The sequence below is a fragment of the Pleurodeles waltl genome, chromosome 1_1 (assembly GCF_031143425.1).
Source record: "Pleurodeles waltl isolate 20211129_DDA chromosome 1_1, aPleWal1.hap1.20221129, whole genome shotgun sequence".
NCBI classification, from domain to species: domain Eukaryota; kingdom Metazoa; phylum Chordata; class Amphibia; order Caudata; family Salamandridae; genus Pleurodeles; species Pleurodeles waltl.
In genome coordinates, this window is record NC_090436.1 from 516,071,548 (window position 1) to 516,359,905 (window position 288,358).

Here is a 288,358-nt window from a genome sequence, read left to right on the forward strand (position 1 = left end):
GGTCAGGTGAGGAAAAGAGGTCCACTTTAGAGAGGAACATTTTCTTGGGAGCCATGGGAAGGGTGGCTGGAGTGGGTATGGGAGTGGAGGAAGAGGATGTGGTTGTAGGAGAGTCAAGTGTGCTGTCTTTGGGTGCAGGTGCTTGGGCAGGAGGCTGACGTGAGGTGGATGGCTGTTGTTTGGGTGCCTGCCTGCGTTTGTGTGGTTGGGAAGCGGGGGTGACAGACACACTGGGAGAGGACACAGGGGACGTGTACATCGGCTTCCTGGCCTTGCGGGCACGGGCCGAAGGCCGAGGGGCTGCTGGGAGGGCGGAGCTGGTGCGCTGGGTGGAGGCTGTACCTGTTTCTGTGGTGGGCACGGATGTTGCCGCCACCGCAAGGGAGCTCCCTTCCGAGGACGTGTCGGTGTCGCTGCCTTCTCCATGGGTCCCCGTGGTGGAGCCCCCCTCGCCCTCCGTCTCACTGGTCATGTCGGAGTCCGTTGCATGGCCCTCCGGGGCCATGTGAGATGCAGCTCCCTCTTGCACCGATGCCACTTCTCCTCCGCCAGATGATGCTAATGCACACATTCACAGAAAAACAAAGAAAATGGGGGGGGGTGGAAAACATAAAGACAAGTTGAGTGCATGCATTGGGGACACCGTTGGCGGAGAGAACAGACACAGAAGCCCCCTGCACTACGCTGCGCACTTGGGGTACACTACTCATTCAATGGGACATGCCCTTCAAGCCTATGGGCGACAACTGCCCACACAGTATACACTGGTCCATGAATCGCGTTACTAGGCACCCTACAGAGGTGGGGGGCAGGGCACAGGACCATACTTCACGGACGGGCCTATCCTACAGAAATCGCCTTGGCCTAGGGATACCCACAGCCCTCCTCCCCCACCCAGGCACCTCTACTGCGCGCAAAATAGCTGAATGTGCTGGTACTCACCCCCTTGTGTCTGCTGTGATGTCCTCAAGCGCCCATCTAAATCGGGGTAGGCCACCGCCAGGATCCGGGACATCAGTGGGGTCAAGGTACGACTGGCACCCCTCCTAGGTTGGGAGGCCATCCCCAGCAGAGCCTCCGCGGTCTTCCTGCTCCCACGGCGGATGTCCTCCCACCTCTTGCGGCAGTGGGTGCCCCTTCTGGTGTGGACCCCCAGGGCCCGGACGTCCTTGGCGATGGCATGCCAAATGTCAATCTTCTGATAGGCGCTGACCTATGTGACATGTACAGGGGGGGAAGAGAAACATCATCACCTTTCTGCATGCTCGATGTGAGTGGCCCCCCCTCCCCAACCTTGCCATGTGGCACATGCTCTCATCTGTCGTGCCATGCATTCGTCATTCGCTGCCCTCCCCTCCATCGTCCATCCTCCCCACTCAGCCCAGGCATTGGGCACTATGCATTGCCCTCGTGTACTCACCTGTTGGTCTGGAGGCCCGTAGAGTAGCGCATACTGGGGGAGGACCCCGTCCACGAGCTTCTCCAACTCCTCGGAACTGAAGACGGGGGCCCTTTCCCCAGTCGCAGCAGCCATTGTCACTTCCAGACCGAGGTCACAGCAGCACTTGCAGTATAGGTCCTCTCCTGTGGATGCTCAGGTCTTGTGTGATCAAGCAGAGAGAAAATGGGGGTTACGTCCGCGGCGGTGCGTGCCGCGGCGGTGCGTACCGCGGCGGCACGTACCGCGACCGCCGGCGCTCACCGCCATTGGCTCCTGCAACCCATAGGGTTCAATGTTGTCCAATGCGGCTTTGCGCCGCGGACTGCGACCGCCTACCGCCACGGTGTGCCACACTTGCGCAATTACCTCACTTCACATTGTCACACTTCACAGGTCAGGCAGCTGCCATTTCAAGGGGCCACATGGCTTCATTCCTACTGCGTCACACATGGCTAGGCCTTGCACCGACAATCATACTAGCCATTCAGTCCCGAGAGATACGTGTACTGGGCATGCTGTGGGCACTTACCTGTGGGTTGCTTGACTCTGTGCTCCATGTTGTCCTTCCTAGGCATCGTCCGCTGGGACTTGCGAGGAGACGGAGGAATGTTCCCGTGTACAGACCGCTGGTGGACCTGTCGACAATGGAAGAAAGACACGTCATACTCACCTACAGACTCAACCGTGCCACTATACAGGAACTGTGTGCCCAGCTGGAGCCAGACCTGATGTCACCCATCCGCCAACCCACAGGGATTCCGCCTCTAGTGCAGGTGCTGTCAGTACTGCATTTTTTGGCAAGTGGATCATTTCAAACTACCGTGGCCATTTCATCTGGGATGTCTCAGCCTATGTTTTCAAAGGTGTTGTCCAGAGTGTTGTCTGCCCTGATGAAATACATGCGGAGCTACATCATTTTCCCTGAGGTGGGTGACTTGCCTACAGTGAAGGGTGATTTCTATGCCCTTGGACACATTCCCAATATCATTGGTGCCATTAATGGTACCCATGTGGCTTTGGTTCCCCCAAAAGACGATGAGCAGGTGTACAGGAACCGTAAAAATTATCATTCGATGAATGTCTAGGTGGTCTGTTTGGCTGACCAGTACATCTCCCATTTAAATGCCAAGTTCCCAGGGTCAGTGCATGACGCATACATCATGCGAAATAGCAGCATCCCTTATGTGATGGAACAGCTACAGAGACACCGTGTGTGGCTAATTGGTGACTCTGGTTACCCAAACCTGCCTTGGCTATTGACCTCAGTGAGGAATCCCAGGACCAGGGCAGAGGAACGGTACAATGAGGCCCATGGGCGGACTAGGAGGGTGATTGAGCGGACCTTCGGCCTCCTGAAGGCCAGGCTTTGGTGCCTGCATATGACTGGTGGATCCCTAATGTACTCACCAAGGAAGGTATGTCATATCATCGTGGCCTGCTGCATGCTTCACAACCTGGCTTTGCGACGCCAGGTGCCTTTCCTGCAGGAGGATGGTCCAGATGGTGGTGTTGTGGCCGCTGTGGAGCCTGCGGAGAGTGAAGAGGAGGAAGACGAAGAGGATGACACAGACAACAGGGACAGAGTGATACTGCAGTATTTCCAGTGACACACAGGTAATAATCTACTCCAGCATTGTATTATATCTGTAACTGTAGTGGCTCTCTACTGTCTGACCTTTCACCCCAATGTATGGTAACTTAGTTGTGTATATCACTTCCTATTTCAGTGATCTGATCCCCACGGAGTGCCCTCTGTTTTTTTTCCCCATGGACTACCGCTGTGTGACACTGGTATGTTGTCATCACAATGTTACTAGAAATGTTTTGTTGGTTATATCGAATACATTTGGTTTAAATAAATAGATAGCAGAATCCAGTTGGTTAATGTGCAATAATTGTGTTTATTGAAGTTTTAAGATAGGTGCATAGTTCAAACAGGGTGATGGTGGAGGCATGTCCATGGCAGTGTCCAGACTGTCGTTCCTACAGGTCCATTGTCCATATGCCTGTGGAAGGTGGAGCAGGGGCAGTTCAAGGTTGGACAGGGTAAACAAGTGGGACAGTGGGATGACATCCGGGGGTTTCTGTGCATGGCGGGGGTCTTGACATCCTACTCTGTCTTCTTCCTCGATCTCAGGCCTTTCTTGCGGGGTGGTTCTTGTTCTGCAGGGGGTGGGGTCTGGGAGGGCCGTTGCTGTTGTGTCGGGGCCTCCTGACCACTAGCGCCGGCGGAGGTGGTGGGCTGTTCTTCCTCCATGCTAGTGGCAGGTGCCCTTTGGGGGGCCACATGGTCCCGCAATGTGGTGACAATCTGGTTGAGTGCCACCACGATTGTACCCATTGCGGAACTGATGGTGCGCAGTTCTTCCCGGAACCCCATGTACTGGCCCTCCTGCATGGCCTGGATCTCCTGGAACCTGGCCAGGACCGTCGCCATCGTCTCTTGGGAGTGGTGGTACACTCCCATGATGGTGGTGAGGGCCTCTTGGACAGTGGGTTCCCTAGGCCTGTCCTCCCTCTGTCGCACAGCAGCCCTCCCAGTTCCTCTTTGTTCCTGGGCCTCTGTCCCCTGGACGGTGTGCCCACTACCAGGTCCTTGTTGTTGTTGGGGTTGTGGGTTACCCTGGGTGCCCTGTACTGGTAGACACACCGCTGCTTGACCTGTCCTGGAAACAGAAGCATGGGCCCGCTGGGTGGGTGCTGTGCTGGTGTTTCCTGAGGGGGGTAGGTCTGCTGTGGCCTGGGGCTGACTGAGGGTAACCGACTGTCCAGAGGTCCCCAATGGTCCGGGCTGGTCATCAGGTTCTAGGTCGACAGAGCTGCTGTCATCACTGGGGGCCTGTTCTGGGGGTGGGATGGACAAATCTGGACCCTCCTGGCCGGTGTGTTGGCGTTCGGGCCCTGCAGGGGTAGAAGAATATGGTTATTGATTTTGTGTGTGCCGTGGCGTGCGATTTGTGGGTGCCCTTGTCCCCCAGTGCTGGCAGTCCCATGTGGGGGGAGTTGTGAGGGTGGTTTGTGGGGGGGAATGGGTATGTGCAGTGATCATGCTTAGGTGCTGGGTGTCCATGGTTTGTGCTGGCATTCAGGGGATTGGGTTGGGTTGGGTGGGTTGTGCTGGTGAGACATTAACAGGGAGTATGTGTGCTGGGGGGTTAGGGGTGAGGGTGGGGGTGTGGGTTGGCATGCTGGTGGTTGGGGGGGTGAAGTAGTTGAGATTAGACTTACCAGAGTCCATTCCGCCGCCCACTCCAGCGAGGCCCTCAGGATGCAGGATGTTCAAGACCTCTTGCTCCCATGCTGTGAATTCGGGTGGAGTGGGTGGGGGTCCGCCACCAGTCTTCTGCACAGCGATGTTGTATCTTGACACCATCGCCCGCACCTTCCCCCGTAGGTCGTTCCAGCGCTTTCGGATGTCTTGCCGATTTCTGGGATGCTGTCCCACAGCGTTGACCCTGTCGACGATCCTTTGCCATAGCTCCGCCTTCCTGGCTATTGTGGTGTGCTGCACCTGTGTGCCGAAGAGCTGGGGTTCTACCCTGATTATTTCCTCCACCATGACCCTGAGTTCTTGGTCCGTGAACCTGGGGTGTCTTTGGGGTGCCATGGGGTGGTGTGGATGAGGTGTGGGGTGGTGTTTGTGGTGATGAGTGTAGTGTAGTGGTGTGTGGTGTTTTGTGCGTAGATGTGGTGTGGTGTGGGTGATGATGTTGGGTTCCTGTGTGTGTTGTGGTTTGTGTGTTGTGGTTTGCGTTCCCTGTGCTCTCTCTCTGTGTATTGCGCCTTGTCTCTGAATTTCGCTTTGTGGGGGTTTGTGGGTGATGTGGGTGTGTGTTTTATATGGTGATGGGTGTGTGGGAGTGGTGTTTGTATGTGTATCAGGTTTGTGTATTTGGAATTGTCCAATGTGGCTGTGTTTTGTAACGGTGTGGGTATTTTGAGCGCGGCGGTGTGTACCGCCAATGGAATACCGCGGTTGAAAGACCGCCGCGTGGATTGGTGGGTCATAATGGCATGGGCGTGTTTGTGTTGGCGTGACGGTGGAGGTTTGGTCATCTCCAGTTTATCGCTGACCGCTGATGAGGCGGGCTTCAGTGGATGTCGGGTTTTTGGCGGTTTGGCAGTTGTGGGTCAGAATGACCGTGGCGGTTTACCGCGGCCGCAGCGGTAAGTGCCTTTTTCCGCCAGGGTCAGAATGACCCCCATAATGTCCTGTGCCACCCTGAAAGAGAGAGTACCATTGTAAACCTACAAATCAGGCCCTATATGTGAAAGCTGATTTTCTATGTTATGGAGTTGATCATCCATTGTAGGATTCCCTGTGTACTTCTAAGTGGCCATTAGTCTCACATCAAACTTTATGTCTTCAGGTACAGAGTGAGGGGAGGAGCAATCTATGGATCACCCACCTGTGGTAGCCTGTCAAAATTCAAACCTCCATAACTGAATGCCTAGCTTAAAGCTGTCTTAAAATTCAGTGATGACATTTGAAGAGGGAGTCCGAAAATGATGTTCAAAGACTATGGGGGTCATTTTGACCTCAGCGGTCTTTTTGAAAGACCGCCGAGGGACCGCCGTGCGGAAGACCGCCAGTGCTGGCGGTTTGCCGCTCGGCCTATTATGACCGTTGGCAGCTCTCCGTCCTTTTACGGATGGAGAGCCGCCAGCAGCCATACTGGCGGGAGGCGGGGAAGTAGAGGTTGCGCCACCTCCACTGCCACGCCAACAGAACACCGCCCAGCGAATCACGTTCTGTGATTCACCGTGGCGGTGTTCTGTTGGCGGTGTGGTGTCGGCGGAGCTGCCCCCATGGCTCCCGTCCCCTCCCGGAGGATCGTCGGACCAGGTAAGTCGATCGTCCGTGAGGGGAGGGAGGTGGGGGGTGTTGTGTGTTGTGTGGGTGCATGTGTGTATGTATAGCGGGTGTGTGAGTGCGTGTATGCTTGCGGGGGTGTTGTGTTTATGGGAATGAGTGCGTGTATGTCTGTGGGTATGTCTGTATGGATGTGTGCGTGTATGTTTGAATGTGGGTGTGCGTGTCTGACTGTGTGTGTGGATGTAGGCATGTATGTCGGCGTGTGTGCGTGTAAGTGTGTAGGTGGTGCCTGCGTGCGTGTTGTGTGGGTATGGGTGATGTGATGTTGGGGTTCAGGATGGGGAGGGGGGCCCTGCCACCTTGGAGGGGGTGGGGGGGAGTCAGGTTAGGGTGGGGGAGACCCCTATCAGTGCCAGGGAAGGAATTCCCTGGCACTGATAGTGCTTACCGCCATGGATTTCATGGCGGTTCAAACCGCTGGAAATCCACGGCGGTAAGCCGGGTCCGAATACCGCCGGCGGTCTAGTGATGGCCGCCGGGCTGGAAACCCAGGTCTCCAGCCCAGCAGTCGTCTCCGCCGTGGCGGGCGGGACGGAGAACCGGCGGATGACCACGGCGGTAACCGCCATGGTCATAATTCCACAAAGTAAGACCGCCAGCCTGTTGGCGGTCTTACCGCCGATTGTAATGACCCCCTATATCAAAGTGGTTATGCACTTCACAACATGACGAACATTAAAATAAAAAGATGGAACATCTACTCAGCATGTGGTGAAAGTGCCTGTACTCACTGGAAGGATTAAATCCAGAGCAAGTATTTGGAACTCTTGAAGAAAAGAATCCCCTTTGGTATATTGATAAGAACAGCCCTCACAAATCACTGCATTATTACACCAAATGGATAGCCAGAAAGTCAAATGGGTTGTGTGACTTTCTGGCATCTGTTCATCAGGTGATATGAAAATTATTTTTATTTAGTCTTCATTTAGTGGTTGTAAGCAATACCATGCACTGCAGTGAGTTTGAGTAGCTCAAATATATTCCACATCCGCTGTGAGCCTCTTGTTGATAGAATTGCTCCCCAAGGATTGTCTGTTGAAAATTAGGATGAAAAAAAATAAGAAACAAAATGAAGAACTCATCCCTCCTAAGTCCTGTTCAATCACGGCATGAAATGACTTCAAGTCCTTTAGTGCAAATGACGGAATCAAAATCCAGAAATGTGGAGTTGGCAAACAAACCTACCTGAACATCACCACAGTGAAGGGAATCTGTAGATTTTATGTCTGTCTTATTCTCATCCAAGCCTGATGGTGTATACTGACTTCAAAATAAACACAACTAATACTTAATTCATCTTCATTATCAATGCTACCCGAAAGTTGCAAGTCTAAGAATATCTCACCCATGTGAAGCTGGAAGAATTTACTCATGACTTGTCTATGAACTTTGGATCACTTAGATTCAAAGACAAAAGCAATCTCTCCTTCAAAACACACATTGTAAAAAGAGTCCAGATTGCCTAGTGTAAGTGCTCATTATTATGCAGAAAAAGCTATAATTTGAACCAAAATCCTCTCCCAACTATGACGGTGGCAATTCCCTATTCAAGACATCACAGACACCACATGGCCCTATTGAATACTATCCTACTTGTCGTAACCTGCCCAGTCAAGAACTCTGAATACTTATAACCGTATCACTTCTATCATGCTGGACATGTACTGAATGTATCATCTACAAGACCTGAAAAACCATCCATAATGCAGTACCAAATGGTGTCCCAGCCTACCTAAAAGGAAAACTACTTATCACCTAAATCCAGTGCAACACTATACTCCATGGCCCAGCCATACAATAAATTAGGAAAAGATCAGGTGATTTCAATATCCAGTTGCATATTGAGATCACTAGAGCTCTCCAAATGTTTACAAATAAACTAAAACAATATTTTTTAGGGAGTGCTTATTCAGTTAATGGTAACAACCTCCTAGGTATTAAGGCAGCCTTCACCACTCTTGTATGACCAGCTGACAGTTTATTATCCAGATTGATCCTCTTTTACCCTTAACATGTATGCTCTATAATAAAGTATCCTCCAGGAGTTTAATCACACAATTTATGGCCCTAAATATGTGTTCCAGTTCCAATGATTTATTTATTCCAGTTAAATTATATTCTTCTAATTCATTGATTTATTACTTACATCCCTCAAGAAATCAGTACATACATACAAACACCTGTTTTGAGGATTCTCCTCTTTCTCAAGGCCAAAAATATTCCAATAGTCCTATTTAATGTAAAATGTACTTCCAAGACCACCATGTCTTTTGCACTCCCCAATACATAGCATCAGGAGTAGAAAAGGTAACTTTTTGCTGCATATTGCCAAACTCTGGAAAACCATTAACATAATTAACATGATTAATATGATATATAGGAATATTTTTGGCCTAGTGGAAGATGAGAGTCCTCGACACATGTGTTGGCTGTGTATGTACCAATTTCTTGAGAGATATAATGAACCAATGAATTGGTAGAATATAACTTAATTGGGAAAATATAATTTCATCAAATACAAGTAAAGAAATCATTCAAACTGGAACATAAATTTGGGTCTAATAATTGTGTGATACCCTCCTTGATGATACTATGAAGTTCATAACTTGTCGTTAGGGTATTGGTGCAGGTGAAAAGAGAGATCTGGGCTAACACACATTTTCTACCCTACAACTGACATCATGCTCCATAATCTCACAACGTACACCTGCTCCATACACCTTTAATAGTTTTATAAAGGGCCAAGATGTCATCACATTCCCACAATATAAAGCTTAGTTTTCTGGTAGGAAGCTCAAGTTGTTAACCTTTGGAGGAACAATGGGTATGCATGTTATCATTGCAGAGGTCTATTGCATCTGCACATGGCTGATGTGGATTGAGCTGCAAATTGAGAGAAAACTGCGGCTCGCATCCATCCTTGGAGAGTATGACTGCTGACTGTTTCAGTGATGCACGACTATCAGAGCTGTGGGGAGGGTCCCCCTTCTCCCCTGGGCTTCCCAGCCCCACACCATAGCTTTGACGCCAATCTGCATTTAGCAAGGTTGGCATGCAGTTAGTGATCCTGCCCTGGCTGCCCTTTCAAAGCACTGCATGACTTCAATTCTCCTGCATTTTGATGCCCTTGCACGTTCAAAGGACAAGCAACTTTCACTCTTTCAGTCCTTTATGAACTGTGTTCCTTACATGAGCAATGGTTACATTACACAAGGACACATTACTGGGAGATTAAGGCCCTCATTACGAGGCTGGTGGTTATGAAGCCTCCAGCCTCGCCGTGGCTGTCCTACCGCTGCAGAGCCGGCGGTAAGGATCACCACATTAAGAGTTGTGGGGCTTGGCAGACGGCAAGCCTCCACAACCCCGCCTGGTCCCCCGGTGCGGTCGCATTGCCATGGCCCACGAGGAGCACCTCCAAACTGGCGGCAGGCCACAGCCAGCCAGCCAGATTACGAGGCTGCAGACCGCCATGCTTTCTATGGTGGTCATCCCGCCACTAAAACCCTGGCGGTGACGCACCCTGCAACAGAAATCTCCATTCCTGTCACCAGCACACATGCAAACATCTCCCCACACATGCTCACATCCCCCTTCCCATCCACACACTCACAAACAAACCCACCCCTTCACGCATGCATGCATTCACATACATACCCATTCAGCACACACATACATGCACTCAGACACCCCCACTCACTCACATTCATCCACACAAACACCCCATTCACTCACATTCATTTATACAGACATCCCCATACACGTGCACATACACGCACTCACACATTCACTTGCATACACGCACACATTCACCACCCCCTCCCCAGACACGCACCCTCACACCCAAACCTCCCTTTCGGATGCCCATTTACCTTCTCCATCAAGGTTGACATCTAAGACGGGATGGGCCAGCACCACCACGCCAGCAAGTCTCTGCCAAGCCGTATTACAGCTTGTAATACGACAGGCAGAGTCCTGCTGCCGTGGCAATACTTGCGATGCAACTGCCTCTGCACCGCTGACCGCAAGCATGAGGGCTGGTGACTTTCCACCACAAATATGGAAGACGGCTGCCAGTACTCGTAGTAGGTGGTGGCAGGTTTAGCTTTGGCGGTCAGGGAAATTGACCGCCAAAGTCCAAATGAGGGCCTAAATGATTTGCCCAGAATCACAGGATGTTGAGCTGAAGCTGAGACGCAAACCAGGTTCCCCAATTCCACAGTCAGCATCTGTGGTCTAACTCTACATTCTCTCCTCTACCCAAGTTTAGGACCTGTTAGGAGAGTATGCCATTTGTATCTATTTTTAACATTAAGCCTGTTTCAAAGTGCTGCCATATTGTCAGTTCAATGGGCAAGGCACAGGGAGAGTATTATTGCCCAGGATGAAACAGTTGATTAAATTAGTAGACTCAGGACTGCAGAGTACTCCCTCTTGGTAAAAAGAGTATATATTTACCACTGTCCTGCATTTAGGTGACCATACTATTTGACTGGGCACCTCTCTTCTTCCAGGTATTAGTCAGTTCATTTTTTAAATCATGCTGACTAGCAGTTTTTACACTAAATTAAAATACTTTCAATGTTTTCAAAAAGGGAGCAACAGAACAATAAGTTTGGAAAAGTGATTTCCCAAGAACACAGAGTTTGGTCGAATGGGAGTCTGGGATTAAATACTGCCTCCTAGTTCCACATTTCTAACTAGTCCATTAGCCCACAACTGTGGTGTCAGTAATTTTGATGATAAGGCAGAGGGTGTGCCCCTCCCAGAGAATTGTCCATTAGCCCACAATTGTGGTGTCAGTAATTTTGATGATAAGGCAAAGGGTGTGCCCCTTCCAGAGAATTGTCACTTTGTTATGGGCCATGCCAAGATTTAGAACACTGTGTTTACTCCGACCAAAAGGCTTAGATTAGGTATCAAATATCCTAGTTCATTGGCTAAATTGGCTAAAGCATACCCTGTGGACAAGTTCCTGTGGCAGGGGGTACGTAATGGACAGTTTGTGTGGCAGATGCTGATATTTAACATCGAGGTGGGTGAGCCAAAAAATGAACAGGGATAGTCAAGACATTGCTGAGTCAAGGGTCTGGCTTAATTATAAGAGACTGTGTATGAGCCGAGCCTTGAAGCTATTTGTCATGTAAGTCATGTAACAAACATGTGAGGAAAGTGCTTTAACATTTTAAGAAAATAGTATATTCTTTAACAATACTTTAGATTATATCAGTGCATTCAGCAGTATTTATTATAAGAGTTTTTAACATTAACTCCCTGCGTCCTCCTGACAATGTCAACTAAAAGGCAAGTCAGCTGTTATGTGTACCCAATATATGTGGTGTAGGTTTCTAATGCATGTGGAGCAACATTTCAGGCTATTAACCAAAAAACAAGAGGTTTGTGTACAGCGCACATCCTGAATGCACATATTGAAGGTTCTCTCAAATATGAGAATGAGGAAAAAGGTGCCTCGGTGAAATATATTATTTGTCATGGACCACACAATGTCATCAAGCGGGAAAGCTGGGATTTCTTGTTTTACACTGTGCAATATGGCCACTAAGTGGGTACCTGTTTCATTTTTCTCTGTTTTACCACAAAGTTTTATCAATGTTTTGCCTTTAGTTTGTGACTTATGAGGTGAAAGCCTGAGTGGCAGGCAGCAGCCACATGAAAGCTTGCCTCATTTTGGGCTGGAGGGCTCAAGAGGACCTTGAGCTGAGCCAGAGCCAGGCATCTGGCTGGAGCGTTGCACGAGCTTTCAGTGCCTCTCCCACCTCTAATTTATCACCGTTGTTTCAAAGCTTGAGACTATTTAATCCTATTTGGATACCTGAGTTTTATTTTCAAAACTTGTCCTTTAAAATTTGCAATAGCGAGTTTTCAAGGCCTACTCCAGGAGGTGGTAAAGAGGCTAGAACTGAAATATAGTATTGAAGAGTAATCACACTTGATAAAGTCAATCTCCAGTTGTGTTATCTCAAGATAGGCTGCTTTTGGGGGGGGTGTTTAGAATGAAACCCCACATATCCACCATGTGACTCATAGTTCCCCCACTTCCTAAATACATATTCTTATGTCTCGCACACAGAATGTGTCTCCACACATGCAGTGTGTCTCCAGAGGCACAAATTGTTCCGTGAAGTGATCATGAAAAAATGACTACTCTACTTGGTCTTTTCAGCGATGACTGGAGACCATGGCTGCAAAGTCCAGGGAAGGAGACTCTCCTCCCCTGGGCCTTGCAGGACCAGAGCATGGATGTGATGCCCAGGGCAGAAGATACATTTCATATGGGCCTTGCAGAACTATATCATAAACCGCCTTCCCCATGACCTCTCAGCTCTGGATCAAGGTGGGGTTTTCCAGGGGAAGGAACAACCTTCCCATGGGCCTACAGTGCTATACTATTGTTGAGAGGTCCATGGAAGAGGGCTTCTCTATTCTGGGTCCCTTCCCTTGGGCCTCATAGCGCTAGACTATAGTTGTGAGGCCTAGGAGAGTAGAGATCCCTACCCTACACCTCATAGCCATGGTGTAGCATTGCAAGGCCTTGAGGAAATTCCTGGGCCAGTGTTCAGTGCTGTGAGGACCCTATGCAGTGCGCTCCATCCCCTAATCCTCACAGCACTGCAAGAAAATGAAAATGGGATGGTTAGAAAGCCACACTTGCAGCATTATTTAATTGAATTTGAACATGTGTGTTCCAGGTGTTCTGCATAACTGGGATCATCACATGAAGCTGAATGAGATGTACCTTAAAACTATTAAATGAAGCTGCATCATGCTAGTTTACAAAAGCAAATGTGTAATAAAGGTACGGAAGCTCAGGTCTCTTTTCATGGTTCGTTTATTACAAGTATCCCATCCACAGTCCACATCAGATCTGACCACCTTCAGCCTGAGGACATAGAATCCTCTTACATTCTACATTCTATAAGTGATGCAATGCAATTCCAATACTACACACCTCCCCCCATTAAATGTGAACACAACTTGAATACAACAGGTAAGAAAATAAAATAACGAAGCACACTAGTAAGATTAAAATAAACATCCATCTAAACCTATTTTTGGATTTCATGACACAGTTGAGGTTCCATATCCTCCCATCCTTGACTTTGAATGCATTCCTGAAAAGTTTAACAACCTTGAAAGGCCCCATGAACTTACTTCCATTTTTACACAGAATGGGTTTCTTTACTAAGACATCATCCCCCACAGGTATAACAACATCTGTCACTCTCCTTCTCACATCATAATATTCCTTTCTTCTTTCAATACATCTTTTCTCACATTCATTACCATCTTTCAAGTTGGACCAGAGCACACAGTCATCTTTGCCCCAATACACCCAACTGGGAGCTAACAATGTGTTACCTTTGCGCCCTCTGAACACTTCAAAAGGAACTTCACCAGTAGTAGAATGTGACGTAAACCTGTAAGCATGCTAAATAATTTTCAATCCTTCTTTCTAACTCCTACCAGCTGAAATCTCAAGCTGTATGCATTCCTTAATACTTCTATTGAATCTTTCAACAGTGCCATTCCCTTCTGGATGATATAAAGCACACTGTTTTTGCCTAATACCTCAGCACTTCAGAAACTCAGCCTTGTCTAGAGACACAAATTGAGGGCCATTATCCATCACAATTGTGTTAGGCAAATCTTCATGGCTAAAAACCTCATTAAGAAACTCAATAACTCTCTTGGTTTCAATGCTGCTGACTATTCCTATTTCAGCCCACCTAGAAAATTGGTCTAACATCACAATAATATAATTGGTTCCCCCTCTTGCATGGATAGGCCCTTCAATATCCATCGCCATTGTATCCCACGGACTACTGGAAGACTCTATGACGCACATAGGCGGTACCCTAGTCTAGTGTACTTTGTCGCTATTACAACACTCAGGACACTCTCTGACTAGTTTCTCTATCATCAGGTCCATGCCTGGCGACCAATAACTGAGGCGAATTGGAGATTTTGTTTTACTCATACCTTGATGTCCAAAATGTCCCAACTCTATAATTCTGTCGATCGACACTGAGGGAACAACTAATCTTGAACCTCGCAAGAGAAAACCATCTACTATAGACAACTTATCCTTCACCTTCCAATAATTACCAAGAGTCTGATCATGCTTCGCTTTCACACTACAGCCACTCCTAAGAGCCTCACACACTTGCTGTAGCACAGAATCCTCAACAACAGCTTCCAACCACTCCCTTTTTTGCACAATCCCTTCAGTAACACTGCACACTTTGATTTCCTCTTCTCCTTCCTCATTATTTTCCTCCATTTTTGGGCTGAGCTTGGACAAATAATCAGCAACCTTATTGTAAGGTCCAGGAACATAAGAAATATCAAAACAGAAATCCTGAAGATTAGCAACCCACCTGTTAATCCTTCTAGGAATCATGTCCAAACCTTTCTTTGTGAAGCCCTCAACCAGCGGTTTGTGATCAGTGCGTACAGAGAATTCTCTTGCCCACACGAAATTCTTGAACTTGTTAATTCCCCAATACACACTCAGAGTCTCTCTTTCAATCGTGGAGTATTTAACTTCAGTTACTCGCAGAGCCCTTGAAGCATACGCTACGGGTCTGAGATCATCCCCACAATCAGAATCCTGCAACAAAACAGCTCCCAAGCCCCTCAAACTCGCATCAGTCATAATTACACTTCTCTTCATAGGATCAAAAGAATTCAAACAATCAACTTCAGATAATTCCTTCTTAATACTCATAAATTCCTCTGTACATTCATCATCCCATATGAATTCCATCCCCTTTTTGAGCAGTCTACGCATGTTTCCTGTTTTAGAAGCAAGATTGAGTAAGAACTCATCTTTCCCTGTAGGATCTTGCAACTTCAAGATGTTTGTAACCAATTCACTCTTAGGATATAAACCATTGGAAGTTATTTTGTGACCCAGGTACTGAATTTCAGTTCTGTTAAAAGAGCATTTCTTTAATTTGAGAGTTAAACCATGGTCCCTCAAGATGGTTAACACTTTTCTTACTCTCATATCATGCTCTTCTTCAGTCTGACAATGAATTAAAATGTCATCCTGAAAGTACTTAACACCTGTCTATGACCGAAATAAGTTGTACATCATGCGCTGGAAAACAGTTGCAGCTGAAACTAAACCAAAGGGCATCCTTTTAAACCAATAGGTTCCAAAAGGAGTGATGAAAGTGGTGTAGTCTCTCGAATCAGGGTGTAATATGATCTGATGATATGCAGACATCAGGTCTAGCGGGCTGAAAACTTCCAATCCATGTAAAAGTGAAACCATTTCATTAATGTTGGGAAGAGAAAATTCATCACTCACTATGCATTTGTTGAGATCCCTCAAATCAACACACAATCTAATGTCACCAGATTGTTTATGTGCCACAACGATCGGTGCAATCCACTCCGAACACTCAACTGCTTCAATCACATCATCACTGCATAGTTTCCCAATTTCTGTTTCAACCTCATCTTTCATAGACAACGGAATAGGACGTACTTTAGCAACAACAGGTATAGAATCTCGTTTAATTTTTATACAATGAGCATATCCGTTTAAGCACCCTAACTTGTCACTGAACACTTCTTTAAACTCATTGAAGAATTTGGGTAGTGATACTACTTCACTGTCCTGAATCATAAATTCATGCACCTTGATTGCATGAATGCTTTCCACAAATTCACTCTTAATCATAACAGGTGTAGAAGAATTAGGGTCCAAAATGACATTCAGCTCTCTTTGATGTGGTCAACTGAGAACACATCCCCTTTTACTGGAACATATATTTTCCCAGAGATAGATTTAAATTTAAGAGAATATCAGATTCAAAATAACCTCTCAGTTCAATAATCAGGCCACCATAAGCACCTGGAATCACATCTGGTTCTTTCAAGTACACACTATGATATAAATGTTTGTCAAACAATTCATTGGACATGAGGGTTAGCCACGCCCCTGAGTCAAACAAAAACTGACTCTCCAGATCCATGACTGTGACATTATCCCTTGGATGTTTCTTTTGTTGAGGTTCAGCAAACACTGACAAACTAGTCTTACAGGCGCAACACTGGAACCCTTGTCTGACTTGCAACACTTGGCAAAGTGACCCTTTTTGTTACACACCTTGCAAGTCATGTTGAGAGCTGGACACTTCTTAAATGAAGCGAAGTGCCCAAAATTCCCACATCTGAAAAACTTTACATCTCTGCATCTTGCCCATTGCCCTTGTAAATTCTTCTCCTCATCTTTGTCACTTTCTCTGATTTTACCCTGATCACCTTTAGCATAAACCTTATTCACAGTAGGATTCTTGTTCTTTTCTAATTCCTCAACACACGCTAGAGTGTGCTCCACACCTTTTGATAAAGTGATAACTTCATGTAAGGAAGGATCATCCTTTCCCCATAGTTCAGTTCTTACTGCAACACCTCAGCATGAATTTATCTGTAATGCGTTCTTCAACGGTGGGACCAAATCTACGTGATGAGGCTAACTTCCTTAGTGCTGTAATATACTCTTCTACTCTTCCATTTGGGTTCTGCTACCCCATGCCAAAATGATAACATTCTAAAATGGTACTGATTTTAGGTAAATAGTGTAAGTCCAATTTTTTAAACATATATCAAATTCATTCATTTCTGTGAAATTATCACCAGGTTCAGGGAGTGTTTCAAAAACTTCTTGGCCCTCACTCCCAAGACAGCGCATGAGAAGAGACATTTTCCTTTAATTAGACAAATTAGTACCACAGACTCTGGAGTAATAAAGAAATTACTTTTTCCACTTCACCCTTTTAATGGGTGGATAACCTGGCATAGTCAAGAAGAAGGGTGGAGGAGGAATGTTCTGCATTTGGTGTATCTGGAGTAACACTCAACAGTACAGAATAAAGTTGTAAATCCTCACAACCATGTAAAACGCTGAAGAAATTCACAGTTAAATGATTGTGGTATAAAGAATCGTCGTAAATTACTTACTTTGTTACAGTTTGCCGTGTACAATTCGCCTCCTTATCTGTCTAGGAGAATAATGAGAAAACGCTGGGGCGTTTTCTAAAGGAAATCCTTCTTTACTGTTGTCCCGACGTGTCTCTCTCACGTCAGAACACGACAAAGGCTGGTGCACGCGAGAGAACGTGTCTCCATGGTAACGCAACCTTGTGTGAAGATGGTGCGTCAGCACTGAAGATCGCGAGCCAGAAACCCAGTGAGGTTTATTTTTTAAATGTGCTTAAGTGAAGCGAGTGAGCAGGATAACGGCATGCGAGCGTGAAATCAGTCTTTTTAGAAAATAAAGCTGCTTACATATAGTGCGGCATAATATCAACACTGAAGTCTAACTGCTCTGCTCATTTTCTGAGGAAACGGAGCTGCTTGAACGCAGCGCGCAGTAAAACGATTAGCGTTGCTGAGGCACACGTTGGCGCTAGAACATAGCGCTAAATAGCAATACCGAAATAGCTTAAATTGGTTCCTTTCCCACTGTGGTCATTCACAACACAGTTCTCTACTTCAGACAGTTCACAAGGGAATCTTCCACAGTCTACAGAAATGCAGTTGATCACGTAGTGTAGTCACCATGTAGGAACCAGCAATGTATGTGTTAGGATACTCAATTTCTTCCACTCGTCGCTAGTGTAATGAAGGTACGGAAGCTCAGGTCTCTTTTCATGGTTCGTTTATTACAAGCATCCCATCCAAAGTCCACATCAGATCTGACCACCTTCAGCCTGAGGACATTGAATCCCCTTACATTCTACATTCTATAAGTGATGCAATGCAATTCCAATACTACAAAATGCACTCTAGAACCACGTATGTTTATACTAATATTTAGTATCAAAACATTTAAAGGTTTCAGAGAAAGTTGATGGGGTGTTGTAACCATGGCTCACGGCACATGACATTAAACCCTTTTAGCCAAAAATATTATATTCTGTTAGTTTCTGGTGTTTTACAGTGACTTGATGTATGCCCTTTATAGAGGTGAATTATAGGACAGTTTTGATGCCCTTTTTTATACAAGCGGACAATAACGCTACCCTTCCAAGAATGAGGATCTTCCCTGACTTCATAACAATACTGGAACACGGGGAATAATATCTTGCACCAAGAGGATATGTCATGTTTTATTAACAATATTGGGATTTCATCTGGTCCCATTGCTGCAGAAATACGCATTCCTTTTATTGTAGCCTCAATTTCATTTAGGGTTGGATATGAGTATGGGGAATCTGATCTGGTTTGAGGGATTTCCACAGTGGTCCCATTAGAGGCATAAGGATTGGATAGAAAAGTTGACCAGCTTAATTCACTGATAGCTATTGGGAGGGGCCTGGTTCTAGTACCGCACCCTTCGGCAATCAAGGACCAAAACCACGTGATATGGCCGGAGGAGGCTGCTTCGCTTATTGCAACCCAGGATCTATCTGTGGCGTCCTTTTTGAGGTGCGCTCTTAATGTCCTTCTCCTTCTTTTTAGAATGTCTAACTGAGATTGCCTTATGGATGTGTGATCCCTATACTGTTTACTGGTTAGAGCACTTATTTCTCTCTTTACTAATAAAATGGAGGGGGGTTTTGGTTTATTTTTATTCAAAGGCTTTTGACTAGGAATTGAAGCAACTAATTGCATAAAGCTAATGAAACTCTCCATTTGGTTCCCTACCCAGCTGCCAAGGTCATTCAAGGTACTTTCCAGAATTCCTTTAAGCCCTTTAAAACTATTTGGGGACCTATATGTTCTACCATTCTTAACACTTAACTGGGGGTGCTGCCCTGCTAGACTCCATGAATCAGTATGTTGAGCCTTACGATCAAGAGATACTACCAAAACATTATGATCACTAAGGGTAGTCTGTACTACTAATAAATCCTTTAATATAAAGAAAGACTGACAACTTGTTAACAAGTAGTCCAGGATTGCAGCACCCCCAGGCAATTTATGGGTCGGATGGGCTGGGGAGTCAGATGGAAGTCTACCATTAGCAAAAACACAGTCATTCTCTCTCAAATACTCTAGAAAGAGCCTCCCATGCTTATCAGACTTTATTTTGTGGGGGAAAAGGCAAGGCGGTAACCTAAATGCTTCTTCCTTTTCCTCATCCCAGAAGGATATAAGCCCCGGATTACAAATCTTACAATTTAAGTCTCCTACCATAATGATTTGGGGTTCTGGATCCCTGTCACAGAGTTCCTTAATGTAAAGAAATACCTTAAGTAGGAGATTATTAAAAGGGACACCCGGGTGGAACATAAGAATCAAAGTGAGGGAGACTACCTTGTCTCCGACTCCAATGCGATGTAGTGTTACTGCTAAAAACAGATTGCTAGAATCCCTAAAGCATTCATGCTGCCAATACAATCTATTCGACAGCAGATATGCAACCCCCCCTTTTGCATGACCTCTCGTTGAGGGGGAGGCCTTACTGCAAAAGGAATAATATTTTTTAAGCTGAAGCTCCCCAATAAGCCAGGTTTCTTGAAGACAAATTATATCAGGGCTGAGAGAGTTCAGAAAGTAAATTTTTTCCCCTTTAGACTTTATACCTGCCACATTCCAAGATACGAGGGTAAGCTCATTGCTACATTAGTGGAGCTATTGGTCTAGAGGTTGTAGTAGAACTACTCAAAAGTGCTGGTAACCAATTCCAAGAGTGAGGATTGATACTTAAATCAGGAGGCGGACAAACGGGAGGATCCCTAAATAATACTTCCCGAGCATAGGCCCCAAGTGAATTTTTAGGTCCTGCTAAGTGTGAGAGTTTGAGTCCTGTTTAACCACGAGGGAGCCTAAGGGGAGAGGTTTCCGCACACCATCAGAAAATTGGAGATCCCTCTTGGTGACCTTAGTACCGTCTTGCTCAAAAAGGGAACTACATCAATACCTTTAGGTTGTAAAAACTCAAAATTGCTTAATATTTTGTTAACTGTCAATTTAGAGAAAAACAATACACGTGACGACAGACCAGAATCTGCATCCTTCAAGAAAACCAAATGTATGTGCTTGCTTTCAATCCTTCTAAGAGGTTCAATGTCAGAAAAACATTTTAAAAATTGAGATCTGTTAAAGAAGAGATCATTGTCAAATAAAAGCATGAAATCTAATGTTAAGGTGTCCACAGGGTAGCAAACCTGTCCTATTGTAATAGGTTGCAGCCAGGTCTGGTCAGGTGTAGGGCCTGTGGTGGCATCAAAGGTTTGAGCAAGGGGATTCAAGGATAACCTAGTTGATCGAGAGGTAGTTGGCTCACAAGTTGAAATTTGGTTAGCCATTTGTGAAATGCCGATAGATGAACGGAGGTCGCGCGCTGACAAAGAGACAGAAGGTGCGAGGCAAGAATGTGAAACTGGGGCCTCCTGGATTAAGGAATCTTGCAGGCCAGATTGTTCTTTAGAAAAACGTATCTTTCTCTGGCCTTTTTTAGGATGTCTCCAGGTTGATTTTTTAGGCCTTTTTTTCTTCTTTTTATGTGTTGGGGGCTGCTCAGGAATATCCAAGGTACTAGTTAAGATGTTAGCCTTTGAACAAGCTTTAAAAATTGGGAACACAGCCGTCTCGGAATTTTGGCAGACCGATTCTAAGACTGTCTCTGTTTTATAGTCTCTTAGTACAAATCTAATGGAGTTAACTGGATTTTCAATTGGCATGAGGGTCGTGGGGGTTGTCCCACCTGCGGTGCTCCAGCCTGAGAACAAAAGTCAATACCAGCGGGTGTTTCACTGTTTACAATAGTGTGATTCCATGCTAGGAGATTGTTGCAGTGCTGCGTGCAGAAACCAGGATGTATTCTATTGCCAATAGTAAATTCTTTTAAAATGGCTGTTACGGAATTGCGAATACAATCGGACCCGCCAACCAATTTTTCTAAAAGGTTCAAAATAGAGGATAGGAGACGCTCTAGACTTGAGGGCAAGAGGAGACCGAAGAATTTTGATCAACATTATTACTTAAAGGATTAATGTTTAGACTCAGATCAGGTGTTGTTGAAAGGTGAGAACAAAGAGAGGAGTGGTTGGAGGGTGTACTACTAAAAAACTGTAATCCCTTGGGTAAAGACGATGGCGGGGGAGAAGTTGCTTCCTGGTGAGAACCATATCTGTGGATGAGTTCCAATGCTAAATCAGGGAGGGTGAAGTCCCCAGGAAGATTCTCCTGGTTGGTACATGGAAGAAATGCATCAGTGCCAGGATCATGAGAAGAAGTTTCCTTTGCAGGGGGTAAACTGTTCACATCATGATTTGATGGGGGAATTATAACTGGAGCGGGTGAAGAGACGTTGCAAAAAGTCAAAGGCTCGTGAATAGAAGAAGATGTATGAGACAAAGCTAGGCTCTTATTGAAGTCTGCTAAGACATGAGCGGGGGCTGGTTCCATTCGACACAGACAAGTGGGAAGGGGTTCCACTGGTAAAGAAAAACCCTTTTGACCAAAAGAGTCTGATTTTGAAAAAATACGGAGAGCCTTCTCTTTATACCATGGGGAAAAAAATTATTTTGCCACTTTGGGCCTAAAGTATTTGAAACTTTGTTGCGCAATGGATTAGATTTTGTTTTTGAACATGATCTCCAAAAAATGTTTGCTGTCATTTTGTCCTCCGAACGTTAGATCCCAGTCCTTACAGTGTCGAGCCACCAACACCTTTCACCTTTCTACGGCTCTTTAAACTGAGGGACTGAAAGTCTCCAATTTACTACCCTGTATCGACAATCTATCACCGTCAGTCTTTGTGCAGTACTATAAGATTTCTTTAAATGTGGTAAGGAGAGGTGGTGGAAGTAAATACGGCGGATTCGCTATGCTCGTGATCACCAGCTGCAATAAAATATGGTGTAGCTCCAAGATGCCAAAAATTCCACTCCAAACCACCGATCAGCAGTGGTGCGGCCAGGTAGTATGATGACCGTGGGTGGGCCATCTGCACTCCCCCAACAACCTCCACAATCTCCTCGGCCCCTTCCATAAGTCCCTGAAATGGGCTCCTTGCCCACAACAGAACGTCAAAGGTGTTAGGCGGCGGGCAAAAAGATGGCCCCCAGCGGGGAGTGGTAATCCACTGTCGCTGTGGCCCTCTCCGCAAGTTCTTGATGAGCTCCTTGCCTACTGTAGAACGGCTGAGGTAAAGGTGGCAAGGCAAGGGCTGAACGGCCCCCTCCAGAAGACTGTAATAGGCCATACTAGATTGCCTCCACTGCCCCCTCCTCCGCCCCTCTGCAGGATCCTTATGGGCTCCTTGACCGCCGCGGAGGGACGAGGTGGCGAGGAGGTAAGGTGGTAAAATGGCAGGGCAGTCAAGTACACAAAGAACGAAAAAGCGGAAAAAAAGATTTTTCAGATTTTTTTTCTGTTTTTGGGCTCCTTGCCCGTAGCAGAGAGACAAAGTGGTGAGGGGGAAGGGAGGCAAGGCAATCAAGGGCCCACAGAGCGAGGAAACTGTACAGTACGATGATCTCCAACAGGAAGGTAGCCCCCTAATCAGTGGGGAACGTTTTAGAGGTGGATTTCCGCTGATTTATTGCTGAGGTTCTGTTACTGCCCTCTTCTAAATAACTCCTTAATCAAGACATGAAGCGCATCCCTCTTCTCACCCTCTGTCACATATTAAAACATTGTTAAATAGGGAAGATGGTGTCAAAGTAAACTGAAAGCTTCTTCTACAATAATGCAGGTCTTTGGAGTAGAACAAAAACAAAGAACGATCTATGGGCACTGAAAGTTATACAGCATTTCTAACATCCACCATGGCTTACTGTTTTGTGCCACCATAAACTAGTCTATCAGAGCAGCTCTACATCCGTTGTCATGTTTCATTCATTCATCCACAAAAGTGTTATATTTTTTAGGGGAGCCGGTCGGGAGTCTCGGCGGAGCTGCTCAGGCATCACGCACTAGAACAGGGAACAGTAAACTCTGCGGACAGCATTGATTTCATCCCATACTGGCATTTTAGTGAGGAGTGCTGTGAGTTCACCATGGACTCTTGAATCGGTTCTCCAACTGTACCTATGTATATCCCCAATTGCACTATTGTTTTAATTGGATGAACGCATAAAAATAAATACACATAATGAAAAAACACCGCAGGCAATACAAATCCTGCCTCTCAAAATTAAAAGGGAAGGTATGCTGAAATGTACTGTGCCTTCTCGTTGCATTATTTCTTTGAAGGGAGGAAGCAGCAATATGTATTCTCGTGACGTATATAATAAATTTAGTGGTATTTATTAGTGAGTGGGCCTTTGCATGAAATATGAAATGGAAGGAAAGACAGCCGAACCACTTCGTGAAAGTTATTGCTGCGCAGTTTTCAGCGGTTTCATGTTGATATTCTTAAATCCATAAAATATATAATTTTGTGGCAGAATATGACAAACATCTGAGTTTTGCCATCAGCACTTTGAAGGTTTATGTACAGCAGCCACACCTACAGCCGGTAACCTTCATTCCCTCACTCGGATATAATTAAACTTTGCAGATCCACATTAACCTGCTTCTTTGATCTCTGCTGTGATGTATGCAAAGCCATTCCAGAGTGCCTCATCTCTTGCTATTGGTTCCGAGACATTCACGGGGAGTTCAGAGGAAGCAAAAGCTATTGAAGATTTTCTCAAGCTTCGGACAAGTCCAGCACAAAAGACCAATTTTAGAAAACCCACGGATGAAGTGCAATGTCTTCATTAGGGTCTAGGGCCTAAAAGAAAATGCCAGCCCAGGGAAATCCGGCAGGTCTGTGCCTGACCTTTCTTAGGTTTTAATCATCGAAACTCTTGACAGCTTAATAAGTTGAAGGTGCTGGATCACAGTCTATCTTAATAAAGCCCATCGCAGAGCCTTGGCTGCCTCTGATTGCTCCCATAAGTCTGAGCACATCTGGTGCTCTGTCCTTGGGTGAGGAATGTTTTCCATAACTTTCCCCATGTTCACTGCCCTGCATATAAACAGTTTTAAATCACAGATAGAATGATACAGGGCTTTACATTTCTTCGGAGGCTAGGTTAGGGGGTTGACCCTTCTTGATCTTGAGGGAGAATATTTTTAGTGAAACTAAACTCCGTTTATCATAACAAGCTCTTTTCTTGAAATTGGATTTTCTTTAACACTATAACACATCATTTCAAAATGGAACCGTACCTCTCATTTGCCGCTCATATTCTCTAAATACACGCATGTACTCGTCCATTATAAAGGTATGAGGAATAGAAAATGGTAAAATGTGAGTAAATGACAGTTCGCCTTGAACTACTAGTTTAGAGTGCAGCACTGCATAACACACCAACGTTCTTTAAAGCATGGTAATCCAAATGACGTCGGGATATTTTACATGCAATTGAACTGTTTATATTTTGCATCCGCTATTGTGTGATATACTGTGAAAAAATCCAGATGCAATTAGGAATGCCAGGTATCCTGTGACATTCTACACGTTTTCCGAATCCAGTGCTGCACGTGGCTCCATTACCGTCACCAGCACTTAAGCATTAGGATACTTCGGCCCTAATTACGAGTGCCCTGGTAAATTGCGATCCCTGCACAAGCATCTGATTGCAATCCTAAAGCGATAAAAACGGAATACATTGTTAAATTTCAGCAAGTCAAACCTGACCAAATTTAAAGAGAGGAAAACATCTGGCAAATCCGAGGACATGAGGGCATATACATTTTATTCCCCATTTTGAGGGCAAAACTTGTAATAGGTGAAAATTATGGCATCTGATATATTCGGACACATCACAGTGGATTTTATTGGGGTGCGAAAGTGTTCAGGACAAAAACTGGGACACTTGTAGTTTAATTCCGGTTAGCTGCTTTCAGCCTTCTCTCCATCCATGATAAATAATATGAGGAGCTCAAACCCAGGTAAAAATTATAATAGCAGGATTTATTAGTGACTAGAGCGTCAGCGGGCGCCAAAATAAATTATAAATTCTGGGGCTGGTGGAGGGCAGAGCGCGAGAGGGGAGCACATGGAGAAGTTAATAAAAAAAAAACACTTACCTGTTTCAGCTGGCCACCTCGTGCCTCTCTGCTTCCTGGTCAAAGCAGTCCCTGGAGTAGCATACAAAGACTCCCTGTGCAATCCCCGCATTGGCATGAGTGGGCTGGTTTGCCGCTCGCTCAGGCACAGAGAGTCTGTTCTGTTTCTCCAACCCGGCTGTATTTGACAGCCGGGTTGGAGAAACCTAACTGTGCATGTCTGTTTGGCCGGCCTAGAACGCCCAACCAAACACATATGCGCAGTTAACGGCACACTCCACTCTTCCCCCCCTTGTCCCCTGCCATGGCCCAGCCCCTGCCGGCACTCACTGGCTCAGCCAGTAGCAGAAAAATACTACTGCTGCTGGCTCTGAGCCAGCGGGGTGATGCCCCTCTGCCATTGGCTGTCTATCTGCCTGGATTAGTAAGAAGATCAGTTTTGTGGGTCTTAAATTTGACTTTCTTTTTGAATTTTTGGAAAGCGTTACTCTACCAAAAATGTGTCATTGAGCTATGCTTGCAAAACACCTCTGGAGTTACCTGGTGACAGAGAACAAATTAACACGTTGACAATGACCAAAAGATCACAGACAACTTCATATTGAATCATTGACGGATTTGCATGTGCTATAATCACGAAACAGGAAGACTAAGGGCCTCATTCTGACCTTGGCGGTCCTAAACCGCCAGGGCCGCGGGCAACGGAATCACCGACAACAGGCTGGCGGTGCTTCAGTGCCCATTCTGACCGCGGCGGTAAAGCCGCGGTCAGAAAAGGGTATCCGGCGGTTTCCCGCCGGAATACCCCTGGCAGGGCTGAACCTCCATGGCGGCGCTGCAAGCAGCGCCGCCATGGGGATTCCGACCCCCTTCCCGCCAGCCTGTTTCTGGCGGTTTTGACCGCCAGGAACAGGATGGCGGGAATGGGTGTTGTGGGGCCCCTGGGGGCCCCTGCACTGCCCATGCCACTGGCATGGGCAGTGCAGGGGCCCCCTAACAGGGCCCCAGCATGATTTTCACTGTCTGCATGATTTTCACTGTCTGCATAGCAAATGCACCCGTCGCACCCCTGCAACACCATTCGGAGCCGGCCTCTGTGTTGCAGGGCCTTTCCCGCTGGGCCAGCGGGCGCTGCTTTGGCGGGCGCCCGCCCGCCGGCCCAGCAGGAAAGCCAGAATGGCCTCCGCGGTCTTTTGACCGTGGAGCGGCCAAATGGCGGTGACCGCATGGCGGGCGGCTACAGCCGCCCGCCGCGGTCAGAATGACCGCCTAAGTCAGAAATGATGAGTAGGAAAAATAAAAATATAGTGGTATGAACTAGTGAAGGAAGAAGCAGTAGGGAACATGAGGAAGGAAAAGTAAAAAGGTTAAAATTTGAAGTGTAAATTCAGTGGGGTGGAAGAAGATTTATAGCAGGTAGTGAGAAGAGAATTTGAGACAAGCAGATTACTTGACAGGGGAGGGATAAGTAGAAACTCTGGAAGTCAGGAGTAAAGGGGTACACAAAACTATCTTGGAGGGGGATCAAAGACATAATTTATTTAGTGGAGAGGTGGTTGAAGTGGTATCTGTATAAGTCGGTTGAGGCAAATTTCAGGATTATTCAGAACTCTATTACAATATCATTTAGAATATACTGTATTCTAAATACAGGAAGTGTAAGTTTGCAGGAAGTGTAAGCTTCCTGCACACAACTTACTGAAGCAGCATCTCTAAAATATTTGTACAATAAATGTGGCACATATCTGCACAAACGATCACCTGCAAAATGCAAATGACAGATGACGTTCACAATATCAAGTTCTTCTGATATTTTAGGTCACAAAAGCCTTAATCTGTTAAAGTAAAAAACAAAATAAAAATCCTTTATTCGGCCAAGTGTTGGCACTTGATGGAAAGTGAACAGGATATTACCATGTGCAGGGAGTAGAGGTATTTGCTTGGTGTCCTGTTGCTGAGTGACCCATGCCACACCTCCCCTCAGCCCTAGGAAGCAAATGATGCAATTAATAAACCAATCCTCAGTGGAAACCTAGTTGTCAGGCATAAGAATGGCTTTGTCATGGTTCCACTTACGATCTAAATCCAACAGGAACAATGCTAGTATCCACACTTCCCTGAACCATTCGATTATTATGAAAAGAATATTGTAGCAGTTGGAAGTAGATGAGGGGAAAGTGCAATGGGACCCTAGAGAGAAACAGAGACACTGGATATCTTCACCTCACCTCTTCTTACTGAACAACGCACTCTGCTCCACAGAGTCACTGGTTGTACAACAAGAAATAATTATTTTAGCATGTAGTTGTTAACACATCCCTTTATGACTGATTTACTCACTTTGAGACCCGTTTTAGGCCAATGAATCTTTTGACCCTGATTGAAGACACCTTAGGACGAGATAGCTAATTAACATGTCAATCAATATGTCAATAATGTCATCAAAGTTCACAGTAATACGACAATTCAAATTGACCAAAGACATTTAATAGAACTCGCAAACCACCATGACCTTTCAGTCATGAATAACCACACCAGTTTAGTACGATTTTTGTGACGTTTATTCCCTATTGATTACAATTCTACTAATAAGTTTATTAATCTCAAAACCGACAAACACATTAGCATTGTCACAATATGGCAACTCTGATAAGATTTCATTAAAGCAAGAATCACGAATATTAGAACATAACACGGCGTCAACATAGGTTATCCTTAGCAGAGTAACATTAGTGCATTATTCTACAAAGCATAGATTCAGTCATTTGTCTATTTGCGTCAGTTTAGTGAACCCTCTTAACTAACCTCGAATTAGCATTGGCATGTTGGGCTTCATGCAAAACAATTTAGCAACACCAATTTGGAAAACATCTAACTATGGTCCTGTCAAAAGAGAAGCAGTTGGTACCTAGAAAGGAAAAGCAAACAGACAATCACAATGTCATTGTCATATAGTTACCCTCCGTATTAGGTCAGCACTCAGGTTCAGTCTTCATCCTCAGGACATCAGTTGATTCGCTATCAGCCAGGAAGTCAGCAAGTCGGGTAAAAGGGGCACTTCCCTCATAAGGAGGTAAAGTGTAAACGGGCAATATAAGGCAAGAATGGTTTTAAGAACCAAACAGCAAAGTCTCTATGCAGAGTGACAAAGTGTCTGGGTAATAGCAAATCGCATCAGCATCTCCCCCTCCTCTATCTCCTAGTCTCCGATTCTCTCCTGTTCTGATTTACTCCCTGGTGTCGATGGTTTTTATCCCATTTTCATTGTACATTCCCCTAAAATTTAGTTGGATGAGGGGTTGCACCCCACTATCTCCCTCCAATAGAATTTCGATTACTTCATCAAATTTGTCACCCCATAACATTTCTCACATATTTTATTGGTCCTTATGATTGACGTCTTCAGCGGGTGGAATGTCCTGTATGATTTCATACTCTCGTGGTCCTTTGCACATCTTCAGTCAGTGGCTCCATTGTCTGTACCGGTTCAGGCGACCTTGTACCTGCGAGTGGTCTACAGTGTTGCCTTCAGCTAAAATATTTCTACAAGCAAGTCGAATTTCATGAGAACGGATCTACTACAGTTACATTCAGCTTCTAGCTTTGGGAAAACAAGAGTTCATGTCCTTCAGCAAGTCAGCACACTGCACGTTAGAAAAATGCATTTAATATGAGAGCCAGGCAGCTAGGCCTCAACTCGTGCTAACTAAGGCCTAATGATTTTATTAGCAAAACTCTAGTATATAACTTTTATTATTAGTGCAAAATCATATTCTATCATAATATTTCAACATTATTAATCAGTTTCACTAGTCATTGTATATGGTGGCGGCTACTCCCCGTGGGCACATTTCAAGCATGCATTTAGCAAAATACATTAATACATTTTCCATGTAGCATTATTATACATTAGTTCATAGTCATTTCATGTTAATATTGATTATATAAGCTACGCTCTCTCATAGTCAATAATATTATTGTTCACTATTTTTAATATAGCATTAATGTACCTTGTGGCAATCTGTGCATAACCCCCTCTTTGTGGCTGCTGAGAACTTTTGGCATCCTAGAGGTGGAAGATCTAAATAACCTTTTTTAAATAATGTATGGAATAACCTAAATTGTAATTCAAATTCTTATATCAATAACTACTATCAGTGAGTTAGAAATCAAGTCTGTGACCTGAGTGATTCTCAGTACTTGTTCATCCGCATTAGAGAGCAAGCCAACCTTTTGGAAAATCTTGTTGGGTCAGAGTTGATGACTGAGGGCCTGATTTAGAGTCAAACATGTGACAGATAACCCGGCTGCCATATTACGATTGCATTATAGCCTAATGAAATCATAATACAGTGGACAAGTTATCTGTCATGTTTGTAATGGAGTAACCCATCCACCAAACCCTAAATCAGGCCCGGAGTCTATTCACCTTCTACATTTTTGTAGATCTCTCTGCAGTATTAACTAGTCAGTAGCCCTGTAAAATCATCTTTATACTTAATATTTGATGGCTGTGCTGTTGTATCAGTGTATGTGGTAGTGGTATAATTAGAAAGGTCAAGTGATTAGTTTCCAGATTATTGAAATAAGAATCTTACTGTTCACATAATTCAGGTGAAGTTATAACTAGTGACTTGACTGCTGGTTAATTTGTTACTTCTTGAAGAAACAACAAATATTTTTGAGCAGATGCACCAATATTAATCCTGCCCATATTCTAAGCTCATTAACATAATTTAATTTTAGTTCAAAATAAATTAATTGAGATATGCCCAAATGCTAGATGTTTCTTGTCCAGCAAGGTACTTCATAGGTCTATTACGATAAGTTGCAATACATGACAGCTAAGCTCCAATTCCAGTAAACTTCACAGAAATGCCAGGTCTATAAATAAAATTGCGTCCGATTTCTTTCCTATATTAGAATCGGAACCGCATTCCCTCATTGTTCCAGCACGGACTAGGGACTATTAATTGTGAGTATTATCGGTCACTTTGAGAATCTATTTGAAAGACCGAGTTCACTCGGGATGGAGGTGACGAGCGTTCTACTATTTATTTACTTGTTCTTCATTACCCAACTTGCTATATAAGCCATGATTCTGTGAATTTGACTTGGGCTTACAGCTAACAGTGAGACCCACTCCAGTTATTTAAGATTTGACATGACATTACTAACTCTGCCCTCTCTATAGCTATTTTTATTTCGAATTAGGAGGGACACAGTGATTCATCTGAAATTGATGCAATTTTTTCATGATACCTTTAGGAAGCTGCTTGTTACTGTGTATCCAACTTCTGCATTCCTCTAATGTTTTTGTGCCTAGCATTACTCCCTTGGTTTGAGGCTTGCGCATTCCTATGAAGTCCATACTCTGCAATGGGATGGTAAGCCTAATTTTATTACTTCCTTACATGCCACGCCTGTGACTGGTTTTTTTATTGGTTGGATCACTCTCTTTTTTTGCCTCTCACCATGCACTTTAATTCCTTCACTAATGAACCATTCTGTTCTCACTTCTACGCAGGGCGACTGGCTGACCAATTGACTATGACGGGCAGTCTTCATCAAGTAAGTGACCATCCAGCACTTATTTTTCCACATTAGTATAGGAGAAGTAGTAGCAATGGTCCTGAAGAAGCGTCACAGGATCACTACGACCACTCAGACGCGAAACATGTTGACCATATTTGTCTAGGATTTGGGGCACTACCTCTTTCTCTTGTGTGGAGTGCAGTGGAACATTATTCCCATCAGCACTCCCCCTTTTGTTTTGTTTTCATCTTGGCCTGAACCTATTCCTGACTCATTAAATGTGATGCTTATGGTTCTGAGTCAATTTTAACTTTTCCCTTCTCTCCTATGTATTCCAACAGTCAGTATTCATCCTAGGTCGAACCAAATTTGGTAGATGATCTCCGGTTAAGTACCACCACCGTAATAGGGGTGGCCCGTCAGGCACTGCAGCACCGGTCTGACGAGGAGATTGCCCAGTGATGAAGCTTGACATCCTATTGGGTGTGTGAGGGCTCTCCTTAACTACTGACTATCTCCAGCCCTGTGTGTATCTATTTTCTTTACTTATGGAACAGTGTACTAAGTTCATTGTACTCATTAGATTTGGGAGATTGTGCACTGGGCCAATAACCTCCCAGTCCCCTTCTTTTTTGTGATGACTATAAATAACATCACCAGCAACCATGTATCCAAGATCTTCAACACCTCCAGAGCAGTTACGAAATAGCCAGCAAAATATAAAAAATTTTGTCATTCTTGAAAAATTTCTGCCTTGGCAAATGACTCCCAGAGACACTGAAGTCATTCTGCACATCAGTGGGAGGTGTGTTGTATTACTGCCACATCCTGCAGTTGTTTTGTGGCTATATACCCTTCAGCTGGCAAAAAAAGTACATAATCTGAGCTGTCTAGCTGGCCACAGGCTAAATAGTAGAGATGATGTACAATATGACAGGTGGCAGGATAAAAAGTGTGAAGGAGGTCTTTGTTTAGGCAGTCATGAAGAACAAAGGGACTTAAGGCACTAACAGGGTGGTGGCCATCTTGTAATGGGAATGCAAAATGTGAGAGGCTCTTGAAAACAAATGCACAAATGTACAAACACACAAACGTTTGTAAAAAGGTATTTATGTACAATTACTAAGTAAAGCTGCTAACTGTTAAAAAAACTGTAAAATCAATTTAGAATAAAAACATTTATGTTATAATTCAAATAAGAAATGCAGGAATCAAACTTCTATTTTAGGAGCCTCAGGATATGGCAAACACATATATGTGCTGCAGTCAAGGAGTATTTGGCTGTCTGCAAAAATAATGAGTATGGCTTAAAGAATATTACATGAATGGTTTAGTCACTCATGAGTACCTTTTTTGTTATCTTCATGGTCCTCCTTTTGATGATTTTTAATTGCTAGGCTCTTTTCTGACTTCTTCTGGAAGGGTTATGCTATGGTTGTTATATTATATTATGTTTTATGATGATTTGTATAGAACACTAATCATCTGAGATGGGTATCCAGGCACCTAGGCAGGTGTGTAGGTGTGGGATTTCCAAGGTGCTTATACAAAGAACCAGGTATTCAACTTCTTGCGGAACTCAAGAAGTGAGGAGGAGGCTCTGATGTGTAGAGGGACGTTGTTCCGTGTCTTGGGTGCATTGTACAAGAATGAGTAACCTCCAGTTTTGCGTTAACAGATGCAGAGAATATGTGTGATTGAGAGCGAGGCAGAACATAGGTGCCTAGTGTGTTGGTAAAACTGTATGCAGCTGTTCAGTTATTTGGGTCCTGTGTTGTGCAGGTCTTTGTATTTATGTGTGAGAAGTTTGAATTGGCTGCACTAGTGAATGGGGAGCCAGTGAAGCTTTCTGAGGTGCGGTGTGATGTGTGTGTGGTGTGGGAAGTCAAGTATAGGTCTTGCAACAGTGTTCTGGATGATCTGGAGTCTGTGTAGGAGTTGTTTGCAGATTCTGACTTAGAAAGTGTTGCTACAGTTCAGCCTGCTGATGATGAGTGCTTGTGTGACTGTCTGGTATTCTGAGGCAACCATTTGAAAATCTTTTGCAGCATTCATAGGATGTGGAAGCAGGAGGTGCACAGTGCATTGTCTTGAGCCATCATGTTGAGCTTGTCATCTAGGATTATCCCTAGGTTTCTTGTGTGGTCTTTGAGTGTAGGTGTTGGTCCAATCTCCAACGGCCACCAGGTGGAGTCCAATGGAGAGGTCTTGTTACTGAAGACAAGTACTTCTGTCTTGCCAGTGTTGAGCTTCAGTCTGTCACCCTGGTCATGCAGTTGGTGAAGTTCGTTCTGGCGGTGGTTGTCTTGACTGTTAGAGAGAGGATGAGTTGGGTGTCATCAGCATAGGAGATAACTGTGATGTCTTGTGATTGGATAATGTTCACAAGCAGTGTCAGGTAGATGTTGAAAAAGGTGAGGCTGAGTGATGATCTCTGTGTGACCGTTTTTTTTTTGTCTCTGATGTGAAGGGTGACAGCCTGCCCCTTTAGGTTCTTCTTGTGGAAAAGGAACACATCCATTTAACAGTGCATCCTCATATGCCCATCTTGTGGAGTCTTCTGATGAGGGTTTTATGGAATAGTGTTGATTGCCACAGAGAAGTCGAATAGGATGAGGGCGCTGTTTCACCTTGTTCCAAGAAGATTCAAATGTCACCAGTGTCCACAATGAGTCCTGTTTGGTAGCTGTGGTTCTTTCTGAATCCTAATTGAGTGTTGGTGGCTGTAGGCTTCTCGAGGAGGGTGTGGATTTCTGAAGGTTTTTATTTTTTGGGAAAGTGGGGGACGTAATGGAGGATTTGATGATGTGGGTCTGGGTGGTACTTACTGATGATATTCCCAGGCTGCAAGTGTGGATGTAGTGGGGGCATGGGTCCATAGGGGCCCCGAATGGATGGCCCACATGATTTCTGCTGTGTGTTTCTGTTAAGGGTTGTCCATTCGGTCAGGTGGCCATCTTGGCTGTAAGTGGGTAGGTTAGCTATGAGTTCCCAGGAGTTGGATCGGTGTGAACATTTTCTGTAGATGTTTGAGATTTTCCTGTGGAAGAAGTTGGATAGGGTGTCATAGAGTTGTTGACAGTGACATAGAGCTAGGTGAAATCCTTAGCAATTGAGAGGATCTCCTTGTAGTGTTTAGAGCTTCCATCAATAATGTCCACTGGCGCTTTGTCCTTGGTGTCCCTTATGTGCTGGTGATAGTGTCTGAGTGCAGCCCTCTAGGTACTGCTGTTTGCGGTATTGTGGTTGGCTGCCCAACCCTTTTCTAGCTGTTTACAGTGTTGTTTGGTGTCTCTGAGGTCTTCTGTGTACCAGTAGGCCTTCTTGTTTGATCTACTGTGCATGTTGAGTTTGATGGAGGCGAGGGAGTTTGCGCAGTTCTTGATCCAATTGGTGAAGCTGTTGATGTCCTTGTCGAGGTTGTCTGTGGGGTTAGGTTGATTTGTGCTGCCGGCACTGAGCCAGTCTGTTTCATGCTGCCAGAGGTTCAATCGTTAAAGCAGACAGCAAGGTGATAGTGGACAGCCTTACCGACTGCCGCTCTCTATCAGAATCCAATCTGAGCCCCACCCCGACACGCTCCCTGGCAATGAGGTAAGTATAGAGGAAGGGCACATGCCCAATGAACTGTGGCCTAAACACAAGACGAGACAGGAGGGTGAATAAGTACACCCAGTCCACTGAATCGGAGGCTTTCCTAAAGTCAAACAAGAGTAAGAGTTCCTGGGTCAACTCCTGCTCAGTGCCCTGCGTGAATTGTGGCAAGTAGCAAAATGGAGCATTAAGCTGTATTGGTCTGCGTGGGCCAGATGAGTAATCCTGAGAGCGGAGTGGCCAGCATTTTGGTCCAGATGTTTACCTCAGTGTTCAAAATAAAATCGACCAGTAGTCCTCACAATCTCAGTTCCGGCATTACAAGTATTTCAGCTACTCGGAGATCCAGCGTCAGCTCACCTTGTGCAACCACCTTCTTCAAGGTCGCCAGCAGCAAGGGAATAGTCTGGGGCTAAACCAGGTGCAAATACTCTGCAGAGAAAACATTAGGTTCCATCACCTGCCTGCCTGCCAGGGCCGTGCACAGCACATCGCAGGTGACCTGGGCCTCCAGAGATTCACGATCTGTTGGTGATAGACAAAGGGAACAGCAGGTCCACCACAAATTGATGTAGATCCGCTCGAGACATCAGAGCAATATACGTCTCAATAATAAGACACAAATGCATGCACAATGGAATCACTGGCAGTCATTTGTGAGCCTGTCCTCAGCCACTAAGTAGGCCACTAGTGCACTGGTCTCTTTAGGGGGACACAACCAGTGCAGAGTGTTGCTAGTCTTGTTGTCCCATGATAGATGCAACTGTGAGTGGCTTTTCAGGCCTCCTGCGCTCAGTGTGCCAGTTTCTGCCTAAGGAGTTATTTTTTATGTGTAGTGAGTCCCTCAAGAGAAACTCCTCTATCGATGATGGATAATGGCTCTCGAGCTCTTTAACCTTCTGCTGAGCACGGTCCGTCTGACTCTTGGAACAACTCATGCCTGTGACTTCAGCCATTTCTGGGTTTCAGTGAGGAAGTACTGGCAGCCACATTGGCACATCTCTCTAAACTCCTCAATTTGAAGGCTTAAGTGATTCAGATACCATCCCCTCGCAGCCCTCGGCAGACCACATGCTAAAACCTTCACCACCGGCGAGTGATCTGAGAGTCCCCATGCTAATATCCATATATCTAAAACTCGGTGGCCCTCACAGAGGGGTATGAGAAAGTGATCTTGTCTGGAGAAAGATTGGTGGGCTTCAAGAGTGAAAGGTGTGCCGCCTCCACTGGGTGATAGGCACTCCACACGTCAATCGGAGTCAAGTTGTGTAGGAAAGTTCATCTAGTCATCCCAAACATTCAGATGTAAGAGGTGCATAATCGCAAATCACGGAGATTGCTAAGCCCTGTAGGGTGCCCATCACTGCTATGTACTGGCCCAGATTATCATGTTAAACCTTAGACACTGGTAAGGGTGTGCGTTGGTAGCTCAAGATGGCCGTGCCACCTGAGCCATGGTGGAAACCTGAATAATAGACTAGAGCGTAACCCTTGTGAGCCATAAACGGACAATGATTGCCAAGAAGGAGAATCTCTTGGAGCATCAGAATGTCGGTGTCAGCCTTTGAGGCCTCCCTGAGTACCGCCTCTTTCTTGATTTTGTCAAGCATGCCGTTAATGTTCCACAAGAGTATTGTAAGTTTACCTGGGAGGATGCGCTGCCTCGTCCCTAATATGCATTGAGGTGTACCCATCATTCTGTAACCATTTCGATGATCAATTCTGTGCCCATCCCATGCGCCTGCAATGCATCTGTGCCTAGCAGAACTAAATGAGAGGAAACAAAAAACAATTTTCAGACTCCCTCACCCACCCACAATTCCCACCCTATACGTCATGAACTGCAAATACCTCTCCCCTACAATGCATACCACCACCTCGGCAAAACAAATGCAAACCTGTTAACTGAAAAGGGGAGAAAAAGTAAAAGAGAATTGGGGAGGAAGAAGGGGCAAGAGAATAAGGGGGCTAGCCCCTGAGCTGTGCAAAGCCTTCATGCGTCTTCATAGAAATCTGCAGAGGCACCTACAATTTATGTACATACCACAGAATGCTCAGCGGAACCCGCAATGAGTCTTTTTAGGCAGTCTGTGAGGCCGAGTCCTCTGCTGCAGCTAAAGAGTTATCTCATGGGCAGAGGGCCTTCAGAGCCCAGGGACCGGTCACTCTTGTCCTTAGGGTGCGCCAGCTTTCTCAAAGCTGTGCACCATTTCTTAGGAGGACTTGCAGCACCCCCCCGGTTACTACCCCACCCCGTTAGGATGGAGGGTGCCTAGTTTTTGTTTCGCTTCTTGGAAGGATCATCTTTATTGTTGAACCTTCAGGGTGTAATCTGGATAGGTCATCATGGGAGAGGAATGACTGGTCATCAATTCCGCATTGCCCACCACTCTAATAATGGTGTCACAATCAGCAGATTTGAGCATCGGAGTGAAGAACGGTCGAGGCTGTGCACCCACTGGGGGCTTGGAAAAAATATGCTCTTTGAGGCTGGCCAACTATAAAACAATTTGACACCTCACCCAAGGTGGGCTCCAGAGGGCACAGTATTCTTAGAGTGGCGGGCAATGCGGAATCCCTAACCAGTCATTCCTCTCCTGTGAGAGATCTTTCCAGCTCCTTTCTGTGCATTTTGGTGGTGACCTGTCAAAAGGGAGCTGTGAATAAAGGGGGTCCCAAAACAAGTTACCCCCCCCATGCAATTTCCCGTTAGTGTCTTTAAGCAACTCTACATCGAAAATGTCTAGACAGAATTACACCAAATTTGGCAGAAAGCTAGATCTTTACGCTGAAAGCATGCTTTTTCTGTTTTGGTGTACATCTTTTCAGGTAGTTTAGAAAAATTGGGGTTTAAAAGGTTTAGGTACCTTAGTCTCAGGACTATTTGGTTGCTGACAATATCAACAAAGACCATAGGTAGCCATTTTAGGACTTGGGGACTGGGTCCCAGTGTTCTGGACAAAATATAAACTAGAGGGATGCAGGGTAGCTATACCTGTAGCACCATTGGGTGTTGAAATTACAGCCCTTTTAAGGGTTCACTATAATTTATTTGGCTTAAGAAGCTCAGGAGAAAATCACATCTACCCTCTATGTAGCTGCTCCAACCTTCTTCACTTTTGAAAACAAACATTCTCCTATAGAACATAAAATCCCAGCATGGTTCTACACTGTCAGTCTAATAACACTGCACCTTCCAATTTCCCAGTTACCACACAATATGATTACCCATTAGGCCTTGTGGAGGGGTCTCACAGGGCCCCCAGCTGAAGCCAAAATATATAAATATATGTGTGTATATAAATATATCTATATTTGGCTTCACAGTATTGCAGTAGTACCATAGGACAAATAAAAAAAGTCTGGATCTGCCTTTATCATTATAATACACCCCTCCCAGGAGTGGCTGAAGACCAAGGGTGGCAGCATATATATATATTATTTTTTTATACATGCAGAGGAGGGCATGCGTGAGGCCCATCCTCAAGCTCTGTATTGGCCTTAAGAACTCTATCCCTTGGGGCTTGAACAACAATTTTTAAAAATAATATCTTGGGGAGAGGCCTGTTTGTGGCCCATCTTCCTGACCCAGTTATTGGCCCCGGGGACCCCATTCCCTGTGACTGACAAGCAGTATTGCTCCTACTAGGCAAAAGCACAAATGACAGCACAGTTAGGGAAAAGTGCATTACTCCTGCCACGGGAGCAAATATGAAGGCTGCTCCTGCCATGTAGAAAAACAGTAGCAGCTTTTGCCCCATAAAGCCCTACGAAGGCTTTGTTTGGGAACTTTTTTGTTTGTGGTGGTACGCAAAAGAGGAACAGAAGCACCACCAACAATTTACTTAAATGATGAGGGGCGGCTGGAGGGAGTGCAGCAGCAACTTTAGGTACATTTAAAAAAAGTGCAGTAAGTCTCCTGGGTCATTGAAAACATGACCAAAGAGCTTACTGTTATTTTCAAAGGTCTCCAAGCTGGGTTGCATGCTCTTTATCTAGAGTGTGGGGACGATGGGTGGGGGCGGGATGCACAAGTTGTGCTAGTTTTGTTTTGCTAAACTGTCATCAAAATGAACACAAATCGTTAAAAAAACAGAGAGGAGAGCCTCATAATAAAACCAGTAGGCTCACCTCCCTATATTGATGTAGTGACCCCTTGCCAAAGCCAATAGGCTTTCCTTCATATAGTGATGCAGTGAACACTTGACAAAACCAATAGGACTGCCTTTCATATACTGATGTGATGACCCCTTGAGAAAGCCAGTTGACCAGCCTTATTTAAAATGACACACCTTGGTATAGTGATAAAAGCTCTCATTAGCTAGCCGTGCATGTGGGTTTGAACATCCCAGTTGGCTTGTCTGCTGCAGACCACTGATGTTATAGTTAGCTATGGTAGTAAGATCACACTCGATGTTAAAAAAAAAAAAAAAAGAACACTGAAAAAAGGTTAAAATGAAGTCACAACTAGATCTAGTAATAATATTTTATATTAGGTTAAAAAAAACTAGAAGTTCACTGAAAAAAACAAAAGTTAAAGTGATGGTACCATGAGGTGAAAATTTCAGTTATAAATACAATTTGAACCAAAAAAAAAACACTACAATTCAGCAGTTACTGTTTACAGAGCTAACTATAACTTGTGCTCACATCGTGCACTGCTTATAACCTCATATATTACATCACTCATGACATGTTCAGTGACATCATTAATGACATCAGTGATAACATCTGATAGATAGATAGATAGATAGATAGATAGATAGATAGATAGATAGATAGATAGATAGATAGAAAGCACAAGAGAGAGATTTCGCTGCAGTGTTTCTTGAAGTTGTACCTGCAGTACTTCAAGTCCTTACTAGAACACCCTCTCAAGTTAGATGCAGAAATGTTCAAATAACTTTCACAAATCTTCAGTATCTCAAGTGGTTAGTGAAGATCCTTCTCGAATCACATGCAGAACCATGGAAATGCATCCACTAAGCTGCATTGTTTCAAGTGGTTACTAGGAGTCCCTCTAAAGTCAGGTGCAAATTAATCAAATGACCTTCAAAAATCTTAGGCCGGGTGGCTTCAATGTTTACATATGTATGAGCACTTTACTACTTTGTGCTATTTGTATGGTATGTGCCTGTTAATGAGTTTACTAAATAGGGTTACTAGAATAGGTCAATATTGCAGATTTCAATACACTTCTTCATTGTTATCAAAGTAATTTCACCCTACTATAGATAGATACCAGCAGACACTGATACATACAAGTGCCTTCAGTAGTGCCTTCAAATATCTAATTTTGGAGGACTATTTTTTTAGGCGGATATATACATGTGGACAATTGAAATGCAATCTGTAAAGAATTGGATTATTAGATGTGCAGGATACAAGTTTATTTCTGTTGTCTTCTTACTAGGAATCAAGAACTTCCTAGTATCACTTGACTGTCTCAGGGTAGCGAAGCAAAGCAGTCCGAGGCATATTCAGGGGAGGTGGCATGGGCTAGTCATCTCCATTCATTGGAATGCAGTACCAACACTTAATAAACAATTGTCCAATTAGTGCTTTGTCTTTAGAAAAAGAAAAGTACCTTTATTACAGACAAACACAATATTTACATTAGGTAGATGTTAATACCTTTGGTGACATTCTGAAATCCCTCCAGTCCCCTAATGGACCATGAAACCCATGGGCACAATATCCCCCATCTATTCCACATGCAACATCACAATATAAGGTGGTGTCATTTGAAATAAAGTAGGCCTCTTGGCTTTGTCAAGGGGTCACCCTTTCAAGGGGTAAGGTAAGAATATTGGTTTTGTCACAGTTTATCACAATAATATGTAAAAGAAGTCTGTTGGCTTTGTCAAGGACTCACCGCATTAAAAAGAACAGAACAGTAAGAACAGTAATCACATGTTCAATAAACTACTTTAAATTTCACAGTGACAATTAAAATAACCTGTAATAGTGCAATAGTATTTCATTTACACTTCAAGGCTACATAAAATGAAGCCATATGGCCAAGTACTAGGGGTCTCAATACTCCCAAGCTGTAGAGCCATTAGAAACAATGACCTCTTTCCCAGAGGGTTTTAAAATGCATGTGGCCTGAAACTTAGGATGAATTAAATAAGCACACTGCGAGGGAGCTGCTGCCCTCCTGCAGTCCCAAAATGTCTCTGAGATGTAAGTTGGGAGTGCCCCTGCCCCTCAATGAGGTGCCACAAAGGAGAAAAATAGGCTAATGAGCCCTCTCATGGGGAATTATGGAGCACTCTGTCGTAAATCAGACATAATAATATTTGGGTTTGTCTGTGGTTATGATGCACATGGCTTTGCAGACACATCTCTTTATCTTTTAATGTTTTTATGTAGTTCTCCAGTTCTACCTGGGGCACCCACAGCCACTGTCAATGTTGGGGCAGCACGGTGAACTCATCCGGATCCCCCACAAGCAACACTCCCCATGCCGATGCAGAAGATAGCATGTTTTCTTCTTCTCCCGCCCATGCTTCACACGGATGGGAAACTGATGACTGGTGCTTCCGCTCCGTTCCAGACATGGGCAAAATGGGGCAGAGAGGCATCAGTTATGTTCCTTGGGCTTTGGCCCAACCCAAGAGGCCTCTTCTCGCTAAGTTTAGTCTTGGGTCCTGGGGGATGGGATTCCTGGGACAATAGCAACTGAGCCATCCTGGGAGAGGGGATCACCTAGCCTAATAGTAGTCTTGGGAGGGGAACACATGCATGTGCTTCTCTGGCTGAATGACATATTTAAACCTTCAATGACCCATGGGCACTAGCCCAACCAAGGTTCAATCACAAATCATGGCAAAGCCACACACACTGCCTTTTCCAAGCAGGCACATTTAAAGTTTAAAGGGCAAAATCTTTTGAGGAGCATAACTTGGGACCTGTTAGGCCAATTGTGAAAATATTTGGCTCATTTTACTCCTGGTGGTGAGCCATAGCCATCAGGATAATTTTGAGTAGGCCTTCAAGGTATGTGCTTTGCAAGGAGCTCATTTTATTGGCTCCCTTCCCCAACCTTCTCTGCATGCTGCCCCTAAACCCCATCACCTCCATGTCACCTTGCAGTGCAAACAGGGTAGCTGTACAATTTTGTCCCCCCAACTGGTCCTCAGAGGGCTTAAGGGGGCCAGTATCACTGGCCCTGGGATGACCTGTCTACACCTGTGGTCAGCTGCAGGCAAAATCCATAGTACACCAGGGGCATCAGATGCCTTCCCCCTCCAGATGTCCCTGATTTTAGTGTCATTGCCATCCCAGTACAGGGTCTTGCTCACTGTCTCTCCCTTTTGCAGGGGTTTTTACGTGTGAGCAGAAAGCTCTAGATGTAGTACACTCCTGGTAAATCCTAGGATGCCACATCATCCCTCCAACTGTTTCATCCCTCTCATTCTGGGTCATTTCAAAATGGCACCATCAAGTTTCTCTTTGAAGCACTTCTCTGAGGGCCTCAGGTCTATCCCTATGTGATATGACTGCCAGATACCATCAACAAAAACTTGAAAGTGGAGTCCATCCTGTGTTGGTTCCGAATCTATGGATGTCCTCCTTTGTTCAGTGGGCCTAGACTCTCCCAACTCACTAGCTTGGGTCAGCTAATTGTAAGATGCATATTTTCCTCCCAGCCCCTTACATCTCATGAACAATCATTGATATTTGCTCCATTCATTCGAGGATAACTTTCTTCCTCTGCTTGGGAGCAGAGTAATTTATTTGGACAAGCATGGGGACAAAATGTCTAGAATCTGATTATGAGCTGAGGCAGAGAAATACTACAATTTATAACAACATATAATATGCAAACTTATGGTAATGGGACCTGCATATTTAAACTCAGCATGCATGTTTCAGCCCAGTGGGAAAGTCTTAATAGGCCCGGTGGGGAGGTAGTCAGTAAGGCGCCAACCTCCCCATAGGAAGTTTGGCAGACGGGTTATCCCCATGTACAAATACTAGCAGTCCCTGATAAATTCCAGTGCTTTAACGTTATCCTTAGAAAACTATTTAGTGGTACTTAACATGTTTGCCAATAATTGCAGTTGCTTATATGAAAGCTCACAGTCCTATGCTGTAGTAGGGATATCTATCTATCTATCTATCTATCTATCTATCTATCTATCTATCTATCTATCTATCTATCTATCTATCTATCTATCTATCTAGATAAATGAACCTTTCATCAATCATCTTCAGATACAGTCAGTAAGGCGCCAACCTCCCCATAGGAAGTTTGGCAGACGGGTTATCCCCATGTACAAATACTAGCAGTCCCTAATAAATTCCAGTGCTTTAACGTTATCTAGATAGATAAATGAACCTTTCATCAATCATCTTCAGATACAGCTTTGCTCCACTGACATTGACATTTTGCAAGTGTACATATGGCTCCCAGTGAGGTTATGATGAGGTTAGAGTTTTCATAGGAAATAAATTTTGTATTTTCTTAATAACGTAGGTATCATTAGATGAACCTGCGCAAAAAGCTAAAAAAAACGTTCACCTACTTTGAGTTAAAAAAATTGTGCAGATCCATCGAGTAGAAGCAATCAAAGTGGGAAGTCCCATAATTTTGATTTCCCATTTTACATCCCATAAAAAGATTTGCTCTGCAATACAGAACAAACAGCTGAATTGAATTACACCAAACCTGGCCCAACATTCAAACTTTACTCAGGGATTCTGCTTTTTTCAGTTTTTAGATATTATAATTTCAAGAGAGGCACAGTTTGGACATGAAGGGGTTACATTTAAGAAAATGTTAGAGCTATCTTGAAAGTTGAGGATTTACAGATATCCTGAAATCCCCAAATTAAAAAAATAAACAAAACCGATGGACCAAGTGAGGGTTTTCCCCCATCAGCCAATTCAGACCCAGGGATACTGAGCAAATCCAATTGATCTGAAAGCATCTGACTGGCTGCCTCAACATGGAAAGAAAATGTTGTGGCAGTTATAACAGGACTTGGGAACTCAGTCCCTGAGTCCTGAAAAAAACTGAAAGAGTACCTAAGAGGCCAGGGTGAGTACACCCTGCCCCCCAGGCCCATTGGGACATCCAAATGGATATACAGAGCAGTTAAAATTTAAAAATAAAATTAATTTTGTCACAAAATCCATGGATCAAGTGGCTGGATTTGAGTATCGTAGAAAGTCACTCCCGTTTGAGGATCCAGTTCTGGATTGATAGATCCAAAATTTAAAAACAAAAAGATAGAAGGGTCTGGTCACAGAGGAAACTGTTTGTTCAAACTCCATTGTGGAAGTCATGTACATTGGGGTTGGCTATGGAGCTGTTAGTACTGTCCACCAGGTACTCCCTACTGCTGGGTGCAAGCTTCATAGAGTCAATGTGTCCAGCTGTGGAGGGGCTAGTACCTCCAACTTCGTAGACCACCACCAGGTACAAGCTTCCCAGATGCATGGGGCCTGGCTTCAGAGGGGTAGTACCGCCCGTCTGACGCCACCACCAAGTGCAAGGTTCACAGCAGCACATAGCTGAGAGTTGATGTATGAGGAGGTAAGCCTAGCTACCACCCACCAGTCCTATCATCATCAGGGCTGTGCCTCGTCCTGCAGCTGACCCCCCCATTATGGATGTGAATAATGGAGATTGGAAGCCCTTGGAGGGTGGGGCGCAGGGCCTGGCAAGATGCTGGGCTCTGCAACCACTCGCAGTGCACATGACCGAAGGCTGTCTGCAGTTTGGTCATGGATGGTGTACATATGGTAAACCTCTCTATCCTAACTATACCAGAGATTGTGTATGCAAAACCTGCTCTCAAACCTACAGGAACAGATAATCTGTACTGTGCAGTTCTTTCTACTGCACACTGTAGGGGTAGACAGCAAACACCCTTTTGCTTGTGCACAGCAGAGGTTGGAGTGCAGGGTGAGAATTTTGTCACTTTAACACTTTGTGCCTTTAGTATGGAAAACTTCCATAAAGTTTTTGATTTTTATCAAAGTAAGTGATGACACTGCCTTTAATATCTCATCTTGAGGGACTATTTTTTAGGTGGCCATATGCATGAGCACAGGCAAAATGAAGTAATTTAAAGTGAAGGTATCCAATGGCTGATGTGGACTGATTCATTGTCTTATGCTGTGTGTCTTGGTGGGAGTGAGCATAATATGAGTGAAATCAAGTAGCCCAGTGGTTAAAGAGGGTTGAATAAAAGCCCCATTCATGCGTGTATTTTTACTATTTATTTTTTGTTAGATGTGCGCTCACAACAACGCTAAAGCTGTATTTAGGCCAGACCTAAAAAGTGGGGCCATTGTACAAACCTCAAATTTAACAGTTACAAGTTTATTTATCATACATGAATTTTTTTTTTTTAACTCTAATTGAAGAAATATATGTCTTAACAATTCAAGACTACTTTCGGTCAGTGAGAAATAAATATCAATCTCAGTGTAATCATGACATAGATTTAACAGTTCAACATTCACACATTTGTTAGTGAAGTGGAGAAATGTTTTTACCAGAAGGGAGTCTCTGATTAAATGTTTTGTAAATCCTGTTGTTTAATCACAGCATTAACCTTGCTCTTAGCCTGGTGCTATTGATTTGCCTCTTGGCATGCAAGGAAATGAAGAGAATGATATATATACATATATTATTAGAGGTCACTGCTGTTCAGATGCAAATTGACAAGTGTTTTGTGGATTAAACTACATAAAATCATAAAGAAAAGCTTTTAGCTCAGTTTCTAGATATTTCAAGATTGTTTCCTCAAATATGACTTTAAAAATGAATTATGAAAACATATCATGGCTGTCAGATTGATGAAATGACACTGCTTCTATTGCAGAGTTCAGAGGTTTTTGGGTAAGTGGCACAATAAGGGATTAAAAAAATTAACAGCAGCTATTGTTGGTGTGATGTGTTCATCTGGTTGAAATGCGAGCCAATGAAATCTGACTTTGTTGAATCCCATGAGTTTTGAGAGTAATTGTATGATTACTTGTTGGTCAATAGTATCAAAGAAGACTTGCTTATTTTCTTGTGAGAAGAAGGGTATCATTTATGACTAGGATGGTGGGAGGCTGTGCATTGCCAAGAGGGTGAATGATCAAAATATAATTTAAAAAATATTGTTTTGCAACAATGTGGGAGGCTGGCCTGGCTTGTAGTGGGTACCAAAGGTACTTACACCCTGTGCCAGGTCCAGTTATCCCTTATTAGTAGCATAGAGGTGTTTCCAGCAGCTTAGGCTGATAGAAGGTAGCTATGGCAAAGCAGCTTAGGCTGAACTAGGAGACATGCAAAGCTCCTACTATACCACTTATATCATATGCACAATATCATAAGAAAACACCATACACAGAGCTACTAAAAATAAAGGTACTTTATTTTTATGACAATATGCCACAAGTATCTCAGTGAGTACCCTCAGTAAGAAGGTAAGTAATATACACAAGTTATATGTACACAAACCCAAAACAGGTAAGTAAGAGTCAGAAAAGTAATGCAAACAGTGTAGAATTACAATAGGATGCAATAGGCAAACATAGGTCTAGGGGTAACACAAACCATATACTCCAAAAGTGGAATGCGAATCACGAATGGACCCCAGACCTATGGGAGCTTGTAGAGGGTCACTGGGACTGTAAGAAAACAGTTAGGGTGTCCAAGATACCCCACCCCAAGACCCTGAAAAGTAGGAGTAAAGTACACCTACTACCCCAAAAAAGAACAATAGTTGTGATAGGGGGATTCTGCAAGAACAACAAACACCAGCAGTGCACTGAAAGCGGATTCCTGGACCTGAGGACCTGCAAGGAAAGGGGACCAAGTCCAAGAGTCGCAATAGTGTCCGGGGGGGCAGGAGCCCAGGAAACCCCAGATGAAGGTTCAAGGAAGCTGCCTCCGGATGGAAGAAGCTTAGAATTCTGCAAGAACGAAGAGGACTAGGAACTTCTCCTTTGGATGGAGATGTCCCACGTCGCGATGAAGGTTGCAGAAGTGTTCCCATGCAGAAATACCACAAACAAGCCTTGCTAGCTGCAAGGGTCGCAGTGGAGGTTTTTGGGTGCTGCTGGGGGCCAGGAAGGACCAGGATGTCGCCCCTTGGAGGAGGAGACAGAGGGGGTGCTCAGCAACTCAGAGAGCCCCCACAGAAGCAGGCAGCACCCACAGAAGTACCCGAAGAGGCACTTAGAAGATTTGTGAACTGGAGCTGGCTCAGAGTCACAAAGGAGGGTCCCACGACACCGAAGGCCAACTCAGAGGGTTGAGCACTGCAGGACGGAGTGCTGGGGACCCAGGCTAGGCTGTGCATGAAGGAAATCCTGGAACAGTGCACAGGAGCCGGAGCAGCTGCAAATCACGCAGTACACAGGTTTGCAGTCTAGCGTGGGGAGGCAAGGACTTACCCCCACCAAACTTGGACTAAAGGATCACTGGACTGTGGGAGTCACTTGGATAGAGTTCCTGGGTTCCAGGGACCACGCTCGTCAGGATGAGAGGGGACCCAGAGGACTGGTGATGCAGTCTTTTGGTGCCTGCATTAGCAGGGGGAAGATTCTGTCGACCCACGGGAGATTTCTTCTTGGCTTCCAGTGCAGGGTGAAGGCAGATGACCCCCAGAGCATGCACCACCAGGAAACAGTCGAGAAAGCTGGCAGGATGAGGTGCTACAATGTTGCTGGTAGTCGTCTTCCTACTTTGTTGCGGTTTTGCAGGCGTCCTGGAGCAGTCAGCGGTCGATCCTTGGCAGAAATCGAAGAGGGAAGTGCAGAGGAACTCTGGTGAGCTCTTGCATTTGTTATCTGGAGAATTCCCCAGAGGAGAGACCCTAAATAGCCAGAAAAGGAGGTTTAGCTACCAAGAAAGGAGGATTGGCTACCGGGAGAGGTAAGAGCCTATCAGATGGGGTCTCTGACATCAGCTGCTGGTACTGGGCACTAAGAGCAGTCCAGTGTGCCCCCAACACCTCTGTTTCCAAGATGGCAGAGGTCTGGGACACACTGGAGGAGCTCTGGGCACCTCCCCTGGGAGGTACTGGTCAAGGGAGTGGTCACTCCCCTTTCCTTTGTCCAGTTTCACGCCAGAGCAGGGCTGAGGGATCCCTGAACTGGTGTAGACTGGCTTAGGCAGAGATGAACCCCAGGGGGGCAGAATCCTGTCTGAGGGGTTGGCAGCAGCTGCAGTGGAAACCCCGGAAAGGCAGTTTGGCAGTACCCGGGTTCTGTGCTAGAGACCCGGGGGATCATGGAATTGTCCCCCCAATACCAGAATGGTATTGGGGTGACAATTCCATGATCTTAGACATGTTACATGGCCATGTTTGGAGTTACCATTGTGACGCTATACATAGGTAGTGACCTATGTATAGTGCACGCGTGTAATGGTGTCCCCGCACTCACAAAGTCTGGGGAATTTGGCCTGAACGATGTGGGGGCACCTTGGCTAGTGCCAGGGTGTCCACACACTAAGTAACTTGGCACCCAACCTTCACCAGGTGAAGGTTAGACATATAGGTGACTTATAAGTTACTTATGTGCAGTGAAAAATGGTTGTGAAATAACGTGGACGTTATTTCACTCAGGCTGCATTGGCAGTGTAAGAATTGCCTGAGCTTCCTATGATTGGCAAAAGAAATACTGCAGCCCATAGGGATCTCCTGGAACCCCAATACCCTGGGTACCTAAGTACCATATGCAAGGGAATTATATGGGTGTACCAGTGTGCCAATGAGCATTGGTAAATTTAGTCACTAGCCTGCAGTGACAAATTTAGAAAGCAGAGAGAGCATAAACACTGAGGTTCTAGTTAGCAGAGCCTCAGTGATGCAGTTAGGCACCACACAGGGAACACATACAGGGCACATACTATGAGCACTGGGGTCCTGCCTGGCAGGATCCCAGTGACACAAGGGCTAAAACAACATACAGACAGTGAAATATGGGGGTAACATGCCAGGAAAGATGGTACTTTCCTACAAACAATATCACGTAGAACATATTGTCAATAATCTCGAGGACAGAATAAAGAAGGTAAGACTATGGGTCGCATTTCCAGGCTGACGGTCTTGTGACCACCAGCCCTGCGGTGGCGGTCAGGCCCATCACTGCCGTGGAGGTCAGGACTGCCGCTGCTGTGGCAGTCCAACCTCCACAGTAAGACCCATCACCACCGGGATCCATGAGCCCGACAGGCTGGCGGTGGCAGAGATCGCAATCAGGTAGGGCAGCGCTGAATGCAGTGCTGCCCTGATGATCATGAGCCCGTTCTCTGACAGCCTTTTCACTGCAGTTCGACCACCATGAAAATGCTGGCGGAGAACAGGTGGAAGGGGCTTCTGCACTGCACACTTGGCATGGGCAGTGCAGGTGTCCCCCGCACAGCACCATCACAGTGTTCACTGTCTGCTGTGCAAACAGTGAAAATTGCGAAGGTGCTGATGCACCCTGCAGCAGCAGCATGGCTACCGGCTCAAGTACTAGGCAGCGACAATGCAGCTGCTTGTTTTCCTCGGCTTCTTCCTGCCAGCCCAGCAGGAAACTCTTAATGGGTCGGGCAGGGAGGTAGCCGGTGTGGCAGCAGACTCCCCATCGGAAGTTCCGCAGATGGTTCAAACCGTTCACCGAACTCCTAATCAAGCCCTACATATTTTTGTACAAAATATTTTTTTTAATATTGTATGCAACATGTTTTACTTTGATATAGTTGTATTAAATATGGTTTTAAATAAATTAAACTATTTTTGTTATGACATATTTTTAGTATTAAAATAATTGTTTTGGTATAGTTTGTTAATTTTATTGTGTAAATAAAATAATGTACACATTTAATTAGCATTTTATAATATAGAAGGGAGTTGAAGGGGAATAGTGTAGGCAGTTTTTAAAATCATAATTATTGCTTTTTATTTTAAACCACTTGTGTTGTTTAAATATGTAATTGGTAATTAATAGTGCAGATGACTGATTCATTTATGTCTTAAGTACTTGAGTGTATATACTAATTTATCATTTCATAGTGATTTGCTGGATGTATAGGAGGATAAGAGGGATTTAAACCACCTAAATTTAAAAAGATTGTTTTCGTTAGTAGAAAATTATGTTAATTCAATATTTGATTACTCATAGAAACTATTTCAGTGATTCACTTTTTTGATTATTTGTTGTATTTTAATTATTAGGTGTCCCCTTAAGATGCATTTATATTTATCAGTTGCTTTAGTTGTATTTGTTTTATTTTATTACTATGTTAGTATTATTAATGTCTTAGTTATTTATTTTAATTGTGTTTCTCTTTTTTGGGTAGTGGGGAGAGATGTTTATTCATTTTAGATGTATTTATTTGTCTTATATGTTGTAAATTATGTTTGTAATATTTGTTCTTTTGTTCTATGAAATGTAAGTTTATTTATTTATAATGCATATATTTTAATTTAAATATATTTCAAGAATTGTATGTTGTTGGGTATCTAAGTTTTTTTTAACAATGATCAGGAATTGCAATGCTATATCTAACCCTTCCAAAGTCTAACACTTTCACTAGTGTTGCTGAGGTTGGAGTAGAAATAGTAAATGTATCTCTTTCAAAGTGTAACACTCACCCTACTTTTGCCTAAATATGTGTCAGGATAGTAAATCTGACTCCTTTCAACTTCAACACTTTTGCTAATGTTATCTATTTTTGGTTGTTTAATTTTTGTTTTATAAAATAATTGCTTATCTGGTTTTTGTTGTTTATTACATTTATTTGAGTAATTTCATATATGTTTGTGTTAATATGTTTGTTAATTCTAATGTTTACGTTTTGCCAACATTTTTACTACAGTTTCTAAATTGTATAATTATTGTTTGCATACTTTGTAAAATATATATATTTATCTAAATATTTACATTCACATTTTTAATTACAACTTTTTTAACCTAATTGTAATTCTTAAATCAAGTTAGTTTCATGTGTTTTTCATACATATATATATATATATATATATATATAAATATATATATATATATTCATATATATATATATATATATATATATATATATATATATATATATATATATGCTTTGTTAACTTTTAATTTCAAGTTATTGGTAATACTTTTTTTTTAAATAGTTAATTATAATTTTATTTACATTTTACAAAACGTTATGCACACATATATGTATACACAAATGTATATATTTACATTACTAAATAAAACAATTTTCAATTATATTATTTTGTATTTTAATATTTTAAATAAATTACATATTGATATATGAGGTTACCTTTTTTAGTAGAGGGTTGACTTAGCTTTCATTGAGAGAGTCTTGTAAAATGTCTTGCGTGAAGAAAGATTTGATTATAAGCAATGTGAGACCACAGCACACAGAGGTACAACACGATCAAATAACATGGACTAGTGTCCCTGGTAAGTATGATGTGGATGTAGAAAAATGCGTAGATATCCCACGTTCATTGAAGAAGATTTCTTTAATTGGAGACTCAGCTTGCTTCATGTAAACAAAGTGTTTATCAAGAACAGCCAACACGTGTTTCGTCACACAGGTGTCTTTTTCAAGGCTGCAAAACAGACATATAACATACTTGTATGTAATTACACCCTTAACTTGAACATCACATCAGCACAATCAGTCAACAAGATGCGAGGTGACAGACACAAAGTGAAATTGCATCACCCGAAATATACGACCAACGTGAGCGAAGAGAAAAGGTAGTGTGGACATGGCAAGAACAAATCCTGAGACCATGCCGATTGAATTGAATTAAAAATACACCCTTAGTGCAAACAATTTTTTTAAAGCAGACAGAAAAGGCCAAAAACGAAGAAAAAATATTATTAAAGAATGCGCCCAAACCTGATGATATGGACCCGAAAAAACAGAAACTTTTGGCATGCCAACTAACGGTGATCAAATCAATGTATCTAACGTAAAGTGTGTTAAGAGCAGTTAGTATGGTGATTGAGGAAATGAAAAGAAAATGACTCTACCTAGACCTCCTGGTCTGGTAAGTAGGACTGGTGAGCCTCCAAAAAAGGTATTGGGTTAGGATCTGTAAAGCAAACCGGGGGTCACTATACGTGTAAAACTCCTTAAAAAGAGAGTTAGCGATAAGTAGTTAAAGTAGTCCAGCAAATGAGTAAAAGGCTACCTGTAAAAAGGCTGTAATAGAGAGCGTATCTCAACCATGTAAAGTGTATGAGTTGAAGTAAGAACGCAACAAATCTTCGGGCCCTGATAAGTCCAAAGAACCACTTCCTAACAAAGGGGAGAAAAACAGAAAGCGGAATTAACCTGTTGAACAAACATCCATAGATGTTACTTGTATAGCGGTGACAAAAGTCTAAAACCCCAAAATAATCCAAACTGCACCATTTAAGGCACTCTGTGATAACTACACAGCGTGAGGCAAGAGGTGGGGGCAAACCAATTCCATTCTCCCTAAAAGATGTAAAACCCAACCTAAAATAAAATAAAAAATAACAATAATACCCCCCCCAGTCTTACATGCTTAAAATGCAAACATTGTGCCGTAAATATCGGGGGAAAGAACAATCCGTATTGAATGGTATGGGCCGAAATCACACAGCGTGGGTGCTGCTCAGGGGATAGCAAGGTAAGGAAATGCTCACCCGTCCGGTCGTCGAGCCGAGAAGTCGTGAGGTCGTCCGGTATCTAATGACTATACGTAGGCTCGTGCAGTGGTTTCACGAAAAATAAATACCCTTCAGTTGGTAAAAACACTGAAAACGGACTACGTGCTATAGAAAAAAAGTCTCTGAACACTAGGTAAAGGGTCGCAGAACAGCGGCCATATTGGAAGGATAGCCAAATGCAATAAGCACGAGTAAAAAGGAGGACTTAGTTAAGAAACTGAACAAGTGCAGTCACTTCCAGCAAAGCTCTAAGGGCCAGATGTAGTAAAGAAACATTTTGCGACTTGCAAATAGCGAGTCATAGTGACTCGCTATTTGCAACTTGCAAAATGTTATGCAGAACGGTGTCTCAGACACCGTCTTCGAGTCGGTATGGGGTCGCAATGACCCACCTCATTAATATTAATGAGGTGGGTCGCAAATTGCGGCCCCATACCGACTATAGGCACTCGCAAACATGGAGGCCTGCTGTAGTCAGCAGACCTCCATGTTCGTGACTGCTTTTAAATAAAGCAGTTTTTTTTTTTTTAAGTGTAGCCCGTTTTCCTTAAAGGAAAACGAGCTGCACTTAAAAAAAAAAACGAAACCTTTAGTTTCGGTATTTTTTCAGGGCAGGCAGTGGTCCCTTGGACCACTACCTGCCCTGAAAAAAATGTTTTGGGTCCATTCACAAACTGGAAGGGGACCCCTGGGGACCCCTTCCAATTTGCGAGTGGGTTACCATCCACTTGAAGTGGATGGTAACTGCGATACCCTTTGCGACCGCATATGCGGTCGCAAATGGTATTGCATTCCACTCCGAATCGCAAATAGGAAGGGAACACCCCTTCCTATTTGCGATTCTGAAATGCGTATTGCGAGTCGGGACATTTCTGCATAGGGAAATGCGTTTAGCGAGTCGCAAACGGCAATTTTTGCCGTTTGCGACTCGCTAAACGTTTCCTGCATCTGGCCCTAAGTGGAATAACAGTGTCACCCGGTGTGTTGTAAACAAGCGGGAAGGTAGGTGTAGCGAGTGAAGAGAGGGTCTCCATACACCGACTGTAACAGTATGAGAGGTAGCAAGGAATGCTACTAACATATGGAGAGATCCCAGTTAGTATAGAAAATTAAGTGTATAAAAAACACAAAAAGGAAAGTATGTTGAAGGTCCATGGATCCTCAGGAACATACAATTAGTAGAAAAACTGTAAATAGTTCATAGTACAGACAATTGGCCAGTAGGTGGAACGAAAAAATTTGGTATAGAAAAATAAGTGTATATAAAACACAAAGAGGCAAGTATGTTGAAGGTCCATAAATTCACAGGGACATACAATTAGTAGAGCAAATGTAGACAACTCATTGTACAGACAAATGGCCAGTAGGTGGAACGTTAAAAAGGGGAAATGGCGAGACTGTGGATATTTCATAAATGGTACAAGGTTGAAAAATAACCCAAACAATATATATTTACATGAGGAGTAAACATGTTTCCGTAGGTATATAAACCAAGTATAAGCAGTACAGACAACATTTTTTTCTGCTGAAGTATTACATATGAATGACAGAATTCAGATAAGCCATTCAGAGAGTGGTACACATAAAAGGCTTCACAATAGGGTACATTATTTGAGGAATACATGTAGTTCACGGTCAGTGTTAAGCCCTTTTTCCACTGCCCGTAGCTTTAAAATCAATTTCGCCTCACATTTACGAAGATCTTTCGTTCTGTCCCCAGTCTAGGTGATTTAGATACCTGGTAATGCCATGAAATCTCAGTTTAAGGAGATTCTTCTCTCCATGTTCAGAATTGAAATGTATTGCAAGAGGGTAAGTAGCGATGTGGTGCCTGATTGCTCTAACATGCTCCTGAATAGTTCCTTAAGGGGGCGAATGGTACTACCAATGTATATCAGTCCGCATATACAAATAATACAATAAACTGTATATCTGGTATTACAGTTCATGAACTCTCTGATATGGTAAATTGTCTCCGTATTGTAGGAAAAAGACACAGTTTTATTGAGAGCCAAATGACAGGACACACAACAGCCGCACTTGTAAAAACCTATACGTCTTCTAGGGATTCAAGTGGATGGATGTGTCTGTGTAGGGGGAGCAAGAAAACTTGGGCACAAAATATTCCTCAAAGTCCGACCCCTACTAAGTGTAATTACTGGCATACTGCCAATAGCAGCTTTCAATCCATAATCTAAGAGTAATAGATGCCAGTGTTTTTTAAGAATGCGTAGCACCGTCTTACTGGCAGGACTGTATTTAGTAACAAAAGAAATAAGCCTGTTTTGGTGTTTGTTTGTGCGGGTTTTTTTTAAACTTCTGATCAATAATGACTGTTGGTCTTTGGAGGATATGCGATTGCTCGCCAAAGAAATAAGATCCTCTGTGTAGCCCCTATCTCGGAAGCGTTGTGCCAAGTGTTCCAGCTCCTGCTTGAAAATCACAGTGTCACTACAGTTACGACGTGTTCTTATCATTTCCCCATAAGGGATAGCCTTGATTTGTGACAGAGGGTGTGCGCTATGTGCATGGAGAATGGAATTACAAGCGGTCGGTTTTCTATATAGTCTGGATGAGATCTTATCACCTGTGATGTACAGTAGCAGGTCAAGAAACTCAATTTGAGCACAATCCACTTTATGTGTGAAAGTTAAGTTGAACTCATTGGAGTTTAAATGGTTGATAAGAGTGCTAAGGTCCTCTCTGCTGCCCGTCCAAATGGCCAATATATCGTTGATATACCTCCCCCAAAATAAAATGTGTTGGGTGATATGGGTGGGGCATTTGGACCAAAGATGTCGCTTTTTGAATTGTCCCATATAGAGATTGGCATATGAGGGAGAGAATTTCGCTCCCATAGCCACCCCCTGGCATTGTTGGTACCATCTGCCTTAATGTAGAAACACATTGTTCTCAAGAACCAATCATGTAAGGTTGAGGAGCATGAGGGTATGTTCGTAGAGAGTAGCATCGCGATCTGTGAGGGTTGCCGAGAGCATGTCTAAGCCCATTTCTAAAGGGATCAATGTGTACAGAGAGCTCACATCTAGTTTCACAAAGGTGCATTCATCTGTCCACTCAATGTCCTCGAGTTGGCATAGTAGGTCTCTTGTGTCCTGCATGAATGAGGGTAGGTTATGTGCCAATGGTTGTAGAAAGGAATCAATAAATTCGGAAATCTGTTCTGTTGGTGATCCAATGCCAGAAATAATGGGTCTCCCTGGTGGAAAGGTCCCCGATTTGTGTACCTTGGGTAAAATGTATATGCAGGGAGCACGTGGTGTCACATTGTATAGGTACTTGTACTCCAGGTCGGACTGGAGGCACAGATTCTTCCAATGTGTCAACCTATTCTCGATCTTATTGATGATCCCAGGCAGGGGGTTGTCATGCAGCTGAGTATATGCCTGCTTGTCACTAAGTTGCCTATTGATTTCAGGCACATGGGTGGTCATTACAACCCTGGCGGATGGTGTTAAAGTGGTGGTAAAACCGCCAACAGGCCGGCGGTAAAAAAAATGGAATTATGACCGTGGCGGGAACTGCCAACAAAGACAGCCACTTTAACACTCCGACCGCCACGGCGGTACAGACAAACAGCGCGGCAGTCACCGCCAACAGACAGGCGGGAGACAATTTACCGCCCACAGTATCACAACCAAACACGGTGGAAACAGCCATTTCAAAGGGAAAACGCTCTCCTCTACACACTCCACGAGGAAGAGGGTCACCATGGAACCGGAACTCCATATTCTGCCAGCGATAGTCTTCCTGCTCCTATACGAGGATCATCAACGCCGGCGGCGAAGAGCACAGTGAGTACTGCACCTACGACATAGGGGAGGGAGGAGGCAAAAAACAGGGACACACACAACCAACATCCCAACCCCCACCCGACCCTCACCCACTACAGCACACACACCAATGCATATCTATACATTACAGTAACACCCCCCAACCCCCTCCCGGAAGAATGCAAACACAAAAGGAAATGAGTTGAACCATTGTAATATATCAAAATACAGGAAGCAAATATATACATACATACACTATCAACAAAATATACACCACGATTAGTAGTGCAGGTAATGCACCATTCATTGTCCGTGGACCACTGGGACTAAAATGCATGGGCGAGGCCCACACAAGATACCTGATCAAAATGGAGAGAACACTGCTGGGGCATCAGATAGAAATACAACAGGCACCTCAGGGGGAAGGAAAAGGGGGGGCACCTCAGCCGGATGAGTGCACCACGCCGGATCAACGAGGGGGCTCCATGCCCATTGATGTCACCTGGGGAGTGCAAAGCCACAGTCTCTCAAGTCTCTGCAGTGGGTGGGTTGCCCACTGTACCATCCTGGGGAGTGCAAAGCCACAGTCTCTCATGTCTCTGCAGTGGGTGGGTTGCCCACTGTACCATCCTGGGGAGTGCAAACCCAAAGCCACAGTCTCTCAAGTCTATACAGTGGGTGGGTTGCCCACTGTACCATCCTGGGGAGTGCAAAGCCACAGTATCTCAAGTCTCACAAATGGGTGGGTTGCCCACTGCTATATCCTGGGGAGTGCAAAGCCACAGTCTCTCAAGTGGATAACAGTCTCCACTGGTTCTGGAGGGGGCATTGTGCCCAGAGTGCAGCACACACCCTGTGACGGTCCAAGTTGCGTCACTGCCCCTGCCGCAAATGGGCTAGCGGTGCATTCCATGGCGGTCTTTGCCCTGTTCAGCGGTCCCTGCCCTGTTCAGCGGTGCTTGCGTTGCCAGTGTCAGACCTGTTCGACGGTGCATTCCATGGCGGTCTTTGCCCTGTTCAGCGGTCCCTGCCCTGTTCAGCGGTGCTTGCCAAGATGGTCCTTCATTGCCCAGCAGGGCTGTGGCTGGTGGGCCTTCATGGGTCAGCTGGGCTGCGGCTTGCGGGGCCCTCCTGGCCAGCTGGGCTGTGGCTGGCGGTGGCCTCCTGGCCAGTGACGATGGGGCTGGCGGTGGCCTCCTGGGCAGTGACTCTGGGGCTGGCGGTGGCCTCCTGGGCAGTGACGATGGGGCTGGCGGTGGCCTCCTGGCCAGTGACGATGGGGCTGGCCTCCTGGGCAGTGACTCTGGCGGTGGCCTCCTGGCCAGTGACGATGGGGCTGGCGGTGGCCTCCTGGGCAGCGGGGATGATGGCGGTCCTCTCCGCCGTGCTGCTCCTCCCAGACTTTGGAGATTTCTTCTGCCCTTCCCCACCTTGGGAGGAGTCACAGCTGAGTCGACACTCCCCCCGGGACCCTTGTGAGCGGCTTTGCTGGCTTGAGTCTTCCCCCTCTCCCGCCGGGCACTGGCCAACTTCTGGTGCTTCACAGGGGGGGGACTGGCTGTGCTGTGGCTCCGTGCCACACTGGCTGTCCTGGTGGCCAGTGCACTCCACATACCTGTAACAACAGGCACCACTGGTCCCAGAGATTTTTTGGCTGAGGTGTTAGTACAGGACCTATGAGTTGGACGGAGGGGTGGTGGGAAATAGGTTAAGGGGGGCCAGGAAAAGTTTTTGGGAGACACTGGGACGGGTAGATGGAGGGGGTTTGGGAGTGAAGGAAGAGGTGGTGGTTGTAAGAGGTGTAAGTTTTGTGGATTTGGGTGCAGGTGCATGGGCTGGAGGCTGTCGTGAGGTGGATGGCTGTTGGGTGGGTGTGTGCCTGCGTTTGTGTATCTTGGGAGGGGGCGTCACAGACACACTGGGAGAGGACACAGGGGACGTGTAAATGGGAGTGCGGGCGGTGACTGCACGTGAGCGGGGTGTGGTGGTGGGTGTGCTGGTGCGGGTCGTAGTGGCTGTAGTGGTAGTGCATGCAGGTGTGAGTGTAGATGAGACTGGGAGGGAGGAGGGAGACGAGGAGGAGGGGGACACAGTGGAGGCAGTGGATGTTGGTGTGTCTGTATGTGTGTGATGCTTGCGTGAGTGCCTGTGGGATGTGTGGTGCTTATGTTTGCCTGAGCTTCCCTTGTGTGTTGACGTGTGTGCATGCTGGTCTGTAGGTGTGCTTGGGATAGGCTGAGGTAGAGGGGATTGGGTCAGGGTGGAGGAAGTTGGAGGGGGAAGGCTAGAGACAGTCTGCCATCAGTGCTGAGGCAAAAGTTTGCAAGGTTCGATGAAGGGCTGCCTGACCAGAATGAATGCCCTCCAGGAATGCATTTGTGTGTTGCAATTCCCTTTCTACAACCTGGATGGCATTCAAAATGGTAGACTGCCCAACAGTGAGGGACGTGAGGAGGTCAATGGCCTCCTCACTGAGGGCAGCAGAGGTGACTGGGGCAGGGGCTGAGGTGCCTGGGGCGAAGGTGATGCCCACCCTCCTGGGTGAGCGGGCACGGGGCGAAGGCTGAGGGGCTGCTGGGAGGGCGGTGCTGGTAGGGGGGGTGGCGGCTGTACCTGTAGAAGTGGGGGGCACAGATTTTGCTGCCACCACAAGGGAGCTCCCATCGGAGGATGAGTCTGTGTCCCTGGTTGCAGATCCTGTGACCGCCGTGGTGCTCCCCTCGCCCTCCGTCCCACTGGTGTATTCTGAGTCCATGGTGTGGGCCTCCATGGCCATGTGGGATGCAGTTCCCTCGTGCTCTGGTGCCACTGTACCTCCACCTGATGATGCTGATGCACACAAGAACAGTGAGACCACAAAAAGGGGGGGGGAACGACAGAAGAAAGAAAGGTTGAGTGCATGGCTTACCGCTACCGTTGGTGGGCAATACAGACACAGCAGCCCCCTGCACTACGTCGCGCTGTTGGGCTCTACAGATGCAATTCCTGGGATATAGCCTACATGGCTATGGTCGACATCTGCACACATAGATGACACAGGGGCATGAATACCTGTACTTGGCACTCTACAGAGGTGGGCTGGGGTGCCACATGGCCTGCGTTACGGAGGGGCCTAGCCTACGGAACTCGCCCTGGCCTAGGGAAACCCACAGCCCTCCTCCCCCACCCAGACACCATCACTGCGCGCAAAGTCCGCTGAATGATAGTGTACTCACCCCCTTGTGTCTGCTGTGATGCCCTCAAGAGCCCATCCAACTCAGGGTAGGCCACCGCCAGGATCCGGAACATCAGGGGGGTCATGGTTAGACGGGCACCCCTCCCACGTTGGGAGGCCATCCCCAGCTGAGCCTCCACTGTCTTCTTGCTCCAGCGGTGAATGTCCTCCCATCTTTTCCGGCAGTGGGTGCTCCGTCTGTGGTGGACCCTCAGGGTCCGGACGTCCTTGGTGATGGCACGCCAAATATCCTTCTTCTGGTGGGCGCTGACCTACATGACATGTACAGGGTAAGAAGAGAAGTCATTAACAACTGCACCGTCTAAGTGATTGGCCCACATCCCTACCCTTGCCATGTGGCACATGCATTCACAGTCCTTCATGCACGCAGAACTGTGCCCCCTTCCTTCTTACAACCAGCCCTCTCCACACAGGCATAGCCCATACAACATGCTCCCTGTGTACTTACCTGTTGGTCTGGAGGACCGTAGAGTAGCGTGTACTGGGGGAGGACCCCGTCCACGAGCTTCTCCAACTCCTCTGCAGTGAAGGCAGGGGCCCTTTCCGCAAACGCACGAGCCATTGTCTCTTCCAGACCGAAGTCACAGCAGCACTTGCAGTGTAGGTCCTCTCCTGTCGAAGATCAGGTATCGAGTGATTGAACAGATAGAAAATGGCGGTCACGTCCCCGGTGGTGCGTACCATCACCTCCGGCGTACATCGTCATTGGCTCCTGGGACCCATAGGGTCCAATGTTAACCAATGCAGCATTGCGCCACGGTCTTCGACCGCCTACCGCGACAGTGTACAACGCCAGCGCAGTTACCTCACATCCCATTGTCCCACTTTAGAGGTCAGGCAGCCGCCATTTCAGGGGCCCACATGCCCTAATTACCAACTGCGTCACACAGACCTAGGCCTTGTCGCACAACACAAATACAGGCCACATTTTGTGTATGAATGGTGTTCTGTGTAGACTGTGGGTACATACCTCTGAGTTGTTTGACTCTGTGGTCGCTGTTGTCCTTCCTAGGCACCGTCTGCTGGGACATGTGAGGAGATGGCGGAATCCTCCGGTGTACCGACCGCTGGTGGACCTGTCGACAATGGAGGAAAGACATTTGATCATCACCTACAGGTTTGACCGCGCCACAATCCAGGAACTGTGTACCCAGTTGGAGCCAGACCTGATGTCAGCAATCCGCCATCCCACAGGGATCCCCCCTCAAGTGCAGGTGCTATCAGTGCTCCATTTCCTAGCAAGTGGGTCATTTCAAACAACAGTGGCCATGGCATCAGGGATGTCCCAGCCTATGTTTTCCAACGTGTTGTCCAGAGTGTTGTCTGCCCTGCTGAAACACATGCGGAGCTACATTGTTTTCCCTCAGGTGGAGGATTTGCCTACAGTTAAAGGTGACTTCTATTCCCTTGGACATATCCCTAACATCATAGGTGCCATTGATGGGCCCCATGTAGCTCTGGTCCCCCCGCACAGGAGTGAACAGGTGTACAGGAACCGGAAGAGTTATCATTCGATGAATGTACAGATGGTATGTTTGGCAGACCAGTACATCTCCCAGGTAAATGTTATGTTCCCTGGCTCTGTGCATGACACCTACATCCTGCGGAATAGCAGCATTCCTTATGTGATGGGTCAACTCCAGAGGCACCAGGTGTGGCTATTAGGGGACTCTGGTTACCCCAACCTGTCATGGCTACTGACCCCAGTGAGGAATCCCAGGACCAGGTCAGAGGAACGCTACAATGAGGCACTTGGGCGGACTAGGAGGGTGATTGAACGCACCTTCAGCCTCCTGAAGGCCAGGTTCAGGTGCCTGCATATGACAGGTGGATCCCTATTCTACTCACCAAAGAAGGTGTGCCAGATCATCGTGGCCTGCTGTATGCTTCACAACTTGGCTTTGCGACGACAGGTGCCTTTTCTGCAGGAGGATGGTCCAGATGGCGGTGTTGTGGCAGCTGTGGAGCATGTGGACAGTGATGAGGAGGAAGCAGAGGAAGAAGACATTGACAACAGGGACTCAGTTATCCAGCAATATTTCCATTGACACACAGGTGAGAACACATTCCTGCCTACTACAAGTACTTTCACACTTCTACCTCTATCCTGTCTGTCGATTTCAACCAGTATATGGTAACTGAGTTGTACATTTCCCTTACATTTTCACAGGTGTGGTTTACAACGTGTGTCATCTGCTTAGATTCCTCATGGACTTGAGATGTGTGACATAGGTATGTTGACATTACATTTGAAAACGCATTTTGTCACTGTCATTGCTAATACACATTTTCTAAATCACAGACTGACTCCAGATTGTGTTGTGCTTCAAGGGTGTTTATTTAAGTTCTAAATATTGGAGGGGGGTTGTAACATGGTGAGGGGTGATGGTGGAGGAATGTCCATGGCAGAGTCCAGTCTATTAGTCTCACAGGTGGATTGCCCATATGGGCTTAGGAAGTGGAGCTGGGGCAGTTTAAATATGGACAGGGTTACAAAGTGGGACAGTGGGATGACAATCTCGGTGGTCTCATTTCTTGGCGGGGTCTTGGCATCGCGCTGTGTCTTGTTCCTGGATCTCAGGGACCGCTTGCGGGGTGGTTCTCCGTCTGCAGGGGGTGGGGTGCTGGTGTGGTGGTCCTGTGGCGGTGACTCCTGTCCACTAGCGCCGGCGGAGGTGGTGGGCAGTTCATCGTCCATGCTAGTGTCAGGGGCCCCTTGGAGTGCCACAGTGTCCCTCCTGGTGTTCAGTATTTCCTTCAGCACCCCTACGATGGTGCCCAGGGCGGAGCTGATGGTTCTGAGTTCCTCCCTGAACCCCAAATACTGTTCCTCCTGCATGCGCTGGGTCTCCTGAAACTTGGCCAGTACCGTTGCCATCGTCTCCTGGGAGTGGTGGTATGCTCCCATGATGGAGGAGAGGGCCTCGTGGAGAGTGGGCTCCCTTGGCCTGTCCGCCCCCTGTCGCACAGCAGCCCTCCCAGTTCCCCTGTGTTCCTTGGACTCCGTCCCCTGGACCGTGTGCCCACTACCACTGCCCCCAGGTCCCTGTTGTTGTTGGGGTGGTGGGTAATCCTGGGTTCCCTGTAGTGGTGGACACACAGCTGATTGAGGTGTCCTGGGGACGGATGTATGGGCCCGCTGGGTGGGTGCTGTGCTGGTGTTACCAGAGGGTGGAAGCTCTGTGGTGACCTGTGACTGGGTTAGGGGAACCGACTGTCCCGAGGCCCACGATGGTCCGGGCTGGTCATCTGAATCCAGTTGGACAGAGCTGCTGTCATCACTATGGGCCTCTTCTGTGGGAGGGGTAGAGATGTCTGGACCCTCCTGTCTGGTGACGTTGGGTAGTGGTCCTGCAGGGGTGTAAAAGCATGATTATTGCATCTGTGTGTGTCATGGTGTGCAATGGGTGGGTGACCCTGTACCCCAGTGGTAGCATTCCTGTGTGGGGGCTTGTGTGATGATGGTTTAGGGGGGTGTTATGGGTATGTGCAGTGGGCATGCTTTAGTGATGGGTGTCCATGCTTTGGTGTTGCATGCAGGTCTTGGTGTTGGGATGTGTGGTTTGTGTTCTTAGTACATTAGTGAGGAGTTGGAGTGATAGGGGAGGGGGTGAGGGTGGGGGTCTGTGATAGCATGCAGGTAGGGTGGGGGATGAAGTAGTTAAAGGTTTGACTTACCAGAGTCCATTCCTCCACCTACTCCTGCGAGGCCCTCAGGATGCAGAATCTCCAAGACCTGCTCCTCCCATGTTGTTAGTTGTGGGGGTCCGCCGCCAGTCCGCTGGACCGCCTGGTGGTGTCTTGAGACCATGGAACGCACCTTCCCCCGTAGGTCGTTCCACCTCTTACTGATGTCGTCCCGATTTCTTGGGTATTGTCCCACTGCGTTCACCCTGTCGACTATTCTTCGCCATAGCTCCATCTTCCTTGCAATTGAGGTGTGCTCCACCTGTGCTCCAAATAGCTGTGGCTCTACCCGGACGATTTCCTCCACCATGACCCTGAGCTTCTCCTCCGAGAACCTGGGGTTTCTTTGCCGTGCCATGGGGTGTTGTAGGTGGTGTATGTGGTGATAAGTGTGGTGATATGTAGTGGAGTGTGGTGTTTTGTGCGTGGAAGTAGTGTGGGTGATGGTGTGGTGTGCCTGTGGATGCTTGGTAGTAGTTTGTAGTGTCTTTCTCTGGCCTTCTCTCTGTAATTATGGACGTAGGGGTTTGTGGGTGATGTGGGTGGGTGTTTTATATTGTATTGGGTGTGTGGGAGTGGTGTGTGTATGTGTATCAGGTGTGTGTATTTCGAATTGTCCAATGTGGCTGTGTTTTGTAGAAGTGTGTGTAGTTTGAGTGTGGCGGTGTGTACTGCCAATGGGATACCGCGGTTGAAAGACCGCCGTGTGGATTCGTGTGTCGTGATAGTGTGGGCGTATTTCTGTTTGCGTGATGGTGGAGGATTTGTTTTCGCCAGTTTATCACTGACCTTTGGTGTGGCAGACTTGTGTGGGTGTCTGAATTTTGTCGGATTCCGAGATGTGGGTCATAATAGCTGTGGCGGTATTGCGCGGCCGCGGCGGTGTGTTGGCGGTCTTCTGCACGGCTGTAAGCGGGTTTTACCGCCAATGTTGTAATGACCCCCATAGTCTGATCTATTCATCACTACTACATTACCCCCTTTATCTGCTTCCTTGATTACTATGTCGGTACATTTAGAAAGTCTTCATAAGGCCAACTGTTCACCATGGTTAAGGTTAGAGTGAGTTCTAGGGGCATGGGTTTTAATTTTGTCCTCAAGTGTAAACAATTCAACGCTTACTGCCTTATAGGAAACGTCAACGTTATTGTCAGGAGGTAATGTAAGTACAAAGGTGGATTTAGGTTTAAGACCACTGTCAAGCTCCAAATTGGGTGGGATGTCGAGATGAGACAACAGTTCCTCCAGAGTAGGAGTCGATAGAGTGGTGTCATCCAAAGACAAAATTGTATGAATGTCATGTAGGTCTCTTATTGATTTGTTACATGTATGCATAGATGTTTGGGAAGCACTAGTGGTCAAAGGTTTATTAAGAAAAAACTTCTTCAGTTTGAGGTGACGTATAAATTTGAAGAAGTCTATATGTATGCTGGTAAAGTCAGGTATGGAAGTAGGACAGAAGCCCAGACCTTTTTTTTTTAGTACATTTATTTGTTCTCTAGACAGATCAAGGGTTGATAGATTAATCACTTGTACAGAGTCAGCATTCACAGTAGGGTGAACATGATTGTGACTTAGATTCATGTTCTTTGGGTCTTTGCAATGGATCGAGTTGTTACACCCTCCCTTATGTCTCCCATTGTGTTTCCTCCCCCCCCTATGGGTGTGTTTAAGTTCTTGTTCAATCTGTTGTAGTTTTGGCGTACACCCTTTCTGTATCGTCCCAGTTCCTCTAAAAAAAGATGATGATTAGGGGACATTGTGAGGAGGTGGGTTACCAGAGGACCCTACTGTAGGTGGGTCCAGGCTATTGTTTGAAATGTTTGAAATATCCGAAAGGCTGCTAGCAGCTGACCCAACTGTGGTAATTGTCTCAGTGATCTTACCACTAGTATCCTTGTTAACCTGATCAAATCTATGTGCAAAAGTGTTTATTCGACCATTACTATAGTCATTCTCATCCCTGTTAAGTTTCCTCATTTTCTTGTCCTTGATATACAGTTGGTAACCATTTAGTATATCTTTCAAGATGGCGTAGTTTTTGTTAGTTGCCTCAGGGAGGTTCAGGTTTTTAATTTCTTCCTCAAGGGAAGCGATGTCAAGCATCAATTTTTCCCTCTTTCTGTCAGCGTGTTTAATTAGAATATTTATCATGCCAAACGAGGTAGAAGAGATTAAGGGGGTTATTCTAACTTTGGAGGAGTGTTAATCCGTCCCAAAAGTGACGGTAAAGTGACGGATATACCACCAGCCGTATTACGAGTTCCATAGGATATAATGGACTCGTACTACGACTGGGGGTAAATCCGTCACTTTCCGTCACTTTTGGGACGGATTAACACCTCCTCCAAAGTTAGAATAACCCCCTAAGTGTTCCCATTCCCCTAAGAGATCGGGGTCCAGGTCATCAAATGTAGGAAAAATTATCACTCGTAACCCCCTTGGTACCTGTTTTAGTTCTAAGTAACGTTTAAGGGTTGTAACGTCCCACCATCTCGCTAGTTCCTGCTTTTTAAGTCTCTCTAGTTTGATAAATTTGTGTCTGAGTCCTTCCTTAGAAGGTGGATTAGTCCCAGTACGTGGAGAGCTCGGTTTTTTGGCAAAAAGTTCGGCAGCTAAGGTGTCCCGATTGTCATCAAACGAGGCCATGTCCAATATGATAATATAAAATTTAATTTGGCCTTTTCTGTCTGCTTTTAAAAAACAATTGCACTAAGGGTGTCTTTTTAATTCAATTCAATCGGCATGGTCTCGGGATTTGTTCTTGCCATGTCCACACTACCTTTTCTCTTTTCTCTTCGCTCACGTTGGTCGTATATTTCGGGTAATGCAATTTCACTTTGCGTCTGTCACCTCACATCTTGTTGACTGTGCTTATGTGATATTCAAGTTAAGGGTGTAATTACATACAAGTATGTTATATGTCTGTTTTGCAGCCTTGAAAAAGTCACCTGTGTGACGAAACACATCTTGGCTGTTCTTGATGAACACTTTGTTTATATGAAGCAAACTGTGTCTCCAATTAAAGAAACCTTCTTCAATGAACTTGGGATATCTACGCATTTTTCTACATCCACATCATACTTACCAGGGACACTAGTCCATGTTATTTGATCGTGTTGTACCTTTTTGTGCTGTGGTCTCACATTTCTTATTGTATTTGTGTATATCTATGCACAATTTTGTGTCTACAGGGTAGTAAGACACCTGACCACTGGCACCAGCTTTGATCTTGTTAACACTTGTTGCTCATACATACTGTGTGTACTACCCGGAGGTGTGGCACTTGTCAACCTTACTACCCCGACTTTCGTGCCCTAAAGATTTGATTATGTTGAGAAAAGGTGTGAGTACCTGCCCTAAGATGACTCTAAGAATGGTTGAGGTTTAAGAGTTGCAGTCATATATGGTTGTGTTAAAGTTAGAGAGACTAAAAGTCATGATTGAGGGTTAAGAGTTGCAGTCATATGTGGATAAATTAAATTTAGAGAGACTGAAATAATAATAGTAATTGTGCATCTGTTGTAGGTAGACAGCCTTGTATGTTGTCTTAAAGAATTGATTAGACAATGGCGAGTTGTTTGATGCTGCTGATCTATGGCTTGATGTTTTGTGTTATGTTTTGTATTATGTTGTTACATGTTATGTTGTCTTGTGTTATGTCACGTTATGTTTATTTGTGAAGCACTCTATCACCCACGGTGATATCCTGATGTGTTGGTAGTCGTCACAGGCATCCATGGTCTTAAATGGGTGTTGCTTCTGTTGGAGCCCTTAGAGAGGGCTGTTGTGCAATATGGTTGTTGATTTTTGCTGTCTCTTTTGACATGGGCTTTTTTCTTCTTTTTAAGGTTATACTGGCAGTGTGTATTGCACCACTGTCGTCTGTGAGTTTTTGGGTACACCTTTGGTAAATGTGTTTGCTTTACTGGTGCTTTGTTTCATGTGAATGTTGGTGTTGGTGTTCTTGAGGCAGCCAAAAGGACATTTACCTTTTTGATTGGTGGAAGTGGGAATGATGTACACATCCTAAATGGCTGAGTGAATTAACAGGAGCCCTTGAAAGATTGGCATTGTTGCTAGGTTGGTTTATATTGGCTACAGTCAGTGGTGAGTTCAGGGTTTGCTGAAGGATGTGACGGCATAGTGGTCTACTCATTTTAAGTAGTGTAGTTTAAAGGGATGGTGCTTTCCCTTTGATTAAGGGCACAGGGGATTTGTTTTAAATATTGTAAATGATAAGTGATGTTGAGAATGTTTAAGAACTGAAAGCATGACATTTTCATTTTTTTAATTGTGGGGTTATCTGGTGGTTGAAATAATTGAAGTTGATATTGATGGTGAGTTCAGGGTTTGCTGAAGGATGTGACGGCATAGTGGTCTACTCATTTTAAGTAGTGTAGTTTAAAGGGATGGTGCTTTCCCTTTGATTAAGGGCACAGGGGATTTGTTTTAAATATTGTAAATGATAAGTGATGTTGAGAATGTTTAAGAACTGAAAGCATGACATTTTCATTTTTTTAATTGTGGGGTTATCTGGTGGTTGAAATAATTGAAGTTGATATTGATGGTGTGTTCTAGCAGTGTGTTTGTGATGTGTCTGGTAAATTATTTGACAAAGGCCCTGCATTTACCAAGTCGCCTGTAGATAAGGCTGAAAGTGATTGCTTGCAAGGAAGAGATGAGAACGTAACAGATGGGCAGCTCCATTGAGATATGTTTAGATGGTGCTTAGTTGTGCACGGAGAAGAGGACTAATGACTGGAAGCTAAATGTTGTTTTTGTTGTGAGCAATGACATCCACAAAAGTGATGGAGTTGGGAAAGATTCATCTTTGTGTTAAAAATCATATGTAGGTTGTATAACTGATGATATCTGATCTGCAAAATTTGTAGCATGACAAAATGGTGAATGAACATTTAATAGCAAGAGTTGAAGAGTTGGCTCATGCTAATTAGATGGCATCCCAATTACTACAAAGAGAGAGGTATTGTATAAAAAAATCACATTAAAAGGAAGAGGAGAGCAGACAAGAAAGGTGGAAACAAAAATAACATATACTTTAAAACCAGTGCACAAAGAAGTGATTGAGATGTAGATAACACAGACAAAGTTGTCACAAATGTCATTTTAGAATGTGATAGGTTCTTGGGACCTTAAGTTACAGAGTAAAAAGCTTCAAAGAAGTAGCTGCCCTAATCACCTGGGGCTTGAGTCACAAAAGTAGCACTTATGCTTCTAATATAGAAAGCTTGATTCTGAGGTTGATCATCAGCGTGACTGATAATCAGATTCTCCCATCCTTACTCAGTGTGTTGTCATTAACCCTTTCACTGCCTTATTGACATATATCACATCATGAAAAGGTATCCATAGGATGCCCTACAATGGCAGAAAGCTCCCTGCCTCTGAGGGCCAGTTGTTCTTAATATGGAGTCGGGAAGGGATTTGCTGGTGTCTGATCCTTCATGGACGTTGGAAAACTCTTTTCTGAGGCATCCTAGTGACTCTTGCCTACACCGCAGCAAGGATTCTGTTGTGGGTGCACTAGCACATCCAAGAGCTCGACTACAGAAAGGTGCTGTTGTTTGCAACATTCAGACCTATTTGTGTATCTTCATTATATCTTTGAAATCAAGTTTGTAATAACCTATTCTTGGTAAATGACTCATTTATTATAACCAATGCTTGATGATTATGCCCATTGTATCCCACCTGCCAAACTTATGCCAACTGTAACTGCCAAAACATGCGCTCTTCACAGTGCGATCTGTATTGAACATGTGCCACAATCAGGAGGATAATTGCTCATTGTAGGAAAGTACCATCTTGCCTGGCATGTTACCCCCATATTTCACTGTATATATGTTGTTTTAGCCTATGTGTCACTGGGACCCTGCCAGGCAGGGCCCCAGTGCTCATAAGTATGTGCCCTGTATGTGTTCCCTGTGTGATGCCTATCTGTCTCACTGAGGCTCTGCTAACCAGAACCTCAGTGGTTATGCTCTCTCTGCTTTCCCAATTTGTCACTAACAGGCTAGTGACTAATTTTACCAATTCACATTGGCATACTGGTACACCCATATAATTCTCTAGTATATGGTAATAAGGTACCCAGGGTATTGGGGTTCCAGGAGATCCCTATGGGCTGCAGCATTTCTTATGCCACCCATAGGGAGCTCTGACAATTCTTACACAGGCCTGCCAGTGCAGCCTGAGTGAAATAACATCCATGTTATTTCACAGCCATTTACCACTGCACTTACGTAACTTATAAGTCACCTATATGTCTAACCTTCACCTGGTGAAGGTTGGGTGCAAAGGTACTTAGTGTGTGGGCACCCTGGCACTAGCCAAGGTGCCCCCACATCGTTCAGGGCAAATTCCCAGGACTTTGTGAGTGCGGGACACCACTACACGTGTGCACTGTACATAGGTCACTACCTATGTACAGCGTCACAATGGTAACTCCGAACATGGCCATGTAACATGTCTAAGATCATGGAATTGTCACCACAATGCCATTCTGGCATTTGGGTAACAATTCCATGATCCCCCGGGTCTCTAGCACAGAACCCGGGTACTGCCAAACTGCCTTTCCGGGGTCTCCACTGCAGCTGCTGCTGCTGCCAACCCCTCAGACAGGTTTCTGCCCTCCTGGGGTCCAGGCAGCCCTGGCCCAGGAAGGCAGAACAAAGGACTTCCTCTGAGAGAGGGTGTAACACCCTCTCCCTTTGGAAATAGGTGTGAGGGCTGGGGAGGAGTAGCCTCCCCCAGCCTCTGGAAATGCTTTGATGGGCACAGATGGTGCCCATCTCTGCATAAGCCAGTCTACACCGGTTCAGGGATCCCCCAGCCCTGCTCTGGCGCGAAACTGGACAAAGGAAAGGGGAGTGACCACTCCCCTGACCTGCACCTCCCAGGTACGGTGCCCAGAGCTCCTCCAGTGTGTCCCAGACCTCTGCCATCTTGGAAACAGAGGTGTTTGTGGCACACTGGACTGCTCTAAGTGGCCAGTGCCAGCAGGTGATGTCAGAGGCTCCTTCTGATAGGCTCTTACCTCTCTTGGTAGCCAATCCTCCTTCCTTGGTAGCCAAACCTCCTTTTCTGGCTATTTAGGGTCTCTGCTTTGGGGAATTCCTCAGATAACGAATGCAAGAGATCATCAGAGTTCCTCTGCATCTCCCTCTTCAACTTCTACCAAAGGATCGACCGCTGACTGCTCAGGACGCCTGCAAAACCGCAACAAAGTAGCAAGACGACTACTAGCAACCTTGTATTGCTTCATCCTGCCGGCTTTCTCGGCTGTTTCCAGGTGGTGCATGCTCTGGGGGTAGCCTGCCTCCTCTCTGCACCAGGAACTCTGAAGAAATCTCCCGAGGGTCGACGGAATCTTCCCCCTGCAACCGCAGGCACCAAAAGACTGCATCACTGGTCCTCTGGGTCCCCTCTCAGCACAACGAGCGTGGTCCCTGGAACTCAGCAACTCTGTCCAAGTGACTCCCACAGTCCAGTGACTCTTCAGTCCAAGTTTGGTGGAGGTAAGTCCTTGCCTCCCCACGCTAGACTGCATTGCTGGGTACCGCGTGATTTGCAGCTGCTCCGGCTCCTGTGCACTCTTCCAGGATTTCCTTCATGCACAGCCAAGCCTGGGTCCCCTACACTCTAACCTGCAGTGCACAACCTTCTGAGTTGTCCTCCGGCGTCGTGGGACTCCCTTTTGTGACTTCGGGTTGACTCCAGTTCACTTTTATTCTAAGTGCCTGTTCAGGTACTTCTGCGGGTGCTGCCTGCTTCTGTGAGGGCTTCCTACATTGCTGGGCGCCCCCTCTGTCTCCTCATCTAAGTGATGAAATCCTGGTCCCTACTGGGCCACAGCAGTACCCAAAAACCCTAACTGCAATCCTTGCAGCTAGCAAGGCTTTTTTGCAGTCTTTCTGCGTGGGAACACCTCTGCAAGCTTTTTCACGACATGGGACATCCATCCTCCAAAGGGGAAGTTCCTAGTCCTCTTCTTTCTTGAAGAACTCCAGGCTTCTTCCAACAGGTGGCAGCTTCCTTGCACCCTCAGCTGGCATTTCCTGGGCTCCTGCCCACTTTCGACACTTTCGCGACTATTGGACTTGGTCCCCTTGTCTTACAGGTACTGAGGTCTGGAAATCCACTGTTGTTGCATTGCTGGTGTTTGTTCTTCCTGCAGAATCCCCCTATCACGACTTCTGTGCTCTCTGGGGGTAGTAGGTGCACTTTACATCTACCTTTCAGGGTCTTGGGGTGGGCTATTTTTCTAACCCTCGCTGTTTTCTTACAGTCCCAGCGACCCTCTACAAGCTCACATAGGTTTGGGGTCCATTCGTGGTTCGCATTCCACTTTTGGAGTATATGGTTTGTGTTGCCCCTATACCTATGTGCTCCTATTGCAATCTACTGTAATTTTACATTGTTTGCATTACTTCCTTTTGCTATTACCTGCATAATTTTGGTTTGTGTACATATATCCTGTGTATATATCTTATCCTCATACTGAGGGTACTCACTGAGATACTTTTGGCATATTGTCATAAAAATAAAGTACCTTTATTTTTAGTACTTCTGTGTATTGTGTTTTCTTATGATATTATGCATATGACACCAGTGGTATAGTAGGAGCTTTACATGTCTCCTAGTTCAGCCTAAGCTGCTTTGCCATAGCTACCTTCTATCAGCCTAAGCTGCTAGAAACACCTCTTCTACACTAATAAGGGATAACTGGATCTGGCACAAGGTGTAAGTACCTCTGGTACCCACTACAAGCCAGGCCAGCCTCCTACACTCATTCCCTTAACAAGCAACCAACTGCTTTCCACCTGCTCCAACTGTAACTGCAAAACATGTGCTCTTCACAATGTGATCTGTATTGAACATGTGCCACAATCCGGATGATAATTCTTATTTCCTTAACAAGCAATCAAATGTCAAACGGCACATGTGCACATTTGATTATTTAAGGATGCCTGTGAGTCTGAGATCTTGCTTGGCTTCGTACCTATGGCTCTGCTCACCTACCTCCAGTCAAGTCAAGTTCCTTGCCCTTCAGCCTGCCTCCAGTTGAGTTCCAGTGTACCTTGTTCTCCAATCAGCTTCCAGTCCAGTTCCAGTATTTCTCATCCTCTGGACAGCCTCCAGTCGAATTCTTGCGATCCTTGCCTTCCGGTCAGCTTCCTGCAGAGTCCCAGCTTTCCTCTTCATTTTGTCTCCTGCCAATGATCTCATATTTCCGGTAAACCAGAGAAAATAAGAAAGGTGAAAAACCCCAGTTTGGTTCTTCTGAAGTTTTCAAGCAAGTAACTTCATTTGAAGGTAAAGAAAGATTAATCTCTTAATGCACGCTGCACTAAAATCAATAAAACAAAACAGAGCTCTGTCTTTTAAATAATTTATGACAATAGGAACTAGCATGATCTATCGTCTGGTTGGAAATCTAAGATATTGTTAAACAGACATTAAGGAAAGACATATTTCCTGTAACAAGCAATCCCCTTAGAATTAGGAGATCGGGATTAGAGCAAGTTTATTAAAACTATTATTGGCAAGAGATTACCCCAGAACACAAGAAGCCCTTTAGTCGAGTTGATTGTTTTTTAGTTTGGACATTGCTTTAGAGACTCTGTGAAAGTATTGTAAAAATACAAAAATTACAGAAATGTATGTAAAGAATGCACAATGTGTAAACAATAACTGACATTTTGTATTGTATAATTCTGCAATAGTTTATGCAATTTCAATATATTAATGAAGCAAATCTTTTGCAGCCCATAATTCTAAAAACCAAGAACCCACTATTTTGAGAAATCACAAGCCCTGTCGCCCAACACAACACGCAGTCCAGGGTTCAGCTGTCCAATTCTGCAGTCCATGAAGCAGAAGCTGGTATTTTCTTTTTGTCATTGCCCTGTCGGAACGCCTGAAATTCAGGTGAGCGGCTTGCACAAAACAGATTCCAACACTGTTTGGATTTTTCAGACTATTTTGTATTAGCCTGGGAAAACATCCTAACAGTCCTTTGCTTCTCAATGATCTCCCCAGATGCTGCTTTGATTTTTGTATCCAAATAGAAGACCAAGGTGAATAAAGGTGGGCATCAAGACTCGGCTATGACATGTTTCTGAGCGAAGCAAATGGGAGGTAATTACAGTTTTATGTATGTTCCGCACAACTGATGGTCAGCAAATCAGAGCAAAGAAGATCTGTCACCAAGAGACAGAAACCTTAGGATGTATAAATTGTAAAGAGTACTTGCCATTGGTGTGTCTCCTTACAGCCCAGGGGGTAATATCTGTAGGCAAACATACAGATTCCCCAACCAGGATTTAATTTCCTGCTTCTCTTCAAATGTACAAAATGCACTATACCATGTTTTGTGCCTGTGGGCAGTGTGAATCCAAATAAATCCCATACATGTCTTGTACCCCTATGCTCAATAGACCCAGAGGAACAAAGTGGGTGTCATATCTTGGAAGATTTTCCTGTGTGAGGTAGACTTGAAGGTGTTATGTTTTGGAAAAAATGCTGAAAATCAGGCAAATGTCATGTTCAGCATCATCACACAACTAGCCAATCAGGATGAAAGTGGTCTGGAACACAGTAATTGGAACTTTAGTACATATAAATGGTAACCATATATATGCTTGTAGTATATTTTCATTCAGTTCAGGGGTGATATCTTTGACCAAAAATGTTTAGCCTAAACCGGGATTTAATCTGCAGCAGCTTTTCAAATTTCCAAAATGCACCACACCCAGTTTGTTGACCGTGGGCTCCCTGAACCCCCAGAAAACTCATAGACATGAGCTACCGCTATCCTCAGCAAAGCCAGAGGAACAAATCGGAAGAGCGGAGTCATCCTTTGACAGAGGGTGTTTCAGCACAAGGGAGAGAGGAGGGAATTATTATTTTCAGAAAATAATTGCAAAAATCTGACAAACATCATGTACAGAGGGTTTTAGTGGCTGGCCAGTTAGGGTAAGGGACATGTGCCTTGCGCCAATGGATTCCTTAGTTCATATAGAATTCAAAGCTATTTAGTTTTTGTACTTTCCAAATAGTCATGGGTTTTAATTCTCTCATCAAATGAACAGTGCACTTTAAACTTTGATTCTGCCACCATTTTGTGTTCTGAGCTTATTCATATTTGTGCAAATTATATTTCCTAGATGAACCCACATACAGTAAGTATTTCAAGACTCCAGACACTCAAACCCTTATTGTCTTGGTTAGTGGTTCAGGATTTCTGTGTATCCATTTGAGAAATTCAAAAATATATTCACCAAATGTGTTAAACAATGAAAACGTCTCCACTGGTTTAATTACATCATAGCTCTACAATGAAATATTGATGTAGGGTGTGCACCAATATGAAGCCCTGCATGAAAACAGTTTTTTAGATATAGCTTTATTGCCATTTTCATATTGGTACAACAGTAATCAAGGTCTTGACATCTAAAAGTAATCATATCAATCTTTGGGGAAAGATCCAAAACACAATGGCAGTACATCAAGGCAGAAAGTGACATGGTTAGGGAAAGTGTTACATACGTAGCTCAATTGTCCCCAGTTCAGATGTAGCTTGCATGCAAGGGAAGTGGGTTAGATGGGACAAATGCCGCTTCTTCGGCAGCTCGTGTCTTGATACGCGCATAATCAAGACACGAGCTGCCGGACCTTTGAGGCAAAACACCCGTACAAAATAAACAGGAATTTTTTACGTGAATCGGAAGAGGTAACTTTATTAAGAAGCAGCATTTGTCCTGAGCAATAGTTTTGCCAAAACGAGAGTGATAGCGTGAAGTTAAGGCACTGTCTTTGATGTCCTGAGGAGGCAAGAAGTTGAAAGGCCGAAACGCGTCAACTACAATTTTTGGAGGAATGTTGTTGGAATTTTGGAATAAATGGGACCATGAAAACAGGAGTGTATTGTGTAAAAACATCCGGAAGAAAGGACTTTTTGATGGACGATACTAAATTTACATTACCTCATATTATAATATTGCTCACTGCATAAAGGCTTGGCAGCTTATATATTGAATGATTTCAGTGCAAAAATGATTTTTTTCAAATATTGTTTTTAAACACCATATGTTGGATGTGATTTTTTGGGTCGTGTGGGTAATTGTTTTTGTATATAGTACACATATATTGTGATATTGTTATATGTTAAGTGTTGTATATGTTTTATTCCATGAGAGCGAAACAAGGAGATACAAAAGATGAATAAAGGGATACAATTTGTTAAGAAATAAATAATTTCTAGTGATCAATTAATTTTTTCACTTACGAGAGATATATTTACATATTTATTCCCTCTGTAGATTTATTCCTTAGTTGGATTTCTGGGGTTTTAGGGCTCCCTCAACAGGTAGAGACACAGCGGGGTGACCACCAGCAGCTCCATGGCCAGTGCAAAAATCACAGGGGAGAGTGAGCATCCCTGCCGTGTGTCCCTGCCAATGTCAAACTGGCAAGATATCTGATGTCCCATCCAGACTCTGGCCCACTGTGCTGTGTAGAGTAGCCTTACCCACCTTAGAAACTCAGAACCGATCCCTAGGGCTTCCAGAACAAGACTAAGTATGACCACCCGAGGGTGTTGAAAGCTTTTTCGAAGTCTAGGGAGATTGGCACTTGGAGCTCCACAGACCCTGTGACTCTGTCCATAATGTGGCACAGTCAGTGCGTGTTATATGCGGTGGCCCTATGTGGAATGAATGGATGGATCAGAGTCTGGTCTATTGGGAGCAAGTGATTTGCCAGCACCTTGATCAGTATTTTATAGCCAATGTTGAGCATTGACAGAGGGCGATAATAATTCACCTCTAGGGAGTCCTGGGGTCTCTTGGGCAACACCACTATGAGAGTCTCACTAAGTGAGTCAGGGAGTCTGCCTCGTTGGTGTGCCTCCTGATAGACAGCAAGCAGCTTGGGAGCGAGGTCAGCCCTAAATGTTTTGTAATATTTTACAGGAAACACATCTGTGTGTGGGGTTTTATTGCAGCTATCTGGCATAAAACTTCAGACAGTTCCTCAAGTTCTAGAGGATATTCAAGTTCCTGGGACTGTAGGGGGCAGAGGCAGGGGTGGGCAGTCTAGAGAAAGTGATGCCAGAGGAGGTCCCAAAGAAGGAGAATATAGCCACTTGTAGGACTGTGCAAAGATCTCACAGATATCAGCTTGAGAGGTCACAACTTCACCAGTGGGAGTGTGCATCACCTCCATTATAGTCATGGCAACTGCCAAGGGCAGGAGGCACACCAATGTGCAGCCCTGCTTATCCTCATCTGCATGCTGCTGGGCCTGTGATGCTTTGTAGTCAGTTTTGTTGAGTCGTCATGATTCCTCCCTATACTGGCTTCTCAGACCGCACAGCTGCAGAAGAACTGAAAAGGAACCTAAAGTCTCAAGTTTTCATCACAATTAAACATGCCTTCGAAACACCCACATAAGGGTCCCCTTTCCATCTGCCTCCCTCCGGCACACGCACAAGTCAGTTAACTTATTGGGACAGTAGGAGTCACTCATGTGGAAGCGTTCTCTGAGAGGATCACAGCGAGGCAAAGATGGAGTCCCCATCTGAAGTCACTGTCCTGGGAGAACCCAGCACATATTCCTGGTCACTATCAAGTGTCAGGGCTCAGAATCAATTAATACCTTTGAGGGAGACCTCAGCCACCACCTGTGCTCGGTCTTTTGCAGTTTGCTCACTCGAAGGACATGATTAGGGTTTGCTTGGGCAGCTGTAGCGTTTGGATCTCCCATTGGACCAACTTCATGGATCGTCTCCCTCTTCTTCTTCTGACCGGTCTTGGCCTCCCTTGGTGGGCAGCCAGGTTCCAGTCTAATCTGGGGCACTAAAGAAGTGAGTTAGATCTGCATCAACCACCATGAGCCTTGCAGGAAAGAGCAGGGCATAGGAAAATTCCAAACTCCACAACCATGCTTTCACAGCTCCAAATGTATTGCAGCGGTGAGCTGTGGGCAGCTGTATCGTTTGGATCTCACATCGGAACACCTTTATAGATCGTCTCCCTCTTCTTCTTCTGACCAGTCTTGGACTCCCTTGGTGGGCAGCCAGGTTCCAGTCTCATCTGGGACACTGAAGAAGTAAGTAAGATCTGCATCAACCACCATGAGTGTTTCAGGAAAGAGCAGGGCACAGGACAATCCCAAACTCCACAACCATGCTTTCACAGCTCCAAATTTATTGCATCACCTTTGGACCTCTACCATAGTCAGAATATGCTGTAATGGAGTTCTCATTATACGTCCAAAGGCCATTCACACAAAACAGATGTAGAATAAGTCTCTGTAATTGAGCAGATGCAAAATCACCAGACGTGTAGGTCATCTCCCATACTTTGTGGGGTCATGGGGATTGGAGGTATGCAGGATGATGTGTGATGGGCCCATGTTTTAGCAGACTCTCACAGACAGGCGACCACTCAGGACACTATCTTGGCCATAAGCCCTGACTGAAAACATATTGGGATCCATTACGAGTTTGGTGGTTCCAGGACAGCCATATGTGGCGGAGAAGACCACCAAACTATGACCATAGCAGTACTTCCAACAGAATACAGTCAAACTACCGCTGGCACCGCTAGTGAGATCAGTCCTCCACGGATGACAGTAGCCACCTGCAGGCCAGGGGAGACCATGTTTCCGCCAGACAGATTACAAGGTTGCACACCGCCTAGGTTTCCGTCGCAGTCACACCACCACGGAAACCCAGGCGGAAACCAACTGTATAAAAGGAAACACTCACCTTCAGGAAGCGATAGTCATCCGGAGCTGCCATGGAACCAGAACTACATGTCCTCCCGCTGCTCCTGCTCCTGCTCACTCAACAACTTTGGAACCAGCAACAACAACAGCAACCGTGAGTACACACACTTACATGTTACTGTTGTAAATTGTCAAAGTACCTATGGACACACAACAAAAAAATTGGGAGTATGTGGCAAGGGCGACACACACACACGTAACCCCACACTGACATGCACACTTACACACAGCCACATGCACACCCGTACATACATGGTACACACCCTACGGCCATCACACACACATATGCGTAAAACACAAACCAACCCCCGGATACATAGCACCGGCACAGTCACACACAACAAAAAACAACAACACCAATCTACACAACTACACCACAATCTCTACATCATCAAAGCATTATCAAGGACACACAATAGACAATACCCCTTGAATACCCCTTGAAAAATCATACGTACAACACCCAGTACCACCACGAGGCTACAAACATACAAAATAACACATCGCAAAACGCAGCACTCGACATACCCTTCAAACACACTTCACAACATATCTGACATACCATTCTCCACACACATTCATGCACACATTCCAAGCACACAAAGACACAACAACACTGCAACGCACACAGGTCTACACAAATACAAAACAATACCAACACAACATGTCCACAACATACACATGGCCATCACACAACACACCCATTATTCATGGACAAATGCAATGGACACAAACACACATGCTTCCCAAACAAAACAGGTAGCACAACCACCACTCACAGACAAATACACACAGACAGTCACAATGTCAGCCAAGACCAAAACTGCCCCACGTAAAGAAATGCAGGACAAAAATATGACGTAGAAACAACCAACTGTTGGTCCTGATATATATTATGAGTATTAATAAATGATCACTGTCCAAGGCCAGTCCAAAAAATATGTGTGCAACATGCACACAAAGCACGTTTGTGTCCCCAACTTGATTCCTGACTGCCAAGTAACCTCCACAGGGAGGGGCATAAAGGGGGCAGGCAGGTACCTCAGGGATTGGAGGGGCAGGAATGGGAGGTTTGGGTTTTGCATTGGGAGGGGGACCTTGGGGTTTAGGTTTGGGAGGGGAGCTTAGGTTGAGGCGTTGGGGAGGCTTGGGTACTCTTGGGTGGGGTTGATTTCTTGGTGGGGAAGGGCATGGGTACCAGTGGGGGGGCAGGGGAGGGCCAGACTTGGGGAAGGACACAATGCTTATGGGTATCACAGGGTGGGAGAGGAGTAGGGAAAAGGGAAAACTTTGAGAGGAAATCTTTCTTTGACACACAGGGACAGTCATAGCAAAAGGGTTTGTGTGTGGAGGGAGAGGGAGTGGTTGTAAGAGGTGTAGTTGTGGATGTCTTGGGTGCATGTGTGTGTGAGGAATGCTTGTGGGTGGTGGGTGTCTGTTGGGTTGGGGAGTGTGGGCTTTAAGTGTTTTGGGAAGAGGGGGTGGAAGTGCTGGGAGATGCCATGGTGGATGGGTGACTGTCTGTTGGGGTGGTGACTGTAGGTATGGTGAATGTGCTGCATGTAGACGTGTCTGTAGTTGAGGTGTCTGTGGATGTGGTGACTAGGGTGGATGTCTGAGGGTCTGCTCTTGTCATGTCTGTGGTTAAGACAGGTGTAGTGGCTGGATCTGTGAATAATGTATGGTGTCTGCAGGTATGTCTGGTGTTGTGTATGTGATGCTGGGGTGGTGGGGGTGTCAGGGCAGGTTGAGACTGTTGATGTGTCTGCAGGTATATGTTGCTTGTGTGCATGCCAGTGGTGTGTCCTGTGGTGCTTTTGTTTGTCAGAGCTACCCTTGGATGTTGAGGTGGATGCATGCTTGTTTGTCTGTGTGCTTTGGCTGGGGTGGGGAAGAAGGGTTTGGGAGTGGGAAGAGGAAGATGGAGGGGGAACTGATAAAAAGGGAGACTTGCTGCCATCAGTGTGGAGGCCAGAACCTGAAAGGATCTCTGTAGGCCAGCCAGTGCACTGAGAATGCCCTCCAGGAATGCATTAATCAGTTGCGCTTGAGTTGCAAGTCCCTGGATGGCATTCATGATGGATCGATTGACCCACAGAGATCGACCTCAGGAGGTCAATAGCCTCCTCAATGAGGGCAGCAGGGCTGGCAGGGACAGAGGTGCCTGCAGAAAAGGAGCGGGCATGGACAACTGGGTGGGTAACTACAGGGAGGGTAGTGGTAGATAGAGGGGTGGCAAAGAAAGATGGTGCTGGGGTGGTCTCAGATGGCTCCACTACTGCCAGGGGTGGCCACGCGAGGAGGATTCCGAGGATGATGATGTAGATCCTGTCTCCCCCGTGGCACTACCCTATTCTCTGGGCCACTAGATCCCTTGCTGTCAGGGGTCTCAGCACTCCAGGCCCTTTGGCTGGCAGCAACGCCACTCACCTGTGCCCCGTCTCCTTCACCTGCCGATTTTGGTGCACACAAACAGAAAGAGAGGGAGGGAGAGAGGGTCATACACACATTACAACATGCACAACTGTAGGTATACATCTCCCGGCAGGGAAGTTGCAATTTAAAACCCTCAGATCCCACAGCATATACAAATATGATACTTCAAACTACCCCATTTGTCATATGTCCAGCAACATCATAAGCCAAGTATTTGAAAACTACTTGACCATCCCATCAAATCAACTGTAACTCGAAGGCAGTATTCTCATCATGGCCTAGCTAAAGCACATATTTCATTACTATACAGCTCATCACTGTCCTTCATTTTATCAGTCTAAGGAAATTAAATTGACAGATAATACCATATCATCGGTACTACGACTACATACCTGCCTAGTCCATCACCAAAAGTCATATTACATGCAAGGAATGTAATTTCTCATCACGTACGACATAGTACCTAGCCTTCTAATCACATGCTTAGCTGATCCTTCTGCACATAACTGACACAATGGCAACATACACTGATGAACACACATGTGACAGTTCCATACAGTGGTCATCTCAATTTGATATTGCATGTCTGGAGAGCAATTAGGTCAATACATTTACCAAATCTGACAGGATTTTCTGCAGTCACTATCCAAAGACATTACTAAATGCACCATGACTCCATGTACTGCAATGTGGATTACCTAGCACACATGATACATCCACAGACAATCACAGAGAGCATAGTTACAACAACAAACCATGGAGATCCCACAATTTTTTATGAGGGCTCATAACATTCCACCTGGCATGCTGATTCAGAGCCACAACATGATAACATGTGTACACATACTTCACTTATAGCTGTCCTGACATGTGCTTCCCACGAGAAAAGTACTGACAAAACACCACACTGAAAACCTCTGTAAACATGAATGACACATGCACCTACATGACTGCTATTTAACTGACAATATATCCCACAACAACAACAGGTGTATGTGAAATGGAAGTACAGCTTATTAAATGTGGCTCAACAGAGGTAAGCAAAGAACAAATCCTGTCCAAACACCATGCATCAGCTAAAGTAAGTGTAGCAATGAATAGCCAGCTATACATTATCAGCCACCAAGTATCCTATGACACATGATGTAGGAAGGTTATACCATATGTAGCACTCTTATAGGTATGGCACTGGCATATCTAGCATGGACAAAGCACATTGTCTAAGGTTAAAACTGCCTAGCCACTTACCTCATCTACAACAAAGGCATTGGGACACAAGTTATATGTCCACATGTCAATGTGATGCCACAAAATGAAAAGGGCTAATACACAACATGAGTGCCCCATTGTTGGATGACCATCCGTTACAAACTTCACATAACCCAGTATATGATTTTGAGTTGACAATAGGGACACCATCTCAAATCACATATGGACAGTACTATATTGGCCATACCAATTGCCTGAATAGGATGCCTGCCTCAAATGAAGTATACAACTGTTTAAGGGCACTGGATAACTTGGCCCTGTAACTAATAGTTCAGGCCCAATGTTGCACATAGAGCAGATCCATTGTAATGGTAGTGGTATTACACCTTAGAGGTACATGAAACACTAATTGGATTATTGGACCTTGGAACACTAGATGGGAAGGATGACACAGCACCTTACGGCTGGGTAGAGTAACACATGTGGCTCAGTCACATGTGCATCGCCACATGCAGCCATACATATTGCTGGACACAGGTGATCAACATGTTTCCATGCCCAACTGAAAGTCAAGATCACTATATTTTATAATGACAACTGGAATACTATGTATTCCCAGTAGTCAACATACCTGTAGAACCTACTACATTGTCACTGCTGCTATACTGAGACAGCATACACCAAACTATCAGAGTAAAGTACATGGATTCAGTCAGTTCTTACCCCCTTGGGGCTGTTGTGCTGCCATCAAATGCCCATCCACCTCAGGGTAGGACACTGCCAAAATGCAGGCCAATAGGGGGGGTCAAGGTCTGACAGCCACCCACCCCTTGTTGGGAGGACATCCCCAGCTGGGCCTCAGAGGCCTTCCTGGCCTAGCGTCTCAGGTCCTCCTACTGCTTTCTACAGTGGGTGCTTCCCCGGCTGTGGACCTTAGGGTCTGAACTTGCTTGGCAATGCCACGCCAAATTACTTTCTTCTGATGGGCACTGACCTGCATGGATGACACAGATAAAATGAGAAAGTCATGTCCAAGTGCACCATACCAATAGGAGTGGACAGTAGACATCAGTCACAGCAAGTTAGCACACATAACCATCCTCTCTGCTCTCACACCTCCACAATATACCATCTGCATGCATCAACACCTCAATAAGTTCACATCAACAGTACACAGTCTAACACAACACCTATCATGAATTGATGTGACATTGGACTCACCTGTGCCTCTGGTGCTCCATATAGCTGTCCATACAGAGGTAGGACCTCCTCCACTAGCTTTTCAAGCTCTTTTGGGGTGAAAGGTTATGGCCCAATCACCTGCAGGATGTGGCATGGCAGCTTCCAGAGGCAATACACAGCAGCTGAGGTAGTGGATGTCTTGCTGGCAGCAGTGTCAGGAGTTAAGTGAGCAATACTGCAGAAGATGGTTATCACAGCCGCCAAGTACATGACCAGCATTGCTGGCAGATATTGCCATTGGCCCTAGGCCACCAAAGACAGCAATGTCTTCCAATGGCATGTTACACTGCGGTTGTGACTGCCTACCGCCATGATGCCTTCTGCCGGCAGGTCACTTCCAGCTGTCCAGTACAGTAGAGCAGGCGTATGCCTTTTGAGCACATTTCATGTATAGTGGTGTTTCCAAAGCAGCGTCATATACTTTACCCTCTTTTGTGCTGTGCAGTTGTACGTACTGCCCTCGTTTTTAGTTGACATATTATGCATATGTACAATATATGCATAATATGTATGCACATGTTGTGTTGTCAGGATATTTCAATTCGATTTCCTCAGAAGCAGAAGATAACTCCTCAGTCCCGACCCGAGCTACTCACAACGAATTTTAATCCTTCGTGCTGAGTACCCCGGAGGGGGAAAGGGGAATAGGATTGTAGAGAGACTGCTACGGAGATGATGAACGTCAGTACTCAGTCTGCCTCTTCACGTCTAAGATTGGATGCAGCACCTGCAAGAGTCACAGTCGCAATTACTAGGGACATACAACATCAGTTTTACACTTTCTACTCTTAACAATTAATTCTCTTTAATTCTATTATTTCTTCACTCACCCTGAGTTCTCTGTAGCCTTGCTTCTCTCTATGAATGATAAGCTCTTCTTAAAAATGCTTATTACTGATTCTGGAAGAACTTCTCAACCTTTGTTAGAGATTGGTTTTATGTTTCTATATATATATATATATATAGTTGGTGATAATGCCTTCTCCAAATCAGCTGATGTTAGTTGGTTTCTACTTTACATTAGAGATTTCAATTACGTTTGTTGCATTGGTAATTCTTGCTTGTGAAAGTTTGTTTCTCCTGTCTTATTTTGACTTTTGTCAATACTTGTATTTGTAAATGCTTGTTTATTAAAGTTTGTTTCTTCTTTCTTACTTCGACATCTGTTGGTAACTTGTATTTGTAAATGCTTGTTTATTAAAGTTAGTTTCTCCTTTCTTATTTCGACATCTGTTGATAACTTGTATTTGTAAATGCTTGTTTATTAAAGTTTGTTTCTCTTTTAAACTCTACTTTGGTTTATTACCGTTGCATTTGTAAATGCTTACTTGTTAACATTCATTTCTCCGTTAAACTCGGCCTTCGTTTATAACCTTGGTATTTGTAAATACTTGCTTGTTAAAGTTAGTTTTTCTTTTGACTTTGGTATCTTAAACAGGAACCTTGTAAACATAAGGTTTATTCATACATTAAACTCTGTAGCCTTGCCAAACCTCCACTGGAACGGTCTATTATCAAACTCCTCGAATAAACCTTGACAATATTTATCACGTTTTCTGTAAAATAGTCTTCAAGGGTAATTTTACCTCACAGGAGTTTCTGCTCTGAAGCGTGCTCTCTCTCCACACAGCTGATTCCTGTCAGACCTCAGTTGAAGTGCGAAGCTTCCAGCTGGTGAGCTCGTAACCTAGCAACCAACCGATTGCAAGACTAGAACTGTAACTAACCTTCAGGACTCACGACGGCCATCTTGAATCTTCTCTTCTTGATTCTTCCTTTGAAATAAGCGCAAGATTACTCTGCAAACCTTCTTCCAGTTTGGGCTTTGCTGTCTCCACTGAGGATATCTCTTTGCTTTTCTCAAGCATTTCTTTGATTTCATTTGGCAAGTCTGTGTAGTCATGACAGTACTCCCCCTCAAGGAACAGTTCTCCAATTTAGGTTTGCTTGGGTAGGTTCTATGAAAGTTTCTCACTAATCTTGAAGCACGTACATACTCGTGTGGCTCCCAGGATCGTTCCTCTGGACCATAACCTTTCCAATCAATTAGATAATATAGCTTGCCATTATGGATTTTGGAATCTAAGATTTGATTGACCTCATACTCTTCTGCAGAGCTAATCTGGATAGCACTTGGAGGGGAGTTTTGACGTAAATTTGGAGGACTGTTCTTTAACAAGGAGACATGGAAAACAGGATGTATCTTTAGATGATCTGGCAACTGCAATTTAACTGCCACTGGATTGATCATCTTGTCAACTTTAAATAGGTCTATAAATTGTGGCTGAAATTTGCGATTTCCTTTGAGACGTAAATGACGAGTGGATAGCCAAACTTTGTCTCCTTTCGAATAAATGGGTCTCTCTCTTCTTTTTCTATCAGCCTGAGTCTTATATGAATCTTTTGCTTGAATGATGTTTTTTCTAGCCCTAACTAACGTGGTCTGCAAATCCCTCACCATCTCTTCTACTGCAGGCACTGAATCATCTCTTTACCCAACATTACATTAGGATGTCTACCATGGTTCAGATAAAAGGGGGTGAACCCAGTGGAGGAATGAACAGCATTATTGTAAGCAAATTCAGCTGCCCACATCAACTCGGGCCATTCCTTCTCTTGATCAAATAAAGTGAGTCTTAAATACTGTTCTAACTCTTGATTCACTCTCTCTGTTTGCCCATCGGTTTCAGGATGGTAACTGGTAGAGTAACGAGAATCAATTCCTAATCTTTTACTAAAGGCCTTCCAAAAGCGAGAAACAAATTGGGACCCCCTGTCTGAAACTAGAATTTTGGGGATACCATGGGCGCGTACTATGTGTTGTGTAAACAACTGTGCAACCTGTGGGGCTCGAGGGATTTCTTTCAAAGGAATGAAATGCGCCATTTTAGTAAAAGTGTCTACAAAAACTAGGATAGTGTTAAAACCTTGGCTACTAGGGAGGTCCACTATAAGATCCATAGTAACAGTATGCCAGGCATGGGGTGCAGTGGGCAAAGGTCTTAACAGACCTTGTGAAGCTGTTCTATTTGATTTCCCTCTTTGACATTTGTTACAAGTTGACACATAGGGGGTCATTCTGACCCCGGCGGGCGGCGGTTGCCGCCCGCCTGGCGGGAACTGCCATTTGGCCGCACCGCGGTCAAAAGACTGCCGGTGCCATTCCGACCTTCCCGCTGGGCCGGCGGGCGCTAACATTGTTAGCGCCCGCCGGCCCAGCGGGAAGGGGGCCTGCAACACTGAAGCTGGCTCCGAATGGAGCCGGCGGTGTTGCAGGTGTGCGACGGGTGCAGTTGCACCTGTCGCGCTTTTCACTGTCTGCTTGGCAGACAGTGAAAAGCAGGCTGGGGCCCTGTTAGGGGGCCCCTGCACTGCCCATGCCAGTGGCATGGGCAGTGCAGGGGCCCCCAGGGGCCCCTAGACACCCGTTACCGCCAGCCTCTTCCTGGCGGTGTAAACCGCCAGAAACAGGCTGGCGGTAAGGGGGGCGGAATCCCCATGGCAGAGCTGCTTGCAGCGCCGCCATGGCGGATTCGCCCAGCCGGGGGTAATACGGCGGGAAACCGCCGGACCCGGTTTTCTGACCGCGGCTGTCAGAATGGGCAGGGAAGCACCGCCAGCCTGTTGGCGGTGCTTCCGTTATCCGCGGCCCTGGCGGTCTTTGACCACCAGGGTCGGAATGACCCCCATATTGTCTTATCTGAGTTTTCATTTTTTGCCACCAAAATTCTCGTTGTATCAGATTTTGAGTTTTTTTAATTCCTTTGTGTCCAGCCAATTGATCATCATGATCAGCCTGAAGATTTTTTTCTTGCAGCTCCACAGTCGGAACATACAGTGCACCTTTAAAGTATGGCAAACCATTTTTGATTTCTCTTCCCTGGCCTTCTTTGGAGTTTTCTTGAATTTCTTTGGTTAAATCTTCATACAATATGGCAGATATGAACTTCTCTTGTGGAATAATCAATTCTTTTTCTGGAGACTCTTTAACTGCACCGGTACCAATTCGAGATAGAGCATCTACCTTTCCATTTACTTTTCCTGGTCGGAAAGTGATAACAAAATCAAAGTCTGCAAAATATAGGGACCAACGCAGTTGCCTAGCTGTTAGAGTTCGAGCTGATTTTAAAAACTGTAAATTTCGGTGGTCCGTGTAAACGGTCACTTTATGCTAAGCTCCCAAAATGTAATGCCTCCACTCACGAAAAGTTTCTTTGACTACTAATAGCTCCTTATCCGCAATTGAATAATTTATCTCTGGTGGTGTTAATTTTCGAGAGAAATAGGCCACTGGATGTAATTGACCTGTATCTTTATGACGCTGGGAAAGGATACCTCCTATGGCAACATCTGAAGCATCTGCCTCCACATAATATGGCTCATCCGGATTGGGGTGGAGCAAGATTGGAGCTGAGATGAAGGAATTCTTCAAAAAATGAAAAGCATTTTCAGTTTCTTTTGTCCACTCAAACTTGACTCCTTTCTTCAACAATCGAGTAATGGGTGTAACTGTTTGAGAAAAATTTAATATGAATCTTTGATAAAAATTAGCGAACCCCAAGAAACTCTGAATCTCTTTGACATTGCAAGGAGAAGGCCAATGTTGCACTGTCTTTATCTTGGTAGGATCCATACTAACTCCTTCTGGTGACAAAATGAATCCTAAGAACTCAACTCGTTCCACATGAAATGCACACTTCTCCAATTTTACATAGAGATGGTTTTCTTGCAACCTTGTGAGGATGGATCGAACATGGGAAATGTGCTGCTGTAGATTGTCGGAAAAGATTGAAATGTCATCTATATAAACCACGGAAATCCGGTCGAGGAATTCTCGAAATATATCATTAACGAAATGCTGGAAGGCAGCGTGAGCATTGCATAACCCATAAGGCATCACTTGATATTCAAATAATCCGTATCGAGTCCGAAAAGCGGTTTTCCATTCATCCCCTGAAGCCACTCGTATCAAATGATATGCTCCTCGCAGGTCCAATTTGGTGTAGATTCTAGCATTCTTTACTTGATCTAATAAAACTGACACTAAAGGCAGTGGGTATCGATTCTTGATGGTAACCTGATTGAGTGCTCGATATTCAATGCAAGTTCTAAGACCCCCATCCTTCTTTGGTATGAAAAATAGTGGGGATGACACTGGGGATTCAGAAGGACGAATAAAACCATTAGCAAGATATTGATCCAAATACTCCTTTAAATGTTGGTTCTCTGCTTCGGTCAATGCGCATATTCTGCTACATGGCAATATCGCACCTGGCTCCAGTTCAATTTTGCAGTCGTAGGGTCTGTGTGGCCGCAATTTCTCAGCCTCCTTTTCATCAAAAACGGCAACTAAATCCTCATATTCTTTTGGGATTTCTGTTGTTTTTAGTGCACAGATCATTGAAGAGTGTGATGATAAACAGGCCGCTTGGGACTTGGTGGACACTTCCACTCCATCATGAAAGCAAGTCTCTTTGCAGTAAGAGGAATTCATCTTGATCGTTCTCTTGCTCCAATCAATTTGTGGATTATGTTCTGTAAGCCAGGGCAGACCCAAAATGAGTTGAAATTGTGGAGCATCTATCAAATTAAAGATTTTCTGCTCCTGATGCCCACTAAAATCTTGCATCTGAATTGGCTCGGTCTCATGGGAAATGGGTCCTGAGGAAAGATTGGTTCCATCCACAGCTCTTACTACTTCCAAAGTAGATTTCTTGATAAATCGAATACCCATTTTACGAGCGTATTTGATATCACAGAAGTTGCCCGTAGCTCCAGAGTCTATCATAACTGAGATCCCTTGAATTTCCTTCTCAAGGGTCTTAACTGATACTGTTTGTACCAAATGTGGCGCTGCGGTTTGTAAGGTATTTGCCACTTGTTGATCTAAAGGAGTTGTCTTGGGTTCTGCTTTCATCAGGGCAACTCCCTCTACTGGTGAAGCTGGCCTTTTCCCGACTGAAGAGCTTTTGGTTTCTTGGGACAGTTTTTAACAAAATGCCCAGATGCACCACAATATAAACATAGTTGATTCACTCTTCTTTTCTCTTTTTCTTCCTTAGATAAAGGACCTCAGATGGAAGCAATTTGCATTGGTTCTTCTATCGTTATCCCTTCTCCGGCTCTTGTATGATCATTTCTTACACGGTGAATTCTCAGGGGAAATGGTCGATATTCTCTTCCCTTTTCTGCTGTTCGTTCGGTTAACCGGTGGTCAATCTGTAACACAAGATCAATTAACTCCGAAATTTCGGTGGGTCTATTTGGAACTTGTGCTAAGGCATCTTTCAATTCATCTCTCAGTCCACGATAAAATATGGCGGCTCTTTTTGACTCCGGCCAGGCAGTCTCTACAATGAGTTTATTGAAATGAGCCAGATAGGCTACTAGATCTTTATTGCCTTGCCTGATTTCCAATAGTTCATTGTCAATGGCTTGAGCTGCAGTTCACCGATCAAATATTCTTAAGAACTCTTCCTTGAAATTTTGGAAATTATATAAAACAGGATCATTTCTGGAAATGATTGGCATGGACCATGCGGCCGCATCACCTGTCAGATAAGACAATATAAAAGCCACTTTGGACTGGTCTTCGGAAAAAATTACTGGTCTACATAAAAAATGCAATGAGCATTGTGTCAGAAAAATCTGCGCCTTATTTGGATCCCCACCGAAGCGCTCGGGTTGAGCCAAAGGAATAATAGGGGAAACCGCATGATTTACTTGAGTGGATATACCTGCAGACTGTGAAGGGCTAGGGATTTGTGAAAACACAGATTCATTTGATTTAGCGGTATTTCCTAACTCATTTATTCGCTGTTTTATTTGGACTGTTTCTTCTATGGTGTTTTTTAATTGTTTCTGTAACCCTTCCAAAACGGTGGCTAATGCTTTTATATCAATTCCTTCTGCCATTCTGCTCAGGAGGAAATCTGATTTTTTCCCTAAAATTAGGGTGAAGGCAATTCAATCTGTCAGGATACTTCAATTCGATTTCCTCAGAAGCAGAAGATAACTCCTCAGTCCCGACCCGACCTATTCACAACTAATTTTAATCCTTCGTGCTGAGTACCCCGGGGGGGGAAGGGGAATGGGATTGTAGAGAGACTGCTACAGAGATGATGAACGTCAGTACTCAGTCTGCCTCTTCACATCTAAGATTGAATGCAGCACCTGCAAGAGTCACAGTCGCAATTACTAGGGACATACAACATCAGTTTTACACTTAATCAACATCAACATTTAATTCTCTTTAATTCTAATATTTCTTCACTCACCCTGAGTTCTCTGTAGCCTTGCTTCTCTCTATGAATGATAAGCTCTTCTTAAAAATGCTTATTACTGATTCCGGAAGAACTTCTCAAACTTTGTTAGAGATTGGTTTTATGTTGCTATATATATATATATATAGTTGGTGATAATAAGTTCTCCAAATCAGCTGATGTTAGTTGGTTTCTACTTTACATTAGAGAGTTCAATTACGTTTATTGCATTGGTAATTCTTGCTTGTGAAAGTTTGTTTCTCCTGTCTTATTTTGACTTCTGTCAATACTTGTATTTGTAAATGCTTGTTTATTAAAGTTCGTTTCTTCTTTCTTACTTCGACATCTGTTGACAACTTGCTTGTTTATTAAAGTTAGTTTCTCCTTTCTTACTTCGACATCTGTCGATAACTTGTATATGTAAATGCTTGTTTATTAAAGTTAGTTTCTCTTTTAAACTCTACTTTGGTTTATTACCGTTGCATTTGTAAATGCTTACTTGTTAACATTCATTTCTCCATCAAACTCGGCCTTCGTTTATAACCTTGGTATTTGTAAATACTTGCTTATTAAAGTTCGTTTTTCTTTTGACTTTGGTATCTTAAACAGGAACCTTGTAAACATAAGGTTTACTCATACATTAAACTCTGTAGCCGTGCCAAACCTCCACAGGAACGGTCTATTATCAAACTCCTCGAATAAACCTTGACAATACTTATCATGTTTTCTGTAAAATAGTCTTCAAGGGTAATTTTACCTCACAGGAGTTTCTGCTCTTAAGCGCTCTCTCTCTCCACACAGCTGATTCCTGTCAGACCTCAGTTGAAGTGCGAAGCTTCCAGCTGGTGAGCTCGTAACCTAGCAACCAACCGATTGCAAGACTAGAACTGTAACTAACCTTCAGGACTCACAACGGCCATCTTGAATCTTCTCTTCTTGATTCTTCCTTTGAAATAAGCTCAAGATTACTCTGCAAACCTTCTTCCAGTTTGGGCTTTGTTGTCTCCACTGAGGATATCTCTTTGCTTTTCTCAAGCATTTCTTTGATTTGGCAATTTTGTGTGGTCATGACATATGTGAGGACATGTGGTGATAGCTCTGTACAGCTACTCAGAGGTTGCTATTTGTTGGAATAAAATGAATAAGTCCAACATTATGTGAGATATATGTATAACTGCTAAGTCTTATACATATTGACAGTTACAGTAGTTACAAAAGTTATATCCCATTGTTATGTTTAGCAATGTGCAACAAGGAGGGTCAAATCAGATACAAAGCTATGTGCGGTACTGTATAAGTCAGATGTTGTAGCTGTCCTCGACAGCTGTTAGGTGTGAGAAATGTGATTAGCTGTAATAGATTTGTGCATTCTGCATTTATCATACTATGTTTACTTTTTTCACACAGTTATTTTGCCACGAGGAGAGTAAGACAACCACCAATGACCGTCCACTGGTAGACCTGCACACCATGAAGGAAAGGAATGTCATTCAGACATATCGTCTGAATCGTCATACCATCATGGATTTATGTGATCAGTTGGAGCCAGATCTGATGCCTGCCATTTGCAATCCCTATAGCATATCTCCCATCATTCAAGTTTTGTCAGTGCTACACTTCTTGGCCTCAGTGCCCTTCAAGAATACAATGGCTCTTACAGCAGGGTTCTCTCAGCACATGGTCAGTCTGGTTTTGAAGGAAGTACTGTGTGCATTGTTGAAACACCAGGGCAGCTACATCAGGTTTCCCCACCGAGCGGATGTGGCCCATGTAAAGGCAGACTTTTATGAGCTGGGGCATATTCCACATGTGGTAGGAGCTGTTGATAGTACCCGTGTAGCCTTGGCCCCTCCCAGTGCAAATGAACAGGTGTATAGTAAAAGGAAAATCTAGTACTCAATCAACGTTCAGGTGGTGTGTTTGGCAGACCAGTACATCTCACAAGCCACAGCCAAGGAAACTGTAACCATAATACAAATATATATGTACATGACAGTGATGGGTGAAGTCATGGTGGATGATTTCATCAGGTAGCTGCTACACCAGTTGGTAGCACAAGTCCAGTACCCTTTTACCCTGGGAAAATGGAGTTAGGTTTCAGAACAGTCAATAGGGTGTATCCGTGGCACACACAGGGGACTAATCAGGAGAGGTTCACTTCCAGGCAGTGGGTTTGGTCTTGGCATATGTCCCTGCTGGATGTTTAGGTGGATGTAGATGTCCACGTTTGTGAGGGAGTGAGGGGGAAGGTTCTACAGCTAGAGAGGGAGGGTATGTCTGAGGCATGAGGTTCCTCTGGCAGGGCCTCCATTCCACTAGCAGCCACAGATGTTGAAGGGGCATAAGTTACATTGTTAGTGGAAGGGGCCAGATGTTATGTAAATAAACTAATCAGGGTGGTATTGATGTTCCTCAGTACCCCTACAATGGAGATGGCCGTAGCGGATTGTGTGTGCTAGTGATGTGTGTATTTTGCTAGTTGTGCTGATGTGGGGTGTGTGCTAAGTGAAATGTGTATGTGTGCCTATGGTGTACAAGAGCTAAATCTTATAATTTTGGCTTCTCGGTGTATGTGTATGGGGTTCTGGATGCAGAGGATTGTGGGTTGTCGGCTAGCTTGAATCCATTGGCACAGTGAGCAAGGGACCCACGTCTGTTTGCATTTGTTGCCTCAAGTGGGTTCCGTGCTTGCTATGCCACCAGATTCAAGCTAGCCTGGCTGATGAAGGGTGAAACCCTGAAACCGGTCCCAGTATGCTTGTTTCTGGTCCAGGGAAGACCTGGCCTGGCAGTTCGGGCTGGACTGTTCCCATGGGGAACAGGGTCAAGACTGATTTGCATATGGCTGGGTCTGAGCTGGAATGGCATGGCAAGCAAAAAAACTGATGGATTAAACCCAGATCTGTGACTGGGGGTGAATGTTTGATTTGTTCTGCATTCCGTCCATCTTCTGTTGTTTTTGCATTTGTTGCCACTCTTATTACAACAGCACCAGATCCAAGTATGGAGTGTACATCTGGTGAGCTCTTTCACTGGCATTTTAATTTAATCATATTATACCAGGATGCTACAATGTGGGCCTGGGTTCGCTAAGACTATGCGCCAAAGTAAAAAAGTAAAGGGAAGGGCTTAGGTCATATTTACTATACATTGCAGTGTGCATTTTGCATGGTTTCTCTTGTGCTGTGTATGGCAATATCTGTGATGTGGCAGCTTGCATATCACAGATTTTGATGTATGAAGGATGAATGTTCCCACAGAAATGTTAACACAAGCACAACTCAATGTTATTTACAAAGCACATGATGTATCCGCCTCACACAGTATCACAATGCTGACATTGTGGTCTTCGCACACATTGCTAGCCATGCAGGTAATTTTTTTGTAATCAGTCATCATCTGAACCAACGTAATATTCAGCAGAGGAAAGAGTGCATATTTCACCAAAGGATCAGCCTCATTGATTAGAGCGATGAGAAGGTTATTTTGTTATATCATTTGAACAAGGGCAGCACCTTACAGTTATTGGAGAAGATTTCTCCTAGTATAGAACCTACAACATCTCATTCACATGCCATGTCAGCCCATGTAAAATTGTTGCTGCTATTGCATATGTTGATATTGGGATGATTTCAGTCCACTTTTGCTCACTTGGCAGGTATTTCACAGTCCACATTTTCTTCTTTTCTGCAAACTGTTCTGGGTTCCATACTGAGGATCACTCCTCAGTTTTTTTCACTTCCCAAATGACAGGCAAGTCAAACAAGGGTTCTATGAAATTGCTGCCATCCCACATGTTACTGGGTCATTGATGGCAGACATGTGCAATTGGCACCACCAGCAGACAGTGCAAATATAGTGCAACAGAAAACACACCTATTCTATTAATGTGCCACCAATTGTGGACTATGGAGGGCAATTTATAAATCATGTTGCCAAATGTCCTGGTAGTGTGCATGACTCCTATATCTTCTGGCACTGCCTGCTTAATCAGCATTTTCAAGATGTCCGTTATGAGAGCTCCCTCCTGCTTTTTATAGCTATATTAAAAACATATAGTAGTTAGCTTTAATTTTTGACTTAATAAACTTATTTATATCATCACATCATATTGTAAAATGCAATCTAGTTGTGAAAAATTTAGCTCAACAAACACACCAAAAAATGTCCTCATCAAATTTAATTAGTGATACGTGTATAAGCTGATATTGTTTGTGGACTGTGGATTGTCTTTTGGCAAATCATGCACCCTTGTGCTACACTTCAAGTGTGTTTGTGTTAAAGTCATGATTGTATTAGAGCAGGAATTGACATCTTCCTGAACAGAAACATTCCTAAGAAAAATATACTTTTTCTATGTGTTATGCCCAATGCATCATGCATGGAAATAAGAAATATCTGTGGGATTGAAGACTGTTTATCCATATGACTGCATGGTTGTGGTGTTGTACAGTATGGAGTCCAACCCACGTTTGCTACTGTGTTTGTGACTGTGTTGTGTTACATTTATTTGAAAAACCATGCAAGACCACACAAATCACAACTTAGGGCTAGTGTCCCCTGCGGGCAGCAGCATTGCCAACTGCTCAATTGCGAGCCAGCAACAATGCTGCCACCTCTTTCCCACTGGGCTGACCAGCAGAAACCTTGGTTTTCGCCCGTCAGCCCAGTGGGAAAGTCATAATGGGGCCGGCGGGGAGGTTGCCACTACAGTGGCAGCCACTCTGCCGGGAGTTTGGTGAACGGGTGTTCCAGTCCACCAAACCCATAATTAGGGGCTTAATATCTGTGTACTACATGTCTCTTGAACATTTTGTTCCATTTAGGTTGTGCATACGTGTTTTCTATCAAATCATTATACCTAGCAGTGTTATTATCAGATGTGTCATAATATCACAGGTGATACCCCTTGTAAGCTATGCACTCTTTTAGAATGATTACTTTGAGCTACTTCATAATAATGATGTATTAAGTTTTAATTCCCCAAATATAATGCAAGGGAGACACAAACTCACTGTAAGTTTGGGTCAATATTTCATTAATATGAGCACGTAAATAAATGTCACTAATATGTGTATGTAAATAACATTTGTAAATTCATTGCAAATATGTATGTGTTTATAACTCAATCATTGTTGGTTTTGTTAGGTGATCAATCAATTGGACTAATGCCCTGGTGAATGACTCATTGTTCAGCCACAAAATGAGGCTCAAAATCAAATCAATACTTCCCCAAAAAGACTCCCAATGTTGTAGTGAGAGCATTTGGAGTTCTAAAATCCAAATTTCGTTGTTTGGGCCAGTCAGAAGGTAGAAGGCTTTATAGTCCTCAAATTGTCTGTAAAATAATTGTGATATGTGCAGTGTTTCACAACACATGTATGCAGATTAATTTGTTATGGGAACATGAAACACAAGAACCATAGACAGAAGAAATGGATATGTCCGACCTTGTACGTGATTCAACTGAAGGGTGTACGAGTAGAAATTAAATGGTTGCTAATTTTTTCAATTAACAAATTAATGTTTCAAATAAGAGAATATATTACTTACATTCAAATAACAGTCAAGCTGGTATGATTTACACACAATTTCGTTTACTCAAGGTTATGACAAAATAAATAAGTTAATTAAAGGATCTCTTAATATTTAAAAACATTTCTCCTAATTGATAATCTAAAATGGGTACGGACTTTAAAATATTCACATATATTTTAATTGCTCACTAATCTATTTTTAGCTGTGACATATCCATGTTTTATGTTACGTTTTATCTAACATGTTGGGATAATATATAAATGATATCAGTTATTACCATGTTGTTATTGTTTCATGAGTTTCGCCTTTCCCACAACACTAAATTCAAGATGACATTTACCAAGCCAAACAAAGTTTGATTAGCGTTTCCTTGGACGACAAGTCTTCGAATCATTGAAAGCCCAGCACATACCTCTTGCTCTGTATTGTGTTACACTACATTGAAGGGCCTTTGCATATGTGTAGATCATAGGCCTTCACATGCACCCATTTTCTTCACTTAGCAAACCTGTCTTATAACCAAATGGTGCAATAAGGTTACGCTGTTTCTAAGTATGATCACATTTGATATATGTCCTCATTATATATTAATCCGAGGTATGATGCATTGTGCAGCACACAAAGAGGATTATGGCCCTCATTACAACCTTGGCGGTTGGACGAGGCCAACCGCCAAGGTTGTACCGCTAGTCAGCCGCCCATGCGGCTTCAAATCCCCCGGCCGCATTTGGGCATTCCTGCTGGGCGGGCAGGTGGAAACAGAGTTTAATGGAGCCGACGGCAATGTGGCGTTTCGGCGGGTGCAGCAGCACCCCTCACGCTTTTCACTGTCTGCCAGACAGACAGTAAAATTCACGACAGGGCTGTGCCTGGGGGCCCCTGCACTGCCCATACCAAGTGCATGGGAGGTGCTGGAGCCCCCAGGGGCCCGCAACTCCCCTTCCCGCCAGGCTTTCCATGGCGGTCTCTACCACCATGGACAGGTTGGCGGGAAGGGGAGTCGAAATCCCCAGGGCAGCACTTCAAGCAGCGCTGCCCTGGGGAATACAAACTGCTGGGACAACCATGGCGGAAAACCGCCGGACCCGGCGGTGTGATATGACGATTTGTACTGCCAGCCTGTTGGCGGTACGATAGCCACTTCAACCCTGGTGGTCATGAGGGCCTATATCTATAATATGTATGTTCTGCATTAAGGTGTATCTTCCTACACACAAAGTTGCATTTGTATTTTTTGTTCATGAAACACAGTGCACCAAAGGAATTTTCTGCATGCATTACGTGAAAGAGAAAGAGTGAGCACAAAAGCTGCATACTCACAAATATATTGTGAAAATCTGCATTATTCTTCTCCAGACACACTGTGTACTGCACACCGTCAATGCAGGCACACATGTACCATAGTGCAAGGGTGCCTGCAATATGGTCAGGATTTTTTCTGTGTAGGACGCTATACCTTCCTGCCATAAAAGTTTCCAAAAAGGCATATTCCTCCCTCTATGTGTGCTGGAGAATGCAGCAACCATTGAAAGAGCAAGTAATGATGGGAAATTATGATTACACCTCTGATGTATTGTTACATTATTGTTTTTCTATTCTTAGTACATCTGTGTTTTCATCTCACTAGATGGGTGAATGCATGTTAAGGGCATGTCCCACTCATGCAAAGCCTTCCTAACACAAAGAAATGCAATGCATTGCTACTCACTTTGGTGCCTTACTTTGTATTTAGGACACATGCTAAGCCACATATTTTGTCTTTGTGTAGTTTATTAATAGCAACATTGATGTATTGTAACACCAATGAGATGCAAAAACATAGTAAATGTTAGCAAAAGTATTATGCAGGAACACTTACACTGTGACACAGGGGAGCAATTGTTGCCACTAACATGCACAGATTACTTCAGTGAGTGGAGAGAGCCAAACTCTGCCATATCTTAAAATCTACATTGCTAATCAGCTCTCTCCATTTGAGGCAACACATCCCAGCAAGTGGTCTTACTACATTGTTTTGCGACAAATTTAATTTTAGTTATCCTTCATGACATGTTGTGTCCATTTACCCACATTTTTAGCCTTTTTCTACTAATCATTCATGATTTACATACTTAACAATCAAAATGCATTAAGACAGATATATCAGAATGCATAAATCATAAATTATATATATTAACATATTTAGCATTATATACATTTAGAAAATGTTATATATTGTTTGTTTACTGCAAGTTATGATGTAAATGAAAACCACATACAATGCTGATATGGCCAGAAACTGGTTAGACCATTTTGAACACCATCAACATTGTGCAGCAGCATCAAGGCGAGGCAAATACCAATGCCATCTGAGTTAGGGCTGGCATGTGAAATGTATAACCCGTCAGGTGTTTCAACTCCTTTAGCACTTATGATCAGCTGCTGAGGATAATGTATAGACAAAGGACATTCTTTGGAAGTATGGGAGGGGATCATCCAATTACACTAATACAATGTGCACTGTGTGGTATCCTGATATCAAACCACAAAATCTGCCAAAACTGCTGCATTAGAATGCCGTTTTTTGGTTTTTCCCAAAATAGGTGCATGGGTAAGTGCTATTAGACCTTGCACTATCATACCACTTCGAGCCTTCAATTGGAACATATTTACCTGAGCCATCTGAACTACAGGCCCTGGTGATTTGCTCCGCCAACAGCATTGTTTCCTGTCTGCTGCCAGACCTGCATCCTTACACCTACCTACATATCTGTTCTACAGCTCATCCTTTTGGCACCCTTTCTTACTACCATGTGTGGTTATTTCAGCATTCTTTAGCTTTCATAACGTCTCTTTATCATTGAAGATATTTGCTTTTAAACATTGGCATTTATATGTACATCAAAGAATTATTATGCAGACTCTAGGCCTCCACTAATCTAATTTATACACTAATCTAACTTAACTAACCTTGCAATACCATTTAATACACATACACTCTTACTAATACATGATAATATGTAACAACTACTCTACACCAATAACCTGTCTCCCAAATTAACATCTAAACAAATAATATTCCTATACACATACTAATATCTATACATTATTTATTCTAAAATATAATTTACCTAAACATCTACTCTATCACATATACTGTAACATTTACTCCCTCTCTTTTATCTTTAAATTAATAATATCTACTAATTATATCTAATAATATCCAAACTGTAAATTAACCATGCCTAATCTATCTAATGAACCTATTCACAAATATTTATAATAACTAAAACGGTCCACATATAAAATATTACATACACTATTTTGTTTTAGAAAAAAACACTTAAATTATAAAAGTAATGTGCAACTAAATTTGTTGCTAGATTGCATCTAGGGCCTGATTTAATAATGTTTGCAATGTCCATTAAATATAATTGGTCATTTTTTGGGTGTTAGAATTATGTTTGTGATTGGGAACATCATATATCACTGGGCATTATATGTAACAAATCTAACTCAATAATGTGACAAACACAGCATCAGGAGTTCATTTTCAAAGTTGCCTTGCGTCAAAAGCCTACATTCGATTATCAATTATATTTCATACATAGTACAACATTTATAAAACTCTGCCATTTAACACTATGTTCAGCCTGGTAGCAACATGGGCTACATTTAATGATGATAAAAGCATACATGCATAATGTTTAACTTTTTTTAAAGAACACTGATAAGTTACATTCCTGCAACAACGTCTACAAATGGACATATGTCTTTGTATGTGTGCTTTAAATAATGCACACATTAATTAAGATGTTTTCATAGATAGATGAAGATTTGTAGCATAATAATGGAAGGCAATATTTGTCAAAGCAAGGTTCTAGAACAGCATATTGAATTGTGCTATTAGATGATGATTTCGTTTGAACATCTGTGTTGGCTGGCATTATTACATAAGACAGTGTGAGGCACTCCATTGTGGAATATATTGTTGAAGAAAGCACACAAGGGAAAAACAACATTCAACTGAGTAGATTAAAATTTACATTTTCTGCAGGCTTGTATTGCTGTGGACCACACATGGCCAACATAAAGTCTAATTCATATCTTAGCTGATAAGGCAAATGATAATACTAATTTACTAATGATATATAGGGAAGGAGAACCTATCTCACAAATGGTAACATATTTATGTATATTGATAAAGTTGATTTCAAGTTAAAACATTTCTTATGCCATGTGCATCAAATAAGGTTTTTCCTCGATTGCCGTACATGTTGAAGCCTATTTCCAGGCGCAAACTAAATGTAGAGTACAAACATGTTTGTTTACATGTGTGGTGAGGTACAAGTTAAAGATTCTGTCTACACTTTCCTGTGGCTACATTAGCAAATGAAGGCTTATGACTCACAAATCTGTGTAAATGATTTGAATCTACCCATCTCTGAATACTTGTTGAGAAAGCAGCAAGACATTCTGCAAATATGTGCCTTGTTAGGTGTAAACCAGTTGAGGCCAGAGAGGTCTGCACAAAAGCACTGGCACTTAAATCAATACACAGATATTTAAATTATTTAAATATTGACTTTAGCGAAGGGCACTCTTTATTTTTCATAGGTTTTGGAACATAATTTATTGTAGGTGTGGCAGGAAGTTTGGGTACATACACACCCAGGAACTAAAAAAGAGTTTTAACACTAGTTTAGAATTATATTATATTAGGACAATGTAAAATGTGTTAAGGCATCAACACGTATAGCAATGCAATGTTTTGTAATTTTCAATAGTTATGAAACCTCTAATTATGAGTCAATTTTAAAAAGACATAAAAACAGTAATGTTTTCAAATATGACATAAGGTTACAATTCAGAAACACAAATAGGACATAAACTGTCAGATACTTATTACACATGATTACACACAAAACAACAAGACAATGGGCCAGTGATCCAAGTTTTAGTATAGCTACTAAAATATTGGAATGCGTCAAAATTGTACCTCTTCTACAGTGAGGTGTAATGAGGAGAGAATTTTTTTCTCCACTTACTTTCTTTACCTGTGGGTGATGTAAGCTGCATTACAAATAGAAATATGAAATGGCCTAACAAAATTATAATTTATACTATACAGACAAAAAGAAATGCAGCAGACTCGTAAGAGACGCACCAATTGTAGGAGGCTGGCCTGGCTTGTATTGGGTACCAGAGGTACTTAAACCTTGTGCCAGGTCTAGTTATCCCTTATTAGTGTAGAAGAGATGTTTCTAGCAGCTTAGGCTGATAGAAGGTAGCTATGGCAAAGCAGCTTAGGCTGAACTAGGAGACATGTAAAGCTCCTACTATACCACTGGTGTCATATGCACAATATCATAAGAAAACACAATACACGGTAGTACTAAAAATAAAGGTACTTTATTTTTATGACAATATGCCAAAAGTATCTCAGTGAGTACCCTAAGTATGAGGATAAGTTATATACACAAGATATATGTACACAAACCAAAATTATGCAGGTAATAGCAAGAAAAGTAATGCAAGCAATGTAAAGTTACAATAGATTGCAATAGGAGCACATAGGTATAGGGGCAACACAAACCATATACTCAAAAAGTGGAATGCGAATCACGAATGGACCCCACACCTATGTGAGCTTGTAGAGGGTCGCAGGGACTGTAAGAAAACAGTGAGGGTTAGAAAAATAGCCCACCCCAAGACCCTGAAAGGTAGGTGTAAAGTGCACCTACTACCCCCAGAGAGCGCAGAAGTCGTGATAGGGGGATTCTGCAAGAAGAACAAACACCAGCAATGCAACAACAGTGTATTTCCGGACCTGAGAACCTGTAAGACAAGGGGACCAAGTCCAATAGTCGCGACAGTGTCGAGAGTGGGCAGGGGCCCAGGAAATGCCAGCTGAGGGTGCAAGGAAGCTGCCACCTGTTGGAAGAAGCTTGGAGTTCTGCAAGAAAGAAGAGGACTAGGAACTTCCCCTTTGGAGGATGGATGTCGCACGTCACGATGAAGCTTGCAGAGGTGATCCCACGCAGAAAGACCACAAACAAGCCTTGCTAGCTGCAAGGGTCGCAGTTAGAGTATTTGGATGCTGCTGTGGCCCAGGAGGGACCAGGATGTCGCCACTTGGATGAGGAGACAGAGGGGGCGCCCAGCAAGTCAGGGAGCCCTCACAGAAGCAGACAGCACCCGCAGAAGTACCTGAACAGACACTTAGAAGAAAAGTGAACCGGAGTCCACCCACAGTCACAAAAGGGAATCCCACGATGCCGGAGGACAACTCAGAAGGTTGTGTACTGCAGGTTAGAGTGTCAGGGACCCAGGCTTGGCTGTGCATGAAGGAAATACTGGAAGAGTGCACAGGAGCCGGAGCAGCTGCAAATCACGTGGTACCCAGCAATGCAGTCTAGTGTGGGGAGGCAAGGACTTACCTCCACCAAACTTGGACTGAAGAGCCACTGGGCTGTGGGAGTCACTTGGACAGAGTTGCTGAGTTCCAGGGACCACGCTCGTCGTGCTGAGAGGGGACCCAGAGGACCCATGATGCAGTCTTTTGTTTCCTGGGGTTGCAGGGGGAAGATTCCGTTGACCCACGGGAGATTTCTTCAGAGCTCCTGGTGCAGAGAGGGGGCAGGCTACCCCCAGAGCATGCACCACCTGGAAACAGTCGAGAAAGCCAGCAGGATGAAGCGATACAAGGTTGCTAGTAGTCATCTTGCTACTTTGTTGCGGTTTTGCAGGCGTCCTGAGCAGTCAGTGGTTGATCCTTTGGCAGAAGGTGAAGAGGGAGATGCAGAGGAACTCAGGTGAGCTCTTGCATTCGTTATCTGAAGAATTCCCCAAAGCAGAGAACCTAAATAGCCAGAAAAGGAGGTTTGGCTACCAAGGAAGGAGGATTGGCTACCAAGAGAGGTAAGAACCTATCAGAAGGAGCCTCTGACGTCACCTGCTGGCACTGGCCACTCAGAGCAGTCCAGTGTGCCACAGACACCTCTGTTTCCAAGATGGCAGAGGTCTGGGACACACTGGCGGAGCTCTGGGCACCTCCCCTGGGAGGTGCAGGTTAGGGGAGTGGTCACTCCCCTTTCCTTTGTCCAGTTTTGCGCCAGAACAGGGCTGGGGGATCCCTAAACTGGTGTAGACTGGCTTATGCAGAGATGGGCACCATCTGTGCCCATCAAAGCATTTCCAGAGGCTGGGGGAGGCTACTCCTCCACAGCCTTCACACCTATTTCCAAACGGAGAGGGTGTTACACCCTCTCTCAGAGGAAATCCTTTGTTCTGCCTTCCTGGGCCCGGGCTGCCTGGACCCCAGGAGGGCAGAAACCTGTCTGAGGGGTTGGCAGCAGCAGCAGTTGCAGTGGAAACCCCGGAAAGGCAGTTTGCCAGTACCCTGGTTCTGTGCTAGAGACCCAGGGGATCATGGAATTGACCCCCAATGCCAGAATGGCATTGGGGGTGACAATTCCATGATCTTAGACATGTTACACCAATCCCTATAGATTCCCAAATGTCCACAACAAAGAAGGAAAAAGTAGTCAATTATAACATCAAGTGTGTGCAACTCAGCCAAAGCTTCTGCTGCAAAAGAAGCTTAATGGGTAACAAGAACCCTGAAAATGAAAACTATAATGGCGGTGCACCACTAGGTTAGTAATTATTTATATAGAAAATGAAGAAAGTCCAATTCTCCTATAGTAAAGATGAAACAAATCTTCTTTTTATTTCCATCCAATTCCAAAGATTTTTTTCACAAAGATCTTGTTACAGCATTATAATGACAGCCAACGCGTTTCGCCCTTCAACATATGGCTTCTTCAGGGCTGTATAGTGTCCGGTCAGTCATAACTGGAATATTCTTAGGGGAATAGGTGTCGGCCCCAGGGAACGGGTGTCGCAGTCAATTCCTTGACATGATTAGCTACTTGCCGTAATATTTGGCCACGGACATTACCGCTTTGACATTTTGAAAGAACTTCGGGCATATTAGAAATATATGGAGCCACTAAGTGGGCTATTCAAGTTGAGTGGCCATAGAGCAGTGTTCAAACACCAGTGCATCAAACCCCCCCAGGCTCAAACGGTAGCTGTAGCTTAGACAGGTCCACCCGGCACCTCCCATTGCTCCAAGTAAGGCCACGCACCATTGTATTCAATATCCAAAAGGTGCTGCAGGGGATAGGAAGTGGCATGTTAGGAAAATGGTACAGGAGCCTTGGCAACATCATCATTTTTTAGGGTGCCACCCGGCCCTGCACTGTAAGGGGAAGGGAACACCAAAGCAATCTAAGGCCACAATGAGGAAATCACCTTTTGAATTTACAATTTTTTTAAGTCCTGCATCAAATGAAAAATATTGATGCTCAAATATGTGAAGGTGCATGGCTCCCATTGAAGGACATGATCACCGACCACAATATCCTGCATGGAACAGTCACGGTTCAGCATTTTAGCCCCATTGACTCCCAGTGACTCCCAAACCTGAGGCGGCTTAGAAGTGGATTAGTATGTGCACAACTTCATTTATACCAACAAGCTCATCTATGATGGATAGGAGGATGTCGGCTATGTAAAACGCAACAGCGTGTATCTCACCACCAACGGTCATGCCCCAGGTGTGTGCAGACTGATGCAGCCATTGTGCCAGGGGATCCATTGCCAGGGTGAAGTTCAAGGGAGAGAGGGAGTGGCCTTGATGCATGCCTCTGCTAATGGGGAATGGCTGTGAAATCCAAAGACCTATTTTTACTCTCGCTAATGGATTGGCGTAAAGGAACTTAGTCAACCAAATGCCCACTTTGAGTAGGGCCTCCAAGGTGTTCAATGCTTTCTCAACATCCAGGCCCATGCATGCCGTAAAGGGCCAATGCGACGGGACCTCCTCCAACAATCAGTGTAATCCGTGGATTTTCAGTGTTGTGGACCTGCTTGGTGTAAACCTGCTTTGATCTGGGTGGACCAATAGAGGCATGTGTGCCAGTAATTGTGCCATCAGCACCTTTCTAAGGATCTTGCAATAGCTGCCCAACATGGACAGTGGTCAGTAGGAAGTGACCTCTGCTGGGTCACATTCCGGCTTTAAGATCGGCACCAGAAGCTTCTCCCCCATGGAGAGGAGGCAGGTGTTCGGCCGCCAAGAGGGATGTGTCAAGTTCAGACAATTTAGGGACCAGGAGTGCTTCATATGTTTTTTGAAATTCAATCGACAGGCCATCCAGGACTGGAGTCGTACAGGTGGCAGTAGCACTCCAAATTTCCTGCTTAGCAATGTGGCCCTCTAGGGTGGCCCTATGCTCCACGGGCACCACCAGCAGTGTAACAGTGGGAGGAAATTCCTGAATCGCAGGCCGCTGTTGGTCAGGCGCTGGGCTGTCTAAGGTCTGGTAGTGCCTGCAGAATGCATTATGGATCGCATTTTGGGTAGTAACAACCAGGTCAGGGGAGATGTGGATGCAGGTCACAGCCTCAATGCCTGATGCACATTTTAGCAGCTACACCAAGACATCGCTGGTATGCCAACCTCTGCTTGTATCTTTTTTTCGGGTAATTCAGGCATTGCAATGAATTAAGCAACTGGGAATGGCTGTCCCTAGCTTCTGCTAGTGTGGTTTGGGCAGATTCGTCTGTCAGTATGGTCCACCCAAGCCTCCCCAACAAGGCTTCCTCCTAGCTACATAGTGGATGTATTGCTGTTTTTGGCTATGTAATTGCAAGCACCTTGTGGACCATTTCACAGAATGCAGGGTCCTCAAGTTTAGTGGGCTACAAGCACCAGGTAGGTACCGGTGGGTTGGGTTAGCTCCACACAGTGTGCATGAGAAGAAGGGTTATGGTCTGACAGAGTCTATTCTACAAATTTGTATAGGGGTCCACTATAAAGAATAAGAGAATCAAATGCTGCAGGAGGCCTCTGAGAACCTGCCACAATGCCTGTGAATTAGATTCACAATATAGAAGTGAAACGTTCATAAGGCTCTGAGTGCCATTAAAACAAAAACAGAGAGGATGGTCGGGCTCTGGAAGTCAGCACCGGTGAAAAGCCTGCTGCAGTAGGTACCTAGGCTTATAAATAATAATAAGTAGAAAAATATATGACTATATTCAATCATAAGAATATATGTATTTATAGACACTTTGTATGCATTGGCAAGAAAAGAATGCAAAAACAATACAACATCATGAACTATAAGAGTAGTGGTTAATAATCTATTTAGACTCAAAACAGTGAGCATGTATAAGAAAAGGTGTAGAGAGCAAAAAAATAATTAATAAGACATAAACCTTTTTATGACAACAAACATAGCAGGTTGCCAAATAGTGTTGTGTCAAACAATTCAAATTCAAAAAACTTAAACAGTATCAAAATATGAACAAACTACACAAAATAGATGAAAACTACAGGTAGTATGTGTACTGCATTGTGATAAGTCTCATTAAAACTAATTATACGGAAAGAAAAGAATATCAATATAAGAAAAGATATTAAATCTGAAACAGCAAGGATAACTTTCATTAGGAATAGATATGATCATGAAGAAGCACGCCCCCAATCGCATAAGAGTGGGGCACCATTATGATACTATTCTTACATCTCATGACTCCAGGTGATCTTCCCCATGAACTTATTACACTGCAGACCTGCCCTGGGAAACCCGAAAAATCCATCCTTCCTACTATCCGTTCCTCCCAGTATCCACTTCTGGACTCTCCTCTTCCTCCCCTCCTAGATTACACATTTAACAGAGTACTCATGCAAGCCCGACTCACTGTTTTGCCTACCCTGCTTTTCCTCTCTCAAGTGGATTACAAACTACACTTACCTGCACCTTCCACGTTCGCCTGCTTCTGCCTTCCTCCATGACTTCTCCCCTCCCTTTCCCGAAGTTGTGGAGTTTACCTCCTGGATACCCATTAGTTCCTGTCGTTATCTGAATTTACTTGTAATGCAATGTAGTGTGGTGTATACACCTCAGGTTTTAACTTTTTTGGTGCAGGAATGGATCATCCATGCATGCATTGTTGTGTTTCTGATGGTGTTTCACACTCCCTGCTTACACCTGTGATTCTGTATTCTGGGATTCTTTTTGCAATACTGTGTGTGAGTTAACATGCAAACCTTAATAAAAATATTGAACAACCAAAAAGAATAGACACAATACAGCAACGATTAAATTATGTGAATCATATTACATAGTATGTATAACACTGTAACACCCACTCCGAGCAGATGGCAACGTTTCAAGCCCCTTTGTGCTGCGGTGGCTTGTACCTTTTTTAAGTGTTGGGGCGAGTGACGTGCCCCACCACTTCACAAAAAAATAAAAAATAAAAAATAGAATTTTAAAAAACCCTCCCTCAAAACCCCCAAAGTAAACCATCCCTCCTCCCTAAAACCCAAATAACACTATAACACAAACACTACATGTACATGCACTACAGACTTACATGCACTACACATGTACATAACATTACATACATGCAATACACAAACATTATATATATTTTTTTTAAAGCCAATTCCCCACGGGCTGCATGTCCTCCTCCATGGGCTTCTGCTCCCCAACGCCAGAAGAGCTCCCCTTACAAATCCAGGCGCTGCTCTCATGATGCTAACGAGCATGAAAGAAGCACCTGGATTGGATGAAGCTAGACGCTCCTTCAGGCCCTGAAGGCCTGTATCTGGACTCCACCCAGCTGTCTTCGACAGATGATTGGAGAGCTTCAAAGTGCAAAGGTCACTTTGGCCTGGGCAAAACAGCCTGTCAAAATGACATGCGCACTTTGGAGTGTCCCTGCCAGGCAATGCTTAGGTCCTCTGCTGCCGGAAGCAGAGTCAGTCCTCTGGTGCCGGCAGCAGAGAACACACCCTTCATGTTTCTGGGCTGGTGCGCACGGCGGGGGAAAACATAAAATGGCAATTAAATAATGCGGTTCTCTTTTTTCCTGCACCAGCTCGCAGCAGGTGGGGGGGGTCCATGATCCCCCTCCCTCAAGAAGAAACCGCCACTGCTTGTGTGTCTACACCCTCTAATCCAACCACCATCTTGATTTACTTCCTCCTGGGCTTCAGGTTCTGTTCCTGGGTCCATCACAGCCTTCAGGCTCCTGGACAGTTTTTCTTTTGTCCTGCACTTGGTACCTTTTTATTATTTCAACTACAGTCCTTTTTGCAGGAGCTGCAGCATTCTCTTCAGCCAATATTGCTTGCCATAAAGCTTCTTTTTTTTTATAATGGAAATTTTTGAGTGACAAAAAGAAGTTTCTCCTGTTGAGTCACTTCAGAAATTAAAGTTTAGTTTTTCTCTCCCGTAAAGTTGAATTTTATTTTTCAAGGCCCTTCTCTTGCATCATCTCCTTGGCTCCTGCATTTATCCTGCATGGAATTATCACTCATTTTGAGTAAAGTGAAATGATGCATGTGAATGTGTCATTTTGAACAGAGCAGACCAACGTTTTTAGGTGTTGTGTGAGATAAAATAGATTTGCTTTGCAAACTTCCTGTTACGTGATGCAATTGTGCTTTACGACACACAAGAGAATGTTGCGTGACTCTGCTGTGCTCCACAATTAAAGTTTTGTGCCTCTCTACCTTATTGCTGCTTAGTACTTGTGTCATGATGTGTAAGGCAGTAAATACAGCACAAACATCACGCTGCAAAAACAGCACGTTGCAGTGCAGTGAAATATGCTGCTTTGCTGCGTAACTTTAGATAACTATGCCATGTGGTCCAGATGATTGCTCATGACTCTTTTTGGCTACTACTAAAAGCTCAGACACCTGTTAATACTCTCTTACCTTGATGTTTGCTTTTATTTGGTTTAGTTGGTGGAAGATTTTAACCTATTTTAGTACACAGTTTAAACAGGTTCTCAGATATACTAAGGAATAAAAAGAGGTGCTTAATGGGGCACGACCATGGTTGGATATGTTATGGTTGACTGTTTGGGTGAATGGCTCACACAGTTTGCCCTGGGGAGTGGGAGTTGGGTGAGGTTTCTGTTTATTTTGTTGGGGATTGTCCACTGCTGCATATGCCTGTACTTGTTAGTGATATTCTGGGAGGAACTCCAGATAGACAAGAACATGGGTGCTTTGCGGTGCCCACACTCTGCCCTACCCTTCTTTAATGGTTGACCCCTCTACTCTTAAAAAAAATGCTCACATGGAATATCAGGGGGATGCATTCCGTGGGTAAGCGGCATAACGTATGGTCCTTCCTCACTAGACAAGGGATTCATATAGCCCTATTACAAGAGACACAATTAGATGCCAAAGAGGAAAGAGCACTGCAACGCAAATGGAGAGGATACATTTTTTATACTACCTACTCCGCTTATGCCAGAGGGGTCATTATCTGGATTAAGCCTGGAATACCTTTTCATTACACTGAAACTGTCATAGATCCCTTGGGGAGATATATCCTGATAGCAGAGAGGTTAGATGGTCGAGACATAGTGATAGGGAGTATTTATGGACCTAATGTTGATCAACCCGGATTCTTGAGGACAATGTCCGATCGTTTGGCCTCCCACCTTATGGGATCCATTTTTCTAGGTACGGATTTTAACTGCATTTGTGATACAATACTAGATAGATCGCACCCCCCCTTTGCACTAGTCCCCCATTCATTGCACCACTAAGGCATTCGGGGAATGACAACGAGAATGGGGATTGATAGATTCCTGGTGCACTCACCAGCCAGATGAGAGGGATTATTCCTTTTATTTCCCATTGTATGACCTACATGTGCGATTAGATACCTTACTCTGTTCCCCAAATGACCATGAACCGACAAGCTCAACCGAGTATTTGAGCAGAATGATCTCAGAACATAACCCCCTATTGTTGAGACTGTGCTGGGCACTCCCCCGTCCTCCAGTGCTTATGTGGCGACTTCGATCGGAACTATTAGAAGACTCAGGGGGTCATTACAACATTGGCGGTAAAAGGCGCTTACCGCCGTGCAGAAGACCGCCAATACACCGCCGCAGCAGCGGAATTCCACCACAGCTATTATGACACACAGCTCGGAATCCGCCGAAATTCAGACACCCTCACAACATCGCCACACCAAAGGTCAGTGATAAACTGTCGGAAACCAATCCTCCACCTCCACGCCAACAGAAACACGCCGATGCTATTACAACCCACGAACCCACGCGGCGGTCTTTCAACCACGGTATTCCATTGGCGGTACACACCGCCGCGCTCAAAATACACACACATCTCCAAAACACCGCCACATTGGACAATGACAAATAGACACACCTGATACACATACACACACCACTCCCACACACCCAACACAATATAAAACACACACACACATCACCCACAAACCCCTACGATCAAAAAATCACGAATGAAGGCCAGAGAGAGAGCACAGAATACACAACCCCATCACACAGAGGCACACAACACCATCACCCACACAACATCCACGCACAAAACACCACACACCACTACACTCACCACACTCACACACTCATCACCACATACACCACCCCACACATCACACACACCACCCCATGTCACGCCAAAGGCCCCCTCGCTTCTCTGAGGAGGAGCTCAGGGTCATGGTGGAGGAAATCGTCCGGGTAGAGCCACAGCTATTTGGCTCACAGGTACAGCACACATCAATAGCCAGGAAGATGGAGTTATGGTGCAGAACAGTGGACAGGGTGAACGCCGTGGGACAGCACCCAAGAAATAGGGAGGACATCAGGAAGAGGTGGAACGACGGGGGGAGGTGCGTTCAACGGTCTCCAGGCACTACATCGTGGTGCAGCGGACTGGCAGCGGACCCCCACCTCCTCCCCCACAACTAACAACATGGGAGGAGCAAGTCTTGACCATCATGCATCCAGAGGGCCTCGGAGGAGTCGGTGGAGGATGGGACACTGGTAAGTCAATTTGTAACTATCATATCCCCCACCCGCATGATATCACACACCCCCACCCTCACCCCCTCCCCTATCACTCCAAATCCTCACTAATCTACCCATAACGCAAACCACCCATCCCAACACCAAGCCCTGCATGACACAACTAAGCATGGACACCTCTCACTAAAGCATGCCCACTGCACATACCCAGAACACACCTCCAACCATCATCACACAAACCCACACACAGGAATGCTTGCACTGGGGTACACAAACACCCACCCATTGCACACCATTACACACACACATGCAATAATCATGCTCTTATGCCCCTGCAGGAACACGAAGGACCGTCACCACACCAGAGGGTCCAGACAACACCACTCCACCCCCAGAAGAGGCCCACAGTGACGAGAGCAGCTCTGCCCTACTGGATCCTGATGACCAGCCCGGACCATCTTGGGCCTCGGGACAGTCAGTTCCCCTTGCACAGGCACAGCCCAACACCGACCTTCCACCCTCTGGTAACACCAGCACAGCACCCACCCAGCGGGCCCAAACCTCCCTACCCAGGACAGGTCAATCAGCGATGTGTCCACCACTACAGGGAACCCAGGAGAACCCGCCACCCCAACAACAACAGGGACCTGGGGGCAGTGGTAGTGGGCACACGGTCCAGGGGACGGAGCCACAGGAACACAGGGGAACGGGGAGGGCTGCTGTGCGACAGGGGGTGGACAGGCCAAGGGAGCCCACTCTCCACGAGGCCCTCACCTCCATCATGGGAGCATACCACCACTCCCAGGAGACGATGGCCACGGTCCTGGACAAGTTGCAGGAGACCCTGCGCCTGCAGGACGAACTGTATTTGGGGTTCAGGGAGGAGCTCAGGACCATCAGCTCCACCCTGGCCACCATCGTAGGGGTGCTGAAGGACATACAGCAGACCTTGAGGGACACCGTGGCACTCCAAGGGGCCCCTGACACTAGCCAGGACGATGAACTGCCCACCACCTCCGCCGGCGCCAGTGGACAGGACGCCCCGCCACAGGACCAACACACCAGCACCCCACACCCTGGAGACGGACAACCACCACACAAGCAGGCCCTGAGATCCAGGAACAGGACAGAGCAAGATGGCAAGACCCCCGCCAGGAAATGAGACCACCCTGATTGTCACCCCATTGTCCCACTTTGTTACCCTGTCCATACTTAAACTGCACCAGCTCCATTTCCTATGCCCAGATGGGCAGTGCACCTGTGAGACAAATAGACTGGACTCTGCCATGGACATTCCTCCACCATCACCCATCCTCATTTTACAAACCCCTCACATTTCAGAGCACTTCAATAAACACCCTTGAACCACAAAACAATCAGGAGTCAGTCTGTGATTTACTAAATATGTATTATCAATGACAGTGTCATAATGGGTTTACCATTGTAAGGTTAACATACCTATGTCACACATCACAAGCACTTGAAGGATGCAAGCAGTTGACACGTAGGTAACCACACCTGTGAAACCGTAATGGAAGGGTACAACTCAGTTTCCAAATAGTGATTTAAATCGAAAAACAGGATAGAGGTAGACGTGTGAAAGTTAATATAATGGTAAAAATGAAATTCTTCTCACCTGTGTCTCACTGGAAATATTGCTGTATGACTGACTCCCTGTTGTCGTTGTCTTCTTCCTCAGCATCATCCTCATCACTCTCCACAGGCTCCACAGACTCCATAGCTGCTACAACACCGTCATCTGGCTCATCCTCCTGCAGAAAAGGCACCTGGCGTCGCAATGCCAAATTATGGAGCATGGAGCAGGCGATGATGATGTCGCACACCTTCTTCGGTGAGTAGAACAGGGATCCACCTGTCATATGGAGGCACCTGAACCTGGCCTTCAGGAGGCCGAAGGTGCGTTCGATCACCCTCCTAGTCCGCCCATGGGCCTCATTGTACCGTTCCTCTGCCCTGCTCCTGGGATTCCTCACTGGGGTCAATAGCAAGGACAGGTTGGGGTAACCAGAGTCCCCCAATAGCCATACACGGTGCCTCTGGAGTTGACCCATCATATCAGGGATGCCTATATTCCGCAGGATGCAGGCGTCATGCACTGAGCCAGGTAACATAGTATTTACCTGCGAGATGTACTGGTCTGCCAAACATACCATTTGGACATTCATTGAATGATAACACTTCCTGCTCCTGTACACCTGTTCACTCCTGTGGGGGGGGACCAGAGCTACATGGGTCCCATCAATGGCACCGATGATGCTGGGGATATGTCCAAGGGCATAGAAGTCACCTTTCACTGTAAGCAAATCCTCCACCTGAGGGAAAATGATGTATCTCCTGACGTGTTTCAGCAGGGCAAACAACACTCTGGACAACACGTTGGAAAACATAGGCTGGGACATCCCTGATGCCATGGCCACTGTTGTCTGAAAAGACCCACTTGCAAGGAAATGGAGCACTGACAGCACCTGCACGTCAGGGGGGATTCCAGTCGGATGGCGGATTGGTGACATCAGGTCTGGCTCCAACTGGGTACATAGTTCCTGGATAGTGGCACGGTCAAACCGGTAGGTGACAATGACATGTCTCTCTTCCATTGTCAACAGGTCCACCAGCGGTCGGTACACCGGAGGATTCCGCCATCTTCTCATATGTCACAGCTGACGGTGCCTACGAAGGACAACAGCGAAAAACCAGTCAGTATTCCTCCAGGTATGTACCCACAGTTACACACAAGACTACACCACTCACAAAACCCTTCCTGTATGTGTGTAGAGTGTTGGCCTAGCTATGTGTGACGCAGTAGTAATTGAAGCCATGTGGGCCCCTGAAATGGCGGCTGCCTGACCTCTAAACTGGGACAATTGGATTGTGGGGTAACAGCGCTGGCGTTGCACACCGTCGCGGTAGGCGGTCGTAGACCGCGGCGCAATGCTGCATTGGTTAACATTGGACCCTATGGGTCCCAGGAGCCAATGAACAGGTGCGCCGGCGGTGATGATGCGCCCCGCCGCGGACGTCACCGCCATTTTCTATCTGTTCAATCACTAGATACCTGACCTTCGACAGGAGAGGACCTACACTGCAAGTGCTGCTGTGACCTCGGTCTGGAAGCGACGATGGCTGCTGCGTCTGGGGAAAGGGCCCCTGCCTTCACTGCACAGGAGTTGGAGAAACTGGTAGACGGGGTCCTCCCCCAGTACATGCTACTCTACGGTTCTCCAGACCAACAGGTTAGTACACAGGGAGCACGTGGGATGGGCTAGGCCTGGGTGGAGAGGGCTGGTTTGAAGAGGGAAGGGGGCAGAGTTCATGGAACATTAATGCATGTGTCAAATGGCAAGGGTAGGGAGGGGGGACACTTACATCTACGGTGCAGTTGGTAATGGCTTGTCTTCTTCCCTTGTGCATGTCATGTAGGTCAGCGCCCACCAGAAGAGGGACATTTGGCGTGCCATCGCCAAGGAGGTCCGGACCCTGGGGGCCCACCAGAGACGGGGCACCCACTGCCGGAAGAGATGGGAAGACATTCGCCGCTGCAGCAAGAAGACGGCGGAGGCTCAGCTGGGGATGGCCTCCCAACGTGGGAGGGGTGCCCGTCGCACCATGACCCCCCTGATGTTCCGGATCCTGGCAGTGGCCTACCCAGAGTTGGATGGGCGCTTGAGGGCATTACAGCAGACACAAGGGGGTGAGTACAACCTCATTCTGCTGACTTTGCGCGTAGTGGAGGGGTCTGGGTGGGGGAGGTGGGCTGTGGGTGTCCCTATGCCAGGGCGAGTTAGGTAGGCAAGGCCCCTCCGTAATGTAGGCCATGTGGCACTCTACCCCACCTCAGCAGAGTGGCAAGTCGAGGTGCAGTTGTCCCTGTGGCATCCATGTGCGCAGATGTCCACCATTGCCAGGAATTGCATGTGCAGAGGGCAGGAGCACGGCGTAATGTAGTGGGCTGCTGCGTCTGTCTTGTCCGCCAACGGTAGCGGTAATCCATGCACTAAAACTCTTTCTTCTGTCCCCCCCCTTTTTCTGCTCTCCCTGTCCTTTTGTACATCAGCATCAACAGGCGGAGGTACAGTGGCACAGGAGTACGAGGGAGCTGCATCCCACATGGCCATGGAGGGCCACACCACAGACTCTGAATGCACCAGTGGGACGGAGGGCGAGGGGAGCTTCACGTCGGCCACCGGATCACCAAGCAGCGACACGGACTCATCCGCCGATGGGGGCTCCCTGGTGGTGGCGGCACCATCTGTGCCCCCCACCTCTACAGGTACAGCCGCCACCTCCCCTACCAGCCCCGCCCTCCCAGCAGCCCCTCAGCATTCGCCCCGTGCCCGCTCACCCAGGAGGGTGGGCATCACCTTCGCCCCAGGCACCTCAGGCCCTGCCCCAGTCACCCCTGCTGCCCTCAGTGAGGAGGCCATTGACCTCCTCAGGTCACTCACTGTTGGGCAGTCTACCATTGTGAATGCCATCCAGGGTGTAGAACGAGAATTGCAACACGGTAATGCATTCCTGGAGGGCATTCATTCTGGTCAGGCTGACCTTTAGCGAACTCTGCAAACTCTGGTCTCAGCACTGATGGCAGCCATTGTCCCTGTCTCTAGCCTCTCCCTCCAACTTCCTCCACCCAGACCCAATCTCCTGTACCCCAGCCCATCCCAAGCACACCTACAGACCAGCATGCACACAAGTCAACACACCCAAGTAGCTCAAGCAAACATAGGCACCACGCACACCACAGGCACTCACGCAAGCCTAACCCACGTACAGACACAGCAACATCCACTGCCTCCACTGTGTCCTCCTCCTCCTCTTCTCCCTCCTCCCTCCCAGTCTCGTCTACACACACACATGCATGCACCACATCTACAGGCACCATGAATCGCACAAGGACACCCAGCACCACAAGCCTTTCACCTGCACTCACCACCTCCACTGCCATTTACATGTCCCCTGTGTCCTCTCCCAGTGTGTCTGTGACGCCCCCTCCCAAAGTACCCAAACGCCGGCAATCACTCACCCAACATCCATCCACCTCACGACAGCCTCCAGTACCTGCACCTGCACCCAAAACACCTAAAGTGACACCTCCGACAACCACCTCCTCTTCCTCCACTCCCAGACCCCCTCCAACTACCCATCCCAGTGTTCGTCAGAAACTGTCCCTCTGTAAAGTTGACCTTTTTGCCCCAACCCCACCCCCTCCAATTCATCAGTCCCGTCGTAGCGCCTCAGCCAAAAAGCCTCCAATACCAGTGGTGCCTGTTCAAGGTTTGTGGAGTGCACCGGCCACCAGGGCAGGCAGTAGGACCCGGAGCCAAGGCACTGGCAGCCCACCCCCTGTAAAGGCTCCAAAATTGGAGTGTGGACGACGGGACCGTGTTAAGAATCCTGGTGGGAAAAAAACTGACATGGGTTCCAAGGGGATTGGAGAGTCAGCTGTGACTCCAGCAAAGTTGTGAAAGGGCCAAAGGAAGTCTGCCCAGCCTGTTGTGAGTGTCACGGCGGAGAAGTGCACCATCATTACCGGCGGTCGAGACACAACCGCCAGCACCGTCGTCACTGGTCAACAGACCACCGCCAGAGTCACAGCCCAGGGTGGCCCAAGTATCGTCACTGTTCAGGAGACCACCGCCAGAGTCACAGCCCAGGAGGGCCCAAGTATCGTCACTGGTCCGGAGACCATCGCCAGAGTCACAGCCCAGGAGGGCCCAAGTATAGTCACTGGTCAGGAGCCCACCGCCAGAGTCACAGCCCAGGAGGGCCCAAGTATCGTCACTGGTCCGGAGACCACCGCCAGAGTCACAGCCCAGGAGGGCCCAAGTATCGTCACTGGTCAGGAGACCACCGCCAGAGTCACAGCCCAGGAGGGCCCAAGTATCGTCACTGGTCAGGAGACCACCGCCGGAGTCAGTGCCCTGGAGGGCCCCGGGTGCCACAGCCCCGCTGGGCAATGATGGAACGTCATGCCACACAAGATGCCCAGTGTAGAGAACGTCATGCCACACACCAATGTCCGTAGCAGAACCGCCATGGCAAAGCACCGCTGAACAGGGCAAAGACCGCCATGGCAAAGCATTGTTGAACAGGGCAAAGACCGCCATGGCAATGCACCGCTGAACAGGGCAAGCACCGGGTAGGAATGAATGGGCCGCCACATCAGGCATCCTTATCCCATGTGCAGCTGGGACAGTGACAGGACAGGAACTTTCACGGGGAGACTCATCCAGTCTGGGCACCAGTCCCCCCCAGTACCACTAGAGACCTGCATCTACTTGAGTGACTGTGGCTTTGCACTCCCCAGGATGGAACAGTGGGCACCCCACCCACTGTAGAGACTTGAGAGACTGTGGCTTTGCACTCCCCAGGATGGTACAGTGGGCAAGCCACCCACTGTAGAGACTTGAGGGACTGTGGCTTTGCAATCCCCAGGATGGTTCAGTGGGCAAGCCACCCACTGTAGAGACTTGAGAGACTGTGGCTTTGCACTCCCCAGGATACATAAATGGGCATGGAGCCCCGTCGTGGTTCTGGCTTTGCATTCATCCGGCTGAGGTGCCCCCCCTTCCCCCAGAGGTGCCTGTATTATTTCTATCTGATGCCCCGGCAGTGTTCTCTCCGATTGTGGTCAGGTATCCTTTGTGGGCCTCGCCCATGCATTTTTGGACTGTTGGTGCACGGACATTGTTGTGTACATATCTGCACTACTTCTCGTATTGTATATGATTCAGACTGATTTTCAAATATATATCTGTATATTTTTGTATGACATGTGTATTGCCACATTACAATGTTTGACCAAATTTTGCATTGTCTTTTCATTCTTCCGGGGGGATTGTGGGTTGCTACTGTGATTTTTGTGAATGCATTGGTGTGTATGTTGTAATATGCGAGGGTGGGGGTGGGGGTGTTTGGTGGGTGTCCCCTTAACTTTTGCCTCCTCCCTCCCCTATGTCGTAGGTGCAGTACTCACCGTTGTCTTCGGCGCCTACGTAGCTGTTGGTCTTAGAGGAGCAGAAACACAAGGGCAGGTAGTATTTGGAGTTCCGGCTCCATGGAGTCCTCGTTCCTCGTGGGATGTGTTCAGGTGAGCGTTTTCCCATAGCAAAAGCTGTTTCCGCCGTGTTTTTATCCACAGAGAATCCGCCCCAGAAAAGGTGGCGGATTGGCGGGTTGTAATACTGTGGGCGGTACATTGTCTCCCGCCTGTCTGTTGGCGGTTACCGCCGCGCTGCTTGTTTGCACCACCGTGGCGGGCGGTGTGTTTAAGTGACTGTCTTTGTTGGCGGTTTCCGCCAGGGTCATGATTCCCTTTTGTGGTCTGCCGGCCTGTTTGCGGTGTTTCCGCTGCTTTAACACCATCCGCCAGGGTTGTAATGACCACCTCAGTCTTTAGGACAGACATTGCAGCGGAAATAACTGCCTACTTTAATGATAATGAAGGCACTACAGACACAAGACTTCTAGCATGGGATGCCTACAAGGTAGTCATAAGGGGGAATATATCTCAGCTGCAAAAGGATATGTATTACAACGGGATATAGCGAGGGCGGAGCAAGAATTGAGGGAGATGGAGAGAGAGTGCCCCAGACAACCAGGACTCCGAACGTCCGTTATAGCTGCACGGGAGAGGGTTGCAGTAGGAGTTAAAAGACTCCGCTGCTACGACTATAAAACCTACCTAATGAAAACACATGCTGAGGGCGACCATGCTGGGTTCACTTCTGGCATGGCTGGCAAATCTGGAAAAAAGGGGTTCGGACGTAGTGGAATTGGATACATCCATGGGCCAGCAGGTCGATAGACAGGCTGCAATCAATCAGGAGTTTTATAATTATTATTTAGAGCTTTATAAAAGTAAAACACACACAACAATTAAAGACATCCAAGAGTATTTATCACATATCAACATTCCAATGGTTTTGGAGCAAGAAGCTCAGGTTCTGGTACAGGCAATAGAATTGTCGGAGGTGAAGGCGGCCATAAATAGTATGGCACAGAACAAAAATGCCGGGTATGTACGATCTGTCTGTCTAATTTTATTCTGCGTTTATGGGTACCTTGGGACCCCGACTGTTGGCATGTATGAAGAAGCTAGGTCGGTTGGGACCCTTCCTTCATCAGCGCGGGAGGCCCTCATTGTTCCCCTGCTAAAACCAAGGAAGCCACCCGCTAAGGTAACCTCTTAATGACCCCTATTAATGTTGTCTGTGGACTACAAAATCCTTAGTGAAATACTTGCAACACGCCTCTTACCATATATGTCCAGGTTGATCCATACTGATCAGACGGGGTTTATTCCTGGACAATGTACGGCCATGAATATTCGTCGACTTTTCTCGTAGCTTGAAGATAGTTCCTACAATAGGGCAAACGCAGTGGTCTTTGCGGTAGACTTTGGATAAGCATTCGATAAACTCAAATGGCCCTATTTATACAAAGTACTACGCAAAGTTGGCCTAGGTGAAAATTTTATAGCCTGGATGCACTTATTGTACGCTGAACCACGAGTGCGGGTTCGTACAGGCAACACCATGTCAGGGGACAATCACGTAAAACGGGGCACCACACAGGGGTGTCCGCTCTCCCCTCTCCTCTTTGCTCTGGCCATTGAGCCCCTGGCAAACGTTGTCAGGGAAGGTAATGCCTATAGAGGACTGAGGATACAGAACGATACCCATTATATGGCATTATACGCAGATGATCTACTATTATTCCTAGCAGACGCAGATGCTGCATTGAGAGGAGTGCAACAATTACTAGATCAGTTTGGATCACTCTCAGGCCTCCAAATTAAATGGGGGAAATCTAGCCTATTTCCCAAGACCCCGGGCCGAGAGGCCCCACAAGATCTGAGGGGACTACAGAGGGAGCCGCATTGTCTGATTTACTTGGGGTGCATGTCTATCATAACAGGACTGACCTATATGAAGGCAAAATAGGACAAGCGTTGTGGGATCTTAGTAGTAACATGAATTTCTGGGGATCATTGCCTTTAACAGTTGCAGGGCGAGCAGCACTAGTGAAAATGATCGTACTGCCACGATTGCTCTATTACTTTGTTACACTACCTTTATGGAAACCCCAGGCTTTTTTAAAGACTCAGAATTAATTGATTATTGGGTTCCTGTGGGGAGAGGGTAGACATTGCCTGGCGCTTGAGCATCTCCATAGGTCAATGAATGGCGGGGGCCTGGCGGTGCCTAACTTTGAGGCCTATTACCTTGCAGGCCAGCTACAATGGATGGCCCTGTTGATAGCCAGCCAGGTGCAGCAGGACATGCTGATGACACCTTTTACCCCAGACCTAGAGACCTTGGCACGAGTGGTTCTCTGGCTCGGCCCCCCAACCAAGACGTTATCAGAGGAACTCAGGGTGTTACACTCCTGTTGGTCCTGCTACCTTCATAGAGCATGTGTACCTCGGCCTTACTCCCTGGAGATTCCAATGACTCTTTATCAGTTTTACCACATGGAGGAGATTGGGGTGAAATTGTGGCCTGGGTACAGGCGGGGGCTATGTCCATGGGGGCACTGTTTGAGGCAGACGCACTACTACCCTTTGAAGAGTTCAGAACGTGATATGACTTACCACGCGGGCATTTTTTGCTCCATAGAGTTATTACAGAGGCAATCACTAAACACTGACACACGGGACGAACAGACCCTCCCTTATCCAATATGTGTCAATATTTAACTAGTAGTGCAGGCCCATATAAAGTTGTACCTTTTTTATATGGGAAGATAAGAGAAGTTCTCAATCCACCACTCATAGACATTAAATAGAAGTGGGAGGAGGACTTGGGCATGGAGATAACAGAGGTGACATGGGAAAACATACTGACATGGATCCCCAAGGCGTCTAGGAATGCCCAGTTCAAACTCATTAACTTATACATACTCCACAGGGCATACTTAACACCAGGGAGACTTTGACGCCATTTTAATCTTATGGAAGCCAAATGCCCGAGATCTGGAGATGAAGCAGTGGAGTTTTTTCATATGTTATGTACCTGCTCCAGGCTGGGGGACTTCTGATACTCAGTGGTCTATACGCTAATAGAAGTTGTTGAACGAGAGGTCCCCTATGATCCCAAATATCGTCTACTTTGTGATTATCCCCACAAGCCCAGCAAAGACCTGGCACTCTTGTTAGATAAACAGGAGATAACTAGAAACTGAAAGCAAATAAAGGGCCCCCAGATCAAGATCTGGAGGAGGGAGGTAATAAAGTGGGCAAAAGCTGAGGAGGTGAGAGACCGAGAGGTCAAACAGGGACAAGGGTTGATTGAGAGAGCTCGGGCCTGGAGTGCTTTGGTGTGTCAGATAGAGGATATTGATAGTACCCCAAATAATGATATACTATCCCCTTGATTGATGACCAGTATGATATATTATATGGTTTTAGTCAGTACTGGAAGTTGACACGAGGAATATACCCTGCAGGGAAAATTAGGATTGTAGGAGTAGAGCTTATTGGAGAATTCTGAAGAGGGTATGAGACCTGACCCAGGAGCACATGGAGGACTTAAAGCGGCAGTGAACACATGGGGAAGGGGGAGGGATTAAGGGGAGGTTCCAAAACTGAAGCATCTTCCTATATGAGCATATACATAAAAGATGATCCAATGACAGTCACTATGGAGAGTCAGAGCCCAGTTTTTATTCATTGGTTGATGTCACGAATAATATGCAAGATTGCCTTCATTATTGTGAAATACTGAAATGTGTATATTATGCAATACACTGACAATAATCTGCTAATTTTGAGCCGAACATGCCATTGTAGAGCTCTGTAAGTGCCTAACTGTTACTATTAAAACTTTAATAAAACGTGCTTAAAAAAAAAGAGGTGCTTAATGCGTTAGTCTACACCTTTTGAACATGAAGAAATGCAATAAACCACAACTATTGAGACCGATGATAGGGCAGACTCATAAAATACAAAACGTCCCAGTGTTAGAGGACAGAAACTTAAAATGAAACATGCCGTACTATGTGGGTGGGGATTCCCCTACTGAGCAACCACAGGACCTGGGGGTCCGCGAAGCCTTAGCAGGGGGTCCGCGACAGCTTAGAAATTGAAATAATATTAACAGATTAGGTCCCCAGCTTTCAGTATTGACACAGGGGGGGGGGCAGATTTGAATTATGATTCAGTGGGGGTCCCCAGTTTCAAGTAATTATAAAGTGGGGGTCCACAGAAGTCAAAAGGTTGGGAACCACTGGTTTAGGATATATAGATAGCACACTCTCAGTATGCACTAAGTAAGTCTGTCCACCACCGCTTTCAGTAGCTTAACGAGAGCATATGTGACAATCCTTATATAATTTCCCCAATTATATTTTTTGTTACAAAGTCTATTACTGGTGAATTCCATTCCATGAAGGCGCAGTGATATTTTGAGTGAACTTGGGGCAGAAACCTGGCCATAACTGCCATGTGCTCACCTTCCTCTAAAGTACAGTTATTATGTCACCACAAGATGAGAGCAGGATTTGAGGACTAAATAGGTGAACAATTGTTTAAAACAACTGTTCTATAACAAACAATATGTGACCTACAGTGTTTTTAATTTACCCATCTGTTCTGTGGAGAAGGAAGCATCATTAAACACATCTGAAGTAATGCAGAGAGAAATCAGAACCCACGCAAATGGAAAACACGCAACACACAAACGTTTTCTCCTTTAAAAAGACGAGAGTATTTAGGTTTCGGGAAGCAAAACAGCAAGGCAACATCTTCATATTCAATCGAGGTATGGGGAAGAGAATTTTCCAAGGTGAAAAATATTTTCCTTGTGAATTAGCAAGAAAAACGTTACAAGTGGAAATACTTGTTTACACTGCACTTACTCATAGGGATTGTTGGTTTTGTGAACAATGGCGATGTGTATGCACGATGCTAGAGCTCTTCTCATGGAATTATGTGAAATACCTTTACTGCTCCCAGGATTTTTGTGACTCCGATAAGTGAACATATCATACGTTTGTATTAGATGTCCTGTAATAGATGACCATCTAAATCAAACGCAGGAAAAATTATATTTGGGGTATAGAGTTCCAACTTTCTATAAACGGTCGCCGAATCGAGTCCTACAAATGTAAGCACAGCTAAATAGCTCTTGCAAAAGCAGCTGGGATATGTTGTATCTTTGTACGAAAGGGCCGGGAGGAGCAAACGCAGTGTCCTTTCCATTAGAATGTTTTAACTTTCTGAGCTCAGAAGGACAGAAATATTACCAGGGTCAGCCAAGAGTCACAGTTGAAGAGAAGTATGCGAGATCACACAGAGATTAAGTAGTAAATATGTTTAAAAACCCCAGACGCTACCATAATAGGATTTTAAAATAATAGGATTATGAATAAACACCAAACTTTAAGACTGTTAATAGTTCAGAGAAAGTATAAGTGCTGCAGTGACAAACTAACGCAGTCATTTTCACAGAATTTTAAAAAGGTTCTCATACTTAGGAATTGTTAACAGGTTTTTTTTCTCAGTAATTTCTTTTAAAAAAATGAAAAAGACCTAATTGAAAGGCTATAATATTGCCAGTTTTGACAGGGAGAATGGCTTTGCTATTGATCTTTACATACCATTCAAACAAGTTGTATGCAAATCAGATGCAGTCCTGAAAAATGTTTTATGTGAATAAAGAGAATAAAGAGCGCCTGAAGTATACTAATAACAGAGGAGGTGCATTAACTAAAGCTACTGTTTATCCTGGTAACCACGCTACGATTTACTTAGTGCCAGTTCCACACTTGCTCATATTCTCAAAAGATAAACAATCAGACATATGCAGAGTGTTAAAAATGGGGTCTTTGGTTGGCAGTCAGGTTACGTCCCTGTCCAAGCAAGGACCCTCACTCTAGTCAGGGTAAGTGACACACAATCCAAATTATCCTGTGTCCACCCTCTGGTAGCTTGGCACTGAGCAGTCAGGCTTAACTTAGAAGGCAATGTATGAAGTATTTGTGCAATGAATCATGCAATAACACAGTATAGCACCACAAAAATACACCACACAGTGTTTAGAAAAATCTATACTATTTATCTGATAAGATGCAGGTCAAAACAATTAAAATGCAATAACATTTATGTTGAGTTATCACTGTAAAAATGATACAAAGTGTCTTTATTCTTTTAGAAGCAATAAATGTCTCTTTCAAGCACAAAGTACCTGGTTCCCATGCAAAATCTCTGCAAAGAACCGCAGAGGAGGAGATGCGTGGAAACAAAGGGGTGTGCGTCGATTTCTCGGGCCGCACACGGTGATGTGTGGTTTCGTTTTCATGCAGGGACGGCTGTGCATCAATTTCCGGCACTCCGTTGTGAATCCTCTTCGGGTTGCAGGGTTTTCGGACCCCCCGGGGACGATTCGTGGATTTCCTGTGCTGGCAGGACGAAGTCACAAGAGCTGCGTTGATTCGGGGTGAGTTGTGTTGAAATTTCTACCGCACAGCAGGCACTGCATCGATTCCTCTCTGGAAGTCGGGCTGCATCATTCTGGCTCGGCTGTGTGTCGATCCAGTGGGCCGTGCATTGAATTTCCGGTCGCTACGCTGGTGCTGCGTCGATCTTCTCATTGCGAAGTCGGACTGCGTCGTTCCGGTTCGGTGTTCTGTGAATGTTTCACTGCGGTGCAGGCTGTGCGTCATTTTTGGCAGGCTGTGTGTCGATTTTCGTCGCACAAGGAGTCCTTCTTGTAGAGATGAAGTCTTTTTGGGCATGAGACTTCAGGGAACAGGAGGCAAGCTCTATCCAAGGCCTTGGATAGCACTTCTTCACCACAGCCAGAGAGCAGCAAGGCAGCAGGGCAACAACAAGGCAGCAGTCCTTCACAGAAAGCAGACAGGTGAGTCCTTTGGGCAGCCAGGCAGTTCTTCTTGGCAGGATGCAGGTTCTGGTTCAGGTTTCTTCTCCAGGAAGTGACTGAGTTGGTAGGGGCAGAGACTGTGTTTAAATACCAAAATGTGCCTTGGAAGAGGGGGAGACTTCAAAGAGTGGCTTAGAAGTGCACCAGGTCACCTTTCAGTTCAATCCTGTCTGCCAGGGTCCCAGTAGGGGGTGTGGCAGTCCTTTGTGTGAGGGCAGGCTACTGTCCTTTGACATGCAAGTGTCAGGCCCTTCACCCTCCCAGCCCAGGAAGACCCATTCAAAATGCAGATGTGTGCAAGTGAGGCTGAGTATCCTGTGTTTGGGGTGTGTCTGAGTGAATGCACAAGGGAGCTGTCAACTAAACCCAGCCAGACGTGGATTGTAAGGCACAGAAGGATAAGTGCAGAGAAATGCTCACTTTCTAAAAGTGGCATTTCTAAAATAGTATTATTAAATCCAACTTCACAGTCAGCAGGATTTTGTATCACCGTTCTGGCCATACTAAATAGGACCTTCCTATTCCTTTCAGATCAGCAGCTACTACCCAAACTCTATATGAGGGCAGCCACAATGGTAGCCTATGAAGGGAGCAGGCCTCACAGCAGTGTAAAAATGAATTTAGGAGTTTTACACTACCAGGACATGTAGAAAAAGGGGAGTTTTAGGCTTGGCAAGTACTTTTAAATGCCAAGTCGAATTGGCAGTGACACTGCACACACAGGCCTTGCAATGGCAGGCCTGAGACAAGGTTAAGGAGCTGCTTAAGTGGGTGGCACAATCAGTGCTGCAGGCCCACTAATAGCATTTAATCTACAGACCCTGGGCACACATAGTGCACTTTACGAGGGACTTATAAGTAAATTAAATAATCCAATCCAATTGGGTATGATCCAATGTTACCATGTTTAAAGGGAGAGAGCATACGCACTTTAGCACTGGTTAGCAGTGGTAAAGTGCGCAGAGTCTTAAAACCAGCAAAAACAGTATCTAAAAAGTGGACGGAGGCAGGCAAAAAGTTAGGGGTGACCACCCTAAGGTTGTCAGGTCTAACACAGGGCCTATGTCAAAGTAACACATTTTCGATTATTCAAATGAACAGTTGGGAATTAATAATTTGAGTGCATAAATATATCTATTTGTCAGGATTGCTTATGGATACTCATTTTACAGTCCTCACACATAGTAAGATTGGGAAATGTGACCAACCACCACATCTTTACAGCTAGGCATCTTTTTTTAAAACTTCAAATGCATTTTTTCATACTGCTATGGGCACACAAATCCCCCAACACACACACATATGCATTATTAGTGAACTGAATTACATGTTTCAGCAGTATTTTTGTACTATTCTTGTTCTGGTAGGTGGTGATATGGTATAAGTGTTGTTTTGGGTGAACAACGCTTAAAATTGTCTTTATCGATTGTAGCTATATTTTACTTTCTGTACTTTTTTGTGCCTTTTTTGTCCCTAGTGCTAGAAACCTAGATTTCGTATTCTAAGCAGAGGTTCAGCTGTTCTGCTGCAGCGTCAGCTCTGCATTTGCTGAACCTGTGATGTTCTGGCTCATCTTGCAGATTATTGAACTATTGGGGGGAAAGCAGGATTTTTTTGCTCTTCCTTGGTGGAGTTCTGAGATAGATCATCAAAATTCCTGTTAGGGAGGATTTCTTGGGGTCCTTCTATGGTATTGGCCACCCTCGCACATCTGGTAAATGGTAGTGGAATAAAAAACATAGGCCCTCATTATGACTATGGTGGTCTTTCCAGAAGACCGTAATGGTGACAGCCACAAACAGACTGCCGCGGATGTGGCAATCTGCCCACCAGATAATGACTCACAAACACAAAACACCAAAAAGCAGCCAAAACAACTATCTCACCAGAAAAAAACGAAGTTTCAAAAGAGTTGAACCCACCACCCTCCCCACCACGCCTTCAGCACATCGCCCTCCAAATAATGACCCACGAATCACTACAGCGGTCACTCAACGGCAGTTACCTATTGGTGGTGCAGACCGCTGTGGTTGATTTGGCCACTCCACACCAACAGAAGCCGACATTGGCCAGAGTGAAAAATCCAAATCTGACATATATACACACACACCGTACACATCCACCAACAGCCCTTTAAAACACCACCCCACACAACACACAAGTCTTTGCAAATGCCAAAATCTAGCTAAATGTTGCCAGCCCAGACATTGACAGAAATGCACACACAAACCACAACCACCTATACACCCGTCAGGCATCACACACCACACACCATACCTCAACACCAAACACACAATACTGGACACAATCATGACTCCACAGCAGCCCACATACACACACACCCTGCATCCTGACAAAACATTCCACCCTTTACACAACACACACACTACACCCACTGCACAATAGGCATGTCCCCACAATAGAACTCCTGTTTCATTGATGAGGAGTTGCGGGTCATGGTAGATGAAATCGTAAGTGTAGAGCCACAACTGTTCGGTGCACAGGTCCAGCAGATATCCATTGCCATGAAGATGGAGCTATGGCGGAGGATTGTGGACAAGGTGAACTCCGTGGGAAACTATCCACTCACAAGGGGTGACATTAGAAAGAGGTGGAATGACCTACGGGGGAAGGTGCGTGCAATGGCATCCAGGCACCACATTGCCATGATGAAGACTGGCGGTGGACCCCCACCTGCTCCCCCACAGTTGACAACATGGAAGGAGAAAGTCTTGGCTATCCTGCATCCAAAGGGCCTCACTTGAATCACTGGAGGGCTGGACACTGGTAAGTTACCATTACTATCCCACCACCACCGATACCTGCATTGCATGTCACCCTGTCACCCTGACTCACTTCACCCCACTCCATCCCAGAGAACCACTCCCATAACCACCCTCAACTGTGTACCCCTGCATGCCCTACCCACTGGAAGCACACCCCTCCAAGCTCAGCATGCACACACAACATTAATGAATGGGCAGCATGTAGCACTACCAATCCCACAATCCATCACCACACACAAAAAATAGGTGGAAGAACAACACCCATCCTATAGGGAAAGCCAGAAATGCTGAATATGTGACCGACAATGACTGTAACAAATCTCATACATGTCTGCAGGTACCCCAGCCAATGTCAGCGGCAGACATGTGCCATGTCAACCCAGTACTCCACCAGAAGAAGGCCCCAGTGATGACAGAAGCTCTGGATGTCTGGATCTTGATAATCTCCATGGACCATCTGGGACCACTAGTCAGTCAAACACCACAGGCAACACTCAGTCCACCTCAGGGCACCCCACATTGGACTCCAATATAACAGCAGCCATCCAACGTCCCCAAACCTCTGTCCCCAGGACACCTCAATCAACAGTGTGCCCAACTGTACAGGGACCTGAGTCGACACCGCACAGGCAAGACGATGAAGGTCTTGGTGTCAGTGGGACTGGGCACACAGTTCAAGGGACACAGGCACAGAGGGCCAGTGCCAGTGGGAGGATAGCTGTATACCAAGGGGTGGGCCACACCAGGGACCTGACTGCTCAGGAGGCAGGCACACATGTCCTGGGAGCGTACCAGAAATCCCAGGACAGGGTAAGCCAGGTATTTACCATTTTGCAGGAGAACCAGAGGCTGCCGGGGGAACACCACCAGGAGGTCATGCAGCAGTTACAGGCCTTGAATGCCAACATGGCATCCATTGCATGGGTGCTGGGTGACATGGCTACCATACACAACATACTAGCAGGCCCCTTCCACTAGCCAGTGAACTCACAAGCCCTCAACATCTGCTGCAGCTAGTGGACAGGAGGACCTGTCACAGGACTCACAGGCCACCAGCACCGTTCCCTCTGCAGCAGAAGAACCACCCCACAAACATTCCCTGTGACCCAGAAAGCCACCAGAGACTGTAGCCAAGACACAAACCACGTCCAGGAAGTGAGCCCCTCCTAAATGTCTCCATTGTGTGCCACTGAGACACCTTGTTTACTTTGGACTGCCATTGCTCCTTTTCCTATGGCCCCATGGATACAGTACATGTGCTACAAACCAACTGGGCCACTATACTGAAGATTTCGTCCACCATCACCCCACTCTATTCCACAATCCCCCCCTTTTGTCAATTCAATAAACACACTTAAACACAACTGAAGGTTTTGTGCTTTAATTACAACAATATGAAATGTCTTGACCATTATACTCCAGTGCAAATGTAACAAAGTGTTAATCCATCCAATGGACAGTCAGTCTGGGGTACACATAACCTGTGTTAGAGCATACCACAAGTCACCCTCCACCAAATTCTGTGAAAGCAGTCTGCATTTATCACGAGTTAACAATAGTGACCACACCAACATCTGCAAAAAGGGAAACCGTTAGTGACATTCAAATGAGAAGTGAAAGAAGTAGATCAACATGAGGACCTGTAACATAACAGCCTACATTCAGCTGGTCATTTCAACTCAGGATTATGCACAGCAATTGACTCCAAACACCATAAGTGAGGAGAAACAACTCATTTCCGGCCCTCACACAAGATACCACAGTATTAGCTATGCCATGTTGTCAGTATGCTAATCCCACCTCTGGACCACCTAGTCTGGGCCACACTGTCAGAGAAATTATAGTCACAGAGTAATTGTGTAAGCACATTGTAACTCACATACCATTCCCAGCAACAAATGCTAAGTACTGTAGGGAATGAAGACACAGTTTGCAGTGGACATGTGTTAGAAAATGCTAAACTACTGATCCATTGCATGGGCTGAAAGAGCTTGATCACTATCTCCATGACACTGGCACTGCTGACCACAGATGGAACAGTGTCAGGTCACATAATGCACACATTTGTGCTTGGCACAATACAGCAGCCACACAGCACTTCATTGTAAAGGAGGTATGAACAGAAGTACAGTCTTACCTGAGTATCATTGGAAATACTGCTGTATCAGATGTGTCCTGTTGTCCACATCCTCCTCTTCTCCATCCTCATCACTCTCTTGAGTGTCCTCTGCTGCCACAGGTGCATTGTCTCTCCCCCCTCCCCTGCAGGAATGGAACATGGCGTCTTAGGGCCAAATTGTGCAGCATGCAGCAGGCCACCACTATCTGGCAGACATTCCCAGGGGCGTAGAGTAGGGATCCACCAGAAATATGGAGGCACCTGAACCTGGCTTTCAGTAGCCCAAATGTCCTTTAGATTACTCTTCTGGTCAGACCATGTGCCTCATTGTAACGATTCTCTGGCCCTGTCCTCGGATTCCTCACTGGTATCAACAGCCAAGATAGGTTTGGGTAGACAAAGTCACCTGGAAGTAGTGAGAGACACACATTACTCATGTACAATAGCACAGTGGACAACTTCAGGTTTCATACAGTGACAAACGTTGTGAGACACTTCTAGCTCACCTATGAGCCACACTTTCTCTCTCTGTAATTGTGCTATCATCTGTGGAACGCTGCTGTTCCTCAATACATAGGCATCATGCACAGATCCTGGAAACAAGGCAGTAACATGTGAAATGTACTGATCGGCAAGGCACACCATCTGGACATTGATTGAGTGGTAATTCTTCGTATTTTGGTACACCTGCTATTTGTCCTGGAAGGGACCAAGGCAATATGGGTCCCGTCAAGGGCCCCAATCACATGTGGACTGTGTCTCATTGTGTATAATGCAGCCTTCACAGTGGGCAAATCATCACTGTGGGGGAATGAGATATAGCTGCTCAGGTGTTTCAGCAAGGCAGCCAAAACTCTACTCAGCACATGAGAAAGCATTGGCTGTGACATACCTGCAGCCAAGCCCGCAGTCACCTGGAAAGAACCAATGGCCAGGAAGTGGAGCATTGACAGCACCTGTACTGCAGGAGGTATTGCTGCAGGACTACAAATAGCAGGAATGAGACCTGGCTCCATTTGTTTGCACAGTTCAGTGATTGTGGCCCTCTCCAGATGATAGATGAGTACAATATGGTGTTCCTCCAGTGTAGCCAAGTCGACTACTGGTCTGCATATGGGTGCATGCCTCCTCCACAGTGGTTGGTATCTAAATCAACCAAACATTAGAAGTGTGTGACAGCAGGAAGGATGGACAAACAACATCACAGTATACAGAGCAGTCTCTTCCAATTTACACAACAAATGATTGTAATTTGCACTGGTGTCTCTACATGCAAACAAACTTCTTAAAAAATACATTCTATTCATTTGTCATTGTGTCTCACAGATGTAGTCGGAGTCTTGTGTCGTGATTTGTAGCATCCCATTTTACATGTTCTGTCAACCACTCAACTGCAAGCAGTGCACCGGTATGAGATAATGCTGGAGCGCTAGGGTCTACAAACAAACCAAAGTATGTAGCAGGTTGGAATTGCCTTGGTGTCTACCATTGGTACCTATGACACACATTAAGTTGACCGCCATAAGTACCTGCATCAGGAAATGGCAACTGCCTGTCATGCATGCAGGGTCAGGTGGAAGTGACCTCACTCTACCGCCGTTTGGCGTCATGGTGGTGGGTGGTCTGCACCACTGTGCAACTCCTCATTGGTTAATATGGAAGTCAATGGAACACACGGGTCAATGATGATCACCGCCCGCAGTGACATTGTTCACTGGCGCAGACTTGACCGCCATTTTCCTTATCCCACTTCAGTTGATTCCTGACTCTCACCATATCAACACCTCCACTGCATGTGCTGCTGTGTCCTGTGTCTGGAAACCACAATGGCCCGTGCTACAGGGGATAGGGGCCCAGCCTTCACATCTGAAGAACTTGAGAAGCTTGTGGATAGGGCCCTACCTTTGTATGGACAGTTGTATGGGCCTCCAGATCAACAGGAGAGCACCTTTTGGGTACTTTGGATGCAACATGGCTGTATGTAGATGTATGTGTGTGCAGGCCGTGTGTCATTTGTGGAGTGTAATTTTTTGCTGCATGCAATGTGTATGTTTAGGTACGAGTAATGTGTAAGCTTAATGTGGGATCTATGCAATATGTAAGCCATTGCTGTAGCAGAATGCAGTGTGGAGTTTATGGTGTCCTTCTGTCTGTGTTCCCTAGGCAGATCAGCGCACATCAGAAGAAAGTGTTATGGCGTGCCATCGCCAAGGATATGCGGACCCTGGGAGTATATATCTGGTGGAGCACCCACTGCAGAAAGAGGTGGGAGGACCTGCGATGCTGGGCCCGGATGACCGAGTAGGCCCAGCTAGGGACATCCTCCCAATGAGGGAGGGGTCCCCATTGGACCCTGACCCCCCTAATGGCCCGCATACTGATGGTTGCCAATCCGGAGTTGGATGGGAAGGCAGCACAGCAGCCACAAGGGGGTGAGTACACACTGTGTGGAATTCTTTCTTGATGCCTGCTATGGTGTTTAGGTGCAAGGTTCTAGTCAGTGTGTGCCCCAATATGCCTGGGTAGTAAGTAATCTTGTAGAGTCCTGCTTAGCAATGGTGAGTGGTATGTACATTTGGTACTGCCAAGTAGATGGTGTTCCATTTACATCTGAAAAGTACATCCTGACTCACCGGTGCTGATGTGATCTCTGCTGTCTACTGCCTAGGTGGTGTTACCTGGCTATTGAATGTTGTGCAGTCACTTTGTTGGAATAGTGTAGCTATGCCTATGTCAACAGGTAGACATGGCTTAGTGAGTCCCAGTAGGTGTGCAGTTGGTAGTGTCTGAGTACATTTCTGCTGTTGTTCCCAGGCAATTGTTTGGTATTGTGGTTGTTACTGCATAGTGTTAGTTACAGTGAGTCATTGTGATGTGTATGACATATGTGCTGTTATTAATGTAATTGACCCTGTGCTCCCTTTCATTCTCCCCACCCTCTCTCCTTTGATTCTCCTGTCCTTGTGTGCATTAGCATCATCTGGCGAAGGAGCAGGGGCATTGGCGAGTGGTGGAGCTGAAGCCAACGGGACCCAGGAGGCAGTGTCCACCGACACCAAGGGGACCAGTGGTTTGGAGGGCAAGGGGAGCACCACAGTGGAGGCAGGAGTTACAACAACAGACTTAGATTCCTCCTCCGATGGAAGCTTCCTGGTTGTGGCGGACCCCTCTGGGACCACCTCAGCTACGTCATCTTCCGCCCCCCCTACCAGCACCACCCTCCCTGTACCCCCTAACCAGTTGCCTATGCCTGCTCATCCAGGAGGGTGGGCGTCTGTCACCTCAGGCACCTCAGCCCCTGCCCCAGTCAGCCCTGCTGCCCTCACTGAGCAGGTTATTGACCTCATGAGATCCATCTCTGTAGGGCAGTCAACAACAGTGAATGCCATCCAGGGGCTTGCATCCCAGATGCAGCAATGCAATGCCTACCTGGAGGGCATTCACGGTAGCTTGACTGCCCTACAGAGATCGTTTCAGGCTCTGGCCTCCTCTTTGATGGCAGACAGTGTCCATGGTTCTTCTGTCCTCCCTCCAACTACCTGTTACCAGTCCCAGAGCCCTCTCCCCCCACCTATCCCAAGCACACAATCAGCCCAACATGCATCCAAGACAACAGACAGAGCTCACAAAGACAAGCACAAGCACCACAGGTAACAAACACCACAAGCACAGCTAACACAGAGAAGCACACACAATAAAAGCTGCTGCCTACACTGTCTCCCTCTCCTCCTCCTCCCTCACAGTCACATCAGCAGTCACACCTGAAGGCACTGCATCTTCAGGCCCAGATTCTGCCACCTGGACAGCCTTGCCCACAGTCACCACAACACAAGACATGCAGACTTGCACCCCATTCACCACATGCAAAGTCACCACCATCACAACCACATGCAGCACACCTACCTCACTTGCAGACACCACCACAACGTACATACACTCAACCTGTTTGTCCTCTCCCACCCTGTCTGCCCCCCTCCAAAGACACATAAACACTCCCACTCATACACTCAACAGCCATCCACCTCACTCACGAACATTGTACATGCACCTGCAACCCAGTCCAGCACACCTACTCATCCTACAACCACTCCCTCTACCTCCACTCCCAAACCTCCTCCCACACTCTGCCCCACTGTACCTAAAAAAGTTTCCTTGCCCGCCTTGACCTCTTCCCTCCTCCTGACCCACCTCGTGTTGTCCAGAAAAGGATGGTCCCGCTCCCCATCCCAGTAACTCCAGCTCCCAGTCCTCTCATGGCCCCCCTGAAGTTATCCCCCCTGCTAAAAAAAAAAAAAAACACTACGGGCCACAGGACAGCTACTCCAACCCCTGCTCCAAGCACAATCCTCTGCATCCTAAATTGAGGTGCAAAGGCCCACCCCATCCCAAACCCAAATCCAAGGACCCTCCTTCCAAGTAAAGCCCCCTGTCCCCCTGAGAGGCCTGCCTTCCACATCAGTGTAGTGTCCCTGCCCTCTCACGTTGTCATGTGTAGTGGCATGGATACTTTTGGACTGGACAATGGCCCTTTGTGTATAGGGTTCACTGATATTTTGAGGTTCGTTATTCCCACCAGATTACAGTGATTGGACCAAAGGTATTTGGCCTGGCTTTTTTTACTTCTGGCTCCTATTGTTGTTGTACTATTCAGCTGATTGTTCTCAGTGTGTGGTATGTGTGTATGGTTTGTGCTGTGCGTGTGGGTGTGTCACTCTTCCCTCCCTCTCTTGTGTGCTAGGCGGCTGTACTCACCGTCCTCGTCTTCGTCTGCGTTGCTGATCCTGGACTCCCATCACATGGTACAGCATCAGTAGGGCTTCTAGTTTGGGTTCCATGGCGACCACAGACTCCTCTGTGTCCCTGGAGGTGAATGTCTCCTTTTATATGGGTCGCTTCATCCAGGCTTTTCATGGCAGTGGTCCTGCTATGGAAATCCTGGAAATCCTGGTGGTCTGCTATGTCGTAATATGGTGGCGGTGAATGGTGTTCCGCCAGCCTGAAGATGGCAACCGCCGTGGTCGGTGGCTGGACCGCACTGGTGGTACAAGCGGTCCATTGGCTGTACATGGGATCTCCGCCGTGGTCATTATATGGCAGTCTTCACCACCAGTCTGGAGGCGGTATACCGCCATCACCGGCGTGGCATTCAGATGACCGCCAAGGTCATAATGAGGACCATTATATATTATATACCTATTTTCAGTGATAGGATAAGATACATTGGTTTCTAATTTAATTGCCAAAAAAAATTAAAATTTATTCGAAAATCTACCACTAAAGACTCTATTGCTTATATTTTGCAGGGTTAGCACTTGTACAAGAAAATTTTACTATGGCCAAACCTCCTGATATGCAGGCTTAGTTGTCCAAAGCAAGACACTGAAGTCAAAAGCAGATTAATTATTTCAAATGTCTATCATCTTTTTTTTCCTTAGCCAAATGTTCCAACACATTGTGGATTATTTTGTCTTTTCATTGAGGCAGAGATCAACACATATTGCTGCTTCCTACACCACCTTCCTTTTCAGCATTCCAATACATGTTGGGTCTGCATTTTCTAGCTTTCCTTCAGCAGAAGCTTCCAGAGTTGCTTCTTTTGTGAAAACTACATTTTACTTAGGTAACTCTATTTCTAAGTGAAATCTCACCTTTGGGATTCAACAATTTACTAGACATCTGTAAATTCTCTTCCTGTCTAGAGACTTTCCTGGTTCCCGGATTATGGTCAAATGTGAACCCTCTTTACAAAAAAGGCATTTTTCGTACTGGGTGGTCTTGCGAAATTTTAACTTACTAGTGCATCCTAGTTTGGGCTAAAAGAACTGAACACATTTTTTTTCAGTTGTCCTCATATGTCTCAGCATAGTCTACTAGGGTGACCTAAATCTGAATTCTGATGACCTGCTGATGACTCAAATACAGACAGAGGATGACATGTGCCTCCTTGATGCTACTCATGTTCTTTATAGTGTTAGAATAAAATGAACATAGACTCCTGCTTAACATCCTAAAGCCTATAATTGTACACAGAAAAGTGTTGTTGAACTGGTTGATTTAGAGGTGGGCTAGCAATGTATTCTCCATTGCCTGTTACCTAGGGTGTTCCACAGATTTATAATCAGTCTTCTATTCATTTAAACTTGTAAATGAACCCACTTGGAGCACATTTTGGCTACATGGGCATTCAGGTAAACTAGTATTTGGCTTCACCACTATACTGGCAGGTATCCTTTCACATCCCTAGGCTGGATACCAGTTTCAGGTCTAATCAGATCTGCATGGTAGAGTAATGCCTCAAGCTTAATTCCTCCAAAGTGAATTTGTGCTGTTTACTCCACAAGCATGCTCCATGCCGATGCAGTTTGGGCTCCAAGTGCTAGCTATTGATAATATAACCATCCCCCTCATATTATGTCAAATGCTAGTGACCTTGGCATGGGTTACAGCTCCAGACTACATTTGCAACCTAAATATATCAGACAACCTACACATTTCCAAGTGCATTGCCTCACACAATTTAAAATGTAACATTTCTGAAACTGACTTCAAGACAGGGTTTGAGGCAATGCTCCTATCCACAGAAGGTGGAGAGATCTCAGTCTGGGTGGTATTGCTAAGATAGTCTATGTCCCTTCTAAAGTGATTTTTCGTGCTTCTACAAGGTTAATGATAAAGACTTGTTAACCCCTTCAATGCCCGGCCTTTTCACCCTCAGGTGCCACGACTTATTTGGCTATTTGGGTCAGTTTATGCTTAGGCCCTCTTAACTTTTTGTCCACATAAGCTACCTACAGCTGCTAATGCTGAGGTTGAGCATGTGATGTGGACATGGGTCTGTGGGGGATCCTGAGTGGATGGTTTTCATGATATCATTGTGATTTTGGGTGATGAGGATTTCCTGCTTGAAGGCTGTGTCCGAGCAGTCAAGGAGGCTTGTGGTGTCCGCAGCAGTGGGCTGAGGTGCGAAGTTTCTGTATATGGTTGTGATTTTGTCATGGAAGTAGGTGGCTAGGGAGTTGCATAGTTCCTGAGTTGGGGGGATCGTTGCTGACTTCTTTTACTATATTGAAGAGTTGTTTGCTGCGGTTGGTGCTGTCTTGAATGCCAGTGGCCAATGCCTGTTTTTTAGTGTTGTTTAGGAGTTTGTTGTATTTCTTGAGGGCATCCTTGTATGCAGTTATGTTGTTGGGGTGTTTGGAGCTGCACGACTTCTACTCAATTTGTTTGCAAGTGTGCTTTGTGGCTCAGAGATCTAGGAAGTACCAGCTGGGTTGTTTGGAGGTTTTGATGGGTTTGGTGGTTTTGGTTGGGGCTGCGATGCCGACACAGTGTGAGATCCAAGAGGTGACTTTTTTACATCTTTGTTGATGTTCGGGGTGGTGTCAAGGGTATGGAGACTGGTGTCCGGAGGGTTGGAGTTGAGGGGATCGGTCCAATGAGTTTTGGTTACCTTTCTCCAGTGTCGAAGGGAGGTGGGTGAGGGTCTGGGTATTCTGCCTGGTGTGAGGAGGTAGTTGAAATGGATGATGAAGTGGTCCGTCCAAGTAAGTTCAGTGATATGACTGTATTTGAATCTGTTGCTTGAGGTGAAAATGGGATCTAGGGTGTGTCCCGCAATGTGCATGGGTTGGTGACTATCTGTCAAAGGCCGATGATTCCCATGCTGTCCAAGAGCCTGAAGGTGTTTGGTGTCGTTGAGGTGGAAATTGAGGTCCCTAAGGGAGCTGTAGTTTTCAGTGTCGATGGCTGGGGGGTGATGATTTCGGGAATGGCATTGCAGAAGCTAGGCCAGGGCCTGGGGGTCAGTAGGCAAGTCTTTGTTTAATGGTGGTGTTGATGTCAATGCTGAGCTGGAACTTGATGTGCTCCATGATACGCGTGCTTGTGTCTGTCATGGTTGTGCAGTGGATAGATTTTTTATGAATGATGGCGATAACTCCTACAAGTTTGTTGTTGCAGTCATGGTGGATGATCTCATATCCATCAGGTGTGGCAACAGCGATGTTGGAAGCAGAGGTGGCATTGAGCTTGGTCTCCATGAGGGAGATGAGATTGGGTGCGAGGGTGGTGATGGTGTCCCATAGATCAGTTGCTTGTCTGCCTATGGAGCAGACATTCAGTAGAATGCAGTGGAACTGGCATGTGGTCATGGTGACTGGGGGTGAACCAGCAATGTTGGCAGGTGAAGGGACCAGCTGTGTTCTGTGGAGTGGTGAGGTAGCAAGTCCTGTTGAGTGGTCGGTGTTGAGTTTGATGAGTTCTGGTCTTGAGTAGCAGATGGTGGTGGGGGGAGACAGGGTCCCTGGTGCTGGGCATTGTCCAGGTGTAGATGGGCACAGGTTGGCTTGCATTTGGTGCAACTTCGGCATTCCTGTGGCACACCGACTGCACAGCTGTACAGCAGCCTCTATAAGTAGTCCAGGCAGGAGGTAGGGGCTAGCAGCGAGAGTGTGGGAGCAGTAAAAAGGGTGGAAGGGCAAACGCTGCAACAATGCAGATACAACATCAAACAATAACAGTTACAAATAATGGCTACAATGGTGACAAAAGAATTACAAAGACTGGAAGCAAGAAAGATAATTTAGAAAACCACAGGACTTAGCACACAGGAGACAAGGCAGGAGGTGGGGGCCAAAAGACACCGTGCAAGAGGATGGAACGCTGGACTTCCTGCTCCGAGGCCAAGACAGCAGTGTTTCTGTGCTATCAGCCAGGCAGCTGGGGAGTGGCAATCTTGACCAGGAGGTCAAGGGCTACTACTGAAGCTGTGCTGCAGCCTCCATAAGTAGTCCTGGGAGGGGGGAGGGGTTATAAGGGAGGCAGGAGGTGGGAGGGCAGGAGCAAGAAAAAAGGCGAGAGCTGTAAATGTAGCAACTATGCAGGCACAACGTGAAGCAATTACAGTTACAAATAATAGCTACAATGGTGCCAAAAGATTACAGTTACAAAGACTGGAAGCGAGAAAGATAATTTACAAAACCACAAGGCTACGCACACAGGAGAGAAGGAGAATGGGGCCAGAAATCACCCTGCAATGGGTTCGAGTACAGGATTTCCTGCACTGAGGCCAAGGCAGCAGTGCCTCTGCCCTATCAGCCAGGCAGCTGGGGTGCAGAGATCTTGACCAGGAGGTCATGGGCTACTACTGGAGCCATGCGGTGGCTCAAGATGAGGGAGGAACTATCAGGGAAGCGGGAGTGCTGGGAGCAGGAAAAAAGGTGGGACAGTGAACACAGCAACAACTCGGACACAATGTGAAAAAAAAAAGTTACAAATAATGGCATCAATGGTGACAAAACAATTACAAAGACTGGAAGTGAGAAAGATAACTTAAAAAAACACAGGGCTATGCACACAGGAGACAAGGCAGACAGCCAGAAGACACCCTGTAACGGGATGGAATGCAGGACTTCCTGCACTGAGGCCCAGACAGCAGTGCCTCTGCACTATCAACCAGGCATCTGGGGACCAGCGATCTTGACAAGGAGGTCAAAGGCTACTGCTGGAGCCGGGCAGCGGTCCCCATAAGTAGTTCTGGGAGGAGAGAGGGGCTAGCAGGGAGGCAGGAAGGAAGGAGCAGGAAAAAAGGTAGGAGCGACCAATGCAGCAACAACACGGACACAACGTGAAGCAATAACAGTTACAACTAATGGCTACAATGGTGATAAAATAATTTCAGTTACAGATAATAGTTAAAATGGTGACAAAACAGTTACAAAGACTGGAAGCAAGAAAGAAAATTTACAAAACCACAGGGCTATGCACACAGGAGACAAAACGGATGGGGGCCAGAAGACACTTTACATCGGGATGGAACACAGGACTTCCTGCAATGAGGCTTAGAAAGCAGTGCCTCTGCACTGCAGCCAGGCAGCTGGGGAGTGGCGATCATGACCAGGATGTCAGGGGCTACAACTGGAGCCAGGCAGCAGCTTCTATAAGTAGTCCTGAGAGGAGGGAGAGGATAGCAAGGAGGCGGAAGGGTGGGATTAGGAAAAAAAGGTGGGAGCAGTGAATGCAGCAATAACACAGACACAATGTGAAACAATTACAGTTACAAATAATGGCTACAATTGTGACAAATCAATCACAGTTACAAATAATGGCTACAATGGTGACAAAACAATTACAAAGACTGGAAGCTAGAAAGATAATTTACAAAACCGCAGGGATATGCAAACAGGAGACAAGGCAAGTGTGGGCCAGAAGACACCCTGCAATGGGATTGAACGCAGGGCTTCCTGCACTGAAGCAGAGAAAGCAGTGCCCTTGTGATATCAGCCAGGCAGCTGGGGTGCGGCGATCTTGACCAGGAGGTCAAGGGCTATTACTGGAGCTGTGCAGCAGCCTCCCTAAGTAGTTCTGGGAGGAGGAAGGGGTTACCAGGGAGATGAGATGGCGGGAGCAGGAAAAAAGGTGGGAGTGGCAAACACAGCAACAATGCAGACACAAGGTGAAACAATAACAGTTATAAATAATGGCTACAATGGTAACAAAACAATAACAGTTAGAAATAATGGCTATAATGGTGACAAAACAATTACAAAGACTGGAAGCAAGAAAGATTATTTACAAAACTACAGGGCTATGCACACAGGAGACAAGGCAGGAATGGGCCAGAAGACACCCTGCAGTGGGATGTAATGCGGGGCTTCCTGCACTGAGGTTGAGACAGCAGTGCCTCTGTGCTATCAGCCAGGTAGCTGGGGAGCGGTGATCTTGACCAAGAGGTCAAGGGCTAGACATCTCAGACTGCCTCACTACAATTTGCCACTGGCAAGCACTTTGACTTTGATGATGACCTTCTCTTTCCCCTTTGTCGAACTTTCCTCCATCTAATACTCCTTCAATTCCCAATATTTAATTTCTCTCCCGTCCCAGACTAGTTATCTTTTGATCCATCTGCCAGAAAACTTGGTATTCTGTTCAAAACATTGATAAGGATGGAGGCTCCAATTTCAAGCACTGCTATAATAGCATGACTCCAGGTGTTCAACATCCATAAGATCCAGCTTCTGCATCCCATCCACACTGCCAAACACATTTTTGCTCCATTGTTTTCTTTCCAGCCTTCCAAACAACTGTTTTGTTCAAATTGATAGCCATTACCTTTGCAACCCACACCTTTTTCAACCTCAGTTGGCACAGTCCAACCTATACATGATGTCACCAGTTGGTTTGCAGAATGCCAAAAATAGACCAAGCTGCCTGTAATAGTGCCTAAATCCATCACCAACTTTGTTCCAGACTACCAATGCTTTCCCATTCTCCCACCATACACCTATATGCATTCTCAGATCAGCCAACCAAAATGTAATCACCTCACCTAAATCACCATGGATCTCCTCCAGGTTCCAGATCTTTATTTTCTGAAACACCCTTAGCACACTTTTGTGTGTGATGGTCCATTCAAAACTGCATTGAGAAGTCATTAACTAGATATTGAAATATACAAGCGCAATATTACCTGGAACTTCGATTCAGTGATTTCTCATAGGTGATCCCTTAACATGTACTCTCCTATTCCACGACCTTATGGCAGCCTTTGACTCTCTGGGACATTCAATGGTACTATTCTCCCCCAAACATGTCTTGTCATCATCTTTCGCAAAAATAGCCACTTCTGCCCATCTATTCTACAGCACATTTTGCCATGTAAAACATTTCTTTGTGAAATATAATAGGTATATACAAATAAAAAATGCAGTTGGAGTGAATTTAATGTTTCTCTCATATGGAGACTGAGACTCTTGTTTACCATCAGTTGAAGCACCTATGTTTTTAAGCAAGTAACAGAATCTATGCTAAATTGAAATGCCCAAAAAAAAATCAATGACTGCAGTTAAAGAGGAACATGATGTCGCTTTTAGGTCGAGCCTAGGCAGTAAGCATGTGCTGTCTTCAAAACATGCTGTATTAACTCTGTGAGCTTTCAAAAAGCCCATCACTTTTGATTGGTTCCATCATGTGCTTTTCAATATTTGTTTATTTTCTTTGGTGAATAGTCTACATTTGTCCCTCCTTTTGCTGGTTTGTCATGCCCTAGAGACTGTCCCTGTTACATGTATCATTTTGCTATCAGCCAGATACGTTAGTTTCAGTGCACTACTTTTTTCTTTTGCCTCGGCTTGTGTTTTAGGATTCTTCCGTTTTTTGGCTTTCCAAATGCTCTCAGCCACAGCTTTTCTAAACGTGATCAGTCGAAGGCTGCAAAACATCATCAGTACAACAAACAGCACATTTTGCCTCACATACAAAATCTTTTTTTCTTTTGCCTCGACTTGTGGCTTAGGATTCTTGTGTTTATTGGCTTTTCGAACATGCTCAGCCATGGCTCTTACTCTTACCATTGCACTCTTTTTTATGACTTGCCACTGCTCGTTTTCGTTCCCCAAAAACAACTCACTTTGCACTTATCTTGTTTAGTATTTATGGCTTTTTTTTTTACTTGCCGCTGCTTATTTTCATCCCTGACAACCTGCTTCATGATTATCTTGTTTAGTATTTATGGCTGCTTGCTTTTATTCCCTGACAACAGCATGCTTCACGTTTATCTTGATTAGTATTTTTGTGGCTTCTGCTGCTTATTTTTGTTCCCCGACAACAACATGCTTTACGCTTAACTTGTAGCATGTATACTACATTTCCCATGGATCCTTGCTGCAACATGCTAATGATATTTCATGCCCATTGTGCTAGCCTCATTGACTGTTTTCGTGGCCTGTAAACCCTATATGTGTAAATGCCACAGAACATCTCTTTGGCTGTTATTTCAGACATTCTTCGCATAACTGTGGTGCATTCTAAATGCTGACCACATTGCCCATTAACCATTGCTGAACTATAACATGCTTTGCATGCGCGTCGCACTCCCGGTATATACCACAACCCCCATGAGTCCATAGAGCTCACTGCTGCAGTCAGTGTCTTCTGGCCTAGCATCGGAAGCGGTACATTTTGCACTGATCCTGCTCCCGTCTTGCACATAGAAACTGTTTAAGAGTGAATCTAACCAGGAACGGGTGTATGTTTAGCCTGGTTATGTACTTTATGTCATTGTTACCAGTGTTTTGACTTGTTAAGTGGCTATGTGGTGACAACCTAAGTTCACCAAAAATACACTCCCATCTTAGTTATGAAAGACTTTGGACAGTATCTTCTGCTACACAGTTCAAGTTAACTCATGGACACATCCTTTCATAATCAGCTACAAACTATAAATTGCATTTTAGAATTACCACCAAATGTAATTACTTCTCATTGAAATCACATTCAGAATCCAATTTCTTTTGGACACTGTGCCCTCTTCTGGGGAATCTTACATCCGGGCCATTTAATTTCCTTAATTAACATACATATTGTAACCTTTGTGTTGGGACTGCATAATAACACTGTCAGCAATGCCTACCAAAATGGGTCTTCTGTTGGCGGATGCTCAGAAAGTAAAAAAAATAAATCTGGCCTGTTCCCAGGGGTCAATTTAAATCCCGGGCGGCACAGCACCCAGGATAATGTGCTGCACAGCTAAACACTTATAAGGTTCTAAAGGCAAGACCTATTGGATATGTCGATGCTAGTCTTTATCAATATTTTAAATGTTTAGTCTTTGGCATCCTTTGGAGAGAAAAGGTGATGTTTTGGCATGATGTATTCTTTTTCTTAGATCTAAGTTTAACTACATCATTTTGACACTTATGTGAAGCAGAAAGGCACCATAACTAACACATTACTCCCGTTCGTTCAACTATGACTCTCTTGGAAATGTGTACAAAAGGCAAGGATGAAAAGAGACGCCATTGTGAGAGTGTGACCTTGCAAACCCACTGCATAGTTTTAAGGCATTAGTTTTCAATGTCACCATAATGGAATTAGAGAGTCAATCTAACCCAGGAACTAGTTGAGTGACAAACTGATGTTTCGAGGTAAAATTATTCAATTCCAGATGTATAATTAACACTGTGGTACACAACCATAGTATGTAACCCTACTGAGCCACAGCACTGCACTTCAGAATCGTGTGTGCATTCATCTGTTTCCACCATGTGCTGCGCGAGAGAGAGTTCTAAGTATAGTAAAACAATACTTAACTTCATCACATTTTGGTAGTCGATATTTGGGAACCCAATATATTCGCAGGATGAAACATTTTTGCCACAGTTGTCTGGTACTATATCTTTGCCACCATTTTCTCACAGCTTTCTTGGGACAGTTCTGCAATACTACAGAGGGCCAAGTGGGCTTGGCACGATGTGTAATGCTGGAATATTTCATGTATAAATAGAGTTCAAGACTTTATGGGTCCGAATTTATAGTTTTTGCCAAACATGTTAAAATCTCGCAGCAAAATACACTGTTTGGTCCGATTTAAAAAGAATCCGGGGGAAGAATCCCCATCTCTTCTCCATCTTGAATTCACAAGCAAGATGTCAGAATTGCTCGCTGCAATTCAGGAAGAGTATTACACATAACCGCTTTGAAAAATCAGTATCTGCCGCTGATTCCAAGCCTTACTTACAAGGGTGGCTTACTGTGTTTTTAGTGAAACTGCATTTTATAGATTTATTGGAGTCACTCTACTTCTTTTCACTCTATTTAAAAATCCTAGAATAAATCAGACTGTGTATTAAATCTGATTTAGCAATGCGCAGAGGACTTTTTATAATGCGCATTTAACTCATGGATAATGGACACTGGAAGAGGCCCAACCTCCCTGCACTATGATAAGAGGGAGGAGCCCATGTGAGTGGACAGCATTTCTTTAAATCTGACCTTCATTGCTGGAACTTACTGTTGGGAATCACAGATGTTTGTTAGGAGACCACATGGCTCCTAGTTCTTGAATTCTAGAAAGCCTGCATCATTCGGATGAACCCTACTATGTTATTTTCAGAACCTGGTCACAGGCTGCATTTTACACCCTATCATCTCATTTGGCATAATCACAGGTTTGCAATATCCCTCACAGCCTGTCATTTGTCTTTTGCTCAGAGGCACCATGTATCAAAGATTCCGGATTACGCCAAATTTCATTGCAGCAGGGAAAATATTTTTTGATAGATGCCAGCATTAGTTATGCTGTCATTTTTAAGAAAATTGCATACGCTCTACTTTACTTATGCTGCGATTCTTACAACTGCGCGAAGATTTTCCAATACCACCTAGGCTGCCGCATTTCACACCATCTTTAGTTTATAGCGATTTGTTTTTAATATTGAGAAAAATAGCATTACAATAGTCAAGTTTGGCAAGCACAAGTGCAGAGACTGAAGTCTTTTTGAAATCTTGAGTGATGCAGTGAAACACATTTCTTAGAATCTTTAGCACTAGAAAGGGGGATGAGGATTTTGCATTAATCTGGGTTCCGAATAACTGTTTATCATCAAAAACTACTCCTAGATATTTGGCTTCGGCCACAGGAGTGGGGAATGGCCCAAGGTCCCGAGGCCACCAACTGGGGGGCCAGAAGGAGGTATCCTTGCTGAACAATAGGACTTTGGTCTTCCCAAAGTTTAACTTCAAACAATTTTCACTCATCCAATTGCCAATGTGAGCCATACAGTCATGGAATCTGTTTGCAGTGTCTTCAGGGTTGCTGGCCAAAGACACAACAATCTGTGTGTCGTTGGCATAGGACACTACTGAGAAACCAAATGATTTTATTAGTAAGGCCAGCGGGGTGACTTAGAGACTGAAATGGGTGATACTTAGGGAGGACCCTTGCGGTACTCTGCAAAGACTGTGAACCTGGCAGAGTGTGCTATAACTATCATTGCGTGACTTGTTGGTGGTGAGAGGATATCCGCCTTTCGTGCTGGCACATTAGCATTGTAAAAAGATGAGTTCTGGGTGAAAAAAGACAAGACAAATATTGGAAAAAGTAAAAAATTGACCAATCCTGGAATATATAATACGCTCTAAAGCAAAACACTGACATTTGAAGGGAAGCTATAGCTCAAGTCATTCTAAAGTATGATAGATGTTTATTAATTAAACTTGCATTTATTTCTGCAGTGCATTCAAAGCATCCACAGACCATATAACTCCGTAAGTACATGTCCAGGTGGTATACTACAGTTTGCCTTCCATTTAGGAAAGGACTTCCTACTATGGTTGGAGTGGATACTAAAAAATCACAACCAATGATACATAATTTAAAACCAAAGGACTGAGCTTTGTGTATTTTTGTTCCCAATTCTGACCCATTTTGCACTCTTACGGGCTATGTTCGTTTATGCTTGTTTGCCATTTTGGCCCTCATTATGACATTGGTGGTGCCTGTTAAAGTGGCGGTAATACCACCAACAGCCTGGCGGTAACTACCGCCAAATTATGACCACAGCGGTGATACCTCCCATGGACAGCCAATGTACCACACCAACCACCAGAGCATAAACACCACTGACTACGGCGGTAGCCATCAACAGCCAAAGAGAAGTCAAGGTACCGCCCACCATAATATGCCATAGCAAACCACCAAGATTTATGAGGTGGTACTAATGCCATCAAAAGCCTGGCGGAAACACAGTACAGAAAATGAAAGACTCACCATCAGGGACACAGAGGACTCCGCCACAGCCATGGAACCGGAACTCCAAGTCTTCCCGATGCTCTACCACGCCGCGGCCGTCCTGGAACAACAATGCCGACGAAGACGACGACAGTGAGTACAGCTGCCTAGCACAAGGGAGAGAGGGAAAAAAGGAGAGTGAAACACACACGCACAACACACACCATTCACACACACACCATACACAGAACCAGCTGAAGACTAAAACGAATGTCACAGGACCCATGTGAAAATAATGCAAGGACAACAATTCTGATGCACGAACACTGTAATTTGCTGCCAACAGCCACCATAATGAAACATGAAATATAAATGCAGATGTACATGTCCAGATTGGGCCAATGGCCAGTCCAAAGTACCAAAGGGCCACATGGCCACATGGACACGGGTCACAGTCCAAGGCCCAACTTGACTCCTGACATAATCCGGACTCCACTGTTCAGGGGCATCATGTTGGAAATGGGCAGGCACCTCAGGGGAAAGAGGGTTGGGGGGGCACCTCAGCTGAAGTGGGTAACATGTCCACTGGTTCTGGAGGGGGATCCTTGCCTAACACTCTCTGGAGGGGAGTGAAAGGCCACAGCCTCTGGAGTGGGTAACATGCCAACTGATTCTGAAGGGTGCTCCTTGCCCAACTGTCTCTGGTGGGGAGTGTAAGGCCACAGTCTCTGGAGTGGGTAACATACCCACTGGTTCTGGAGGGGGCTCCTTGACCAATAGTGTCTGGAGGGAGTGAAAAGACACAGTCTCTGGAGTGGGTAACATGCCCACTGGTTCTGGAGCGGGCTCCTTGCCCAACAGTCTCTGGAGGATGGGCTACATGCCCTCAGCTGGTGGAGGGTGCTCCTTGGGTGCCTCTGCTGGTGGAGGGGGCTCCTTGAGAGCCTCTGCTGGTGGAGGGGGCTCCTTGGGTGCCTCTGCTGATGGAGAGGGCGCCTTGCCCACTGCTGGTGGAGGGGGCTCCTTGGCTTTCTTAGGTGATGGAGGGGGCTCCTTGACTTTCTTAGGTGGTGGAGGGGGCTCCTTGGCTTTCTTTGGTGGTGGAGGGGGAACCTTGGCTTTCTTTGGTGTTGGAGGGGGATCCTTGGCTTTCTTTGGTGTTGGAGGGGGATCCATGTGTTCCCTATTGTGATGGGCCCCCTTGGCTTTTGAAATGTGACTGGTGTCCTTGCCTCCAGGCTTAGGAGGTGCCTCCACTGACCCCGTCCTCTGTCCCTTGGGTTTTGCCACCCTAATCCTCCCTTTCTGAGGCACTACTTACTAGGAGTGGCTGCCGTCACACTCAGGGGCCCCTTTGTGCCAGCAAGTGATTTTTTGGTGGGAGCAGTGGCATACTGTTTGGCTGAAGTACTGGGCTGGGTTCTTGGGACCCTGCTCTTACAGGCAGGATGGGGGTGGAGTGGAGGGAAGAGGTCAAGTTGGGCAAGGAAAAGCTTCTTAGGGACATTGGGTGGGATGTGGGAGGAGGGATGGGAGAGGAGGTAGAGGCAGTGGCTGTAGGAGGTGTATGTCTGCTGGACTTGGGTGCAGGTGCATGGACAGTGTGCGTGTGTGAGGTGGATGGCTGTTGGGTGTCTGAGTGGGAGTGTTTGTGTCTCTTGGGGGGCAGACAGGGTGGGAGAGGACAAACAGGACATCTGGATGGATGTTGTGGAGGAGTCTGCAAGTGAGGTGTGTGTGCTGCATGATGTGGTTATGGTGGTGGTGGCTGTTGATGCAGTGCATGCAGGTGTGAGTGCAGATGTGACTGTGAGGGAGGAGGAGGGGTTACAGTGGTGGCAGTGGATGCTGTTGTGTGTGCAACTGTCTTTTGTTTGTGTGAGTGCTTGTGGCTTGAAGTGTGCTGCCTGTGTTTGTCTGTGCCACTCTTGTCTGGTGTTTTGTGTGCATGCTTGTCTATAAGAATGCATGGGATGGGTTGGGGTTGAGGAGACTGGGACTGGGAAGTGGTAGTTGAAGGGAGGACGGTAGGACCAGGGACACTGGCTGCGATCAGAGAGGAGGCCAGAGCCTGAAACGATCTCTGTAGGGCCACTAACCCACCGTGGATGCCCTCCAGGTAGGCATTGCATTGCTGCATCTGGGATGCCAGCCCCTGGATGTCATTCACTATGGTTGACTGCCCTGCAGAGATGGATCTCAGGAGGGCAATAGCTTCCTCACTGAGGGCAGTAGGGCTGACTGGGGCAGGGCCTGAGGTGCCTGGGGCGAAGGAGATGCCCACCCTCCTGGGTGAGCCGGCACGGACAATTCAGAGGGGGGCTATTGGGAGGGCGGTGCAGGTATGAGGGTGGTGGCTGTGCCTGTAGCTGGGGTGGTCCCAGAGGTGTCCACCACCACAAGGGAGCTTCCATCGGAGGAGGTATCTGAGTCAGTGTTGTCACCTCCTGTCCCCGCCTTGATGCTCCCCTCCCCCTCCATCCCACTGGTCCCCTCAGTGTCGGTGGACTCTGCCTCCTGGGTCCCGTGGGCTGCAGCACCCTCAGTAGCTGGTGCCTCAGCTCCTCCACCAAATGATGCGAATGCACAAATGGACAGGATGACAGAAGAAAATAGGGGGGGGGAGAGAGAAAGGGAACACTGGGTCAATTATAGCACCAACACCACAGATGACATACACATTACCATCACACACAGGGATCAAGATTGAGCACTATGCACTGCACTGGCATTCCATTGGCTAGGTACCACAGCAAGATGAGAGCCAACCACCACCATCTGCACCCCTCCTGGGACCTACTAAGCCCTGTCTGACATGGAATGCCACCTAGCTAGTCAACAAGATGTTGCCATTCACCCATTCATCCTGAACTGGACCATGCAGCAATGTCTGAACTGGCATTAAGGGGCACCCACTACAAACCCACCACCAGGATCCCATGCCAGGCAACAGAGATGGTTGTTACACACACTGTACTCACCCCCTTGTGGCTGCTGTGATGCCTTCAAGCACCCTTCCAGCTCCGAGTAGGCCACCACCAGTATGCAGGCCATCAGAGGGGTCAGGTTCTGACGGGCACCCCTCCCTCGTTGGGAGGCCATCCCCAGCTGGGCCTCCGCAGTCTTCTGGGCCCAGCATCTCAGGTCCTCCCACCGTTTCCCGCAGTGGGTGCTCCGCCTGCTATAGACCCCCATGGTCCACAAATCCTTGGCAATGGCACGTCACAATCCCTGATGGGCTCTGACCTGCAGAGGAAATACAGACAGGAGGACACCATTAACCATACAATCCAGCCTGTCACACATATGGCCCACAAATACCATTTCCCCTCAAATGGCACACACTTCACCCGGAGCCCTGCATGTACACTACCACCAGCCATACCCACCACCCCAATTACACACTGCCAGCACACACACATCTCCATGCAACCTCATCACATGCATCGTCCCCATGGCGTACTCACCTGTTGGTCTGGAGGCCCATACAGCTGTCCATACAGGGGTAGGACCCCATCCACCAGGTGCTCCAACTCCTCTGAACTGAAGGCAGGGGCCCTTTTCCCTTTCACACAGGCCACGGCAGGTTCCAGACTCAGGTCACAGCAGCAAACACACTGGATGTTTTGTCCTGTGGAAAGTCTGGAATCAAGTGAGGTTATAAACAGACAATGGCAGTCACGTCCACGGCGGTTTGCAGCTGGTGTTTCATCTTCTGCAGGGGGTGACCAGTGGATCCTGTGGCAGGGCCACCTGTCCACTAGTTGTAGCAGATGTGGAGGACTGTTCAGTTAGCTGGTGTGCTGTGTAGTCCCTCATGATGTTGGCCAAATCACCCACCACCCCTGCTATGGAGACTATGGTGGTGTTGAGGGCCTGAAAATCTTTCCTGATATCCTGGTGGTGTTCCTCCTGCAGCCGCTGGTTCTCCTGCATGATGTTTAACATCTGACCCATCTTGTTCTGGGATTGTTGGTAAGGCCCCAGGACATTGGTGAGTGCATCCTGGGCAGTTGGTTCCCTGAGCCTGACCTCCCTCTGGTGCACAGCTGTCCTCCGTGTATCCCTGTCCCACTGTGCCTGTGTCCCCTGAACAGTGTGCCCACTGCCACTGACCCCAGGACCCTGATTGTTTTGGCTGTAAGGTGTGGACTGGGGTCCCTGTACAGGTGGGCACACTGCTGATTGATGTGTCCTAGGGACAGAGGTGTGGGGACATTGGGTGGCTGCTGTGGTGTTGGAAATAAAGGGTGGAGGCTTTGTGGTGGAATGGGTGTGGGCTGGGGTAGCTGACTGACCAGTGGTCCCTGATGGGACAGGAAGTTCATCCAGATCCAGAAGTCCAGAGTTACTGTCATCACTGGGGGCATCTTCTGATGGGGGACTGGGTAGCCGTGGCACCTCCTCGCCGCTGAGATTGGCTGGTGCACCTGTGGGGATGGAAGTGGTGTATTATGCTACATGTCTATAACATTTTCTACATCCCTAGCTTCCCCTATGTCGTTGCTATAGGTGGTACGATGTGAGTTCTGTGTGGAAGCATGAGGATAAGTCTGGCTGCTGAGTTTTGGATGGTTTGCAGTCTTCTGGTGAGTTGCTCAGTGATCCTATCATACAGGACGTTCCCGAAGTCCAATTTGCTGGTGACTAGGCTTTTTCTGGTGTTACTTAGGAGACATTTGAAGATCTTCCTCAGGATCTCCAGGGTGTGGAAGCAGGGTGCAGTGACGGTGTTGACTTGTTTGGCTAGCAACTTACTAAGGTTTGCTGGTGAGGATTCAGGTATGGGTTCTGGGTGGGGTGTGGGTCCAGGTATGGGTGTTTTACATCTGTTGAAGCAGAGTGGTTGGATTTTGGTGGTGAGTGAGGAGATTTGAGAGAGTGCATACCCACCATCACCTCCAGAATAGAAATTCACATTGGATTACAACATAGGATAAACCTAGGGATCCACACAATAATAAGATATTCTATTCAGGCATGAAATCAGTGTGCCTTTCATATATCTGTTGGAAATGGGGTTGTGGTTTTGCTAGTCACTACAATACTGTGCTCCAGCAAATACCTATGTAGTGCAAGTACAATTTACCTCTATGTATCCGCACACTGTCACAATCCCTAATGAGCAAAGGACAACTGGCAGACTATAAAGCCGTCATATGATAAACCAATTCTGATCTAGCAGCCACATGTCACAATCATCCCTTTCTGGTGTTGCTTAGGAGCGATTACAAGACCTTCCTCATCATCTCCGGGGTGTGGAAGCAGAGTGCAGTGATGGTGTTAACTTGTGTGGCTAGCAACTTACTTCAGTTTGCTGATGATGATTCAGGAATGGGTTCTGGGTGGGATGTGGGTCCGGGCATGGTTGTTATACATCTGTTGAAGCAAAGTAGTCGGACATCAGTAGAGAGTAAGGAGATTTGAGAGAGCTCATATCCAGCATCACCTGCAGCATAGACATTCAACATTGGATTACAACATTGGATTAACCTAGGGACCCACACAATAAATCAGATATTCTATTCAGACATTAAATCAGTGTGCCTTTCATGGATCTTTTGGGCATGGGGTTGTGATTTTGCTAGTCACCACAGTACTGTGCTCTAGCAGATACCTATATAGTCCAAGTACAATTTGGAATCACATTTCTCCTTGGTGCCAACTTGGGCCTAGTGGGCCCTGTGATACACAATGACAATTGGTCCTGCTTCTGTTGAATACCGTATAATGCTAGATTAGCTAGGCCTTTGAGATGTGTTTATCTCTCTTGGAACGCATTATACTGCAAGGCTTGCTAAAGTTATAGCCATCACGAGACATCACTGCATGCTAGCTTGAGCAATACTCACTTTCAAAAGTACTAACGTATGCACTTATTGTTTCTATTTCTCTTACTATAGATGTATCACACGCTATTAGATTCATAGGACATATTGTGCAAGTTCCTTGTTTATGATCATAACCCTTATATGGAGCGTTATGAAGAATACATTTTAAATCACGTGTGCTCTATTGCAAATTTGATCATGTGTCGGTATCAAGAACCATTGAAATGTATTAATGTGTTTGCGGTTTAATTGTATAAAAGATCATGTATTACTTCCTCTTTTAGACTGTTCGAGCTGGACTTCGGCTGCTCAGTCTCCGTGTACATGTATTTCTTATTAAACTTTATCTAAGGAAGAGCGGGCTGGTCTTTGGTTTGTATCCTGAATTGTCTGGATCTGATTTACCTCTGAGTTGGCTTTGACACCTTTCATGGATCTTTTGGGCATGGGGTTGTGATTTTGCTAGTCACCCCAGTACTGTGCTCCAGCAGATACCTATATAGTCCAAGTACAATTTACCTGTATGTATCCGCACACTACCATAGTCCCTGATGAGCAAAGGACAACTGGACTATGAAGCTGTCAGATGTTGAACCAATTCAAATCTAGCAGCCACATGTTACCATAATCCCTGGCAAATAGCTGATGTGCAACGGACAAGTGACAGACTATGGGGGTCATTCTGACCCTGGCGGTCCAAGACCGCCAGGGCCACGAATGACGGAAGCACAGCCAACAGGCTGGCGGTGCTTCCTAGCTCATTCGGACCGATGCGGTAAAGCCGCGGTCAGAAAACCGGGACCGGCGGTTTCCCGCCGGATTTCCCCTGGCTGGGCAAATCTGACAGGGCAGCGCTGCAAGCAGCGCTGCCCTGGGGATTCCGACCCCCTTCCCGCCAGCCTGTTTCTGGACGTTTTCACCGCCAGGAAGAGGCTGGTGGGAACGGGTGTCCTGGGGCCCCTGGGGGCCCCTGCACTAGCATGGGCAGTGCAGGGGCCCCCTAACAGGGCCCCAGCCAGCTTTTCACTGTCTGCTTAGCAGACAGTGAAAAGCGCGACGGGTGCAACTGCACCCGTCGCACGCCCGCAACACCGCCGGCTCCATTCGGAGCCGGCTTCTGTGTTGCAGGCCTCCTTCCCGCCGGCCCAGCGGGAAGGTCAGAATGCCGGCAGCGGTCTTTTGACCGCGGAGCGGCCAAATGGCGGTTCCCGCCAGGCGGGCGGCAACCGCCGCCCGCCAGGGTCAGAATGACCCCCTATGTGTAGTTCTGGGTGGATCTTTAAGTATGCCAGAATAATTCTGGTAATTCAGCTATTTTCCGACCAAGAAATGCATCCTCAAGTCCATTTTGGACACAAGGATGCATTTTGTGATTTTAAACTAGCGCTAAATCATGGGAGTACATTTTCTTGAAAATCCTATCCCAAGTGCACATTTAGCAACCGTGAGTGGCTGCTCGCTATCATTATTGATGTTCTGGTGCATTTAGTGCCAGTTCCTAGCTCAAAATGCATCCTTATGTGGGGGATACTTTTGTTCACAAAAATAGCGCTAAATGCAGAATTACTCAATATTTCTTGGATTAATTTTGTGTAAATATGGTACACTGAATTACTTGAGTTCCACCCACCTCTGATTACCTGTTGAGTTACGGAAGGTGATGTTCACATGAGTGAAGCAGTCCCTAGATTCTCAAACAGCTTGATCATTGACAGAGTATCATTGCAGTTGATTGCAATAATGATATGCCCTGTGCTGGGAAAGCTGTTGTGGCACATGTATGACCAATGGCATCTAGCAACCAAGGGAAATATGAATTCGCACAAAAATACATCTCTTCCCACTGCCTGTTCTGTAGTGACTGTGGCATTGTGATGTACACATGTATTTGACTGGTGATGTGTGTTAATATCTAGTGCAAACATATGGATTGGTTTACCAGTAACCTGTCAACCATGTTTCCACTGAACATCTGGTATGTTCCAGTATCCTGGAAGTAGAGTGTAGTCATTATTTTAGGAAAAGCAGGTATGAAATTGTTATCTTGTTCTAGCTCTAACTAAGATAAACTAGATTGAATGATCCTCGGTCTACACATCCTTTCTCTCCTCTAAAGTAATTGTTCATCATAACGAATGACAATGAATACAACACATTTGGTGACAATGTGGGAAAAGGTGACTGCCTTTTGTTTGGCTCACTAGAAGACCAGGCAGTGTGTGATTGGTTGAAGGTGTTTTGAGGTTTAGCTTATGATGAATGCGGTGCAGAAGTTGTCAGTAACACCAAAACCGCTTGCATTTATTTGTGTTTTGAAGGTGAAATTAATGTTGGAATGCTTCATAGGGGTCTAAACTTTAGTTCCTCTCTTCGTGTAAGGTGTACTTAAATTGAATTTTCAATTTACTAATGGATATAAGAGAGGATTTTGTCATGCATCCATCAGTATTCCATCCTAAGATGTATTAAACATATAAGGACTTCATACTCAGGGCACACATTTTTTTAAATTTGCAAAGAATTCTGTGTTGTGGTGTTGAGTTTACACCACAGCCCCGATTTGAGCTTCTGCTACCTGTTGAAATTAAGCTTGTTGTTTAAACATAGAGTTTCTTTGTTTGGTATTTATTACTTCTATGCAAGTCAGATATACTTACTCCCATTCTGTAGGTCATGTTCCATATTCTTCCTTATTCATCAATACTGCTCTTGATTATTTGATTTCATACCTAGAAAAGCTTCTAATAAGGCTCAGCAGCATATTGTCTGCAAATAAAAGACACTGATAATATTTTGGATGAATTTGAAACCTTAGATACTGTTGGTGCTTCCGATTGGAACAATATTAAATTAAACAGTAGGGGATGGGGTGGGCACCTATGTTTAGCCCCTTTGTGTGGACTGGCAATAAGTAATTGCTATGGAAGTTGGCTATTTTATTGGAGCATAAACATATTACAGTGATGAAGAAGAGTACGACCAGAACACATTATCAAAGCCTTCAATATGACATTGGCGGTAAATCCCGCTTACCACTATGCCGACTGCCGCCAACATAACGCTGCCACGGCGGATAACTGCCAAGCATATTATGACACACACACATACCAGTCCTTCACTATACAGCCACACACACAAGTCCGCCAGCCCAAAGGTCAGTGAGAAAGTGGCGGTAGCAAAACCCACACCGCTAGGCCAACAGAACCACACCCACAGCATTATGACCCACAAATCAAAATACACACATTCAAACAAAACTACACCACATTGGACAATTCAAACTACACACACCTGACATTCATATACACACCACACCCACACACCCACACCACTATAAAAAACACACCCACACTACCCACAACCCTTTACGACTAGAAAGAATTACTACCAGAGAGAGACAGCAAGAGCACACACACAACCAGAGCCATATAACATCATCACCTGTATACCATCACACTTGCCAACAAATCACCCCACACACCCTCACCCACACTACTCACACTACACCCATGGCACCACATTGACACCCAAGATTCTCTGAGGAGGAGCTAAGTGTCATGGTGGAGGAAATCATCCGGGTAGAGCCACAGCTATTTGGATCACAGGTGCAGCATACATCCATTGCTAGGAAGATGGAGCTATGGCAGAGAATCGTGGACAGGGTCAACACCATGGGACAGCACCCAAGAACAAGGGACGACATCAGGAAGAGGTGGAATGACCTACGGGGGAAGGTGCATTCCACAGCACCAAGACACCAACTAGCTGTACAGAGGACTGGCTGTGGACCGCCACTTCCTGCCCCACAACTAACAACATGGGAGGAGCAAGTCTTGGCAATCATGCATCCTGAGGGCCTGGCAGGAGTAGGAGGAGGACTGGACTCTGGTAATTGACCTTTATACTACTATCACCCCCCCAAATGCATGCCATCACAAACCCCCACCCTTACCCTCACTCCCATCACTTCAGCACCTCCACATACCCCACCATCACAACCCACTCATCCCAATACCAAGCCCTGCATGTAACACCAATGCATGGACACCCCTCACAGACCTGCATGGACACCTATCACCACTGCATGCACACTGGAGAGAATCACCTATCCCACCAAATAGTAACTCACACAAAGGCAAATCTGCCAGGGCAACAACAACCATACAGGCCAACACACCCATGCACATGATGTCACACGCAGAAACAATAACACTGCATTTACATCCCCACAGGTCCCCCAGCCAACGTCACGGGTGCCAGTAACATCCAGTCCCCCACAGAAGAGGCCCACAGTGATGACAGAAGCTCTGCTCGCCTGGATCTGGATGACCAACCTGGCCCATCAGGGACCTACGGACAGTCGGTTACCCAGGTACACTCTCACACCACCACAGAGCCTCCTCCCTCAGGAAACACCACCACATCACCCACCCAGCGGGCCCATACCTCTGTCCCCAGGACACTTCAATCAGCAGTGTGTCCACCACTACTGGGACCCCAGGCAACCCCACAAACACAGGACAATCAGGGACCTGGAGTCATTGGCAGTGGGCACACGGTTCAGGGGACAGAGGCACAGGACAAAAGGGAAGCTGGGAGGGCTGCTCTGCGACAGGGGGAGGACAGGCCCAGGGAACCGACTTCCCAGGAGTCACTCACCGCGATCCTGGGAGCATACCACCATTCCCAGGTGACGATGGGCCAGATACTGGACAAGTTGCAGGAGAACATGTGGCTGCAGGAGGGACAGTACCTGGGATCAGGGAGGACTTGAAGGACATTAACACTACCCTGGTCTCCATTGCAGGGGTGCTGGCAGACAAGGCCAATACTATGAGGGAGGCAGTGGCACACCAGCGGGCCTCTGCCACTAGCCAAACCGATGAACAGCCCTCCACCTCCGCTGCTGCTAGTAGACAGGAGACCTCGCCACAGGAACAACAGGCCACCAGCACCCCTCCCCCTACAGAAGGTGAACCACCCCGCAAACATTCTCTGCGATCCAGGCAGAAGCCAGAGACTATTGCCAAGACCCCCGCCAGGAAATAAGACTCCAGATTGTTACACTTGTATCCCACTCTGTCACCCTGTCCACCTTGAACTGCCATTGCTCCCCTTCCTACGTCCCCTTGGACAATGCACCTGTGAGACAAATAGACTGGACTCCAACCTGGACTTTCCGCCATCATCCCCCCAGCCCATTGCACATCCCCCTTTACCTCTTAGCACTTAAATAAACACCCTTTGAAAAAATACAAGTATGGAGTATGTCAAATGACTTAAGTATGTATTCGTTAAACAAGGTTTAAACATTGAAAATCACCTGTACAGAAATGTTTACATAGGATTGACCTGTAGTTGACTGCAGTCAACACACCAGGAGCGATAGTGGGGCACAAATATCTGCAAATAGAGATGCCAAAGGCTACAGTGAGTGGCCATAGAAGTGGGAAAATGAGCCTGCCAATGACAATGTCAAACACAAAAGGGTCAATTATATGTGAAGTTACACTGTCTTACCTGTGTGTCATTGCAAGTATGGATGAATTATTGCACTTCTGTTGTCCTCATTCTCATCCTCTGCCTCCACATCTTCACTGTCCACAGGTCCACTGTTCCACACGGCCGTCTCCAGCCTTATCTACCTGCAGAAAAGGCACCTGCCTACGTAAGGCAAGATTGTGCAACATATAACATGCACAAGATCAGGCAGATCTTCTTGAATGAGTAGTACAGGGATCCACCTGTTAGATGGAGGCAACAAAACCTGGCCTTCAGGAGGCCAAAGGTCCTCTCTACAAGTCTTCTTGTTCCCCCATGTGCCTCATTGTAATGTTCCTCTGCCCTTGTCCTGGGATTCCTCAGAGGGGTCAGTAGCCATGAGAGGTTGGGATAACCTGCGTCACTTGCAAATATCGAGGGACAACTGTTAGCCACACACCAACCCTTAGGGCCCACACCATACCCATACACCAACATCCACTGGGTGGGAACCAGGGCTCACCTATTAGCCACACCATGTGCCTCTGGATTTGAGCCATAACATATGGGATGTTGCTATTCCTCAGGATAAAGGAATCATGCACAGACCCAGGATATTTTGCATTGACGTGGGAGATGTACTGGTCCACCAGGCACACCATCTGCACATTCATCGAGTGAAAGCTCTTTCGATTTCTGAACACCTGTTCATTTCGCCGGGGGGGGGGGACAAATGATATATATGTGTACCATCAATTGCAACAATATTGTTGGGGATATGTCCCATAGCATAGAAATGAGCTTTCACTGTGGCCAAATTCTCCACCTGGGGGAAAACGATGTAGCTGTGCATGTGTTTAATCTGGGCAGACAACACTCTGGTCAGCCCTATTGAGAACATTGGCTGAGACATTCCTACTGCCAAGCCCACTGTCACTTTGAATGAGCCAGTTGCCAGGAAATGTAACACTGATAGCACTTGTACAAGAGGGGGGACACCGGTGGGGTGACGGATAGCAGATATTAGGTCAGGCTCCAATTGGGCATACAGCTCTGTAATTGTGGCCCTGTCCAGACTATAGGTGAGGATAATGTGCCTGTCCTCCATTCTTGCCAAGTCCTCCAGGGGTCTGTACACGGGGGTATGTCTCCATCTCCTATTCATCCGTAGCGGTTGCAATCTATGGGGCAAAATGGTGAGCAGCTGGTCAGTATCTCTTATTTCCAACCATTACACTTAAATGAATGTCATGATTGTAACAGTATTTTGTTGGAGAGGTCCAAATGGTGCATATTTGTACTGTGACGCAGTTAGGAGCCATGGCCTGCACCCCCCTCTGAAATGGCGTCCACCTGTCCTGTTTGGAGGGAGGTGGAAATGAGTTAATTCCGCTGACGTTGAGCGCCATTGGGGAAGACGGTCAAAAACCGCCGTGCAACTCCTCATTGGTTAACATTGGGCCCTATGGGGTACAGTGTCCAATGGTGATGTACGCTGGCGGTGACGGTATGCACCGCCACGGACGTCACTGCCATTTTCTATCTGTCCACTCACTTGCTACCTGACCTTCACCAGGAGAGGACCTACACTGCAAGTGCTGCTGTGACCTGTGTCTGGAACTGACCATGGCTCTTGTGACTGGGGAAAGGACCCCTGCTTTTACCTCTGCGGAGTTGGAGCAACTGGTGGATAAGGTCCTACCCCAGTACCAAATGCTGTATGGGCCTCCAGACAAACAGGTGAGTACAACGTGAGTACGATGCATGGGTCGTGAATGCATGGAATGCATGCGTGAATGCTGTGTGTGAAGGCCTCATGTAGGGGGGGTTAGTCGATGGGCCCTGGGCAGCGTGCTGCATGTAAGGTCGGCCATGTCTATGTTAATGGGTATGGGAGGGGGCATGGTGGGCCATGAGTGTAACAGGCAGGACGGTCGGACTAATATCTTTCCCTGTGTCCATTTCCCTGCAGGTCAGCGCCCATCAGAAAAAGGGTATATGGAGTGCCATCGCCAAGGACGTGCGGACCCTGGGGGTCTATGGCAGGCAGAGCACCCACTGTTGCAAACGGTGGGAGGACCTGAGATGCTGGGCACGGAAGATGGCGGAGGCCCAGCTGGGGATGGCCTTCCAACAAGGAAGGGGTGCCTGTCGAACCCTGACCCCCCCTGATGGCCCTCAGACTGGCGGTGGCCTATCCAGAGCTGGATGTGTGCTTGGGGGCATCACAGCAGCCACAAGGGGGTTAGTACAGTGCACCAATATACGACTTGCGCCTGGTGGGGTGGTATTCGGGTTAGGGATGTGGGCCTGTGGGTGCCCCTAGGCCAGGCCTCACATTGCAGAGTAGGTCCCATGTTGGGCAGGGTTCTGATATAAAATACCTCCAACCAAGCTAGTAGACATCCACTTCAGGGCAGGGGTCAGTGGGTCTCCGGTATGCTGCAATTAGCATTAGGTGTCCCTATCCATGGGCTGGTGACTAGCATTGTGACTGGTAGTGCATTGCCTAGTGCGTAGGGCTGTTCCCTGTGTGTGTGTGTGTGTGTGTGTGTGTGTGTGGTGTACGTCAATGGTGGTGTTGTTGTAGCCATTGATCAAGTGTATCCTTTGTCTCTTCCCCTCCCCTTTTGTTTTGTCACCCTGTCCTTATGTGCATTGGCATCATCTGGCGGAGGAGCTGAGGCACTGGTGATGGAGGGAGCTACATCCCACAGGGCCCAGGAGGCCGAATCCACTGACGGTGAGGGGACCAGTGGGACGGAAGGTGAGGGGAGCACCACGGCGGAGACAGGAGGAGACAGTTCGGACACTGATTCCTCCTCCGATGGAAGCTCCCTGGTGGTGGCGGCTACCTCTTTGCCCACCCAAGCTACAGGTACATCCGCCACCCCCAATACCAGCACCGCCCTCCCAGCAGCCCCTGGGCCTTTTTCCCGTGCCCACTCACCCAGGAGGGTGGGCATCTCCTTCACCCCAGGCACCTGAGGCCCTGCCCCAGTCAGCCCTGCTGCCCTGGGTGAGGAGGCTACTGACCTCCTGTGATCCATCTCTGTTGGGCAGTTAACCATTGTGTATGCCATCCAGGGGCTGGCAGCTCAAATGCAACATACAAATGCATTCCTGGAGGGCATTCACACTGGCATGGTGGCCCAACATAGATCAATCCAGGCTCTGGCCTCCTCTCTGATGGCAGCCATTGTCCATGTGTCTAGCCTCCCCCCTCCTACTTCCTCTACCCAATCCCATTCCCCTCAACCCCAACCTATCCCAAGCACACAGTCAGATGAGCATGCACACAGGACAACACACAAGAGTGGACATGGCAAACACAAGCACTACACTTCATCCCACAGGCACTCACACAAACAACATCCAGATGCAGACACACCAACATCCACTGCCTCCACTGTGGCCCCCTCCTCCTCGTCGGCCACCTCCCTCCCAGTTGCGTCTACACCCACACCTGCATGCACTACATCCTCATCCACTTCACCCATCACCAGCACACCTATCGGCAGATGCCCCTCCCTGGCAGTCACTACCCCCACTTCCATGCACACGTCACCTGTATCCTCTCCCACTGTGTCTGTGCCCCCTCCTCCCAAAGAACACAAACGCAAGCACTCAGACACCTAACAGCCATCCACCTCACAACAGTATCCAGCCCATGCACCTGCACCCAAACACAGCAGACAGGCACCTCCTACAACCACTCCCTCTACCTCCACTCTCAAACCATCTCCCTCTTCCCTCCCCAATGTCCCTAAGAAGCTTTTACTCTCCACCTTTGATCTCTTCCCTAGCCCTCTCCCACCATCCCTCATGTCAGGCCAGGGTGGTTAGAACCCAGCCCAGCACCTCAGCCACCCAGTCCAGGGGCACAGTAGTGTCCACAGCTACACCAGGTGGGAGAGGATCCGGGCACCAGGCAGCCACACTGATAGGGTGCCTGCACCAAGTGCTGCAAAGAAGGGCAAGGAGGCACCCCCCAGCTGGTAAAAGGAAGAGCAAGGAGCAATCCCCAGCTGCTGAGAGGAATGGCAAGAAGCAGTCCCCAGCTGCTGCCAAAAGTAGCATGGAGCCATCCCCAGCTGCTGGCAGGAGGGGCCAGGGGCCTACATCAGCAGGCAAAAAGGACAAGAGACCTGGTGCTGGGACTCAGTCGGAGCCCCCACCACCAACCAATATGGTGCAGCCATCCGAGGCTGCAGGGGAAGGGCTGGAGCCTCCCCCCACCACTGCCAGCACCGCCACCAGCACCACTGGCAGAAGCAGCAGCCCCAGTGGGCAGCCGTCCAAGGCTGCATGGGAAGGGCTGGAGCCTCCCCCCCACCACTGCCAGCACTGCCACCAGCAGCAGCAGCCCCAGTGGGCAGCCGTCCGAGGCTGCAGGGAAAGGGCTGGAGCCTCCCCCACCACTGCCAGCACTGACACTAGCACTGCCACCAGCACCACTGCCAGCATCAGCAGGCCCAGTGGGCAGCCGTCCGAGGCTGCAGGGAAAGGGCTGGAGCCTCCCCCACTACACCTGCACCGCCACTCCTACCACTGAGCAGCCATCACCATCGGGGAACAATGTGTAGTCCTGCGTCCATGGACTGTTATGTGGCCTGGCCCCTGCAAATCCAGTGGGTCTGACATCCAGCTGAGAGACTGTGACCTTGCACTACCCAAGACCTGCATCACAGGGCACACTGCCCCTTCCAGAACCAGTGGAGAGGCCATCCACTCACCCCATCCTTCCCAGTAAGAAGCACACTGTGCACAATGCCTCCTCCAGAACCAGTGGAGAAGCCATCCACTCACCCCATCCTTCCCAGGAAGAAGCACACTGGGCACAATGCCTCCTCCAGAACCAGTGGAAGTAGTCACCCACTAGAGAGACTGTGGCCTTGCACTCCCCAGGACAGGTCAGTGGGCAAGTCACCCACTTGAGAGACTGTGGCCTTGCACTCCCCAGGACCAAGCACAGGGCATGTTGCCCCCTCCAGAGCATGTGGGCAAGTCACCCACTTGGGAGACTGTGGCCTTTCACTCCCCAGGACCAAGCACAGGGCATGTTGTCCCCTACAGAGCATGTGGGCAAGTCACCCACTGTGTCCTTGCACTCCCCAGGACATGGTGATGGCCATGTTGACCCTCCAGGACCAGTGGCGTTGTACCATCTTCCGGCTGAGGTGCCCCCCATTCCCCATCCCCCTGAGGTGCCTGTCTATTTTTGACCTGATGTCCCCGCAGTGTTCTCGCCATGTTGTTGCAGGAGTAATGTTGGGCCTTGGACTTTGTGATGTGGCCCTGTGGCCCATGGACATTGAGGACTGGGCAGTGTCCCTTGCATTGTAAATATGTATATACTTTTTGACTTGGATGCAAACATTTCACCTATAGTTATCTTATTACAGCCTTTTTACACTATAGTAGTTGTCCTTGCATTATTCCTGAGGGGTACGGGGTGTATATATTATGTTACCGCATCTGGTTGTGTGTGTGGTGTTGGGGGTGTTGTGTGTTCTGTGTGTTTGTTACTCTCTTTTTCCTCCCCTCTCCCATGTGCTAGGTGGCTGTACTCACTGTGGTAGTCTTCGCCGATATTGGAGTTCATAGTGGAGCAGAAGGTAGAAGAGCATGGGGAAGACATGCAACTCGGGCTCCATGGTGGTGTGGTTCTTCCTTGAGGGTCCAGAGGTGAGTCGTTTCCCTTCTTTGCAGTGTTTCAGCCAGGCTTTTGATGTCATCGGTACCGCCCCAGAAAAGGTGGCGGATAGGAGTGTCATATTACTGTGGGCGGTACATTGTCTTCCGCCTGGCTGTTGGCGGTTACTGCTGTGGTGCCTGTTGATTTCGTCCTGGCGGTTGGTGTGTTAAAGTGGCTGTTTGTCTGAGCGGTTTCTGCCATGGTCATAATTTCATATTTTTTACTGCAGGCCTGTTGGCGGTATTACCGCCGCTTTATTACTGACCGCTAGGGTTGTGATGAGGGCCTAAATGTTGAGTCTGCATCTAAACCTATTAAATTATTCTTTCATAGTTTACTTTTAATTAGGTGGATACGAACTCTCATCTTTCCTATATTATTACAACAAAATAATAAAATATTATGCCCTTTGATTGACAGGTATTAGATAGGTTTCCAAGAAGCTCAGATCAGGCAGAAACAACATAAGCAAAGTCACAAGCCTTTCACAATATGGGTGTAAGCTCTGCTTCCGTCAAATGGGACAGACCATCTCAGAAGTCAGCAATAAGTTATTTACAGCGAAAAGCTCCATGAAATGGGACATCCAATGATTAAAAGTGTATTGTGATGGACCAGTGACAATTTCCATTCAAGACAATTGTGTTCTTGATACTTAACCACTGGATTAATTAGTAAAATAAGAGTAATTTGTAAAAGAAGGAAATTGACAAATGGTTCATATAGTTCGGAGGATGAAGCTTTTCTTGAATCTTAATAGAGAATTGCAATTTAACCACTTCCTCCTTGGAAACATTGTGCAGACTCATAATTCAGATTTTTGGTTATAAATATTTGTAGTTTGGGGCATACATCACCAACCCTACAGTGGCAGTGACCGACAATTATAAACAGCTATTGTGTTGTTGGTGGAGGAGCTTATATGCAAGGAGTATTAAAATTACATAAACAAGTTGTATTTAACACATTTGATAATACATGCAGGAATAGAAATGTCACACATTTAACACATGCCCCTAATTACTCATCCTTAGGACATATATGCATTTTTCAGAATTAAGCTACAACTGTATTTCTGTGCTTATGATCTACCTGTCTAGGATTGCATGTGTATTTATTTGGAGGGAAGATGGCTTCTTAGTTTGTGCTGCACTATTACTCTTGGAGTGAGGCCAAGATGGATTTGCACATGGCTGCTCCCTGTCTAGAATAGCACATTGGGTGAAAAATGATGAACAGAAATGTAGTGTTGAGTGATCACCAGAGACTAATATGTATTTGAGTATTCCTTTTATCATCATCTAGTTTGTCCGACAGTATGCCACAAGGTGACTCTCCTGTTCACTGGGCTATAGACTCAAGCTCCACCTCAGTGATGAGGCCCAAGCATGCAACAATCAATCTGGGATTCATTGTGTTCCTGTTTGGAGGGCACATGGCCTGGTATTTTGGGCTGGACTTTTCTTTTGGAGCAGGGCCAAGAATGAGGTGCATATGTATGGTCTCTGTCTAGAGTGACAAGCAAACTGGTGGCTCTCTGTAGAGACTCCCAAAATTAAGCCTAACATTTGGCCCTTGATCCAGGGACTGCCAAGATGGTGGGCAAAAGAGGGGGGAGGCATAGGTCCATTATTAGATGACAACAATCCCTGCGACGGTGAAACTGGAGGCAGGAGGTACTCTGGAAAAACTGTGATAATGAAGGCAACAAAACGCCAAGTAAGCCCATACTTGGATCCAGTGCCGACTATGCAATAGAACTTAAGCAGCACCTCACTTATCAGGCCCACAAAGGCCAAAACCAGCCTTGTACTAAGCACATACTGATCAATGCAACAATGATCCCTATATTACATCAAGTGTTAATCCCATGGTGAGCTAAGGTAAGGTATCACCAATTTCTGCACCATCAGAGTAGGCTCTTCTGTCTCATAAATCCATGTACGAGGTCAGATGTTTGCAAACCATAGTTCATAAAAAATGCTTCTGACTGCTTGAGTTCACTTCAGGAGAGGACCTGACCTTGCAGTTGAGGCTTGACTGTTCCTAATGGAGCATGACCAAGACTGATTTACAAATGTCTAGTCTCTTCTAGAGGGGAACAGTGAGCAAAAATGTATGGACTGGAATTCAGCAAGAAATCACAATGGTCTGAGTTTAATTCAAGATATTCTGGCCATCACTTTGTTGTTTGTCATTTTATTTCTGTATTTCAGAATCCTGATTGAGTGCAGTCTAGAAGTGGTGAAGGTCGAGAGGTTTGGACTTTGCTTATTATTTTTATGTGTTTACATGTTTAATTATTTTATAAATATATTTTATTGAAGGTTGTAGGATTATTAGGTGGTTATTTTTTTTTTGGGGGGGTTTGGGCGAGTAGTATTTTTAAGTTTGTATTATTTGTTAGTTGATTATAATGCTAATATTTTTAATGTGTATTTATTTTGAACGTGTTTAATTATATTTTGAATTCATTTTATATTGGGTTGTTGGGTTTATTGGGTGTCTGGATCCATAGAATAAGAATCAAAATATATATACTAATAGACAGTAATTAATTAAGAATAATTATTTAACGTTTTAAACTGGTAATTATTTATGTTTGTGTTTCATTGTTTTTGCATTCTTTAATTGTATTTTCGTTTTGGGTTGTGGGGATGTTCAGGGCATGGGGGCTTACTAATTTACCTTAAACATGTGTTACTTTGTGTGAATCCATTATTGTGTAATTTTTTTAATTTACACCTTAAAATTAAAATCATCCGCTCTTGTTACTATTTTTATTTAATCTATAGCAAACTTAGACTTAGCGTTTAGACTTGTTTTATTAAGTTAAACATTGTACTTATTTTATTTAGAATTAATTTTATTTACATTTTGAAAAAGAAAATATATATATATATATATATATATATATAGATATACAACTTAAAATAGTTAGTGCTTCCTATGTATGTATCATTAATGTGAAAAAGATTATCTTTGAATCAAAATGCATCATTCTTCCTACCTACAAATTAAAAAAAATCACAATTGCAACCTTCTTTGTAATTTTACATTATTTCCAATGGGACGTGTATTCTGTCACCAGTAATCATTTGATTCTTATGTGGGTGTGTGTTTTCTAATAGCATGTCATTCTGTGAACCCCTCCTTCAGTTTCACTTACCTCCGCCTATTTTGTAGTAATTATTACCCAATTTCCCATCAGTCTCCCTTGTCCCTCCTACAATCAGGCCTAGCTGGAGCTCTCCATTCAACAAAAAATAGGATAGGGGAATTGGAGCGCTCTGGTTGTAGGCTTGTGAACTACATTTTGTGGTACTACTGGTGTATTACTTTATGCACTCCAAAATGTCATTTTTGAATTAGGCCCCTAGCATCTGCATACATCAAATAATGTGAAAACTAGATACAATGTCAGCTTTTTTTGATCATTCCATACAGCCACACTTGAAATCCCTCAGGTTAAAATGGTGATAACTGTAACTCTGTGCGATTAAAATAAACTTTTTCATGAAAGTTATGTGGTAATACTACTGCAGTAAAACAATACCAAGGCACTGATAGGATGGATGCCTGTGTGTCTTTAAATGTGAAAGAACGTTCTGAACTCAATAATATACATTCATTACAACATTATGATTAACGGTTGCATAATGTAATTTACTGAGTCCTGGCGTTACTTGAAATGTAATGTTCTTTTACTGATCCGTTTATTCCTTTGGGTGCAGAGCACAGTTGCACAACTTGATCGTGCCTCGGTTTTGATGTGTCCAATAGTAATGATCTTGATGAATTGGCAAGGAGTAAGAGCATTCTTAAAGGTGAGAGTGATTAATATTGACCATGCATAGTGTTTTTCCAGGAGTGTAAATAAAATATATCATCCCCGAGAAGGCCATGAGCATGGCAGAATGATTCATTGGCACATTTGAGAATATAACAAATGCCAAAACCGGGTCTTTTATAACCAAGACAAAGATGAATCAGGTTTACCTTTGTATAACTAAGGACAACATAGTATTAGGAAAAAAACAGCCTATTTGTATTTAAATTTAGCCGGGGTATTAAGAATCATCAAATACAAATACGTTTGTGTTATCTGCTGTTGCCACTACTTTATCCACAGGTTATCCATTGTATTAACTGTGAAATCAATAAGGAAAAACATGCAGATGCTAACGAGCTCAAGGGTGATTCTCCCCTAACACAACAGAATAGATAAACAATAGAACTAGTTACCGCGTGGAGAGGGGCGGAGGACTTTCAGATCAAGATGACATGGTTAGCTGAGTGGGCTGATGGTAACACCACTTGCAACTAACTGCATAGCTTGGGACAAGAATGGATGTGCATTTAGGTACCTGTGCTACGTGATTTGATTACCTCTAAAGTTATTGCAGCCAGATTCTATAATTGTGAGAATTGCTCTTGATTCCTTGTGCTGAATTTACAACAAGCTCTGATAACAATGTCTTTGGTGAATTAAACTGATACCAGCCTAATTTTAGCCTATTTTTCCATATCATGCCTTACGTTTTGAACAATCAATTTACAATACGAGCATCTTTCCTTCATTGTTATTGTCGTGTAGGCAAATATTCTTACCGTCTTTTCAAAATTACAAGCTATATTCAAAAATTCTCTCAGCCTATAAGGTGCCATGAGAGTTTAAGAGAAATGCCATAGCGACACAAAAGAAGTCACTAGAAATACATTATGGGAATTAATTAGATAAAGTCGAAAGCCAAAAAGTATAAAACCTTCTCGTCCAGCATTACACGTCCTTTTCCTGAATTCATGCAGTGCTGGGGAGCTGTCTTCTACTAGTCACCTTTTCCAGGCGTCCTTTTAATTTCCGATTTTCTGCTGCGTATCCAGCCCCTTTATTACACCACGACTTCCTGTTTACTTTGTTTCCCTTCAGGAAGACGCTTTCAGCAAAGTGCATTGCCCTGCCCTGATTTTAAATTCTTATTTGAATATATATGTTTTAAAAACTGCTTGGACCCTTTTCCCCTCATTTCTTTTTATTTTTTCCCTTTGTTCCTCATTTCACTCCTACTCAGTGCTTAATTTGTGCTTGTTGTTTCCGGTGCTGAGCACCGGCACTTAATTCTGAGGGCCGGGGCTTAGTTTTCTGTCTCAATCATTTACTGCGAGGAAAAGACACGTGGGAAAGACGGAGGAAGAGAAAAACGAAAAAGCGTTAGAAAGGGGAAAAGCAGGAAGCTACAAGAGTGAGCTGAAGGGGCAGGGAGTGGCTATAAATGGACTGAAGAGGTCCGAGGTGGCTTCAGGATTACGCTGCCTCAGTATTATGTGCTCGCACTTTTAATTGTAGCAGCCGCATGTTCAAGAGGAGAGCTTTGCGCACCGGCACATTTTTATTTACAAATTAAGCACTGCTCCTACTGCTGTTTCCCACCTCTCGCCACCCAGCGCCCCACACTCCCCCCAGGATCTACCTAATGGAGGCGTCAGCATGACCCCATTGAGCAGGTCATCATGCCAGCTCCCCAGTGATAATCTCTTGTCCAGTCTGACCACTGCCACCCTCTTCTGCGTAGTTTCTGCTCATTGCCTGCTCCTTTTTCCCATCTGTTCTGCTAATTTTTGTTCTGTTTTTCACTCTTTTCTGCACCTTTTTCCCCCTCTTTTCTGCTTGTTTTCTGCACCCCTTTTCTATCTTTTCTGCATCTTTCCCCCTCTTTTCTGTTCGTTTTGCCCTGCTTGCCTTATCTGCTCCTTCTCCTCTCTTTCCCATTTCTATCCTCCTGCCATTTCCCGCCTCTCGCCTCTCTCCACCCAGGACCTCCTCCCTGGATCTACATAATGGAAACTGCAGTGCAGCTGCACCACTGGCACCACAAAGGCTTACAAAAGGCCCATCCGCACTTCGACTGAGCCCAGCACCGGGAACTCTGACCCTCCAGCCACTCACCACTACTCCACCGAAGACCTCAGAGCATGAACCCTGGGCGCCACAACAACTACTGCGCCAGTTCCCCTCATGATACCAAAGTACCCTTCCCCTGTCGAAACAGCTGCGTCTCCCGCAGCACGATCCGCCAGCCCACACAGGACCTCGCACCATACCCACCCAGAAGGCTATGGCCAACCCTGAACCTCTCCAATGTATCCTGCTCAATGCCCGATCCCTCTGCAAACACACCATGGAAATCTAGGACATCCCCTCCCCCTCACCAGATGTTGCTTTCATCATCTAAACCTGGCTAAACTCCTCTGCGAACCCCGACATTGCCACCATAACACCTGACGGCTGCAAGATCATACACCAAGGCTACACCAACAAACAGGGCAGAGGATCGCCATCATATACAAGAACACCATTTGATGCCTTGCCACCAACGATGACACCTCACCCATCATGGAACACCTCAATTTCCATCTAGAAACCGACACTAAAAGTACTGTAAGAGGTACCTTTATATACAGACACCCAGGACTCCGAACAGCCTCCTGCAACACCATCCTCAATATAATTTCACCACTAGCCATCAACTCCAACCACTACATTCCTTTCGGCAACCTCAATTTCCACATTGATGATCCCAAAGACTCCAATTCCACCACCCTCCTCGGGAACGTGAGCAGCATAGGCCTAATCCAACTAGTCAACCTACCCATACACAAGGCCAGACACAGTCTTGAGCCCCTCTTCACCTCCAGCGACAGAGTCAGATTCAGTCACATCACAGAACTGTCCTGGTCCGACCACAGCAATGGCCACTTCACCATTGCAGATGCCCAACACATAACCACAGAGCCGACTACTGCAACTGGAGCTGAATAATCACAGGCCCTCAGCTCATCCAAACCCAAGGCATCATTCAACCTCGACCAGGCTATCCTGAGCTTCTCCCTCAGTATCACCAAATGCGCCGACTCAGTGTCCCATTGAAACAAGCCATAACCAACAAAAGCTCTACAAACGCCAGCTGGTACACTCTGGAGCTCTGAGTCACAAAAAACAGCTGCTACGAAACTCAAGAAACAATCCACCAGGAATCTCCCTGATGGAACAGCCCAAAAAGCAGCCCTCAGCAGCTACTACCGATGATTGAAGGAGGCCAAGAGAGGAGCCATCATGACCCAAATCAACTCAGCATCCAATTGTACAAAAGAACTTTTCAAAATATTTAAAGAATACTCCAACCCAGTAGCCACTGGGAGAACCATTCACCCCTTCCAAGAACTGTGCAATACCCTCTCAGACTACTTCAACTCTCAACCCACAATCTCAGCTCTCTCAACCCCCTAGTGCACACCAACAATGTGATCTCCACATGGACACCGCTCACCACTCAATCCTCCTCATTCATCATGTCATCCATTTACTCTGAGGCATCCACCGACCCATGCCCTCACCACATGTTCAACCTCAGAACCAACCTCATCAGCACGGAACTCACCAGCATCCTCAACACCTCCTTCACCCCTGTAGTTTTTCCAGACAAATGGAAACATGTGGAAATCAAACCCCTCTGAGAAAAACCCCTCTGCTGACCCCACCGAAATCAAGAATTACCGACCCATGTTTCTGCTCTCCTACCCGGCCAAAGTACTTGAGAAGGCCATCAATCAGCAGCTCACCAGCTACCTGGAAGAAAACAACCTACTGGACACCCCCCAATCAGGTTTTCATTCCAACCACAGCACGAAGACCACACTCATTGCCACCACTGACAACATCAGAGCACTCCTTGGCCAAGGGAAAACCACCACCCTGATCCTCCTCGATCTATCAGCCATGTTTTACACTGTCTCTCACCACACCCTCATCACCAGACTCCACAACATTGGAACACAAAAGAATGCCCTCAAATGGATTACCTCCTTCCTGACAGGATGCACTCAGAGTGTCCAACTACCCCCTTTCACCTCCACACCCAAGAGCATCATTTGTGGCCTTCCCTTCACTTTGCTCAATACCTACATAACACACCTGGCCAACATTGTTAGATCTCACTGACTCCCCATAATTTCCTATGCAGACGATACTCAACTGATCCTCTCAGTTACTGAAGGCACCTCGACGACCAGAACCAACTTCCGCAATTATATGACCACCATAGTTGACTGGTCGAAGATTGAAGCTCAACTCGGACAACTGACCTTTGGTAAAAACATCTCGGTTTGGTACCATAGCAGGCAGCCAGCCGAACTTGGACCCACTCCCATGCCTACAGACTATGCTTGCAACCTTGTCATCATCCTCGACAGTGAGCTGACCATGAAGCAGCCGATCAACATAGTTTCCTCCTGCTTCCACACCCTCTGCTTGATTATCAGATGGATCCCAGCCAACACCAGAAAAACTGTCACTCAATCTTCATCACCCGCTGCCTCAACAACACCAGTGCTCTCTATGCTGGCATATCCTCCCAGCTCCTAAAGAGACTCTAGACAATACAGTACACCACTGCTAGACTCACCCTCGACCTTCCCAGGTGTACCCACATCATCCCACACCTCAGACACCCTCACTGACTTCCTGTGCAGAAGAGATATCATTTCAAGCTCCCACGCACACCTACAAAGCCCTACACAATCAAAGACTGGACTACATCAACCACCGGCCGGTGCTGCAATGCTCGACAGGCCCCACAAGGGTGCTCTTTGCTGAGATCTTTTGCAGGGAAGTGCTGGTATTCCCTACAGCAATGTTCTCAAACTTGCAGTGATGTATGGAGAAGGACTGGAATGTGCGTGGTTAAAATTGACTACAGCAATGGAAAGAGCTTCTTTATTAATATCCAGACTACCTATCTCGAGGTTTAAAACATAGGAGATGTGTTTTCTTCCTACTCTCCCAAAGTGAAAATATGTAAAAAGATTTTTCTTAATACAGTATGCTAGTCAACATGTCTTACGCCTTTCATCTCGAAAAGGATCGAATAGCATTTCTTCAGGACCAAAAAATAGTACCTATTTCTTACTACTAGGCAAGTAAGTGTACCCTCAGTTTCTAGATGTGCAAGTGTAACTTGTAGGTATCAGATTCTAAAGAATCATTAATTGGGATGACCCTCCTAAAGTAAGGAAAAGGCCCATTGGGAAAATGCAAGCGACTGGGCTGCTGCAACAATATTGTTCCATCAGTCCTTGCTTGGGACCTACGCGCTGGCCTCAAACACTTATAAAACTATTCATTTCAGAACAGTGTACATTGTTGATTGGTTCCATTTCATGGCTCCGGGTTTGGTACTCAGTGGGTCCATTCAGTCTTCCATCTTTTTTAGGTTAATAAGATGAATCAATATCTGTTGTTTAGCACCAAAATGCTCCAGGGGGTGAATGAGCGCTTTACAAATGCATTTGTAACAATTCAAAGTTACGTTATAGTACCTTCAAGGATGCTAATTGTTGTGACAAATGAAGAAGCATTTCAAGAGAGACACTTTACAACCTCTGCCTTTCACTCCCTTCCTTTGTCATGGAGTAGGTACAGCTGCAAGTGCCTGTGTGATTATTGTGTCCACTTAGGCCCTGTAGGCAGCAGAGAAAAAACTCAAAGATACCTGAGGTTTTCATTGGGTTATTCACACTGGTACGTTTACGTACAACTGTTCGGGACATCTCCCAGAATATTCATAAGGGTTTTGATTACAATGATAGTAATTCCTCATGTAAAGGGGTTCCAAATTCCCTTGTTTAGCTGATATTTTGATTGTATCTCTCTCAGGCTTAAAAAGTAAATGACATAGAAGTGCTTCTCCAGATACTAGAAAGATAGGCTTTCTGGTAAATCACTAAAAGTCTCGCCTGAAACCAGCCCAAAGACTGGAATTGGGTCAAGCGGATAGGGGCATGGTGTCTCTACCCTTGGAAAAGAGGGTCTAGGACCAAGCTCACATCAGGGAGAAGCTTCAGATCGAGCTAGACACAGGTCTTATTATGTCTCAGGTGTACTGTTCTTGTTTGTGCCAAGGCACACCTGCAAACATGAATATTACCCTTGATTACAGTGAATGTGCTACCCTCAGGACAGCCGCAAACTCAGGGCTGCCCTGGGGGTGGCGCATTCAGTGAAATATGGGTGGCTGCTCAAATAAATCAGTTGCTCCATGTATCATTGTGCAGGCGGTACCGACCTGCACTTTAATGAGAGGACAGAGATCCCCCAGCAGGTGGGAAAACTGAACTGAACTGGTGGAGGAGGATGTCTGGATGATAGATGGGATCCCCACTGTCCCCTCCAGAGGACTGCGCATTGACAGTGTACCATCTTTTTGTGGTGCATTGTCAGTACACCTTCTTACAGCTCTTTGCTTTTGCTCCCATGTCCATAATATGGTATGGGTGTAGAGGCAAAGAGAGTCCCTATTATGCATAGGGCCGTGCCCCAATGCAAACGAGGGAATGCCCTCTTAAGATAGCACTGGTGCTACATGTGTGACAGTGCTATCAGTTTTACAGAAGGGGCCATGCAAGTGTCTGCAGTCCCTTCGGTAATACCAAAGTTCCCTGGGGACGCACAAAGCAGACCCACACGCCTATTGTGCCCCCAGGGTATTTTGTGTATTACAGTCCCTGTTAGGTATAGCTGTATATGGACTGGGAGATGATTTACTTCAGATATCAAATGAATTCAACATTGTATTCTATTCTGTGGTTGTTTCCTTCAAATTTCCGGCCTCTTTGCACTTTCTTTAACATTGAGCTCATTTGAATATAAATAGTGCCAATCTTGCCTTTTCCATGTACGAGGGAACCATATCAGATAAATAAGACAGTTTAAAGAAATTCTTATAGATTGATGTCAGCAGCGAAGCAAAATATTTAATGAAAACATGCTTCAAGTAAGAAAACCAGTTACAAAGCGCTTTAGTAACACAAAATTAAGAGAGTGAGCTAATTTGTTGACTTATTCCCAGGTTGGTTCTGGAGAGCAATGGGAATATGCATTGATTTTCCAAGCTCAGATCACAGAAATTGCCGCAGATGCTTGAAACAACCCTTCACGTTGAACAACCACAAAGTACCCTTTCACTACAGGTCACTGCACCAAGTCACTCTAAGTCACCCCTATGACAGGCCCTTCTAGCCCAAAGGGCAGGGCGCAAGTAGCTGTGTGTGAGGGCACCCCTGCATGAGCAGAGGTGCCCCTAAGAACTCCAGCTCCATTTTCCTAGACTTCGTAGGTATGGGAAGCCATTTTACCCGTGTACTGGACACAGGTCACCTGTGTTCAGCTACATAATGGTAACTCTGAACCTGGGCATGTTTGGTATCAAACATGTCAGAATCATACCCCAATACTGTTGTCAGTATTAGATGTGTGATTCTATGCACTCTGGGGGCTCCTTAGAGGACCCCCAGCTTTGGTCCTACCAGTTTGCAAGGCTTTCCTGGGCAGCCCGCACTACAGCCATCCTACGGGCAGGTTTCTGTCCTCCTGCTGCTTGAACAGCTCAAGGCCAGGAAGGCAGAACAAAGGATTTCCTTTGGGAGTAGGAGGCAACACCTGATCCCTTTGGAAATCAGTATTACATGGCTTGGGAGGGGTAGCATCCCCAAGCCACCGGAATGCTTTGAAGGGCACATTTGGTGCCCTCCTTGCAAAAACCAGTTTGCATCAGTCCAGGACCCCGGTCCATGCTCTGGCATGAAACTGGACAATGGATAGGGGAGTGACCACTCCCCTGTCCATCACCTCCACACGGGTGGTACCTAGAGCTCTTCCAGGTGGCCACTCGATTCTGCCATCTTGAATCCAAGGTGGGCAGAGCCCCCTGGGAGCATCTCAATGGCCAGGTTAGTCAGGTGATGTCCGAGCCCCCTCCTGATATGCGGTCACCCTGCTAGATGACCAGTCCCCCTTCCTGGGCTATTTATAGTTTCCCTTTTGGGTGGAACCTTAATTTCGATGTGCAACATTCCAGCAGGACTCTTCTGCATCATTTACTTCATCTTCTGGCCACCAGGACTGTAACTGGACCCTTCAGGAACCGACAATCTGCAACTCCAGTGACAACTCCACTTTGCAACATTGTTTCTCTGGCTCCTTCCAGCAACTTCAACATTTCCCTCGCTGTGCATCCCCTGAGGGCAACAAGTCTTCAGTCTGCACAAGAATCAAGATGGAATCTCCCTTGGAGTGAAAGAGTCACTCCCCTGCATCCACAAACTGCAATGACAACTGGCTGCATGGATCTTCTCTCCTGCAAAACTTCATGGACCCTGCAACACAGGTCATAGTCCTCATTGGTCCACTTGGTCCCCTCTTCCAGCTGTCCAGCTTGGGAGACAGTAAACCCTTGTCTTTCCTTGCAGGAAGGTACCCCTCTGCGAGGCAACTCTTGCAGCTGCAAAGGCTTGTTGGCTTTTCTTCCGAAAGATCTTCAAGCTCTCTGTAGCCCCGGCCACCAGAACCCTTCCTTGAAAAGCACAGACTCCTGCCTGGCGCTTCAGCGATGTGGGACTCTTTTCCAGGTGTGCTGAGTGGGCCTCACTGCGACTCCTGTGCCTGTTGCCTGTGAGTTGCATGTGGGGTCTGCATCCTCAACTTCCAACTCTCCTCACTGCTGAGGATCACCTGAGACTCCCCTCCATGGGTTGAGTCCACCTGGATCTTCCTGGTCCCCGGCAGCTCTGCAACCCTTTGCATGAGACTCTTGCCTTTGCCAAGGCTTGTTGGTGATTTTCCCACACCACTGACTGACTGTAACTCTTCTTCCAATGTGGGACATTGACTGCATCACTTCTAGATCTCTTTTCCTGTTCCTGTGCTGCACAGACTGCTCCTGGTCTTCACCATCAACCTGGTCCTGCATCTCCAGAAGGGTGGGTAGTGGTCCCAACTGGACACTCCAACTCAAACTGGACTTGGTCCTCTTCTTTTACAGGTCCTCTTCTGTCAGGATCCACCTTTGGTTTCTTCCAGTCTTGCTTGGGTCTTGCACAATCAATTTACAAAGTTTCCCTGGGGTTTTGGGGGAAAACCAGATACTTACCTCTTCTGCCATGGTCAATGGGGGAGCACTCTGGTACTTACCTTTTGGGGTTCCTAGTTTCTCCAGCTGCCCCCCACAGATTCCACTTCCTTGGGTGGGGGAAATGACTCTGGCATTTCACTTACTTAGTATATGGTTTGGTCTCCCCCCACGGTCTCCATTATTTACTGTTATTTCACTGTGTTCTATTGCTTTCTATGCCCATCCCTTATTACTACTGTGTATATAATAGTGTGATTACTCACTTGCTAGTGGGGCATTGCCTATACAGTATTTTAGTATTTGGTTTACCATAATAAAGTACCTTTATTTTTGTAACACTTTGTGGTTCTTTCATGTGTGTAAGTGCTGTGTGACTGTAGTGGTTTTGTATAAGGTTTGCATATCTCCTGGATACGTCTTGGCTGCTCATCCACAGCTACGTCTAGAGAGCCCTAGCTTCCTAGACACTGTCTACACCTCACTAATAGGGGATACCTGGACCTGGTATAAGGTGATAACACCATAGGTGCCCACCACACACCAGGCCAGCTTTCCACATGCCCCATCTACCAACTTGGTTGTGCGGGAACTGATGGCCTGTCTGCCGGTGGACCACTAGTCCATAGTGAGGGTTTCCCCACTCTAACTAGGTGTGGGAGGTTGGATTAGAAATAAGGCTTGGCAGATTTCTGAGGCAGGCATTTCACAATGCTCATATATTTAATAAACCACACTTTCGGTGGGGACAAAAAAAACAAATAAAAATCACATTATCTTGCTTCTGTGGGTCTCTGCGGTGTTTTAAAGCAATTAAAAAAGCCCATAAATTCATCTGTATCCTGTAGTGTTAATCCCCTCTATCTTCTTTCTCCTCCCAGGTGTCTCCTTGATAGAATCCAATAGATGTACCTTGGAGAAACAGGTTAAATCCAGGTAACTAGTAACAGGGTAAAATAGGGCTGTATAGTGAGATATATGCCTTCCATCACTATCCCATCACTGTAGAGTTGGTCAAGGAAAAGAGAAAAGAAAATAGCAGGCAGGATGTCTCCTTAACAAACTTTACTGCTGTGTGCTGTGTAGCCACACCAGGAACAAATAAAGAAGATAGGAAAAATGAAAGCCACTATGGTCCTCCTCCTCTGTGCTCCATTTCTCTCCATTGCATCTCCTTCTCCTCTTCAGCTTCCTCTCACTCTGCACTTCTCAGTCCCACCTTCTGTTTCTCCTTGAGTCCTCCTTCTTTACAAAATGAGTCCTCCTTTAGTTTTCTTAGCTGTCCTTCTTCCTCCTCTTCCCCTCCCTTTTTAGTGTTAGTATTTTTTTTCTTTTTTCTTTCTTTCTTCTCAATGATGTCCTTTTGCTCTTTCTAGGTTGGACGTTGATGGGGAGCATACAGAGGGCCTGGCTCAATTCGAACTGTCTACGACAGGTAAGTGGTGTTCCCTTCCTCCATTCATCTCACACTAGGGTACAATAAACATCACTGGGTTTCCTTGCCCAGGTCTGCCATGCTAGGCATAATGGACCCAGGCAAGTAAAACAATCAACGGCCTTAAATGAATTTGTTTTGCATTTTCTGCTGCTGTTCTGTGTCATTTTATTGACCTTTTATTTTTTTTATATTGAACAGCTCCCTCACTGTTTCATTTTACCTCACTAGCACATTTCACTCTGCACATTTGGCAGCATTTAATGTTTGTTATCACAGGTCCCATTGTAGGGTATTTTTCAAACTTTAAGTTGGAGCTCATTTTAGTCACTCAGTGGTGTAGTTGTTCTATGATAAATGAACTGAAAGAGCTTAAATTTTAGCGCTGTCCCTCGTGTACAAAAGTCATCATAATGTGACAGTTTTAGTTTAGGACGTGGAATTAAATTTGCATTTGCTTGTATTTCAAAGTTCGACTTAGGTGCCTTTTGAATGAAATCATATGTTAGGATAAACAGTTCTGTTCAAATGCAATTTAGACTCTAAACTAACAGTGCATATAGAAACAATATTACATTTCTTGTGATTAATGGAATATTAATGACTTCAAAAATTTGTGCAAGTAAGAGAAATGGACTTCTCTGTTATACTTAATGTACTGCCATAGCAAAGCTTTTTCGTTTTGAACTAAATGTAATACTCATTCTGATGAAATATTATTAATTCCGAATTTATAAGTTTGCATCTTATATATGTTTTACTAAAACTTATTACTAAATGCATTTTTGATTTTTCCTTGTGTAGGCATAAGTAAGACCTACAGAGCTTGCATTTTGCAATCATGTAAAAGTGTTGGATTATTTTTAAGTCTTCTTTCAGATTTTTTTCCCATGAGAAGCAAAGTCCTTTTGGTATAAGTTCATTGATTAAATGTCAAAGAGATGTACCCATTTGACCTTGGAAAAATTACATTGCTGGAACATGGTTCTCTAACCGTCTGAGTCTAATAAAGAGGGAATGTAGGCAGCTCGAGCGAAAATGGAGGAAAACCTATGACAATTCCTCCAAAGAGGAACATAGGAAGGCTATCAGAAGGTTTCACGCTGAAATTAAAGTAGCTCAAAATACCTACTATGCAGAGAAAATTGAACAGAGTGCTAACTCTTCAAAGGAAATGTTTCTTATCTTAAAAGATTTTACCACCCTCCCATGCACACACTGAAGCGGTAGAAGGCTCTCAAAAACACAGTAATGATTTACCTTCCTTTTTTCAGAAAAATATCTCAGATATCCATGCAGCCTTTCCGATTAGCATCCACAGCTCCCAAGTCATAGACGACCATTGCTTCAATGGCCCAGCAAGGTTTACACAGATTCCTCCCCTCTCCTCAGAAACGGTCTTATCATTAATGACCTCGCTCAAATCTGGGTTTCCTCTAGATCCAGCCCCACCGTCAATTTTAGGACTAGGGGCCTCAATAATAGTGCCAGTTCTAACTAAGCTACTGAGCTTGTCACTATCAGATGGCACTGTTCCTTCACAATGGAACCATGCAATTCTCAAACCATTGCTTAAAAAGCCCAATTTGGACCCTCACCTAACAACTACAGATCGATTTCCATGCTATCTGCCCTTGTTAAGATACTGGAAAAATACCTCAACATGCATCTTTCAAGTGTCTTAGACAATAACAACATCCTGCATCCCTCTCAGATGAGTTTTAGACCGTTACACAGTACAGAATCCGCGTTGATCGCGGTCACTGAAGAAGCAAGGAAACGCATGGATCAGGGCTTGTTATCAGCAATAGTGCTATTAGATCTTAGTGCCGCCTTCAATATAGTTGACCACCGGATTCGACTTCAAAGAATGAGGGAATGCGGAGTTTCAGGAAATGCTTTACATTGGTTCACCTCATTTTTAGAGGCAAGATCATTTTAAGTTTTGGACCAGTCCTTTTACTCCGGCTGCTTTAAGAGTGACTGGGGAGTGCCCAAAGGCTCCTCTTTGAGCCCTACACTATTTAACATATATATGAGTCCATTTGCTATAGTAGTCGGACCCTTTGGTCTCTCTCTAGTGTCTTACGCTGATGACACTCAGCTTGTGGTATCCTTTTCCACAGACCAGAACTCTTTCAATTCCCGACTTACTCCTTGCCTACAGGTGATATCTAAGTGGATGTCGGACTGCAGACTGAAGCTGAACGGAGAGAAGACAGAGGCTATATTTCTGGGCCCCCAGGCTAATCCAAACCTAACTTCTCCTTCTCGTCATCTATTAGGAGACCTACTCACGACCAATGGTAACATCAAGAGTCTAGGAGTATGGCTGGACCCTTGGCTGACCATGGAGCATCAGACAAAAATAATATCTTCCTCCTGCTTTGGCATACACAGGTTTCTCAGGAAAAAATTTAAAATACTCCCTCCCGTTCATCGCAAAAAGGCTTATCACACAGGCATTAATAATATCGCGATTGGACTATGGGAATGCTTTGTTTCTTGGAGCACCAAAATTTGTTGTGAAATAATTACAGGTGGTTCAGAATACCACCGCCCGCCTTCTCTTTAAAATACCAAGCTATGAATCAGCCAGTTGTGCTCTATCCAGGTTGAATTTGCTCCCCTTTGAGCAACGGATGAAATTTAAATCACTATATTACATTCATAGAGCCTTACATGGCAAAGGCCCTCCTCTTCTGAAAACCCTAGCCTCCTTCTACACCCCCACAAGATATCTTAGATCATCCTCTGCAGCCTTTGCCGCCATCCCCTGAATCAAAAAAGCTAAATGGGGAGGAAGATCATTATCCTATCTAGGATCCAAACTGTGGAACTCATTACCACTGAATCTACAACAAACCAGTCACAAACTTCCATTCTGGAAGCTATTAAAAACTTGGCTGTTTTAGTTGTTGGTCCATAAGGCTGTGTCTCTGAGGATTTCTATATAGCGCTGGGAGGTCTTTGGGTAGCTATGCACTCTATAAGTATTCTTAACAAAACATAACATAACATGGACTTAGATTGTATACATCTGTTTCACACCTACTTGAATTCACACAGAAAGGAGATGTTCCCATGATATGCCTGGGAAGAGATGTGCTTGTTTCAATTTAAAGTCATCCGACTAACCCTGATTGGTTGATGTTCATTCAACATAACATGAACTGACACCTTAGGCAAATCAAATGTATTTGTATAATTTGAAATATCAATGGACGTTTGAACTTTAGTCAGCCTGCAGCATTTTCCTGAGCAGCCCTGAGCAGACCTTTGCGGCTTGCAGAGGTTGTCTGGATACTTGCTGATTTGATGTCTTGCTGATGACGATTCCCTGAATGCTGTACCCTGGGAGAGTTAACTTCCTCTCTGCCATTTGCCCTTGCCCCTGAAATGCCCTTTTTAGATTTAGTGATCCTTTTATTTTGCCCCTTCAGAAGACTTGTGCCTGAACTTCTGATATGCTGATGCTTTGTCTTTTTACCTACCTTTTGCCAAACGTAGTATTCTACAAAAAGTATCCTTTTTGTACCATCTGTATTTTGCCCGCATTTGTTCCTCCCCACTCGTGTGTTTTCCTGATTTGGTTAGTTTTAGGGTTCACCTGTGCCCAGCCAAAGATCCTGCTAAATTTGAATTGACTAATAACTGTAAATTCTGAGCAGCGAATAATCTTTGTAGTAGTTATCTTCTTGAATGCTTAGTTTTATTATTGTTAGTTGGCCTGCATTTATTCCAATGCCTTGGGCAACAATGGTGATTATGTACCTTTACAACTTGGTTTTGGGCATTGTCTACATGACTTTGAACTTGTTTTTTTTTAAATAAATCTTTTAACTTTATTCATGATTTGAATGTTCCTTCTGTGGTCACATTGGTCATGGTGTCTAAATTGTTTGAGGTGTTGATGAAATTTTGTTGATGGTTCACAACACTACTTTCTGGGTCCAAAGGTCCATCGACCTCATTGAGCATTTGATTCCTGCGAAGGATGAAAAATGCGTACACAGATCTGGGGAACCATATATTTGTATAGTGTGAAGGAGTTAGGATTGGACCTGTGTCATTGCCCAGTCTAAAAATTGCCCACCCTGTAATTTATCCCATGGTTCGTTGAGGAAATTGATGAAGTTCCAGCGTTGTGCCTACAAATGATGTGTTGCGTGAGTATAAATAGGGTTTTGCGTTTGAAATGCTTTGGCTTAAAGATTGCGGTGAAGTGCAATGCTGTGTAGTGTTTTTCAGAGTCTTTGACTAAAAGAGATTGTGGCACTTTGTGTTAAAAAATGTCTGCAGTTGTTGTTGTCAATGGGTCGATCATGACCTAAGATCCCGAGATAACGTACAAGTCAAGTGTATCTTGGTTAATTTATTGTCTGCAAGTGAGGTACTTGTCATGAGACGTTGCTGACAGTGCCAATAGTTTTTCCTTGAGTGAGAGTGAGGTGTTGGCTGGTATATGGTGAATGCACATGGAGGATCTATATCAACAGGAGTCAGAATTGCTGGTCAAGCTTCAATTGTTGTATAATTGTGAAAGCCACAGTCCGAAGTGTTTTCTCTTCAGCTTTCAAAGTGTTTGAATTCCTACCTGTAGTTGCAGACAGATTGTTGGTTTTTGCTCGCAATATTTTACATTAGGTGTGAGTGAGTGATTGTGTGAGAGACAGTTGCAAAATGATTGCAGCTTTTAAGAGAAGTGAGTGTGACGTCATTTTGTGCCACGTTGGTACAGGTCGATTAGTGTGAAGCAGCACTGGTATTGGTGGGCAGTATCGCATTGCTATTGATTGAGAACAGCTTGCAAAAAGGATTGTGGGATTGAATCACTCAATGATTCATTGAAAATCATTGTGATTAACTGAATTTGTGCAAAAATGACATTTTAATGGCATTAAGAAGAACTCTAAGAGGAGATGTGTTTATTCCAGTCAGAGAGAGTACAGAAGCCCCACCCAAAGGAACCCCAGCTTATCATGTGGCATTGCAAAAAGGAGTTTTGGCATGCATATGGCTTGAACAATGGTGTAAAATAACTGAAAAAGAGGGTGCATTAGCTTTTCCTCGCTATAGAACATTTAATTTGAGAGTATCAGATAATTTGAAGAGAGTAATGTATGAGTCAAAACCCATATCCAGGACCCGCACAATTTTAAATCCTTAGTATGATGAAAAAGTATTATAAGGTAATTGAACTCCTGAAGAACACAGTGTCTCCGAAAGATATTGACTGGCAGAAAATTGACAGGACATCAGAGGAAAATAAAAAGTCTATTCATGTGCATGATGAGAGATTGCTGCAAGCTTTGAAACAACATAGTGGTACAGAAAACATAGAGCCGAAGGATATGGGTTATTTTGTGCTTGAGTTTGTGAAAGGATTGAAGCTAGATATTAATGAAATGATTCAGCAGCACTTGATTTGTTGGCAGAGCAAACCCATTGATGAGATCCTGCTGTATGCAAGGTACTCCAGTGATGAAACTGAATTGAAGCAGAAAAGCAGAAGGAAAAGTTGATGATGTTGTAATTGAAAGCTGCACATAGAGGAAGTCAGAGCCTACAGATGTGGGGGTTACAACTCATTGTGAGGGTGGCTGGCTGCCCACTGGCTCTGGAGGGTGCTTCCTGCTCACAGGATGAGGAGGGTGATGGCTGCCCACTGGTTCTGCAGGGGGCTTCCTGCCCACTGGTTCTGGAGTGGGCTTCAGAGGGGGCTTCCTGCCCACTGGTTCTGCAGGGGGCTTCCTGCCCACTGGTTCTGAGGGGGCTTTGCAGGGGGCTGGCTGCCCACTGGTTCTACAGGGGGCTTTCTGCCCACAGGATGAGGAGGGAGCTGGCGGCCCACAGGATGAGAAGGGGACTGGCTGCCCACAGGTTCTGGAGGGGGCTTCCTGCCCACAGGATGAGGAGGGGGCTGGCTGCCCACAGGTTCTAGAGGGGGCTTCCTGCCCACAGGATGAGTAGGGGGCTGGCTGCGCACTGGGTACTGATGGTGGCCCTCGGCTTCTGGATGCTGCTCCTTGGTCTCTGGTTCCGGATGCTGCTCCATGGCCACTATATTGTGGGCCTCCTGGTCCAGGGATATCTGTGGGGCCTCCTTGTCTAGGGACTTCTGGGGCTCCTCCTTGTCCAGGGATTCCTGTGGGGCCTCCTTCTCCAGGGATTTCTGGGGCTCCTCCTTGGCCTTTGATTTCTGGGGCTCCTCCTTGGCCTTGGATGTCTGGAAGGCCTCCATGGATGTCTGGGGGGCTCCTTGGCCGTCAATGTGTGGGGGGGCTCCTTGGCCTTCGATGTCTGGGGGGGCTCCTTGGTCTTTGATTTCTGGGTGTTCTCCTTGGCCTTTGATTTCTGGGGCTCCTCCTTGGCCTCCGATTTCTGGTGGACCTCCTTGGCCTTTGATTTCTGGGGGGCATCCTTGGCCTTGGATGTATGGTGCTCCTCCTTGCCGTTTGATTTCTGGGGGGCCTCCTTGGGCAGGGACTTCATTGGGGCCTTTGGCCCTGGGTTTTGTAGGTGGTCCATGGTCTTGCCGGTCGGTTTGGGGGGGGACAGCACCTTAGCCCTCCTTTTTGGGGGAAGGGAGTGCCCACGTTGCATGGGTCCTGCTTAACACTCATGTGCCCCATAGTGCCAGCTGGAGACTTTGAGGGTAGAGCTGTGTCAGACTGGGTGCTTAAGGTACTTGCCTGGGGAGGTGGAACCCTCCTTTTATGGGCAGGACAGGGGGTAGGGAAAGGGAAGAGGTCAAGGCGTGAAAGGAAAAGCATCTTAGGGACAATGGGGCGGGATGTGGGAGGAGGGATGGGAGTGGAGGTAGAGGGAGTGATTGTAGGAGGAGGAGGATGTATGCTGGACTTGGGTGCAGGTGCATGGACAGTGTGCACATTTGAGGTGGATGGCTGTTTGGGGTCTGAGTACGAGCGTGTGTCTGTTACTGGAGGGGGGCAGACATGGTGGGGGAGGACCAACATGACTTTTGGATAGATGTTGAGGTAGTGTCTGCAAGTGAGATGGGTGTGCTGCATGTGGTGGTGGTGACTGCGCATGTGGTGACTGTGCAGGTGGTAGGATATCGGAATGTTGATGCAGTTCATGCAGGTATGAGTGAGGATGTGACTGTGAGGGAGGAGGAGGAGGGGGAGACAGTGGAGGCAATGGATGATGTGTGTGCATCTGTCTGTTGCATGTGTGAGTGCTTGTGGACTGAAGTGTGCTGCCTGTGTTTGTCTGTGCAAGTCTTGTGTGTTGTTTTGGGTGCATGCTTGTCAAAATGTGTGCGTGGGATGGGTTGAGTGTAAGGAGACTGGGACTGGGTAGTGGTAGTAGGGGAGGGGATGGATGAAACAGGGACACTGGCTGCTGTCAGTGAAGAGGCTAGAGCCTGAAACGATCTCTGTAGGGCTGCTAACCCACCGTGGATGCCCTCCAGGAAGGCACTGCATTGCTGCATCTGGGATGCCAGCCCCTGGATGGCATTCACAATAGTTGACTGCCCTACGGAGATGGATCTCATGAGGTCAATAGCCTCTTCACTGAGGGTAGCAGGGCTGACTGGGGCAGGGCCTGAGGTGCCTGAGGCAACGGAGATGCCCACCCTCCTGGGTGAGCGGGCACGGGCAACTCGGTGGGGGGCTACTGGGAGGGCGGTGCTGGTACGGGGTGGCAGTAGAACCGGTAGCTGGGGTGGTTCCAGAGGGGCCTGTCACCACCAGGGAGCTCCCATTGGAAAACGATTCAGAGTCAGTGGTGTCACCTCTTGTCCCCGCTGTGGTGCTCCCCTCGCCCTTCGTCCCACTGATCCCGTCGGCGTCGGTGAACTCTGCCTCCTGAGTACCATGGGCTGCAGCTGCAGCTCCTTCACTCGCCGGTGCCCCTTCTCCTTCACCAGATGATGCTAATGCGCACATGGACAGGATGGCGGGAGGGAGAGAGAGAAAGAGAGCATGGAGTGAATCTCAGCACCAACAGCACAGATGGCAGACACATCACTGTCACACACTGAGACTGAGAATGGGCAGTATGGACCACACTGGCATACCATTGGCTAAGTACCACAGCAGGTAGAAGCCGAACCCTGCCTGCTACACACCAACTGGGACCAGCTTAGCCCTGCCTGACATGGGATGTCACCTTCCTAGCTATCTAATACATGCTTTAAATCCTATTATCCTGAACTGAGCCATGCAGCAATACCTGAACTGGCATATAGGGGCATCCACTGACTAGTACCCTGCACCGAAATCCCATGCCAGCCAACAGAGATGGTTGACATACACACTGTACTCACCCCCTTGTGGCTGCTGTGATGCTCTCAAGCGCCCATCCAGCTCTGGGTAGGCCACTGCCAGTATGCAGGCCATCAGGGTGGCGTCAGGTCCCAACAGGCACCCCTCCCTCCTTGGGAGGCCATCCCCAGCAGGGCCTCTGAGGTCTTCCGGGCCCAGCGTCTCAGGTCCTCCCACCATTTCCTGCAGTGGGTGCTCCACCTGCTATAGACACCCAGGGTCCGCACGTTCTTGGCGATGGCATGCCACAATCCCTTCTTCTGATGGGCGCTAATCTGCAGAGGAAACACAGAAGGCGGTACACCATGAACCTGACAATCCAGCCTGTCACACATATGGCTCACAAAATGCACTTCCCCTCATCATGCACACACTTGACCCGTACCCCTGCAATGATGCTGCCACCAGCCATTCCCCCAGCTGATATACTGCCAGCACACACACACCCATGGTGTACTCAACTGTTGGTCTGGAGGCCCATACAACTGGCCATACCCCATCCACGAGGCACTCCAACTCCTCCGACTTGAAGGCTGGGGCTCTTTCCCCCGTAGCACGAGCCATGGCAGGTTCCAGACACAGGTCACAGCAGCACACACAGTGGAGATGTCATTATCTGAAAAGTCAGGAATCAAGTGAAGTGTTAGAAAGGAAATGGCGGTCACGTCCGCAGCCGTGAACCCCGTCACCGCTAGCGTTGCTCATCATTGGTTCCCATACTCCAGGAAGGGCTATGTTAGCCAATGAGGAATTGCACGGCGCTGCAGACGCCTTCCGCTATGACGCCAACGCCAGCGGGGTGAGGTCCCTTCCACCTGTCCATGAATACAGGACAGGCGGGTGCCATTTTATAATGCTGGTACACATGTACAGATTGATAACTGTGTCATTGTGGTCAAATGCACTCACCTACACAGTTCCAGTGTCCAACATACAAACATGATTTGGGTACAGTGCAGTAGTGTGTTCATGGTTCCTGTTGACACTCCTTTTCTACATTTGGGTCCCTTAGGTACCAACTACTGCAGAGGAATAGGAGGAGGAAAACACCTATGTACAGACCACTTGTGGACTTGGCTTCACTGGAGGACTGGCACATCATACTCACCTATCGTCTGGACAGGGTCACTATCATAGAGCTGTGTGCACAATTGGAGCCTGATCTGCTACCTGCTATCCGTGGCACTACAGCAAGCCCCCTTCTTGTGCAAGTACTCTCAGTGCTCCATTTCCTGGCAACAGGCTCCTTCCAGGTGACAGTGGGCTTGGCTGCAGGGATGTCACAGCTAATGTTCTGTATTGTGCTTACCAGGGTTTTGTCTGCCTTGTCCAAACACATGTGCAGCTACATCGCATTCCCCCAGGTAGACGACTTACCCACTGCTAAGGCTGGATTCTATGCAATGAACATATACCTCATGTTATTGGGGCCATCGACGGGACCCATATTGCCTTAGTCCCCCCCAGGGCCAATGAACAAGTGTACAGGAATCGGAAGAGTTTCTACTCACTGAATGTCCAGATGGTGTGCCTGGCTGATCAGTGCATCTCCCACGTCACTGCCAAGTATCTAGGGTTGGTGCATGATGCCTTTGTCCTGAGGAACAGCAGTGTCCAACACCTGATGGAACAACTACAGAGGCACAGAGTGTGACTAATAGGTGACCTGTGACCCCACCCAATGTTCGTGAGTGTATGCCTTCAGAAGTCATGGCCCATGTCATTGCACTGGGCTAATGTGTGTCCCTTACTTCTTGCAGGTGATTTCAGCAACCCAAACTTGTCCTGGCTCATGACCCCTGTTAGGAATCCAAGAACAGGGGCTGAAAATAGGTATAATGATGCCCCTGGGCATTCCAGGAGGATTGTTGAAAGGACCTTTGGTCTCCTGAAGTCTAGGTTCAAGTGCCTCCATCTGACAGGTGGATCCCTATGCTACTCCCCTGAGAAGGTCTGAGGAATCATTGTTGTGCGCTGCATGTTGCACAATTTGGCCCTCAGACGGCATGTACCCTATATGCAGGAGGAGGGGGATGACAATGCAGCTGTGGCAGCAGGCAGTGGACACTGAGGACAGTGAGGAGGAGGGAGAGGAGGAGGACAACATGGCACATTTGATCCTGCATTACTTCCAATGACACTAAGACTGTTGAACTAAGCAAGACTAAATTTTAGTGTTGTACAATGTGACTGCAGCATGATGCCAGTCATTCCCTTTGCATCCCACCTGACTGTCACATATACCTACCCTTAATGCAGATGTTGGTGTTGTTCTAACAGTGTACTGTTGTGATGTGTACAGACTGCTGAGACACATTTGTTGGATGGGTCAACATATTACTGGACATTTACACAGGATCATGCAGTTCATTACAGTTCAATACATTGTACATTACCTGTGGATAAAGCACTATTACACTAGTTGTGTTTGAGGGTGTTCATTGAAACATTGTTCTATAATGGGAAGTGAAATAGAGTGGGGTGTTGGTTGGGAATAGTCCAGGGTAGTTGTCTAGTTTGTTTGTAGCAAAGGTCCAGTGTCCAAGGGGCTATAGGAAGGGGAGCAATGGCAGTTCAAAGTGGGCAAGATGACACAGTGGAACACAAAGGGGACATTCAGGAAGGGCTCATTTCATGGCGGTGGTGTTGGTCTTGGCAAGTGTATCTGGTGTCTGTCTGGGTCGCAGGGAACGTTTGCGGGAGGTTTACCTTCTGCAGGAGGAGGGGTACTGGTGGCCTATGGGTCCTGTGGCAGGGCCTCCTGTCCATTAGCTGCAGCAGATGTGGAGGGCTGATCAGTTGACTGGCTAGTGGTAGGGGCCCACTGGTGTGATGTGTACTCCCTCTTGATGTTGGCCATATCACCCAGCACCCCTGCAGTGGAGACCATGGTGGTGTTGAGGGTCTGCAATTCTTTCCTGATCTCCTGGTGATGTTCCTCCTGCTGCCGCTGGTTCTCCTGCATGATGTCTATCACTTGACCCATCTTGTCCTGGGATTGTTGGTAAGCCCCCAGGACATTGAAGAGTGCCTCCTGGACAGTCGGTTCCCTGGGCCTGTCCTCCCCCTGGTGCACAGCTGTCATCCAAGTGTCCCTGGCCCCCTGTGCCTGTGTCCCCTGAACAGTGCGCCCACTGCCACTGACCCCAGGACCCTCATTGTCTTGCCTGTGAGGTGTGAACTGGGGTCCCTGTACAGGTGGGGGTACACTGCTGATTGACATGCCCTGTGAACAGAGGTCTGAGGACGTTGGGTGCTGCTGTGGTGTTGGATACTGAGGGGGGAGGCTCTGTGGTGGAATGACTGTGGGCGGCGGTATCCGTGACACCTCCTCGCCATTGGCAGGGGCTGGGGCACCTGTGGGGATGTAAGTGGTGTATTATGCTATATGTCTGTGACATATTCTGTATCCCTAGCTTCCCCTATATCATTGCTGTAGCCATGCCACCTTTGTTTGTATATGGTGATGTATTGTGGAATTGGTAGTTCTCCATGCTGTGCATGCATTGCTGGTGGGTGTACATGCAGGGCTTGAAGGGATGTGCATGCAGTAGGTATGGCATGCAGGGCTTGACATTTGTGTTAGTTAATTGTGGTGGTGAACTGTGTGGGATGGAGTGGAGATATGGATTTCAGGGTGAGGGTTGGTGGTGGTGGTGGCATGCAGGTATGGGGGGATAAGTAGTAACATTGACTCACCAGTATCCAGACTTCTGGCAACTCCAGTGAGTCCCTTAGGATGCAGGATTGCCAAGACTTGCTCCCCCCATGCTCCCAGCTGTTGGGGAGGAGGTGGGGGTCCACCTCCAGTCCTCTGGTTGGCGAGCTGGTGCTTTGCTTGCCATGGAATGTACCTTCCCCCATAGGTCGCTCCACCTCTTTCTAAGGTCATCCCTTGTTCGTGGATGCTGTCCCACGGCGTTCACCCAGTCCACGATCCTCCACCGTAGCTCTAGCTAGCTTCCTCGCAATGGATATCTGCTGGATCTGTGCTCCAAACAGCTGTGGCTCTACCCTGACTATTTCCTCAACTATGACCCGCAACTCCTCATCAGTGAAACAAGGGTGCCTTTGTAGGGACATGGGTGTTGTGTGGTGGGTGTGTTGTGCAAAGGGTGTAGAGTAATGTGGTGGGGTGTGTGGTGCATGACGGGTGAATGGGTGGTTATGGTGTGTGTGTGAAGTTGTCTCTGTGATTTGCGTGGCTAGCTATTGTGGTCTTGTTGTGTTAGCAAACAATTGTGGGTGGGTGTTTTATAGTGCTGTTGGTGGGTGTGTGTGATGTGTGTATTTGTGTCAGGTGTGGTTTTTTTTTTTGGCCAATGCTGTATTGTTTTGTCTGTGGGTGGCCTTTTCCGCCACAGTGGTGTTCACCTGCAATGGTTTACCATTTTTGAATATTCGCTGTGGTGATTGGTGGGTCATTATTTGAAGGGGCAGTGTTGGTGGCATAACTGTATGGGTGATAGTACGGACAGTTTATCATGTTCAGTGGGTCTGGCGGGTTTGTGGTTGTGGCTGTTTTCTGTGGGTTTTGAATGTGTGTGTCATAATGTGGCGGACGGATGTCCGCCTCCCCGGCCATCTGCTGGCGGCAGTCAGCACGGCGGTATTCAGTGTTTAACGCCAATGTCATAATGAGGGCCAATGGGTCATTCTTGGTTGACACTGGAGCTACACATTCCACTGTCAGAAACGTAGAAGTGCCAGACGTGCCCCTATCAGGAAGGAGACTTCAGGTTTTAACAGTAGCAAATAAGCAGTTGACAAATCCCGTTACAGGACAGATTTCTGTAAAAATAGGTTCATTTGAAAATAAGCATTAATTTGTTGGTTGCGATTCATGTCCAGTATACCTGTTAGGACGTGACCTGTTGTATAAACGAAACTGTTCCATTAGCTGCACACCTAAAGGAATAGAAATACAAACAAATGAGGAAGAAGATGTACCTTGTAAAATTGTAGGACAGTATCCACTTGTCTCACTGCACCTAGTGATGCCATGTAATGATTTGCCCAAAGACTTGCAAGAGACAGTTTTTTTCTGAGGTTTGGGATTTTTCAGGAAAGGATATAGGACCTATCAAAGGATTTGAGCCAGTAAAAATAACAGTGAAGCCAAATGTATCCGTGGATACCATCTTACAATAGGACACCCGAGACAATTGCAGGCATAACACCTTGGATTGAGAGTTTGATTGAGCAAGGTGTTCTGAAGGAGATGTTAGGATTGCAGAAGCCCAATGGAAATTAACACATATTTCAGGATTTGAAAATTGTGAGTGAGATTGTTGTTCCATGTTGTCCTGTATTCATTTTATTTCAGATCGTATGTAAAGCAGAGTGGTTTATTGTCATTGATTTGTGTCAGGCCTCCTTCTCTATTCCCTTGCATGAAGAAAGTCAATTCCTCTTTGCTTTTAAAGTTGGCATTCATATTTTACCATGGTGCCGTACTCCACAGGGGTATAGGAATTGCCATCAATTTTTAATCAGATTTTGAAAAATAAACTGGAGTCAATCAATCAGTTTAGTCAATTAGTGCATGTAAAGCACAACTACTCACCCTTTAGGTTCTCAAGGCGCTGAGGGGGGGGGAGGGAGTGTGGCATTTACCAGTGAGGTGGTTCTACAAAAAACAAGTCTTCAGTTCCTTTGTGAAGCTGAGGAGGGAGGTGGTTTGTCTGATGTGGAGAGGAAGTGCGTTCTAGGCGGTGGCTGTGAGGTAGGAGAAGGAGCATCCTCCTGTTCTGGTTTTCCTGATGTGGGGTACTTCTGCGCGAGAGAGCTGGGCTGAGCGTAGGGCCCTGTGGGATACGTGGAGGTTGAGTCACTAGTTTAGGTAGGCTTATCCGGTGTTGTGGAGGGCTTTGTGTGCGTAGGTGAGCATCTTAAAGGTGATTCTTTCCTCTATGGGAAGCCAGTGCAGTGTACGCAAGTGTAGCGAGATGTGGCATTGTCGAGGTAGGTAGGGGACCGGTCTGGCGATGGCGTTCTGAATGTTTTGTAGTTTGTGGGTGAGTTTCTTGTTGATTCCGGCATAGAGTGCGTTGCCGTAATCCAGTCTGCTGGTGATAGGGGACTGTGTGAGGATCTTTCTATGTTCGAGGGGGATCCACTTGAGGGACCTGAATAGGAGGCAGAGGGTGCGGAAGCAGGTGGAGGTGACTTGGTTGATTTGATGGTTCATGCTGAGGTTGGAGTCCAGGATGATTCAGAGGTTGTGGGCTTGGCTGGAGGGTGTGTGCGGGTTTCCGAGGGTGGGTGGCCACCAGGAGTCGTTCCACGAGTTGGGTTGAGGGCCCATGATGTGTACTTCAGTCTTGTTTGCGCTGAGTTGAAGGCAGCTGTTTCTTATCCAGTTGGCGACTGCTTCCATGCCTTCACGGAAGTTGTGTCTGGTTTTGTTGGGTTCGTTGGAGAGGGAGAGGATGAGTTGAGTGTCATCGGTGTAGGAGATGATGTTTATTCCGTAGCTACTGATGGTGGCTAGCGGGACCATCTAGACGTTAAACAAGTGGGGCTGAGGGAGAATCCCTGGGGCACTCTGCAGATGGTGGGTTTGGGGTCTGCGAGGAAGGGGGCGAGTCTCACTCATTGAGTTCTGCTGGAGATGGAGGATTGGAACCAGTCGAAGCCCTTGTCTCTGATGCCGGCTTTGTGGAGTCTTCTTATCAGGGTGTGATGGGAGACTGTGTCGAAAGCTGCCAAGAGAAGCTGCCGTCTCTCCCTTGTCCAGCAGGGAGCGGATGTCGTCTGTTGCGGCCAGGAGGGCTGTTTCAGTGCTTTGGTTTTTTCTGAATCCAGATTGGGAGATGTTTAGGATGTTGTGGTCTTCTGTAAATGTGGCGAGTTGGCTGTTGACATCTTCTTTGATGACTTTCACAGGAAATGGGAGTAGGGAGATGGGCTTGAAGTTTTTGAGGTTGGTGGGGTCTGCTGAGGGTTTCTTGAGGAGGGGGTTGATCTTGGCATGTTTCCAGTCATCTGGGAAGATGGCAACAGCCAGTGAGCGGTTGATGGTGAGGCGGAGCTTGGGGGCGATAATGTCTGCGGCTCTGTTGAAAATGTGGTGAGGCATGAGTCCTTGGGGGCCCCAGAGTGTTTGGACTTCATTGTTCTCATCATATCTTCAGTGCTGAGGGGGGTCCAGGTGGTGATTGTTGGTTTTGTTGTTGTCGGGATTTGGTAGAGGGGGTTCTGAGCGTAAGCTGTCCTTGCTGAAACTGTCGTAGATGGTCTTGATTTTGTGGTGGAAGTGAGTGTTGAGTTTGTCACAGAGGTCCTGTGAGAATGGGATGTCTGTTGTTTCACTGTTGGGTTGGACGAACTCCTTGATGGTGCTGAAAAGTTCCTAGCTGTTGTGTGCATGTGAGGAGATTCTGTCTTGTATAGCTTTCTTTCTGGTGTTTCTGATGAGTTGGTGGTGTGCGGCGGTGGCGGCTCTGAAGCTGCTATGGGCTTCTGTGGATTTGGTGTTTCTCCAAATTTTCTCGAGGCGGCAACAAGTGCGTCTAGATTCTAGGAGTTCGGGGGTGAACCAGCTGTCTTTCTTTGCGTGGGTGCTGTTGTTCTTTTTGAGGGGGGCTATGGTGTCGGCAGACTCGGCGATCCATTTGTGGAAGGAGCGTGCTGCGGTGTTTGGTTCGTCGTTGTGTGCGATGGTGGGGGCGGCGATGGTGCCAAGAGAATTTCAGCAATCATGCAGATGAATCCCCCAGTTAATCAGAGGGGAGTCAGAATGTTTCTGGGAATGGTTGGCAACTGTCGCAAATGGATCCAGAATTTTTCCCTTTTGCCCAGCCCTTACGGAGTTTGACACACATGGATGTGTCTGATACAGCACCATTTGATGACGAATGCATGCGTGCCTTCACTGAACTGAGAGGAAGCTTGTGCTGAGCCCCAGCTCTGGGAATGCCAGATTACAGCAAATGTTTTCTTCATTTTACTGTGAGAGGGGTGGATGTGCTCTCTCTGTTTTTACACAGATATATGGAAATGCTAACATGCCTGTGGCATATTTTTCAGCCACACTTGATCCTGTATCTGCAGAGGTGCCCAGTTGTCTAAGAGCCATGGCAGCCTTAAGCATCAACATCGAACAATGCAAAGGCTTCGTTATGGGCTATCCACTGACTATTTTTATCCTCTATTCAGTGGAGATCTTGTTAACCCAAACCAAGACTCAATATATGACCAATGCACGTTTGACCCCCATGAGCAAATTATTTGGGGCTCTTCAAATGTCAATATAAAACGATGCAATGTTTTAAATGTGGCTACTCTTTTCCCAAATTCAGTTGAAAATATAAGTGATCATGAAGATGAGGGTGAGCATGACTTTCTCGATTTGACTGAACTGTGCACCAAACCAAGACCTGATATTCAAGATGTCCCCTTAGACGAACATGACTATGTCAAGCTTGTTGATGGCTCCTGTTTAAGAGATCTGATGGTGCCTTGAGAGCAGGTTATGCAGTGTGAACAGTCCAAGATGTTATAGAAGCTTCTTGGGTTCGAGGAGTCTCTTCTTCTTAAGTAGCCAAATTGAATGCTCTTACTAGAGCATGCACTGTTTGAGTCTTTTCTTCTTAAGTAGCCAAATTGAATGCTCTTACTAGAGCATGCTCTGTTTCTGAACAGCTCGAAGTGAACATTTTCACTGATAGCCAATATGAGTTTGGTGTTATTCACTACTTTGGACAGTTGTAGTCCCAAGGGGGTTTCATGACCTCTTCTGGATCACCTATCGGAAATGATGACAAAGTTTATCAATTGCTGAAAGCATTACAGTTACCTTTGAAAACTGCACTTGTAAAATGTGCAGCTCACCAGAAGTCAAATGATTATTTGCCATGGCCAATACCTATGCAGATGAAGTAGCAAGGTATTGTGGTGTTTTGCACTTCCTTTAATGAGGAATGGAGCTATGGAAAGGACAATGAGACAAGTCAAAATTTCTTTATGACAGCCATTTTCATGAAGGAGAGGACGATGGGACGTGAACCCTTGCTGCCCCGGAAGTGCTCTCCATTGTGCTGCTGCGGCAATGCTGCAGGTGGAGTCGACCTGAGCTGGAAGCGGGTGCAAAACGTCCAGAGAAGCCATCACTATTGCACTATTGAGACTGTGAGTGCTGCACCTGCACTGCACAGCACTGTGGTCATGGCTGCCACGATGTGGCGAAGTCAGTGAGAGGCTGCATCACCCTCTCACTACCATTCCTGACCTCCTGCCTCCTGTGGAATTGCGACGGTACTGGAGCCAAGTTGGAGCCAAGCGGTTGATTTTCCCTAGTGAGCAGGAGAGGGAGTGATATGTCGAGAGGCCAGCAAGCTAGTTCCGATGAGGTCAGGTGACATCGAGTGGGGCCCGAGGGGGGTCAGGACAAATCCAAGTGAACGTAAACAACTACAAGCGGTACCCAGGACATCCAATGCCTCAGAGGGGAGAGAAAGGGGAGTGAGGGAAGAGATTCGAGTAGTTCTGTCTGATCATCAGGCTGAGCCCCGCAGTCCGCGGAAGTGGCCCAGCTAGGTCTGGGTGCAGCTTGTGGCTGGGGACTAGGGGTGTATTCTCACCTCTCTGAACTCCTCTTTGAGCCTCTCTCTTCTTTTTACACTGCACCTCTCCCCCCCAAAAAAAAGTTCTTAAGAGGTTGCGCCCAAGGTGCCTAAGGTGCCTCTTGGATCATAGGAAGTTGCCAGCACCAGACGCCTTGCCCCAGGACAAGCCACTGGAGGTTTGGAGGGACACGGGGTGTGTTTTGTTTTTCGTTGTGCCCTTTGCCCATTGTTGCTTCTCCATGCTAAAAAGGTTGTTTTAAAAGCTGTCTTATAAGGAGTGAGTTCTTTGATGGAGAACTTAAGGCCTGTTAGAATCGGACGGAGTCACTGTGGCTGCACTTTCGGACTTTTGGACAGTTGTTCAAGGTGTGTGGCAGGCTTTAGGCCGCAGGCTCCTGTGGGGAGCAGAGGCGACCAGCAGTAGTTTGGTGCAGCTTGCACCCTATAGTGGATTCCTACACACAACCATACCTCAGCAATCGCTAGTCTGATATGTTCTCTTAGTGTGGAAGTAGCTAGTTTCATTTCGGGTGTGAGCTGCAAAATTTCTTTCATCATTGTGACCAGTTGCCACCAGCTGTAGTTGCCTCTATTGTAGTTTTTTGGTTTGCATTTGGATGGCTGCCAAAAAGTTGAAATCGAGAAGACTCATTACTACAAGATGTTGCTAAAAAGTGGTCTAATCCATTAAGAAATAAGGCAAAATATTTCAGCATCATAAAGGGGAAAACAATGTTTCAATCCTATATCTTGCAGCCTGTAGAGTCCCAGGGTAAGACGGAGGCTGATGCATCATCTCGGAGCAGCGAGCTGGTAAAAGGAGCAGAACAGATGATGATTCTGCATAGTTCTCTTAAGAACTCTCTGAGAGACAAGCCTCAATCCAATGTTCCGTCATTCACCTTGAGTAATAGTCACCAGCTTGTAATAATCAAAGAGCAACTCAGGGTTGGTCCTCCAGGTTTGGACATTTCTAGGCTTATGTGTGAGAAAAATCAGATGTCTCGACAAGTGTCCTACCTTGGAGAGGCTTTGCTGAAATTTAGATACTCTCTCTTAGTGATATCACCTTCTAAAGCCGTTCCCACTTCAACTCCTTCATCTGCCACAAATGCTGGGCCATCCTCACAGAAGAAGAGAAAGTCACTGGAGTTTTTTAGTAGTATGCCTAGCTTTAATCTCTCTTCCAGGTCAATTCTCCTTACAGAATGTGGTCCTGAGCTGTCACCTTTTCCAGCTGTTAATACATCTAGTGCCTATGTTTGTTTCCCTAGGACCCTACAGTGTCTCAATAGATTTTTTTATTTTATTCTGCATTCGTTGGGCAATGTGACCGACAGCTATGATCATATGCTGGACATTTTAACAATAATCTTGAAAGAGCTTCCAATGAAATGTGAGGGGGCTGATAGTCCTGGTGGTGTGCAGTCGGATTTTGGTAAAAATATCAGCAAATGTGATGTAGCAGTACAAGTTGGTTGTCCAACTTTAAAACTCTTAGCTCCCTTTTATGGAGAAATATTGTTCCCTAGTTGATGATTTAAGGTCCCCTTGCACTTATTCCAGTGGTCTAAAAGTATTCCCAATTTTTCAACTGAAGGGTATCACGAAAGAAAGAATTCATAATCATTCGGAGTCAGGTGTAGTTCCAGGGAAAAGAATGAAAATTTGGGAAAAAGGCTAAAAGAAAATTAAGACGCTTGAAGAAAAGAGGAGTTAGAAAGATCAAATTCCCAGATGAGCCCCCTCTGTTAGCAGTTCCTGGGGAAAGTGTGTAGGCCACCCCAGAGCGGGGGGGTTCTATTATTACTCGTTCTGTGAAAGAGTGTGGGGCAATATCAACAAAGAAAATGTGGGTGTCCTTGTTGGGAAACTTGGGGTGGAAAAGGAAGTCATTTTGGTCAATGTGTCTGAGATTCACCCTCTTAAAATTGCAGCTACAGTAACAAATATATTTACACTAAGGGATAAGAAAGACCTTAAAATTGTGACTATGGATTCCATCCCATCAGTTTTGGTGCCCCAGTATATCTCAGACAAGGCAATTAATAGCAATCAGAATTATCAAGCTTCTCAAAGTACAAGTTGAATAATAAAAAAAAAAGAAATAACATCCTTAGATTTTGTTGGTTTATTGGATGATGACCCTTTTTTTAGGAGTAGTGATTTAGAATTAGTAGAACTGCTAGATGTCGATCGGGAGAACAAAATGAGGGTTAATTTCAAGTCCCCCATAATTGTAAATTCGATTCTGATGAATGGTGACTTTTACTTGTCTCAAGGAATAGATATTCTTCCCTCTCCACTTCAGAGGAAAGGTTTGGTGGAGGGGGTAAGGTAGTGTGCACAATTGCCATGTGCTCTTGAGGAGAGTTCAGCATCTCAATAAGAAATGACAGTTACTTCTAGATTAACTCTGATTTATTGCAAAGATGGTAGGAGTCTAGTTGAATGCACTTAGCAAAAGTCAGATTTGTTATTCAATAATGACGATGTTTTTAAATGGGCTTGGCTTGCTGGTTGTTTTAATGCGAGAGAACCCTTTACTTTGAAATTTTTGAAGAGGAGTGTTTAGCAGTAGGTTGGATAATATTAGAATACGATCATGGAATACTGCTGGCTGCTGGACAAATTTAGGGAAAATCTGGAATCTAGATGCGTGGGATCCTGCAATAAATTGCCTCCAAGAAGCTTGGGCTCCTGCTCCATTTGAGGCTGAAAATGTTTATGTCTTTAGCAGTCCAACAAAAAAAATCAAACAGTGGGCAGCTAGTGGGGGTATAGCCACACTTCTGTCTACACAATGTTCTTGGATGTATCAAGTCTTTAATCATCATTCAAATTGCATTGTATTGCCTTCCTTGAGCAGAACTGGGATAGATGTTGCTGGAAAACCATACTAACAACGCGGTCAATGCAACAGTATGCACTGACCACGCTGACATTACCACGCGTATACGTTTACTATGCATGTGTTTAGAACGTATGCCTTTACCATGCATCTGAGTGGTAATGGCAGAGAGAGCAGTCCAGGCAAGACAGTAAGGAGCAGCGACCAGAGGAGAGAGAGGTATGTGGGGCAGGGTTTTGGGGGGAGGTTGGGGTAGATTTTTAGAACAGGGTAGGTTTTAGGATTTTGTGCGGGTGGCGGGTCAGGTAGTTCTTATGACGGGGTAGGTTTTATGACAGGGCAGGGTAAGGCGGGGGTATAGGCTCAGGGCAGGGGGTGGAAGGGACGGTTTTAAGTGCTTGGGCAGGTAGAGTATGGTGTCAGGTGAAAGGGGCAGTGCAAGGGAGAATGTACCACGCATGTTCCTTTACCAAACATGCTTTTACATTGAAATTCGTTGTAAAGGCATGCATGGTAAAGGTATGTGTGGTAAAGGCGCAGTCTTTGTAGAGGCCGTGTGATAAAGGCATTCATGATATATGCATGCATTGTTCCATCAATACATCCAATGTCACCTTGCTCCATTTATTATAGCCAATTTGTTATCCTACCAGGTCAAGAACACACTAATTTGCTGAATTATTGTTTTGATTTATGACAGCCATTGATACATGGGAAGAAGTCAAAAGACTACAGGATGAAGTGGCAGAAGAAGAGAAGCATGGTTGGATTACAGCAGGATGTTTCCAGAGGAATCAGGAAGATATTGGGTGTCAAGTGATAGTAAAGCAGTGTTGCCAAATAGTTTAGTATCCCCAATAGCAAGGTACTACCATGAACAATCTTATATTGGTAGAGATGAAATGATCAGAACATTCACACAAACATGGCACAGCCCAGATTTAGATTGATTGCAGAAGCAGTGTGTCCTAGGTGTGTAACGTGCCAGCAGTTGAATATAGGGAAACACACAGTTGTCACACTGATTCACATACGCAGATATTTGTATTTTTCTAATTTGGATAAATGAGCATAATGCGGTCTGAATCTAGACAAGCCATGAAATCTGATCGAAATAAAAGGAGGAACTGTAAGTATGTGTGTGTAGGTTTAGCAATAGTATGTGTGATTGTGATCGTTTTGATGGTTGCTGGATTAAGTTTTCCTGTGAAGAATGGGAGTTAGAAAATTTGAGTCAAAAGTGCCCCAAATTTAGAGGATTCATTAATAGATCAAGATCCCCTGTATGAAGATGAGAGACTTTTACATACTGATAGATCTAAGGGACATTTGACATTAAATGTGTATTACAAATTGTTATAGGTGTATATTAAGACCATGTACGTTTGTGATTGTTATGTATGTGCACAAATCCCTTTATCAGTGCAAGAAGAAATCATTTATCACAGCTTGCCACTAACGTATGAAATTTCCTGTAGTCTGTTACTAACGCTATTGTATGACCAAGAGTATTTCTAATACTTCTATTCTAATTATGAACTAGTCTTCTCTTTTGTGCCAGTCATGAAGTACCTGAGTAGCATTGCTAAGACAAAAAACATTGGCACTGTGGGAGGATTCTTTTAACCTACCCTGACATTTTGAACAGTGTATGCACACAAGAATAATTTGACATGCATACTTAGCCCACTAGCAAAAGAGTTCATTGGACAGGTTGGACAGGTTGAGGAAAGAAGGAGGGCAATGAAAGCTAAATTGGAAAAAGGGAGTTGTAGTATTAGACTGGGACAGACACCGCTGAACAAGCCGCAGTGATAAATAGTCAGGGATTTTTAGCCTTAGATTGGCAATATGTAGGGAAAGTATGTGTACATAGACAAATGTCAAAGACAGACAGACAGTTGGTAGGTACTAGTGAATGTAGAATTTTCTTTTATTCAAAAGCGCATGGACTTTTATGTTAAATTGACAACATCCCGCCATACCAGATGGTCATTTTATATGTCATTTTATATGTGGGGAAAAAGTCCTATTGCAAGCTGCCGGAGGGCTGGTATGGAACATGTTACCTGGGAGTAGTTTTTTCGAAGGTTTATCATGTGGATACCATTAATGATCCAGTCTGGGATAAGAAATCAAACTCCAGAGTTAAAAGAGGAGCAAGTGGCTCAGAGATGGTGGAAGACATTTTTGGTGCCATTATTCCATCAGTGGGAGTAATCTTGATGATCTCAAGATTAGGAAGTTATTAACAATAGTAGACAAACTATCTACTGACACTGCAGGAACCATGCTGTTAATGGGCACGGAGATGGTTGCTGTGAGATCGATGGTTTGCAAAATCATCTTGCATTAGACATTTTGCTCACAAAGGAAGGCAGAGTATGTAAAAGGCTACATCTGCAACATTGTTGCACTTACATACCTGACAATAGTATGGAGATAAGAAAGTACATTGCAAACATAACCTATTTGAAATGAGACCTGAAAAGCTTGACAGCCACTGGTGCATGGGAAGCTATTGAAAGGGGTTTCATTGGTAAATGGTTTGGGATCATTGGAAAGGGAACAGTAGGAACTATCTTGAGTCCTCTGTTGATTGTGGCTATGGGTGTCATAGAGACATTTGTATTTTACAAACTATACATGATATTAAAGGAGAAAATATCCCAGACTACTCAGAAGAAAGAGGAGATAGAATGGAGACTAGGAAAAGCATTTATTGTAGTAACCTCAAGAGAATGAAGGATTACAGCAGACCTTAATGGGATTCGTCACTCTGAATTGTCTCATTGAAATGGGAATTTGGCCTTTTATGATTGTGTATATCACCATCAAAGGAGGGACTGATAGAGCTTACATTTTAATTCTGTCTCTTGTGTCACAAAAGTCATCAGAATGTGACAGTTTCAGTTTATGAAAGTAGAAAAGTGGAAAAACTAACACAGAAGGCTGCACTGACAAGCAATTTAAATGTGAAATTGCTTGAATTTCAAACTTCGTCTTAGGCGCCTTTTGAATCAAATCATATGTTAGAAGGATGAAATATATGTTAAAATGTAATATAGACTCTAGACTAACTGTGCATAAAGGAACTCTATTTAATTTCTTCTGATTAATGAAAGATTCCTGACTTAAAAAATATGTGCAAGTAAGAGAAATCAACTTTGGTATACTTAATGTAATGCAACAGAAAGGAGATGTTCCCATGTCATGCCTGGTAAGAGATGTGCTTACTTCTATTTGGAATCTTCCGGCTAACCATGATTGGCTGATGTCTATTCAACCTAACATGAACTGATTCCTTTGGCAAATTAAATGTATTTGTGTAATTTGAATTATCAATGGACATTTGAACTTTAGTCAATCTGAAGCATTTTCCTGAGCAGTCCCGAGCAGATCTTTGTGACTTGCAGAGGATGTCCTGATACTTGCTGCTTTGATGTCTTGCTGATGAAGATTCCCTGAATGTTGTATCCTTGGAGAGTTATCTTCCTCTCTGCCATGTGCCTTTACCCCTGAAATGCCCTTTTTAGATTTAGTGATTCTTTTATTTTGCCCCTTTAGGAGACTTGTGCCTGAGCTTCTGGTATGCTGATGCTTCCTCTTATTATCTATCTTTTGCCAAACTTAGTTAGTATTCTGCAGTCCAAGATTATCTTTTTACAAATTATTTTTGTCCTTTTTGTACCTTTTCTATTTTGCCTGTATTTGTTCCTCCCCACACATGTATTTCCCTGATTTGGCTAGTTGTAGGGTTGACCTGTGCCCAGCCAAAGATTATGTACTCTGCTAAATGTGAATTGACTAATGATGTTCTTGTTGACATTATGTATTATTCTTCTTGAATGCTTAGTTTTATTAATGTTAGTTTGCCTGAATTGATTCTGACACCTTGGGCACCCCTTGATGATTATATATCTTTATAACTTAGTTTTTCACATTATCTACATGACTTTGAGCTTGTATTTGTAATATATATTTTAACTTGATTCCTAATTGGATTTTTCCTTCCATTGCCACATTGTCCATGGTATCTAAATTGTGTGGGGTATTGATCACATTTTATTGACAGTCTATTAACCTCTTTGAGCATTTGATTCCTGCAAAGGATGAAAAATGCAACCCCAGATTTTATGCTGAGACCTAGTTGACTATACAGTCAGAGCAGCTGCACCTTCGTACTTTATATGAATTGTGTTAAATTAGACATTTCATTCGTATTTCCTTCTTTTAAGCTCATTTGCATGCTTCGCTCAGCAGTTTAAATTTTTTTACATTGAGAAAGTCATTTTTCAAGGGAATTTTTTCCACTTTACCATGGAGCCAGATTTAGACACAGAGTTGATACTCAGTGGTCTAGTGGTTCCTTGACGAACGAGCATGTGCTGATACCCAAATGACTATAAAATCAGGACAACTGAGTATTTGCTCTGCAGGTATGCCAGAGGTGAATCAAAGGCAAGCCCTTCTGCTCTTTTCTGTGCCCAACTGAGTCGGACAGAGGTCAGAGATGCTGATGGTCCCTCCCTTGATATCACCTGTGGGGTTTTGCACGCTCAACTGCATAATGCAACTCACCTTGTTGGTGAATGTAAGTGATATGTTTCCCATCTACTTCACCACAATACAAATAATACTAACAATTAACAGCTTGCTTTCATCTGTAAAACTAGCAAAGTTGCTGGTAAGTCTTATATATAAATGTTGCCATGTTGGAATTTTAGATATGCTCTACCCAACAATCTTAAGTCTGTTATCCATCCTATTAATGTCAGGCCTCTTCTTCAGCATCCACTAGAAACTGCGGAGATCATCACAGAGCATTGCCTGTTAATGAAACCTGTAATTGAATCTTTCCTAAAGAAGGCCACTTTGTGTATATTCCATTGTGTTCACTTCAACAGGGATTGGAAAAATATGGAGGAAAGTAGCACGTTTTTTATAGTTACTACTATCACTCTCTGGCCCTTTGCTGCTCAATCTTTGCCAGATGCTGAATCTTTAGTTATCAAGTCACTCCAAATCTAGTGTGCTTATATCTCTCATGTTAATCTGTTATGCCCCTTCCTCCCCTCTTCCTTTTCCTATAATCCTAACTTAGGTTGTTACTGTGTTGCCAACTGTGGATTCTTTTCTATTTCCTCTGATTTTAAGTGCTTTGAATATTCAAATGAACCAATCAGACTATTCCTCCATATCTGCATTGTTTTTCTTACTGGAGTTCTGTGCCTTGCTGCAATTTGATAAATGTGGTACCCATCTTGCTGGGCACACACTACACTTAATTATTGGCCTGTGTAAATCTTTTTTTTAAACTGCATATTTTGCCTTTGGTCCAGACAGACCATCTTTCATTAACGGATCAAATAGACACACCACTCACACTGAATCCTGTTTAATCACCTCTTAAGCATGATATCAGTGGGTCACGTGTGACTGCAGATGCTGTATCCCTACCAGTTTTTGCCAGAGGAATCTAACCAGTATTTGCTCTACTAAGAATAAAATGTATTGCTCACCGTTTACTAATGCTCTTAATTCGCTGGTACCACTGAAATTTTCATGCCACACTATACAAACTAAATCCTCCTCAAGAAAACCCTGAAAGCCTCTGAAAAGCATGGAGACATCCATATAATCTGGTTAAACATGCGAAGTATAAAAAAACACTAAGGTCATAGAAGAATTTGATTAAAGCCACCAAGATTGCCCGTTTCTCAAATAGGATTTTGAAAGCATGAAGCATGCTAAAAGAACTTGCACAGGTCATAACATCTAGCAGTTCCCTGTCCTCCAAAGCTACTCTGTGGAAAAACTTAGTAACTTTTTCATTACTAAGATTGACAAAGTTAGAAAGTCTGTCATACATTCCCAGAATTGATCAGATTTATCTATGTGTAATAATATTGTTATCACACTGGCTAAGCTTTTGTTATTTGTTAGAAATTGGGTCCTTGGTTGGCAGATAGATTATGCCCCGTCCAAGCAAGGACCCTCACTCTAGTCAGGGTAAAGGAGAATCACCCTTAGTTAACCCCCGCTCACCTCCTTGGTATCTTGGTTTGAGCAGGCAGGCTTAGCTTCAGAAGCAATGTGTAAAGTATTTGTGCCAACACACACAGTTATACAGTGAAAACACCACAAAATGGACACCAGACCAGTTTAGACAAATAGGTAATATTTACCTAAATCGAACAAGACCAAAATGACAAAAAATCCAACATACACATGTCAAGATATGAATTTCCAAAAGAATAAGAGTCTTAATCCTTAGAAAAACAGTGAGAATGCTGTTGTTGCACAAAGTATCTGGTTAGCATAAAAAATAAAGCCGCACGGGCGAGCATGCATCAGAAAAGGCAGCGATGCGTTTCTTCCTTCCTTGCAAGGGAGGCTGTGCGTAATTTTTTCCTCCAGTCAGGCCGGCGATGCGTCGATTCTTCTCCCTCGCACAAGACTGATGCGTCGATTTCCAGACGGGGCACCTCGGATATGTGCAAAGTTGGGTTGACTTTGACGCCCAGACAGGATGCGTGGAAAATCTGTCACACTGTGTTAGAAAAGCGTGCTGCATGGGTTTTGCATCATTTTCAGCAGCTGCAAGCGGCTGTTGCACGTGATTTCTCCAGCCGCGATGCATTGATCTCACAGCTGCGATGCAGGTAGAGCGTCGATTTTAGCAGCAACACCGGTGGCGCGTCATTTATCAGCCACATTGAAGATGGTGCATCGTAAATTTCCCCACATGGCATTCTGTGCATGGATTTTCAGCTCTTCTCTGCCAGCTTCACCTTTCAAGGGACTGGATAGGGAACCACTTGGCAGGGCAGGAGTCTCAGCAGAGAGCCCAGGTGCTGGCTGTGGAAGTCTTTGATGGCCCCGAGACTTCAAAACAGGAGGCAAGCTCAATTCAAGCCCTTGGAGATTCTTCACAAGCAGGAACGCCCAACAAAGTACAGTCACAGACAGGGGCAGCACTTCTCCTCAGCTCTTCAGCGCTTCTCCTTGGCAGAGGTTCCTCTTGAATCCAGAAGTGATCTAATTTTCAGGGTTTGGGGTCCAATAAGCAAACCCCTTTATGCCTTTGAGGTAAGCCTACTTCAAAGGAAAGTCCCAGTTGTTTAAAAGATCCTGCCGTGCCCAGGCCAGGCCCCAGACACACACCAGGAGCTTGGAGACTGCATTGTGTGAGGGCAGACACAGCCCTTTCACGTGTGAGTGACCACTCCTCCCTTCACTCCTAGCACACTCCATTGGCTTGTCTTGATGGCTACCAGCTTTGGAGCTGATCCTGCTGTGACAGACTGCTTTGAAGAGGTAGAAGAGGGCAAAGGAGTGGGTGCTTTAAAAGAAGCAGATCAACATAAATGTCACATGTTGGTGTTTGGAAATGTAGTATAAGAAGGGGAGTTTGACCCCCCAAAAATAGCAATATGCCAAGTAGTCAAATGAGCTGTGTGTGGAGGGGAAACTCTGCAAGACTTATGGCCATATCAGGACTGGGGTTCAAGGCCTGCTAGTCTCCCTGTTGGGTGAGGAGACATCACTAGGAAATCAAAGACCACCTACCTGAAGCCTGGAGCACTAGTCCCTGACTTCTTGCCAAGACCAGTGTGCCCTCTGAGGAAGAGGAAAGTGCTGGAGGGAGTGAGGTCTAGTGGAGAGCCCTGTCATATTGACTCAATTTGTGAAGTATGAGGAGACAGCTGTTGTACTGATTGGTTCTATGCACGTATGCAGACCAAAGTCAGCAGCCCCCATATGCCACAGGAGGGCTAACCTGAGTTGAGCCATGTGCATCGCTGCACCGACCTGGCCACACCCCATGCATAGTGGGAGAACAGTGACCCCATGTGCCAGGTGTGTCTATCATAAGAAGACTGCCATAGCCCATGTGCGGTAGTGGGCCATGACCTTGCATGCCAGGAGGGGCCGGTGCTGAGTTCTTCATTGTGCCCTTCGAGTTGGAGCCCTGTACTGTGAGAATGCGGTGACCCAATATACCAGAAAGGTCACAGGGACCACAAATTGCATGACCTGGTTGGAGTCACTACAGGAAGAAGAGAGGCTGCTGTGGATCCTACCGTGAACATGAAACTGCCAAGGAAGCACTAGAGCCGTGACCTCAAGTGGATTTTGTAGTTATTTGTGAAAGTTCTATTTTAACTTTGTATTGGTAGAAGTAGAAAATAAAATATTCCCCTTTTTTTCAAAAAGTGAAAATTTGTCTGGACATTTGATTTATTGCTGTTGCTGCGCACATTTTGAGCTGTGAGCCTGGGTTATCACCCCTGTATTCTCACCTGTCTTCCGAAGGAGCCTTAGACTGCTTGGACCGTGCCTACCCCTTAGAGTCAAGTGCAGAAGGGTTATATGGCCCAGTTGCTTAAAATCCATAGTAGGCCAGGCCCGGGACATCAGGAGTAAAAGGCCTCAATTCTCACCGTTGAGGCCAGTAATCCCGGTTTACCCAGTGGCCCTCTGAAAAGTGTTCTGACGACCCAATATTGATCCAATGCTGGAGTCCAATTTTCCACCAATTTCTCTACTTCCTGTTGTAGTCATAGGCTGTGAAACAGCTTATACTATTTTAAGAATCTAATAACTTTCTGGATAATTCACAAGTCAGATCCCATCTGAGTAGAAGCACAGAACTGGCAATAATGGTAGTAATGGACAATTTACAATTGGCAGCAAATGATAATACTTCTTTAGTCTTGATTTTATTTGACCTACTCACTGCCTTCAACACCATAAACCATATCATTCTGTTGGCACAACTTCAAAAGACTAAAATGAATACAACCATGCTGAAGTGGTTCTCTTACTTCCTCAAAGTCATATCTTATCAAGTACTTTTTGTTCAGCAGTTGTTAACCAGATGGCATATGCCTTAGAATTTCTCATTGTCACCATATTAGTTTACTGTTTATTTGTTACCCCTTGCTGCGTCAGTCCACTCTTTTAGCCTAAATATCTATAGATGTGTTGATAACAATAAGCTTATTTTTAAGCTGAGTGACTCAGCATCAAACCTTATGCCTATGCAGAACATAGTAGTCGTAGTTTCTACCTGGAGAAGTCAATATTGATTCAAATTAAACCTGGGTAAGACAGAGATTGTGATGATAGGCTCTTGCACCCTGGTTCATCTTTATTATCTGCCCATTTCGTGTGGCTCTTGTCCTTTATTATCTCAATCTGTTAAAAGCCTGGTTGAGAAGATTGAAATTGATGATCAAGTGTTATCCATCAGCTTGACTTGCACCTATCTACTCCAACTTCTTCCCATCTTGCCCTACTTAACACACGCGGGCATGATCAAAGCCATTTTTGAAATTATAAGTGCAAAAAAACACTACTGCAATAGTCTTTACCGCAATATAAAAACAATGTTTACGGTCTATTCAAAATCAGGCAGTCTAACTGGTGGTGGGTGCTACCAGGTTCTCCACTCATGACCAGTCTCAAGGCCCTGCAATAGCTCATAAACGTGTTTAATATACTGTGTATTGTTCATCGTCCTTTGTAGGGAATCTATCCTATTTCTGTTTAACAAAGAATCGTAAGTTGCATACCTAAGGTGCACAAAACTTTATTATTCTCAGCTCCTTATTTTACAAGTTCCTAAATTCGGAAAAGTTGGATTGGAAAAAGGAAGCTTTTTAGTCTATGTTCCCAAGCTATACAGTATAATAACCTTCCCAAATATCTTCAGCTTTGTTCAAATCACTTTACTTTCAGAAAGCAACACTTTAGTTTTCTTCATCCCTTTCTTTCTTTTTTTTTGGGGTAACATAGTTTTGTTCTTAATGCCACGAGGCCTGCAGGTGTCAAATGTGCTTTCAATAAATACTATAGATTAACATGTGCAGCGAGAAAATCCCCTTCTGGCCAGGGTCTTTGTGTTCTTTTCTTTTTAAAAAACAATCTCCCTCTTTGAAAATGGAAATTGTTTCTCACCGCAAAAAAAAATAAAAAAACAGAGCAACTAACCTTTTACAAAATGGACAACGACACTTGCAGTTGACAAACATTCTTGGACCATTAAACCTCACATATATTTTAATTATGATTCAGGAGTTGCTATAATTACTTAGAATTCTCATACTGACCATACTTGTATTGCTGGTCAGAGGAGGTGAAACAGGTTGTTAGCAAATGCTTTCTGTATGTTTTGTAAGACACATTTCTGTGCAGTAGCACGCTCACGTTCTGTACTGTCCCTACTGCCCCTGGAAGTGGATACAACGGATCACAGCAGGAATCTAGGGTGAGCAAGAGGTCTGCTTTCCACACGAGCAACATGTCTCAGTTGCATACAATGCTGGACATGGCGCTAGCTGTTTGTCACTCGGTGGAGATCCCTGGATACTGTAGGTGGCTCCTTGGCTTCGGCATTCTGAAGCCCTAAGGATTGATTCCCACGACATAAACACACAAATAAATAAAGTAAATACGTACATTTCTCCCCTTAAAGTTAAGGCTCGCCTCGTGCACGATTTATTACTTACGGCTACTAGTAGTGTTTAATCGGAAACAGGGTCAAATGATCTTGCATCCAAATTTAAAGGCAGCGTGCATCTTGGAGGTCTTTTGAAGTTACCAAGGTTGTTTCAGTGTGATACCAAGATTAGGATGAAACCAAAGTTGTGCAATATCACAAATCCCAACATGCACAGAAAGGAATCGGGGGACTAACGTAAACTGAGGGTTCTCAAACAGGTGTAAGAAGTTACCAATATGCAAAATGAAAAGAAGCGCTTTAGCAGAACATTTTAACGCTCTGTAAGGCGAGATTCAAACGGCCACGACCTTCATGTGCTTCTGAGGCGAGGTGCATTGTTGGCTCTTGCAGAATCTTACATTCTGGACCCCAGCGTATGCTTAGCAGCATTGCAGTATTGTCGCACTGTGCACTGGACTGTGGCCCCCTACGTCAGGAGTGAGATTGCAATATGATTGGAAAATGATGATGATGAATGGCAGCAATCCGCGATATTGGATCCTGAGTGGACAGATACGTCTTGCTTATAAATGATCTGTTAAGTGAGAAGGAAAACAAATATTTACATCTGATCGCCTGCTTGAGTTCAATTCGTGTGCGATATTGCTCTTGTAGACGCTTTCCATATGGAGACGGCACGTTTTAATATGTTGTAAAAACATTATAAACGTCTGCATTTTCTCATTCTAAGTTTACACTTTCGGCAGACCTTGAAATGAAGAGACCATTAAGTCTCTGTTGAAAATTTGTGATATAAAAAGGCCATTTTAGAAAGAAAGCAAGGTCATGACTATAATTTATCTAAAGACATACACTAACCAGTCACAATATATCGCTATGTTTGTTTATGCAGAGGTATCAATTAATCCAATGGTATATTTATTTGTATTTTTAAACTAGACTATCCATCTTGTGTGGCAGATGGCATGCATTTTAAACTATGGTATTAACACTATTTAGGATAATAGCAAATAGCTAAATAGTAAATCACCATTGCACATGTGTGACATTCTTTTTTGGTTTTTAATACAGGGGATACATAAGCAAAGAGCAGATTGCAGGATAATTTCACCTGCGTTCTCGACAATTGCCAATTTATTCGCAATGGTAAAGCAAGGTGTGGAAATAAATGAGCAGTCTAGTGATTTGAAGTGTATTTTTCTCATGGTTTACTCATTTATGTGTATATAGCCTACACTGCCAAACTCTCCACCCATAAGTCATCGACAATTATAGTCGATTGACATCTATGGCTTTTTAAATTAAGTATTATTTTGTCTTCTTGAAAATGTAAAGCTTCTGGAAAATTGGGACAGGAATGTCCTCTAAATGGTACGCAGGCATGTACCCGCCCTGAGTGCCCAGCTGCATGTATATCTTGTAGTCTGCCTTTTATTTTGGCCTGGTGTCATGCTAATCTGAGTGCGCGTGCAGATGCCTAGGCCTTGAATGTATGAGGTCCTGGACCTGTCCTGTGACTGGGATGATGATTGACACACCATTGCTTTTTTGTCTCACCTAGGCAGTGCATGCGCTGCCTCTTTCGAGACATGCTGTATCTGCAATGTAGGTTCTCAAGCACCTCCCATTTTTTCCATTTGTTCTTGTTAGTGCCTTTCCTAAGTGACTGCTTTTGTTTGGTGAAGATGCTTAATTAGTCCTGCTTTTTTGGTGTATCAGAACCTCCCAGATGACTGCCCCTCATACATGTGGTCTCACTCCTTTTTTTTTTTATTTATGCACCTTTGTGGCACTATCTTTTCATTTGCTTCAGTTTGTGTATCAGCACAGCGCCCACTTCATGGCCACGCTTTATGTTTCTAATGACATTTGCATTTTCCAATCAGTAGCATTTGTTTGTGTGTAAACGAACTTTGCTGCTCCCATTTTATCAGCACATCGCACGCCTCACGTTAGTTTTCTTATGAGGAGGTAGTGTGTGTTTTTGCAGCGGTTGGAAAAAAAGGAAGTGCTGTATCAGCTTCTCCTTAATCCCCAGTCTCTCTATGCTTCTGCTCCTTATGTTCACAGGGTGGGCCGGAAACCCGGAAAGTAGCTTTATGTTAAGGGTGATGCGGCCACACTCTCCCCTGTAATGCTGTCTTGTTTTATTAATGTTCCTTTGAGTGCATTGTTTTTTTTGTTTGCCTCAGCTTGTCTATCAGCATGGTGCCCACTTCATGGATGCTGCTCTTCATGTGTCAGATGTCATTTGCATTTTCCAACCAATAGTGTGTTTGAGAGTGTAAACAAACTTTGCCGCTTTTTTTGTCAGCATGGTGCCCAAGTCACAGACACCGCGCTTCTTTTTTTTTTGAGGAGGCGGTAGCATGTGCTTTTGGAGTGGGTGCGCCTGCTTTCATGTTTCACCATCACTTGGCGGCTGAAAAAAAGGATGTGCCGTATCAGCTTCTCCTTAAGCCCTGGTTTCTCTATGCTTCAGCTCATTAGGTTCACAGTGGGTGCCGGGAATCCAGGAAGTAGCTTTATGTTAAGACCGATTCAGCCACTTCCTCCCCTGTAATGCTGATCTGAAACAGAGCCAATCACATGAGCCTCCTTGGCACACTTCCATGCCCTCTTTGAGGTCATATAACAGCCCGTCTTCCTCTGTTGTGTCATGTGTATCTTGCTCCTCAAACACAGCATGCTGCCGCAGCATGTAGGCCACTCTGGCCGGGCTCTGGTCTGTCGGGTATTTGCTGCTGGGTGGCCTCTGTCTGCAGCTGCTCTCTGGAAACGGTACTGAGCAGAAGCTGAAATTGAGACACTGGTGCACACTTGGCAACTTCCTCCCTAGCAATGGGACTAGGCAGTAAATGGGCAACAATTCTTATTTGTAACGCAAACACAGCTTACTAGTGCAGGTTTGCGCGCTACGGACTCAAGTATGTTGATCAAAAGAAAAGCACAATTTAGTGCACACAATGAACTCAGTTGCCTCTAGGCACTAATGATTTTGTGACGATAAAATCAATTAAAGCAATTTCTCCCAAACTACACTTTTGGGCCAGGACAACTCAGTTTCGAAGCAACGTATTCCACAATGTACTCTAGACTCTGGATCAAAAGTGCCTCTTCAGTAGGATCTGCTGCTTACTGCTAGGCAAAGCCATGAGCGCTATACAGAAATATTATTGTAATTAAAATATTTTTTATACATCGTTCACTACATTATATCTGTTGTTTCACAGCTCTGTAGATAAAAGGATTGATTATTCAATTCTGCAATAGGTTTCAAAGTGTGACATGTTAATCTAGTGCTATGACTTCAAATCTGTGGACTGATGCTGCTCACAGATGCAACATTGAGTACCTAAAATCACTGACCTTTGGTACCAGATGTTGAAAAAACATTGTGATTTAATGTGCCTTAGCCCTAGGATGTGGTGGAGCTTGAAGGGAAGGTGGGGGGCATGCCTCCTATCTCCCCTTGCCCGGTTGCACCCAAGGAGGGCCCCTCTGCCTGACGAATGATAAGATCAAGAAAATTGCTTGCATATTATAATTGAAATGCAAGCACTTTATTTGCTTAAACAGCACAGCAGCAGCCTACTTTTTTCAACTAAAGTGTTTGTACTTCAGACATAAAAAAACACCACAGTTCCTGTTGCCTGATCCGGGTTTATCTCTGAGACACTATTTTGGCAACAGTGTATTCTATAAACTGATTACAGTGCAAACAAGTTTGGGGTCCAGTTCAGAAGAGAAGTGCTTTGAAGGTTCAAACACAACTTATAAAACACATGCCTTGTCCATATCTTTTGTTCACAGTCCAGACATTACTTTAAGTTTTTTTTTTTTTTTTTACATTTTGTAAAGCTCTAGCGCAACTAATGTAAATATAATGTAGATGCATTATTTTTAAGACCATGCACACCATCATCATAATTCCACTACACAACACACACATCCACTCCACTCCAAACCAAAACACTTGGGTAAAAAGCATTGCCATTCACAACGCCAATAGCTCTAACTCTCGCAAATGTGAGACCTATTCACAATGCCAATGTTTGTTCTCCTAGGAGCTGAGAAGAGAGTTGAAGGGACGCAGGACACAAAGGTCCTCCCTATTACGGTCTCATGCAGTCAGCTCCAACTGCATGTCCCACAGCCACCAGTGACACACTGGACCTCTCTCCTGTTAGACAGTCTCTTCTGCACAGCCTGGCTCATTTACTTTCCTCTCTCAGCAGGGAGGAAGGTAAGCTTCAAGGTGCTTCAGGACAAATTCACAACACCGCCAGTAAAACGTACCTGCTTCAGGTGATGTTCCCTCACCTCTTGGAGACTGGCTGTCAACCAGGCAGTAGCCTTGGTTGCACAGCACGTCTTTAAGTACTCTACAAAGCACCCCATTCCTTCATCAAGAACATGGAACTAGAAAAGTGGGATAGTTTGGGTTCTACTTTTTACAAAATGTCCAGACAGGGAATGTGGAACCAGTGTTTCAAACTGTTCAACCTGCTTGGGAAGGTCTTTCAAATTTCCTACTATAGCTGCTCTCCAGACAAAGCCTTTGTTTAAAGTGATGCTTCTCACAGTAGGTAGTGCTCAAGCTATCCTCAATATGGAGCAATGAAGCACCCAAAACAGAGGTACAAAGAGTGTGAGATTTATTGCCTGGCTGTCATCAGCCTAACTGAAAGAGTAATCTGGCACCATGGAATGTGGCAGACCTCACTTAGACACTCCCTCACTGTCACAGCAGTTTGAAGTCCCACCCCTCATCCCCATCATCCATTAAATGGCTTTTTTCACGCAGATTAATCTGCAGTTCCTTGCTGACAAAACACCTCATGGAATTTCCAAAGGAAGTCCTGCTTACAACTTCCTAACTTCATTGTCAAGAATAAAGCCAAGAAACATCCTAGAGGGTGAACACGATTATCACCCTACATCTTGTGCTGGGCTATCCCAGGAAGATCGAAAAGTGATCCCACTGGCCTCCATTACTCAGTATGATCCACACATACAATACACATCTACAAAAGCTTGGCACATAGTGATGTCCGCTCAAGGTTATGGGCATAAACATAATAGCAGAACTATATATAAGTGGGCCAGAAGGACTCCACTCCAGTGACACAGATAAAAAAGAGTTTGGTCACAACTATGGATTCACAAAGCACTGGTATGCTGCCATCAACCCGGCACATGCTAAACTCATGACAGCAGTCCAATGTTGATGATCTCAGGGCATGCTTGTTGCACCCCTCCTGGTCACAGGACATGTAGGGGAACTCAGTCATGTCAAGAGGATTGTTTACACTTCTAACTGTGCACACTACATTAGTGTGAGGCTAGGCACAAATAAAGAAATCGGTATACCAGGTACATGCAGTCAGGCACAGGACAGGTTAACGTGATATAGGGGACATTCTTGTTTCAAAACTACAAATTACACGGGCAATTAACTGCATGTAAAATACACCTTTATTGCATAGACTATGTCATTACCCCTATTAATAAAGTACTAAGACAATAACTGAGGAGAGATTGTGGTATTATCGCTAAAGAACTCTTTTGCTGAGCACACATGAATTTGATCAAAATTATCTCTCTCTTTTGCTGTCCCCATCTCCAATTAAGTATGTACACAACATACATGGCTGGGAGATACTGAACGTCTTGACCTGATATGGTCACCTTTTGGATATGTTTTCTGTAAGGCAGTAATGGGTCAGCACTTGTTCATATGAATGATTGCCAAGAGCACATCAGCATAGGACAGGTGGAAAGCTGAAGCTTCCTCATCCCCCTCACAAGTATGTCAGTGGACTAATTGCAAAGTAGTGAAAATAGAGACATTGACTTTATCACACAAGCAAATGGTAAAGACAAAGGCACAAATTCACAAAAGCTTCGATGCTTACATGAATTAGTACTGTCAGCACCAATAAATGTACCCTTACATGCCTTTATGGCCCTAACATATCTAAAAGGCAGTATTCAGGTGATAGTGGTATATATAATTAGAACAAATTAAAAAGGGTTGCACTTTCTTTCCCCTCTTAATAATAAGGAGTTGAATATGTTTGGCCAATTCACAAAGTCGTGTATGAATTATTTCTGAAAACAAGCTAAAATTAAATTTCCCACTATGCAATTAACAGAAAATATTAGTTTTTACACTGCATCTTAATTTAATCTGATTTTTAGTAGGGGTGTGCATATTTTCTTCAATTTGCCTTTACATAATTACATACAATTACAGGAGAATTATACAAAACTATGCTTAATCACACAAAATGAAAAACATTTCAGAGCAAAATGCATCATTGCGTCAATGTTTTATATAAATAGCGGGAAAACACTGTACTTTGGAACAACATATGCTCATGTTCATGTTGTATGTGTTATTCCAGCACTCCCTTGCTATAACTGTGCTGTGAATTCCTCGGCATTGCATTATGGTGTAAATTCGGGAATTTAATGTAACAAACACAAAGTTTTCGAAATAATGCAAATTTTGCTGGCATAATTTATCTTTTGCTCAAAATTTATTTTTAGTTTCTCCAAATGACAATGAGAGTCAGCTGAACAGTGCAAACAGTAAAGACACACCCATTCCATTTAGTTTTCTTGTATGGAAGAATGAGGAGAAGTGCTTTATCGCTTGGCCTCAGATTTCTCATAGGTCTGTATCTCTTAAACCCTTGTCTAAAAAAATGGGTCTTTGTTCATATATGGAGTCATACATCTGAACATGAGTTTAATCTGTTATATTATACCACCTCACTGACAACCACTTCCTCAACACCGCTCAATCTAGATTCAGTCCCAACTACAGTACAAAGACCACCCCTGTCACCAGCATGGACAACATCTGGATGATACTGGACAGATGTGACACCACGTCCCTCACCCTACTGATTGTTTTTGTAGCATTAAAAACCGTTTCCTATGCCATCCTTATCCAAGGACTGCATGAAACGAGAATCAAGGTCCTGCACTTTGTTGGATTTTCCCCTTCCTGGCAGGCCACAAGTCGGTCAACCTGGCCACCTCCACTTCAGACACCATCAATCTCATCTGCAGAGATCCAAAAGGATCCCCAATCAACTCCACTCTGTTCAATACCTACATGGCCCCAGTCACCAGCAGCATCCCCACCCATGAAATCAACATCATATCCGATGCTGACTGTCAACTCATAATCTCCCTCTCCGATAAGAGGCCAAACACCAGAACCAATTTCTTTTCCTGCATGACCAAAGTTGCCATATGGGTGAATAACAACTGCCTCAAGATAAACACAGACAAGACGTAAGTAGTAATCTTTGGCAAAGACGTCTGGCTTTGGGACCCCCACCTTGTGGCCTCCACGTGGAGTGCTCAAGATGCTGAAGACAATCTTAAAATGGCTTCCCTCAAACACTTGCAGAACAGTCACCCAAGCCTTTATCCCCAGCAAGCTAAAACTATGGCAATGACAACACACTATCCTGGAATCAACACTCAATTGACCAAACGGCTCCAGACTATACAAAACTCAGGTGCCAGACTCACGCTCAACCCCTCACCCAGCACTCACATCACCCCACACCTCAAAGAGCTCCACTAGCTCTCAAACCACAATAAGCAGTCTTCAAACTTCTCATGCACGCATACAAAGCCTTGCGCAAGAATTGCCTATGTACCTCAGCAACTGCAGAAACTCTCTCAAACCCACCAGACACGTCTGCTCTGCCGGACTCCTATTCACACACACCTCCCACCTATGCAGAGCCATATCTAGTGGTTTTCCCTTCTCCTACCTCACTTATAAAGCCTGGAATGATTTGTCCCTCTAGCTCAGAGCTTCCTCCTTAATTCTTGAATTCCCCAAGCCTGTCCCTGACTTGACCCATGTAGCTTCTGCTTCAGCACCAGGACACACTCACAGGTGAGTTGTGTAGTATACAGGTAACATATTATAACATAATGACCAGTATGGCTTCACCTATCACACCCATACCATTAGGACATGAACAGCAAAGATGCTACAACGAACAAACACCCAATTCATCATTATCCACAACATATCCTATCCCTTTAGCTCTACCTACCTCTTCCTAGCCTGCCAAAGGTCCCTTCCACATCACAAATAAAAACATCAAAAACTATAAATGGATGGCATGCTTCATACATTAAAGCCACTTCATATACAAACACACAACAACCATACATTATTGCCTTCGACCACCACATTAATGAACCCATTTGTCCGCCAAAATTTGCCTGATCTGCACATGGCACTCTTTCCAGACCCCACAACTCAGAAGTCTCATCCAGACAACAATAACCACTGTCCCAACCGAATAGTCAGTCACACCACAGCAGTTTTCATCCAGGCACATACAACGGCCATGCTGCAACAAACACTCAGTTTTACACTGTCTACTAATTAAATCCACTTATGTGTCCAATATTCATCTTTCTGACCAGAAAACGAAACACCTCAATCAATCCACTGTATCATATATTACAGTATAAACAGTGCATCCCATCTACTACAATCAATTCTGAAACTTAATTTTCCCATACCAGCATATTTTGTCAAAAAGAAATAGTGCACGCCTACTCTTAAATGAGTGTGAGAGGATCTCACAGCGCATGAGAGTTTGCACTACTATAAAGGTCTACAACCAGAACGTTTATGAAAGGCATGACAAATGGTGTATAAACTGTCTAGACTGAGAGACCTGGGCAACTTCTGGCAACACACTAATTGACAGGACGACATTGCTACCCAATCCTGCAAAAATGGAGAAGGGCACTAGAGTGTGAAAAACCACAACACCAAACTATATTTTATTGAAGAAAACAATATTGTTAAAGCCTCAGTCCTAGGGGTGAAGAGCAATCAGGTAACAAGCAATCTGATAACAAGCATGGCCCTCACCCAAAGGCAAGCCAATCACTAACAATGCTTAACTAGAAGTTATGGTGACATACTAAGCTCAATGAGCTCTAAGTTCTTATTTAACTATTATTATTGAGCTAGTGGGGCTCCTGAGCCCAATGACATCCCAGGATCAATTCTTAAATTTGACCTTGTTTACAAGGAAGATTTGCTAACTGTTAAAGTGTAAGCTAGGATTCTTTTAGGAAAATTAAAAACGATTGACAGACAAATACAGATTATTCCTTTTTCTCAAACTGGATGTAGGCCCAGATGCCGCTCAATTTTTAACTTCATTGCCATGTCCTTCATGGCCTATCAAGCAATTCACTTGTATGAGTTACGTTTATTTGTTTGCTGTATCATTTACCCAGGTACATTTGATGAAAATGATCGCTCCACTTGTGGAAAAAGCTTGTTGCTTGAGCCCTGCTGTCTCATTAAGAAGCATAATTTCCCTTTATTAAGACACCTGGCTCAGCTTAAACATTAGCAGTGGGCCTAGTGTCTAGTGACATATATACACCAACATAGGGCTCAAACTAGAGTATCTTCTGGTCCTTTCACTGTATATTCTTTACACTGCGCACATTGCTTGTGCCCTCCAAAAGGCCAGGTAATTTCCATCTAGAACAGGCCAGCATCATATACAAATCTTGCAATACATTCATGGTTTAGTTATTCATGACCACGTTTGGTCTTCACAGTTTTAAATGAAGTACATGCTTATCCTTTAGGAAACAAGCTAGTCACAATTCAGTCTAAAAAAAAGCTCATGGTCTTTTTCAGTCATAAAAAAGGCAAACATAATTGCCAACAGGGCACTTTCACCTTGAACTATGCCACTGTAAATAACTACTTAGAAGTTTGGTTGACTGCCAAGATATCACCTGTTTGCCTTAACAAAATGAAGAGTCACTATAAGTTTAACTTGATGCAGGCTAGATGTGAAGTTATACAGTTTCACTTCCGGAGCCGTAAGAAAAGTCATTAGGGCCTGAACTCTTACCAGGCCTGACCGACAGGTAGGAGGCCTTTCCGTTAAAAGTTGCCCCCAACATAGATATTTTACAATACAAGGCCTTCAGTAAAATTTTCAACCACCAGAGAGCACAGAAATTCGGTCCTACTGAATTTAAAAGCTGCTTTAACCCCCATCACTCAGGTGGAAATAGTCCAAAAGCTATTGCTTGGGTCACATGCCTTTTTTGGCCTTAAAGGACATTAGAATTGAACTAGTGGGCAATCAACCCACCAAAAACAACTTTTAAAGCCATTATTAAAGCTCATTTACTGTTATCTTCTCCAGTTTTGGTCTTTGTTGAATATAAGCAACAAAGAAGCTGACCTGTTGATTGGCTCTATAAAACATTAACAATGCAATACTATTTACAGGAGTCACTACATAATCCATGCAGATAAAAAATATTCCTACGTGCTTCTTCTTGCTAGAGCATTTAGAATAGCCTGGAGTTACCTGGCTATTGATCCACTAAACTGCAGACTTTGCTATTGTATAAAGGGAGCCATTCTGCGCCATGTTTGCTGCTGTCCAGGGGTGTCATAACAAAGATAGGTCCTTTAAAAAAAAAAAAAATTTACGTAATGGAGTCGCTTGGTGCAGACATACTCTGAGTTGCTGCTTAAATACAAATAAAATATCAGACCTCTGCCGATCTGCCAAATTCTTCCATCTTGATTTAGGTCTACTAATGCATCCTGATTTATTCTGTTAATGTACTATTACCAAACTGCAGTTTGCTCACACGCCCCTTAATTATAACTTGTTACTCATCTGTTTGTCAAAAAGCATTTTTCGGATGGGGTTTAAGCAAAAAATTTATTTTATTCAGCACGTTGACTTTGTAAAATGTTATCTTTCTTTTTTTACTTTTACAATTTTCGGCTTGACGAACATCCTTCTTTATATTTGTGACGTAGGATAGTCGTAACAAGGTAAAATGACAAAATTGACTACTATTCTATCGGTTTTTAGTACAGTATTTTATTAAGGGTATATTTGTAATGATAATCTTATGCAAAATCGTATTATTTAATTCATTTATCCATCACAATCTACACTTGACGCACCCACACATTAGAATCTTCATGGTACAACTATCACCACCACACAACGTACACAAATTTAGTATATCACACATGCACGCATAATTAACACACTATGCACACCAAGGGGGTTATTACAACTTTGGAGGAGGTGTTAATCCTCCCCAAATGTGACGGATATACCACCAGCCGTATTACGAGTTCCATAGGATATAATGGACTCGTAATACGGCTGGTGGTATATCCGTCACCTTACCGTCACTTTTGGGACAGATTAACACCTCTTCCAAAGTTGTAATAACCCCCAAATGCCAACCAGCTCACTCCACCTCCCTGCAGAACAAAAACACTGCTCAACATACATATGCATGAGATGCCAACCTATCTTTATATACACAAACACACACATGCACACACCCAAACCATGACCTAGTACTGTCATCAATACTGCCTTATAACTCTGCAAATTCACTCTGAAACTTACACTATCCACAACCCATGGCAGGCACTCTAGATCCACAGAGAACCCATGCTACACAGTTTTCAAATAACTATTTGCCCTCCCAGTCCCTAAAGTATACAGCCTAAATGCCTCTCTCTTAAGTGGTACGACACCTCACATAACCCCCTAATAAAAAAAATCCACACAGAACACAATTGACTAAACGATATCAGAACCATCTGTGTTCTTTTGTTCAATCCAAAAAACTTTCCAGAATGAAGTGTCTACAAACAGTTCCAGGTTTAAGTGGTAAGCAGATCATGTTCAGATCAGCGAGAGCATCGTTTTGACCCAGAAACAGAAACCAATCCATATCAGTCTCAGTATTGTAGGACCACAGTGGGAGCACTGGATCTACAGAAAAAGGAAAGTTTTAAAATGTTGTTTTCCATTTACTTCACATGTTTTAATAGATAGATGTGGCATTAGTGAAAAGAATAGTTACCAGTCATTGCAGGGAACCTCACCATCAACACTGCAGTCACAGCAGTGCAACATTTAGTAGCACACAATGTCGGAGTCGTCAGTAAACTATTCGTATTAAATCAGCCCATATGCATGGTTTGTCACACTAATACATTTCCCAAAAATACAAACTATAATGATTTAATTTTATATTAATCCAAACGATTATTCCAGTTTTTGTTTTTATTAATAAAACACTTTTTCAAGAATAAAACAAATTTAGGTGACTGTTTCAAAAAAAGATAGTGGTTTTAAGATCCAAAAAATAAAAACATATTACATCTATCCAATTCTACAGTATTTAAATACTTTCAAAACTAACATTTGAATTCCAGCCATGCTCATCTAGCAATTATTGATAGTCAATGCATCCCTTTACCAAAACAGTAGCACACAGCTTGCAGACAATAACAACAAATCACCTAGCTAGTGACATCATTTAATAATAAGATTATTACTTTAGAATAGAAATCCGCTAAACTCTACTTTTACACCTATAAGGTCTTAAAGTAAGGTTATGTCTTACATATTGTCTTCTTGCATGTAAACCTTATTCAGTTGATGCTTCTTAGCTGGTTATCAGGTATACCCTTCAAACGCATGTCTGACAAAATAAAGGAAGTCAATATAATCATATATTCCTTAAACATACTACAAATATAATCCTGCATCCCAACAAATTCGCCTGATAGAAAGTTTCCTCATTAGCTTCAGTCATACCATTATCGCTAGAAGATTGTCATCTGAATGCTAGCATAAAACCAGAATAACTGATAGGATGAATCTTAAATAAGTCTGCATCTATTGCACTCTCCTGTATCCCAGAAGAAAGAGTCATTTTAGCAGTGTCTTGATACTCAGAAGCCAAAGGGAACTACATTGCAAGATCATATGCATTGCATACTCATTAAATAACAGTTTTCAATGTCTTATATGTTAAATATTGTACATAATTTAATATTCCCCATTATTGGAATTTACAATCGAGACAACCATCAACAAATATTAATTCCTGCATAAACATAACATAAATCTAGTGGCAGAATTACATATCTGGACCTCATTAGTTGTAGTCCTTGGCCCTAAACGTTCAGTTAATTTCTTTGAATAAAATGTTTGAACTTTATAAACATAAATAAACCTACCTATGTGGCAAAATGTACATGTAGAATGATCAAATGTAAATAGTTTACAGGTGCCTCCAGCTTTCTCTGTGTCACAGGTAGACTTTTACATCCTGTCATTACAGGCCTAGCCTAGAAATTGATCACCTTCTTTTTAACAAATTAGGCTCAACAAGTAACATGCTGCTAAATGCAAATCACACTACATGCAGAGAACATCAGGGAACAGGGCTTTGTAGTCAAAACTAACTCGCCCCACTAGATTGTCACAAAAATTAGATCATCTTAAAAACAGAATCCTTGAAGGATCCAATGCAACAGATTACACTGTTGCCTAATATTGAAGGAGGCTTATTTTCCAACAACAAAGTAAAGCTAAAGGCCATATGCACAAATGCTTGGAATTGCGATTTCCTAATTGCCATTCCATGCAAATCCAAATAGGAAATCGCAATCCCAGATGTACGAAACTCCATTGAGTTTCTTTTTCGATTTGCAACGGTTATTAATGAGGTAGGTCGCAATTTGCGACCCCCTGGGAATCGCAAAAATCACAGGGATGGTGGCCTGCTGGTGTCAGTAGACCACAATGTAAGTGATTTCTTTTGGATGCATTTAAAAACAAAAAAATGAAACATTTCAGTTTCATGTTTTAAGGATGGGCAGTGGTCTGTGGGACCATTGGCTGGGGAAACAACCTTTTTTACGACTTTTTTTTTCTGAAAGTCGTGGTTAATGAAAGCGCAGCAACGCTTTTTTTAACCACGACTCCGTTTTTTTGTGCCTTAACTACGTATGTTCTGAACAACGAACATGCGTGGTTGAGCTACAAAGAAGGGAGTTGGTGAAGGTAAGTGGTGGGTTTATGTTTTGGGGAGGGGGTGGGGGGTCAGGGGGTTTTAGGTTTTGGGGTGGGGTGTTTTTGGTTTTGGGGAGTGGGTGGGGGGTCAGGGGGTTTTAGGTTTTGGGGTGGGGTTGGGGGTGGGGCGTTTTTGGTTTTGGGGAGTGGGTGGGGGTCAGGGGGTTTTAGGTTTTGGGGTGGGGCGTTTTTGGTTTTGGGGAGTGGGTGGGGGGTCAGGGGGTTTTAGGTTTTGGGGTGGGGTTGGGGGGGTGGTTTTTTGTTTGTTTTGGGGAGTGGGTGAGGGGTCAGGGGGTTTTAGGTTTTAGGGTGGGGTTGGGGGGTGGGGCGTTTTTGTTTTTGGGGAGGGGGTGGGGTCAGGGGCTTTTAGGTATTGGGGTGGGGTTGGGGGGTGGGGCGTTTTTGGTTTTGAGGAGTGGGTGAGGGGTCAGGGGGTTTTAGGTTTTGGGGTGGGGTGGGGGGTGGTGTGAGGGATGTAGTGTGAATGGTGCCTATTGCTAATGCTTTTATCAGGAATGCCTTTACAACGAAATATCGTTGTTAAGGCATTCGTGGTAAAATCATTAGTAGTAGCAACGAGGTCGGTGTTCCGACCTCGTTGTTAAGGCAGTAGTTGTTTTTGAAGTCGTTGTTTCATCGTACAATCCATTGGCTGCTCTTAAAAACGTTTTTGCATGCATTCACAAGGGGCAAGGGGTCCCTTGGGGACCCCCTTGCTTTTGCGAATGGGTTACCACCAATTTGAAATTGGTGGTAACTGCGATTGTTTTGTATCCGCATTCACTGTCACAAAACAATCATACATGAGCCTGCGAGGTGCTTTTAGGAAGGCACACCCCTTCGTAATGGAGAGTAGCAAAACTTTTTTGCAATTTGGTACACAGATTACCGAATCGCAAATTTGGGTTTGTACATAGGGAAATGCTTTTTCTTGGTCCCAAACGGGCCTATTCTGCAAATCCGGCCATTTGCGACCAAGAAAAAAATACATAAATCTGGCCCATAATGCTGAGAAAACAGAAATAAAATTAGATAAAAACCTTACTAGTTCCCAACCAGCATTAACAAGGCCACCTTCCATGGGACTATTCTACAACACTCTACAGAAGTAAAAACCTAGGAATACAAATGTACTCAGGCATGGCCCTACAACTTAATCAACGCAGCAGCAATAGCATGCTTCAGCCATCAATGAGAATTTTAGGACTCATCTTCCCTAGCTGCAATATAATTCCTGATGATGTTTTGAATATACTAAGAATGCAGCTGATGTCTATGACAAACCTGATATAAGGACTCCAATATATAGAGAGCTAAGAAGCCAAATTATCACTCCACATCTAATTTTACTCTACATCGCTGCACCATGGACTCCCACTGAACTTTTCTTCATGAAAACCACATTATTCATAGCCCCACTCATTACATCCTAGCCATTCAAAAATTCAATAGACATGGGGGAATTTCCAGAATTCATCAAATGCCTGCTGACATGCACACTACTGTCAATGGAAAGTCACTATTCAAAATACCATCTATACTGCAAATAGAGCATGGGCGGCAGTTGTTCTCAGTACTGGTCACCTTCATTTGGTTTCCTTTATGTGGTACTCGATTCAGGAAAGCTCTAAGAAAAATAAAATCCCTTCACTGTCAACTCCACTGGCACAGGCACTCGCAGCTATAGTCACACCTGCACACACACATATAGTGGCACAGGTGCTAGCCTTCACATTGGCATGTATACTGACGTCTGCAGTTTCACTTAAGCTGGAAGCATTATTATTTATGGAAATGTCAAGTACGGGACACAGTGAAGCTCTGTTTTATTTACCTTTGTGATTGCCTGAAGAAAGGGTGACTCCTCTGATCAACCACACTTCAAACTTACGGAAAACATATGTGTGAAAGGTGTCACATGTCTCCTTAAAAAAGTATAAATTAGGAGGAAAAGCCCCCATGAGCAGAGAAAATCTCCTTGGCAATATGGATAGATCGTGATTGAAGCTTTAAAAGCATTTGGACACAATACACCAAAACTACCCTGAGAGAGAGAGTACAGAAAGAATCTATCATAATTTTCCAGGCTGAAGAATTCAACAATGAAAATCAGCTGCTGAAAAAGAAGACACACATTTTCTAAGGCCGGCGGTTAGCACAACAAAAAACAGCGAAATCAAAAGTGTTGTGATGGACCTTTCTGAGCTCCGTAATCCCTAACATTCGAGTAAAACCATAAATTACTTCACAGGAAAATGGTTGAAAACACCTTCAACAGAGAAACTCTTGCATCACAAGCTGGGAATATGACCATTTTGGTTAAGAATAATTATTATTCATAACTCACCCTTACAGGAAGATGGTGCTGCCCTTGTACAGCTGCTGTAGGAAGAGGGATCAAACTCTGGCATTCTGATCTTCATCTGTCTCTAAGCCGTCCTACCAGCATACTAAACCGGTAGAACACTTAGCCTGACATACTGGAACACACATAGAGCAGCCTATCATCAGTGAGATCCCTTCTAGGCTTCAAAGCTATGAAAATGTATGTGAACAAGGACAAGGTTGTGGATGTCAGCACTGGAACACCAAGTCATAGTTTTTCACAGTGACAAAGGGTCTGAAAAGCACACAGATGCACACACTGAAAAAAAGCCCCCTTGTTGTTTCTAAAATGTTATCCTGATAAGATTAGAAAAATAAAATCAATAAAGTGTGATGAATTGTATGAGAGAACAATAACAAAGGCTGATCTCATATTTTATAGATGTGAGTATTATGATAAAATGTGTGCCCATTGACTAACCTTTATGTCAGCAAATGCGTGTGTTTATTAAGACTGAGAATACAGGAGTTGAACATATTTTAACACATATAAAGAAATTCTGCCTTGGAGAACAACACACCACGGAGCATTATTGTTTACTTTTCTTCGAATTTATCAACATGTTCTCCAAGTGTTGTGATGAGTTTTTTTATACCAATTCACAATGACATACAGAAAAACTATAAAACTTTTTATACTTTATAGATTTAATTCAAACTAAACATCCTTTTCAAGTGTAACTCTGTTTTGGTTTATATGAGAACAAACTCAAAAGTTACAGTCAAAGTTTCAGCAAAAGTAAAAGCATGCTGTTGAAAAATCCAGCAATGCAGCCCGTCTCTCTCCCTATTTGACCTTTGTATTAAATTCCCAAGAATACAAGTGCATAATAAACAATATTGCAGGTATTGGTTACACTGATGGATGAGAAAATGTTACCTTGAATATTTTTCTAAGAGTTTCTCCAAGTCAAGAAAATCAAAGTATCATCAAATGTTCTTTTGGTTTTGTATCAATCCACAGATATCAATGCATACTTGTTACTTTTAAAATTGTATGCTGCTAAATGTCACTCTGCTAAGCCCAACAGTATCCCATTTCTAATTTGAAAAAAAAACATTGAAATTTTCAAGGAAATGAGGATTGGTTGAAAAATGAGATAATGATCTATTCAGAAATTGATAGTGTTCTAAATTCATGTTAGAACAGCACCCTAGTGGATAGAAAGAGATAGGCACAAAAGCATGTGACACTGGGCCAGTGTGTGAAGATTTCATTAACTGATTGGAAGATTGATGCATTTATCGGTCTATAGCTAGGGAGCTTGAGCTGAGAAAAACAATCTTTCAGCATCATTTAGAGAATGAAGGGTGACTGCAGGGGCTGCAGGCCTACCAGATCAGCAAAGTTTATGGCATCTGTACCTTTGGTGGAGGACTCCCTGATGTAGTTACAGATCCCCACCTGGCAGGTGGGATCTCCAAAGCCTTTAGTGCACCATCTGGTGTGGTGGTTGCACTTCTGACGTCCATTGATAGACTGCCCTTATTTCAGATGGGCCGTCAGTTAAAAAAATTCCAATGACAAAGCTAGCTGAGGCTCCATTGCTGGAAAGATGGCCCTACATCTACCTCTAAAAGGAGAGAGTGATCTGAAAGTTTCTTTGACAGGGCATTCAACACCTGGCCATTTGTGACTGTTCCTCTGGCCTTTTGGTCTCGGAGTAATTGTTTCTTAGTATGATCTTGGCTTACAGGCATCGCATCCAGACTCTTGAAACTAGGACTGGTTCCCACCTGGTATGTTACTTCTGATTGCGTGGTTGTCCTGGGTCCCTAACTAAACCTTCCAGAGCTCTGGAATCTAAAAAGGGGGGAGGGGGCAGTTTGACTGATATCCTTGCTGGAGACTCAAGGAAAATTCACCTGGAAAATGTATCTCGGAAGACAGAAAAATTAGACAGAAAAATATATCCATGAAATCCCTAATGGAACTATTATGCATTTCCTATTTTAATAACAACAATGTGTGCTTAGGACGGCAGCACCACTGAGTGTGGCATACTGAGTCACCCCCGCAGCTTTGACAGCTGTTGGCCTAACTCCTGGATAGCTCACAGTGCCTCATGCAACCCTATCAGGGAAGAGGTGATCTCTGGCAACCTAAACCTGACACTCTGGCGCCTCAGGGAAGTTGTGGAAACAGGTCATACCCCTTTCACTCATTCACTCAGTTACTCATGCATACCAAGACAAGACACAAGATCCAAATTTAATTTCAATGCATTTATTGAAGTAATTGCATCCTCGTGTAACATGCAGGTACAGTGATAATAAGGGAATGAAACAAAGCACAGTAATCAGTATTACAGCCAAGGTGAAGAGAATGAACAACCCCATCATTTTGTGTGAGTCTAGAAAGTCCAAAGATGCCTAGAGGTTCCTACCTTAGCCCAACACCTAGATCTGAGAGCATAGTTGTTATAACCCTTCTGCCTGGCCCGACCTAAGGGATTAGCCCCACCCCTATACCTGAGTAAAATAGCAGGGGTCTGCCTGTTGTCTGGATGACAATCCTCTCGGAAAGCTGAAGAGCCAGCGCCAGGATCAGCAAAGCTGTCTGTAGTGTGGTATGCATCCCAGGACAGTAATGACTGGAATGCCATCTTCCCTACTTGGGCCTATGTGTTGTTTATAGAATAACCGGTACAGGCTTTGGGAAGCAGGCCTCAGATAATGCTGTGTCTTGAGGATAGAAACTGACTCCTGGACTGCAATACAAGTTAGAATATCATGTACCTTACATGGCAGACTTGGGCAAAGGTACAAATTACATGTTGTACAATTGCTGATAAAATGTGCAGCATGAATGTGGCCTTCCTAGAGCAGGCAGCTGATAAAATATATAAAACAATTGCTAAAAGTAGGCTTGCTAAAAAAATGAATAGAACATTAATAAAACGTTTATGAATGAAAAAACGCACAAACTGGGGAACTAGGCTAAGCTAGGGGTGTCCACCCAGGTACTAAAGGGTCCATGCAGCAGAACCAGAGGAGTGGGGAATTCGCTTTGGCAATGAGAAAGGAAGTATGGGAATTTTAATGCATTGTAGCATGATGGAACAGAGAATTAATTTTATGAGAAATCAGAGCTAATGTACTAAACATGAAACAAAGCAGAGTTAAACAAAGTGTTATAATTCACTGCATAGCTCCACATTAGGTTATGTATATACATGTCAATATAGCATAATTTCATACAAGAATGTTAGCCATGATCCATATAGTTGATATTTGAGTAAACGTGTTTCATCTCCATCAAGTGGTGACTTGTGCTTTATTAGAAGGTATAGTCTACAACATGTCAACTTTTGCTCAACACAGGGGCTAAGGGGGTGACCTCTTTTGCTTATAATTTCATAAATACACCCAGCCACATCTTGAAAGGCATGGCTTGCAAATTGGAGCACAAATGGAATTTTAAAAAAGCCAATTCAAGAGCACTATTTTGGCAGCAAATATCCTAATTTTGAATGTAGTTTTGAAATCAAATATGTGATATCTGAATGTAATTTAGGCACATTGCATGTTATATGCCCGTTTGTATACAAGCTTTATGTTAATTTACAGATCGATGTTTTAATTCAAGAGGTAAATTCATATGCCTCTTTCATCTGCCCTATCTACCATTATTTGACCTTGATCTAGGTGTGATACCTATAACCATCGTCCTTTCTGTTGTTTTTATCATTCATCCATTTTTTCCTTATGATAATTTCCTCCCTCTCTATTCCTTACATCACACAAGCCCTATATACCTGAAAAGGACCAATTGAACACAAACGCCAATGTAGGCAGAGGAGAAACAAACAGGAAACCCAATGACTCTCACATATGAATTAGGGCACCAAAACCTCATACCCAGACACCATTTCTTAGGCATGGAGAGATACACAATGGCACGGAAACAGGGAGACACTGGGACACTTAGACAATGGGTTAAAGAGATACTGGATCAGGGAGGTAAACTGAAGCTGAGACACATGGGGATAGTGACCACTGAGAGGCATTGGGACAGAGGTAAATAGAGGAGATTAGGAGAAGACACTGTGGCAGAAGGACATTGCTCATGGAAGACAAGGGAACAAAGAACTTGGAGTGGGAGATACTGGGATCAGGGGCTGTATAGGGCTGGGATCCTTAGACAAGAAGACATAGGAACTTGGAGGTACTGGGTCACAGGGTTAGGGCAACAGTGACATTTGAGAACATTTATACACTTGGACAATCAGATATTTGGGTAAGAAAACACTGTAGGGGGGCAGAGATGGAATAATTTAGGGATAGGGAGAATGGTGGATGAGGGAAGACCAGACCAAAGAGCATGGACACATAGGTTCTAAAGATGGGGCAGAGAGAGGTCTGCACTGAATTGAGTAGGTAGGGAGCCAGGGAGCTAGTGAAATATGGGTAGAGAGATGTAGTTGCATAGAAACACAACATCATGGGACATGGAACATGGAGGCAGGCACAAGCAACAGCACTGACTCAGATGCTTGAAGCAGCAGAATTGGATGCTGGCATGAACATAGAAGCTGACAATGGCATAAACCCAGCAATAGGGAGAAGATAAAGAGATTGAATCTAACATAGACACAGGAATACAGCTTACACTAATGAGAGGACAAAGACGCACAGGTACTGACACAAATGAGAGGACAAAAGTAAGGATGCAGTACAGCATAGAACAATCATACTCTCATGATGAATAGAAGCAGACATAAGCAAGCGATTGAATTTTGAACCAGAAATCCTAAAAGCCTCCAAAAGGTCAAAACTTTGGGAACCCACTAAATACAACATCCCACTGTTACACTACCAAATGCCATAACATTGGGGGGGGGGTCAATGGCTGGGTGATTTAAATTCTCATAAGATTTACTTTGACCTGCAGGTCATAACTTTGCATCTTGGCATACAACTAATAATTCAGTGCCTTTAAATTTGGCAATGATAATACCTGTTATTTACTGAAAAGGGAGATCGAAAACTTGCGGTATAACACTCTATGTAAAAAAATAATTTTTTTCTGAGTATTATTACTTAAAAATAAATAGCAATAGTAATTACAGGTGATATTATCATCTCACACTACTGAACACCAAGAACAAAGGAGATCACCTACGAAACACCAACCTTTTGCATCTCACCTGAAGCGGGCAAGAGCCCTCAGATGCCCTTAGCAGCTCCCTGTGCTTAAAAAAACAAAAAAAACAAAGAAAACACCCCAGGGGTAGGTTAGGACCAGAGATCAGCATTTTTCTTTTTCTTTTTGGGGAGGAGGCGCATGCAGCTCCATCCCCAAGCCGTTTTGTTTTGGCCCCGGGAATCCCAACTCTGTTGGGCACATTTACATAGAAGAATAGGGGGGTACCACATCCCTCTGTCTTTATCAGGGCCTGCGGGACATGGGGGCCCTGAGGCTCCTGCTGCAGCCCCCCAACAATCATTCAATGTGCAGGTGTTCCAGGTGGGCACCGGCTCATTTGGTAGATGTCCTGGTGCCCACCTGGAACACCCACAAAATGAAAAAAGAATTAGCAATGAGCACAGGAGCAGATCATTTGTTAGTCACAGTTTCAAACAAGAAGTGCTCTACAATGCCCTGTAGGAGCTTTTTACTGATTCCTTTGAGTCTGTTAGTATCACTCGAAAGGTCAGAGGCACCAACCAACATGTGTGTTGTTGTCCGGGGCTGCAGGGAGTGCAGCAGCTCACATCAACATTTTAAAAAAAAGTTTCCTGGGTAACTAAATCAATTAACTTAAGGGAACTTACCATATGCAGTGTAGGGCTCTTTTGACTGTTTTAAGGATGCATTTTTGTGGGCTGGAAAATGTTAATAAAAGACTCAAAGACATCTTGATTGTTTTCTATATAAAATGTTATGCATTTTTTATAGTAATTATTTTTATTAACAATTGCACTGTGTGAAATAAATGAAATATACTTGAATTATGGGGATTTTTTTTGACAAAGCCAACAGGTCTACCTTATATATGTTAATGTGCTGACCCATCCATAAAGCCAATAGAACCAATTTTTATATTTTTTGGTGTTTTGGGTGTGAGGGATTGGGTAGCAGGGTCTGTGCCAAATGTCAACCTATGCATGGCCAAAACCATGGACAGTGTGGGGTTAGGCAACAGCCTGGGGTTTGCTACCCACAGGGGGTTTTGTTGCAGCCAACAGTACACTGTGCAGAGCCAAAAGCCATTCGCGGCATGGGGTTAGAATTACATATGATAATAAAATATTGCTTTATGTTAAAAAAAACGAGAAATTCACTCCATATTATATGGCATTTTACATGGTAAATGTATTAAATCAATACTTATGCAGTAAACGTTGCAACCACAGAATCACTTAAGCCCACTGGTCCTCACCATTATCTATTGTTTTATCAAACATTTAATCATATCTGGTAAATCTAAACCCTTTTATTTCCTATGAGTGCCCATTGGTGGATTTACTTTGAAGAAAACAGCTTTTTCTAGGTAGCTATCACAAAATAAATATGTAATATAAAAAATAAAAAAAATCCTTCAAGGGGTTCTGGCGGTGATATTTACAACTCACATGGCCCTTGGCTGCATGGTATATTATGTCACTCGATATCCTTGAAGCAGCAGTGGGTAATATACTAATAATATCAAAGTTATCATATGTACTGAAAATCTAAGTAAGGTAGAAAGATGTTAATTTATGTTAAAAACAAATCTTTGAAATTTACTGAAAACCAAAAGGTTAAAGTGGAGTTATACATAGGTCTCCTAGTACAAAAAAATGAAAACAAAAAACACTGAAATTCACCAATTACATATAAATGATGTAAGTTTAACTTGAAGAGCCATATATTTGAGATGTCACCAGTGATGTAATATGTGATGTCATAATCATAAGCAGTGTATCATAGTGGCGCATGTTATGCTTGTGTAACTGCTGAATTTCAGTGTCTTTTCTGTTTTTTACTTTAAACATGTTTTCTTTTTTTTCTATCAGAAGACCTACATATTGCTCTACTTTAAACTTTGGAGTTTTCAGCGAATTTCGAAGGCTTTTTTTTTTTAGCATAAGCTAAAGTTGTACTATCTTACTTTCCTGCAGCTCTACTTTAACCTTTGTATTTTTAGTTCATGAATATGTTTTTTAAAGTAAAGTAACTTCTTATAATGGTACTTCTGTGGCCAAACCTCCACCATGCGCAGATTTTGCCATGTGTGGTGTGAGGTCGGCTGCAGGGCCGAGACTGTGCCAACCGCTTCAAGCAGTCAGCTCCTTACTATGCACCGCCTCTGGGCAGGCACTGCATCCACCCACTGGTTTGGTGGCCAACAGTGTCACAAGCAGCCAACCTGAAACAGACCCTCTCCACATTTTGTTGGGTATTTTTGTTTTTCGTTCCCAATGGAACCACATGGGAAGGGGAAGCACTCACCTCATAGAATTCCCCCTATAATTGCTAAGGGGTAAGGGTATCCTTATCCAGCCCTATTCTATGTTTTTTTATTTGTTTTTTGGGATTCAAGGATACAGATCACTTGGTCCAGTAGGACTGACCAACCAGTATGCTCAGTTTTGTTGTTTTTCAGCAGTATTCCTACGGGAGTCCTATATTTCGCTTTTTTTTTAGTTTTAATTTCTCTAAAACAACTGAAACAATTTACATCAAGTCAAAAAACACACACTCTCTGGGTAAATATCTAGCTTTCTTCCAAATCTGATGCAATTCTTTCCAGCCATTTTTTCTGTATCACGTGATGGATCACCCCAAACTTTACAAGAAGGAGCGGAGGTGGGCCTACTTTTTTTTTTTTTTGTGAAGGTTCGTCAAATGGCACCAAACTGATTAGCAAAACAAAAAAAGCTGCTCTTATGGAACCTCTGACTTATGTAAAACTACATAGTTGTGACCACTGCTGGGCAATATACATATGTATATACATATTTGATGGTAGTTAGGAAAACTTTATTCTCTCTATACAAACCAAACTTAAACTACACAAAGATTAGACATTCTAAAGTTATACCTTCAAGTTATAATTCATGCACCACAATCAAATTATCAAATTATTATGTTTGTGTGTAGAAGGAGAGAGAGAGAGAGAGAGTGCATCTTCTGCGCACCATAATTTAGAATACTGCCAAAACCTGTGTACCTCCATATAGAGTGTAGTGTACTTGGTGGCCCAACTACATTTACCATTGGCATACAGTGGAGTGGCGTACAGTAGACTGACATAGAGTGGAGTGTTGCTGAATGGAATGGTATAGAGTGTAGCAGAATGGAGTTGAGTGGTGTACAGTGGAGTGGCATAAAGTTGAATGGCATACTGTAGAATGGCATAGACCACCATAGAGTTGTGGCATACACTGAAATAGTGTAGAATATAGTGCAGTGCAGAGCAAAGGCATAGAGCAGAGTGGTGTACAGTGTAATGGTGTATAGTGGAGTGCCATATAGCTGTGTGGAGTCAAATGTGGTACAGTGGAATAGTGGAGTGGCATTCAGTGCAGTGGCATACAGTAGAGTGGCATTGGCTGGGGTGGTGTACAATGAAATAGGATAGAGTGGAGTGGCATAAAGTGGAGTGGGGTACAGTGGAGTGGCAGGGACTTGATTAGTATAGAGTGTTGAGGTGTGGAGTGGTATAGAGAAGGGGTAGCACAGCATGGAGTGGCATAGAATGGAGAGGCATGGAGTAGCACAGAGTAGAATAGTGTGGAGGGGAATATCAGAGTGGAGTGCTGTAGAATGGAGTGCTGTACAGTGGAGTGGTTTAGGGTGGAACAGCGTAAAGTGGAGTGTCAAAGTGATGTAGATTTCAATGTAATAGAGTGGAACTTCATGCAGAGGTGTACAGTGGTAGAGCATAGAGTGGAGTAGCATACAGTGGTTTGGAGTAAGGTGGAGTGGCATAGAGTGGAATAGCATTAGGGGGAGTAGTGTAGAGTGGAGTGGCATAGAGTGTAGAGGCATTGAGTGGAGTGGCGTACAGTGGAGTGAAGTAGAGTGGAGTTTCGTATACTGGAATTGCGCATAGTGAAACAGAATAGCGTGAAGTGACACACTGGAGTAGTGTACAGTATTGTGGTGCATAGTTGAGTGGTATAGAGGGCTGTACAGAGGTATATTGTACTGTGAAGCAGTGTAGAATAGAGAGGCATGGAGTGAAGTGGCATAGAGTGGAATGGAGTAAATTGGAATGCTGTGCAATGGGGTGCCGTAGAGTGGAGTGGCGTGGTGTGTAGTGGCGTAGAGTGTTGTGGAGCCGAGTGGCGTGGAGAGTAATACCATAGAGTGGAGTGCTGGACAGTGTTGAGGTGTAGAGCGGAATGGTGTAGAGTGGCATAGAGAGGAGTAATGTAGATCTGAATAGCATAGACTGAAGTGGCATAGAGGGTAGTGGCATAGAGAGCGCGGTGTAGTAGAGTGTGAAAGTGGCTGAATAAATGTAGATGGTGGGAAAATATATTATGAGGTGGTATTAGGTGTAAATTGGTTAACTGCTATTAAAGTTATAAGTGAAAACACATTTAATTATATATTGTGCTGTGGTATGCCACAGTATCTTATCAGTATACCATGGTGCATGCTGATCACAAGGCACTATAGGACTGCCTAATGCCTGTATTTACAATAGTAAAATGCAGCCATATCATTTTCACCACACTTTGGCAGTGTTCTGGGTTAGGTCCTTTTATATAGGTAAATAATAGGTTTTATTGTTGTTCCTATTTCAGCTTAGGCACCAGATATTTATTAATACATTTGTATTTACTTTTAAGAAGATTGCACTGTATTGTGCTATTACCTACAAAGCACAGTACTTACATGAACATTTTGAAAACAAATCTAAAAATAAATCTAAAAAAATAGTGTAGTAAAGACTATATTTGTGAAATATAGTCTAGAGCATTTTGTTTTATAAATCATTATTTTTGCTTTTCTATGTACCACAGTACTTCCTAGATAGTACCAAAGTAGTGTGTTAATATATTTTGTTTAAAAAGTAAATATGATTTTTTTTAAAATATACTGTAGTGCACTACATTTGTGAAGTATAGTGTTCTACAGTGTTTTTTTTGTACTTTCATTCTTATTTGTTAATTGTAGTACTATCTAGGTGGTACCAAGGTACTATTTTTTTTTTAAACACATACAAACTTATAAATCATTTTATCTACCTATTACCAGTTTATTAAAGTGGTAATAGGTAGGGAGAAAAAATAAAACCTAGTGCTTTATTTAATGCTGTAACCCACAACACCAGAAAAGTGTGCTAAAACCATACTGTCTGCCTTTCAATTTTGTAAAGGCAGCCATTAGCTAATCATACTGCTTTTTCATCTGCGAGTACCACAGAATCACTGTGAAATTACAGTGAAATACTACAGCTCCATACTTCACTAAATTTAAAGCAATATATTTTTAAAAATACTCTGCTTACATGTACTACCAAAAAGCATCATCTGCACACCATAATCTAAAATACTGCCAAGTTTCATAGAAATCAATTCAGCTGTTTTGCCCCTACACCCATTACAAAAGTGTACGGAAAATTGATTGGAAGAAAAATACATTTTGAGGCCTCCTTTTTTCTTTGCACACCCTTTACGAGTCACCTCAACATTTTACATCAACAGCCAATGTAGAAAAATCTATAGGTCTGGAAAATGTTGAGGAGATTTGTTAAATGGGGGAAAGTTATTTATAAGGAAAAATCTGAGGAATTCCTATACTTTGGAATCAGAACTACTGCTGCTCTGCAATATTAATATACAAAGGTTAAAGTAATGTTATAGTTAAGTGAATTTCTCAATGAGAACGTTAACATTTTGAACTAATAAAACACACATATTTACTAGTTATAGTGAGCAGCACTAACTATTATTTGCACTCCCCTCCATACAATGCTTTTGACCTCACATATGACATCGCTCATCACACGTTCTATGACATAATTTTGACATTTCAAATTACATCCTTAATGACATCACTGAAGACTGATAGGGCCTTGTGACCTCCTCTTCAAAATTGTACCCAGCTGCTGGGGACATGGGCCATGGAGCCATAAAAATTGGGGCTGGCCTCACTCTCCTTTATTTAAAAACAGAAAAAACACAGACCTGGGGAATGGGGTCTCCCCAAGGCCAGACCCTGCAGCCAACAGTCCCCCATACAGCCAACCCCACGCTGCACACGGCCTTTAGTAGTGTGCAGTGGGGAATTTGCCATAGGGCCCCATCCCCGTGGCCCGGCAACATATTCAGTGGGAGGGGACCCTTCCTGGGCCAATTCTGGCCCCCCAGGACCTCATCCCCTCAAGCTTGACACCAAAACCAATAGAGAGGGGGGTACTCAGACTCAAACCTCAGCCAACCTTGTCCCCATGGACCCATTCACCTGAGGCCCAGCAACATGTCCAATGCAGAGGGGATACACGGCCCTCCACCCCCGGGCTAATTTCAGACCTAGGGACACCATCCCCCAGGTCCCGGCACAAAAAAGATGGGTGTCCACCCAGGTCACCCACCACCATTTTGTTGGGGTTGTGGGGGGAGCTCCAAGGACCCCGTGGCCCCAGCTGGCTTCTCGCATCCAGCAGGATCCAGCACTGCTTCCGCCATCAGGGCCTTTCAAGGCTTAGGGAGGAGGCTGTATGGCCCCCTTCTCATAAATAATGAAATTGCTCCAGTGGTGGACTCCCCATGGCCTATAATGGCACAGGGGGGCAAGTCCCTCTTCCCATAAATTTGTTTTTGACTCAGCGGGAGGCCCCCTGGGGCTTAAAATGAATAAATGGGGACTGGCCACCATTTTTTTTCCAATCCCACAAAAGTCTTGTGTTCTCCCTGCATTTTCTGCAATATTATTCCCTTTTTTGGCCCGTGGTGGGGGTCCCTCTGGGTTCCTCTATTGGGCCTAGTGGCTCAGGTTATCCCTACCCTGGCACATATATATATTTTTTTTTTGGGACAACTTCAGGACAGGGAACTAAGTCCCCAAGTCCTGTAATGGCTACCAGCAACATTTTTCTCATGTTGCTGGCAGCCAACTAGAGCTCTGATTCTTGCTGGATTCTCATTCCTGTGGAAGCAAGATGGCCGAAGGGAAATAAAGCACCCAGGGCCAATCCAAATACTCTATGTTTTACATTGGTGCTCCTGCAAAAGTCTTGAAGACTCTTGTGAGTCCAGTTGTCAAAATATACAATTATTTGTGACCCTTAATTTCTCAAAAACTACTGATTGGATGTACACCAAATCACACAAAGCACGATCTGTGGTTCAAGATCTTGCTTCCCGACTAATTTGGTGTAATTCCGCTCAGCTGTTTTTGCTGTACCTTGCCAAAAATTAGTCTATGAAAACTTCATGTGGATTTTGTGTTTTGGTACCTCCCTTTTTTCTCGGCCCCCGCTTGACAAATCTCCCTGAAACTTTCCAGGAAGGAGCGGAAGTGGACGAACTTGTTTTGGAAAGTTTTGTGAAGATTCGTCAAATGGGGGCCAAAGTTATTAGCAAACAAAAATACCCTTGACTGATATATATATATACATATATATAAATAATTAGTTTGAATATATACTGCTGTCATTTTGCTTTTAGGTGTTTTTATTTTCACTAAACACTGTAAGATTATAAGCATTGTATTTGGTGTGCGACATATGCTTTGCGCAGCTGTTGTGACAATTATGGATGATAAGCTTTCGGACCACATGCAGCGAGGTTGGCCACAAGGCTGCCAACCATCACTGCACACTGCTTTTGGCTATGAGCAATGGGATTAACTGAATGGTTCTATCCTTTACCAGTCCCTGCACCTAACTCATAGCGTGTGACTAACATCGAAACTGTGCACAGCTGGAGTCTGCTGTATGGCCTGGCCTCGCTCCCAACACTCCACGGTCAGAAAACTCAACTGTGAATAGCCTTCAGCAGGATTCAACACAGTTGCTAATAGGGCCTAGCTCTAGCTGGGCTCTGCAAGCACCCATCTGCAGGCATCTGACCCCTTATGTGCATGGCATTCAGTCATGTGCATGGAGGTTGGCTACAAGACCAAGCTTCTAGTAAGCCGTTGCACTAAACTCTCTGTGGGTGGCCAACACACACTGGAAGGCCTTTGATTGAGCGCAGATTGGGAAGACCATGGTACCTGACCTCCAGCCATGCCATATGCTCAGTAATCCACGGCCTTTGGTCATACATAGTGGTGGGTAGCTGTGGGACCAGACCTCCAGTTAGGGAGTGTATCCATCCCTGCAAAGGCAACCAACACTTGCAGGCCAAAGCCCTTGGCTGTGAACAGAGGGAGATGCCCACTGCATGCCCATCACTATCACTCGTTCATGGGCTTGCCTTTCAAAAATCCTTTGTTATCATTGGTAAATGCTTTGCATTTGTCCTTCCTTAGGGCAGTTTTGTTACCGCCTTGGCCATCAACCCTGTTACGTGGATAATCGCACTTTTGCTGATAATTTTGACTGCGAGCGAACTTCTTTTTCCTTTTGTCCCTCTCTTTGTGCTCACAGTGGCACTTTGAATCAGCTCACTATATGTGGCAAGAAAAGTCCAGTTAGGAATTCACAATGCAAATAACTCTACGTTGAGAAAACACAAGACCTGTTGCATTGCAAATGCTTTTTTAAAATGTTTGCAGTAGTCTCCGATGCTTTGCTGGACTTGCGATTCCTAAGGTCCAAGAGGGTCTAGGATCTGCTAATCCTGCAAAAATAAGAATTATTGCCAAGGAGGGTCCCTTTTGGCTCCCCTCCACACAAGAAGTGGGGGCTCAAGGTGCACCCACGCTGCACCCTTATGCCCTTTTTTTAAAATTCCCATTCATTTTTCCTGAAACAATGCGCTTAGTGCAATGTGTTGGTTACTGGTGACTTGCTGAAAAAGCTCTTCTGTGACAACCAGCCAATCAGAATGCATAATTAACTGTCCAGAAATTTCTACAATACCAAGCACCTGTTGAAATGCTAATTTCTTGGAAGCTACTAAATAGATTTATGTCAAACCAAATAAAAGCATCTTTCTTGAGTTAAGTCCTACCTCTGTGACAAATTATGTGTAATTGTAATTCAATTCAGCTGTTTTTTCAGTATCACCATTATTGAGAAACAGAAGAGGCAACATGACCCACTTGAGGCTTTGTCTGTTGTGGATCATGGCCTCTAAGTGAATGTTCATTTTATGGAAAGTTTAATGTAGGATCATCAAACAGCTAAAGTTTTTAAGAAAACAAAAGTATCTTTCTCCTGGAACAACTCTGTTACTATAACCACCAATGTAATATTACACTGTGCAGTTATAGTTCAGGTGCAGGTGCAAATCCACTGAAAATATTTTTTTTTATTCGGTTGCAGCTTTTGAGCCCTGGAAGGTGTTGGAAATAGCTCTTTCTATGGGATCACCCCAAACATTTTGTCTTCCTCCTTCACTTTTCAGACCTTGTTTTTGCTGGCTTTAGGACTCTGTGCACTTTACCACTGCTAACAAGTGCTAAAGTGCTTGTGCTCTTCCCCTAAAACATAGTAACATTGGCTTAATCCCAATTTAATTTACTTATAAGTCCCTAGTAAAGTGCACTACATGTGCCCAAGACATATAAATGAAATGCTACCTGTGGACCTGCAGAATTGATTGTGCCACCCACCTAAGTAACCCTCTAACCATGTCTCAGGTCTGCCACTGCAGAGCCTGTGTGTGCAGCTTTACACATGCCCTGTCAACCTGGCAAAATAAACCTTTTGCCAGGTCCAAACCTTCCCTTTTTATAAATAAGTCACCCGTAGAGTAGGACCTAGACAACCCAAAGGGCAGGGTGAAAGTGTTTAAAAGGCAGGACATGTACATTTACGTTTTATCTGTCCTGGCAGGGAAAAACTCCCAAAGTTGTTTGCACTACACCAAGGCCTAATTCTCCCATTGGATAACATTGGGGTTATTTTATTCCATTTTAAAAGTGTAATTAACATTCTAGAAGCAATATGTTTTTCGATATTGGTGTCTCTGGACTCACAATTTGAGAACACAACTTATGGTGAAGTCGGATTTTAAATTGCAATTATGAACGTGCCACTTTTAGAAAGTTGGCATTTTCTTACTTTATCCATTTGGTGCCTTCTGCCTGTCTCGGATTACATTTCTGGGGTTGGTGATAGCTGGGCTTTGTGCACTCCCTCTAGACAGCCATACACAAAGGGAGCTTAGGTGTGACTGATGGGCCGTACACATCCTGATTGGAATTGGAATTTGTCCCCAACAAACAGCTGCATACCCACTATAGCAAGCCTGGAGACAGGGCATGAAGGGAGGCTTTTCTTTGAAGTGTCCCCACTTCAAAGGCACAACTAGGATCTCTGACACCATCACTCCAGTACACTTCTGAACCTCTGGATACTTTGCCAGGAAGGACTGCTGTGCTGCTGAAAGGACAGCCACTCTGCTGACCTGCTACTCGCTTGGACTCCTGCTGTCCTACTTGCCTGGCAGTGAGAATGACTGGACCTGCATCTCTCTACCCTACAACCCAAAGTGACTCTGAGGGTCAGCTGACTGGTCTCCCGCTTTCTGAAGTCTCAGAGATATAGAACGTCCCACTCACCTGTATCTGCACCTGAACTTTGCCAGCTGCGAGTCTGCCCTGCCAAGTGGTGCCACCTTAGTCCTAGACCTTTGGGCGTGAAGCCTAAGGTGCTTCTTCAGTCAACCCACACCTCCTATGCATCCTGTGAAACTGATGCATCTTTGCCAATGAGAGCATCTGAAAAGCAGCATATTCATCTTTGTGTGGATTTTAAACATGCATCCTTGTCATCACATGGAGTGGGTGTTGTGTATTGCCTGTAGAACTAGCACATTGCCCTTGGATTTGACACATCCTCTGCTACAAGAGGAGAACCTATGCTTTGCCGACTTTGCATGGAGAGTATTGGTGCATCTCCTCCTGTTGTAGGATCAGAACTGATGCATCGCCTCGGCTGTACCTCGCATTTTCGTCAGCGCAAGCAGTATCAAGGTACTTTTGTTCAGCAGGCCCGGCAGGTCCAGTGCATTGCCTTTGGAATCAGTGAATCACCCTGGGATTTGATGCATCCTCTGCTACAGGAGCAGAACTGACACATAGCTGACTTTGCATGGAGAAAACTGGTACATCTCCTTCTGTTGCAGGATTAGAACTGACGCATCACCTCAGCTGCACATCGCATCTTCCTTAACGTCAATGCTATCAGAATCATGGTACTTTTGTTCTGCAAGCCTAAGTGGGTCCCTGTATCTGGTCTGCACTCCATTCTGGTCGGCCTGAAATCTTGACTTTGTCCTGGTCGGGCACGACCAGATATTACTGATTGGCACTTCTTGCTTCTAAGTGCTTTTCTGCAGCTTATTCTTTTAAAATTCGTAACTGAAGTTCTATGTTTTGTATTTTGGGTCATGTTTTATTTATTAAATTAAGCTCCATTTCTCTAACTAGGTGTGGCATCTTTCTGTGTGGTGTTTTCCCTGTTTTACTGTTTGAAGTGTTGCACAAACACTTAACACATTGCCTATTAGGTTAAGCCTGACTGCTCTAGGCCACACTACCAGAGGGGGAGCACAAGTTAACCTAGGGTGTGTTTGTGACTTACTCTGACTTGGATTGTGGTTCCTGCTTGGACAGGGTGTATACCTCTGCCAACCACAAACCCAACATCAAACAGATGGATTTGAAGGAAATGTACCAATCTACTTCTTGAGTCAGTTAATTTTTGACATGTCAAATGTTATGAACATCCATCTGCAGAAAAAAAAAGTGGAGGGTGAAAAAGTACAATTTCCAATTTTAGCTCCTATACAAAATTTTGCTGAAAGAGCAAAAACTGATGAACGGATTTACACCAAATGCAGCATGAAAACAGAACTTTCCTTAGAAAATTTGTTTTTTTTAATTTGGTGTAAATCTGTTTAGTGCCAGGCAGGATTTAAAGGGTTAACACATTTATATATCTTGTCAGTCGAAAAGCCATTTGTTAATCTGCTTATATTTTTGCCACCATTTGGCAAATATGACTGAATTTGGAAGACACTTAGTACGATCAGTTTACTTCAGGCATTTTTTTTATTTGCATCTATGTTTAAAGAACAGAGGCAGTTAAAAAGGGGCAAGGCAAAAATGTCTTAATTTGCTAATAAGTTTGTCACTGTGATGAGCCTGCACACAATTTGCCATAAGCTAGGAAGGAATTGTTTAATTGTCATAATTTGGCAAACCATAAAGGGGGCATTTGTAAGGTAGGAGGGTCGATAAAATATTCATTTCCTTATAACTCTGACCCTGTTTGAGCAATCTGTATCAACTATAGCATGTAGTTCCAAAATATTTTTGATTCACAAATACCTTTGGCTATTTTGACTAAGGCCCTCATTCTGACCTTGGCGGTCTTTTCGCAAGACCGCCGAGTTACCGCCGCGGTGAAGACCGCCGACCGCGGCGGTATGCCGCTGTGCGCATTCTGACCGCTGGGAGCGTTCCGCCGGAAAACCGCCAGCAGCCCCACTGGCGGTCGGCGGGAAAGTGGAGACTGGTCAACCTCCACCGCCACGCCAGCAGAACACCGCCCACAGAATTACGACCCACATTTCTGTGTGGCGGTCTTCTGTTGGCGGTCTTCTGTTGGCGGTCACCTCCCCATGGCTCCCGTTGCCTCCCGGAGGACCAACGCACAAGGTAAGTTGATCGTCCGTGAGGGGAGGGGGGGGGGGTGTTGTGTGATGTGGGCGTGCATGGGGGTGTGCGTGTGAGTGTGTAGAGGGGGTGTGTGAGTGCGTGTATGCGGGCGGGGGGTGCTGCTGTGTCTATGGGTAATGTGTGCTGTTCGGCAGGTGCGCATGTCTGCATGTATGTGTGCGGGTATGTGTCCCCGTTGTGTATGTGTGTGTAGGGGGTGTGTATATGTGCATGTTGGGGGTGTGTGCATGTCGGGGTGCATGTATGTGCATGTCGGGCTGGGGGTGGGGAGGGGGTTCGTACCACCTCTGGGGGGTGGCAGGGGGGTGGAGGGTGTGGGGGGAGGACTCGGGTGGGTAGTGGGGGGTGGGGGAGACCCCTATCAGTGCCAGGGAAGGAATTCCCTGGCCCCGATAGTGCTTACCGCCATGGTTCGCACGGCGGTTCCCGCCCGCAAGAAACCGCGGCGGTAGGCAGGGTCATAATACCCTTGGCGGTCTTGGGACGACCGCCGGGCCGGAGTGCGCAAACTCCAGCCCGGCGGTCATGACCGCCGTGGCGGTCGGAGTGGAGAAGTGGCGGTCGGTCGCGGCGGGGACCGCCGCGGTCAGAATGCCATTTTTAATACCGCCGGTCTGTTCGCGGTCCGACCGCCGTCTCTCCGCCGACCGCCAGGGTCAGAATGAGGGCCTAAGTTTGTTAAAACTTATTTTGGTATTTTCACATCGTTGCTGCCCTCCCTAAGTGTTCTTGTGCTAATAACAATGGGTATGTAAACACAAGAAAAGGTAAGCCCCATTAACAGAAATTGAGCTTTTACTTAAGGAACTGTGCCTTTCAGAACATCACCAAAGATTGTCGCAAGCACCCCGGTAGATTAGTGCTTTCTTTACATCCAATGGGATGCTTCTGGACATATTTGAGGGTTCCTCACCCCACAGATACCACCCGGGGCCTGGTTCATCACTGGACCCCCCTCGGATCACCTAGTGTGATCAAGTGTGCTCTATGCATTTGTAAGCGGAGCACTTCTAAACTGCACAGAAGAAGGGTTGGGGGTCAGTGTGGAATATACATGCCTCATAGATCCTACAAATTAATTTTACTGAACTAGGTCTTGGGCAAGATTCTTCTGACAGAAAGGAGGACCCCATACCTAGAGTGATTTTCACTTTCAACAGCAGATCTACCCAGGTAGGGCAGATTGTGAGAAAACACTGAGGAATTTTGAGAAATTATGCAGTTATTGGAGTAAAGATTGGAGAAAATCTAAGTATTACATACTGAAAAAAACAAATCTTTTCATGCCACCCTCATGCATAGTGACATTACACTGACAAACGGTGTCAATGAACTGGGTGCGAAGGGCTTTTTTCCTTGTGGCTATTGTAAAGCCTGTAGAATAGTTGCTTGAGGAAAAAATATGTCACTGTGGGTCAACACAAATTGCGCATCTTTCAATTCCGTACCTGTAGCACACAGTTTGTGATTTGTATCTTGGAATTCCCTTGTCCTCTGAGATATGTTGGTAGCACAACCTGTACTGTGAAAAAACAGGTATTGGAACACATGCATGCCATTGATCATGGTGATCCCAAATATCCAGTAGCATGAAGCGTTCATGAAATACATTACAGAGATCATAACAAGTTACCCTTTTATGTCATTGAACACATTGGTAGGATACCAAGAGGGGGCAATTGTACTCTACAGTTAAGAAAGAGGGAATCTCAATTGATTATTGATTTGGAAACTGTAAGTGGTCTGAATCTTGATGAAGAATTGTATGTGCATTTCCACCATGACTAAACATCTGACACTGGCAGTCAAGTGTTATCTCTAAAATGTGTATATGTATGGAATTACATGTATGCATACATGTGATATTTTTGCTGTTATTTCCCGCAGCTTAGATCTCTTCCGTGACTTATTTTTAAACTGTTGTTTTTTTGTTCCACAGGAAGAAAGGAAGGGGATTGGACCAACTCCCACCTGTGGCAGCGGGTCAGGAGCACTCCTACCCTTTTCCTTGCCTACACTACGACAGTGTGGTGATTCACTGAAATAAGATTTTGCTCTTAATTTAGTTTTTATTCACTGGCTTTTCTGGATTTGTTTTGCACCAGTGAGGTGGGAGGGAGGAGTTGTTTGACAGAGCTTACTTGTTCAGAAGATCTGTTCTATAGTGCTACAGTCGCATGTATATATTTTAAATTTGGTTACCCCATCACATATATGTGTTGATATTATTATATCTGGAGTTTGATGAGCTCGTTTCAGGTACTGTATTCGACTGCATTACATGGTTTATTCTTCAAATATGACGATGAGATCTGCTCCTAGAGCATTACATGCAATAGATATATTTTTGAATCCTGGTCCCCTATCACAAACTTGTGATCACATTATTTATCCATTAGCATTTATCTCTCTTTTCATATATAATTTTTATATACAATTCTACATATGATGCTATATTAAGTATTAATTAGTTTTGTGTTTATCCGAAGACTAAAGAAAGTTTTTCTTTGAGAAGGGTTTGTGTAATTTGAATGATTGCATCCTTCCCAGATCTTTATTATTATTTTTTTATTCTTTGATCTGACAGTACTAAGGTACATGCAGAGGCTACTATGCCAAATTAAAATAATATCATGAACTAGTCATGTCACACTGTGATACTTGTGATCTAAGTTATTATCAGACAAGCTTCCACAGTATGAATGCATTTTAATGTGTACTGTATCCTTGCTCCCGATATATGCTTTTGATACATTATGTGTGGATTCGATAATGTTTGTGCTTTCAGTCACATGCATTCAATCACATTCTATGTTGAAATATGTTGATATATATCTTTACTCCCTTCCATGATGGCGCTCAATTTTAGATCATTTTTTTCGCTGGAACGGGGTCCGTTGTCTATGATGTTTAGCACATATGTATATACACCAGTTAGAACATAGTTCCTGCATATGAGCAAGGCTGATTCACGGCCGAAACAGATAATCAGGGAATAAAATTCTGCTATTCTGGCCACTGAGTGAGCGCGTTCTTTAACAACGTTTGGACTTTGGATAAACATATATAATTTATGCATGCCATCCTAGTAAAACTAACATCTTATTATCTTAAATGCATTAACAAATACACACACATTTATTACTACAGACTAAATGTGAAATAACATTTTATTCCTATTCTACAGTGCAGTGAAAATAACACGAGAATCCTGTGTGTGCTGCTTCAAAAAATAAATGCAACGTTACACCTGGAAAACAACTCTACTAATAGTCACAAAGACCCTTCAATATGTTTCAATATGTTTTAATCTTACTGCATAAATGTAACTTCTGGTATCTTGGATCTATTTGTTTACCTTTTATAACAATTATTATGTTTACAGTATGACATAAAGCATACATACAGATCTGCATCAAGTAACAAGCTATTTATCATGTTTATAATGAGGAGTGATAAGGATGAGCAGTGGTATCATAACCCAGTTGAGGCTTCGCCATGTGTGACCCCTTCCCTCACTCGACAATGTTAATAAATACCATTTCACACTGCGAATTAGCATATATACTAAATAATCCTACATGAATCTGTACCTAAACGTGGAATCGTATGGTGAAAAACAAACCTCACCTCATTTATTTGAGCAGTTTCCCACCTCAATTAAACATATTGCAGACCAGACCTTAGCATGCTTGATAATTTCCATTATAATCATAAATTCTCATTGAATAGTGTACCCTTCCTTTCCACCTCGACTGCCTGTACTTACACTCAAATGAAGCAACAAAAACAGAAACCACGTCTAAACTGGCACGGAAACATTTTGAATGATGAGGGCACATCTAGGCTCAGAATATCTGGTAAATGGCCAATTTAGGCAGTGCAATTCCAGCATTCATTCCCAGGCATAGAGTTTTCATCGTGACTCTCGTAACTGCAGCAGACAGCAGAAATAATAATTACAGAGGATTCACAACTTATCTGCCAAGAAATGTTTAACATTTTCCTTAGAATCGTCCTCTTCTCTGCATTCCCTTTGTCGAGACTTCTGTTGTGGCACTGCTGTCAGTATTTGCCTGTGCAGCATATCTTACCGATGCTTCTCGCAGAGCCTCATTGCTGGGTGTAGAAAATATACAGTACAGCAATTAAGCATTGAAGGCTGTGCGCGATTACTAGTATTGTGGCCTCACTGGCGCTTAAATCTCCCTTCTGACTTACAAAATACAAGCCAACCCGTCACATTCATTAAATTGTTGCGCATAAACAACTTATTCTCTCGGCATGCCTATTACAATAAAATGCATTTATTTGAAAAGGCCTGACGGGATTTTAAGATAGGCATGCTGAAAATAGATGGTGGTGACTGCCAGAGAGATGCAGCTTTCACTCAATCACTCACTTCAAAATGTGCCCCTTGAAATCATAATTGTCGCTTGCCTTTACATTTATAGCAGCACGTGCCACTGACTTGAAACCATTTGGAATCTGGATGGTATAGAAACGGAGGAAACAAACTCTTCCAGCGAGTATTGTTAGGCATACTGTTTCAACACTACTGTATTTGCCTGGAAATTCAAGTATGTATGTCAATAATGTGTTGGAAAAAACTAACATAACAGTAGTAACTCATGTTCCATTGTACTCTGAGCAGCATTCCTTTTATTGCAGCTTACGAGGAATAACATACTCAAAATATCTAGCAGAACTATTCATTATTTCCATATATTCATTAAAACGGTTATTCTGTTTATTTCTGTTTGTCACATCATAAAACAGAAATCCAACCATAGAAACTTAAGAAATGCCTAGTTCATGTCTTATAGCACACAGTAGGAAGAAGTTAGAGAAGTAATTCAAATTATTTTAAAAGTGGCTAGCAATGAACAGAATATCATAATTCTTATATTGACTTGAGGGCCTTATGGGTAAATTGTTTTAATGGCCGCAAACCCTCAGACGTGGTAAATCTGAGGGTGTACGAATGCTAAAACACTTTTCGAAATGTACTAAACTCAATTAACAATTCAGAAAACTTTTTCCGAATGTTAAATGTTGTTAGGAAATAATAAATAATTGATATTTGAAAGGAATGCATTTAGGGCTTCCCATCCAAATACTGATTCCTTATTATGTGTATTAATGTTTTGAGACCCATATCTGGTTGCAAACAATACTATTTTAACCACCAGCTCAAAGGAGGTGGTAATCCATTTTCAAATGGAAAGGGGTTCTAGAAAGGACCTCTTCTTTTTTTGTGACTGTTGACAAAACATTTTTTGTAGTAGGCAGTGGCACATTTTTTTAAACTTTTATTTTCATTTCAGGAAAATGAGCTTCATTTTGCTGACTGCAGCAGGTCACCATCCCTGACTGAAGTCATTTGGAGTGGGTCACACTTCGCGACTTACCTCATGAATAGTGATGCAGTAGTTCGAATTGAGACCCACTACAATTCTGTACTTTGAGAACTGACCTATTAGTAGATAGATCAGTTCACAAAATCAGAAACGATTTGGTAAACGTTGATGTGCTTTATGTGACCTTTTTCACCAACCAATTCTTTGAATGCAAAACCCTTTTGAGGATAATGACTAATATTGTTATATACCTCAAGTAGGTAGTGACAATGGTAGTCGATGTTGCCCCTTGATCTTCCTTTGCATCTTCTTAATGACCACCAGCTGAAAAATTGGAGTTAAATAGAAATCCCATATTTACATTTTGTAGTTGTCACACCTTGTTCATCTCTTAGCCCATAACAATAGATGGAAAACCTTTCAGGGGGCAAGCATGGGAAAATTATTGGGATCTTCATCACATTTTCTCCCTAGCCGCTCTGTAGCCTCCTATCTCCTGCTGGAGAAATAGGGTAGAGACAAAGGGTTCCAACTTTTCTTCCCACTCTAGTGTTGCTAGGATAAAAGTTAATGCCGACCAAAGACAATCTACCTCTATGCATATATAAGAACAGGTGGCAGGGCAAGCCTCCACAGCAGTTCCCAAACCTCCCAAAGGTGCTTCATGCTGGATCCATTTGGATGAGGTTTCCTCTGCAATGGCACAGAGGTGTTTGAACTTCCCGTCAGACCATGTTCAGAGGGTTACATGGCAGGCATGGGCTACTTCGCCCCAACTATGGAGATTGAGGTTGTCACTGGTATTCTGAGGCTCATTCTACTATGGTTCCAGCAAACTGGACCAAGTACAACATTTCTGCACTTGACTCTCAGGCTACTGACAGCAAGCAGTCCAATAGGGCTCATCGAGATGGGGTGGATGTTACAGCCTCAGTACTGAAACAACCACACAATATTGGCAATAATGTAATATCCAGGCCAAATCATGTCATTTCAGAAAAAGTGTTTTAATCATAACATAACTTAGGGGGTCATTCCAACCCTGGCGGTCATTGACCGCCAGGGTGGATGGCCACGGAAGCACCGCCAACAGGCTGGCGGTGCTTCATTTGGGATTCCGACCGCGGTTGTAAAGCCGCAGTCGCCCAGCCGGGTCCGGCGGTTTCCCGCCGGATTTCCCCCGGCTGGGAGAATCCTCCATGGCGGCGCTGCAAGCAGCGCCGCCATGGGGATTCCAACCCCCTTCCCGCCATCCTGTTTCTGGCGGTTTTTACCGCCAGGAACAGGATGGCGGGAACGGGTGTCGTGGGGCCCCTGGGGGCCCCTGCACTGCCCATGCCACCGGCATGGGCAGTGCAGGGGCCCCATAACAGGGCCCCAGCATGATTTTCACTGTCTGCACCCGTCGCACCCTGCAACACCGCCGGCTCCATTCGGAGCCGGCCTCTGTGTTGCAGGGCCTTTCCCGCTGGGCCGGCGGGCGCTCCTTTGGCGGGCGCCCGCCGGCCCAGCGGGAAAGCCAGAATGGCCTCCGCGGTCTTTTGACCGCGGAGCGGCCAAATGGCAGTGACCGCATGGCGGGCGGCGGTCGCGGTCAGAATGACCGCCTTAGTATGGTACATACAGAATAAGCAACTCTACAGGGATGCACAAGAGTCTATAGGGATTTTCACAGAATGAAAACATGAAAGTAATCATGATTCAAAACCAGGTTCAGGCTGACTGTGTTGTAGCAGAGTAGCTGTCTAGCATTCTGTGACTAGAAGACGAGTCCACAGCAAATGACTATACAGTTCTTGATTAGTAATTGTACTGTTCAATAAAGTGTCCCACTAAACTTTGTTAATCAAAACTTAACAGTAAATGTCTCACTGGCATACAGAATTACCTAATGTGTTATGCACTCAGAAATTACCAAGCACAGTTGTGCCAGTGGACTGGATACTTGGCAAGCTATCTTCACTGGGGCTTGTTCGAGCAGGTCTGCCTCCTGCTCTCCATACTCAACTGGCTGGCATGGCAGCAGCTCCTCAAAGACACATCCACCAGTCTGCTCCAGCAATCACTGTGGAAGTTTGATTTCTCCTTTTGCCCAGGGTGATTGTGTAATTACCGCAGGCAACACAAATAGAGCATCTTTATCTGCTGTGGTTTCCAGATTGGGCAACTTTTAGTTTTTGGTTGACAGTGGCATGTCAGACATAGCCTATCCTCAGTCAGACTTGATTCAGCAGTTGAGAAGAGAGACAGAGTGGCTCTTGGCACTTCATGGGTCTTCTAAGCTCTATCACACATATCTTGTGCTCCATTTAGGCCCTGTTCACACAGCCTAGCAGCTAGATTCTGCCCCACAGGCATGCAGACTCTTGTGGGACAAGGTTCTTTCATCTCCCCTCCTCAGCAGGCACGCTGCTTCCAAGGTTATTGACAGACCCATAAATTCTTCCAATAAGGCTTGGAGAAACAAAGAGATGTGCTCTCAACTTTTGAAGACAGACTGTTAATTATAACAGACCTCAAACACAGCAGCTCTACTTGGGTAGAGAAGCAGTTCGAACTGAAACAAAGTGGAGAAGATTGAGACCCACTTTTATATGGTATTTATAGACCAGAAATGTGGATCTGCTGTCTGGGTTTAGAATCTATTTTGGCCTAGTTTCATTTCATTGTTTCTTTTTCCTCAGCAAAACAGACATGCTCTTTGAGCAAGTTATGATGCTGGCCCAAGAGTACCCACACCATCAGCAGCATAATTATGAAGAGCTGCATGTGGTTCTTACCAGCCTTCTATGATGGGCCACTCATATGAAAACAAATGACCTGGGCTGTCATCCGCAACTTCTCAGTCAGTAGCAACTATTTCTGATGACTCATGCCCCATTGTCCCACAATCATACATACACATTCACAACCAACATGGTGTCCTTCTGCCATACACGCACACACCCTCTACGTTCACTCAGGATGTCAGTGCAGGGTCTTGTCATGACATGAATGGAACTTTACTCGAGCTGGCCTGTAGGTATCACAACCATATCCTTCAACACCTTAAAAGGCCTGCTCAGCTACTTATCACTTAAAACAATGTCGGCTTCTACCATCATGCACAGGCAATAAATGGTAGTTTCAGACTTAGCCATGGGTTTACTTTTGGAACCCTTCCATGGCCTCAGGCTATAGGCCTTGATGTCAAGTTTTGGCTTAGGTCTGAAAAATGCACACAAGGTTTTGTGTGTGCTGAGGCAAAAATAAAGCGAGGATACCATATTCACTTGCAATTTGACACTGAGGGCAGGGTTACCTGTTCTTTATCATGCAGGAGACATTGCCATCACAACACCTACCTTGTTGTGCTTTGTGGATTCGGCATTAGGGAGGCCCTCCCAAGTGTCTTCTGTACTGGAATAAAAGTCAAGAAAATAGGGATGATGCTGGGAGGAAGAACCACAATGCTCTTCCCTGATCAGCATTGTTAGTGCAACGCATACTGGTGGAATACATGAAGATTTCCTCTACATCTTAGCAAGGCTAAGTCTGTTCTTTGAACATACAATGACCACATGATGCTGTACATGAGAATGTCAAGTTATTCCTGCATATCAGTGATGTGCCGAATAAATTAGATTATATCAGAATACTTGGAGCCCTGAGTAAACACCCTCTTTCTAATACCAAAGCTCTTTTATCTTGTGTTGAAAGCATGGATGAAGCATTGGAATGCTATCTTTAATGGAACTCCTATACCGTCTTGTGGACTAGTATAAGCTGTTGTATACTCAGCTGTCAAACTGATTTCCAGAAGTAAAAGAATTGACCAAATTTCTCCAGTTTTAAACATCCTATATTGATTTCTCCTAAATGCCGGAGTAAAGTTCAAGCTGGCATGTGTCACCTTTCAACTCCTGCACCACCGACGTCTGGAGTATGTTTGTTAATCCCTCAAAATCTCTGTGAGCAGATGGGAATATTATGTAGCGATCCAAACCAAAAGGCTGGCATCCAATGTTTTTTTAGAGTAACACTCTCCCTTTGGAACTCTCTTGCACTTAAACAAAGACATTCCGATGACCTTCCCCAATTCTGCAGAAGGTTAAACAAATGCACTTCTTTGGACTATATCTGGATTAATTTGAGTGTCCAATTTCTGATCAACTCTGTTCATTTCTTGTATGTTTTCTCTTCATCTCTCAGGAACCTCTTAAGGTTCAACCCATCTCTAACTCTCCAAGTGTTTACTCAATTATTATGATTCTCTGAGCTTACCTTCCACTAATTCTGCACTCCTCTTTTGCTATACAACATAAATATAATGGCAGTGAACAATAGCGGCTCATATTCTGATTGTTTTTGACCTCCTATGCTAAAATGCTGCTGCGAATGGCAGCATAATTATGCGACATGGTGTAATGGTGTAATTTTGGGAATTTCACACAACAAGCATACACCAAATTTCCAAAATTACACAAATTACACAGGCATCATTTAAATTTTGACAGCGAGAAATCATGCCTCATTCAAGGCTTAGCTGCAATTCATAAGTCATAGCTGCTTCTCACACACAACAGTAGTACTAAATACCATTATCATCTGTATACAGCTACACATTCACTGATGAAAACAGGAGCTTAGAGTAACAGAGTTTGGTGTTGAAATGTGATAAGAACTGACATTTAAAACTGGAAAAAACACTGAAATTGTCGATTATAATTTAGTGAACTTACTTGCGCCCCGCCATGCACTGATTATGGTCTCACATATTACATCACTTATAATCTGGTAAATGACAACATTGATGACATTTCTGATGAAATCTCAAATTATATACTTGAAGATATCATGCAGTCACTGTAATAGCATCCTATAGCATTTGTGGACCTTAAGTAATTAAACAAGATACACATGTGCTCAAATTCCCATCACCATTCGAGCTTTAAAGGCCGTAATCTTTGACGACATGCTGGACACACAACATATATATCAAGCCACTCACATTTGGTGGATTTTACACTTTTTTACTAGCATTAGCTCAACTAACAAAAAACGCCTCCCTAGGCTTTAATGGGGGTCACATTTAAAACTATCATATATCAATATATTTTACACTACATGGAGTTGACAATACCTACAAATATCATTTGGTTTACCTATAGACCTCATAACCACGGGTAATGGTAAGGATGCCCAAGGATAGCTTCACAATAGTTGCCTTACTTACAAAGCATCATCAGAGGTAATACATTCACTAGTGCATCACCATGCAGCCGGTCTAACAACATACAAACCAAATCAACAAACAGAAAAGTTGTTTTGAATAAACAGGAACATTATTACAGCAAACGAGCCAGATGTATGAAGCAAAGGAATTGTGATTCGTTATTTGCGAGAAATAAATTACAAATATAGAACTACATTCTATTTTCCATGTATAGCTGCTATTTTAAATTGTGATTTGATAGAATTCACAATCACAAACTACCTAATCACTATTTTACGATCTGTCAAATTCGCAAATTGCGACCGCCACATTTTCGGAGGTGATGAGATAATAAAAAGCTGAAGTTTGCAAGTGGGCTTCTCATGTTCTGCAGTGTAAAGTAGAGCTGCATAAGAGGCCAGAACTCCAGACTTTCAGAATGTCACGGCAGGAGTCACATGGGAATTATGACGCCAGGAGGGAATGAAAATGTAACTTTAGTGATACAGAAGCTCAAATACATTTTAAAGAGTGTGTCAGAAAAATGCAACAAGTTTGGAAGAGCTTCAAAGACAGTGCTGGATTTGTGAAGAAGTGTATTTGAAAGTATCGATACTGTTTGGTGTAACCAAAAGAAGCATGACAAACGAAATTGGGAAGTGGTGGTATGGTATCCATTTATGAACCAAAGAGGTCTAGCCATCAGAGGACTGGAGACAACAGCTAGTGAAAGGCAGTGGACCTAGCAGAAAACCAGCACTGACGCCCCATGAATTGATGATAGAAATAACTTTCCAGCCTGAAGCAATAGCTGGTTTCAACTACAAAGTTTGGGGTTCTGTGGCTGCAGACAGATGTAATTTGTTTGTAGATCCAAAGTAGCCCTTCTTAATCCGTTAAGTGACCAGCACTCACCAGTATGACGTACTGGACTGCAAAGAGTCATCCACTCTACCCTCCTGAGACCCAGTACAATGTGAGTTTACATTCTTAGTAATTTAGCCCCGTCCAGCTGCCTTACTTCTCAAGTGAACTACCTAATCCCATATGTATTACTGTTGATAATCTGTATTCCCAGCAGCAATTACAAGGAAATGGTGAAAAATCCCTCTGCAAAACAGATGTGAGCTGGCACATGTACAAGTCAGTGTAATCAGCACCACATATAGCTTCACTGCATCAAGTCCTGGGAAAAATCAAAATAATGGGGGGAAGGAAGGTGGTTCAAATCATGGAGGAACAAGAATCAAAGGAACTTTCCTTAAAGAGGAAAGAAAGTAAGACAGAATCTGGAACAAGGTCAATTCACTGTCAACACGCAAAGGGAGGACGATGGTAGGACGAGCACAACGGTGCTCAGTCCTAACACAAACACATCTGCGCTACTCTGCCAGGCAAGATCCTCAGCTGATGGTGAAAGTCACACTGACTATATATTATGCATGCATTAAAGTGATTTTCACATAGAGGAAACAAACAAAATTACATGTAAAATGTACTTTGTCCATGCCTTTTTGCAAACAAATGAACTACATTATGGGACGTATAAATCACAATGTATATTACTTAATGCACAAATATAAAAATGTTTTAATTCATCCTCTCACGTAGAGAGGGATAGAACACCTGTAGAGTTGTGTCATACTCCCCTAGTGAAGGACACAAATATTGTGTTAATCAGTTATTATTATTCCTGCCTTCGGAAACATACATGCCTATGTAGATTTGAATGAATACGCATGCCGGCATCTCATTCGAGGCAGAACTGGTGAAAAGGTGCCTTGGGATTTAGTCGTTGGTCCTGATTTCGAGGACCTGATGGTAATGATGGCTTTTGAATGTTACATCATGACGAGTTAGGAACTCAATAATGAGGATATTATTGCTGGATGGACATTGTGTTCTTAATATTTTTTAATCACTTATGCCCTGAAGAAGTCTACAGCTGTAGACAAAACGCATCGGCAGGCTGTGTTTTAATGCTGCAATTGTTAAAATTAAGGATCACAGAAGAATAACTAAATAAAAGGATAAGCCTTATGATCGGACATTCCTAGATGGTTTTGTTGATATTTGGATGGTGTATCACCATTTTGACTTGTTGAATCATTACTGGTGTTTGCTTGTAAAAATTTGCCATTTAATGTCTTATTTTATCACTGTGGCCCCTAATGTACAAAGATTCCAGTTAAGGAATCATACATTGTGACAAATAAAGTTTTGGAATTTGCAATTCCTTATCTGAAATGCACCAAAATTGATCTGTTAGAAGTGGTCACAATTTGTGCACTGATTTCTAACAAATCCATTGGTATTTTGAGAACCAACTTGCTTATTGATAGGTTGGTTCTCAAAATAATGATTTGTAGAAGGCTGCAATTTGTCCTACCTCACTAATATGCATGAGGTAGATTGCAAATTGAGACCCACACCAAGTGGCCACAATAAGACCTGTGGTAGCCTGTTGGGGTCAGCAGACCACCATTATTGTGATTGCTTTTAAATAAAACAACCTTTTTTCTTTTTAAATGCAGCAAGTTCTCCTTAGGAGGAAAACGGAATGCATTTAAAACAAAAACAAATGACAAAAACATTTTTTGATGAGCAGGCAGTGGTCTCATGAACCTCTGCCTGCTCATAAAAAATGTTTTTGTGAACACATGCAGTAAAATTTGTCAGGTTCGGTTTGACCAATAGGGAAATCAGGCAGTGCCTGGATTGCTCTGACAGGTCACCATGGATGGTTAGGGGACTATTTTAAGATCTGCTGGGCTGGTCTTTACTGTTGATTTGTCTGCTATTAAAAGAAATGCCTGCAGCAAGCTCAAGTCAATGAAGTCCTCCATACCTTGCAAAACACTTATATAGAGTGTCTTTACAAGTTCAAAACCGCCCTAGTTTGAAAACAGGGGTCATTTGTTTGCTACTTAAATCACTGACTGGGGGAATATTTTATTTTGGTGCCTGGGCATATTTTCTGTTCCTCTCTAACCCTGAAACTTGTAAATGTGCAGGGTATTTATTCCACTCTTCATCACTGTGAATAAGGCCCATTGAGTTATGACAGCCTGAACTGCATTAGACTGAATTAAGAAATCCCATGTTTAAATCTATAAATATTATGCAAAATAGAAATACATACTTCTCTGTATCCAGTGCGACAAAAACAAAATTAATATATTGCTCACAACAGGGTAATTTCATACTGAGCACCATTCCAGATATTATATGGTAAACATGACTGTATGTCATTTGGGGCCAGATGTATCAAAGCTTTTTGCATTCGCAAACGGTGTGAATGCCCGTTTGCGAATGCAAAAACCCTTTCAGAATGTATTAAAGGCATTCTGAATGCAATTTTAAGGAATCACTAAAATTGCGACCCTGTTTAGAGAGTCGCAAATTGCAACTCTCTAAATAAGAAATCGCAAATAAGGAATTTTTATTTGAGATTTCTAAAGCACATGTATGAAGCAAATCCTTAATGTGAATTGGGCATTAAGGAATCACTATTACCACCAAGTTGAACTTGGTGGTAACCATGTACAAATTTCAAAAATGCATTTAAAATGCATTTTTTAAATTTACATGTAAAGCACACATGCCCTTTTGGCATGTGTGCACCTTACATGTTGTTAAAAAATGTTTTGGGGTGCAGCAGAGGGGGCCTGAGCCCCCAGCACCCTGGACTTTGCATTTCATAAAATTGCGAATTCCAGTTAGGAATTCGCAATTTGGGACATGCAAAATATTCGCAGATATGGGCCGACAGGCCCATAGATGCGAATGGGGGCCAGTATCACAATTTGCGATTCGGTAATAGCATTTGCGAAATATAATACATTGCATTTTGCAAATCAGAAATAGCGATTTCTTAAAAATCGCTATTTCCGAATCGCAAAAGGCTTTTTTCAAACATCTGGCCCTTCATAGCCTACAACATCGGGAGTCAATACTTTGCGACTATCCAATCTTACTTGCTAGCAGTATTTGCTAAAATGGAGGTTCAGTGTGTTCCATAGTCTAAGGCCAAGGATGGTGTTTCTCCAGTCTGCTTATTTTTCCATTTTGTTCAGGGGACTGTCAAAAGCAGAGGATTAGCTGATCTCATGGAGGTGGCGGGCTAGTGCCTATTGGTTTTCTCTCCGGTGTTTTAAAGGACCACACTCCAAGAGACGCTTGGAGCTTTTTGAGGGGATGGTAACATCTCTCCCTCTCTTGGCCTTCACAAGGAGCCATTGTACTGACTTATGGAGATAAGCTTTTTCACACTCTAACGATCAATGGAATGTAGCGTTTGTAAGCTTTACATCTGTGTCAACTAGAAATGTGGCAAATCATCATAAAAGGCAGATCCATAGTCATGTTTTGAGCTGATTGGCACTCCCACATTCACATTTTTGGTATGTGCATGTCAAGAAGTGCAATGATCTTTCGCACTTATCAAAGTTTGAAACCACTACTTTGTTGATTTAAAAAGAGCGACCCAAGCAAGCATTACAGGCAAATCCCAAATTGTTCAATGTCCTTCCATGTTTCATGTGGACATCAAAAAGAGATGGAGTGGGAGGAAGGGGCATACATATTATATAGATAAATCTAAAATATAGATTCATATAAAATATGAAAAACCAACATGTCTGAACGGATGCTTTGAAAATAATGTGTATTTATGAAAGGTGAAAAGCATTCCTTACTCAATGAAGTTATGAAGCAAATATATGAAATAAAGAAGCCTTCACTATGTTATTGAATAGCAAATACCCTAACTCTTGAGTGGAAATTATATCTGCTTTTTATCTGTCTTTGAAGTTCCCTAGCTCAGCCTTGAAATCAAAAAGGTTATGAATGGATCACTGAGGTAAACCAAATACCACAAGAGTAGGTACAATAATTTAATCAATTTAACATGTCTACCCACCAATTATGAGTGGCTAAGTGTGAAGAAAATGACATGCAGAGAAGGTATAACCTTTCTTCAGGAAGATGATAACCCACCAGGCAGCAGCAGATAAAGTGGCTACTACCGGGTCAGGCTAATAATTTCTCACCCCTGTAAGCATGAGAATTGCTTGCACATTCCTCTAGTTAAGAAAAGAGCTGTAGGCTCGCCTCTTCACAAATCAGAACATCACATCATCTTAGTTTTTCCTGATAACTAGACCAATAAACGGTCTTGGATTGTAATCTTGACCGATGACTATGTACAGCTCCTCGTTGCCCATGGCTATGCTTCGGTCTACAACTACCCACCTACAGTATTACCCTGGCGTAGACAAATATGAACCCAGACTTTGATTAATTGATACGCCATAGTAGTATAAAGGGATACTTTCCATCAAACTTTTGACAGGTGCCCCTCCCCGTCATGATGTAGGCAATGACGTAGGCAATGACGTGGGTCCCCTTCCCCGTGATGGCGTAGGCAATGACGCAGGTGTAGGTGAGTCACGTGGGTTATGACATGGTGTGATGCTGTGTTAGTCACGTGCCCTGATGCTGTTCCTAGTGTGTAGGTCTAAAGGTTGTGTGAAATGGCGGCTGTGCAGGTGTGCGGCATGCTTCATTGCCTAAGAGGACAAGTCTGGGCATGTTCATGCCAGCAGGGTGGTTGGGCTGCAATTTGACTCCTCAGAGGGAGGAGCGGTAAAAGTACAGAGCCCCCACCCAGCCTCCCCAGAGTCTTGCATTACCTAGAGGGAATGTACGATGGTGACCTTTTAAAAAAAAAAATAATAATAATCTTGAAGCCCACATGCACAGAAAGGGCAAAGCAGGGTGTATATGGACCTAGAGCATGACCTTTAAAAACACAAGTCACAGTTACCTAAGGTGGTTGGCTGTGTGCAAGGGGGAGATAAGTGAGGCCTAACAGGCCACATGGGGGTCTTCAGGCTGATACGTAGTTTGTAGAGGAGTTGCTGACCACCATCCCTAGTATTTTATCTGGCCCAGTTGTTACTATTTACGTCAAACAGCAAACTTTCAACCTAGGTTTGTTGCAAGTCAGAATGACCCATGGGTGTCTTCAGACAGATATGTAGTTTTCTAGAGGAGTTGCTGCCCACCACCCATTGTTTGTTATCTGACCAGCTTGTTACTGCTTATGTCAAACAGTGAACTTTCAACCTCTGTTTTTGCAAGTCAGAGTGACCCATACATGCTAACAGATGTCAAAGTGGAAAATGGTATCCCCCCAAGTGAAGTGCTATGAAAGTGTAACCATAAAGCATAATATATTTCTGAGCCCACCCCTCAACAATACCTATGCATAATTAGCTTGCCACAGCAAGTATAAAAAGCCCCCATAGGGACCAAACACACAAGCATCTCATAAGACTCTTTTTGTGAGTGGAGAATTGAGGCTTGCGGAGAGCAGGGCTACCCCCAGACCACTAGGGAGAAAAATATGAAGGGCAGAGTGCAAACTGGTAGTGCAAACTAGCTTCTACTGAAGGTAAATAACAATGGGCTGTGTGTATATTTTTGTAATGTAATTCCAAATTGCTGTTGTCTCTATCCCCCTTTCCCTAGGACACACAGAGCATATGTGCCATGTACTTTGAATACTATTCTCTAAGGGCATGTTTTCTATTAAATGTATTTTATTATTATTATTATATTCTATTTATGTGGTATGCAAAATGTGTTATAAGTGGGTGAGGGGCAGAGCTATCCTGCCAGCTAGATGGCCGTCACCGAGTGAGGCTCTGCTGGACTTAGGGCTATTTTTTACATTTCTCCTGATTGAGCGGCATTGGAAGCGCTCCCCCCGGCCGGGAGATCTTTAGATTGGGCCGGTGCCTTTGCCTGCCCTGGAACTCCAGTTGCCGACGGGCTTGTGGGCCGGAGACGCGCTCAGCCGGTGTCGGGCCTGTCGGGCAAGGCGTGCTCGGCCTGTGCGGGCTGCCTCGTGCTGCTGAGGGCACCCGGGAGGAGTCCTCTGCCCCTGGCTGGTGCGGGCGCGAGGTGAGTGCAGCTGGGGGGGCCTTCGGCGGTCTAATCGGGCCGCGGCCCCTGCGATTTCATAGCCCCGGGCCTCTGGCAGCCTGCGGCCTGGTGTGGCTCGGCTGCTGGACGGCACGGCCTGGGGTGGCGAGGCCTGCCCCGCCTCCGGGGTGCTGCGGTGGTGTTGCGTCGGCCTGGTGGCGGCCGGCAGGGGCCTCCTGGATGGGGGGCAGAGCTATCCTGCCAGCAAGATGGCCGTCACCGAGTGAGGCTCTGCTGGACTTAGGGCTATTTTTTTACATTTCTCCTGATTGAGCGGCATTGGAAGCGCTCCCCCCGGCTGGGAGATCTTTAGATTGGGCCGGTGCCTTTGCCTGCCCTGGAACTCCAGTTGCCGACGGGCTTGTGGGCTGGAGATGCGCTCAGCCGGTGTCAGGCCTGTCGGGCAAGGTGCGCTCGGCCTGCGCGGGCTGCCTCGTGCTGCTGCGGGCACCCGGGAGGAGTCCTCTGCCCCTGGCTGGTGCGGGCGCGAGGTGAGTGCAGCTGGGGGGGCCTTCGGCAGTCTAATCAGGCCGCGGCCCCTGCGATTTCATAGCCCCGGGCCTCTGGCAGCCTGCGGCCTGGTGTGGCTCGGCTGCTGGACGGCGCGGCCTGGGGTGGCGAGGCCTGCCCCGCCTCCGGGGTGCTGCGGCGGTGTTGCGTCGGCCTGGTGGCGGCCGGAAGGGGCCTCCTGGGTGGCGCAGTTATTGGAGTGTGGGGGCCCCCCTTGGTTTGGTGGCTGAGGGGCCTCCTGTGCGGCAGAGGGCCTGGCCTTTGGGCTCTGCGGACGTGCGGGCTCGCCCTGGGCCTCCTGGTGTCGGGCCCCTGCTGGGGGGGCCCGATAGCGGTGATAGCAGGCCAGATCGGGACGGAGGGAGACATTGGAGGTCTTTTTGCCGCCTTTTGGGGCACTAGGCCCTCTTTTTTGGGCCGCCGCCATCGCTGGCTGGCCTGCTGGTAGCGACAGGGGGCGTCTTGGTGGTGGCGGCGGACTGAGGGTGCTCCTGGGTGGCACCTCATGCCTCCTGGGAGAAGACTGACTGGCCTGGAGGATCTTTGGTACTTACCTCTGGGTGAGTGCGGTCATTGGCTGAGGGATCTTGCCCAGCTTCTGGGAGTTCCTTTGTGGGACGTCGCCTGGGCCCAATACTATCTGAATGGCCTGCCTGTTTCTTGGTGATCGGAGGCACATCTACGGTTGGGCTCATAGTGGAGAAGCTATGGGCAAGGCGGAGCAGCAGCAGGCCAAGCTGTCCTTCGACGGTGGCAAGCGGAGGGGGGCCCCCCTGTTCCGCAGCCTGGAGAGGTGCAGATGGACGATGGGCCCTCAGATGCCTCCATTAAATCCATGTTTTTGGACCTCAAGTGCAGCTTGGCAGGCATAGATGCCAAGCTGGATCATCTGACGGAGCAGATGGACCGCATCAGGGCCCTGGTAGATGAACATGATGCTCGCTTTGAGAAACTTGAGTTGCGCACCTCGGAGATGGAGGACAAGCGGCATGGTGAGAGAGAACACCTGTTGCAGATGGAGCGGGTGCTGGAGGTCATAAGGAATAAAAATGAAGATCTGGAGGCGTGGTCCCGGCGCAACAACGTCAGGATTCTTGGTCTTCCCGAGTCCACAGACATAGGAAGGATGGAAGAATTCATGGAGAAAATGCTTGCCGACCTGTTTCCTGGTGAGCTGTCTCGCATGCTAGTGGTCGAGCAAGCTCATCGATCATTGGGCCCTAGGCCCCCTCCTGGGACCCCGCCGTGACCTGTTATTTTTCATCTCTTGAATTATCGTGACAGTGACACTGTACTGCGGCTGGCTAGAGAACGGCGTCCGTGATTTATAGAAACACGGAGCTGCATTTTTTTGTCAGACTATACTCCGAATGTGCAGGCGGCGTGCAAGGCTTTCCTGCCGATCAGGAACTCTTTAAGTCTGACTGCATCTCGTTTTTCTCTTATTTATCCGGCGAAGCTTCGGATACAGCATGGCGGCACACTACATTTCTTTACGGATCCGAAGCTGACAGCCAAATTTGTCAAGACGCTAGCACGGAGCTCTGCGGCTGGGGAATCTGGAGATCCTGGCTCAGAGCGGGCGAACCTCAGTGAGACTGACTGACTGTTTTTGGAGCTGAGTCACTGTTAGGCCCTTACTCCTGCTGGGCGTTCCTGTTGCGATGCTTTGATTTTTTCTTTAAGAGCTGCTGTGTCGGTTTATCTGTTACTTTAGCCCTTTGTCCCTTCCTGCCTATCTGCGCTGCGGATGGACTGGATGTCTAGGCTTGCGTCCCCTGGATGAGTCCATTTGCTATGCTGTGGGTTCCTGATCCTTTTGGTTGGGAGATGGGGGGGTCTCTGCTTTGACCCGTTTGGGGGGTCTGCGTGGGTGGGGGTGGTCTGTGTTCTGGTTCGTTGTTTATGTGGTGTTTGGATTTGTTGCTATTGTCTATCTGTGACGATTGGGAGTGGTAGGCGGCGACGGGTGGCTCTGTGGCGGTACAAATGGAAGTGCTGCTGTGACGAGGCTGCGGATAATGTCGCCGGTTAGTTGCCTTACCTGGAATGTGCGTGGCTTGAATGATCAGCGTAAGGTGCATCTCATGTCTGCCTACATTCAGCGCCATCACATAGATGTGTGTATGCTCCAGGAGACTCATCTGGAGGCCTCCACGTTGAATCGGCTGAAGGCTGGGTGGATTGGTGAGTGCCATGGAGCGGTGTACTCCCGTTACGCTAGAGGGTTGGCGATTTTGCTGCGTAAGGGGCTGCAATGGCGAACGCACCGTGCTATAGTGGATCCGAATGGGCACTACGTTTTGTTGAGCGGGACCCTGCTAGATAGGCCCTGTTGGCTGGTGTCGGTTTACGGCCCTAATGTTGATGACCCTGGATTTTGTTGTGAGGTGTGGCGTCTGGTTGAATCAATGGGGGGTGGAGCTGTGATTTGGGGGGGGGGGACTTCAATGTGGTTCTGGATCCGGAGAGGGACCGGGAGAGTGCGACTAGGCCCTGACATTCTGCTGCTGCTACTGCCTTAATGACTGTGATGAGTGATGGCGGCTTAATTGATTTATGGAGGACTAAGCATGGTGATCAGAGAGAGGGCATGTGTGTCAACTATGTGCATAATAGCTGGTTTCGCTTAGACCGATGGCTGGGAACTAGGGATGTGGAGATGTGGATGCAATCGGTGGAGCATCTGGCCCGGACCTTCTCCGATCACTCCCCAGTTAAGCTGCAGCTGTCGATCCCTGGGATTCCAGGTGCTGCGTTTGCTTGGCGCCTACCGCGGGGGGCTTTTCGGGATGCGGTGTTTCGCAAGGAGATTTGTGCGGCCATCTTACATTTCTTCGCTGAGAATTCCGGGTCGGTTGGCTCAGCTGGAACGCTTTGGGAGGCCTTCAAGGTGGTTATTCGTGGTGAGTGCCTTTCTAAGCGGCATGGTGTGCTCCGCGCTCCGCGTCGAGAGTTAGCCGAGCTGGAGTTGAAGATATCGGAGCTGGAGGCGAAATTGGTGGCGGATTGGGCTGGTGAGACGTTGGCGGCCTTACGTGATGCGGTCTCTCGATATGAGGAGGCCTCCCAGCAAGAAGTTTGTTTTTTAGGGAGATATGCCAGAACCCGGCGTTACGGGGAGGGAGATAGAGCAGGTCGAACACCGGCAAACATGCTGCGCAAACCTTGGGCGAGTGCCTATGTCACTGAAATAGACGGGCAGGGGGGTGAGCGGGTGGTTGGCACAGAGGGTGTCATGAAGATATTTACGAGATATTTTGAGGATCTATACTCGGCCCCCACCGAGCAGCATCTTGATGGGTTACAAGCTTATTTCTCACAGATTAGCCTGCTTTGGTTTGATGATGCATATAGAGCTTACTTTGATGAGCCTTTTTCGGTGGACGAGATCAAGGCCGTAATCAGTGGACTGCCCGGTGACAAGTCCCCGGGATTGGACGGCTTAACCTCTGCTTTTTACATAGAGTATTCAGATATTCTGGCTCCTTACCTGCTGTAGGTTTATGCTGAGTCGTTGGAGACTGGGTCTCTCCCTGCTTCCCTGGGGGAGGCGTTGATCGTTACGATACTTAAGCCGGGAAAGGATCCCTATAGTTGTGATTCGTACCGCCCGCTCCACATGATTAATGTCGATAATAAAATTCTGGCTAAGCTGATGGCGCTACGTTTGCAGCCACTGATGTCGCGACTGGTGCTCCTGGATCAGTCTGGCTTCGTGCCGGAGCGGTCGACAGCGCATAATTTGCGTACGTTTTTAGTGGTTCTGGATGGCCTTACGGCGGAGGATGAGGCTGTGGCGGTGTTTCTAGATGCAACAAAGGCGTTTGATTCTTTGGCCTGGCCATACCTATTTGCGCTGCTGGGCAGGGTGGGCATGAGTGCCCGCTTTATAAAGCTGATTTGTTTGTTGTATACGGATCCGGTTGCGAGGCTGCGGCAGAATGGCTGCATCTCAGACCCCTTTCCGGTGGCCTGGGGGACTCGTCAAGGGTGCCCTTTATCCCCGCTGCTTTTTGCTGTCACGATGGAGCCTCTGGCGGCCTATTTGCGGTAACATCATAGTCACAGGGGGCTGCAGTTTATGCAATGTCCGATTTTAATTTCGATGTACGCGGATGATATTGCGCTGTACTAGCGGTAGCCGGGTGGGAACCTGGATGTCTTGCTCACTGAGGTTGTCCGTTTTTGTGCCTTTTCTGGCATAATGATGAACTGGTCTAAATCGGTTGTGCTTCCCCTCACGCGTGGCACCGTGCGTTTTTTGTCACGTTATCCCATTGAATGGGCGGATGGCCTGGTTCGCTATCTGGGAGTTTGGTTGAGTTGTGATGCGGAGAAGCTTTGGCTTGCCAATTATGGCAAGTTAGTGGCTTGGCTGGAAGATAGACTTGAGGTGTGGCGTTCGCAGCTGCTTTCACTTATTGGGCGCATCGGCATTGCCAAGACGGTCGTGCTGCCAAAGTTTCTGTATCTCTTTGTTAACCTCCCGTTGGTGCTAACTGTGAGTTTCTTGCGGAGGCTTAGATCAGCTTTGGTGTGGCTGGTGTGGGCGGCCCAGGATCTCCTGGGAGAAGCTGACGCTGCCGTTTGAGATGGGGGGCCTTGCTGCTCCTCACCTGGAGCTTTATTATCATTGTGCGCAGGCTCATTTGGAGTACTTTTGGATCCGTCCTATACGATATCTGCCTCATCTTGTGCCTGAGAGCGACGCGGTGTGGCCGGACCGGCTGACAATGGTTCTTGGTTGTATGTCCCGGACTCGTTCCAGGGGAGTGAATACGGTTGCCTGTACTTCTGGGGCTTAGGCTGCTTTGGTGCGCCGGTCGGGGATGAGTGAGCCCTTTGCTCCTGCGATGCCGGTGCTGGACGTAGCTGATGAGAGGATGTCCCACGATGCACGATTGCGAGAGTTTCTTGCTGATTCTGAGTTGTCATTGTTGGGGGACTGGTATGCGAATGAGCGCTTGATTTCGGCGGAGGAGGCGCTGAGGCCCGGAGCCGATAATGGGCTGCATATGCTATATTTACTGTGCATATATGCGATGCTCCATGCACGATTTACTGGTCTGCCATCGATGCCTAAGACCCGTAAAGTGCTTGAATTGCTGTGGCGCGCGCAGTCGCCGTTCAGGCTTATCACCAAATTGTATGGGTGTTTGCAGGAGCAGTGGAAGGAAGTGGTGGAGGCTGCTAAGGCTAAATGGGACATGGATGTCGGGGAGGCTATTACTGAGGCTACGTGGAGAAGCTGCTGCGCACACATGAGAACCCTGTCGCCTAATTACAGACTGCGGCTCATACACTTTAAATTCTTAAATTGTTTATATTATATCCCTCGCGGTCTGTGCGATATGGGGCTGCGTGATGATGCACGCTGCGAGCGATGCCGTGCCCCGGACGCAGATTTTTTGCATCTGACGTGGAATTGTGGAGAGGTGCGCTCCTTTTGGGGAGAGGTGATGCATGCGATAGGTGGAATGACTTGCTTAGTTCTGCCTTTTTCCCCGGTGTTGGCGTTGCTTGGGCTGCTGGATGGGGTTCCGTCGGAATGGCGGCATCTGGTAGGCATGCTGTTGTTGCTGCCAAAAAGAAGAGTAGCGATGTGATGGGGGCGGGGCTGGGCTCCGCGGAGGTCTGATTGGTTACGTGATGCTGCGTTCTACCAGGAGCAGCTGTCAATCTTTTGGGAACTGGCCCCTGCGTGCTCTCGCCCTACAGACATTTGGGCACCATTCCGCTCCTTCTTGGAGTCTCAAGGCTGAATTGGGAGGCCCTTGGATACATATGAATGGACACGCACATGGTTGATTGGATTGGATGTTGTTCCCCGCAGTGTACTATGTGCTGTTTGGTGGATGATCCTGCTATCTGAGTCTGCTCTGCCGCCTTCCTTCTTATGTTGCTGTGACTGTTGTTGAGTTGTACCCTGGAGAGCTCTAGCATTCAGATTATTTCCTAGGGGTGTGCTACAAGCTGTTGCTCTTGTTAGATATATGGAAAGCCGCTTGAATTTGTTGAATTGGACATGCTGGGAACTTTCTTTTAAGGTATTATACCTTTGGCTGCCCCTAGCGATATTATGTGCACACTGATGGACTTCTTTTGTTGTATCTTCAACTCCTGGGGCTACTGTTGCTGTTTTATCGAAAATATGTATAAATAAATAAATAAAATAAAAAGTATGATAAAATGGGCTAGGGGTGCCCATCATGAACCCTTGCATCCCTCAGCACCCCAATCATGCGCTGGCACCCCACCTGACCATTCCCTTAAAGGTGGGGTATAGGTGTGACCTGCACTTTTGAGCGCTTTGGGGACATCACAGACCCCAGCACCCCAAGGGACAGGGGCAGCCTATGGAGCGGTGTTAGGGGTTAACTGAGGAAGCTTGTGATTTAAAAGCACATGCTGAAACGTTCTGTGTGCATGCAGCCTTCTGGAAATAATAAAAATGTTCAAGATACCTTCTTATAATTAATGTGCCTACTGCAGAGCTGTAGTTTTGAATCTCCATAAAGTAGTGCTGAGGGTTAAGACGCTTGCTGCAAAGAACAGAACTATATGTGGATAGCTAAGCATATAGCTAAAGCTATCCTTTATAAACGCTTTTTGAAATGATATTAATGTATGTGCAAGGAGGACTGTGGCGAGATGTGGGGGTACAATGTTTTTATTGGTGGGGTAAAGGGTGCCAAAAAGACGGTTGTACTGGGCCACAGGCTGTGAGCCCGGGGGCCCCCTAAGAGAACGCATGCAAAGTTACGTGATGGGGGGTGGAGGCAACGCTTAATTTGTGCTTGTTGGTTCTGGTGCTGAGCATTTGCACTTATTTTTTTAAGGCTGGCACTTATTCTTCTGCCTCAAGAATTTGCTGCGTGCAAAAGACACGTTTGGGAAAGATGGTGGAAAAGAAAAATGAAAAAGCACCACAGTGGGAGAAATCAGCAACCTCTAGAGTGAGCTGGAGGGGCAGGGAGTGGTTTTATATGGATTCAAGAGACCTGAGATGGCTTCAGGTTTATGCCTCCTCAGTTTACTGTGTTCCCACATTTCAATGCATCAGCCATGTGTTTAAGAGGATTGCTTTGGCGCTGACACATATTTTATTTATAGATAAGTACCGGGTGGCGAGCAAGTGAGTCTCACCACCATTCGGTATTAATTGAGAATACTTGCTCTCAGGGACTGAAGGCTGTGAGACATCAGCCCCTGAGAGTAGGTATTCATAGTTAATGGTGGGGGTCTCAGAGCGCATGTGGCTTGGTGACCCCCGTTATTAACTTAACAGCCCTGCTCTCAGAGACTACGTGGTCTCGTGAGAGCATGTCTGTTAAGTTAATAATGACTAGGGGCCCGAGCGATGTGTGGCTCGGTGACTCCCCATTATTAACTTAACAGCATGGCTCTCGGAGACCACATGGTCTCTGAGAGCATGTCTGTTAAGTTAATAACAAGGGTCCCCAAGCCATATAGCTTTCAGGACCCCCGTTACTAACTTAACAGCACGGTTCTCAGAGACTGCGCGGTCTCGGAGAGCAGATCTGTTAAGTTAATAACGAGGGTCCCGAGCTCTTTGCGGCTCGGAGACCTCCGTTGTCAACATAGAAATCTGTTCCCAAAGGCCGCGTGGCCTTTGAGAGCAGATCTGTTATGTTAATGACATGGTCCCCGAGCCGCAAAGCGCTCAGGGACCCACGTTATTAACATAGCAGACCTGCTCTCAGAGGTCGCAGGGGACCCCGCGCGGCTTCTGAGAGCAAGTCAGCTAGGTTAATAACCGAGATCCCTGAGCGTCTTGCAGCTCGGCAGTCTCTGTTATTAACTTAGCCGACTTGCTCTCAGAAGCCACGCAGTGTCCCCTGCGGCCTCTGAGAGCAGGCCTGCTAAGTTAATAACTGGCAGGAGGCCTCACACCTCATGTTAGGCCCCCTACAGCCCCCCTTAGGGGGCATTGAATAGCGGGCTTAAGCCCCACAAACCCCCATCCACTCACCTTAGGTCAGGGTCCTGATGTCCTGGGGTGGTGTTGAGAAAGACACAGGAACCCCCATGCTGCCTCCACAGCCTGCAATTTTTCAAAAAGACTGTGTCTAGGGTGTTGGAGCTGGCTCTGCTTATCTGCTCCACCCTCTACGCTGGAGTTTAGATTGAGCTCTGTCCCCACACATGGTTCAGAGCATTGGAGAGCTAGGGCGAAAACCTGGTGTGGGTCCTAGGATCTGGCTTCCAGTCTATTGTAGATGTATATATTCAATGAACTGTAATGTTTTTAAATTGTCTTGAGTTATTTATTTGTATTATTAGTGTAATGATATGATGTTATAAAGAATAGAGATGGTATTGTAATATGAGTGAAATAAATCTGCGGAGCCCCTGTAACTACATAAATAATGCCTTATTGAGATATTCCTAGATATTATGTTGCACAGCAGCGTCGCCCTGTGGACTTTTTTAAATAAACAGTGTATGGTTTTAGAGAAATGTGAACAAGAGGCTTTGTTTATTGTACCTTCAGAACAATGTAAGGGGATGATAGTGTATTTATTAGCTAACATTCGGAGTGAGCTGACTTAATTGTGTATGTAATTATTTGAGTAAGTGTTTTTAAAAGCTTATAGTATATTTATGAATGTGTTATGATGGCACCATAAAAATGAATGGCGGTCTAAACTCAAGTATGTCTCGTTTTGCACGTAGGATCCCCAAGAGCAAGCATCAACCCGCGAGGAAATGGATGCCTTTTAGCAAAGTACAGCTATCTGTAGTTTTATCGTTAGAGAACTGTGTCCACGACTTACTCTTATTACCTATTTTGCTTTATTTATAACAATGTTTTCTGATACTTTTCTTTCTTTACACAGGATATGATGTTGAAGTACACACAGCTGTCAGTGGATCCTAGAGAATCAAGATGCAAAGTCTTCAGCGCAATAAGATACACCTCTTAAATAAAATTAGCCAATGCCTCAGAGAACGCTCATAGTCACTGTGTTATATTGTAAGTGTGACATTTATTCATTTTTTCGTCTGTATCAAACCCATGGGGCCGCACATGGGCCTCCCAACATCGGCGCAAAAGGTGGAAGATGTCGTTAAAAAGGCAGGCAGGAAAAGGAAGTCTACATCACCTAAACATGGAACACCTATAAATAAACACCCCAACCGCGGGAGCACATCAGGTGTGTTTTAAAAATGCAGAGCCTAAAGAATCCTAACCTCTTTCTATCTCTCTCTCTCTCTCTATACCTACTTTTTTTTTTCTCCCTCTAGGATATAGCGGTTTTAGCAATACCTAAAATTTATTTTTTATCTTTCACATCACAGAACCATCACAAAAGATCTCAGAATGTGTCCGCCATAAGACCAAGCGGTCTGCGTCGCCTTTAAAGAATATCACATGGACCCTTCAAAACACAAAGGTATCAACAACCACACAGATGTCAGGACAAGCCACGACTAGGCTCTACAAATTGCCTCCATAGACCAGGTACAGACCATAAGCACTGCACTGCTTTACAAATAAACCCCGTGACCAATACACTGAACACTTCCACAGAAACTCTTTTTGTGCAAGGGATGGGACATATAGGCGGGGAGCAGTTGCAACTACAGACACAACATCAAGCACCTTTAAAAAAAAAAAAACAATGGAGGGGATTCCAACAAGGGCAAAAACCCTAAAATAAACCATCTCTCCTTAAAGAATCAAAAAAAGAAGCAACAATCCCTGAGATACAAACGGTTCCTCTAGATCTCTCGGTTAAAAACACAGGTAAGCCTCAGGCAGAACCATGTAATCCGCAGAGGTCTAACTGTTTTATGGGTGAGATGTGTAATGTAGATGCAGTTTCCTGTGGACTGGTACCAAAACCACCTATAACTATGTTGGACTCTAGGTATAAAAATGATCAACCCGTAGAAGACACTTATGCTGACTGTAGAAGGATTCTCAGGGCACTGGCAGGTGTGGGGGCACGTTCTGAAACAATAGCAGCCGGCGAGCACAACGGTCCTTTTAGCGTAGACCCAGACATGCAGCAATCCACCAGTCAGCAATCAACCTTTCCCAGCCCCTGCGCGTCCCACGCATCCGTGGCACTAAGCTATGACGATCAACATTTAAGTTCCCCATATCAAATGTCCCCAATCAAACCTCCAGGAGCTAACGATCCCACCGGTCCCCCATCCAGTGTATACGTTCCCCAGTCTTCAACATACCCTGACAGTAGTACTGGTGGCAGCAGGTCACAGAATCTAAGTTCTGGAAACCCATTCTGGTCCATCCATTCAGAACGGGGGTAATAATTTTAACCGCGGACCTGTAGCTGGGGTGGCTTAGGGAAATTACACATCTAATGCCTCAATTAATTACCCAAAATAAGACGCTTTGGACCGTACTAGAGTCCTGGAAACGCATATAAAAGAAAGTCACCAATCTGTTAGACAGCTAAAATTCAGACTACGCCTGAAGACTTTAAAACTGGGTGAGACCAGACGCCTTACTGCATCCTCCAGAACCACCGTGAGGGCTTTAATACAGAGGTTGGCACAGTGCAGAAGCGAGGTGGTCCAATCTTGCTATTCAGCAGCTGTAGACAGAATTTATATACCCGCGTGACTATGCATGCAGGACGACCTAAGGAATGTAAGAGCCACATTTATTAATACTGTTGTCCTTAGGTCTAAATATAAAAAGAAGACCCAGGATGTACTCAGTAAAGCTCTACGTGTTTTACGAGTGCTCAAAACCAAAAAGCTGTGAGAGCCAGCCCTCAACTGTATAAAACTCTAAAAAACAGCACCCTCAACACCTAAAACACTCCGCATAAGGCCTCAAAACATAAAGTTAGGAGGAATATAGGCATTTTCAGGGCCTCAATAGGTAAAGTTCAGAGCCTGCTTAACCCCAAACATTCTGAAGGACCCCTGCCCGTATTTGGTGAAATGGCAAGGACACCTCCTGTAAATACATCAACGATTGTTCAAATAGGCTGTGGTCAGTTGCCTTCAAACAGCTGGGCTTGTAAGAAACAGAAGTGGGCTAGTAGTGCTAGAAACCGTAAGCTTTTAATAAGAAAATTAAAGAAAGCCAGACTAAGGCCCTCATTATGTACATGGCGGTCGAGACCACCATATAAATAACAAAGGAAGACCGCCACAGGTGGTCCTCCGCCACCGCCAGGCTGCTGCGGACAGGGAGCCTGACGATGGCGGCATACATTATCCAACAGGGCAGCGTTGCAAGCAGCGCTGCCCTCCGGATAGTATACCCTGTTTCCCCCAGCCTTTCCCTGGCGGGCTCCCCTGCCAGGGGAAGGCTGGCAGAAGGGGTGCTCCAGGGCGCCCCTGGGGGCCCTTGCACTGTCCATGCACTTGGCATGAGCAGTGCAGGGCCCCCCCTGCAGTGCCCTGTCGTGCAGGTCACTGCCCGATTAGCGGGAAGTGATCTGCGCGATGGGTGCTGCTGCACCCGCCGCACACCAACATCGGCGGCTGCTCCATTTGGAGCCGCCGTACATGTTAATGCCCTGTTCCCTGCTGGGCCGGTGGGTGGAAACTATGTTTCTGCCCGCCGGCCCAGCAGGGAAAACATTATACGGCCAGCTGGGAGGACATAGCACTGGCGGTCTTCTGTTGACCGCCATCGCTGATCTCTGCGGTCTTTAGCGCCGGGATCATAATGAGGGCCTAAGTGTTACAAGAAGGCATAAAAATACCCTAACGAGCAGTAGTCAACTATCACCGAATGATACCACGGGGAGCCCTCCATCCTGCGGCGATCCTCAAGCTGAGGATTCAGAACTGGTGTTTTTAGAAAGTGTCAGAAGGTACAGTCGTACTGTAGAGAGGTTTAACGCTACAGAGCACTATGAGGAGTTTAGGTTAGTTAACCCAGACCATCTAAACTCCTCCGATCAGGGTGCTATAGCTCTACACCAGGCCGTACAAACAGTCATGAAACAATTGTTACACAATGTGGGGCCTAACGATTTTTTACAGCTATTTTTTCAGGGGCAGGGTCTCAACAGTCCTCTGTTCACCAGACTGTCATCTCGAGATGTGTTTGACGCTGTGACGTTTTTAGAAAACCTGTCTAATCTTTTACATAACAAGGCTGAATTAATGACGTGCGGGACCTTCAGAATCATCACCCTTGTTGTTAGGGGTCGCAAGGGCAGTGCTTCCGCAACCTTAAAGAGCTTCATGTACAGTAAAATCATCGGCAAGAAATATTGATGGTTGCTTGACTTTAACACAGGAGCTACCAATATGTGTCTGGCGGCGAGCATCGCTGGGTTGTTGGTGGACCGAGCTACCCCAGACAATGTCATTATGTCTATGGCAGCGGCAGCCCATGAGGTGCTTCAAATACCACCCGACAGACTGGTTGATTTTGGGGACCTGGGCCTTTTTGAGAACCATTATGCTGTTACGGTAAATGTTCTGTACCACAGCGGTTCTTGGAAGTACTTCACTACCAATGAGTGTGTGAAAAACAAGACAGTTTATGTGCTACATCACGAAAACCACTTTTATGGTATCTTGAACCTGAAGGGTTTTCTAGGATCCAAGGACGTGTGTGAGCATTGCGATCACATACACACCAACCGGACCAAACACCAGTGTGAAATGCACTGTAAAATGTGCCTGAGTGAGGACTGCTTGAACGTACACATCAGCATCGCACGGTGCATCTGTAAATCAGATGGTTGGGCTTGCGGGCGCTACAAGGCCGCCAACCACGGTTGTAAAGGTATGCAATGTCCCAGCTGTAAAGCATATTTTATAGCCGGAATAGCACACAAGTGTTACATGCTCGAAGGCTTCCCCCAGAAAAAAACAGAAGACTATTTTGTATTCGATATAGAGTGTACGCAGGAGACGAGTGTGCACCAGCCTACTACATTCACACCCCTCATCTAACAGCCGATGAAAACTGGGAGTTTGAAGGCCACTCATGCGTGAAGGATTTCCTCAACACGTTCATGCAGCCGAAATACTACGAGTATACAATGCTGGCTCACAACTCAAAAGAGTATGACTCGTTCTTTATTCTCCGATACCTGATTCGTAAAAAGCTGAACGTGGAGCTCATCAATGCGGGTTCCAAACTGATGCTGTTAAAGGTTGTGCCTTCTGAAATTAGGTTCATAGACACCTTGAATTTTCTGCTCATGAAGTTGAGCAAATTGCTAAAAGCCTTTGGTTTTGAAGGCTGTAAAGGTTGTTTCCCTCACTTTTTTAACACATGGGCTAATCAGAATTACAGTGGTCCTATGCCTCTGCCTGACAGTTACGGCATCGAGTACATGATGCCGTCTGAAAAAGAGAGCTTTCTACAGAGGTACAATGAAAACCGTGAAAATTGGTTTCATTTTCAAACGAAGTTGAAAGCTTACCGTTAGGCGGATGTAATGATCTTGTGAAAAGTGTACAACCTTTTCAGAGACGTTTTAGTGGAGATGACGAAACGGGTCAGGATTATCAAAACCAAATCCCATAAGAGGAAAGAAATTGTGGAATACCTACACCCATTTGCGAACATTACTCTGGCTTCCATGTGCATGTCTATGTTTCAGCACATGTTTTTAAAACCTGAAACCATAGCTCTAGTACCACCTGACCTCTATAACAGTAAACAGGAACGTTACTCCACCCCATCTATTCAGTGGCTCATGTACGTCTCAGAGAAAGAGAACATCTTCATTCAACACACGTTGCAGGACGGCGAATACCGCTTGGGCCGCTACTACCTAGATGGGTATGTGTTGATTAACGGGGTACTAACCGCCTTTGAGTTCAATGGTTGCTTTTACCATGGGTGTCCGCGTTGTTACAAACCCCACGAGTGCAGAAGCGAGGTGGTCCAATCTTGCTATTCAGCAGCTGTAGACATAATTTATATACCCGAGTGACTATGCATGCAGGACGACCTAAGGAATGTAAGAGCCACATTTATTAATACTGTTGTCCTTAGGTCTAAATATAAAAAGAAGACCCAGGATGTACTCAGTAAAGCTCTACGTGTTTTACGAGCGCTCAAAACCAAAAAGCTGTGAGAGCCAGCCCTCAACTGTATAAAACTCTAAAAAACAGCACCCTCAACACCTAAAACACTCCGCATAAGGCCTCAAAACATAAAGTTAGGAGGAATATAGGTATTTTCAGGGCCTCAATAGGTAAAGTTCAGAGACTGCTTAACCCCAAACATTCTGAAGGACCCCTGCCCGTATTTGGTGAAATGGCAAGGACACCTCCTGTAAATACATCAACTATTGTTCAAATAGGCTGTGGTCAGTTGCCTTCAAACAGCTGGGCTTGTAAGAAACAGAAGTGGGCTAGTAGTGCTAGAAACCGTAAGCTTTTAATAAGAAAATTAAAGAAAGCCAGACTAAGGCCCTCATTATGTACATGGCGGTCGAGACCACCATATAAATAACAAAGGAAGACCGCCACAGGTGGTCCTCCGCCACCGCCAGGCTGCTGCGGACAGGGAGCCTGACGATGGCGGCATACATTATCCAACAGGGCAGCGTTGCAAGCAGCGCTGCCCTCCGGATAGTATACCCTGTTTCCCCCAGCCTTTCTCTGGCAGGCTCCCCTGCCAGGGGAAGGCTGGCAGAAGGGGTGCTCCAGGGCGCCCCTGGGGGCCCTTGCACTGTCCATGCACTTGGCATGAGCAGTGCAGGGCCCCCCCTGCAGTGCCCTGTCGTGCAGGTCACTGCCCGATTAGCGGGAAGTGATCTGCGCGATGGGTGCTGCTGCACCTGCCGAACACCAACATCGGCGGCTGCTCCATTTGGAGCCGCCGTACATGTTAAGGCCCTGTTCCCTGCTGGGCCGGTGGGTGGAAACTATGTTTCCGCCCGCCGGCCCAGCAGGGAAAACATTATACGGCCAGCTGGGAGGACATAGCACTGGCGGTCTTCTGTTGACCGCCATCGCTGATCTCTGCGGTCGTTAGCGCCGGGATCATAATGAGGGCCTAAGTGTTACAAGAAGGCATAAAAATACCCTAACGAGCAGTAGTCAACTATCACCGAATGATACCACGGGGAGCCCTCCATCCTGCGGCGATCCTCAAGCTGAGGATTCAGAACTGGTGTTTTTAGAAAGTGTCAGAAGGTACAGTCGTACTGTAGAGAGGTTTAACGCTACAGAGCACTATGAGGAGTTTAGGTTAGTTAACCCAGACCATCTAAACTCCTCCGATCAGGGTGCTATAGCTCTACACCAGGCCGTACAAACAGTCATGAAACAATTGTTACACAATGTGGGGCCTAACGATTTTTTACAGCTATTTTTTCAGGGGCAGGGTCTCAACAGTCCTCTGTTCACCAGACTGTCATCTCGAGATGTGTTTGACGCTGTGACGTTTTTAGAAAACCTGTCTAATCTTTTACATAACAAGGCTGAATTAATGACGTGCGGGACCTTCAGAATCATCACCCTTGTTGTTAGGGGTCGCAAGGGCAGTGCTTCCGCAACCTTAAAGAGCTTCATGTACAGTAAAATCATCGGCAAGAAATATTGATGGTTGCTTGACTTTAACACAGGAGCTACCAATATGTGTCTGGCGGCGAGCATCGCTGGGTTGTTGGTGGACCGAGCTACCCCAGACAATGTCATTATGTCTATGGCAGCGGCAGCCCATGAGGCGCTTCAAATACCACCGACAGACTGGTTGATTTTGGGGACCTGGGCCTTTTTGAGAACCATTATGCTGTTACGGTAAATGTTCTGTACCACAGCGGTTCTTGGAAGTACTTCAGTACCAATGAGTGTGTGAAAAACAAGACAGTTTATGTGCTACATCACGAAAACCACTTTTATGGTATCTTGAACCTGAAGGGTTTTCTAGGATCCAAGGACGTGTGTGAGCATTGCGATCACATACACACCAACCGGACCAAACACCAGTGTGAAATGCACTGTAAAATGTGCCCGAGTGAGGACTGCTTGAACGTACACATCAGCATCGCACGGTGCATCTGTAAATCAGATGGTTGGGCTTGCGGGTGCTACAAGGCCGCCAACCACGGTTGTAAAGGTATGCAATGTTACAGCTGTAAAGCATATTTTATAGCCGGAATAGCACACAAGTGTTACATGCTCGAAGGCTTCCCCCAGAAAAAAACAGAAGACTATTTTGTATTCGATATAGAGTGTACGCAGGAGATGGGTGTGCACCAGCCTACTACATTCACACCCCTCATCTAACAGCCGATGAAAACTGGGAGTTTGAAGGCCACTCGTGCGTGAAGGATTTCCTCAACACGTTCATGCAGCCGAAATACTACGAGTATACAATGCTGGCTCACAACTCAAAAGAGTATGACTCGTTCTTTATTCTCCGGGACCTGATTCGTAAAAAGCTGAACGTGGAGCTCATCAATGCGGGTTCCAAACTGATGCTGTTAAAGGTTGTGCCTTCTGAAATTAGGTTCATAGACACCTTGAATTTTCTGCTCATGAAGTTGAGCAAATTGCTAAAAGCCTTTGGTTTTGAAGGCTGTAAAGGTTGTTTCCCTCACTTTTTTAACACATGGGCTAATCAGAATTACAGTGGTCCTATGCCTCTGCCTGACAGTTACGGCATCGAGTACATGATGCCGTCTGAAAAAGAGAGCTTTCTACAGAGGTACAATGAAAACCGTGAAAATCGGTTTCATTTTCAAACGAAGTTGAAAGCTTACCGTTAGGCGGATGTAATGATCTTGTGAAAAGTGTAAAACCTTTTCAGAGACGTTTTAGTGGAGATGACGAAACGGGTCAGGATTATCAAAACCAAATCCCGTAAGAGGAAAGAAATTGTGGAATACCTACACCCATTTGCGAACATTACTCTGGCTTCCATGTGCATGTCTATGTTTCAGCACATGTTTTTAAAACCTGAAACCATAGCTCTAGTACCACCTGACCTCTATAACAGTAAACAGGAACGTTACTCCACCCCATCTATTCAGTGGCTCATGTACGTCTCAGAGAAAGAGAACATCTTCATTCAACACACGTTGCAGGACGGCGAATACCGCTTGGGCCGCTACTACCTAGATGGGTATGTGTTGATTAACGGGGTACTAACCGCCTTTGAGTTCAATGGTTGCTTTTACCATGGGTGTCCGCGTTGTTACAAACCCCACGAGTTTAATAGACTGCAGGGCACCACGTTTGAACATCTGCATCGTCGTACTCTGGCGAAGGCATAGTATATTGAAAACAGCTGCTTTGTTCTGAGAACCATCTGGGAACACGAGTGGTTAAACGGGGTAATAAACGATGCGGAACTCAGTGCTTTCATTAAGAGCCGGTAGCTACCAGCGCCGTTGCAACCCCGTGATGCCTTTTTCGGAGGTCGTACAAACGCCATTTAGTTGTACCGGGTCACTGGTGAGGGTGAGAAAATACACTACTATGACTTCACCAGTCTGTATCTGTTTGTGAACAAGGTCAAGTTGTACCCGGTGGTGCATCCTAGAATCATATATAGGAACTTTAAGTTCCTAGACGAGTACTTAGGTCTCGTGAAGTGTGAAGCTTTACTTCAAGGTGCTTCTGTACAGACTCCACGGCAAGCTAATGTTCCCCCTATATCGAACAGGCACTGAAAGTAAACAGACTACAGACATAGTGATGAGCAAAGGCTGCTGGAGGGGACATGGTGTACCATTGAGGTACAAACAGCCCTCGAGAAAGGATATCGCCTCTGTAAAATACTGGAAATTTGGCACTTTCCACACACCACAACCCAACTCTTTTCTGAGTACATCAACTTTTTTCTCAGGGACAAACAGCAGGCATCGAGGTATCCCGACTGGTGCGTCGATGAGCCCTTGAAGTAAAAGTACAGCGCTGTTCACCACAATCACAAGGGTATTACGCTGAGACCAGAGTTCATTAAGGTTAACCCCGCCAGATGCCAATTAGCTAAGTTCTGTCTCAATTCCTTATGGGGAAAATTCGCACAGTGTACCAATTTGTCAAACACATCCATCATTGCAGATCCAGACAATCTTTTTAAGTATCTATTTGCCCCGTCTTATGAAGTGTCCAGTTGTGAATTTATCGACAATGAGCTTTCCGTTCTATGCTGGAAATACGCCAAAGCGTACCCACCAACGTGTAATTATATAAACATCTTCATTGCATGCTCACAACCGCTCACGCTCGTCCAGAGCTTTACAGGTTGCTGGATAAGCTCCAGGATTGTTGTTTGTACCACGACACCGACTCTGTTATTTTTCTGAGTAAAGAGGGTAATGAAGATCCTGCGTTAGGTGATTTTCTAGGGGATTTGACCAGCGAGCTCGAAAAGGATGAGTACATACTCAAATACACTTCTCCAAACCCAAGACCTATAGTTACAAAACCTCTAACAACAAGGTTTGCATGAAAGTCAAAGGTATCACTTTAAACGTCAGCAATATGATTAAAATAAAGTTTGACAGTCTGAAAGGTCTAGTGCACAAGTACTACGCATCGAGCAATCGTGAAAATAATAAAGCAATAGTCGAAAATCACCCTTGCATAGTCAAGTCCAAAAAAAGGTGGGAAATTACAACACAGCCGTTGTATAAAATCCTGTGAGTAGTGTTTGATAAACAGGTCCTGACAGAGGACTACAAAACACTGCCATACGGTTATTAAAAGACATTAGAGGGGCGAACCCCAACTGCTATGGACACCAGGCTGCAACACCCATTCTCCTGCATTTTAGCAGGTCCCTCAAATAGCCGTAAAAGTTATTTTATAAAGAAACTGTTACTTAACACTCACGGTGTTTTATCTCAGACTCCTAATAACATCATATGGCTTTATTCCTGCTAGCAAGATCTTTACACAGAACTAGTCCTAAAGTTCCCACACATCCGATTTATAGAGGGCATCCCCAGTAATCTCAATGACAACATCTTGCTACCTAAACACTGTGTAAACATGGTCATTGTGGACGATCTCATGCGTGAAGGCGGGGACCACCCCGAGATCGAGAGAGCTTTTGCTCAATATTCACATCATCGTGATCTAAGTATATGCTACATTGTGCAGAACTTGTTTTACAAGGGTAAGGGCAGACGTTCTATAACTCTCAATGCCTCATACCTGGTCTTATTTTTTTTTTTAAAACGCAACAAACATCAGATATCAATTATAGCTAAACAAATGTACCCCGGAAACACGCAGTTTTTCATGGAAGTGTTTAAGGACGCTACCGCGAATCCCCACGGCTACTTACTGGTAGATTTAAAACCCAATATTCTAGAAGACTACAGACTACACTCTGGCATTTTCCCACCTGACTTGCCAGTCGCTTGCAGGCCTAAAACAGTCCCCAAAGCCTATAAAAAGACCCATTAAAAAGATTTTTATAACATTTACACTCTAAACCTTGTAATATAAGGTCCCTACCATGTGTGCATGGCTACGGTGTAATTTAGGCCTCCTAAAAATGCTGATCACAACCAGCCCCCTGAAATGAAAGGCTATCCTGCGCGCGGCTTCAGACGATTTAGGGGCTGCCATTTCAGAAATAGCCCTAAACACCCTAAAAAGTAATGTCCCAATATCAACAAGCCAGTTGCTTGTGCTGAAGAAGTGCTACATTATTAAGAAGCTCAGCAATAAAAGGGTGTCACTCCTTTCTAAAAAGAAACTGGTCAAACAGTTGGGAGGTTTTATAGGGGTGCTGCTGGGTATAGCTATACCACTGATTACATGTCTCCTTTTGAGGACCTGATGGAGCACGCCCAAAAAATTTACCTTGTGCCTCGCCATAAGCTGGGCCCTTCTACCACTGACATCTGGGACATACGCAGAAACGAGACGCAGCGTCTCGATGCTGAGATCAAAGCCATTTTGAACCGAACCGATTTAAAATCACACAACAGAGTGGGGCTTTACTCAGGAGCCCTTCAAAACTTTTTACAGTATTACAAACAATGCACTGCTGAAAAAAACTAATTGACTCTATACCCCCAACACGGAACAGCCATCAGCAGACCCGGTAGCGCCTCAAGACCCAGGACCACATGGCCCCATGGACGCCTTTTTCGAAGACCTTTTAAAAAATATAAGTCAAAGGTATAGATGGGCACTCCAAATGCTGCTCGGTAAAATGACTGCTACTAAAGAGCTGACCTCTTGGAACTACCAGGGTGAATTAGTTTATAAGGTTCAACTTGTTGCTGGATCACACACGTATGATCTGGTCAGAGGTCTCACACTCAGCAAAACACTATGGACACAAAACGCTCCTAGAGGATGGGAGCAGTTCCTACGCACCTCTGCTGAACTCAACATTCCTTCTACGATCGTCAGTAACGCTGACCAGCACTTTCAAATGCTTGAAAGTTTGAAAGATCCGATCCCTGGTGTTTTTACCATGAGTCCCACCATGTCAACATCGCCTTTCTTTCCGCAGCTAACACCGTCTAGGAGCAGCAACACTCTACATATGGAGCCTAAAAAGAGACTGTTCAAAATGAACACTTGGTTACCACTCTAATGTTATCATGACATTTGAACAGTTGTACAGTTTTGTTAAAAGGTTTGCGTCTCGAAAGATTGTTGCTTCATTTATTTCTTTACCCGTGTGCTGAAAACTGTTTGTAATAAACACTTTTTAACTTTTCAACAGTCGTCAGTCATCTTTTTTAAAATGGTTTTAAAATGTGTGGTGGGTGAATAAAGAAATGCATAGTCTGAATTCATGTTTAAAATGTTTTTACTGTAGACAGTCATCAGTACAAATAGAGGCGTTACAAGGCCTTACACTTTTGACAAACTCCATATTCTGTTTTAACAACGCTCAACATAGTCCTTGAGTTTTCATTCACATATTTCAGAACAATACCATTGTTGTTTACCAGACGGCGGAATACAGATTAAAAAAAATTCTAAACGTCATACCCTCAGACATTTTACTAATAAAATATATGCAATGTTCCAAGCATGTGATGGCTAGAGCATCCTGTACACGCATCCTGTTATACTTGACCGTGGGAGATGCTTTTTTTTTTTACATATTTAAATATCGTTTTTTTATAAATGTTATATTCTGGGAACTCCACTAAAATGTAAAATACTATAACTTTGTCTACATCCAGAAACAGGGCTGCCCAATGTGTACCACCCTTTTAATGCGGGTTAGTGTTAAATACTAGGGTGTGGGGTCTTTCTGGCCCTATATTTCCCAGTAGCCCATCGCCAGGAAATACACCTAAAAAATATTTCTTCGCGTATTTATGCCTGCTTAAGAAGTCACGTATCTGCACAGTGTCCATTTTACAATCTTTAAGTGATAGTCAAACATAATCTGGTGGGCGTGATTGACTTGGATGATGCAGTCGAATACAGAGAATAAAACCATGTTCATGTTGGTAGCCAGTGCCTGTGTAAAGTGTGTTTCAGCTTTTAGATTTCGATTTTTGAGCCAGTTGTGGTGGACACCGTCTTCAATGTCAGGAGTCAGGTCGAAATCAAACAGTGATACCCCTCTCTTGAAACAATGACTCCTGAGTCACGCAAATGTTTCCCCGTTATCAAGACCAGACCGAGATATTCCCTGACAAAATTGGATGTTCCAAAACTCGGGGTGAACGGTTTTGCGGGGATAACTTCTCCCTCGTGGACCAATGCGGCATAGTTGATGTCGTAGTGCTTGAAGTTGAAAGGGTTAGAGGTATAGAGCACACTAAAAGCTTTATTGTCCACAAACCCTATGATGATGAGTTTCGGGAGTTTCCCCAGAAATAGATTTTGCTGCTGCATTAATCCAGTACCAGTGGGGATGCTGAATATCTTCAGAGACACTCGTTTAATGGCGTACTTGGAGTTCAATAGTTGTAAAGCTTTGGCTTGGGCCAGTCTGACGCTCGGTGACACTTTCACTCTCTTTACAAACAAAATCTGAAAGAAGTCCCCCAATCTGACCCCATATATAACAGGGGCCACCTGAAAGTAAGGCGGTGGTCCTTCATAGCCGGCCTGAACTCTACAATAGTCCCTGCACATAGAGGGATCCCCACATGTTTTCACGATGACCATCGCAACTGCCCAATAGCCACTGTTGCAGCGTGCCCTTAAATGAAGCTTAACAATAACTTTCCCGTATTTAAAGGCCACCGGCTCTGACTGATCCTCGTAGACCATGATGGTTATAGTGTCAAAATGTTTTTGGGAAATTGCCATCGACTTTGTGATGTTGTATATTAACCATTGTGTTATTTTCTCCCTTCATAGGGACCCATCTCAACCACAGTGAATAACTAACCCCTATCCTTTGAGGTTCTACAATGTCGCTATACATGTAGAGTGTATAAAATCCGCTATTAATATCGGCACACATAGGGTCAGGATCCACCTGTCTTTTCACATGTTGTACGGTCCCTAAAACCCTTTATAATTTACTGGTACAGGTAAACCTGGTATCGAGCTCCGGGGCTTTAAGAAACACTTTTCTTCCAACTTTATCCGATACCAGATGTATATTTGCATACTCTTCAGCGCCGGCTATGGCTCTGTTGATGGTGTCAACCACCGCTGCAACAGTGGTGTAATACCTGTGTGGGAAACTCACAGGGAAGCTCAAGAAGTCCTGAAAGTGCTTTATGATAAATTTTGCCTTGTGCTTTGTAAATGTATTCCACGTTCTAGGGTACTGTATCTCCATTAGGGCCACCTTCCAGGGCCCTTTCAGGTCCACTGGTTTAGCCGGTTTCACCGTATAATTAGAAATCTAATTGTGGGGGAACATGTCCTTCGAGGCGTTGGACGGTAGCGTAATATAAAAAGGTGAGGACTCCATCTTGGCGTTTACAGCGCAACCTCACACCACGTACAGCAAGCTGTCCAAAGCCAACTGTTGAATTTCTCGGCCATCCCTACCATTTGAGCAGCGTCTGTGTCTTAGCTCCGCTGCCTTTCCTTTTCAGAACCTTTTCAACCCTGTCCACCCTGTTCGGATCGTAGGGCACCTTTTGTAACTCTTCGTTGTAAAAGACACCCATTAACTTTTCCCCATCGTAGTCCTTCAACTTGTAAATATATATCCCTTTATTAAACGCTGCACCTTCCATTATAAATATCTTGTTGCTAAATGTTTGTTGGTAGCCTTTGGTGAAGACACCCTTCAACTTTGAAACCCTGACATGATCACCTTCTTTTAAAACAGGTTTCTTGACCCTCGCCTCGAGACGACTCCCATACACAGTTCTCCACACCATTAACTAATTATCAGCCATTACCTTCACAGGAGACATTTTGATGGTCCTATGATAACTGGTGTTATAAACATCTATAAAAGCCTGTAGAACATCCACGTATCTGTAGGTATTGTTAGCTGTGAAATATCGCCACATCTTTTATTTTAAAGTTCTGTTAAGACGCTCTACAACCGCTGCTTTTACCTCTGTGTGCGTTACAAAATACTGAACAGTGTGCTGCTTTAATAATTTCGGAAAAAGTTTTTTAAAAGTTTTTTTCCAGCGTCTGTCTGTAGTTTTTGAGGTACTCGACCTCTTGCGAAGATGGCTTTAAAGGCGGTGGTGACGCTGGTACCACTTTTATTGTTTAACTCTTCTGCATAGGCGTATTTTGAGAATACGTCTGACTGTTAATATACATTGCGCCAATACGTCTATGACTTTTAATATACATTGCGCCGTTATGTTTGCTAGATCACGAATACTGATTATGTCAGCCTGCCATTGATAATCTAGCTGCGCGCGGACTGTGGCCCTCCTCTTAAAACGTCTCCTGTCTGGTTTGTGGAGTGAATACGCCTCTTCCCCTGATAACAAAGTCTTCACCCCTGATCGGTTTACAGATTAATTTTCAACTCGAGCCCTTCTGAACAGAGCTTGGGCGCTTCCGAAGCTTCCAACCCCTAGTGTATCGTAATAAAGCTTCCTTAAACCAGCCCCCATCATGCTGTCACACACCACAACCAGGAAATGATAGATGTTTGTTTTGTGTAAGGTTGTTTTATTAAACATAAAAAAAATTACTTGTGTCAGCACAACATAAAGACAGTGTACTTGACATTTCACGGTACATAGCTTATAGCTGTCAACGCTGCTGGACACTGTAAGGCCTTTTGACTGCGTATGCCTAGTACGACCCATGTTACACATATTACTCAGAGCCGTTCCTTTTACTAGGTCTCAGCGTCACAAGCTTTGATATTTTTATACCTATACACTTAATAGTTCTAGACATGACTTCCCGCTCCCCCTGTCTATCACTATGGATGCTCAGGATACTGACAGCATTCAACAGCTCATACATTTCTAGGTCGGACAATAAAGAACCTTTATTTGTGAAATAAGCTTCAGTCATGAGTTCCAAAGCACGGTGTAGCCCAGTTAATGGTGAAAGTCTTAACTTAACGTGCACGGACTTTGTACGCGCTCCAGTATTTATCCTTATGGGTAGCCATGCCTTGATACACCAGTTGGCGATATACATAGGGCTGCCGCACTGCAACGTAGCCGGAGGTTCCGAAATGTTCAGATAACAGAGAGTCACTGGGTGCATTTCAGCTATTCTTTCTTTAACCAGCACATATATCAATCTCCCGATACAGATGTATCCCAGGTGTAACTAATAGACATCTTGCACCGCGACACTCGGATTCTTGTCCTAAAAGTGAGTAAGTATGTTGCGTTAAATAACACAGTTATGGTCTGCTATCCATGACCTCTGTACTTTTTTTTTTTTTTTTTAAACAACTTTCGTGGGGCTAAAGACCTCATTCTTCTATTTTTATAATAAATATCACACATTCATCTTTCTAGGACCCTTTCTATCAAGCTTTTGTCAAAATAGGTACACAGCCCCTGCATAAGTTCGAGTTTTGAGCAGGGCTCAACAACGTATCGGCTGCCAAGACCTTAATCATATCAGCCTGAATACAGTTCTTCACAGCTGACAACACGTACACCACCCTTACCAACTTATATACCCTGTGTGGGTCTAACCGGCTACATATGTGGCAAATTGTTCTTGCTGTGTACGACTCGTATAGACAGTCATGAGCCTCCTGCTATGGCTCGTTAATTTTAAGACCATAACATAGGTTATAATAGGCACGGTTAACACGTCTGTTCACAACGATCGCTGTACAACCTTTAACAGGCCATATGGCGTCATAGGGTACGCCCGGAGTTTCCTTTTCAAAATCGATGCTATTGTAGGTGCAAACACATTTCTTACATGGCTCTTTGTTCTGGCTTCCAATACTTTCAGACTGTCTGGAACAGCATAAGCAGTAAAAATTTAAGTTGTTAACCCTTGGAGTAGACCCCTCTAGAGCCTCTCTTTTTGCAGTTGTTTTCTACGGTTCAAACAGAAAGCAGAAGACAAACTATTAGTTAAAAGTATAATATCAGCGCATACACGATAATTGTCCATAGAGTTTTTTTTACTAACCTCAGCATTTTCGCTACACTCAGCGGCTGCTCTGAAATCTAGCTAGTAGCATAGGTGCATTGGTGTATAAGCGGCTTCGGAGTTTACACTTGCCGGCTGTACGACGACTGCCTCTGGATCAGGGTCCTCCTGAAAGCCCATGTCTTCATTGACTGGCGAATTCAGTAGTGCGATACCTTCTTCATCATTTTCAGTGTCAATGAAGTTGATTGCATCATTTAGTTCGTCTTTCAAGGCTTCTCTGCCGCTGCTGTCGACCTTGATAGAGGTTATCAGTTGAGGCAAATCCTTGAGGTTGAGCTTTTCAAGCCGATGGCAAAGTTCCTCTTGAAAAATGGTAACGTTGGAACCCCCATCTTTAGGGGCAGCCTGCTGTGCATTTTCATCCAACACCAGAGGTGTTAGGGTCCGATAATATCTATTGATAGTGTTCTGGGCCCCTGAGGAGGCTGCTTTTCTGGTGAGCGGATTGTATCTCTTGATATTGCCTTGACAACCTATTTCAGCAATGGTTCACGGTTTGGCATGCTGCTCTACCCCACCCCTTATATGCATTCAGTGGTTCAAAAAGGGTGTATGCCTCTACAACACACAGAGGTCACATGCTCTCCTTGATGGCTGTAATACGTTGAGGGGTTGCACGTAATGCTAACCATCTGTCACGACCTTTGCAGCATTTGCCCAGCCCCTCTTTTTGGATTAGCCAACAGTGTGGAGCTTTGGCCTTACAATCCCAATGTTCTGCCCTGTGAGGTGACACCAGCCATTTAACATAACAGAACATAACCTGTGTATTTGCAAAGCGCACGTTCACCCGTAGGCCTCTTGGCGCTGAATAACAGATGTTTATTGTTACCCAACTCAATGGTACTCATTTTATCGACCTCAGAATTTTGGATGAAAGGCTGAGTGGACCCTCCAGGATTTGAACCTGTGACCATGAGGTCAAACACAGGCCCCTACAGTGGGCGCATTAGTCCACTAAGCCACCAGACCCGGCTGCACACAAACCTTAGGCCTGCACATTAGGTACAGCATCAGGGCCAATGACTAACACAGCATCACACCATGTCACAACCCACGTGACTCACCTACACCTAAGTCATTGCTTACGTCATCACGCGGTGGGGGGACCCACATTCATTGCCTACGTCATTGCCCACGTCATCACAGGGAGGGGCACCTGTCAAATGTTTGATAGAAGGTATCCCCTTATACTACTCACCATGATGGCACATCCATCTAAAGGCAGAGCTAATGCATTAATAGTATAATATCCCTTTTCAGAGCTTTATTACTAACACTTTTTACTTGACATTCAGATGAAGAATACCATCTTAGGCAGAGCTAATGCATTGATAGTATAATATCCCTTTTCAGAGCTATATTACTACCACTTTGTACTTGACATTCATATGAAGAATACCATTCCAAGACACACTCTCTTTTCCAATAACTCCACTGCTTTCCTTGTGGACATTCTTAAACCCAACTAATGAAGCCTTGTGAGCTACAACCAATGTTAAAATTAGGCCAAAAACGAAATTTAAATTACACCGGCATAGTTCACATAATTTCGGGGAAATTCGCATTGGGTTTATTGCGCAAAATTCCCGAAATATATCATTACATAACGTTCAGTAATTTCGCTGCCATATACTGCAAAATTATAGAGAGGGATCAGTGCAGACAATTAGAATGTGAGCAGCTGTTGTTCGCCGTGATTGTGTTTTGTGCCGTTTTTTAACGCTGAAGGCATCCTCGTGTCAAAAAGACACAAGGACGCATTTTTTCCCACAGGGACAGTGTTTCCCCTATGGCCTCACTAAATATGAGAATGACCCACTGTGTTCCAATTCCCTTCCGGAAAGAAGCCCGTGGCTCGAGAAATTTTCCAACCACTTCTAGGGTGGGAACGGGTCTGAGCATAGTTTCTGAAATATTGATAGTTTTGAAGCAAGGGGTGGAAAAGTGACCATTCCAAGGCATCGATAAACGTATAAGGCAAATCACACCTTGGAATGGTCACTTTCCACCCCTTGCTTCAGATTTACTATTGAAATGTGTCTGCACTCGTTGCAGAGAAATCCTCCGTAGTAAATTCATTCATGTCTGACCTTAATTCCTTTATGTATGCCCGACAGGCAGAAATAAACTGTTTTCGGATGTAAATTGAGGTTTATGATGGAAAACACCTCTGTGAATACTGCCCATGAAGTAGTAACATTTTAGCTGATTTTCTGCTTATGTTTCCCACTGCTAAAAGTCAACCACAGCGACATCTTGGCATTTTCTAGCAATATTCTGATAAAGCTTTGCAGGTTTCACAATCCTAGAGCACCTGTGGCATGTTTTTGTAGTTACTATATTTTTGGGAAGATTGAGTGTTGCGAAAGAGAGACAAGAGAGAGTCTGAGAAACAGGCCGACTGTCAGCTGTCATTCATTTTCGGTAATTCTGTCAGCCCTGGGCATTCAGCCCCGGCCTCACAAGCGCCCCTTCATATTTCCTACTATGGGAAGGGGCTGTTGGGTGAAGGTTTCCTTTTGGTTGGGGGAATAGGGTCTACAACCAGAGAACTCCTGACTGAATAGACCTTTGTTTTGCTCTTTGTTTTGACTTCTGACTGTGTCAAATTATGTGAGTCTCTCACACGGTTTCTTTCTTTGGAGAAAATTGGCTGGGATGGCTAGTTAATATTTAAAA